We start from the raw sequence: 288,358 nt of genomic DNA on the forward strand, positions 1-288,358 counted from the left end.
CTTGACTAGGCGTAAATCTCCCCGGCAACGGTGCCAGAAATTCTTCCGGCTACTTCTTGAGCTTGCGTTGGTTTTTCCCTGGAAGAGGAAAGGGTGATGCAGCAAAGTAGAGATAAGTATTTCCCTTAGTTAGAGAACCAAGGTATCAATCTAGTAGGAATCACCAATACCTGCACACAAACAATCAAGCAACTTGCACCCAACGTGATCAAGGGGTTGTCAATCCCTTCACGGTCACTTGCAAAAGTGAGATCTGATAGAGATAGATAAAACTAAGCAAACGATAAAGTAAATATTTTTGGGTTTTTTGGTTTATAGATCGGAAAGTAAAGGATTGCGAAATAGTAGATCGAAACTTATATGATGGTAGTAGATCGGAAACTAATAGGATAGAAAATAGACCTGGGGGCCATAGGTTTCACTAGAGGCTTCTCTCAAGATAGCAAATAATACGGTGGGTGAACAAATTACTGTCGAGCAATTGATCGAAAAGCACAAAATTATGATGATATCTAAGGCAATGATTATGAAATATATGCATCACGTCCGTGTCAAGTAGACCAACTCCTGCCAGCATCTAATACTATTACTCCACACATCGACCGACTCCTGCCTGCATCTAGAGAATTAAGTTCATGAAGAACAGAGTAACGCATTAAGTAAGATGACATGATGTAGAGGAATAAACTCAAGCAATATGATGTAAACCCCATATTTTTATCCTCCATGGAAACAATACAATGCGTGCCTTGCTGTCCCTACTTTCACTAGGAAAGGACACTGGAAGATTGAACCCAAAGCTACACTTCTCCCATTGCAAGAAAAACCAATCTAATTGGCAAAACTAAACCGATAGTTCGAAGAGAATTACAAAGATATCATATCATGCATAAAAGAATTCAGAGAAGATTCAAATAATATTCATAGATAACCTGATCATAAATCCACAATTCATCGGATCTCGACAAACACACCAAAAAGAAGATTACATCAGATAGATCTCCAAGAACATCAAGGAGAACATGGTGTTGATAATCAAAGAGAGAGAAGAAGCCATCTAGCTACTAGCTATGGACCCGTAGGTCTGAGGTAATCTACTCACGCTTCATCGGAAGGGCAATAGAGTTGATGTAGAAGCCCTACTTGATCGAATCCCCCTCCGGCATGATGCCGAAAAAGGGCCCAAGATGGGATATCACGGGAGCAGAAGGTTGTGGCGGTGGAAAAGTGTTTTCGTGGATGCTTCTGGTGGTTCAGGAATATATGTGAATATATAGGAGGAAGATCTAGGCAGGGGGTCACCGAGGGGCCCACAAGGTAGGGGGCGCTCCCTAGCCCCGTGGGCGCGCCCTCGACCCTTGTGGCCGCCTATTGGCTCTTCTGACTTGCACTCCAAGTCTCCTGGGTGTCTTCTGGTCCAAGAAAAATCATGGCGAAGGTTTTATTCTGTTTGGACCCCGTTTGGTGTTCCTTTTCTGCGAAGCTCAAAAACAAGGAAAAAATAGAAACTAGCACCGGGCTCTAGGTTAATAAGTTAGTCCCAAAAATAATATAAAATAGCATATTAATGCATATAAAACATCCAAAATAGATAATATAATAGCATGGAACAATCAAAAGTTATAGATACGTTGGAGACGTATCAAGCATCACCAAGCTTAATTCCTGCTCGTCCTCGAGTAGGTAAATGATAAAAATAGAATTTTTGATGTCCAGTGCTATCTAACATATTTATCCATGTATTTCTTTCTTTATTGTGGCATGAATGTTCAGATCCATAAGATTCAAAACAAAAGTTTAATATTGACATAAAGACAATAATACTTCAAGCATACTAACAAGGCAATTATGTCTTCTCAAAATAACATGGCCAAAGAAAGCTTATCCCTACAAAATCATATAGTCTAGCTATGCTCCATCTTCATCACACAAAATATTCAAATCATGCACAACCCCGTTGACAAGCCAAGCAATTGTTTCATACTTTTGATGTTCTCAAACATTTTCAACTTTCACGCAATACATGAGCGTGAGCCATGGACATAGCACTATAGGTGGAATAGAATATGGTGGTTGTGGAGAAGACAAAAAGAAGGAGATAGTATCACATCAACTAGGCGTATCAACGGGCTATAGAGATGCCCATCAATAGATATCAATGTTAGTGAGTAGGGATTGTCATGCAACAGATGCACTAGAGCTACAGGTTTATGAAAGCTCAAAAATAAACTAAGTGGGTGTGCATCCAACTTGCTTGCTCACGAAGTCCTAGGGAAATTTGAGGAAGCCCATCATTGGAATATACAATCCAAGTTCTATAATGAAAGATTCCCACTAGTATATGAAAGTGACAACATAGGAGACTCTCTATCATGATCATGGCGCTACTTTGAAGCACAAGTGTGGTAAAAGGATAGTAACATTGCCCCTCTTTTCTCTCAATTTTGAATGGGCTTCTTTGGCCTCTTTTATTTTTTGTAAAGTTCGAAGACTCGTCCCGACTTGTGGGGGAATCATAGCTTCCATCATCCTTTCCTCACATGGGATAATGCTCTAATAATGAAGATCATCACACTTTTATTTACTTACAACTTAAGAATTACAACTCGATACTTAGAACAAAATATGACTCTATATGAATGCCTCCGGCGGTGTACCGGGATGTGCAATGAATCAAGAGTGACATGTATGAAAGAATTATGAAAGGTGGCTTTGCCACAAATACAATGTCAACTACATGATCATGCAAAGCAATATGACAATGATGGAATGTGTCATAATAACAGAACGGTGGAAAGTTGCACGGCAATATATCTCGGAATTGCTCACTAGCATGACTCTAATATCACCATCTTTATATCTCAAAACAATCATAAGGAATCAAACTTATCGGAGTATTCAATGCACTTTATATGAAAGTTTTTATTATATCCCTCTTGGATGTCTATCATATTAGGACTAAATTTATAACCAAAGCAAATTTCCATGCTGTTTATAGACTCTCAAAATAAGATAAGTGAAGCATGAGAGTTCAACAATTTTTATAAAATAAAGCCATCGCCGTGCTCTAAAAAGATATAAGTGAAGCACTAGAGCAAAATTGCCTAGCTCAAAAGATATAAGTGATTCATGCGTGTCCCTCTCAAAAGGTGTGTACAGAAAGGATGATTGTGGCAAACTAAAAAGCTAAGATACATATCATACAAGACGCTCCAAGCAAAACACATATGATGTGGTGAATAAAAATATGGCCTCAAGTAAAGTTACAAATATACAAAGAAGAAAGAGGGATGCCTTCCGGGACACCCCCAAGCTTAGGCTCTTGGTTGTCCTTTAATATTACCTTGGGGTGCCTTGGGCATCCCCAAGCTTAGGCTCTTGCCACTCCTTATTCCATAGTCCATCAAATTCTTACCCAAAACTTGAAAACTTGAAAACACAAAACTCAACAGAAAATCTCATAAGCTCTGTTAGTATAAGAAAATAAATCACCACTTTTGGTACTGCTGTGAACTCATTCTTTATTTATATTGGTGTAATATCTACTGTATTCCAACTTTTCCATGGTTCATACCCCCCCCCCGAAACTACCCATGGATTCATCAAAATAAGCAAACAACACATAGAGAACAGAATCTGCCAAAAACAGAACAATCTGTAGTAATCTGTAACTCTCGAATACTTCTGTAACTCCAAAAATTCCGAAAAATTAGGACAGCCTGGGAAATTTGTGTATCAATCTTATGCAAAAATAATCGGTATTTTATCACGCTTATGTTAAAAATGAGAATTGTTTTACTAAGCGCAAAAGTTTCTGTTTTTCAGCAAGATCAAATCAACTATCATCGTAAGCCATCCCAAAGGTCTTACTTGGCACATACACTAATTAAAACACAAAAACACATCTAACCAGAGGCTAGATGAATTATTTATTGAAAAACAGAACCAAAAAGCAAAGAACAAAAATAAAATTAGGTTGCCTCCCAACAAGCGCTATTGTTTAACGCCCTTAGCTAAGCGTAAAAACACAAATAGATCTAGGTATAATCATAGTAATGATAAGGAAAATCTCGAAAGCTCATCTCATACTCCCTTCGTTCAGCAACAAGTTTTCTTTGTGGTAAGCAAAAGTAATCAAAAGGGCTAAATTTAATGGGATAAGGATCCCTATGATCAAGTTCGGGAGGTATTGGTTCCTCCTTTGGCCCCTCATATTGTATGACCAACTCATCGTTGTAAGCGTTCTTTTGGCAAAAAGTCATGAGCTTATTGTCGGTGTCAAAACCGGCAGATCTCGGGTAGGGGGTCCTGAACTGTGCGTCTAGGATCGATGGTAACAGGAGGCGGGGGACACGATGTTTACCCAGGTTCGGGCCCTCCCTATGGAGATAATACCCTACTTCCTGCTTGATTGATCTTGATGATATGAGTATTACAAGAGTTGATCTGCCATGAGATCGTAGAGGCTAAACGCTAGAAGCTAGCCTATGATTATGATTGTGTATATCTCTATCGACTAGCCTGGCCTCGGTTTATATAATGCACCAGACGCCTAGGATAACAAGAGTCCTAGCCGAATACGCCGGTGGGGAGGAGTCCTTGTCTTGATCACCAAGTCTTGTGGAATCTTCCTTGTATGCGGCAGCTGTCCGAACTAGCCCATGAGTATACGGCCATGGTTGTCCTCGGCCCAATCCAACTGATCGGGAGACAACGTGATGAGTACCCCCTAGTCCAGGACACCGTTAGTAGCCCCCTCAACCGGTGTTCAAGTTGGGGACACTCCTCGATACTTCCGAACTGTTCTTCATCTTCGGTTGTTGGTCTTGAAAACTGGTTCAACAGATCTTCTCATCTTCGATCTTGAGGATCGCCGAAGTGCATCCGACGAGTTTACACGTCGGGTATCCGATGAGCCCCTTTAATTTCCCGGCCTTTATCAATGCCTTGTTATTTTTATGCCACACCTCGGGTTTGAAGTTGTTCCCGGGCGGCAATGTCCTCTTGTGTCCAAGCCCCAATGCCGGACTGTATTCGAGGTATCTTTTGTAGCCGGGTACCAACGCCGGGCTGTATCCCAGCTCCAACGTAAGATAATATCCAAGCTCCAACGCCAGACTGTATCCAAGCTCCAACGCCGGACTGTATCCGAGGTGTCATAGATCACCTTAGTTCTAAAAAGTTGAAGGAGTTTAGCCGAGCTCAATGCTGGAAATGCCCTCTATGGAGCCAGCCACTGGCGCCCGAGCTTTATGCCGGACTGCTTCCGAGGTGGTGCACCACCCGACAGCGGGCTGATTTTTTGTGAATATTTTTGATTGGTGCAATTTATTCTCTGCCGAGATATATAGCCAGTATATGTATATCCAGTAGCCCTCAAGGTTTGTGTCGGTCTAAAATCCGAGATGCACCTGAAGGAAAATATGAAACCGCTGATCCTAGTAGCTTCTGAGACTCAGGTCGTGAAATCGGCCTAAGGATCAACTCCTAGCTCGGCAGCATACATAGGAATAAAAACGCAGTGTAATATATTAGAGATAATAGTGATCGGCGAACGGGCCCCTGAGAGAGGGTCGTGAGAAGTCGCCGCAATATACTAGCTTGATGCCGGGTAGGTCCATATGGTACCTATTATTGTCCGAAGACGCATATGCGCATAGTTCGGTCAAGCCGAACACTGAGCACTTTGAATTCTCTGCATTGAATAAGCAATGCAGTAGCCCCCGAGACATTGGTCGGGTGGCAACACCAAATCAGGGGATCAATGTGCCCCTTTAATATTTATAAATAATGAGCACGAAGCCCAGTAGCCCCCGAGCCTTAATGTGGGCACGGGTGGCCGAATTAAGGATCGATATCCAGAGTAAAATCACAGATTATGTGTAATGATTCTATGCATCCAAGTACTTTACATCATTATTTTGACTCCATTGCGACCATTTTATCAGTTGAGAGTGGCCCATCGTCGGCTTCTACCCCTTGGTAGATACTACGCAAGGTGTTTCCGCAATAACAAAACAACCCTTAGCCGACGTCTCGGTGCCCGAAGGCGGTTGTGTTAGCGGAAACAAGGCAATCAGATATGTGGGCTTTATAACTTTGGTTAGTCATAGGAGCTTTATACTGGGGAAGCTAGCTATGAGCCCCCGGTTAGTGTTCGGCGATAGCCGAGGTCAAGCCGTAAACACTTCAGCCAATGTTATGAACGGCCCGTCATTTAACATAGTCATCGGATCGCTGACCAGTTTACACCTATTGTGACAGTCAGTTTTCGGCTTTCTCCACTTTGGTGCTTAACCATGCGAGCTGGAGGCACAATCGTAGTGGTTCTCCCTTTCGACACCTAGCCGAACAAAGCGGAACGTAGGAGGCAAGCACAGGAGTCGGGCAACCCAACTATTGACCGAAGACACAATTCAAAACCGATGCATATATGGCAATATCCGATAATGTTTTTGCCGAATCTCTAAAGGTGTCCGGTGTTGCACTACGAGACTAATGCTGGAAACACACAAATAGTTTAAAAGTGCCATAGGCTTGGAAAACCAAAAAACGTCAGTGAAAACCTGACGTCCGAACAAGATCAAGTGTTCGGTGCCAATATGAAAATTGGACTTAGAAAAAAAGGTGCTTCTGTCGTGCTTTATCATGACACATCTTATCTCAAGACCTCAAGCGGGCCAGCCTAGCTATGGCTTCAATTCTCGTTAGGCCAGCTTAGCAAACTAAACTCTAGCGGCTTTGAGAGAGAAATTAGGCTCCCCGGCTAGTGACCACACACTCGTGTCGAAAAAAGGAAATAATAAAAAAAAACTTTGCAACGACTAAGAAGAAGAACACTTATTATATAAACGGCTCATATAAATTTAAGAGCCCCCAAGTGACTTGGGTAAAAGAATTTTATGTATAATGATTGTATGTACCAAAGTACTTATATCATATCTGTTTTCACCCGAAGTTTGTACGCGTCTTAACCGACCGTCGGCTTCTCCCTCTTCGGTCAAGGGCCGAAAAGTGTTATGTACTCCACCTGTCGACAATATCGACGGTGTTTCCGATAACCAGGCAATCAGGCCATAAGGCTATAACAGACAAAGCGCACTCAGGGAACTTATGCTATATTACTGACGAAGCGTAAGAAGCATCTTCGAAGAAAATAGTACCCCCACCGATACCTTTCTTCGGTGCTCATTGTTACTATGAGACTTGTGCCATAGTTTTTTTGTACTCATGAGTTCCGTTGTGTGCCGACCATAATTGAAAACAATAAGAGCGCTAGCTTTCGGCTTCACCCAGTCTGAGGTCCGGCTCGGATGACCCGATCGTGACAATCGCAGAGGTGCTCCCTTTACTCCCCAGCCGAACAATCGGGAACGTAGGGGTAAACACAGGAGCGAGGCAACCCAGCTTGCAAATCGCTTAAGTCAATATGGTGCATATTGTGGCGTAATACACGAACAAGGAATGAAGCCGTACAAGTATAATCATATGCAAGAGGAAAAGCTTCATAAAGGAAGCCCCCAAGTACGGGGTATTTGAATTTGTGTGTCACAAACAAAGTTTTGACAAGGAGAATTTTTACAAGCAACTTTTTTCCAAAAAAGTATAATGCTTGGTCGAACCGAAAACAAGTTAAAAATTCAAAACTTTGAGAATGAAGACAACTTAGCTGGTTAATGTGTTCGGTATTGATGACACGGTCCGAGCTCGATGCGGGACAAGGTTCTATCCCCCAAGCCGGTCCCGAGGTGGCGGAGCAAAGAGCTCTGCACTCCGAAGTGGTGACATAGCACGGTCAATGCAGGCCGGCAGAGTGATGTCGAAGTCCCCGGCATGGGGTAATGAAGTGTTGATGAATCCCCCCGTCCAGCCGAGGTGACGTGGTATGTCAGTACGCCGAGTTGACGATACTGCCCAACCCGGATCATTTTCCTGTGCACAAAAAATAGTGCAAACCAAAGATAATAGTAATAATAATAAAAATTCGTTGCATAATAAATAATTTATGCAAAGTGAGTAATAAAAGAAATATGGCCTGACGCCGAAGTCAATGTCGATACAGGGCGTCGGCGTGATGCGGTAAAGGCGTGGCAAAGCCTGAATTCACAGGTCGGTCCGAGTTCCGGATGCGGCGTTCGCCGGACTATGTACGGAAACTGATCGAACCACCATGCGACCGTCGTTAATGCGGCCACCATTTGATAGACCTGCGTAAATATGATGGACAAACCAGAGTAATAATTTCTTGGGAAAAATGAACCCAAACAAGCAAACAATACTAGGATTAATAGCACCTGGTTTATTTGTTGTAGCAATTTGAAGAAAGGTGATTCCCAAAATTGGGACTCGATCCGCACACCCATTGCCTGATGGGTGATAAAGCGACGGCATGGCGATGCTGGCAAAGGTTGGCTCGCCGAGGCAAAGCCCTCGGTCCAGCTAATGTGATGGAGCTGGTCGGCTAGTGACGCCGAAGTCTCCGGAGTAGGTTGATGAAGAGATGGCGAAGCCCCCGGTCCAGCCGAGATGTCGAAGCCTCAATGTCAGCCGATGAGTTGAAGTAGGTCGGCGTGATGGACACCGGCTTGAAGGAGCAATAGTGCGGCCCTGCCGATGCAGGTCGTGACGTGGTCAATGCCGGCTTGATGAAGTGACCGTGCGGCGATGCCGGCGTGCCCGCTCCGTGTAACCCATGGGGCGGCGATGTTGGTGATGATTTATCCTTCGCGATGCCGAACTCTTGCTCGGCTTGCCGAGATGATGATCCGAAGAAGTTGAGCTCGGCTCAGTAAAGTGACAATGTGTCTAGCACCGGTCGGCAGCCGTAGAGCAACGTTGTCGGGCTGGTTTGACACCAGCGCGATGGTGAAGATCATATTGGAAAAGACTTCAAAATTAGCAGGATGTGTTTGGGAACAAAACACAATACCTGATACAAAACTTCCTTTAAAAGGGATGTCCGAAATCCCGTTCATAAAAAAGATGAATTCGGGTCGGATTCGTTCTCGCACAAAAAACAGATCCGAAAAGTGATGCACTAATCGGAAGGTTCCCGTAGTTTGGACAGTCGGATCGAGCTGAAATTTTGAGGGCTGGTAGATATAGGAATTTCCCAGCCGATCACGTTTGGATCTTCCAAAGGACGTCCAAGCTAGAAGCTGGACACCACGCCCTAAACTCGTCCAGATTTGATAGGGCTCCGGTATATCGTAGATTGCCAGCGATTCCTCCATCGGAACTCGACGAAATTTTCCAGGGTTGTTGTAGACTCAATTCCGCACAATTCCACCGAAGCAATCGTTAAAATGACACTTGAGGAGGCGGTGGCGGCGGATACAAGTTCGCTGTCCAGAAAAACAGCACGGTCGCCCGAGGGCAATGTTGACGTTGAGCCCCCGGGCTCCCTGGATGATTCCTCCATGATCTTGATAGAGATCGGAGTTCATGTTGATGAAGGACCTCCTCCGAACATGACGATCGGAGGTAGGGCGCAGTCCTCGGTCCAGCCAAGGTGACCAGTCGAGCCGGTGACGAAGAAGCCGACGTCGCAGTTGATTTGCAGTCGAGCCATTGATCCTTTTGCCGATCACACAGCGGAACTCTCAATGAAAGCACCAATGTCGGTGTCAAAACCGGCGGATCTCGGGTAGGGGGTCCCGAACTGTGCGTCTAGGATCGATGGTAACAGGAGGCGGGGGACACGATGTTCACCCAGGTTCGGGCCCTCTCTATGGAGGTAATACCCTACTTCCTGCTTGATTGATCTTGATGATATGAGTATTACAAGAGTTGATCTACCACGAGATCGTAGAGGCTAAACGCTAGAAGCTAGCCTATGATTATGATTGTGTATATCTCTATCGACTAGCCTGGCCTCGGTTTATATAATGCACCAGAGGCCTAGGATAACAAGAGTCCTAGCCGAATACGCCGGTGGGGAGGAGTCCTTGTCTTGATCACCAAGTCTTGTGGAATCTTCCTTGTATGCGGCAGCTGTCCGAACTGGCCCATGAGTATACGGCCATGGGGGTCCTTAGCCCAATCCAACTGATCGGGAGACGACGTGATGAGTACCCCCTAGTCCAGGACACCGTCACTTATGTCCAAGAGAGAAACCCAATCTGTTGTTTTGTATAGCGAAATTATCATTAAGTTCAGAAATCTTATCAACTAAAATACGGTAGGGACACTCTTTCTTAAATTTTCATTATAAACAACATGATCTAGAGATCGTAAACGCGTTATTTCCTCTTGGTTAAAGAGACTTCCCTCTATGGGATGACGACCACCATCTACTTTATAATGCGCAAAAATTTCACTAGCTTCTTTCATAATAATTCTAAACTCATGGGCTAGAAATATAGTGGCGGCGCGCTTAACAGAAGAATGCTCAATATTAGAAAACTCTAGAAAATTCCTTTGTATGGACAGATGCATATGAATAAATTATCTTTCAAGTTCAACCACAAGAAAAGATATAGTATCCGCAAGACTACTAGTTTTATGGAAAATAGATCCACCTAACATGGGTAGCACACCGGCACAAGTAAAGAAATCTTGAATAACCCCTTTTCCAATAATATTGTCGCTACCTATGTAAAGTTTTTTAGTGTGCAAGATAGTAGATTCTTCATGAGGATTAGTATTAGAAAAAGCATCAAAGTTTCCCCCATCGTTACAACTATCCTTTTCAGCGATAACCTCCCCAGATTCAGACATGGTAGCAACAAACCAATCTAACAAACAAGCAAACAAAAAGCGAACGAAAGAGTCGAACAAAAGAGGGGCGAAGAAAAAGGTGAATCTTCTCAAAACTCATTTTAGAAGTGGGGGAGAGGAAAACGAGCGGCAAATGGTGAAAATGTAATGCAAGAGATGAGAGTTTTATGATGGGTACTTGGTATGTCTTGACTTGGCGTAGATCTCCCCGGCAACGGCACTAGAAATTCTTCCTGCTACTTCTTGAGCTTGCATTGGTTTTTCCCTTGAAGAGGAAAGGGTGATGTAGCAAATTATAGATAAGTATTTCCCTCAGTTAGAGAACCAAGGTATCAATCTAGTAGGAATCACCAATACTTGCACAAACAATCAAACAATTTCCACCCAACGTGATAAAGGGGTTGTCAATCCATTCACGATCACTTGCAAAAGTGAGATCTGATAGAGATAGATAAAACTAAACAAATGATAAAGTAAATATTTTTGGGTTTTTTGGCTTATAGATCGGAAAGTAAAAGATTGCAAAATAGTAGATCTGAAACTTATATGATGGAAAATAGACCTGGGGGGCATAGGATTCACTAGAGGCTTCTCTCAAGATAGCAAATAATACGGTGGGTGAACAAATTACTGTCGAGTAATTGATAGAAAAGCGCGAAGTTATGACTATATCTAAGGCAATGATTATGAAATATATGCATCATGTCCGTGTCAAGCAGACCGACTCCTGCCTGCATATACTACTATTACTCCACACATCGACTGACTCCTACCTGCATCTAGAGTATTAAGTTCATGAAGAATGGAGTAACGCATTAAGTAAGATGACATGATGTAGAGGAATAAACTCAAGCGATATGATGTAAACCCCATATTTTTATCCTCAATGGCAACAACACAATACGTGCCTTGCTGCCCCTACTGTCACTGGGAAAGGACACCGCAAGATTGAACCAAAGCTAAGCACTTCTCCCATTGCAAGAAAAACCAATCTAGTTTGCCAAACTAAACCGATAGTTCGAACAGAATTACGAAGATATCAAATCATGCACAGAAGAATTCAGAGAAGATTCAAATAATATTCATAGATAAGTTAATCATAAATCCACAATTCATCGGATCTCAACAAACACACCGCAAAAGAAGATTACATCAGATAGATCTCCAAGAACATCGAAGAGAACATGGTATTGATAATCAAAGAGAGAGAAGAAGCCATCTAGCTACTAGCTATGGACCGTAGGTCTGAGGTAAACCGCTCACACTTCATCAGAAGGGCAATAGAGTTGATGTGGAAGCCCTTCGTGATCGAATCCCCCTCTAGCGGGATGCCAGAAAAGGCCCCAAGATGGGATATCACGGGAACAGAAGGTTGCGGCGGTGGAAAAGTTCTTTCGTGGATGCTTCTGGTGGTTGGTAAATATACATGAATATATAGGAGGAAGATCTAGGTCAGGGGGTTACCGAGGGGCACACAAGGTAGGGGGCGCACCCTACCCCCCTGGGCGCACCCTCCACCCTTGTGGCCATCTCGTTGCTCTTCTGACTTGCACTCCAAGTCTCCTAGGTGTCTTCTGGTCCAAGAAAAATCATCACGAAGGTTTTATTCCGTTTGGACGCCGTTTGGTATTCCTTTTCTGCCAAGCTCAAAAACAAGGAAAAACAGAAATTGGCACTGGGCTCTAGGTTAATAAGTTACTCCCAAAAACAATATAAAATAGCATATTAATGCATATAAAACATCCAAAACAGATAATATAATAGCATGGAACAATAAAAAATTATAGATACGTTGGAGACGTATCAAACACCATTTACTCCTTCTTTATAAAGGTGTGGGTCATCCCAAAAGTAATATCTTAAATCATAGAAAACCTTTTTCTTTTGCTGGTATGTGAAACTAGGTGGTATAAATTTAGCAACAATGTAATTAGCATAATCAGCATACCATGGAGCACTACTAGAAGCATTTATGATAGCTAATTGTTCATCAGGAAAGCTATCATCAATAGGTAGTGGGTCACCAAGAACATTTTCTAAGCTAGACAAGTTGTCTGCTACGGGGTTCTCAACTCCCTTTCTATCAATAATATGCAAATCAAATTCTTGTAACAAGAGAACCCATCTAATAAGTCTAGGTTTAGCATCATTCTTTTCCATAAGATATTTAATAGCAGCATGATTGGTGCGAACAATTACTTTGGAATCAACAATATAAGATCTGAACTTATCACAATATAATTTCTTTGAGCACTGTCTAGAGTTTTACTATCATAGAATAACATTTAATTTCTTATCAACACTTTGTCCTAGAACAGCACTAACAGCATAATCACTAGCAACACACATAATTTCAAAGGGTAGGTTCCAATTAGGTGGTTGAACAATAGGTGCAGAAATTAAGGCTTTCTTAAGTATTTCAAATGCTTCTACACAATCATCGTCAAAAACAAATGGAACATCTTCTTGCAAGAGGTTAGTGAGCGGCCTAGAAATTTTAGAGAAATCTTTAATAAATCTCCTATAGAAACCGGCATGACCAAGGAAACTTCTTATAGCTTTGATATCTTTAGGACATGACATTTTTTCAATAGCATCAACTTTAGCTTTATTAACTTTGATACCTCTTTCAGAGATTTTATGCCCCAAGACAATACCTTCATTAACCATAAAGTGGCACTTCTCCCAATTCAAGAGAAGATTAGTTTCTTCACATCTCTGCAAAACTCGATCGAGGTTGCTTAAGCAATCATCAAAAGAAGTTCCGTAAATGTAGAAATCATCCATGAAAACCTCAACAATCTTTTCACAAAAGTCGGAGAATATAGCAGCCATACATCTTTGAAAGGTAGCAGGTGCATTGCATAAACCAAAAGGCATACGTCTATAAGGAAAAATACTGAAGGGACAGGTAAAAGTAGTCTTTTCTTGATCCTCTTGTGACAAATGTATTTGAGAAAAAACCAGAATAACCATCTAGAAAGCAAAAGTGTGTATGTTTGGATAATCTTTCTAGCATTTGATCAATAAAAGATAGAAGGTAATGATCTTTCCTAGTAGATTTGTTCAATTTGCGAAAATCAATTACCATTCTGTAACCTGTGACTATTCTTTGCGGGATCAATACATTCTTATCATTACGAACAACAGTAATACCTCCCTTCTTAGGGACACAATGAACATGACTTACCCATATACTATCAGCAATATTATCAATTATACCTGCTTCTAGAAGCTTTAATATTTCATTCCTTACCACTTCTTTCATCTTAGGATTTAACCGTCATTGATGATCAACAACTATTTTAGCATCGGGCTCCATATTAATTTTGTGCTGACATAGAGTGGGACTAATACCCTTAAGATCATCAAGAGTATATCCAATAGCGGCACGGTGCTTCTTCAGAGGTTTCAATAATTTATTTTCCTCATGCTCTGAAGGGTTAGCACTAATAATAACAGGATATATCTTCTTTTCATCAAGATAAGCATATCTCGAAGTATCAGATAAAGTCTTACCTAGTGGGATTATCATAAAATAAAGTCATGACTTCTCCAAGCCCACTTTATCAAAAATTTCATAAGATTGATCATACTCCAAGGTAGTGGGATCATTATTACCTAGAGTTGACACTCTTCCAAAGCCACTTTCAATATTAATGCAAACTTATTCATCATGAGGCTTAAATAAATTTTGAAGATCATAAGAAGAATCACCCCAATCATGATCATTACAATAAGTAGTGGACATAGCCAAATTAGCATCCCCAAGCTTAGGGCTTTGCATATTATTAGCACAATTGATATTAATAGAATTTATAATAAGATCATTGCAATCATGCTTTTCATTCAAGGAGCTATCGTGAATCACTTCATAAATTCCTTCTTTTAGCACTTTATCACAATTTTCAGATTCATGAATTTCAAGCAAAACTTCATAAAGATAATCTAGTGCACTCAAGTCACTAGTAATTGCTTCATCATAATTGGTTCTTTTGAAAAGATTAGCAAGTGGATTAGGATCCATAAACTTTTTGCTTTCTGATTTTCAATAAATACGCAATTATACCAAGCAAACGAGCAAACAAACCAAGTAAGACATAAAGGCAAACAAAAAGGGCAAATAAAAAGGCAAATATTTTTTTATTTTTCTAAAAACGTTTTAGAAGTGGGGGAGAGGAAAACGAGAGGCAAATGGAAAATAATTTAAGTGCAAGAGATGAGAGTTTACGATGGGTACTTGGTAGGCTTGATGTAGAACCTCCCCGGCAACGGCGCCAGAAATTCTTCCTGCTACTTCTTGAGCTTGCGTTGATTTTTCTCTTGAAGAGGGAAGGCATCAAAGTAGAGGTAAGTATTTCCCTCAATTAAGAACCAAGGTATCAATCTAGTAGGAGGCACAAGCAAGTCTCCAATCTATATATGCACCTGCACAAACTAACAAACACTTACACTCAACGCGAAAAAGGGGTTGTCAATCCCACGGTCACGAACAAGAGTGAGATCTAATAGAGATAGGTATAAAAGATAAATAAAAAGGCAAACTAAAGTAAATCCAAATAAATTGGAGCAAAGTATTTTTTTGGGTTTTTTGGTTTATAGATCAGAAAATATATGATGGAAAATAGACCCGGGGGCCATAGGTTTTACTAGAGGATTCTCTCTTGAAAGAAAACATATGGTGGGTAAAGAAATTATTGTTGAGCAATTGATAGAAAAGCGCAAAGATATGACGATATCCAAGGCAATGATCATGAATATAGGCATCACATTCGTGTCAAGTAGACCAACTCCTGCCTGCATCTACTACTATTACTCCACACATCGATCGCTATCCGGCATGCATCTAGAGTATTAAGTTCATAAGAACGGAGTAACGCCTTAAGTAAGATGACATGATGTAGAGGGATAAACTCAAGCAATATGATGAAAACACCATCTTTTTACCCTTGATGGAAACAATACAGTACGTGCCTCGCTACCCCTACTATGTCATTGGGTGAGGACACCGCAAGATTGAACCCAAAACTAAGCACCTCTCCCATTGCAAGCAAAACCTATCTAGTTGGCCAAACCAAATCGATAATTTGAAGAGAAATACAAAGCTATTTTATCATGCATAAAAGAGTTTAGAAAAGACTCAAATAATATTCATAGATAATCTGATCATAAATCCACAGTTCATCGGATCTCGACAAATGATGACCCACAAGTATAGGGGATCTATCGTAGTCCATTCCATAAGTAAGAGTGTCGAACCCAACGAGGAGCAAAGGAAATGACAAGCGGTCCTTAGCAAGGTATTCTCTGCAAGCACTGAAATTATCGATAATAGATAGTTGTGTGATAAGATAATTCGTAACGGGTAACAAGTAACAAATGTAACTAAGGTGCAGCATGGTGCCCAATCCTTTTTGTAGCAAAGGACAAGCCTGGACGAACTCTTATATAAAGCAAAGCGCTCCCGAGGACACATGGAAATTATTATGAAGTTAGTTTTCATCATGCTCATATGATTCGCGTTTTTTACTTTGATAATTTGATATGTGGGTGGACCGGTGCTTGGATGCTGTCCTTACTTGGACAAGCCTCCCACTTATGATTAACCCCTCTCGCAAGCATATCCACGACTACGAAAGAAGAATTAAGATAAATCTAACCATAGCATGAAACATGTGGATCCAATTCAGCCCCTTACGAAGCAACACATAAACTAGGGTTTAAGCTTATGTCACTCTAGCAACCCATCATCTACTTATTACTTCCCAATGCCTTCCCCTAGGCCCAAATCATGGTGAAGTGTCATGTAGTCGACGTCCACATAACACCACTAGAGGAAATACAACATACATCTCATCAAAATATCGAGGAATACCAAATTCACATGACTACTTATAACAAGACTTCTCCCATGTCCACAGGAACAAACGTAACTACTCACAAAGCATATTCATGTTCATAATCAGAGGGGTATTGAATATCATTAAGGATCTGAACATATGATCTTCCACCAAATAAACCAACTAGCATCAACTTCAAGGAGTAATCAACACTACTAGCAACCCACAGGTACCAATCTGAGGTTTTGAGACAAAGATCAGATACAAGAGATGAACTAGGGTTTGGGAGGAGATGGTGATGGTGAAGATGTTGATGGAGACTGACTCCCACTCGATGAGAGGATCGTTGGTGATGACGATGGCTTGGATTTCCCCCTCTGGGAGGGAAGTTTCCCCGGCAGAACAACTCCACCGGAGCCCTAGATTGCTTCTGCCTAGGTTCCGCCTCGAGACAGCGGCGCTTCGTCCCGAAAGCTTCCTTCTGATTTTTTAGGTCAAAAGAAATCATATAGCAGAAGATGGGCACCGGAGGCCTGCCAGGGGGCCACAAGCCCTAGGGGTATGCCTAGGGGGGTAGGCTGCGCCCCAAGGCTTGTGGCCTCCTGGTGGGTCCCCTCTGGTATTTTCTCCACCCACTATTTTTATATATTCCAAAATAATTCTCCGTAATTTTTCAGGACTTTTGGAGTTGTGCGGAATAGGTCTCTCAGATTTGCACCCTTTCCGGTCCAGAATTCCAGCCGCCGGCATTCTCCCTCTTCATGTAAACCTTGTAAAATAAGAGAGAAAAGGCATAAGTATTGTACCATAATGTGTAATAACATCCCATAATGCAATAAATATCAATATAAAAGCATGATGCAAAATGGACATATCAAGAAACACACCGCAAAAGAATATTACATCGGATAGAACTCCAAGAACATCGAGGAGAAGATGGTATTGAAGATCATAGAGAGAGTAGAAGCCATCTAGCTACAAGCTATGGACCCTTAGGTCTGTGGTAAACTACTCATGCTTCGGAAGGAAGGGCGGCAAGGTTGATGTAGATGCCCTCCGTGATCGAATCCCCATGCGTCAGGGTGCCGAAAAAGGCCCCAAGATGGGATCTCATGGGAACAGAGGCTTGCAATGGCGGATAAGTATTTTGGTGGATGCCTCTGATGGTTTTGGAATATTTGGGAATTTATAGTGCAAGAATTAGGGTTAGAGGACACCCGAGGGGCCCACAAGCCCTCAGGGCGCCCCCTAGGGCGCGCCTAGGAGGCTTTTGGCCTCCTTGGGACTCCTTTGGCCCCCTCCCCAAGTCTTCTGGACGTCTTCTGTTCGAAGAAAAATCATCGTGAAAGTTTTATTCCGTTTGGACTCCGTCTGATATTCCTTTTCTATAAAACCCAAAAACAAGGAAAAAACAGAAATTGGCACTAGGTTCTAGGTTAATAGGTTAGTCCCAAAAATAATATAAAATAGCATATTAATGCATATAAAACATCCAAAACAGATAATTTAATAGCATGGAACAATAAAAAATTATAAATATGTTGGAGACGTATCAACCAGCATGGTGTGTGGGGAGGAACATAAGCAAATGGATTACTCCCGAGGGCTCCCGTGCCAAGGTTCACCTCGCTCACGTCGAGCATCGCACTAGTGTGCTTTGGGCAAGAGGTCATATCCCACCATTTCCCCAATCCTACATCGTCATGGGCGTCCATAAATATTCAGGAGACACAAAACCTGAGCATTTGCTGAATGACTACTTCACAGCAGTCGAGATTGCCAACGGAGACATCAGCAACGCCCTCCAGCACATACCTCTGTTCCTAACTGGGCACGCACGATCATGGCTCAGTGGGCTCCCTCCAAAATCCATCCATAATTGGGCAGACTTCGAGCATGTTTTTCTCATTAACTTTGAGGGAACCTACCACCGACCAGGAAGCGGCGCCGACCTCCACAACATCATCCAAGAAGACAAGGAGTCCGTCCATGAAAACGTCTCACGCTCTCAAGAAGCACGCTATCGAGCATTTCAGATGAAATAGCCATAAAATCATTTGTTAGTGGCGCACAAGACCCTCTTTTCCAGCATAAGCTTAGGAAAAAGAGAGGAGAAGGCAAGTTAACATCCCTGGCTGCCCTCATGATGGTCGCCACCAGCGAAGAAACAACTTGGGCCGGTCGACGAACGCTCCTTGGAGCCAAAACTAATGAGCCAGCAGGGGCCGAGGCCCTAGAGAGCAGAAGCTCAAAGAACAAAGAGGACCGCAGGTGGAAGAAAGAAAAAGATCCCGAGCTCGTCGCAGCGGCCAACAAAAAACGGACAAGGCCGGTGGAAAGAGACAGTGCTGGAATGACAAACCAAAGCACAATCCCCATACATACGATGAAATAATGAATGGGCCCCTGTGTGTACCCACTAGTACACCGAGGTGCTACACAAACGGTTTTTAATCCCTTTCCGAGACGATGTTTCAAACTATCGCCAAGTGACAGACTGCGATAGGGGGATCCTTCCCACATGAACAGAAACCATCGGGGATAGGCCCTCCTGGCACACACGACCGGCAAAATAAGGTCGTGTGCGATGGGCGAGCGGTCAAACACGGTTATACGTACGGTTGTGCTAAAAAAATACAATTATATAGGCCAAATCGTTTTTGATCATAAGTACATCCCACACAGTCAGTCCTGGCTAAACGTTTCCGTTCGTATGTACATTCCACACAGTCAATCCAAGGAATACATTTTCTTTAGTATGTACATCCCACACAGTTAATCCACATCCCACAAAGTCACTCCAAGGAAAATGTTTCCATTCGCAGGTACATCACACACAATTTTCCCCATTAAATCGTTTGTGATAGCGTTGCCATTGCACACGATATTAACAATTTTATCGCACATTATTGAATGCATCTCACACGATGCATAAAAGAAATTGTTTGGCAAAGGTTGTCCATCACACACACATTTTATGTGGTAAACGTTTGCGCAAGGTGGCCTAATGCAAACAGTTTTCAAGAGGATGTCGTGTGTGATTGTTCATTGATCCAACACGGTTTATTCCTAGAAACTGTGTACGTTGCCTGAGGTCATCGCTTTTTCTAAATAACCATTTGCAATAGAAGCTAATTGCCCTATTATTAATAATCCATTTATTAATCTAATTGACATTTCATATTAAGCACACAATATATTTCAATTTCATATTAAGGAAGCAGGATTTCATAATTGAAATACATCAGAGTACAACATCATATAGCTTCAGCACTCAGCTACCCCATTACACAACTGCACCAGCACCAAGTTTCACATGCAACATATATAACCTTTCGAAATTAGCATCATAGATGGTACATAGATAGATGGATCTCATCTAGAAAACTGCTGAAGCGGAAGGCGAATATTGAGCCTTCATTGATATTGAAGGTCTTTGCAACTTTAGTCCAGTTCCCGTCCATCCTTCGTCCTCTTCAGGACACTTCAATATTGAACCATGGGTGTTGTATGAATATCTTCATCACCTCCTGACCATACAGGTGCTTTGAGAGGTAATCATCAGTGAACTACTTTGGAAAGGCCTGAAAAAAGGATATGCATAAATATCTTCTCTAGATTTGAAATGGCGCAAAGGAATTAAAAAGACAAGGTATAATAGTTACTACCATCCTGTAGTGAACTAAGGTCTTCTTTATCGTAACAATCTTCCTGAGTTTCTTGACTTGACTAATATTCATGGAAAACTCATTTACACATATGCAAAAAGGGTCAAACAGTGGGTCAAAACCTCTGACAGCACGACCTACATGTGCAAGACCAAATTGTTAAAAACTAATATTTAAAAACAAGAAGTGGAAAGGTGTGTTATTAACTGCAACATGCCTAATATTTAAAAACAAGCAAACACAGTCATTCAAACTTATATTATGCAGGTCTAAGTACTCTAGTTATTGGCCCTGTTTGGATCCATGGGTTAGAGTTAGTTTGAGCTAGTTTGGGCTCAAATAGCCCTAAAGTATCCAAACATGAGGGCTAGTTTGAGCTAGTTGCATCTAACCCACCCAAAACAACTATCCCACCCAAGAGGTGCTGATTGGGGCCAGTTCTCCTAGTGCATTTATTGTCAATGTAACACTGTCATCCAAACACCTCTTTGGCTAGAGTTAGTTTAGGGTTAGTCATTGTTGAGTAACATTGTTATTTAGGAAACGTAGGATAGCGTAGGATTTATTCTGCCTTGACTTGTACTCCAAGATGACCATGTACTCCTATATATATGCCCACGAGGCTCAGGCAATACAATCAGTTATTCCACCAATCTCTCTCTCCCTTTTAACTGTCATGAACTAGAAACTAACTCTAACCTCTAGCTAAGTTAGAATATCTAAACAGTGCCATTGTTAAATCAAATGGAAATGCGTGTTAATTACTTCCTTGGTCCTTTTTACTCTGCATATAATAATTGTCTGAAGTCAAACTTCATAAAGTTTGACCTTATTTATATGAAAAAATATCAACATCTACCATGCTAAACTTATACAATATGAAAATTTAAGTCATGACACATGTATTGATATTGATTTCATATTGTGAATGTTGGTATTTTGTTCTATAAAGTTGGTCAAACATTACGAGGCTTGACTTCAGACAAATCTTATATGCGAACTAAAAAGATTCAGAGGGAGTACAACATGCTTAACAGCAACCAAATATAGTCATTTATAGAGCTATTGTTAAAATTGGTATTGATGAAATTGAACTGCAAAGTTCATATTAGCACATATAGAACATCACACTGTTAATAGCTGAAATAAACAAGGCATACTACGAACAACCAAAGATGGCAATTGGAACTGGACATATGCTAACTACAAACAACCAAACAACCAAAAACCATAGAAATAAACAAGGCGTAATGCAAACAACCAAATATAGCAATAAATATTGGACATGTTCTCACTACTAAAGGGGTTCGAGAAAACAAATCATGGGTTTCCTCACTTGTCACATATTGGCTCCTCCTCGTGGTCGCCGTCGATGAGGTCTGACTTGCCAGCTGAGGATCCCAAGCCAGCATCACAGAACGTGTCCTTCAAAAATGACAAAAGGGGCTCCATGGCCATGAAGGATGGCAAATTGTTCATAACGAGCCGCAGGAGATCAGCGGCAGGGCCATCGATGAGATCGACAACTGTCGAACCCGAAGGGTTGGGGGTGGGCAACTTAACCTGTGAATAGCCCGCGTCAAGCCGTCGGTGCGATGTCATAGCCGGCATCCGCGACATGCCAGAATACTCTATCCCGCTGATTGAAAGGCTCAATCCAGGTCCAGTCATCGTCGTCAGCTTCGTCGGCGGCCACCTCACCGACGTCGGGCGAAGAGGCTGCGGTAAAGCTGTTTTGGGTCATTCGCTCCTCGAGCTCCCCGGGAAGCGTAACTGAGCTTAGGCTGCGACGCTCTGGAGTGGGGGAGGGGGTGGGGATGGGGATCTCTGGGAAAGGGGGCATTTCATAGCGTCATCTAAGAAGCTCAGGGCGACGAGGGTACGTATATTAGTGGGTAAAATGCACGGGCAGACCGGTAGAGGTTGACGATGGAGGCGGCGCGGCCGTGGCTGCGGCGACCTAGCTAAGTTTGGAGCGAGGGAGGGGTGGTGTGTATGTGTGTGAGCGGGGGATTTGGGGTGAGCGAAGGATTTGGGGTGTGTGTGTGGAGGGAGTCCAAGGTGGTGTTTGAGGAAGTGTCGCGGGTACCAAAAATTTGGATCAAGGGATCGAAGCAGAGCGGGGCGGGATTAACGAACATCACACACGGTTAAAACATAATAGTCGTGTGGTATCAAACAGAAAACCACTCCAGCCGAGCAGATATTTTTAGATTGCGAGGGATGCAGGCGGGAGTAAAATGCCAGGGCTCCAGTTCAAAAAAATCTGGGGCTACTGAAAATTTGGATCGACTGATTGAAGCAGAGCGGGAGTAACAGACATCGCACACGGTCAAATACGAATCGTGTGCTATCAAACAGAAAAACCTCTACGCGGGTAGATATTTTCGAGATTACGAGGCGGTACATATTTGTGAGAGCGGGAGGCAAGCCTCATGGAGCCCAAACTACTGTGCTGATGTGAGTGACTGCAGGGGCACGGGCGTGGCACACGGGTAGTGTGACCGAACCATGTCTGTTGCGTACCCAATCGCAGGCTGTTTCTGCATCCAACTCGTGTGTTGTTTATAAATTTGGCAAAAAGAATAACGCGGGAAAGGGTCAGAACACGAACACACTTGCATGTGTACCAAATATATGTATGAAAAGGGTGGTTTGATGTTTGAATACCCAATGCACAACTTTGATATGGCAACTGTCACACAAAGCACACTGTATTGCTAGTCGGCCACCCCCTATGAACTGCATTTCGTGTTGGCGGTAAGGGAATCCTAGCTACGAATGCATGCCCCAGATAGTTAGGTTTGAAATCTCATCCTACTGTAACACAAAACCTATAGGAGTCCATCATATATATGGTCAAACTTCCGCTTTCGCTTCCGGACAAAGGTGGACCATGTCCCGACCCACAAATGTGTGCTTGTGGCGGGCGATGGGTGAGACCACATACGAACCACCTGCGGGTGGCCCTATACTATATGTATGAAAAGGGTGTGGTGCGACTCGTGATATTTAACTATACCGTTCACAACTTTGATGTGGCACGTGTGCCTCACAAAATAACCGAACTTCCCCGACCCCACGGAGGTTGCGGGTAGTGCGAAGTACACCCCCCACACACACAAGTGTTGGGAGGAGGGCATCTCACGGACCAAACAGAATCCAACTTGATCGTACAACCTCTCTCGCTCGTTGTTGGTCAAAGTGATGGACGTCCACACGACCCCACAAAATGGGCTAGCTTGTCGCCGATAAACTCGAGAGGGAGTACTGTCAAAAGACAAAACCCACTCTGTGCATGTGGCCCAATTATGTATGGAAGTGGTGCGTGTGGTGTTTGAATACGCTGCGCAAATTTGATGTGGCACCATGCTTTGGAACCATAAAATCCCCACACTGATCAAGGGTTCACGATATGTAGCATGCATGCGCTCAAACTTAATTAGGCCTAGAATGATCGACCTACTACTATATGGTAACATGAACCAAAGAAGAAGAATCCATCCTGGTAACCTTTCTCGCCGTCGGTCGAAATGATGGATGTCCACGCGGGCCCACAAATATATATAGGCTTGTCGCCCATATATAACCAAGCAAGTGAGAGTGTGCAAAGATAACCATTGCATGCATGTGCCCCAAACATATTTATGGAGGTGCATGATGCATGCATATGTGTTGAATTAATACCTAATGCACAACATTGATGTTGTGCATGCGTTTAGAATTGCACATGTCCCCACACAGAGCAAGAGGTTCATGACGTGTTGTGTGCTCACCCCCCCTCAATCCAGCGGGTTCATGTGTACACATGCGCTATTATATATGTAAACTCACCTATATCGTTAGACAAGCAAAACATTAATCCCCTCGTAAGTCAAAATAATTAACCTCTCTCGTTGTCGGTGAAAGTGATGGACCAAGCGGGCCGACAGATGGAAGCATCGCCGATAACCACGTGAGTTGGTGCCACAGGACAACCACCATCGCTTGCATGTGTGCCAAAACATATATATGGAGAGGTGTGTGGTTGTGATGTTTTGAATACCTAATGCACAACCTTTGATGTGGCATTTGCCTCAAAAACAGCAAAGTCCCCACACAGAGTGAGGTTCATGTGTGACACCTAGTATATGTTGGTCCCATATCCCTTTCGACACGTACTATATATATATACCCCTACCCTAACACAGCCCTAAAAGAATTAATCCTACTTGTTCGTCAAATTTGCGTCTCTCTCTCTCTCTCTCTCTCTCTCTCTCTCTCTCTCTCGTTGGGTCAAAGTGATGGAGGACGACCTCTCTCGGGCCCACATATGGAAGCGCTGCACGCGAGTGAGTTCCTATAGGGCAACCACCGCCTGCATGGTATTGTGTGATGTTTGAATACCAATGTAGAACTTTGATGTGGCACCTGCCTCGGGAACCGAAAAGTCCCCACATGGAGCGAGGTTATGACACACACACACACACACATATCCCGCACCACCACCTCCACCCTGTAGCATGTCAAACTTTTTCTGCAATGAACATGTGACCAAAGGAGTGTCGTGTTAAAGTTTGAAAAAAACAGAGATCATTCGACCCGTTTTATACATTGATTGATTTCCTAGGGATTTAATGTGCAAAAAATCAAATTTGAGCTACATGTGCACCAAAATGGATTGCAAAATCATATGTGTATTCCTGGGTGCATGTTTTCCAATGCAAGATATTTCAAAACATTGAGAATATTGATTTTCAAAATTCAGTAAATCCGAAACTTAGTTGAAATTCATGAAACTTATCGTGGTGTCATATATGGACACCAGTAGGCCATGATATTGTATTTTTCGTCAAATTAGAGACACGTTTTGATATAATCTTCTTACAAACGAGAGATTGTTAGTAACTGGCAACCATTATCTCATACGGATTATTTATTCGGACCATGTGCTTTAGACTGTGACATGCTTCTGTTAAGCAGTAAAGCGGCAGAATGAATCATCAAAAAACAAAAAAAATGTGCTCCCACGCGCCCCGTGTGCCGTACGAGTAGGCGTGAGTTGACGGGACGCATGCGAGCAGTCCGCTGCGTAGGCAAACCGGGAGGCGTGCGTGCAGGTGTGTGAATTGACGGGAGGCATTTTCGCTGCACAATGTCACCAGGAGGCATGCGAGTAGCTATGTGAAATGATGGTAGGAATGGCAGAAGTCCGTCGCCCAGGCTCACCGGGAGGCGAGACAGCCTTTGACCGCCGCCCGCCTCGCTCCCACTGGTCAGTATTAATTGTGCGCCGATCCGCCGGCCATAATAGGCGGCCGCACCCCCGGTCCAAAGTAGTCACCAACGTCTGGACTCTGGAGTGTATGAGGAGCGCACCATCGGAGGGAGTGGTGACGCCGTGGCTGGTGAATCACCCGCGCAACGCGTGAAGCTGGGCATAGAGGTTGCCGTCGCCGCCGACGAAGTCTCGCGCGGGCACCAGCATGACCTTGACTTCATCGGCGCCATCGTGCGCCCTCCCCAGCCGGAGCCGGAGGTCAACAACAACTCTGGCAGGGACTGCGGCTCCGATGGAAAGCCGGTTAGTCATCTATATACCCATTTGTGCGGCAAACATATCATGTGTTTTCTCTGGTCACCCCCCTCTCTCTATTTTTTTGGAATACAAATCCTATGGTTATGTTTTCTCAGTCCATGAAATTAGAGTAATTAAGATCCGTTAGATGCACGTAGTGTATTGATTGTTTGAATGTTATCCGTATAGGGTTAGTGATTAATTGTTTGTTGTGTACAAATGATTTTTGCTAACAATCCGACCGGGGTTAGCGTGCGTGCTAATAATTCGTAGCCAGATCTTGTGAATTGGTTTTGAATGTCCTACATATATGTTTGTGCCTTTTTTTTCTTCCATATCTTGAGAATTGATTTTGAATGTCCTACATGTATGTTTCTGGCATTTTTTCTTTCAGATTGGTACGTACACAGATGATGCTCCGGCCAGCACCGCCGCCGGATGTAGATCTTGGACCCGGCTGCGCATCCAGAAGCGGCCACGCCCCCTGGACCTAAGGAACCAGTAGATTCTCCGGCAGGCCGCATCAGCGATGTCCCAGGCGGCATCCTTGGGGAGATCATCTCCCTTCTCCCCACCAAGGATGGTTTCCGCACACAAGTCCTCGCATCTCAGTGGCACACTCTACGGCGCACCGTGCCTCTTAATCTCGACTATTGTCAGCTATCTATCGATGATGATTCCGAACTCCCCGAAGCCATCATCTCCTCCCACCAGGGCTCCGTTCAACGCATATGCATCCCGACATGCTACCTGCTGGACATACCCTGCACGGTGGCCGCCTGGCTGACATCCCGTCAATTCGACAAACTCCAGCAGCTTGAGTTCTACCATTACTACAGCGATAGGTTACCACCAAGAGCTGCATATGTGCCCTCACCACCGATGCCCATCTCATGGTTTTCCTCCTCTCTCCACACCGCCACCTTAACCCAATGCCATCTAGTAGACAGTCTGCTACAAATGCTTGGACTCCCACTTATGAAAAAACTTGCACTTGTGTTGGTTCATCTATCGGAGGCATCACTGCACAACATCATTCACTCCAGTTGCCCTGCCCTGGAGTGTTTGGTGTTTGTTTTTGGAAATGGAATCCATATCCCTTGTCTCAAAATAAAGTTGCCTCAGCTTGTAAGCATTGGAATTCACTTGGAAGGACAGGAGCTCATCATCGAAGATGCCTGTCGTGGTTTTGTCACGGCAGATGCCCTTGCAAAAGGACTTAGGTGTGGAGTCATCACAACGTAGGTTAGCTTGAAGTGGTTTAACGGGACAACGGACACAAGGTCTACCTAGGTTTGGCCCCTCACAACAAGATAAAGGCCTACGTCCTGCTTTTAGTTGTATTGCTTGAAAATAGATTACAAGGGAGCGGAATCGCTTGCCATAGCTCTCGATCAACTGTTTCTTGAGTTAACCCACCATCGGGTCTCGCCTTTATATACACAGGTCGAGGCTCCAGGGCTTACAAGAGTCCGGACAGGATCACACAATGTGACCAGCTCGGTTTCTAAGTCGCCTTGCCGTACCAGGCAAGTCACTATCAGGCGACTTACACTTCTGGGTCTTGGGCCTCCACCTAGCCCGCCTCTTAAGCCGCCACCTATCTTCATACTTCATCTTGCTGGACCTTCTTGGGCCTTCTTCATATTAAGTCGCCAACGGTGTAACCCGGTGAAAGTGCAACTATCCATGGGTGGTTTTGGTAATTCTTAACAACATATGGCTCATTGAGCTAATGCTATTTCAAGATAAATATTATAGGAAATCTCAATGATTGGCATGGCATGGATTAGAAAGTGGACCCCTCAAAATGCTAAGGACAAAAGGATTGGCTCAAGCTCATAGCACAAGACTCTACATTTTTCATTTTAGTGATCCAAGATCACATCGAGTCCATAGGAAAAGCCAATACTATTAAGAGGGGGTGAGGTGTTGCTTAATGAGTTTCTTGCTCAAAATGCTTAGTGATATGCTCCAAAGCCCTCAACTACTTTCTCATATCCACTCATTTCCAAAACCAAAAGTCAACCTCGGCCACACCGATTTGATCTATCCGGCGCCACCGAGTTCACTTGACATAGCCACTGCCAGAAACCCTACTCTTTTCGGTCTCACCGATAGGGATCTCGGTCTCACCGAGATGGGATTGTAATATCTCTGTTTCCCTTCGTAACGTTTCGGTCAAACCGAGATGAGCGATCGGTCCCACCGAGATTGCAATGCAAACTCTCTGTTTCCCCTTCGTAATGTTTCGGTCCAACCGAGATGAGTGAGTCGGTCCCACCGAGTTTGCCTGACCAACTCTCTGGTTAGTCTATTACCAAAATCGGTCTCACCGAGTTTGTGTAATCGGTCTCACCGGGATTACGTTATGCCCTAACCATAATGACATCGGTCCCACCGAGTTGACATGTCGGTCCCACCGAAAATCCTAACGGTCACATTATGAACCAAATCGGTCTGACCGAGTTTTATAGTTCGGTCCCACCGAGTTTGGTGATTTGTGTGTAACGGTTCGATTTTGTGTGGAGGCTATATATACCCCTCCACCCACTCTTCATTCGTGGAGAGAGCCATCAGAACATGCCTACACTTCCAACATACATTTTCTGAGGGAGAACCACCTACACTTGTGTTGAGGTCAAGATATTCCATTCCAACCACATAAATCTTGATCACTAGCCTTCCCCAAGTTTCTTTCCACTCAAATCATCTTTCTACCAAATCCAATCCTATGAGAGAGAGTTGAGTGTTGGGGAGACTATCATTTGAAGCACAAGAGCGAGGAGTTCATCATCAACACACCATTTGTTACCTCTTGGAGAGTGGTGTCTCCTAGATTGGTTAGGTGTCACTTGGGAGCCTCTGTCAAGTTTGTGGAGTTGAACCAAGGAGTTTGTAAGGGCAAGGAGATCGCCTACTTCGTGAAGATCTACCCGAGTGAGGCAAGTCCTTCATGGGCGACGACCTTTGTGGGATAGACAAGGTTGTTTCTTCGTGGACCCTTCGTGGGTGGAGCCCTCCGTGGACTCGCGCAACCGTTACCCTTCGTGGGTTGAAGTCTCCATCAACGTGGATGTACGATAGCACCACCTATCGGAACCACGGATAAAAAATCTCCGTGTCTACATTGTGTTTGCTCCCTCAAACTCCTCCCTTTACCTTCATATGCAATTGTTTTACATTCCGCTGCTATACTCTTAGAATTGCATGTGTAGGTTGATTACTTGAGTTGTGCTAAGTTGCTAAAATCTGCCAAGACTGAAGATTGGCAAAGGCTAGATTTTCATTTGGTCAAGTAGTCTAATCACCCCCCCTCTAGACATACTTTCGATCCTACACCCGGCCCTTCCTGGGTGGGTCACACCTCGGGGTTATATCCCCAACACACTACAAAAAATACACTTCCGTGATGATACATGTTTGTCACAGTAGGTCACATTTTTTGTCATGCATGTAACATGTACATCCATGATGATTTTATGACAGAATCAAGACAGTCATACCTGTGCTGTCGTAGAAGTGTTCCATGACAATACAAAAATTATCATCACGGAAGTGTCCACTTCCATGACAATAAATAGCGCGTCATGGAATTGCTTTCATCAAGGGTAACCGACACGTGGCATCCACCATAACGGGTCGCCGTTAAGCTATCGGGTTCCAATTTGGATCCGATAACCCGTTAACAGCCCGGACCAATGGGGATTTTCCACGTGTAAAATCATCATTGGCTGCAGGAAACACGTGTCGGCTCACCGTTGGGACAGATGTCATCCACTCATTGGACCGAAGGCGCCTATGATACGTCGACACGTGGCATGGCCCAATAGAGGCCCATTCCTCTAAAAAGGTCAGCCCGTTTGACTTGGTCAAAAGGTAGCGGGCAGGCCCACGGAAAGCCTGTTAACGGACTGTTCGCATATAGCCCATTTTCAGCCGGCTAACTCAGGGCCCGTTACGGCCAATCCGAATTAGGCCCAGTAGCGTCATCTGGGCCGTCCGGTATGATTCTAGCCCATTGTAACCTCCAGCCCATGTATGGCCCATGATGTCTTTCGGCCCATATAAGGCCCTTTGTAACTCTTGGCTCATTAACGGCCCGTGGTGAAACTGACCCGTAATGAATAGTCTATTGCTTTATACCCATTAACGGCCCATTATTCCATTGGGCCGTTTCCAGCCCATGTTATCTTTCGGCCTTCTCAGGGCCCATTTATTCTTGGGCTCATTTCCAGCATTCGATTACTTACGGCCCGTTACTGGCCTTTTCTACTTGTGGGCCGAATTCAGCCCGTGGTTACAGTCAGCCCGTTTGTGGCCCGTTAATCCATTGGGCCATTTTCATAGCGTCATCAAATACGGCCGATTAACGACGGCCGTTATGGTCGGCCCATGAACGGATGATTCCAACTCTAGCCTGTTTACGGCCCATAAAGCGGTCCGTTATTGGCCCATGTTTGGCCAATCGATCATACGGCCCGTAGAAGGCCCATTGATGCTATGCCCCGTAGAAGGCCCATTGTTTCTACGGCCCGTAGGAGGCCCAGGGTCACTATAGGAAATATGTAGCCCATTGTTACTGTGACCTAGTTTTAAAAATTAGGTTATTGCGGCCACTAGCAAACTGCGGAAAAAGAACTGCACTGACTACAAGCAAACAAATAAACAAGACAACAAGGAAATAAATAAGCAAGCAACTTATGCTAGGCTATCACAGCTATTACACATATTACATCCACTGGGCATCAAAGTTCGCCACCAGTGCAAATATAGGGAACAAAGCAGCATATCACATACACTGGTTGTCAAAGTTGGCGACCAGTGCAAATAAACGCCGCAGCAAAACAAGTCCAGAACTGAAACCACTTCAGAAGAGCTCAAGAAACAATATCCTGGGTGCCCATAATGCTGGCAAGATGCTTAGCAAGCTTATTAACTTTCTCTTGTTTGGCGCTTAAATCCTCTAGCACTTGCTATTGCACCAGAAAGTATGCATCTGAATTCTGCAGGGACTTCCTCAGTCCTTCAGCTTCCTATCGCAGAACATCTGATTGATGTCTTTCAACTTGAAGTTGGGACTCAAGAAGCCAGACTGATTCATGCAGCGAGTTTAAAGAGCTGGTGCCAGCATTAGTGGCCAGTAACTCGAACACTACATCAAGACAGGACTTTGGGGTTGTCTCGGTGTCTTCAATATAGTTTTTTGTCAGCTTTCTTGGAGACCAACAGGGATGTCTCACTATCTTGAACCTTATTTGCATTACTTAATGGGGTACTCTTCTCCAATATTTTATCCGCATTCTAAAAGAGAAACAAACAGACACATCACAGGTTAACCATGTTGTATATGGAACTCATTTTGGTAAACTAGTTCAGTAATAAGGTGGACAGGATAACAACATGAAACAAACATATATCTATGTAGTATGGTCACTGTATGGTCTATATCATTCTAGTTTATGTTGCTAAATCAAGATAGAGACAGTTCAAATCATATCTATTTAAGACAAAGCAGCATAGACAGAATATAAGTGTGGGAAACTACACAGCAATAACAACACTTGTAATGTGCATGGCATGAGAACATAACTATTTATTCAATTGAAACTGAAATCAACATAGAGCAAGTTACAACACCAAACACATTAAAGAAACAGGTTTAAAACATACCTGTTGCGCCATTGGAGTTTCAATTGCATCCTTCAAATTTGAAATTAGTTGGTATGAGTAAATATAGTGATGCAAGAGCAAAGGAGTATGAATCGTAGCTACGGAACCTGACCTGAGAACTATTCTTCTTCTGCTTTAAGCGTTGACTTGGGGTTCTTACTGGTGGTCTTTTTGCTTTGGGCACTGCAGTTGCCTTACTAACTGCTCATGTTTGGGTGCTCTGTGGTGGAGATGGTGTTGTGTCAACTGGAACTGGGTTACTATCTGCTGGGATTGGGGTTAGAAGGGGTGTAGCTTGTTCTCTGTCAAACTGGGTAGGGGTACAATCTGCGTGAGTCTGGGTTATGTGTCATGGGGCTGGTACTTGGGCAAGTACAACCGTGGTTCTATCTACATCGATAGGTAGCACGATCTTTTCTGAAGACTGTGTTTTTACTCCCATAGATACTGCCATCACACCCTCCAATTCAAATGGCTAATAAACAAGAAAAGTAATTGAATGTACAGACATTGTAAGATAGACAGGTGCAATGGATAGTAGGGAAGAAAACAGGGCATGAAATAATTCACATTTATGTTGTCTAACCAAATAGAATAGCATGACATAATTTCACATATATGATGGCTAATTAAACAGGATAGCATGACACAATTTCACATGTATGACGGCTAACTAAACAGGATAGAATGACATACTTCAAAATATGATGACTATGTAAACAGGATGACATGATATAACTATACGATGTGTCTATTAAAGTGGTTGGCATGCCATAGTTCGCAAACATGCCATCGATGGTAACATGATGGCATGATATAATTCACGGATGGAATGACATAATTCAAAATATGATGACTATGTAAACAGGATGAGATGATATAACTATATTATGTCTTTAGAAAATGGGTAGGCATGCCATAATTCAGATACATGTTGTCTATGTAAACATCATGGCATGATATAATTCAAATATATGATTTATATACTAAGCAAGTGAGCAGAGGGCAATCACATATATGATGGGTCAACTAAGGAGATGGCATTCAATATTGTGTATATGATGTAAAAACTAAGCAGTGCAAGACAACATATGCACGATATGAGTAATATAACCCTACCAAGTTTGAGCATACACCTCAGGGGGATAATAGGACTGGTCATCTGCCTCTGAATCCTCCTCTAAGGAGCTATGTGTAACCAGCAAGATATCTACTTCAGCAGGTAGCATTGTCTGCTCTTAAGACCTTGTTTCCACTCCAGATTTCTCCATCACCAATTCAAATGGCTTATGCACAGGAAGAGCAGTTGAATATACAAACATTGTCGACAAATGCAATGAGTAATACGAAAAAAGGACGACATGATATAATTCACATATATGACGCTTGGCTAAACAACATGGCATTGCATAATTCACATACATAATGCCTTGCAACAAGATAGCATTGCATAATTCACATATATAATGTCTTGCAACAAGATGGCATTGCAAAATTCACATACATGGTAATTAGAGACTAAATAGGTGGCATTCACACAAAGCATGTCTAAACTAAGCAATTGACATGACAATGCAAGACACCATATGCATGATATGAGCAATATAAACCTGCCAAGTCAGAGCATGCACCTCAAGGGGTGGGGAATAGGACTGGTCATCTGTCTCTGAATCCTCCTCTGAGGAGCTATCCGTAACCAGCAAGACATACGCTTTGTCAGATAGCATTGTCTACTCTGAAGACCTTGTTTCCACTCCAGATTTTTCCATGACCGTGTCGAATGGCTAATGCACAGGAAGAGTAATTGAATGTACTAAAATTGTTGACAAATTTAATACATAATAAAAAATGATGGCATGATATAATTCACATATAAGATGACTGGCTAACCAGGGTGGCATTGCAAAATTCACATATATGATGCCTGGCTATACAAGATGGCATTGCATGATTCACATATACGATAAAGAAACTAAACAGATGGCACTCACACAAAGCGTGTCTAAACTAAGCAGATGACATATTTGATGTATAAAGTAAGCAATGCAAGGCACCATATGCATGATATTACCAACATCAGCATGCCAAGTTAGAGCAAAGACCTCAGGGGGTAAATAGGAGTGGTCTTCTCCTTCTGAATCCCCCTCAGAACAGTTATCTTCCTCTTGATTACAATCCGAAGTTGGTGGAGGGGGGCTTCCTTTGCACCCATCATGGAGCGACGTCTGCATGAAATTTTATTGCCATGCAAGGCTTGTCTCTTTTGCTTTACATGTTCAATTCCATTGTGTACAATAAGTGACATGCATAGGAATAAAACATAGTGAGATTATGTAAGGAGTGCATGCACAAATCCCGAGTGATGGTAGCAAACTGTGGATAGACCCAAAACCAATGATAGCAGGCAGATAATAGCTTTAGTTAAAAATACAGATAATGGCTCCTTTAATGTTTGTTTCCACCCAACATGAAACTCATAGTAGACACCTGAGATTAACTAGATAGTAGATAGATAGTATTGATTGCTGCCCCAATATGAACCCCACAACCATTTAAAAACTCAAGTTAATTTGAGCATTAGTTTGGACCTGACTCGAAGTCTAATAGGTGAACAGGACGATAAAGTAGCATGTCATCATATTAAGCGATTCATAATGTAAGCAGACATGAAAGAGTGGGACCTCTCTTGTGACCCGTGTAGTCCTCAAGGTCATCTGCTCAATTGATGATGGTAATGAAGTTGTCGTGGCTGCCGGCGGCGGGGAAGAAGATCTGAGGTGGCGAAAGATAGTCTGGAGGGCGGATCCCTACTGTGGTGTACCCTTCCGTCGTTGGAGCAGCTGTGCTGGGGTGGAACACAGCGCAGCAGGAGCAGGACAAACCACACAAGGTTTTCTTTGACACATATCTGTAACAGAAGTAATTGTGTAAGGGCTTGTTTGAATTTGAGGATTCTAACAATGCAGGGATAGGAAATACACCGGAATAGGATAGGAATGCACGTGCAAAACGGAGAATTTAAAAACACAGGATTTCTGGCAATCTGGGTGTTTGGTTCACAAGAATTGGAAGATCACAGGATGCAAAGAAGCATGGTGAGAATAAGTCTAACCACAAGAAAATGTACGTTTATAATGCTATTATGCTACTATCTCTTAGTCTTGTGCTTCGTGAATAGGAATTTGAAAAGGAGGACAAGTGGATATTAAAATTCCTACGGGTTTTCTTTCAAGGAGACACTAAAGGAACAAATCCTATAGTTTTCCTTTGCTCCATTCCTTTTAACCAAATGCATGAATAGTAGTACCATACGAAACTTTCCAATTCCTATGTTTTTCCTTCACTTTTCCTTTCAAGAACTGGCGATTCTAGTAGGCAGGCTTGAGCAGGGAAAAATCCTACACTCAAAAAATGTTTTTGTGCTACTTCTACTACTTTGGACCTAGGCCACTGCCCTACTAGCTCAACTCCCAGGCCCATCTACAAATGCACAGCTCAAACGCGCAGACATAAATAATGATGGCGTTCAAGAGAGTCCATCACGGATAGCTGATGACCCACAAGTATAGGGGATCAATTGTAGCTCTTTTCGATAAGTAAGAGTGTCGAACCCAACGAGGAGCAGAAGGAAATGACAAGTGGTTTTCAGAAAGGTAATGTCTGCAAGTGCTGAAATTGTAAGTAACAGAGTAGTTTGATAGCAAGATATTTTGTAACGAGCAAGTAATGATAATAGTAAAAAAAGTGCAGCAAGGTATCCCAATCCTTTTGAGGCAAAGGACAGGCCAAAACGGTCTCTTATAATAGGCAAAGTGTTCTTGAGGGTACACGGGAATTTCATCTAGTCACTTTCATCATGTTGATTCGATTCGTGTTCGCTACTTTGATAATTTGATATGTGGGTGGACCGGTGCTTAGGTGTTGTTCTTACTTGAACAAACCTCCTACTTATGATTAACCCTCCTGCAAGCATCTGCAACTACGAGAAAAGTATTAAGAATAAATTCTAACCATAGCATTAAACTTTTGGATCCAATCGGTCCCTTACGAAATAGTGCATAAATTGGGGTTTAAGCTTCTGTCACTCTCGCAACCCATCATCTAATTGCTACTCCACAATGCGTTCCCTTAGGCCCAAATATGGTGAAGTGTCATGTAGTCAACATTCACATGACACCACTAAGGGAATCACAACATACATACTATCAAAATATCGAACACATATCGAGTTCACATGATTACTTGCAACATGATTTCTCCCGTGACCTCAAGAACAAAAGTAACTACCCACAAGTGATAAACATGCTCAAGATCAGAGGGGTGTTGAATAGCATAATGGATCTGAACATATAATCTTCCACCAAATAAACCATATAGTAATCAACTACAAGATGTAATCAACACTACTAATCACCCACAAGCACCAATCTATAGTTCCGGTAACAAGATTGAACACAAGAGATGAACTAGGGTTTGAGATGAGATGGTGTTGTTGAAGATGTTGATGGGGATTGCCCTCCCCAAGATGGGAGAGTTGTTGGTGATGATGATGACGATGATTTCCCCCTCCGGGAGGGAAGTTCCCCCAGCGGAATCGCTCCGTCGGAGGGCAAAAGTGCTCTTGCCCAAGTTCCGCCTCGAGACGGCGACGCTTCGTTCCGAAAGTCCTCTCCTTAATTTTTCTTGGTCAAAATGACTTATATACTAGAATCTGGGCACCGGAGGTGGGCCTGGGTGAGCACAACCCACCAGGGCACGCCTGGGCTCCCTAGCGCGCCCAGGTGGGTTGTGCCCACCTGGTGGGCCCCCTCTGGTACTTATTTGCTCCAATATTCATCATATATTCCATAGAAATTCTCCGTGAAGTTTCCGCTTGTTTGGATTTGTGCAGAATAGGTAGCCTGACGTAGCTTTTCCAGGTCCAGATTTCCAGCTACCGGAATTCTCCCTCTTTGTGTGTACCTTGCAAATTATGAGAGAAAAGGCATTAGAAAATTACTCCAAAAAGCATTATTATGTATAAAAACATCATAAATAACAGTAGGAAAACATGATGCAAAATGGACGTATCAACTCCCCCAAGCTTAGACCTTGCTTCTCCTCAAGCGAAAACCGAAATCGAAAAACATGTCCACATGCTTAGAGAGAGAGAGAGAGGTGTCGATAAAAACAAAATACGGACATAGAAGCATCCTGTTCATTATTATAACAGCAACAAACTTAAACGTAAGACTCTTATCATATAACTTTTATCATAGACTTTTCATGAATAAGTGACAATTCATCACATGATCGTATTATAAAGCAAAAACTCTATTAGAAACCAACAAACTATGTTCTCAGTCAACTTTGCAACTACAATTCATCATCTTTTCAGGAAGGGTCACGTATCGGAGCCTTTAGGCAAGTCCACATACTCAACCATCATATAGTCTTTTATGATTGCTAACACTCACCACATACACATGAGCAAAACGTTTCAACCGAACACATAGAAAGATAGGGACTTATAGTTTCGCCTCCCAACGTATTCACCTCAAGGGTGATGTCAACAATAATAACTCATGCCACCCATATTCAACTGGACATATGTGCCCAGATCTTTCCTCACCACATGATGCTTGCCAAAGGAGAAAAATAAAAAGGAATAGAGAGAAAACTTTGACTCTTTGCATAAAAGTAAAAGATTGGCCCTTCGCAGAGGGAAGCAGAGGTTGCCATGCGCATATTTGTTTGTATGCTCAACCCCTTAGTGCAAAAGAACGTCACATTGTATTGCCCCTTGTGATGGCAACCTTTATTATGCAGTCTATCGCTTTTATTCTTCACCACCACAAGTTCGTACAACGCTCAATTTTCTCTTACACTAAATGATCTCACATTTTTAGAAGCAATTTTTATTGCCTTTTTGCACCGATGACAACTTACTTGAGGGATCTTGCTCAATCCCTAGGTAGGTATGGTGGACTCTTGAAAATAAGATTTGGGTTTAAGGGTTTTTGGATGCACAAGTAGTATCTCTATTTAGTGTGGATTTTTTGGCTAGCAAAGATAGGGGGCAAGCACCACATGTTGAAGGATCTATGACAATATAACTTCTATGTGAATATGAACAAACAAAAATCATTAAGTTGTCTTCCTTGTCCAACGTCAACAATTTTGGCATATAATATTTTGATGGGGGGCTCACAATCACAAAAGATTTCTAGGATAGTATATTTATATGTGAATCTTCACTTCCCTTATTAATTCTTTCATCAGTTGCATCATTGACTATGCTATGTTTGTCAATCTCTAATAAAATTTTCTACTTATAATTTTCCATATGGGGTGTTATCACCTAACATAAGATTAGCATATGATCTTCTTGATTTATTTCTTTTCCTTTTATTTATTTCCTTTCTTTTTATTCCATCATGAAAGTAAAGAAAGCAAAAACTCAAGCTAAACTTTATTTTATATCTCGCACACGATTACAAAGTTAGATCACTAAGCAAACTCTCGAAAAGAAAGGATCGAACTAAACTTTTATTCATCTAAAGCAAAAGATTGAACTAAAATAAGTAAAGGCAAAAGATAGTGGGGATGATACGATATCAGGGCACCTCCCCCAAGCTTGGCGAAAGCCAAGGGGAGTGCCCATACCCGATACTCAATTTATTTTGGTGATGAAGAAGAAGGTGGTGGTAATGAAGCGATCATGTCCTTAAGGATCAAGAGATTCTCCGGACAAAGATGATGTGCTCTTGATGCAGAATATTTTCACAGCTGAGATACTTATTGTGCACGCGAACCATTTCAATGATACGAAAGGCTTCAATATCAGTAGGAGTAAGATGAGCATAATAGGGTTTAAGGATATCTTCTTCTTCCTCCTCGGCTGGCAGCGCTTGCTCGACCACCGGAGGTTGATCAACGGTGACCTCCTCGTTCTTGTCTCCTTTGACGGCTTCTACGGGCTCTTCTCTCTTCAGCTCGATCTTCATCAACCAAGCATCCTCTTCTACGTTGTTGGAGGAGGAAGAAGACATGATGCCTGGCTTAACAGATCTGACCAAAAATAGCAAGAAAAGAGGACTTAAGTTTTCTCCGCGATACGGTGGTCAATAGGTTCGTGGGGTATATAAAGATTTTTTATCTTGGGAAACTAGCAAACGGAAGAAAAAACAGAGTCCGGAAGGTACCCGAGGTGGGCACAACCCACCTGTGCGCGTGTGGTAAGCCAGGGCGCTTGCCAGGCGCGCCCTGGTGTCTTGTGCCCACCAGGGTACATTTCCTGGAAGTTTCTTATTTTTCTAATTTTCTAAATATTCCAAAACTGACAAAAAATATTTTTGCGGATTTTTCGAAGTCCGTTTACTTACCGTATCACATACCTCCTTATGTTCACGATTCTGGAGTGTTCCGGAAGGACTCTTTTATTTGTTCTTCCGGTGTCAAAGCTTGGATAATATTACTTTCAAAATTAATGGGTGTACCTAAGATATAATGTTTTATTCGTTGCCCATTAACAACCTTCGGGTTAGTAGCTTCGACATTATTTATTTTGATAGCTCTAGATCGATAAACCTCCTCAATTAGATAGGGTCCTTGCCATTTTTAGAGGAGTTTTCCTGCAAAGAATCTGAAACGAGAGTTTTACAAAAGAACATATTCTCCAACTTTAAACTCACGCTTTTGAATTCTTTTATCATGCCATCTTTTAACTTTTTCTTTAAATAACTTGGCATTTTCATAAGCTTGGGTTCTCCATTCATCTGAAGAGCTAATATCAAATAACCTCTTTTCACCGGCAAGTTTGGAATCATAGTTGAGTTCTTTGATTGCCCAATATGCTTTATGTTCTAACTCAAGAGGCAAATGACAAGCTTTTCCATATACCATTTTATAAGGAGACATACCCATAGGATTTTTATATGCTGTTCTATAAGCCGAAAGTGCATCATCTAATTTCTTAGACCAATTCTTCTGGGACCTATTGACAGTCTTTTGCAAAATTAATTTTATTTCTGTATTACTAAGCTCAACCTTACCACAAGACTAAGGATGATAGGGTGATGCAATTCTATGGTTAACATCATACTTGACACGCATTTTACGGAAAGCACCATGAATAAAGTGTGAACCACCATCAGTCATTAAATATCTAGGGACTCCAAACCTTGGGAAAATAACTTCCTTAAGCATTTTAATAGAGGTGTTGTGATCAGCACTACTAGTTGGAATAGCTTCTACCCATTTAGTAACATAATCAATAGCAACCAAAATATGTGTATACCCATTAGAGGAAGGAAAAGGTCCCATGTAATCAAATCCCCAAACATCAAATGGTTCAACAGCAAGTGAATAATTCATAGGCTTTTATTGACGCTTACCAATATTACCTATTCTTTGGCATTCATTACAAGATAAGACGAACTTATGGGCATCCTTGAAGAGAGTAGGCCAATAAAATTCAGATTACAATACCTTGTGAGCAGTTCTATCTCCGGCATGATGTCCTCCATGTGCTTCGAAGTGACATTTCCGTAGGATTTGTCCCTGTTCATGCTCAGGTACACAACGTCTAATAATACCATCTACTCCTTTATAAAGATGTGGGTCATCCCAAAAGTAATGTCTTAAATCGTAGAAGAATTTTTTTCTTTTGTTGGTATGTAAAGCTAGGTGGTAAATATTTAGCAACAATGTAATTAGCATAGACAGCGTACCAAAGAGTATTATGAGCAGCATTTATTGCAGCTAACTGCTCATCAGGAAAACTATCATCAATAGGTAGTGGGTCATCAAGCACATTTTCAAGCCTAGACAAGTTATCAGCTACGGGGTTCTCAGCTCCTTTCCTATCAGTAATATGTAAATCAAATTCTTGTAGCAAGAGAACCCATCGAATAAGTCTAGGTTTAGCATCTTTCTTTTCCATAAGATATTTTATAGCAGCATGGTCGGTGTGAACAATTACTTTTGAATCAACAATATAAGATCTAAATTTATCACAAGCAAACACCACTGCTAGAAATTCTTTTTCAGTAGTTGCATAATTTCGTTGAGCACTGTCTAGAGTTTTACTAGCATAATGAATAACATTCAGTTTCTTATCAACTCTTTGTCCTAGAACAGCACCAACAGCATAATCACTAGCATCACACATGATTTCAAAAGGCAAGGTCCAATTAGGTGGTTGAACAATAGGTGTAGAAATTAAGGCTTTCTTGAGTGTTTCGAAGGCTTCTAAACAATCATCATAAAAAACAAAAGGTACATCCTTTTGCAAAAGGTTTGTAAGAAGCCTAGAATTTTGGAAAAGTCTTTGATAAATCTCCTATAGAAACCAGCATGACCTAGGAAACTACGAATACCTTTGATATCTTTAGGACATGGCATTTTCTCAATTGCATCAACCTTAGCTTTGTCCACTTCAATACCTCTTTCAGAAATTTTATGACCCAAGACAATACCTTCATTAACCATAAAGTGGCACTTCTCCCAATTCAAGACAGGATTTGTTTGTTCACATCTCTGCAAAACTCGATCAGGATTGCTTAAACAATCATCAAAAGACTTCCCATAAACAGAGAAGTCATCCATGAAAACCTCAACAATCTTTTCACAAAAGTCAGAGAATATAGTAGTCATACATCTTTGAGAGGTAGCAGGTGCATTGCATAAACCGAAAAGCATACATCTATAAGTATAAGTTCCAAAGGGACAAGTAAAAGTTGTCTTTTCTTGATCAGGTTGAGAAACAGGTATTTGTGAAAAACTAGAATATCCATCAAGAAAGCAAAAATGTGTGTGCTTAGATAATCTTTCAAGCACTTGATCAATAAAAGGCAAAGGGTAATGATCTGTTCTAGTTGCTTTATTTAATTTTCTGAAATCAATTACCATTCTATATCCTGTAACAATTCTTTATGGAATAAGTTCATTCTTATCATTAGGAACAACAGTAATACCTCCTTTCTTAGGGACACAATGAACAGGACTTACCCATCTACTGTCAGCTATATGATAGATTATACCTGCTTCCAGTAGTTTTAATATTTCCGTTCTTACCAATTCTTTCATCTTTGGATTTAACTGACATTGGTGATCAACAATGGGTTTAGCATCAGGTTCCATATTAATTTTGTGCTGACATAAAGTGGGACTAATGCCCTTTAAATCATCAAGAGTATATACAATAGCAGCTCGGTGCTTCCTTAGAACTTTTAATAATCTTTCTTCTTCATGTTATGAAAGGTTAGCACTAATAATGACAGGCTATATCTTCTTTTCACCAAGATAAGCATATTTCAAAGTATCTCGCAGTTGTTTTAATTCAAACACAGGATCACCTTTAGGTGGAGGAGGACCTCCTAGAGTTTCAATAGGCAAATTGTGTTTAAGTATAGGACGATGTTCAAAGAAAATCTTATCTATTTCATTTCTTTCATGCATATGTAAATCATTTTCATGGTCTAGCAAATATTGTTCTAGTGGATCAGTAGGAGGCACAGCAATAGAAGCAAGACCAATTATTTCATCCTTACTAGGCAATTCTTTTTCAGGATGCTTTCTACTCAACTTGGGAAAATTAAACTCATGAGACTCATCACCAAAACTAACACCAACAGTTTGTTTCTCACAATCTTTCTTAGCATTAACGGTGTTCAAGAAAGGTCTATCAAAGATAATGGGACAAAAGTCATCTTGTGGGGAACCAAGAACAAGAAATTTAGTAGGGTATTTTATTTTCCCACACAAGACTTCAACATCTCTAACAATCCCAACTGGTGTGATGGTGTCTCTATTAACAAGTTTAATAGAGGCATCTATTTCTTCTATTTCAACGGGTGCTATGTCATTCATAATTTCTGGATATAAAGTAAAGGGAATAGCACTCACGCTAGCGCCTATGTCACATAAATCATGATAACAGTGATCTCCTATTTTAACCGAGACAACAGGCATGCCCACAACGGGTCTATGTTTTTCCTCTTTATTAGGTTTGGAAATTCTTTAGCTTCATTATAGAAGTAAATAACATGCACATATATATTTTATTCTAGGAGATCTTTAACCATAGCAATACTAGGTTCTACTTTGATTTGTTCATCAGGTTTAGGTGTTCCAATATAATTTTTGTTAACCGCAGTTGAAACTTTAGCATGTTCCTTTATCCTAACAGGGAAAGGTGGTTTCTCCATATAAGCAGTAGGAACAACTGGATCAACATTATAAAGTATAGATTCTTCCATAGCTAGTACCGGTTCTTTAATTTCTTTTTTAATAGGTGGGTGATATTTGGACCACTTCTCTTTAGGGAGATCGACATGAGTAGCAAATGATTCACAAAAGGAGGCTACTATCTCAGACTCAAGTCCATATTTAGTGCTGAACTTTTGAAAAGCATCAGCATCCATAAAAGATTTAACACAATCATATTTAAGCTCAATCCCTGACTTTTTACCTTCGTCGAGTTACCAATCTTCAGAGTTGCATTTAATTCTTTCTAAAAGATCCCACCAGAATTCAATAGTCTTCTTCATAAAAGAACCAACATAAGAAGTATCGAGCATGGATCGATCATTATGAGAAAGCCGAGCTATAAAAATCTGGATAATAATTTCTCTTGAGAGCTCATGATTGGGGCATGAATATAACATTGACTTAAGCCTCCCCCAAGCTAGAGCGATACTTTCTCCTCCTCCACAAGGCCAAAAATTATATATGTAATTCCGATCACGATGAACTAGATGCATGGGATAAATTTTTTGGTGGAACTCCAATTTCAATCGATTCCAATTCCAAGGTCCAATATCATTGCATAGCCTATACAATGACAATCCTTTTCCCTTCAAAGATAAAGGGAAAACCTTCTTCTTAACATCATCTCCGGGTAAACCTGCAAGCTTAAACAATCCACAAATTTGTTCTACATATATCATGTGCATATCAGGATGTTCGGTTCCATCTCCTGCATAAGGATTAGCTAGCAGTTGTTCTATCATACCCGAAGGAATTTCATATTCAATATTTTCAGTAGGTGCAGTAGGTTGAGGGGTAGCTAATTGTGGTTCCGGTCGAGGTGAAGATACTGCGAACAAACCCCTCAAAGGACTGTTTTCCATAGTAACAAGTGACATTAAATTTCAGCACACTATATAAATGTTTCCTTACAAATTCCACTTACCAAAGGCGCTTCACTCCCTGGCAATGGTGCCAGAAAATAGCCTTGATGACCCACAAGTATAGAGGATCAATTGTAGCTCTTTTCGATAAGTAAGAGTGTCGAACCCAACGAGGAGCAGAAGGAAATGACAAGTGGTTTTCAGCAAGATAATGTCTGCAAGTGCTGAAATTGTAAGTAACAGAGTAGTTTGATAGCAAGATATTTTGTAACGAGCAAGTAATAATAATAGTAACAAAAGTGCAGCAAGGTAGCCCAATCCTTTTGAGGAAAATGAAAGGCCAAAACGGTCTCTTATAATAGGCAAAGCGTTCTTGAGGGTACACTGGAATTTCATCTAGTCACTTTCATCATGTTGATTCGATTCGTGTTCGCTACTTTGATAATTTGATATGTGGGTGGACCGGTGCTTAGGTGCTGTTCTTACTTGAACAAACCTCCTACTTATGATTAACCCTCCCGCAAGCATCCGCAACTACGAGAAAAGTATTAAGAATAAATTCTAACCATAGCATTAAACTTTTGGATTCAATCGGTCCCTTACGGAATAGTGCATAAACTGGGGTTTAAGCTTCTGTCACTCTCGCAAACCATCATATAATTGCTACTCCACAATGCATTCCCTTAGGCCCAAATATGGTGAAGTGTCATGTAGTCGACGTTCACACGACACCGCTAAGGGAATCACAACAAACATACGTACTATCAAAATATCGAACACATATCAAGTTCACATGATTACTTGCAACATGATTCCTCCCGTGACCACAAGAACAAAAGTAACTACACACAATGATAAACATGCTCAAGATCAGAGGGGTATTAAATATCATAATGGATCTGAACATATAATCTTCCACCAAATAAACCATATAGTAATCAACTACAAGATGTAATCAACACTACTAGTCACCCACAAGCACCAATCCATAGTTCTGGTAACAAGATTGAACACGAGAGATGAACTAGGGTTTAAGATGAGATGGTGCTATTGAAGATGTTGATGGAGATTTCCCTCCCCAAGATGGGAGAGTTGTTGGTGATGACGATGATTTCCCCCTCCGAGAGGGAAGTTCCCCCGCTGGAATCGCTCCGCCAGAGGGCAAAAGTGCTCCTGCCCAAGTTCCGCCTTGAGACGGCAGCGCTCCGTCCCGAAAGTCCTCTCCTTATTTCTTTTCTAGGTCAAAATGACTTATATACCAGAAGATGGGCACCAGAGGTGGGCCTGGGTGAGCACAACCCACCAGGGCGTGCCTGGGCTCCCTGGTGCGCCCAGTGGGTTGTGCCCACCTGGTGGGCCCCCTCTGGTACTTATTTGCTCCAATATTCATCATATATTCCAAAAATTCTCTGTGAAGTTTCAGCTTGTTTGGAGTTGTGCAGAATAGGTAGCCTGGCGTAGCTTTTCCTGATCCATATTTCCAGCTGCCAGAATTCTCCCTCTTTGTGTGTGCCTTGCAAATTATGAGAGAAAAGGCATTAGAATTACTCCAAAAAGCATTATTATGTCTAAAAACATCATAAATAATAGCAGGAAAACATGATGCAAAATCGGCGTATCAATAGCTAAGTTGCCTGGTACCTCACTGCTTGTCATATAGTAGGAGAAACTAATCGTATTTCATGTTACTACGTGTGCTCAGTGGGCAATATATATAACATGTAGAGTAAAAAAGAGATGCAACAAGTGTACAACCTCTTTGGCGAAGCCATGTCGATTTCAGCGTGATTGGGTTGGTCGGTGAGGATGCTCTGGCTGATTTGGCTGTCAGGGGAGGGGAAGAATATCTTAGGCGTCTGGAGATGGAGCCCGGGGTTCTGCTCTGCTGTGATGGAGGGTTTCGTCGTTGGAGCAGCTCCGGTGAGTTGTACGATGGCGAGGATGAAGCAGGACAAGAGAGAAAATGTTAACCTAAGGGGAATTCTAATGGCATCTCCAATAGATGGCGTAAAATACATAACCAAAAAGTGCTAGATGTAAAATACATCAGCCGCTCATCTCTGAAATTAACTGTTAAAAGTGAATTTTACTGTCAAAACTGAATTTAACCATCGAAACGGAATTTTGCTGTCCAAACTGAATTTTACTATCGAAACGGAACACACTAGTAGTAGAAAAGCAGTAGCAGCAGCAGCAGCGCCCGGAGCAGCAGCGCGTGTGAGAGCCGGGCCAACTGGTCGTGTAGCAGCATCTCGGGTAGCAGTTGCAGGCGCTAGAGGGAGAGCAGGATCTGCTGCTCGTGCAGCAGCAGCGCGCGCAAGAGTAGAGGAGCAGCACAAGTAAGAGCAAGAGCGAGAGCAGCAGCGCAAGCAAGAGCGAGAGCAACAGCGCGAGCGCGAGCAAGAGCAAGAGTAGTCTAGGCAGGGGACCGAGAGCAAGAGCATAGCAGCAGCGCGAACGAGAGCTAAAGCAGCAACAGGTCCTACTGATGTGGACGTCGCCGCCGAGGGAGCGACGATGTGGAGGAAGTGGCCGGCGATGCCGCCGTTGATGGAGCCGCGCCATGTCGGCTCGGGACCGAGTGCCGGCAGGACCGTGAGATCGAATCAAGAAGAAAATGCGGCGATTAGTGTAGAACCTCTTTGGTGGCGCTGATTAGGCCTCAGCTTCATCCGAGGAATCGGTGATGATGCTGCTCTTCCGGTGGTGCAGGTGAAGGCGGCGGTGTGGGAATGGAGTTGGCACGAAAGACGAGGGGAATATTGGGGCAGCTCCTTGGAGGTGGCGGACGGGGTGGCTGAACCGGCGGGACGACGAGATCGATGACGGATCCTCATCCGGTGCGGTGGACGAGGGACGTCGAGATGTTGCTGTGGACGACATCGTCGGGGAAGAGGCTCCGGCTGGGTGGCGCGGAGGAAGGTGTGGGGCTTCGCGGGTTTTCGCGGCATCGATTTAATATGAGAAAGAGACCCGGGGGCCGTAGGTTTCACTAGTGGCTTCTCTCAAGAAAATTAGCAAATGGTGGGTAAACAAATTACTGTTGGGAAATTGATAGAACTTCAAATAATCATGACGATATCCAGGCAATGATCATTATATAGGCATCACGTCCAAGATTAGTAGACCGACTCCTGCCTGCATCTACTACTATTACTGCACACATCGGCCGCTATCCAGCATGCATCTAGTGTATTAAGTTCATGGAGAAACGGAGTAATGCAATAAGAACGATGACATGACGTATACAAGATCTATCTATGTAGAGATAGACCCCATCGTTTGATCCTTAGTAGCAACGATACATACGTGTCGGTTCCCCTTCTGTCACTGGGATCAAGCACCGTAAGATCGAACCCACTACAAAGCACCTCTTCCCATTGCAAGATAAATAGATCAAGTTGGCCAAACTAAACCCAAATATCGGAGAAGAAATATGAGGCTATAAGCAATCATGCATATAAGAGATCAAAGAAACTCAAATAACTTTCATGGTATGAAAAGATAGATCTGATCATAAACTCAAAAGTTCATCTGATCCCAACAAACACAGCGCAAAAAGAGTTACATCATATGGATCTCCAAGAGACCATTGTATTGAGAATCAAATGAGAGAGAGGAAGCCATCTAGATACTAACTACGGAACCGAAGGTCCACAAAGAACTACTCACGCATCATCGGAGAGGCACCAATGGAAGTGGTGAACCCCTCCGTGATGGTGTCTAGATTGGATCAGGTGGTTCTGTACTCTGCGACGGCTGGAATTGATTTTTATCGACTCCCCTAGGGTTTCTGCAATATTGGGGTATTTATGAGCAAAGAGGTGGTCCGGGGGGCACCCGAGGTGGGCACAACCCACCAGGGCACGCCTGGGCCTCCTGGCGCGCCCTGGTGGGTTGTGCTCCCCTCGGAGCACCCCCCAGGCGCAGCCTTGGACCATTGGGTGTCTTCTGGTCCAAAAAAATCTCCGTGAAGCTTCATTGCATTTGGACTCCGTTTGGTATTGATTTCCTGTGATGTAAAAAACATGCCAAAAAAGCAACTGGCACTTGGCACTATGTCAATAGGTTAGTACCAAAAAATGATATAAAATGATTATAAAACATCCAAGATTGATAATATAACAGCATGGAACAATAAAAATTATAGATACGTTGGAGACGTATCAATGACCCGCCGCCACAGGCCGATACCACAACGTTTGATCCAATTAATATTGAGGTTGTGTCGGTGTACAAAAGAAGGGGCACACCTTTGTACCCCATTACCTATGCACGGGCAGTCAGAGCCGCGCCCACGGTCACACCAAGCAGAACAGGGGTGGTGAACCAAGGTAAAACCGAAGCCCAAGACAGCCAGAGCAACGCCAAGACCAAGGACGCAAAGAAGCAGAGGGGCGGAGCAGTTTGCCCCGGCAAGACCCTTGCCGGGGACGGCCTCAGCAGCCCCGGCAAGACCATTGCCGGGGCAGCACGCCCAAACACCAACAGAGCGGGCCACCCTTGAGCCCACATCCCCAACACTATCAACCACGTTGGGCCAGGGCTCGGGAGGCACCTCTGTGGTGGCATGCAGATCTTTGTGAAGGCAAGGAACACTCAAGATCAGATGACGATTAGGAGACGATGATCCTCGGCAAGATGCTTGCCGAGGAAGGCCACCAGACCCCCGGCAAGGTCCTTGCCTGGGACGAGAGCGCGCCACGGCAAGACCCTTGCCGGGCCACCCGGCAAGGCCCTCACCAAGGATGCCAGCAGGGCCACTGCCAGGCCCGCACCAACCAAGTTTCCACCGCCGTTCGCATGCAGCTGCCAGCCCAACCAGCTGGGCAGGCACCTGTGTGGCAACATGCAGCTCCCAGGCCAACTCATCAAGCGCCTACATGGCGGCATGCAGATCTTCGTAGAGGCTCCACCACCGCGCCACCTCAGCTGCCTCCCTGCCTACATGGCGTCGGACGCATCACTGGCCGGGGCAAGTGTCGAAGCGAGGAGGAGCGGCGACGGACGGGACGGGCCTCGCCCCCGTCCCCGATAAAGCTAGGGGACACCTCAGCGGCGCATTAAATGCATCTTGTCCTATAATACGAGTGATAAGCTCGCAATACTGTACGCCTTTCCACCTCCTGTATGCCACTGTGGCAGCCCCTTTTGACTATAAAAGGAGGCCCACGACATACTGGAGAAGGATTCGGCTCTTGGTGACCAAACACCCCACCATAGCTAGTTCGAGAGCTCAAGAACTCTCTGAAATACACCCACCAAAGCAGGACTAGGGTTTTACGCATCGTCGCGGCCCGAACCAGGGTAAACGATCCTTGTGCTGATTACTAATCGTGCTCTTCTCGCAACCCTGCGCCCCTGCAACCGTAGTAGGGATTCTTGTGATCCCATAGGTGTCACTACACACCGACATCTTTGGCGCGCCAGGTAGGGGATCGCAATTGGGAGAATCTGGTCTAGTAGTTAGCCTAGCACTTCTTCGTCGCCATGGCTCCCAAGAAGAAGATGGCCACGGTGATCGGCTTGTTGGGAGCCGAACGACCCGTGCCAGTGCGGGCGAGCAGTGGGCCGGTCCCGGACAGGAGCCGGGCCGCGTTCCGCGAGCACCAGCATCGCTCTGGCAGTCAGAGCCTGGCGAGCGGAGTCGTTCGCACGCCAGACGACCGGTCGCACGTCGCCAGATCCAAAGACGGAGCTGGGCCCCCCGCAGGCGGCGCGGGCCCCTGCAGGAGTGTCGTTGTGCCACCCACGGGCGGCGCAGCGACCTCCAAGACGCCCACGCCGGCGACCACTGTGCGCTCTTCCCATGGTGTGCGTGACGAGCAGCGTCACCATGCCGGTGACCCTGGGCACCGCCGTGGCAAGAGCCCCGTGCATCGTCCGCGGGATGAAGGAGTTCAGCATGCCCGCCGAAGTGCTGGTCAAAATGGCACGCAGCCGCTAGGTCGTAACGGAGCTCCTTCTAACATGGTTAGAAGTCGAAGCGCGCCGCGATCCACGCAGCTGTCGCCGCCGCCCACGCCAGCAGAAGCTTTGGCGTGCGTGCAGCTGCTCCTCGACTTCCCTCCTGCTGCAGTGAAGCTCGACAAGTTGAGGGCCACCATCCGGAGCCTCATCGCCGTCGCCAACAAAGATGATCTGTGACCGGTAGGGCCCTCGGGTCGGTGCTCCACCGAGCCACCACATGCTGGCGCTGGGAGGACCGGGGGAGCTGCGGCCATGGTGCACTCTCCTCCTCCTCGCCAGCCGCCGCGGGCGTCGGCCCGTCGTGACGATGCTTGTGATAACATTTCCATAGCGTCGTCCGACCCGCGGACCCTCCGTGACCAGCGCCAAGTTCTTCGGGAACGAGCTCACAAAGATGCTCGGACCACCATCGAGCGCCGGCGCGAAACACGCCACCAGTCGCACAAGCAGGCGGGACCCGCTATGGACCACCCAGCACCGGGGGGCTCCGGCGGCCTACCTTACGAGGTGGCCTGCCCAGCCTTTACCCACAAGCTGCGGCAGTTCCAGTGGCCGTCCCACCGCACGTTCAAGCTCGACGTCGGCGAGAAGTACACCGGCAAGACCCATCCGTCCGAGTTCCTCAGCATCTACACCATCGCGATGCAGGCTGCCGGAGCTCGTGACGACAAGGTGCTTGCCAATTATTTCCCGCTGGCACTGAAGCCCAATGTTATGTCTTGGTTGATGCACTTGCCGGCGGATTCCATTTCTTCTTGGTCGGATCTGTGTCATGAGTTCGTTGGCGCCTTCACAGGAGGCCACCAAGCTCATGGCCAGGCCAGTGATCTGCATATCATTCCCCAGATGGAAGGGGAAACCCTGCGCAAGTACATCCAGAGATTCAGCCGGGTGGAGTACAACATCCCCGACGTTCATCCCGCCGTTGTGATTAGCGCGTTCCATCAGAACGTGCGCAACCGCAAGATGCGCGAAGAGCTGGCGATGACCAAGGTTAAGGATGTGGCCAAGCTCTACGTTCTGGCCGATAGATGCGCCCGGGCTGAAGAGGGAAGGAAGTACCCCGGCGAAGACGCCGGTGCGGAAACCGACTCTACCGACGAAGACGCCGCCACCCCGACGAAGAAGGGCCGGCGTCGCAACAGGAAACGCAAAGGCAAGGCCGTGCTTGCCGTTGAAGGATCTGACGACACCGGCGCTGCCAAGAAGGTCAAGGCAGACGCCCCCGGCAAGGAGATTGCCGGGTGCGCCACCTGCCGGGCCTTGGCGGCCACCGACAAACCAGGAAGCTCCGGCAAGCAATACTGCAAGATCCACCGCACCAAGGGCCACGACCTCCAGAACTGCCGACAAGTCGAGCTGCATGCTGAGAAGCAAAAAGCTGAGTACGAGAGACGGGACAAGGAGAAGGACCAGGATGGTGCCGAGGGATCCGGCAAGAAGCATGGCGGCCAAGGAGGCCGCCGCGGCAAGGACAACCAGCAAGAGAGGCCCGCCCGGGGCCGTGACAAGAAACAAGAAGACAATGATTACGACGAGGACGATGAGTCCGGTGAGCAAGAGTTCCAGAAGGCTACGGAGGCCATGTGCGTCGATGGTGGCGCCTCGCTGCATACTTCTCACCGCCAGCTCAAGCAGTGGGCGCATGAGATTACAGCAGCAGAGCCGTCGTTCGACGCTCAGAAGCCGCTGAAGTGGTCCAGCACGCCCCTTATCTTTGACGCGGAGGACCACCCTGACCGCACAACCGTGGTCGGGTGTTTGCCATTGTTGGTCTCACCAACGATACGCAACCTCAAGGTGAACAAGATGTTGGTTGACGGCAGGGCCGGCCTGAACTTGATCTCGCCCTACAACATGCTAAAGATGCCCAGGCCGTTGACCATCATCTCCGTCCCCTCCGACAAGAAGGGCGCGCTGATCTGCGCCGACCAACTCTACCGGGAAGCAGTTGCAGCAGCTGCTGTCAAGGCACCTGCTCCTGCTGCTGAAGGCCCGGGAGGGAAGAAGAAGCCCAGCAAGACCTTTCGCACCCACTCCGGCAAGCACGCCTCTTCGGAGTGCTGCGCTACCGTCGAGGACGTGCCAGAGAGCTGTACCGGCAAGAGCAAGAAATCCAGAGCCGAGCCACCACAGACCAAGAAGGTGTCCACCAGGGAGGATGGCACGGGATGGGCCTTCACCATAGGCTCCACCCTCGACATCAAATAGGAAGGCGCGCTCGTCACCTTCCTGCGGGCAAATGTCGACGTGTTTGCGTGGCAAGCATCCGACATCCCTGGTGTTCCCAGGGAGGTGATTGAGCACCACCTAGCTGCCTGCCCTCATGCGCGGTCCGTCAAGCAGAAGGTTAGAAAGCAGGCTCTGGAGAGGCAGGAGTTCATCACACAGGAGATCGGGAAGTTGGAAGCGATAGGTTTGGTGAGAGGAGTGCTCCACCCGACGTGGTTGGCCAATCCGGTAGTGGTGCGCAAGGCGAATGGGAAGTGGAGGCTGTGTATTGATTACACAGATATCAATAAGGCTTCTCCTAAGGACCCCTTCCCTTTGCCGCGCATCGACCAGATTGTTGACTCCACGGCCGGGTGTGATCTGTTGTCATTCCTCGACGCCTACTCGGGCTACCACCAAATCTTCATGACAAGAGAGCATGAAGAGAAGACAACATTCATCACCCCATGTGGTACGTATTGCTTTTTACGGATGCCTTTCGGGTTGAAGAGTGCTGGCTCGACGTTTGCAAGAGCAGTCCAAATTGGTTTTGAACCTCAGCTCCATAGAATATGGAGGCATACATGGTTGACATAGTTTTCAAAACCAAGGATGGGCCAACTCTTGTGCAAGATCTGGAAGAGACATTTGCCAACCTGTGCAAGATCAACCTTAAGCTGAACCCTAAGAAGTGTGTCTTCGGTGTTCCGTCCGGCAAGCTTCTCAGATTCTTTGTGTCACAGCGCGGGATTGAGGCAAACCCAGACAAAATCAAAGCTATTGAGCAGATTGAGGCGCCCAAGCGGATCAAAGATGTGCGTTGGCTCACTCACTGAGTCGCCGCCATGAGCCGATTCATCTCCAAGTCCGCCGAGCGTGCCCTTCACTTCTTCAAAATCTTGAAGAAGGCAGGCCCAATGGAGTGGACCCCGGAAACCGAGGCGGCGTTGCAGGATCTGAAGAAATACCTTTCCTCCACGCCAATACTGGTTGCGCCTAAACCACAAGAGCTGTTGCTGCTGTATCTAGCGGCGACGAATCAAGTGGTCAGCGCCGCACTGGTGGCGCAGAGGGAGGTCGATGAAGAGGCAGTGGCGGCAGCAGAACCAACGGATGGCAAGCCAAAGATCCCTCCGGTAGGGCCTAGTGCCGGCAGGATCTGGCGCCACCAAGGCAGTGCTTGCACAGTCAGGTGAGGTGGTGCAGAAGAAGAAGATGATGTAGCACCCGGTTTACTTTGTCAGCTCCCTCTTGCAGGGGGCTAGGTCGAGGTACTCCGGTGTGCAAAAATTGCTCTTCGGCCTCCTTATGGTCTCGAGGAAGCTGCATCATTACTTCCAAGCACACGAGATCACTGTCGTCACCCGCCTCCCACTTCAACGGATACTGCATAACCCAGATGCAACCGGAAGGATTGTGGAATGGGCCTTGGAGTTGTCAAGTTTTGGTTTGATGTTTGAAGGTACCTCGACAATGCAAAGTAGAGTCTTGGCGAAGTTCATTGCAGAATGGACCTCAACCCCTGACAAAGAAATCGAGGAGACCGCTCTCCCCGGCAAGGAAGCTGACCGCGACTGGATCATGTACTTTGATGGGGCTTTCTCGCTGCAAGGCGCCGGTGCCGGCGTGCTGCTCGTCACGCCCACCGGAGAGCACCTCAAGTACATGCTCCAGATGCACTTTCCTAGGGAGATGTCCACCAACAACACTGCGGAGTACGAGGGGCTGCTTGCCGGTCTCAGGATCGCGGCAGACCTCGGGGTTAAGAAGCTCATCGTCAGGGGTGACTCGCAGCTTGTTGTCAGATAGGTCAACAAGGATTACCAGAGCCCATTGATGGAGGCTTACGTAGATGAGGTGAGGAAGCTGGAGGAGCACTTTGACGGTATCCAAGCGGAGCACGTCCCCCGAATAGAGAATGACATCGCCGATTACCTGTCGAAGCGTGCTGCATTCAAGCTACCTGTGGAACCAGGTACCTTTTTGCTCCAGGTAACTCAACCATCCATCGAACCATCAACGGGGCAGAACAAGTGGAGGAAGTCAGGTCCCGGCAAGTACTTTCCTACCGAGCCCCTGGGGCTGCCGGCAAGGGTGCTGCCGCGGACGCTGAGCCTGCCAAAGGGCAACTGGCTCCGGCAGGGCGTCAAGCCTTGGGCATGGAGACAGCAGCGCCCATGGCTGAGGAAATGCCTTTGGTCCTTGCTATTGAGCCCCAGGCTCCGGCATGGGCACAACATACTGTCCGATTCCTCCAAATAGGGGAACTTCTTGAGGAGCAGGAAGAAGCGGAAAAAGTAGCCCACCGGTCTGTCCTGTACCAGTTCGTCGACAACGTCCTGTACAGGAGAAGGCCGAACGGCGTGAAATTGAAGTGCATCCCCCGGGAGGAAGGACTAGAGCTGTTGGCAAAGATACATGGAGGCATATGTGGCTCCCACGTAGGGTCGAGGGCCCTTGCCGGAAAGGCGTTCCGGCAAGGTTTCTTCTGGCCCATCGCCCTCCAAGATGCAACGACACTAGTAACCAAGTGTGAAGCGTGTCAGTTCCATTCAAAGAAGCTTCATCAACCAGCCAAAGCCCTTCAAACAATCCCTCTCTCCTGGCCATTCTCAGTCTGGGGGCTCGATATACTGGGCCATTTCCCCCGCGCTGTCGGGGGCTTTGAGTATTTGTACGTTGCAATCGACAAGTTCACAAAGTGGCCGGAAGTGGAGGAAGTGAGAAAAGTGACTGCTCAGTCAGCTGTCAAGTTCTTCAAGGGACTGGTCTGCCATTTTGGTGTGCCAAATAGAGTCATCACCGACAACGGCACGCAGTTCACAAGCCACACCTTCATGCAATACACTCAAGACCTCGGCAGCAAGGTCTGTTTTGCTTCCGTGGCACACCCATGGAGCAACGGCCAAGCGGAGAGGGCAAATGCTGAAGTGTTGCGAGGCCTAAGAACAAAGACTTTTGATAAGCTGCGCAAGAGCGGAAGGCGCTGGATTGATGAATTGCCGACGGTTCTTTGGTCGATCAGGACGACGCCAAATCAAGCCACCAGCCAGACACTTTTTGCCCTGGTATACGGGGCAGAAGTAGTTCTCCCCACGGAACTCATATACGGGTCACCTCGAGTGCTCGCTTATGATGAGCTTGAGTAAGAGCAGTTGCGCCAAGATGACGCGACGCTCCTTGAGGAAGATCGTCTTCGGGCGGCTGTGAGAGCAGCATGCTACCAGCAAGCCTTGCGACGCTACCATAGCCGCAAGGTTCATGCCCGAAGCTTTGAGGAAGGCGACCTTGTTCTTCGGCGCGTTCAGTCGGCCAAGAATTCCAACAAGTTGACGCCAAAGTGGGAAGGCCCTTATCGGGTAATACGAGTCACCAGCCCGGCGCAGTCCACCTGGAGACTGAAGATGTTGTCCCAGTGAGCAACTCCTGGAACATCGAGCATCTTCGCAAGTTTTACCCGTAAGGCGCGGCTTGCCGGGCCTCTTGGCAAGCCACCTTTTGTACAAGCTTTGCCGGCAAGGCATGTAACCCTTTGTACAAAGCCAGGCGCAGAACCTGAGCATAAATAAATGAAGCGTGGCGCCCTAAGTTATAGCATACATGCTAGGTCGAGTCTCTTCCTTGGTTAGGGTTGATAGTGCTTAGCGGCGGCTAACCCCTAGCCTAGAGGTCGAGTGCGCGTCTCTCTGTTCTTTTCTGTCCTCTTTTAGTTCGCAGGGCACATGAGCACTTCTGCTGAGCTACTTGGAAGAAAAGGCACGGACCGGCATCCTAACCCCGGCAAACCAAAGTTGTCGGGGGCTGCGAGTACAAGGATCCAACCGTGGCGAGATGAGGTTGCCGGGGGCTGCAGATCCAGATAAGTCTTTTATCCTCCGTCATGCATTTTGTTATGAAACTGGGATATGTGAAACCTCGTTTTATTTCTAGGCCACCGTGCTCCCCTTTTCTATACCCAAGAATTATCACCTGGGCCCGGATTTGGTTGTAGTCGCGGCGGCAAGGAAATAGAACGAGGAGCCTAAGCCCGCTTCATCCCTGCCTCCGCCAAGGGCGCGAGAATGGTCAAGCGAAGAGGGGGAACGGCAAGGCCTATTGCCGGGCGGGAAACGTTTATCTTAAATAGTAACATGGATTCACTCCTTGTTGTGGGTTCCATCCACGAACGAAAACCCCCAGCAAACACCCCTTTTTCATTAAGGTATAGTTCATACAAAATGAAAAACATGAGCAAGGGGGATTACAAGATTTAAATTTAACAAGGCCCGAAGGCTTACAGATTAAAAAAAAAGAGGTGAGATGCCCGTAATCCCTTTCTTGTCCCTCTCCTCAGGAGGCAGGTCAAGGAGGCGAAAGAGCAAAAGGGGCACCTAGGCGAGCTACGAGCAGCAGAAAGCACCAAGAGAACACCCCGGTGGCCGCCCACGGATGGGCCGGTGATGACGGTGCCGGGACAGGAGCTGGAAGACGAGACGGCAGGACCGGCAATACGCGATGAAGGGGACGGTGCCCGCGTACTCCGAGTTGACGGCCTTGCCGCCCGCCCTCTTCCTCTTCTGCAGCCTCCCGACGCCAGCCGCCCAAGGAGACGGCCCCGAGAAGTTCAAGGAGCTGGCGCCTCCCCCGGCAAAACTCTGCCGGAGGAGCGGCCAGGTGCAGATGCTGCTGCGGCCGCACCCGCCCAGGCGCGGGGCGTCCGCGCCTAGTCGGACTCGTCCCCGTCATCTGCCCCACTGTCCTCCTCATCACTTTCGCTTGAGGAAGATCTTCCGTCGTCGGAATCTCCGTCGGAGGAGCTCTCCACGCAAAACTTCAGGCGAGTCCCAAAGTTTCCGAAGACCTTGACGGAGAGCAGGCCATCCTCCATTAATTTGAAGTAGAGGACGAGCCCCGACGTCAGGCTGTGGATGCGAGCAAACGTCTTCCATCCACGACGGAGGTACATGATGACCCGAGGAGCCGGGAAGTCGACGTCGACCCGCGTGCACCCATTCCCACAGCTCCTCATGTGAAATCTAAGGGACTGGGGCGGGTCACGCTCCATCTCCCGAGCAAACGGGGCGGGAAGACGAAGACGGCGACACGGAGGCCGGCGCAGCCTGATGAAGAACTCGCGGGGCTGGTCTCCAACATGGCCTTCCATCGGAAAAGGCATCATTGGCGGGGGCGAAGCCGACGCGCCGCCCCGTCCTCCTCTTCCCCGAGCACCACGACCTCTACCCCGGCCTCGCCCACGGCCTCGCCCCCTGCCCCTTCCCCTCGCGGCCGGCTCCACCACCGCGGGCTCAGGAGGAGGAGGGACACGCTGTCGAGCGACGACCCTCGCCGCCACCATCGAGGGACCGGGATTCCCTTTCTCCATAGCGAGTGAAAGGAAGAAGCAGAAGCAGGAGGAGATAGATGACAGAAGAGTGCGGGGTTCCATCCCCCTCCCCCCTCCTTATAAAGGGGCGGGGTCGGGGCTCGGCCGCCCCGCCCGGCCAATCTAGCCACCAGAGGCGCAGGCAATCGAGACCGAGCCGCTGCCCCAATCAGCGACGGCCCGGTTTCCCGCCTCCACCGCTTCCCACCCCAAGCGCATGGAGGACGCGTGGCGAACGTGCAGAATCAAGGAGACGGGTGGAGCGACCTCTCCCTAGCCCGTGATCGTGGGGTGTGGACGCCTTGAAGACCGCGACCCGGCCCCGCGCAGTAAATGAGCCGCGCCTCCACGCCTCCCTCTCTTTATTGGGAAGGCGCGAGCCGCCTCTTTACCACGATGTGACGCATGCATGCGGAAACTGCGCCACGCATGCCGCCCACGTCACGCGCACCCCTCCACGCCGCGCCACGCTGCGCGCGGGTTGTGGGAAGCGCAGCGCGCGAAATGTTTTACCACGGTAAAAACCGCCCCGCCTGCCCGCGCACCGTTTTGGGCCTGGCCCAACAACGTGTCGCGCTTATGTGTGGCCCAGGCCCGGGTGCTCCTGTCGGTGTACAAAAGAAGGGGCGCACCTTTGTACCCCTTTACCTGTGCACGGGCAGTCGGAGCCGCGCCCACGGCCACACCAAGCAGAACATGGGAGGTGAACCAAGGTAAACCAAAGCCCAAGACAGCCAGAGCAACGCCAAGACCAAGGACGCAAAGAAGCAGAGGGGCGGAGCAGTTTCCCCCGGCAAGACCCTTGCTGGGGACGGCCTCAGCAGCCCCGGCAAGACCCTTGCCGAGGCAGCACGCGCAAACACCAACAGAGCGAGCCACCCTTGAGCCCACGTCCCCAACACCATCAACCACGTTGGGCCAGGGCTCGGGAGGCACCTCTGTGGTGGCATGCAGATCTTTGTGAAGGCAAGGAACACTCAAGATCAGATGAGGATTAGGAGACGACGATCCTCGGCAAGATCCTTGCCGAGGAAGGCCACCAGACCCCCGGCAAGGTCCTTGCCGGGGACGACAGCGCGCCACGGCAAGACCCTTGCCGGGCCACCCAGCAAGGCCCTCACCGAGGACGCCAGCAGGGCCAATGCCAAGCCCGCACCAACCAAGTTTCCACTGCCGTTCGCATGCAGCTGCCAGCCCAACCAGCTAGGCAGGCACCTGCGTGGCAACATGCAGCTCCCAGGCCAACTCATCAAGCGCCCGTGTGGCGGCATGCAGATCTTCGCAGAGGCTCCACCACCGCGCCACCTCAGCTGCCTGCCTACCTACATGGCGCCGCATGCATCACTGGCCGGGGCGCGTGTCGGAGCGAGGAGGAGCGGCGACGGATGGGACGGGCCTCGCCCCCGTCCCCGATAAAGCTAGGGGACACCTCAGCGGTGCATTAAATGTGTCTTGTCCTGTAATACGAGCGATAAACTCGCAATACTGTACGCCTTTCCACCTCCTGTATGCCATTGTTGCAGCCTTTTTCGACTATAAAAGGAGGCCCACGGCATACCGGAGAAGGATTCGGCTCTTGGGGACCAGACACCCCAGCATAGCTAGTTCGAGAGATCAAGAACTCTCTGAAATACACCCACCAAAGCAGGACTAGGTTTTTACGCATCCTCGCAGCCCGAACCTGGGTAAACGATCCTTGTGCTGATTACTAATCCTGCTCTTCTCGCAACCCTGCGCCCCGGCAACCATAGTAGGGATTCTTGTGATCCCATAGGTGTCGTTCCACACCGACAGGTTGACCCGGCCATCGCACATGACCCGCCAAGTCCTAAACCACCCAGCCCTGCCAAGCTTACTGAAGAAATTCCTTCTCACAAGGCCACCGAAGATGTCCTCATCACTAGCACAGGATATACCGAGCCAGGGAATCCTACTGTCTTGGCCAAACATAGTGCCAAAGAAGAGCCGCCAGCCGTAGACAAGGGCAAATCGAAGCTGGATCTGCAGGACTATGCAGATTTTAGCGCAGGTGAGTTGCACGCGGGCTACCTAAGCCGCATGCACACAAGCCGCGAAATGGAAGCTGGCCTAGTTAATCTAATGAGGCAGAAGTACGAGGTACAAACAAAACCCCTTTCCACTTGTTCATATGCATATAGTTATGTCGCCCCCAAGGGTCGGCCTATCCTTCCAAGGTGAGCCGGGTCTTCAAATCATTAACCCTGACTAAAACCTTATTCATCAAAACTGTAGCCCTCAAAGTCCGGCTTAATCTGATAAGATAAACCGGGTCTTCAATGACCTTTAAATAGAATCAAACTTGTAGCCGCCAAGGGCCGGCTTAATCTGGCAAAATAAGTCGGGTCTTCAATGACCTTTCAAATAGAATCAAACTTGTAGCCCCCGATAAGCCGGGTCATAATAGGAACTTAAAATGACCTAATTAGCCTCCAAGTGCCATGAACATTGCTTGCAATGTGCTTGGGACTTACCAATTTTTTCCTGTTTCTTTAATACCAATCTGTATTTATGACCACAAATCCTTACCGCGGGAAACTATGAATCTTCAAGACTCACAGTTAAACGAGTTAAGGAAGAATATCAAGCATCAAGAAACTGAGACACTCAAAGCTGAATCCAAGCTCAAACTTTCTTTGGAAGAGACGAAAAAGCTCAAGTCTAGCCTTGCTACAGAAAGAGCCTCCTAGCATAACGAGAAAACCACATTGTTGCAAAGAGCAGAGGCCATGGAAGCTTCACTTAAGAGCATAACTGAAGAGCTGACTGGCTTGAAACAACACATCTCCCGAATGACAGCCGCCATATTTGGTAAGCAGAATCTAACATCAAGTATCATAGCTTGTTTGGCGACTTATGCACTCTTTAACCCACCTGGCGACTCATGCGCACTTGTTGAACAGGTCCCAGAAGCTCTAGTCTTGGCCAGAACATGTTAATGAAGCTGAAACTTGTTTATGCTTTGGTGGAACAACTATACACTGGCACGCAACGGACGCTTGTAGCCATCTCCAACAGAAAACAGCCTCCCACTCTTATCAAAACCGTGCTGGATCAGCTATCCACGGTGCCAGGGTAGATCGAAGAGTTGAAATTATCAGCCGCCCGCACAGGAGCCATTTCAACATTCGGCATGGCAATCGGAGCTAGACCCGGTTGAAATGGTAGATGGCTGCCCTGAACAGAAAGAAGACGGGTCACCCTTTGATGAAGCTGATTTTGCCAAATGCATGAGAGAGATATGCCATTTAGCGTGTAAAATGGCAAAGGAGGAAGACTTAACGAAATACCAGCCGGCTTATGACAATGACAACATCCGAGTTAAAGCGCCGACTCACAATGCCATAGATCTAACTCCACCGAAGCGTAAGCATACTTTTGCTCCTGACATTGACCTTGCTCCAATAATAAATGATGAAGCCATATTCAAGGCCTTAACCGGCATCGACTGGTCATCACCAGACCTTCAGATGGCCGAAGAAGAAGAGCTGGTGCGGGATGACCCGGAGTCGTCAACTCGCCAAGAAGAAAACTGATTCATAGCAATGACGATTCAGGCGGCTTTCAAGCCGGGCTTGTAAGAGTGCAGCTCCAAAAATACTTTTTTTCAACCCTATGGGCTCATGAAAGCCTTGTAATAGGCTAGTTTAAAACAATGATCCGCCATGTCATGTCTCCGTGCATGTTGATCTTAACTTTTGAAACACCGGTTTTAATCTTTATAATAGGCTTGATCTGATCATTCATACGAGCCATAGCAGAACCCTTATTTGTGTGTAAAGCTTTGCATGTCCTGCCAAAAAGGTTAAACATATGTCCTGGCGACTTAAGGTCAAAACCCATGGCGGGTGATAACCCAAACATATATAGCCTAATGTGATCATTGACACTATAATCAAGGCCATTCAAGTCAAAATATACTAATGCCTTAAAGTCAAAAATTAGGGCGGGTTATCAAACCTCGAATATTCATATAACAATTGAAAACATACATGTAGATTTGGATCACTCTAACGGCTTAAACATCAATATCCAGTCCGGATGACAGCCCAAAGACTTGCAATCGCACGACCTCAATTGTTCAAACCAAAGCATACTGGCGACTTAAAGTCCATAGCCAGGGTGGGTTACCAAACCAAACATACTCAAACATGAGTCATACATTGGGAGCTTTATGACCCGGATTGTCAAAATTCACTTAACAAAAAAATCTTTACGAGAAAACAAATCCAAAGGAATCAAGAGAAAAAATTCAAAAAAATCTCAATTAATTGTCTGGCCAGCTTACCAAAGCACGACCAAACAAGTTGGCTCACAGGGCCATGTGCTTTCAAGGCCGCACATCATTGAGTTAATCCTAGCTCACTGTAAGCCGGCTCTCACGTGACACAAGCCGCTGTTTTAACTTTAACGAGTTCAGGGTCTGAAAAAGATTGACTGTTAAGAGTTCGGCGGGTCACCTAGTGGAGTAGCAAGTTGCAAATAGGCAGATAACTCATAATTTGGTGTCCACGCCTGGTCAAGAGGGTATGAAAGCTAATCCCGGTGGTTGGAAGCCCCCAAGTGACCTTATGACCAAATAATAAAGACTCAGATACATAGAAACGAAACGACAGAGGCCCTGAATTTTTTGAGGGGTGCCGGCTTTATTATATTGATCATAAAATATATATACACTGACAAATGTATGTACAAAGACGAGAGTCGGTGGCTCAGGTGCAATAAGGCCGAAGATGAGCAATATTCCAGGGCCGACAGGTCTCCTCTTCCGACTTGCATGAATCCTTATGTCTCGTATATCAACGAGGTAATAAGACCCGTTATTCAGGTTTTTGCTAGCCACAAAGGGCCCTTCCCAAGGAGGTGATAACTTATGCATATCAGTCTGATCTTGAATCAGCCGGAGTACCAAGTCACCTTCTTGAAACGCTCGAGTTTTAGCGACGCAAGTCTTGTTTATATATCGCTAAACAAGCCGCCGCAAGGTCACGGTCCTCATCCAAAGCATTGAGTGCATTTTGACATGCTATCTAATTATCAGCTTCAACATCAGCCGCCACGCGGGGCGAGTCATGATAGATATCACTTGGAAGAACTGCCTCTGCACCATAGACCATGAGGAAAGGCGTATAGCCTGTTGACCTGTTAGGGGTGGTATTGATACTCCAGAGTACTGAAGGTAACTCCTCAACCCAACAACCCAACGTTCGCTTCAAAGGAACCATAAGCTGGGGCTTGATTCCTCTCAAAATTTCTTGGTTAGCCCTCTCAGCTTGACCATTAGACTGCGGATGAGCCACAGAAGAAACATCAAGACGAATATGCTCTCGTTGACAGAACTCCTTCATAGCACCCTTAGACAAATTAGTGCCATTATCAGTGATGATACTATGAGGGTAACTGAAAGTGCAACTAATCCCTGGGTGGTTTTGGTAATTCTTAACAACATATATCTCATTGAACTAATATTCTGTCAAGATAATCATTTCAGAAAGTTTAATGATTGGCATGGCATGGATTAGAGATGTGGACCCCTCAGAATGCTAAGGACACATATTGGCACAAGCTCAACACTCTACATTTTCATTTTAGTGATCCAAGATCACATTGAATCCATAGGAAAAACCAATACTACTGAAAGGGGATGAGGTGTTGCTTAATGGCTTGCTTGCCCAAAAAGCTTAGTGATATGCTTGAAAAGCCCTCAACCACTTTCTCATTTCTACATATGTCCTAAACCTAAAGTCAAACTCGGCCCCACCGATTTGATATATCTGGCACCACCGAGTTCACTTGACATAGCCATAGCCAGAAACCCTAATCAGTTCGGTCTCACCGATAGGGATCCCGGTCTCATCGAGATGGTATTGCAAACTCTCTGTTTCCCTTCGTAACTTTTCGGTCTGTCACATCCCTAGTTATGGTTTTCTCTGGGCTAGCTAGTCATGTGTGTATCACGTTTAAATTTCAATGAATTTGAAATGGGGACATGTGAAAGCCTCAGAAATCATTTCTGAAAATGACCAAGATAAAAATTGCTTCAAATAGGTCCAAGAAAATGTTCATGATTCTCTCTAAAAATATTGGCCAGAGGTAAAATTCAAACAAATATTTTTAGGAGCTCATAAATATTTATTTTGGGCATTTGAAGCTAATGCAATAACTATTTGCATTGGATTTGTATTTGCTATATATTGAATATGTGTCCAATAATTCTGAGAAATTGTGAGGGGCTTTGGAATAATCCTATTAGTCCCTGCAAAATTATCAGAAGAAAGAAAAATGGTTTAGTGCTTAAAACTAAATCAAAACAAATAACAGAAAAGGAAAACAGAAATAAAAAAGAGTCTTACCTGGGCCACTTACCTGGCGGCCCAGCTGTTTTGGCCTAGCAGGCCGGCCAAGCCGACTGGCCAGCGCTAGTCGTCCCCTTCCCGGCGCGCGTGGCCACGCGCCCCGGCCACCTCCTGCTTGCCGCTTCGCCCCTAGAGATGCCACGCACCCCCCGGACCCCTTGTTCACTCTCCCCCTCGCCTCCCTCTCCCGTTCCTCCCCATGGCCGAGCCGGTCATGAGCGCGCCGCCGCCGTTTCTGAAGCCAACACTGACCCCGCCCCCCCTTTTCCCTCTCTGGAAGCTCCGCCATGACCTACTCTTTTCATCTCCACCAAGACAAACGACACCGGAGCGCCCCGCAGCGCCGCCATCGCTGTTGTCTTCGTCCTCCGCACCGACAGCCGTCGTCGTTGATTCGCAGCAACCCGACCGCCCCCGAACGCGCTGTGAGCACCCGCATCGTCGCCCCCTTCTCTCCTGGTCGCGCCCGCCCTCTACGCCGTAGCCCCGCCATGGCCGAGAGCTTCTCGCCGCCACGCCCGTCACTGCTATCGCTAGCAAGACCAGACGCCCAAACCAAGCTCACAGACTTCTTCCACGTGTTGTGTAGATGCCGCTGCGCTACTCAGCTCCCTCGCCCGTGAGCTCTAGCCCTCCCAGCGGCAACCACCGAGCTCCGGCCGCCGCTTTTCCCATCGCCGCCGTCGATTCCGGTGGCCTCGCAACCTGCTGCTGCCTCCGCTAGATGCGCACGGGCAAGGGCAACCCCCTGGTGCCCTAAGTTGTCGCTGCTGTGGCCTCTAGGGTGGACGCCATCGCGTCTGTGTGCTCGCCGGCATTGAACTCCGGCAACGCTGACGTGGCACCGTCGTTAGGCACTAATTACCTAGCTTAATTAGCCCTATGACCCTCTTACACATGGGCCCCATGCCCTTAACTAACTGCAGTTTAATTCCTATTTAGTTTAGTTAACCACTGTGGCCCCACGCACCAGAGTTGACCGTGCTGACGTGGCCGCTGACCGGACCGACATGTCTGTGACCCTAGCCTGCACTATGAGACTGACCAGTGGGACCCGCGGGTCAGATTTGACCTGGACAGGCCCTATTGACCCGCTGACGTCACAATGACGTAGTGCTGATGCAATAAAGCATTTTCAGGATTTAGCTTATTTTAAATAACCAGGAAATTCCAAAAAATGTTATAAACTTCAGAAAATCATAGAAAATAATCTATAACTCGGAATGAAATAAATTATATATGAAAAATTATCAAAAAAATCCAATCTATCCATCTAGACCATTTTCATGCATGTTAGAACAACTTATGGCTGCTGTTTAGGACAAATCATATAAAGGGCATTTAAACCTTCACATATGGAGTTTGAATTTGAAACTAGGGTTCAAACCAACTTCATTTAACTTGTTGCTAGTTGCATTAGCTCAATCAACAGCATATTTCCATGTCACATTCATGCGTCTTATTGTTGAATTGCATTGACTATGTTCTTTCTTGTTTGCCGGTTTTTGTCCCCTCTCAGTAGACGTGGTTTCGACGACGAGTTCGATGACACCGATGAAGAGCTATACTATCTTCAGAAGTGCCAGGCAAGCAAAACCCCCTTGTTCATTCCGATACAATCCCACTCTCTCGCTCCTGCTCTCTTTTACTGCATTAGGACAACAACGATTCAACTGTTACATGCTGCGGTAGTTGAACCCCTTTCCTCTGCATGACCTGTCATTGCCACAGTAAATAGATGAAACCCACTAGCATGAGTAGGAGTTGTTTGAGCCCTGATGTGCCTACTCATTCATACTTGTTTGTCATGGCTGCTACTACTTAGAGTTGAGTCAGGACTGATTCATCAGGGAAGAATTGTAATGTGGTGAACATGTCTTACTGTTAAGAGCTAAGTGTGTGAACACGATTTGGTAAAGGTAGCGGTGAGAGGCCATGTAGGAGTACATGGTGGGTTGTCTCATTGCAGCCGTCCTCAGGAACTGAGTTTCGTGTTTGTGATCCATGAACAGCTACTACCACACATTGGGCTCCGGGCACTCCAAGCTCTCTCGACTTATTAATCAACCTGATCTCTGTCCAGGAGTTGCAACTAGTTTCTGGTGTTTGTAGGTAGTGCTAGTAGTCTACCAAGTGGCACCCGGTACAGGTGGGCTTGGGACAGACTAGGTGCAGTGGCACGATGTACCAAGTGGCACCCGGATGGTGGGCTTGGGAACCCTACTCACTTCATTTGGGGCCGTGAGCGACACCCCGGCCGGATCTCGTTGCGGATGGAACCCGAATAGGTGATAAACATGGACTAGAGACTTGCGTGGTTAGTCAGGTCGTGGCTGACTCCCTCGCCAGACTTCCGCTTGAAGGTTGCCGAGATACACGACGTGTACATGGTGGTAAGTGGCGAGAGCGTGTGTGAAGAAAGTACACCCATGCAGGGTTAACATCATCTTTTCGAATAGCTGCGTCCGCGGTAAAGGACTTCTGGGTTGCCTGTACAGTTCATAGACAAGTGAAAGTGGATACTCTAAAATGCGCAAGATAAGCGTGAGTGCTATGGATGGCCTCCTCGTGGGGAGACGGGAGCGGATCCATAGTGGTGTATTGATATGGTGAATATGTGGACTCGTGTGCGCCACCTCAAAAGAGTTACTTGCAGTCGTAGTAAAGGATAGCCACCGAGTCAAAGTTGGCTTGCTGCAGTCAAACTCCACCACCCCCTTTGTTGATACTGATGCATATGTAGATAGTTCTGATGTAAGTCTTGCTGGGTACATTTGTACTCACGTTTGCTTAATTTATGTTTTTGTAGAGAGATTTCAGTCTCACTAATAGTTCCACGTGGACTCCGACGCTTAGCTTGTTACCTCAGCTACGATCTTGTACCCTTTGGAGGGTCTTGTAGATAGTCAGGCTTCTCAGCCTTTTTCATTTGTAGCTGTCTATACTCAGACATGTTTATGCTTCCGCGTGTTGCTTCTATGCTCTATATGTTGGGTCATGAGACCCATGTTTGTAATGCTTGGCTCCTCAGAGCCTAATGAATAAATACTTTGAGTTGTAGAGTTTTGTTATGATGCCATGTTGTATTTGCACATATCGAGCATATTGTGTGTATGATTTGAAATGCTTGGTATGTGTGGGATCCGACAACCTAGTTGTTTATCCTTGGTAGCCTCTCTTACCGGGAAATGTCTCCTAGTGCTTCCACTGAGCCATGGTAGCTTGCTACTGCTCCAGAACACTTAGGCTGGACGGCATGTGTCCTTCTTCGTTCCTATGTCTGTCCCTTCGGGGAAATGTCACGCGGTGTCTACCGAAGTCCTGTTAGCCCAGCTGCTACAGCCCGGATTCACTCGCTGATGACCGACACGTTCGTTGCTGGGTCATGTATGCCTGTCCCTGTAAGTTAGTGCCACTTTGGGTTTACGACTAGTCATGTCGGCCCGTGTTCTTTGTCATATGGATGCTAGCGACACTATCATATACGTGAGCCAAAAGGCGCAAACGGTCCCGGGTCAGGTAAGGTGGCACCCGTGGGAATACCGTGCGTGAGGCCGCAAAGTGATATGATGTGTTACATGCTAGATCGGTGTGACTTAGGATCGGGGTCCTGACAGCTTTGGTATCAGAGCCTGACTGCGTGTAGGATTACCAAGACAAACTGGTCGAAGTCGAGTCTAGAAACGCTTTAGTTATATAAGGGAATTGATTGTGGAAGGGAACGTAAGGCTCTTTTTACTCCTTTACCTTATGCCTTATGATCTGAGTCATCATCTTCTCTTCTACAGGGATTAAGAACTAAGCTTTCTCTTCTTTCTATCAGGATCATGTGTTACTAATCCATAGACTTATAGGATTGATGGATTCAAGCCTCAGTTCAGTTTCTAGTACTTCCGTATGTTGACAGTTGATATCGGAACCCTTCTATTGTGATGTTGAGTGGTTATGCCACCATTTTGCAGGATGTCTCAAATCGTTTTGAGCATTTGCAGCCGTTATGCTGTCCGAGTTATCCCAGGTTTCTAAATAGTCTGATGCACTTGCAAATTCTTTCTCCCTGTTCCGACGTCCCTTTTGTCTAGATTAACCACACCAATCAATGTGTTGAGGTACTCCATTGCCTCGACGTATATGTTGAAGCCATTGTTATGACATTAGGGTATCTTAGAGAACCACCCAGTAATCTAGCTCTGATTTGTATTCCTAGTGTGATGATTCTGGCCATCATTCTCGAAAGCATCCTGTGATGCCACTTAGTTAGTAGGCATTCTATTCCTGGGTTCTTGAACCCGAGATTCACTCTACTTACTTCGTGTAGATAGTGTTTGCTCGTTCCTTTAGGATATTAGTAAACTTTGTGATAGTCCTCGAGGTCCGTGGTATTTTTTCTTCCAAATACGATGAACTGCTTATGGCAAAAGTTCTTTGAACCAAAAGATCACAACCAGAGTGCTCTTGATGAGTTCTCCATTCTACATTGTGAATCTGCCAGTTCTACCTTTCTGCATGGGTTATACGGAAGAAATGTTGAGCTTTGCTCGACATACTAATCTATGCATCCACAACTCAGAAAGATATATGTCCCTTTGAGTTGCCCCTCTTTAGTTGTTATCTGACCTTCGTCTGTCAATTGTTGGTCAGGAGTAGTTGTGCATTTGTGTTCATCGATGCCTTTCACTCTTGTGGTCCGTCAAGCCATTCTATTCCGGAATAACTAGGAGAAACAAACTCCAGCACCTCATCCATTTCTTGGCTGGTCAAAGTAGTTGTATTCCGTAGATCAAAATGCCAATCCAGCTTTTGTTCTGTTTTACCTGGAGTATTACCCTCTTTATGTCAAGAATGTCATGGGAATTGCACCACCTCCTATGAACTCTTGATACAGTGATACCTCTCGCCATCATCGTTCATTCCTCGGTCTTCGTGTTATTACAACCGGAATATCGACAAGTGAATTGTGATGTGTGAAATGAATACCCCTAGCAACTTCGTTGCTTGGTAGTTAATGGACAATAATTTCATTCTTAGCATGTTAGTTATTGAATCATCATCCTAATATTGATCGTGCTACCTAGTCCTTATTTCTGGTGCACTCTTCGATCAGTGAGCTAGGATTGTGTCAATCCTCGCTCTTTTGATCATATCGTCTTGCCCTGAGAAGCAAGATTGTTCTCGAGCTTAATAACATATCGGTGGTTCGTGATTTTCCGAATATCTTCTCGGAAGTATTACCAGGTTGTTCCCTGACCGCTATGTTGAGTTCGTGATCATGTTGGTTTTCTCTAAACCAGCCATTCTCCAAGAACTGTGTTGGCTACCTCTGAGCTAGTTGGTCAAGCTAAAGAACAACTTGGAGAGTTGGAAGATAAAAGCTTCGCCTAACTTAGTTCATTTCAAGGGGATATCTCTATGTGTGTGTGTGTGTGTGTTGAAGAAAGATGATATCTTCATCGATTGGTCCTCGTGATCAGTTGTTGGATCTATTGTCTTGTCCAAACTTTGATTTGAGTGTGGGCTATTCCCAAATCAAAACAGAACCAACGAAGTTCGTAATGTTGTCTTACCCGTGGTTGTTTCCTCGAGCATACACCATTATATCTTTTGGGTCCGACCAATGCTATCACCTAGTTCACATAATTGTGGAATTCCATTTATATGGAAACCTGGATGAATTGTTGTTAGGCCCATTGACCACATTTTCATCTTGTCCATGATTCATGTTGAACATCTAAGTTAGTGTTGGAAACTTTTGAAAGCATTTTCCTTGTGCTAGCTCATGAAGTTTATGTTGGGATGAAAGAAGTGACTTCCGCTAATTCATGTGCATTTGATGCAAGTTGCCGCCGTGAATTCGAGAAAGTCCATGTTGCTTCCTCTGGAATCATCCCAAGTTAGTCATGCATGTGCGAAGTAAACATTGGTTTGTGAGATTATCTACCTCCATCCACATGTATTTCCTAGCACACCAAGCCACAAATTGATTTGTTCAAGAAAAGGGAGTCTCATGTGCTAATCCTAGGTCATGCACATGGCTTCGTTATCTTCAATGATGGTTCCCAACCTGAACTCGTTAGTGTTTTATTATAAGACTACTACGTGGTCATGCTTGTCTGGGACAGCGTGTTCACATGTATGTAGCAGAACCAGCTCATGTTTTGGAGCTTGCTATCGTAGTTTATTTCCCAAGAATCTCGCAACGTCATCTTGTCAGTTTTGTTGCAAAATTTCTTTTCTAGACATGTCGTCTGAAATATCCTGTTACCAACCAGATCTGAATCTCAGGTAGATATGATGGTTGAAACTTTTCCAAGAACTATCATATAGGTTCCAGTGAAGTGGACGCACCTAGCTGGAAGCACTATTATTGTAGTATCTTGATTAAGCCGTTTGGTCACTCCCCATGAGGATCTCGCATGACTTATTCTAGAAGTTGATCCTTATGGATTCTTGAGCTCCCAAAGTCTGACCTTTACTTGATGACCATGTTGATGCTTTAAGCATGATCGTGGTACCTAGAACATCAAGGAGACCATTAGAAGCGGAGTGCTAAATGTCTCTTGGTCGATCCTCTAGATTTTGTTTCCTTGGCGTCGTCAAGGTAAAATCTGAGAAAGTGTTGTCTTCCTTTGTATCTGCATCCTCCATCGCTATTCATCGTGGTAGTAGGAACTGTTGACAGGATCTTTGGCATAGATGCTGGTAAAACCCTGATGAATATGGGAATGCTCAAGTTCTTGAGAGCACGCTCAGACACTAGGTTCTATCTTCGGCATCAATCGGATTGTGCCTTCCATTTGCCAATTGATCTATAACCATAGTTCCATTCCAAAACTGAGTATGCCATTTCTTAGAATTTCTTCAAACGATCGTTTGTGAATTGCCATTAGCCTGGTATGAAGAGCTTCAATGATCCTTTCTGATAGAATTTCGTTCTGTCGACATCATGTTGGATGAAGATCTCGAAAGCAAAGACGTCAAGATCAATATGAAGCAACTGGATCATGAAGACCGTGTTAGATTTATGTCCCCTCTGTCTTCTTACCCTATGTCTTGAATCTTGGGATGAGATTCTTGTTTAGTGGGGGTGAGTTGTCACATCCCTAGTTCTAGTTTGCTCTGGCCTAGCTAGTCATGTGTGTATCATGTTTAAATTTCAATGAATTTGAAATGGGGACATGTGAAAGCCTCAGAAATCATTTCTGAAAATGACCAAGATAAAAATTGCTTCAAATAGGTCCAAGAAAATGTTCATGATTCTCTCTGAAAATATTGGCCAGAGGTAAAATTCAAACCAATATTTTTAGGAGCTCATAAATAATTATTTTGGGCATTTGAAGCTAATGCAATAACTATTTGCATTGGATTTGTATTTGCTATATATTGAATATGTGTCCAATAATTCTGAGAAATTGTGAGGGGCTTTGGAATAATCATTTTAGTCCCTGCAAAATTATTAGAAGAAAGCAAAATAGTTTAGTGCTTAAAACTAAATCAAAACAAATAACAGAAAAGGAAAACAAAAAACAAAAATGAAAAAGAGTCTTACCTGGGCCACTTACCTGGAGGCCCAGCAGGCCGGCCAAGCCGACTGGCCAGCGCCAGTCGTCCCCTTCCTCATGCTAGGAGGACAGGGGCACGCGCTTAGCGTGCGCGGCCACGCGGCCCGGCCACCTCCTGCTTGCAGCTTCTCCCTGGACGCCCCCGGAGACGCCACGCACCCCCCCGGTCCCCCCAGTCCCCTCGTTCACTCTCCCCCTCGCCTCCCTCTCTCGTTCCTCCCCATGGCTGAGCCGCTGATGAGTGCACCGCCCCCGTTTCCGAAGCCAACACTGACCCCGCGCCCCCTTTTCCTTCTCTGGAAGCTCCGCCATGACCTGCTCTTCATCTCCATCGAGACAAACGACGCCGGAGCGCTCTGCAGCGCCGCCATCGCTGTTGTCTTCGTCCTCTGCACCGACAGCCGTCATCGTCGATTCGCAGCAACCCGACCGCCCCCGACCTCGCCGACGACGCCATCAGACGCGCTGTGAGCACCCGCATTGTCTCCCCCTTCTCCCCTGGTCGCGCCCGCCCTCTACGCCGTAGCCCCGCCATGGCCGAGTGCTTCTCGTTGCCGCGCTCGTCACTGCTGTCGCTAGCAAGCCCCGACGCCCAAGCCGAGCTCGTAGACTTCTACCACGTGCTGTGTAGATGCCGCTGCGCTACTCAGCTCCCTTGCCCGCGAGCTCTAGCCCTCCCAGCCGCAACCACCGAGCTCCGGCCGCCGCTTTTGCCATCGCCGCCGTCAATTCCGGTGGCCTCACAACCTTCTTCTGCCTCCGCTAGATGCGCACGGGCAAGGGCAACCCCCTGGTGCCCTCAGTTGCAGCTGCCGTGGCCTCTAGGGTGGACGCCGCCGCGTCTATGTGCTCGCCGGCGTTGAACTTCGGCGACGCTGACGTGGCACCATCATTAGGCACTATTTACCCATCTTAATTACCCCCCTGACCCACTTACACATGGGCCCCACGCCCTTAACTAACCGCAGTTTAATTCTTGTTTAGTTTAGTTAACCACTATGGCCCCACGCACCAGAGTTGACCGTGCTGACGTGGCCGCTGACTGGACCCACATGTCTGTGACCGTAGCCTGCACTATGAGACTGACCAGTGGGACCTGCCGGTCAGGTTTGGCCTGGAAGGGCCCTATTGACCCGCTGACGTCGCAGTGACGTAATACTGATGCAATGAAGCATTTTCTGGATTTAGCTTATTTAAATAACCAGGAAACTCCAGAAAATGTTATAAATTTCAGAAAATCATAGAAAATAATCTATAACTCAGAATGAAATAAATTATACATGAAAAATTATCAGAAAAATCCAATCTATCCATCTAGCCATTTTCATGCATGTTAGAACAACTTATGGCTGCTGTTTAGGACAAATCATATAAAGGGCATTTAAACCTTCACATATGGAGTTTAAATTTGAAACTAGGGTTCAAACCAACTTCATTTAACTTGTTGCTAGTTGCATTAGCTCAATCAACAACATATTTCCATGTCACATTCATGCATCATATTGTTGCATTGCATTGATTGTGTTCTTTCTTGTTTGCCGGTCTTTGTCCCCTCTCAGTAGACGTGGTTTCGACGACAAGTTCGATGACACCGATGAAGAGCTATACTATCTTCAGAAGTGCCAGGCAAGCAAAACCCCCTTGTTCATTCCCATACAATCCCACTCTCTCGCTCCTGCTCTCTTTTACTGCATTAGGACAACAACGATTCAACGGTTACATGCTACGATAGTTGAGCCCCTTTCCTCTGCATGACCTGTCATTGCCACAGTAAATAGATGAAACCCACTAGCATGAGTAGGAGTTGTTTGAGCCCTGATGTGCCTACTCATTCATACTTGTTTGTCATGCCTGCTACTGCTTAGAGTTGAGTCAGGACTGATTCATCGAGGATGAATTGGAATGTGGTGAACATGTCTTACTTTTGAGAGCTAAGTGTGTGAACACGATTTGGTAAAGGTAGTTGTGAGAGGCCATGTAGGAGTACATGGTGGGATGTCTCATCGCAGCCGTCCTCAGGAACTAAGTTCTGCGTTTGTGATCCATGAACAACTACTACCACACATTGGGCTCCAGGCACTCCAAGCTCTCTCGACTTATTAATCAACCTGATCTCTGTCCAGGAGTTGCAACTAGTTTCTGGTGTTTGTAGGTAGTGCTAGTAGTCTACCAAGTGGCACCCGGTACAGGTGGGCTTGGGAAAAACTAGGTGCAGTGGCATGGTGAACCAAGTGGCACCTGGATGGTGGGCTTGGGAACCCTGCTCACATCGTTTCGGGCCGTGAGCGACACCCCGGTGCTACCTCTTGAGCACTGCGTTCGTTTTCCCTTGAAGAGGAAAGGGTGATGTAGTAAAGTAGCGTAAGTATTTCCCTCAGTTTTTGAGAACCAAGGTATCAATCTAGTAGGAGGCCACGCTCAAGTCCCTCGCACCTACACAAACAAATAAAAACCTCGCAACCAACGCAATAAAGGGGTTGTCAATCCCTTCACGGTCACTTACGAAAGTGAGATGTGATAGATATGATAAGATAATAATTTATGTATTTTTATAATAAAGATGCAAAGTAAAATAAAAAGCAACAAAAATGGCTAAATGTTTGAAGATTAATATGGTGGAAAATAGACCCGGCCGGGGGCCATAGGTTTCACTAGTGGCTTCTCTCAAGAGCATAAGTATTACGGTGGGTGAACAAATTACTGTTGAGCAATTGATAGAATTGAGCATAGTTATGAGAATATCTAGGTATGATCATGTATATAGGCATCATGTCCGAGACAAGTAGTCCGACTCCTACCTGCATCTACTACTATTACTCCACACATCGACCGCTATCCAGCATGCATCTAGAGTATTAAGTTCAAAAGAACAGAGTAATGCTTTAAGTAAGATGACATGATGTAGAGGGATAAACTCATGCAATATGATATAAACCCCATCTTGTTATCCTCGATGGCCACAATACAATACGTGTCTTGCTGCCTCTGCTGTCACTGGGAAAGGACACCGCAAGATTGAACCCAAAGTTAAGCACTTCTCCTATTGCAAGAAAGATCAATCTAGCTAGTAGGCCAAACCAAACTGATAATTCGAAGAGACTTGCAAAGATAATCAATCATACATAAAAGAATTCAGAGAAGATTCGAATATTGTTCATAGATAAACTTGATCATAAACCCACAATTCATCGGTCTCAACAAACACACCGCAAAAGAAGATTACATCAAATAGATCTCCACGAGAATTGTGGAGAACTTTGTATTGAGATCCAAAGAGAGAGAAGAAGCCATCTAGTTGTTTAAGACTCTCAAAATAATATAAGTGAAGCATGAGAGAATAATAGTTTCTATAAAACAAAACCACCGCCGTGCTCTAAAAGATATAAGTGAAGCACTAGAGCAAAAACTATGTAGCTCAAAAGATATAAGCGAAGCGCATAGAGTATTCTAATAAATTCCGAATCATTTGTGTCTCTCTCAAAAGGTGTGTACAGCAAGGATGATTGTGGTAAACTAAAAATCGAAGACTCAAATCATACAAGACGCTCCAAGCAAAAGACATATCATGTGGTGAATAAAAATATAGCTGTGGCACCTCGTCTCAGAGAAAACCGGAACGCCCCGTATTCCAGCCCAGAGATCGAGGAGAAGTCTTCTGGAATACGGCATGCAACATGATGACACTATATGCACTATTTATTCTGCTCGGATTACTACGTAACCATCACATGCATCACTTACCAACCTCGGACATCACAACATTATCTCAGGATCAAATCAAGCTTGTTATAAACAATACCGTAGTAATCATTAAATGAACACAAGGAGCTTGATCTTCACCCATGATTCTCGCACAACATCACGAATATCACACAACTTGGTATCCTCGATACCACGGTGATCTTTTCGGTGATCACAACCATGACCAACACTTGGTCTCAAACTGTGATCTTTCCGGCGATCACAACCAACTTAACTCCTCATCGAACCGGAGTTGTTATTAAACACATTATTATTATTAATGTTGACTCACAGTGGAACCGACTACGAACTGGGCCCTTATCCACGGGCGCGGCTATCGATAGGTTTACTATACACTCTGCAGAGGTTAGTACACTATACCCACACCACGGAACCCATGGCCTCACACTCCCATTCGGGTGGACCAACGGCGTTCCGACAAAACCGATCTACTGCCATGATACTCTCCCGGCCACTCTGACTCACTCCCCACTGGGCTTGTCCTTGGTGGCCCCGTGTCTACCAAAGACACAACGACCACCGTCGTGGTCAATCCCAAACAGGGACAAAAGTGCTTATCATCCAACTACGGGCAAACAAGGTTATGTCTGCCTACCTGATCAGGGTAAGCACGCCCATAACCTTCCCTAGTTGGAGGCACCGGCGAGAGGCACGACAATAGACCCAGTTAGGACCTTCCCATACCGGCAAGTGTGGTTGCACTGGTCAGCTCGATATGGTGGCACCATGACTCAGCCAACAGTTGTTCAAGTTCAATTTAATCCGGTTAAACTTGAATGCAAATATGCTGAGCCATGATAAAATAACATGATGCAATTACAATGCATAAACATGATATCAACATAAGCACGAGGTGCAACATAACTATCCACCATATCCACAATGAATCATATCCAACTGAGAATAGTATAATGACGAGGACGAATATCACAATTACAACACTACTCATAGAAACCTAGATGACCACTAGCATCAACAATAAATATCATGCAAGACATATCAACAATGCTACCATGCAATCATTTAACCAACTAGATGCAAAGGGACATGCATAACGACGACGCTCGGAACAGAAGTTAGTCATGCACCGAAGGCCATCACCAACATCAACATGTACTACTAGCAAGGATAAGCATATGAAAGGAATACTAGCAACTAGTACAAGATAACCAGGTGCAAGACAACAGAACACGAGAGTGAACATGAAACTCTAAGCAGCACCGGAACAATGATAACCATGTTTTAAACAAGCAAACATTTATTAAATATTCAAGTTGAAAACCATGGCTACTGCATGACTATCATGCAAGTGGGTATTATGGCTTGCCTGGGGATGAAGAAGGCACGGGAGAAGTGCGGTGAAGCCGCGGAAAGATTTGCCGGAAACAGTTCTCTCTCGGAGGGGCTGTTTACGGGCAAGGGCAAAAAGGTCATTTTCACAGTGTCAAACCATAGTGAAAATGAAACCAACAGAATGGGTTCGACGAAACGAAGACGTGGTCTTTGGAATCACCTCATTTGGAGTTACGGTTGAAAAGATATGAAGGGTTGAAGTTCAGGGACTTTTCTGCAAAAATATCATCGCAAACAAGTCCCTGAGTGGATAAGACAGAGGTGCAAAGTTAGAAATACGCTTTCTGATTAAGAAAACACATTCTGGGCTAAAACAGAGAGGAAATACGCTTCCTCTAAAAGAAAACGTACTCAGGGGAAAGTACGCTTGCTTTACGCGAAAACGTACTGGAGTGTTTTACGCCTCCACTTAAACATGTGGCAGAGGCGGGGCAGGGGCTTGAGCAGGTGACGTGCGGGTCCCACGGGTGGGGCCCGTCACTCATCCAGGTCAGCATGGCGGGGCCGGGCTCTGGGTCGATGACGCGTGGGGCCCGCCGCATCTTCTCTCTCCTCCCACGCCTCCTTCTTCCCCCCGTGTCTGCTCCTCCTCTCCTCGACAGAAAGCAAGGCAGGGGCACTGCCGTCGCGAGGCACGGCGGCTCCGGCCATCTCCGGCCAAGGGAAGGCCACCGGCGAGCGCGGCGCAGCCCACCGCATCCATCCAAAGAGGAAACGAGCGCCGGGGAGAAGCGGGAGCGAGGGGTTGCAGCGGTCGAGGGAAGAGGCGGCGGCTCACCTTGGGAGCCGCGGCCACATGCACTCCGGCGATGAACGAATGGGTTGGGGAGGCTCTACGGGGCACGGAGGAGCCGATGGTGGTGGTGGAATGGAGGGAACAGGCTTGGTTCGCCGGAATCGAAGCGGAGAGAGACGGCGGCCATGGCGGCGATGGTGGACACAGAGAGCTCATCGACCTCGTTTGAGAGGCTGGGCGGGACCGGACGAGAGTTGTGAGGCTGGTGGTGAGCTCGGAGGCGCTCGGGGTGGGCTTATATAGCCGCGGGGCGAGGTGCCGCGCTGTCGTCGCCGAGGATGTGTGGCCGGCGCCGCGGACGCGTGTGTGCGCGCATGGGCTTGTCGGGAAGGCGACGGGGAGACACAGGGAGGAGCCCACAGGGCATAGGCGGCCAACGGAGCACGGGGAGGAGAGCTAAACAGCCACTATGCTCTCGTGGGCGTGCGGCGGCTTGCGTCGGTGAGTAAGCGGACGAAGTTGGAGAGGGGTCCAGGGGAACGGCGACGACGAGAGGAAGACGTTGGACACGGTCACGCGCGCGGAGTCGACGAGAGGAGGAGGGGCCCGAGCAAGAATCCATCCTGGGCGCAGCCAACGGCAGCAGAGCGCGTGCACAGGCTTGCCATTGTCGTGGTCACCATGTGAACCGGGGCATTCAATGCTCTAAAGCACCCAAAACGTTGTCTAGCTGATAGTTCATCCAGGGAAGGTTGCAACTGCGGTGGTAGTTCGGTGAAAGGAGCTCCGGTTGAACGGTAATTAAGCTCTGAAGTTTACTTCAGTAAACTTGGATAAACACTTCTGATCAATAGGACGGAGTTTGGAAGCAATGGAGTTGTCTTGGAGGTTTAACTAAGGAAGAACTACAATCCTGGAGGTTTAAAGAAGAAATGGACCAATAAATAATAGGGTTGCTCTGCAACCGCATTTTTGGTCCAGAAACTTGATTTGGATGATGCACTCACATGGAGTTATGGAATGTGATGCAACTTGGCAAATCCTCATGATATGGACATATAAAGATGCTGTAAAAAGCTCATACCAAATGGACCATCCAAATGGTACTTTCTTTACAAACATCATTTCTGTCCAGAATCTTGGAAAAATTCTAGAGAAATAATGGCTTGATGAAACATGCCCAAAATGGGTGGAGGTAAGTTATATGGATAATAGAAGGCCTAGAAAAACTGACACCATAATGGAGCAAGATAAAATATACTTGCTTCACAAACTGAAATTTTGGACAGAATCAAAGAATTGAAGATGAGCTCACATGGAGGCATGACATGAGCTCTACTTTGGTGGAGGGCTATTATATGATGATATGAGTGATCATGCAAAATGGCAACTCATTTGGATATGCCTAGCTTGCACCTCCTTCACAAAGCTTCTTTCTGGATAGAAACTTTGGAAAATCATAATTAAATAATTACCAGGCAAATGAGGATGCATTTTGGCATGTGGCAATGATATGGACAGGAAAAGGTTTCCAAGGAGTTTTAGGTTAATTGGGAAAAGGAAAATAGCACTTGCTTCACAATTTGCCATTTAGGGCAGAATAGGAAATGAATTATTTGAGCATGATGATAAACATCACAAATGAAATATTTTGCCATATTTGAGAAAGATATGACCCAAAACATTTATGAGAATTATTTGGGAATTTTAGGAGTAATGGAAATAAAGGTTGCTTCACAACCTAGGGCAATTTGAGTTATTCCTTTAATAGAAAAGGAATATCCCCTAGAAAAAGAATATTGGGATTTGGGCTAGGATGAAAATGAAAGGGTCTAGGGACAGATTTGGGTATGAAAAGCCATTCTGGAAGGAAAGAAGAGTTCATCTTCTTCACTTTCCAGACCACAAAGCCACGGAAAAAGAAAAATCAAGCAAAAACCTCAGAATAACAAAAGAAAAAGAAAAGGCCAAAAATCAGGCTGTCACAATCCTTACCCCCTTAAAGAAATCTCGTCCTCGAGATTTGGTTGCTCAGGGAACAAGTATGAAGATACTGACTTAAGGAAACCGTTTCCAACTCGGGTATCCTTTTTCTTATTTTTGTTCCCACTAAATTTTTATCTGACTGGCCCTGGGGTGGTTGGCTTTAATATATCCATATTCTGACAGATGTTACCTTGCTTGTTCATGCTTATACAGACTCCAATTTCTTTTTAGATCTGCTGACTTAGCTGACTGTGATTGATTCTCACGACAGAAATATATGTCGGTCTCACAAATCCAAGGGTGATTTTCGCTGGGTGTGTCATCCGGCACTTACAATCTTTCATGAAGTGGTGATCAGATTTTTCTAGTGGACACCCACGCTCTAACTCCTTGCATTGGGTTTCTCCACTAAATGGAGGTCCTTCGGGTTCCAAACAGTGAGTTGGGTCATAACCGTTTTCCCGACAGCTTCTAGCTTATCGCGGAAGTTTCTGAATCATCTTAACTGGTTCCACTGTCTTGAGTGTCGGATCCGTACCAAATATTTGATTGTCGCCTGCATCACTGGTCTTACTCCTTCATTATTGTTTTCTTGGTCTGGATCCTTGGCTGAAAGAGCTGGGTCATATTGCTTCTTCGTATCACCATAGGTACTGTCGGTGCAGTTTTTCGGCAATCGTAGCTTATCCTCATTTTTTTCTGACAGGGTACCCCATGGCAGGTTCGACACCCCTCAAGTTCTGACCGCAGGAAAATGATCATCTGAACCTTTGCAAGAAATCGGCAAATAAATTAGTAGCCACCAGAACGGTCTTCACAACTCAGATCTGGGACATTACTGAAATAACTTAACCATGGCTCAGGACGGCCGAAAAGCAGCTTAGAACATGAGATCGGGTTGATAAGAAGAAGGTGGCAGCTCCCTAAAATAGCCAAAAAGCAGCTATAGGGCTACTGTCACAAAAAAGAAACTCAACAGCTGTACGAGACGACCGAAAAGTAGCCCAGAACTCGTGACAGTCGTTGAAGAGAGAAATAAAAATCGGCATCCACCCCGAATAGCTAAAAATAGCTTAGATCACAGGCGTGGTGCCATCATTGGAGAAAAAAGGGACAAGGGCTCATCAGGATCCTTTTCCAGGTTCACAGGTACTTGTATTGAGCTCATTGATGTCGTCAATCCTCATAATCCTTTGTCACACTGCGGTGTATACTGGCTTTCTTCTCTTAACCATCCTCACGTGGTTGTCAGATCCTCATCTGAGTGACTTGTAAGATCTTGGTGGTATGCTCACCGCATATATATGAGAATCTGATTCCTGAGACAGACGTGTATTCTGACTGATTCTTGCTTCTGACCAAAATGTTGCGGATCTGATCCTTGGGATTCACTGCCATATGCTATCAATTCACAGCGTACTACCTTGTACCAATGTCTTATTGAGGAAGATTGGCCGGCTTGTGCTCGAAACTTTCATCGGACAGCTTGCTGAAGAAGACTGGTATCATGCTTCAGAAGCTTACCACCTTAAAGACTTTGTTGGGGAAAGACTCAGTACCTTATGCTGGAAGCTTTTCTGGTTGCCTACTAAAGAAGGCAGAGTACCTTGTACGGGAAATCATCCATGTATCGTACTGAGGAAGATAGATAAACCTGGCCTTGGAAGCTTCTCGGGTATCTTGCGAGGGAAGATTGGGTTGCTTACACCAAAAACTTCTTATTGTGATATGCGGACCGATTTCCACATATATAACCATCTTAATATTTTTGTTATTGATTTCTTGTATGAAACGGGGTTTTGCAGGACTATCCTCCTTTCTGAGTACATGCCATATTTTTGCTTGCTTCCAGGTACATCGAGTATCCTCAGCGAAAATTAAACTTGTATCTGAGCCATACCTTTGATAATATTTTGTCAACCTTGCACACAATTTATCTTCTTGCTGATTTGATCATTTCTACTATGAAGAGTGCACGTTAATGCAAACTTTATACTGACATTCCCTCCAGGATTTCTTTTGTATCCAGATGAGCTATTTCCAATTTCACTGCAGTCTGCTAACAATTCCATTCTATTTAGCTGAGTTTCCAAATATATGCATTTCTTGCTGACTCTTCGGGTCCGGTGTCGGCTGACGAGCAACTTTAATAGGGGAAAATTTGTAACACCGGAGGCCCAAAGAAAGAAACAAAAGAAGTGACTAAAACAAAAGCACACAAGCATACTACTAATTTAATTAATCAAGCAATCATCACATATTACTGCTACTCACACCATAATATGCATGCACACCTAAGCACTCAAATCGCACGGAAACTCCGGTATTACGGTCTAATATGCTGTAGCGGTGTGCAGGAAAATTATATCCATATGTGGAAGGAGTTAGCGTAACCGAAGCCACACCAAGCACTGGCTGAACAGTGGCTGGATCTGGATGGATACACAGGTGAGGACGGACTTGATGATCAAGTAGCAAGACACAAAAGTCACGACCACATCATCATCAAGCGTACGAAAGAGATTCGTACACGTCCAAAGAATAGAATGACTGGGTAGGGTAGCGGTGGAAAAACAAGGCTCGCTGGCATTGCCCTTTTCTGATAACCAAGATCAGTAAGGGTTGCCAGAGGGACGAGATGGATGGCATGATTCGGGATAGAAACAAGTCTATCACCGAAATAATATGGGTGGGTGGTGGAAAAATATACGCGATACCTGAGCATAACTCCTGCAAATGGTGCCTGGAACTCTGGGTACCAGGGCATCACTCTGCTGGGACAGAGATGACGCCGAACACCAAAGAGTAGACATGCTAGGAAGGAGGGTGCAGGCGGTGGACCAAAAACGATGCCACCTACAATCACAAGATTAACCGTTAGTGACAAAATAATAACCTATATGCATGCTATGCGACAAACAAATGCAACAATCAAGTGCAACAAACCAACTGGGGTCTATACTACCGCTTTCTAACGCTCACGCGGGCTAAGGCATCCTATAGCCAGACCTGCTCTGATACCAAGCCTATGGCACCCCGGCTCAGAGAAAACCAGAACGCCGCGTATTCCAGCCCAGAGATCGAGGAGAAGTCTTCTGGAATACGGCACTGCTTAGCATAGAACAAACCAGCTTACTATTATTAAATGAATATAAATACAAGGTCTCCGATATTACAATGAATAACATTGGCACGGCGACTCTACGCCATCCTCAGTTGCTCTATGCAAGCAGTAGAACAACTCGAAGCAGCGGAAAAACTTCTAGCAGCGGAACAACGACAACGGTGATGAACTCCACTCCGCAGGGACTCTGGCTGGAACGTTTATCCTAGTTCACGAACACAGGAACAACACCAAACAGGCAAGCAATCCAGGCACGACCTGCAAGCTGGCATGACACGCCAAGTCAGTACCTTGAATGTACTTGCAAGCTCACAATTAACCAGAAGCATTCAAGACAAACAACAGCATGGCAATTATAGGTTAAGTAGGAATTATCATGAGATCATCAGGATAACATGGCATGAACAACATGAACATAATACTGCTAGAACAATATGAGCATGGCATGAACATATAAATCTGATGATACTAGCATGCAACATGATGACACTATATGCACTATTTATTCTGCTCGGATTACTACGTAACCATCACATGCATCACTTACCAACCTCGGACATCACACGATTATCTCAGGATCAAATCAATGTGACACCCAAATTTTTTTTGGTTTTATCAAAATCTTTTATTTGTTTTGAGGGAGGTTATTTAAACTTCTTCTTCTAAAGAACTCTCCCTCTCAATATTTTTCTTTTATGACAAGTATTTTATTTGGTTCCATCCAAACCTTGACCTTGGTCTTGGAGGTTTTTCCATCTCATGTTGGCTCATCACAAATGTTTTTCATTTGGAAAAGCTCTTGAAAAATCTTTTCTTTTAAAATAGCCCTATGGCATTTGGAGTGATCTTCTCCCCTTTCAAAATCTCCTCTTGCCATGACATGAGTGGAAATCCCCTCCCAAAAGCCTTTCCCCATCTTTGTGTCAAGATATACTTCAAATCCAGCAAGTTGAACCTCCCCACGAATTTTCTTCCATTTAATCTTATCAAAAATATTTTCTGCCTTCTATTCTAGCTCTTGGAGATTTACAATGGAACTACCTTTTCTCCTTTGAGTTTTGCCTCCAAACAAATTTCCCTCGCCAGTCCTTAGAGCCCACAACCAAGATCCATGATGATCCACTGGTCTCCAGTTCAAATATTTCAAATTATACTTGCTGCAAGTTTGGACCTTATTTGCCAAATTTGATGAAATTCATTTCTTTTCTCCTCCTAAAAATTTGAGAAAATTCAGGCAGCCTCTGGATGCATTGAGAGGTCACCTCACCAAGTCCCAGCTCCAGAATTTTTTTTCTTCATGCCAAATCATTTCGTCGAGCACCTGAAGGGCACTGTTCCTGTCAAATTCAGAAGTTCAGTTAACAGTTTCAGTAAACCACTGTCGTTTTCTTCAGAGCCCCTTCTCGATCTCGACAGTGCCCGCGGTGGCACCGTGCGCCCTGTGCTTCCTTCTTATCCCTGCGCCGCATGATCGCCTGGAGGCTTGCGGGCGTCGGCAACGAGCAGGAGGAGGTGCGCCACCCCGTGAGCGACGGCAGCAGCGGCCTTTGCGGCTGCCAGAGAGGCGCAGCGTTGGACGGCGCCGTCCAGCGCCGCCCAAGCCACCAGAGGCAACCGCGTGGCCATCCACTCGCCCGTGCACGCTGCGGTCCATCGTCGTGAACTGGTAGGCGCGGAGCGCGCTCCCTGCCGCCGCCGTGCCCGTACGACCGTTCCGTCAGGGACCGACGTATTACACCAAGCCCGACCGAGGTTTAGCGGAGGAATGGCACCAGTGATCCTCCACGGTGATTCCTAGCCACCTAAACCCCCTGCCCAGCCTCTGCCTCGCCGTAATTGCTCGCCGGAGCTACCCCGTTCACGGCCACCCCCCTTGGATCGCCTATTAAAGGAGGCCCCGAGCTCGAACTCGAACCCGCACCATCTCTGCACACCACCAGTACCACGCCAAGCCAGTGAGCATCCCCCGAGGGAGTCTTCTTCCCCAACTCCGGCCGCCTCGACCCGCTTCGGGATCCAGCTCGATTCACCCCCGTGCGTGCACCCCTACCTCTCAACTCTTGCCAATAGTCTCCTAGTGCATCCACTCTTCTGACCCGCGCATCAATTTGGAGTTTGCAGCAACCACCGGAGTACTCCACCATCGCCCGAACCACCGTCCGCCGGAGAAAGTGTCGCCGTCGACGTGGTGCTCTCTGACGGCCAAGTCCACCACCCACCGACGCGGAAGAACACCCTGAACCTCTTGGTACCCTCCGATCTCTCTGCCTCGCCGTGGTTCAACGCCGGCGACCACCGCAGCCTTCGGGCGCCGGCGAGCTCCGTTGGGAGTTTTAAACCTGACGGGTGGGACCCCCCCCCCGTCAGCCTCTCTTCTTTCCCCCCCCGAACTGTTTTCTGATAGCGCCTTCGGGCAAAATGCATTTTCTCTTTGGGCTGGCGCATTTCATTCCGAAACGTTTTCTGTTTTCTCAAACAAGTCCCTGGATCTTTTCTGTTTCATCACAGATGAGTCCTTGGACTAAAACCCTTATATCTTTTTAATAAAAGATGATTTTTGATTGATTCTTTTTCTGTCAGTCTTATATTTTTGTCTAGTTTTTTATAGTATTTATTTGGAAAAATTTTGGAACAATTTTTTTATGCACGCAACGATGTTCACGTTAGTATACGGTTTCGTTATACCGTAGGTTCCGGAGGAGGTGACGGAGCCGCGAACTTTGCCGAGCTAGACTCCGACTTCTCCGAACCAGGCAAGCATGTTTGAACCTTTGATATGATAGGTGTTTTGCATGTCTGCTTGAATGGTTTGTGCATGGCATATGAGCATCGGTGAGTATTACGTTGCATGCAAGGCAACTAACCGTGTGTTCGAAGTTACTGTGATCTTTGATGAGAGATGACCTGATCATGTGGTGACATGAAAGGTAGTAAGATGGTATTGTTGTAGCATGCCAGTCTTATGTCATCCGGCAAACTCCGACGTTAACGTGGACTGAGCCACGTTACCGTTCTTCCCCTTTCGTGCTGCCACATGTTTTCTGCAAAGAGTATGGTTTAGTAAGTTGCTAACCTCTTTCCTTGTACACACCAAATAGAGGGGCCGGGATGAGGGTTCCATGGCCCTGGATTAAAGCCAGTCATCCGGTCAGGGGGCATGGGTGTTTCCGGTTGGGACCGAGAGGGGGGCACCCCTTAGAGCGCGCGGTATAAATTTGATCCCATGCTACGCGAGGTTGTAGCCTCCCCGTCTCAAAGTTTTTCTTGAACGTTGCCGAGGGTGATTCCTGGCATCGGAATGTTGAATGGGTGTGTACTGGTTAGATGTGTTTCTCCTAAAACACCGTAAACGGAACTAGTCCCTTGTGACTACTGAAATCCGTTGGCTGTGGTTAAGAGTACAAACTCTGCAGAGTCAAATCCTTCCGAGTCATCGTGTCCATGGTCAAGGACCATGGCCAGTATATCCATATCCATGTCAGTCCCTATGTCAGTCTCGTGGTAAATCCCCGGTGAACAAGCTTGAGTGGTAAACCCGGTTGAATTATTATTCCTGTGGATGGACTAACCTTTTATTTATCTCGTACCTGAATATTCCCTTGAAATGATTTAAATTCATGAGCTACTGAAATATCAAGTTATGAAATATAAGCCCTTTATGTGATGTCGCTCAGACGTCCGACTGTGGCACTCTTGTCATTTACTTTTGATATAAGCCCTTTATGTGATGTCGCTCAGACGTCCGACTGTGGCACTCTTGTCATTTACTTTTGATATAAGCCCTTTATGTGATGTCGCTCAGACGTCCGACTGTGGCACGCTCGTTATTTACTTTTGATATAAGCCCTTTCATGATGTCGCTCAGACGTCCGACTGTGGCACGCACTGTCATTTATTTTCATTATAAGCCCTTTATGTGGTGTCGCCTTGACGCCCGACTGCGGCATTGTTATTTCATTTGTATCCTTTCGAGGAGTCATTCAGACACTCGATTGGCCTTCAGTATTACTTTGGGATTTCGGGAGGACTACCGCCCGACTTCCCTTTTATTTCCCATGCATTGCTATCTCATTGTCTGAGTGCGCTCTATTAATCTGTTCATATGCATCATGTTTACATTTGTTATATCTTATGTCCGAACTGTCTTGCGAGTACTTTCATAGTACTCACCTGGCTTGTTGATTTGGCCAGATGTTGACGAAGGCGATCTCATGGATGAAGAGTTTGATAGTGAGTCCGACGCCTAGAGGAGTCCCAGTCAGTCCCGTGCGATCCTGGATATTGGTCACTTGTATTATATACGCTTCCGCCACCCACAATAAGAATCCTCGAGCCTCACTCCGACGCTCGAAGAGCTGTTAGATTCAGGAGTCATGTCACCCACTTCACTGTGACATATCCACCACCGCTTTTATTGTGAGTCAGTAGTTATGCCACCCTATCCGCCTTTATGTATTATCGGCGTGCTTGTAATAAATTGTTGAGCAGTCTCCGCTCAACCTTGTATTATATTTAGTACTCCTGGTTTTTCTTCTGTGATCAAGAAATTGTCTACCAGTGAGGAAGGATTCTTCTCTACTGGTCCGTAAAAGGGATCGGTTTCTCAATAAATATTTTTATTGGAAAACCGGTCGTGACAAGCTTGGTATCAGAGCCAGGCTGACTGTAGGAAGCCACTAGGTGCGATCGCTAATCGGTTATTAGCGTCTTTAGTGCTTTTTCAGCATTTTGCAAATGTAGCTATTTTCTGTTGGTCATCATAAATTTATGATTTGACTACTCAGAATTTTTGCCTACTTTTGTAGATGGCTGGCAGCAACTGCGAGACTCGGGTGTTCACTAATGTGCCCGAGGGGTTTGTCAAACTCCTCGTCTCCATCACCAAGCTCGCGATCGGGCCAGCGACTCGTCCGGAGTTCACGCTTTACCAGCACAAGCTCAGCGACGACGTGTCTATGCACCAGGCCGTGGTGCAATTCAAGGGAGGACGTTCTGCGTCTCGCCACTTCCGTTTTGTGGGAAGGGCCATGCCTACGGAGAGGCATGCCATGCAGATGGCTGCCCGTGAGGCGATAGCTCGCCTTCGGGACATTCTTCCTTCGATGAAGACTCGTCGCTACCGCTACCTCCCATGCCATGTGCCATATACTTGTCACTATGCATTCGCCTGCCATAGGGGAGAGCGAGATGAAGCTATCGAGATGCTTGTTGAGTATCTCAAAGCTCTGGAGGCAGCTTTCGACAACCTCGTGGACGATCTTGTGGCTGCCCGTATGGACTTAGTTCGGGGCTGTTCTGCCAACAGGAGGGAGCTTCTCCACATGGCACCGCCACTGACGTTCGTCTCGTCCTCAGCATCCTATTCACCTGCCATTTTGCCCACCGCTCGCCGTCTGCCTACCACTGAGGACTTCGACCAGGTCATTGCTCCTACTCCAGTCAGACCTGCACCGCCTACCGCACCCACACTACCGCCTGTCGCACCCGCGCCATCTCCTCGGCGCAGTGCTACGTGCATGGAGCCTATTAGGGAGGAGGTGGAGGTTGAGTCTGCTGCACCGCTGGGTCTTACCCTCGGCAAGGGAAAGGACATCTTCACCATCTCCGACTGAGTGCGCCTAGTAGCCGCGCGATGTGTCTGCCTGTATGATATGTTTTATATGTACATAAGTTTGTGGTTGTTGTGTGCGCATCATGTAGGATCCCGGAGCAATGTGCTAGCCTAATAACATGTTAGGAGTGTGTACGCACATCCTGAGTGATGTATCGTATGTTTGCGTATCACGTGTAAGATTTGTACTGAACAGTCCGTCTCCGTGCGCAATCAAATATTTTCTTGAAAAATCTTGAGGTCTTTTAAAAAAATTTCCTTTACAAGATTTTTCCTTGTTCCACACAGTTCATCTCATGAGTTTTGCAAAATATACCCCAGAGTGGAAAATGTCTCGTCCGTGGACTCGTTCCATGCCAAATCCACCCGAAGAAGTTTATGGAACATAGACAAGCAACAACTTCACACAGGGGCAGTCTAGTCAACAGGACAGCGAGGCAACCTTATCTCAAGTATGCCGCCTTTTCGAACAAAGCCAGCAACAGCACCAAGAGATGATGAATCACGTCATCAATATGGGCAACCACCGTGAGCCATACCAACCACACTCCAAGTTGTCTGAACTACAGAAGACACGCCCTCCAACGTTTGCTCACATTGATAGGCCACTTGAAGCCGATGATTGGCTTCGAGACATCGAAAGAAAGTTGATTATTGCCCAATATCCTGATCATGAGAAGGTGCTTTATGCACCTCACTACCTCACTGGAGCAGCTGCAGCATGGTGGGAGAACTTCCTACACATGCATCCCAGTGAACATAACATCACCTGGGAAGAGTTTAAGGAAGGCTTTCGTGGGGCACACATCCCCAGGAGCATCATAAAAATCAAGAAAAGAGAATTTGATGACCTCAAGCAGAGAGGCATGTCAGTGACAGAATACAACAGTCAGTTTACCCAGCTATCTCGTTATGCCTACGATGAGCATATGACTGAGAACAAAAGGATGGAAAAAATTTGGACGGCCTGGCGCCAGCACTAAAATGCCAACTGGTCGTACACACTTTCCCAGATTTCAAAACTCTGGTTGACAAGGCCATTACGTTGGAGAATGAGCGCCGCAGTCTGGAGGATATTCGTAAGCGAAAAGGGACAAGACGACTCTTGCTCGCAACAACCGAAGCAAGACTGATGTTCAGAGGAATGAAGCGAGAAAATCCACGACTACTGCTCTAAGGCCAACTAGACAGTTTCATTCAAGGGACAAGGACTTTACATACCGTCCAGGGGTCACTTGCCATGCTTGTGGAGAGGAAGGGCACTATGCCAAGCAGTGCCCAAGACCAAGGAACTCGGCCCCCAAGCCGAACAATGGTGGGAACAATCCAGCCCCCAAGCGCAACAATTTCAATCCCAACAACAATCACAGGAAGGGTCACCTGAACCATGTGACCAAGGAAGAAGCACAGAATGCCCCAGACATCGTACTCGGTACGTTCCCTGTCAACACAGTACCTGCCACGGTTTTGTTTGATTCTGGAGCTTCTCACTCGTTCATTTCGAAGAGTTTTGTTTTGCAACATGGTTTTCCGATTCTTCCTTTGGAAAAATCTATGATTATCAAGTCCCCCGGGAATAAGCAGATCACTCAGAGTTACTGCCAAGGAGTGATTATTGAATTCGAAGGACTAAAGTTTCAGGCTAATCTCATCGTGTTGGAAAATAAAGGACTGGATGTTATCCTAGGGATGGACTGGTTGACCACCAACAAGGGATTTATTGACTGTTTCAATCGGACTGTGATTCTCACTCATCATCACGGCAAGACAATAAAGGTTACAGCTCAAGAGAGACCACGGTCACGGCAACCAAAGTTGAACAAAGTGGACATTTCAGAATTGAGAAAAGTTCCAGTGGTGTGCGAGTTTCCCGACGTATTTCCTGAAGAACTACCAGGCATGCCACCAGACCGAGAGATAGAGTTCAGCATTGAACTAGCACCTGGCACCACCCCCATCTATAAGAAACCTTATAGAATGGCACCCTCAGAGTTGGTAGAATTGAAGAAGCAAATAAAGGAATTACTGGACAAAGGATTTATTCGAGCCAGCTCCTCACCTTGGGGTTCGCCAGTATTATTCGCCAAGAAAAAGGATGGGACACTGAGATTGTGTATAGACTATCGAGCTCTCAATATGGTCACCATCAAAAACAAATATCCGATGCCACGGATAAATGATTTGTTTGACCAGCTCGCACAAGCCAAGGTGTTCTCAAAAATTGATTTAAGATCGGGATATCACCAATTAAAAGTACGGACAGAAGATATCCCTAAGACAGCATTCACCTCCAGATACGGATTATATGAGTTCACAGTAATGCCGTTTGGACTGACGAACGCCCCCGCATATTTCGTCCACCTCATGAACAAAGTGTTTATGAAATTTATGGACAAATTTGTTGTGGTGTTCATTGATGATATTCTGGTATACTCAAGGACACCAGAAGAACATGCTGAACATCTCAGAATTGTATTGGGAGAATTAAGGAAACATCAATTGTACGCCAAATTTAGCAAGTGTGAATTTTGGCTAAGACAAGTTGGTTTTCTAGGCCATATATTGACCCAAGAAGGCGTGGCCGTAGACCCAGAAAAAGTCAAAGCCATACTTGACTGGAAACCACCAGCCAACGTAACTGATGTACGGAGTTTCCTAGGAATGGCTGGATATTACCGAAGATTTATTGAAGGATTCTCCACTGTGGCAAAACCAATGACACAGTTGCTCAAGAAAGACAAGAAATTTGTATGGACTGAAGCGTGCGAGAAAAGCTTCCAAGAGCTCAAGAAGAAACTAACAACAGCACCGGTTTTGATTGTGCCAGACATACACAAGAGTTTTGAAGTGTATTGTGACGCATCCCGGAAGGGCCTCGGGTGCGTATTGATGCAGGACGGCAAAGTTGTCGCGTATGCTTCCAGGCAACTACGGAAGCATGAGGAAAATTATCCTACTCATGACTTGGAGCTAGCAGCGGTCATCCATGCACTCAAAGAGTGGAGACACTTTCTGTTGGGAAATCGTTGTGAAATATATACGGACCATAATAGCCTTAAATATATTTTCACACAACCAGAGCTAAATTTACGACAACGACGCTGGTTGGAATTGGTCAAGGACTATGATGTCGGCATTCACTACCATCCAGGGAAAGCAAATGTAGTGGCAGATGCTCTTAGTCGGAACCCCAGCCCGGGCAACGACAATCCACAGAACTTGAGACCTGAGTTTCAGTAGGAGTTCGCTAGGCTCAACATGGTGTTAGTCTCTGAGGGCAACGTATCAAATCTAGAGATACATCCCACCCTAATGGATCAAGTTAAGAAGGCTCAGCAGGGACATCCCAGCATCGAAGGTATAAAGAGGAAAATGAGCCTTGGCAAGGCTTCAGAGTTCGTCACCGACAATGAGGGAGTATTATGGTACGGGGACAGACTTTGCGTACCAAACGTTGAGGAACTCAAACAGCAAATCCTAACCGAAAGCCACACCGCTCCATATTCGATCCACCCTGGAGGAACCAAAATGTACAAAGACATTCAGGAAAGATTTTGGTGGCACGGTATGAAAAGAGATATAGCCGCATTCATCGCTTGTTGCGATTCATGTCAGCGCATAAAAGCCGAGCATCAAAAGCCAGCAGGGCTACTGCAGCCAAACAGGATACCTGAGTGGAAATGGGATGAAATTGGAATGGACTTCATCATCGGACTACCTCGATCGCAATGCGGAAATGATGCCATATGGGTCATCACAGATAGGCTAACCAAGTTTGTCTGCATGGAGTACCAAAGACTATAATATCCGACCGAGGCACTCAATTTGTCTCTAAATTCTGGGATCACTTACAACAAGCTCTGGGCACTCAACTAGCATTCAGTACAGCGTACCACCCTCAGACTGATGGACAAACGGAATGCGTGAACCAAATCCTAGAGGACATCCTGAGAGCCTGTGTGCTCACCTATGGATCCAGTTGGGAAGAAATTTGGCCATATGCCGAGTTCGCTTACAACAACAGTTACCAGGCCAGCTTACAAATGGCACCTTTTGAAGCATTGTACGGACGGAGGTGTCGTACCCCACTAAATTGGTCAGAAACAGGTGACAGTCATATCTTCGGCCCAGACATGCTCAAGGAAGCCGAGGAGAAAGTTAAACAGATCAGGGACAGACTCAAGACAGCTCAAAGCCCACAAAAGAGCTACTACGATCGAAAACATCGTGAGGTCAGCTTTGAACCCGGTGATTTTGTATACCTACGAGTGTCTCCTATGAGGGGCCTGCAACGGTTCAAAATTAAGGGGAAGCTAGCCCCAAGATTTATTGGACCCTTCTGTGTAATTGCACGAAGAGGCACAGTAGCCTACCAGCTAGACCTACCCAAAGAGCTGTCAGACGTCCACGACGTGTTCCACGTCTCACAATTGAGGAAATGTGTAAGTAACCCGGAAAAGCATGTATCTCATGAGGGCATTGATGTGCAACCAGACCTCACCTACAGAGAGCGGCCAGTAAAGATATTGGAAGATTCTGAAAGGAGGACCCGTCAGAAAACAACTAAATTTTTCAAGGTCCAGTGGAGCAATCACACCGAGGATGAAGCAACATGGGAAAGAGAAGATTTCCTTCAGGCAGAGTACCCACATCTATTTGAGGATCAGCTGAAATCTCGGGGACGAGATTTTTCCTAAGGGGATAGGTGTTGTGACACCCAAATTTTTTTTGGTTTTATCAAAATCTTTTATTTGTTTTGAGGGAGGTTATTTAAACTTCTTCTTCTAAAGAACTCTCCCTCTCAATATTTTTCTTTTATGACAAGTATTTTATTTGGTTCCATCCAAAACTTGACCTTGGTCTTGGAGGTTTTTCCATCTCATGTTGGCTCATCACAAATGTTTTTCATTTGGAAAAGCTCTTGAAAAATCTTTTCTTTTAAAAGAGCCCTATGGCATTTGGAGTGATCTTCTCCCCTTTCAAAATCTCCTCTTGCCATGACATGAGTGCAAATCCCCTCCCAAAAGCCTTTCCCCATCTTTATGTCAAGATATACTTCAAATCCAGCAAGTTGAACCTCCCCATGAATTTTCTTCCATTTAATTCTTATCAAAAATATTTTCTGCCTTCTATTCTAGCTCTTGGAGATTTACAAAGGAACTACCTTTTCTCCTTTGAGTTTTGCCTCCAAACAAATTTCCCTGGCCAGTCCTTAGAGCCCACAACCAAGATCCATGATGATCCACTGGTCTCCAGTTCAAATATTTCAAATTATACTTGCTGCAAGTTTGGACCTTATTTGCCAAATTTGATGAAATTCATTTGTTTTCTCCTCCTAAAAATTTGAGAAAATTCAGGCAGCCTCTGGATGCATTGAGAGGTCACCTCACCAAGTCCCAGCTCCAGAATTTTTTTTCTTCATGCCAAATCATTTCGTCGAGCTCCTGAAGGGCACTGTTCCTGTCAAATTCAGAAGTTCAGTTAACAGTTTCAGTAAACCACTGTCGTTTTCTTCAGAGCCCCTTCTTGATCTCGCCAGTGGCCGCGGTGGCGCCGTGCGCCCTGTGCTTCCTTCTTATCCCTGCGTCGCACGATCGCCTGGAGGCTTGCGGGCGTCGGCGACGAGCAGGAGGAGGTGCGCCACCCCGTGAGCGACGGCAGCAGCGGCCTTTGCGGCTGCCAGAGAGGCGCAGCGTTGGACGGCGCCGTCCAGCGCCGCCCAAGCCACCAGAGGGCACCGCGTGGCCATCCACTCGCCCGTGCATGCTGCGGTCCGTCATCGTGAACTGGTAGGCGCGGAGGGCGCTCCCTGCCGCCGCCGTGCCCGTACGGCCGTTCCGTCGCGGACCGACGTATTACACCAAGCCCGACCGAGGTTTAGCGGAGGAATGGCACCAATGATCCTCCACGGTGATGCCTAGCCACCTAAACCCCCTGCCCAGCCTCTGCCTCACCGTAATTGCTCGCCGGAGCTACCCCGTTCACGGCCACCCCTTGGATCGCCTATAAAAGGAGGCCCCGAGCTCGAGCTCGAACCCGCACCACCTCTGCACACCACCAGTACCACGGCAAGCCACTGAGCAGCCCCCGAGGGAGTCTTCTTCCCCAACTCCGGCCGCCTCGACCCGCTTCAGGACCCAGCTCGATTCACCCCCGTGCGTGCACCCCTACCTCTCAACTCTTGCCAGTAGTATCCTAGTGCATCCACTCTTCTGACCCGCGCATCAATTTGGAGTTTGCAGCACCCACCGGAGTACTCCACCATCGCCCGAACCACCGTCCGCCAGAGAAAGTGTCGCCGTCGTCGTGGTGCTCTCCGACGGCCAAGTCCACCACCCACTGACGCGGAAGAACACCCTGAACGTCTTGGTACCCTCCGATCTCTCTGCCTCGCCGTGGTTCAACGCCGGCGACCACCGTAGCCTTCGGGCGCCGGCGAGCTCCGTTGGGAGTTTGAACCTGACGGGTAGACCCCCCCGTCAGCCACTCTTCTTCCCCCCCCCCTCGAACCGTTTTCTGATAGCGCCTTCGGCAAAAATGCGTTTTCTCTTTGGGCTGGCGCATTTCTTTCCGAACCGTTTTCTGTTTTCTCAAACAAGTCCCTGGATCTTTTCTGTTTCATCACAGATTAGTCCTTGGACTAAAACCCTTATATCCTTTTAATAAAAGATGCTTTTTGATTGATTCTTTTTCTGTCATTCTTGTATTTTTGTCTAGTTTTTTATAGTATTTATTTCGAAAAAATTTGGAACAATATTTATGCACGCAACGATTTTCACGTTAGTACACGGTTTCGTTATACCGTAGGTTCCGGAGGAGGTGACGGAGCCGCAAACTTCGCCGAGCTAGACTCCGACTTCTCCGAACCAGGCAAGCATGTTTGAACCTTTGATATGATAGGTGTTTTGCATGTTTGCTTGAATGGTTTTTGCATGGCATATGAGCATCGGTGAGTACCATGTTGCATGCAAGGCAACTAAACGTGTGTCTGAAAGCTACTGTGATCTTTGATGAGATATGACCTGATCATGTGGTGACATGAAAGGTAGTAAGATGGTATTGTTGTAGCATGCCAGTCTTACGTCATCCATTAAACTCCGACGTTAGCGTGGACTGAGTCACGTTACCGTCCTTTCCCTTTCGTGCTGCCACATGTCTTCTGCAAAGAGTACGGTTTAGTAAGTTGCTAAACTCTTTCCTTGTACACACCAAATAGAGGGGCCGGGATGAGGGTTCCATGGCCCTGGATTAAAGCGAGTCATCCGGTCAGGCGGCATGGGTGTTTCCGGTTGGGACCGAGAGGGGGGCACCCCTTAGAGCGCGCGGTAAAATTTGATCCCATGCTACGCGAGGTTGTAGCCTCCCCGTCTCAAGGTTTTTCGTGAACGTTGCCGAGGGTGATTCCTGGCATCGAGATGTTGAATGGGTGTGTACTGGTTAAATGTGTTTCTCCTAAAACACCGTAAACGGAACTACTCCCTTGTGGCTACTGAAATCCGTTGGCTGTGGTTGAGAGTACAAATTCTGTAGAGTCAAATCCTTCCGAGTCATTGTGTCTATGGTCAAGGACCATGGCCAGTATATCCATATCCATGTCAGTCCCTATGTCAGTCTCTGTGGTAAATCCCCAGTGAACAAGCTTGAGTGGTAAACCCGGTCGAACGTTATTCCTGTGGATGGACTAAACCTTTTATTTATCTCGTACCTGAATATTAGCTTGAAATGATTTAAATTCATGAGCTACTGAATTATCAAGTTATTCAATATAAGCCCTTTATGAGATGTCGCTCAGACGTCCGACTGTGGCACGCTTGTCATTTACTTTTGATATAAGCCCTTTATGAGATGTCGCTCAGACGTCCGACTGTGGCACTCTTGTCATTTACTTTTGATATAAGCCCTTTATGTGATGTTGCTCAGACGTCCGACTGTGGCACGCTCGTTATTTACTTTTGATATAAGCCCTTTTCGTGATGTCGCTCAGACGTCTGACTGTGGCACGCACTGTCATTTATATTCTATTATAAGTCCTTTATGTGGTGTCGCCTTGACGCCCGACTGCGGCATTGTTATTTCATTTGTACCCTTCCGAGGAGTCATTCAGACACTCGATTGGCCTTCAGCATTATTTTGGGATTTCGGGAGGACTACCGCCCGACTTCCTTTTTATTTCCCATGCATTGCTATCTCATGGTTTGAGTGCGCTCTATTAATCTGTTCATATGCATCATGTTTACATTTGTTATATCTTATGTCCGAACTGTCTTGCAAGTACTTTCATAGTACTCATCTGGCTTGTTGATTTGGCCAAATGTTGACGAAGGCGACCTCATGGATGAAGAGTTTGATAGTGAGTCCGACGCCTAGAGGAGTCCCAGTCAGTCCCGTGTGATCCTGGATATTGGTCGCTTGTATTATATACGCTTCCGCCACCCGCAATAAGTATCCTCGAGCCTCACTCCGACGCTCGAAGTGCTGTTAGTATTCAGGAGTCATGTCACCCACTTCATTGTGACATACCCACCACCGCTTTTATTGTGAGTCAGTAGTTATGTCACCCTATCCGCCTTTATGTATTATTGGCGTGCTTGTAATAAATTGTTGAGCTGTCTCCGCTCAACCTTGTATTATATTTAGTACTCCTGGTTTTTCTTCTGTGATCAAGTAATTGTCTACTAGTGAGGAGGATTCTTCTCTACTGGTCCGTAAAAGGGATCGGTTCCTCAATAAATATTTTGATTGGAAAACCGGTCGTGACAATCAAGCTTGGTATAAACAATACTATAGTAATCATTAAATGACCACAAGGAGCTTGATCTTTACCCATGATTCTCGCACAACATCACGAATATCCAACAACTCGGTATCCTCGATACCACGGTGATCTTTCCGGCGATCACAACCATGACCAACACTTGGTCTCAAACAGTGATCTTTCCGGCGATCACAACCAACTTAACTCCTCATCGAACCGGGGTTGTTATTAAACAAATTATTATTAATACTGTTGACTCACAGTGGAACCGACTACGAACTGGGCCCTTATCCGCGGGCGCGGCTATCGATAGGTTTAATATACACTCTACAGAGGTTAGTACACTGTACCCACACCACGGAACCCATGGCCTCGCACTCCCATTCGGGTGGACCAACGGCGTTCCGACAAAACCGATCTACTGCCATGACACTCTCCCGACCACTCCGACTCACTCCCCACTGGGCTAGTCCTGGGTGGCCCCGTGTCTACCAAAGACACAACAACCACCGTCGTGGTCCATCCCAAACAAGGACAAAAGCGCTTATCATCCAACTACGGGCACACAAGGTTATGTCTGTCTACCTGATCAGGGTAAGCACGCCCATAACCTTCCCTAATTGGAGGCACCGGCGAGAGGCACGACAATAGACCCAGTTAGGACCTTCCCATACCGGCAAGTGTGGTTGCACTGGTCAGCTCGATATGGTGGCACCATGACTCAGCCAACAGTTGTTCAAGTTCAATTTAATCCGGTTAAACTTGAATGCAAATATGCTGAGCCATGATAAAATAACATGATGCAATTACAATGCATAAACATGATATCAACATAAGCACGGGGTGCAACATAACTATCCACCATATCCACACTGAATCATATCCAACTGAGCATAGTATAGTGACGAGCATGAATATCACAAGTACAACACTACTCATGGAAACCTAGATGACCACTAGCATCAACAATAAATATCATGCAAGACATATCAACAATGCTAGCATGCAATCATTTAACCAACTGGATGCAAAGGGACATGCATAACGGCGGCGCTCGGAATAGACGTTAGTCATGCACCGAAGGCCATCACCAACATCAACCTGTACTACTAGCAAGCATAAGCATATGAAAGGAATACTAGCAACTAGTACAAGATAACCAGGTGCAAGACAACATAACACGAGAGTGAACGTGAAACTCTAAGCGGCACCGGAACAATGATAACCATGTTTTATACAAGCAAACATTTATTAAATATTCAAGTTGAAAACCATGGCTACTGCATGACTATCATGCAAGTGGGTATTGTGGCTTGCCTGGGGATGAAGAAGGCACCGGGAGAAGTGTGGTGAAGCCGCGGAAAGATTTGCCGGAAACAGTTCTCTCTCGGAGGGGCTGTTTACGGGCAAGGGCAAAAAGGGCATTTTCACAGTGTCAAATCATAGTGAAAATGAAACCAACAGAACTGGTTCGACGAAACGAAGACGTGGGCTTTGGAATCACCTCATTTGGAGTTACGGTTGAAAAGATATGAAGGGTTGAAGTTCAGGGACTTTTCTGCAAAAATATCATCGCAAACAAGTCCCTGAGTGGATAAGACAGAGGCGCAAAGTTAGAAATACGCTTTCTGATTAAGAAAATGCATTCTGGGCTAAAATAGAGAGGAAATATGCTTCCTCTAAAAGAAAACGTACTCAGGGGAAAGTACGCTTGCTTTACGCGAAAACGTACTGGAGTGTTTTACGCCTCCACTTAAACACGTGGCAGAGGCGGGGCAGGGGCTTGAGCAGCTGACGTGCGGGTCCCATGGGTGGGGCCCGTCACTTATCCAGGTCAGCGTGGCGAGGCCGGGCTCTGGGTCGATGACGCGTGGGGCCCGCCGCATCTTCTCTCCCCTCCCACGCCTCCTTCTTCTTCCCCCCAAGTCTGCTCCTCCTCTCCTCGACAGAACGCAGGGCAGGGGCACTGCCGTCGCCAGGCACAGCGGCTCCGGCCATCTCCGACCAAGGGAAGGCCACCGGCGAGCGCGGCACGGCCCACCGCACCATCTAGAGAGGAAACAAGTGCCGGGGAGAAGCGGGATGGCGGCGAGGGGTTGCAGCGGCCGAGGGCAGAGGCGGCGGCCCACCTTGGGAGCCGTGGCACATGCACTCCGGCGACGAATGAATGGGTTGGGGAGGCTCTATGGGGCACGGAGGAGCCGATGGTGGTGGTGGAACGGAGGGAACGGGCTTGGTTCGCCGGAATCGAAGCGGATAGAGACGGCGGCCATGGCAGCGATGGTGGACACAGAGAGCTCCTCGAGCTCGTTTGAGAGGTTGGGCGGGACCGGAGGAGAGTTGTGAGGCTGGTGGTGAGCTCGGAGGCGCTCGGGGTGGGCTTATTTAGCCTCGGGGCGAGGTGCCGCACTGTCGTCACCGCGGACGCGTGGCCAGCGCCGCGGACGCGTCTGCGCGCGCATGGGCTCATCGGGAAGGCGGCGGGGAGACGCAGGGAGGAGCCCACGGGGCAGAGGCGGCCAACGGAATACGAGGAGGATGACGACGGCGATGAACAGAGCCAAACCGCCACTGTGCTCTCGTGCGCGCGCGACGGCTTGCGTCGGTGAGGAGGCGGACGGAGGGGGAGAGGGGTCCAGGGGAACGGTGACGACGAGAAGAAGACGTTGGACACGGTCACGCGCACGGAGGCGACGATAGGAGGAGGAGCCCGAGGAAGAATCCATCCCGGGCACGGCCAACGGCAGCAGAGCGCGCGCACAGGCTTGCCATTGTCGTGGTCACCATGTGAACCGGGGCATTCAATGCTCTACAGCACCCAAAACGTTGTCTAGCTGATAGTTCATCCAGGCAAGGTTGCAACTGCGGTGGTAGTTCGGTGAAAGGAGCTCCGGTTGAACGGTAATTAACCTCTGAAGTTTAGTTCAGTAAACTTGGATGAACACTGCTGATCAACAAGACGGAGTTTGGAAGCAATGGAGTTTTCTTGGAGGTTTAACTAAGGAAGAACTACAATCCTGGAGGTTTAGAGAAGAACTGGACCAATAAATAATAGGGTTGCTTTGCAACTACATTTTTGGTCCAGAAACTTGATTTGGATGATGCACTCACATGGAGTTATGGAATGTGATGCAACTTGGCAAATCCTCATGATATGGACATATAAAGATTTTGTAAAAAGCTCATACCAAATGGACCATACAAAATGGTACTTTATTTACAAACATCATTTCTATCCAGAATCTTGGAAAAATTCTAGAGAAATAATGGCTTGATGAAACATGCCCAAAATGGGTGGAGTTAAGTTATATTGATAATAGAAGGCCTAGAAAAATTGACAGCCAGAATGGAGCAAGATAAAATATACTTGCTTCACAAACTGAAATTTTGGACAGAATCAAAGAATTGAAGATGAGCTCACATGGAGGCATGACATGAGATCTACTTTGGCGGAGGGCTATTATATGATGATATGAGGTATCATGCAAAATGGCAACTCATTTGGATATTCCTAGCTTGCACCTCCTTCACAAAGCTTCTTTCTGGATAGAAACTTTGGAAAATCATAATTAAATAATTACTAGGCAAATTAGGTTGCATTTTGGCATGTGGCAATCATATCGACAGGAAAAGGTTTGCAAGGAGTTTTAGGTCAATTGGGAAAAGAAAAATAGCACTTGCTTCACAATGTGCCATTTAGGGCAGAATAGGAAATGAATTATTTGAGCATGATGATAAACATGACAAATGAAATATTTTGCCATATTTGAGAAAGATATGACCCAAAAAATTTATGAGAATTATTTGGGAATTTTAGGAGTGATGGAAATAAAGGTTTCTTCACAACCTAGAGCAATTTGAGTTATTCCTTTAATAGAAAAGGAATATCCCCAAGAAAAAGAATATTGGGATTTGGGCTGGGATGGAATTGAAAGGGTCTAGGGAAGGATTTGGGTACGACAAGCCACTCTGGAAGCAAAGAAGAGTTCATCTTCTTCACTTTCCAGACCACAGAGTCACGGAAAAAGAAAACTCAAGCAAAAACCTCAGAACAACAAAAGAAAAAGAAAGGGCCAAAAATCAGGCTGTCACAATAGCTCCATGTAAAGTTACCGATGGAAGTAGACGAAAGAGGGGATGCCTTCCGGGGCATCCCCAAGCTTTGGCTTTTTGGTGTCCTTAGATTATATTGGGGTGACATGGGCATCCCCAAGCTTAGGCTCTTGCCACTCCTTGTTCCATAATCCATCAAATCTTTTACCCAAAACATGAAAACTTCACAACACAAAACTTAACAGAAAATCTCGTGAGCTCCGTTAGCGAAAGAAAACAAAACACCACTTCAAGGTACTGTAATGAACTCATTATTTATTTATATTGGTGTTAAACCTACTGTATTCCAACTTCTCTATGGTTTATAAACTATTTTATTAGCCATAGATTCATCAAAATAAGCAAACAACACACGAAAAACAGAATCTATCAAAAACAGAACAGTCTGTAGTAATCTGTAACTAACGCAAACTTCTGTAACTCAAAAAATTCAGCCAAAAATAGGAAGACCTAGACAATTTGTTTATTGATCAGCAGCAATTGGAATCAATATTTTATCACGTTATGGTGATTTTTAACAATTGTTTTCGTGAACAGAAAGTTTCTGGAATTTTCAGCAAGATCAAATAACTATCATCCAAGAAGATCCTACAGGTTTAACTTGGCACAAACACTAATTAAAGCATAAAAACAAGTCTAACCAGACGCTAGATCGAATATTTCTTCCTAAGCAGAAGCAAAAAGCTAAAAACTAAAAAATAAAATTGGGTTGCCTCCCAACAAGCGCTATTGTTTAACGCCCCTAGCTAGGCATAAAAGCAAGGATATATCTAGGTAATATCGTCTTGGGTCTTTAGTTTTTTAGCGGAGTTATGCTCGAATCCGGGAGGTTCTTTAAGTTTCCCTTCATATTCGGAAATTTTGAGATCCAAAGAGTCCAACCGCTTATTGCAAAGGGTCATCAACGTATTCATGCGGTGGAGATTCCCGCTAACACTCTTAAGAGGTTCAAGAGATTTTTGTAAAATCTTTGTTACTTCGCAAATTTTCTCAAAAACTTGCGTTTCTTCTTGGGTATGATGAGGCCCCTTTTGTTGAGGTAGTGTTCCCACTATACCTTCTATAATTTTATGCGCAATACTGGGATCAATTTCAATAAAATTTCCTTTGGCAACGCAATCCAAGAGTTGTCTATGAGACATATTCAATCCAACATAAAAGTTGCAAAGCAAAATTCTAAAATTCACCTCTAGGGTGAAATTACGATAAAATTCCATCATTCTATACCAAGCATCTTTTAAGTTTTCTCCTTGTCTTTGTTTGAAGTGAAGAACCTCAAACTCGGGAGATAAAGGGGTAGATAAAGGACTAGCCATAACGACGAAACAAGCAGAAAAGAGCCGAACGGAAAAGAAAGGGCGAATAAAACGGCAAGGGTGAAGTGGGGGAGAGGAAAACGAGAGGCAAATGGCAAATAATGTAATGCGGGAGATAAGAGTTTGTGATGGGTACTTGGTATGTTGACTTTTCCTTAGACTCCCCGGCAACGGCGCCAGAAATCCTTTTTGCTACCTCTTGAGCACTGCGTTGGTTTTCCCTTGAAGAGGAAAGGGTGATGCAGTAAAGTACCGTAAGTATTTCCCTCAGTTTTTGAGAACCAAGGAATCAATCCAGTATGAGGCCACGCTCAAGTCCCATGCACCTACACAAACAAATAAAAACCTCACAACCAATGCAATAAAGGGGTTGTCAATCCCTTCACGGTCACTTACGAAAGTGAGATCTGATAGATATGATGAGATAATATTTTTCGTATTTTTATAATAAAGATGCAAAGTAAAATAAAAAGCAATAAAAATGGCTAAGTGTTGGAAGATTAATATGATGGAAAATACACTCGGGGGCCATAGGTTTCACTAGTGGCTTCTCTCAAGAGCATAAGTATTACGGTGGGTGAACAAATTACTGTTGAGCAATTGATAGAATTGAGCGTAGTTATGAGAATATCTAGGTACAATCATGTATATAGGCATCACGTCCGAGACAAGTAGACCGACTCCTGCCTGCATCTACTACTATTACTCCACACATCGACCACTATCCAGCATGCATCTAGAGTATTAAGTTCAAAAGAACAGAGTAATGCTTTAAGTAAGATGACATGATGTGGAGGGATAAACTCATGCAATATGATATAAACCCCATCTTGTTATCCTCGATGGCAACAATACAATACGTGCCTTGCTGCCCCTGCTGTCACTGGGAAAGGACACCGCAAGATTGAACCCAAAGCTAAGAACTTCTCCCATTGCAAGAAAGATCAATCTAGTAAGCCAAACCAAACTGATAATTCGAAGAGACTTGCAAAGATAACCAATCATACATAAAAGAATTCAGAGAATATTCAAATATTGTTCATATGTAAACTTGATCATAAACCCACAATTCATCGGTCTCAACAAACGCACCGCAAAAGAAGATTACATCAAATAGTTCTCCACGAGAATCATGGAGAACTTTGTATTGAGATCCAAAGAGAGAGAAGAAGCCATCTAGCTAATAACTATGGACCCGAAGGTCTGAGGTAAACTACTCACACATCATCGGAGAGGCTATGGTGTTGATGTAGAAGCCCTCGTGATCAATGCCCCCTCCGGCAGGACGCCGGAAAAGGTCCCAAGATGGGATCTCACGGGTACAGAAGGTTGCGGCGGTGGAATTAGGTTTTCATGGATGCTTCTGTTGGTTTGGGTGTACGTGGGTATATATAGGAGGAAGAAGTACGTCAGTGGAGCAACGTGGGCCCCACGAGGGTGGAGGGCGCGCCCAGGGGGGTAGGCGTGCCCCCTGCCTTGTGCTCTCCTGGTTGAGTTCTTGACGTAGGGTCCAAGTCCTCTGGATCACGTTTGTTCCGAAAATAACGTTCCCGAAGGTTTCATTCCGTTTGGACTCCGTTTGATATTCTTTTTCTGCGAATCTCTGAAATAGGCAAAAAAACTGCATTTGGGCTGGGCCTCCGGTTAATAGGTTAGTCCCAAAAATAATATAAAAGTGTATAACAAAGCCCATTAATCATCCAAAACAGAATATAATATAGCATGAAGCAATCAAAAAATATAGAACGTTGGAGATGTATCAAGCATCCCCAAGCTTAATTCCTGCTCGTCCTCGAGTAGGTAAATGATAAAAACAGAATTTTTGATGCGGAATGCTACTTGGTATAATTTTTTAATGTAACCCTCTTAATTGTGGTATGAATATTCAGATCCGAAAGATTCAAGATAAAAGTTTTATATCGACATAGAAGTAATAATACTACAAGCATACTAACTAAGCAATTATGTCTTCTCAAAATAACATGGCCAAAGAAAGTTCATCCCTACAAAATCATATAGTTTAGTCATGCTCCATTTTCATCACACAAGAATGCTCTCATCATGCACAACCCCGATGACAAGCCAAGCAATTGTTTCATACTTTAGTAATCTCAAACTTTTTCAAACTTCACGCAATACATGAGTGTGAGCCATGGATATAGCACTATGGGTGGAATAGAATATAATGATGGGGGTTATGTGGAGAAGACAAAAAAGGAGAAAGTCTCACATCAATGCGGCTAATCAACGGGCTATGGAGATGCCCATCGATTGATGTTAATGCAAGGAGTAGGGATTGCCATGCAATGGATGCACTAGAGCTATAAATGCATGAAAGCTCAACAAAAAGAAACTAAGTGGGTGTGCATCCAACTTGCTTGCTCATGAAGACCTAGGGCATTTGAGTAAGCCCATTGTTGGAATATACAAGCCAAGTTCTATAATGAAAAATTCCCACTAGTATATGAAAGTGACAAAACAAGAGACTCTCTATCATGAAGATCATGGTGCTACTTTGAAGCACAAGTGTGGAAAAAAGGATAGTAGTATTGTCCCTTTTTATTTTCTCTTTTTTTTGGGCCTTCCTTTTTTATTTGGCCTTTCTCTTTTTTTATTGGGATAGTGCTCTATGAATGATGATCATCACACTTCTATTTATTTACAACTCGATACTAGAATAAAGTATGACTCTATATGAATGTCTCAGGCGGTATACCGGGATAGGCAATGAATGAAAAGTGACATGTATGAAAAATTATGAATGGTGGCCTTGCCACAAATATGATGTCAACTACATGATCATGCAAATCAATATGACAATGATGTACGTGTCATGATAAACAGAACGGTGGAAAGTTGCATGGCAATATATCTCGGAATGGCTATGGAAATGCCATAATAGGTAGGTATGGTGGCTGTTTTGAGGAAGATATAAGGAGGTTTATGTGTGATAGAGCGTATCATATCACGGGGGTTGGATGCACCGGCGAAGTTTTCACCAACTCTCAATGTGAGAAAGGGCAATGCACGGTACCGAAGTGGCTAGCAATGATGGAAGGGTAAGAGTGCGTATAATCCATGGACTCAACATTAGTCATAAAGAAGTCACATAGTTATTGCAAATATACAAGTTATCAAAAACCAAGGACTACGCGCATGCTCCTAGGGGGATAGATTGGTAGGAAAAGACCATTGCTCGTCCCTGACCACCACTCATAAGGAAGACAATCAAAGAACACCTCATGTTTCAAATTTGTTACATAAAGTTTACCATACGTGCATGCTACGGGACTTGCAAACTTCAACACAAGTATTTCTCAATTTCACAACTACTCAACTAGCACAACTTTAATATCACTACCTCCATATCTCAAAACAATCATCAAGCATCAAACTTCTCTTAGTATTCAACACACTCATAAGAAAGTTTTTTACTTGTCTAGAATACCTAACATATTAGGATTAATTTCCCAATTTAAGCAAATTACCATGCTGTTTAAGACTCTCAAAATAATATAAGTGAAGCATGAGAGAATAATAGTTTCTATAAAACAAAACCACCGCCGTGCTCTAAAAGATATAAGTGAAGCACTAGAGCAAAAACTATATAGCTCAAAAGATATAAGCGAAGCGCATAGAGTATTCTAATAAATTCCGAATCATGTGTGTCTCTATCAAAAGGTGTGTTCAGCAAGGATGATTGTGGTAAACTAAAAAGAAAAGACTCAAATCATACAAGACGCTCCAAGCAAAACACATATCATGTGGTGAATAAAAATATAGCTCCAAGTAAAGTTACCGATGGAAGTAGACGAAAGAGGGGATGCCTTTTGGGCCATCCCCAAACTTTGGCTTTTTAGTGTCCTTAGATTATCTTGGGGTGCCATGGGAATAACTATCATCCAAGAAGATCCTATAGGTTTAACTTGGCACAAACACTAATTAAAGCATAAAAACAAGTCTAACCAGAGGTTAGATCAAATATTTATTCCTAAACAGAAGCAAAAAGCAAAAAACTAAAAAATAAAATTGGGTTGCTTCCCAACAAGCGCTATCGTTTAGCGCCCCTAGCTAGGCATAAAAGCAAGGATAGATCTAGGTAATATCATCTTGGGTCTTTAATTTTTTAGTGGAGTTATGGTCGAATCCAGGAGGTTCTTTACGTTTCCCTTCATATTTAGAAATTTTGAGATCTAAAGAGTCCAACTGCTTATTGCAAAGGGTAATCAACATATTCATGCGGTGGAGATTCCCGCTAACACCCTTAAGAGGTTCAAGAGATTTTTGTAAAATCTTTGTTACTTCGCAAATTTTCTCAAAAACTTGCGTTTCTTCTTGGGTATGATGAGGCCCCTTTTGTTGAGGTAGTGTTCCCACTATACCTTCTATAATTTCATGTGCAATACTGGGATCAATTTCAATAAAATTGCCTTTGGCAACGCAATCCAAGAGTTGTCTATGAGACATATTCAATCCAACATAAAAGTTGCAAAGAAAAATTCTAAAATTCACCTCTGGGGTGCAATTACGATAAAATTCCATCATTCTAAACCAAGCATCTTTTAAGTTTTCTGCATGCCTTTGTTTGAAGTGAAGAACCTCAAACTCGGGAGACAAAGGGGTAGACAAAGGACTAGCCATAAGGACGAAACAAGCGGAAAAGAGGCGAACGGAAAAGAGAGGGCGAATAAAACGGCAAGGGTGAAGTGGGGGAGAGGAAAACGAGAGGCAAATGGCAAATAATGTAATGCGGGAGATAAGAGTTTGTGATGGGTACTTGGTATGTTGACTTTTGTGTAGACTCCCCGGCAACGGCGCCAGAAATCCTTCTTGCTACCGCTTGAGCACTGCGTTGGTTTTCCCTTGAAGAGGAAAGGGTGATGCAGTAAAGTAGCGTAAGTATTTCCTTAGTTTTGAGAACCAAGGTATCAATCCAGTAGGAGGCCACGCTCAAGTCCCTCGCACCTACACAAACAAATAAAAACCTCGCAACCAACGCAATAAAGGGGTTGTCAATCCCTTCACGGTCACTTACGAAAGTGAGATCTGATAGATATGATAAGATAATATTTTTGGTATTTTTTATAATAAAGATGCTAAGTAAAATAAAAATCAATAAAATGGCTAAGTGTTGGAAGATTAATATGATGGAAAATAGATCCGGGGGCCATAGGTTTCACTATTGGCTTCTCTCAAGAGCATAAGTATTACGGTGGGTGAACAAATTACTGTTGAGCAATTGATAGAATTGAGCATAGTTATGAGAATATCTAGGTATGATCATGTATATAGGCATCACGTCCGAGACAAGTAGACCGACTCCTGCCTCCATCTACTACTATTACTCCACACATCGACTGCTATCCCGCATGCATCTAGAGTATTAAGTTCAAAAGAACAGAGTAATGCTTTAAGTAAGATGACATGATGTAGAGGGATAAACTCATGCAATATGATATAAACCCCATCTTGTTATCCTCGATGGCAACAATACAATACGTGCCTTGCTGCCCCTGCTTTCACTGGGAAAGGACACCGCAAGATCGAACCCAAAGCTAAGGACTTCTCCCATTGCAAGAAAGATCAATCTAGTAGGCCAAACCAAACTAATAATCCGAAGAGACTTGCAAAGATAACCAATCATACATAAAAGAATTCAGAAAAGATTCAAATATTCTTCATAGATAAACTTGATCATGAACCCACAATTCATCGGTCTTAACAAACACACCGCAAAAGAAGATTACATCAAATAGATCTCCACGAGAATCATGGAGAACTTTGTATTGAGATCCAAAGAGAGAGAAGAAGCCATCTAGCTAATAACTATGGACCCGAAGGTCTGAGGTAAACTACTCACACATCATCGGAGAGGCTATGGTGTTGATGTCGAAGCCCTCCGTGATCAATGCCCCCTCCAGCAGGATGCCGGAAAAGGCCCCAAGATGGGATCTCACAGGTACAGAAGGTTGCGGTGGTGGAATTAGGTTTTCGTGGATGCTTCTGTTGGGTTGGGGGTACGTGGGTATATATAGGAGGAACAAGTACGTCGGTGGTGCAACATGGGCCCCACGAGGGTGGAGGGCACGCCCAGGGGGGTAGGCGCGCCCCCTGCCTCGTGCTCTCCTGGTTGATTTCTTGATGTAGGGTCCAAGTCCTCTTGATCACGTTTCTTCGGAAAATCACGTTCCCGAAGGTCTCATTCCGTTTGGACTCCGTTTGATATTCTTTATCTGGGAATCTCTGAAATAGGGAAAAACAGCAATTTGGGCTGGGCCTCCGGTTAATAGGTTAGTCCCAAAGATAATATAAAAGTGTATCACAAAGCCCGTTAATCATCCAAAACATAATATAATATAGCATGAAGCAATCAAAAATTATAGATACGTTGGAGACGTATCACCCAGCGGGATCTCCTTGCGGATGGAACCCGAATAGGCGATAAACCTGGACTAGAGACTTGCGTGGTTAGTCAGGTCGTGGCCGACTCCCTCGCTAGGCTTCCGCTTGAAGGTTGCCGAGATACACGACGTGTACATGGTGGTAAATGGCGAGAGCGTGTGTCAGTAAGTACACCCCTGCAGGGTTAACATCATCTATTCGAATAGCCGCGTCCGCGGTAAAGTACTTCTGGGTTGCCTGTATAGTTCATAGACAAGTGAACGTGGATACTCTAAAATGCGCAAGATAAGCGTGAGTGCTACGGACGGCCTTCTCATGGGGAGACGGGAGCGGATCCAGAGTGGTGTATTGATATGGTGAATATGTGGACTTGTGTGCGTCACCTCAAAAGAGTTACTTGCAGTCGTAGTACAGGATAGCCACCGAGTCAAAGCTGGCTTGCTGCAGTCGAACTCCACCACCCCCTTTGTTGATACTGATGCATATGTAGATAGTTCTAATGTAAGTCCTGCTGGGTACATTTGTACTCACGTTTGCTTAATTTATGTTTTTGCATAGAGACTTCAGTCTCACTAATAGTTCCACGTGGACTCCGACGCTTAGCTTGTTACCTCAGCTACGATCTTGTACCCTTTGGAGGGTCTTGTAGATAGTCAGGCTTCTCAGCCTTTTTCATTTGTAGCTACTTGACTCAGGCATGTTTATGCTTCCGCTTGTTACTTGTATGCTCTGTATGTTGGGTCATGAGACCCATGTTTGTAATACTTGGCTCCTCGGAGCCTAATGACTAAATAGTTTGAGTTGTAGAGTTTTGTTGTGATGCCATGTTGTATTTGCACATATCGAGCATATTGTGTGTATAATTTGAAATGCTTGGTATGTGTGGGATCCGACAACCTCTCCTAGTGCTTCCACTAAGCCATGGTAGCTTGCTATTGCTCCGGAACACTTAGGCTGGCCGGCATGTGTCCTTCTTCGTTCCTGTGTCTGTCCCTTCGGGGAAATGTCATGCGGTGTCTACCGGAGTCCTGTTAGCCTAGCTGCTACAGCCCGGATTCACTCGTTGATGACCGACACATTCGTTGTTGGGTCATGTATGCTTGTCCCTGTAAGTTAGTGCCACTTTGGGTTTACGACTAGTCATGTCAGCCCGGGTTCTTTTTCATATGGATGCTAACGACACTATCATATACGTGAGCCAAAAGGCGAAACGGTCCTGGGCCAGGTAAGGTGGCACCCGTGGGAATACCGTGCGTGAGGCTGCAAAGTGATATGATGTGTTACATGCTAGATCGGTGTGCCTTAGGATCGGGGTCCTGACACGATCTAACCGAGATGAGCGACCGGTCCCACCGAGTTTGCAACGCAAACTACTTGTTTCCTTTTCATAACGTTTCGGTCTCACCAAAATGAGCGATCGGTCCCACCGAGTTTGCCTGACCAACTCTCTATTTGCCTATTACTGAAATCGGTTTCACCGAGTTCATGTGACCGATCTCACCGAGATCAAGTTATGCCCTAACCCTAACACAATCAGTCCCACCGAGTTGATCATGTGGGTCCCACCGAAATCCTAACGTTCACATTTTGAACTGAATCTGTCTGACCGAGTTTCACTATTCGGTCCCACCGAGTTTGGTAAATTGTGTGTAACGGTTAGATTTTGTGTGAAGGCTATATATACCCCTCCACCCTTCCTCCATTTAGGGAGAGAGCAACCAGAACATGCCTACACTTCCAACATTCATTTTCTGAGAGAGAACCACCTACTCATGTGTTGAGACCAAGAGATTCCAATCCAACCACAAGAATCTTGATCTCTAGCCTTCCCCAAGTTGCTTTTCACTCAAATCATCTTTCCACCATATACAAACCTTTGAGAGAGAGGTGAGTGTTGGGGAGACTATCATTTGAAGCACAAGAGCAAGGAGTTCATCAGCAACACACCATCTATTACCTTTTGGATAGTGGTGTCTCCTAGATTGGTTAGGTGCCACTTGGGAGCCTCCGTCAAGATTATTGAGTTGAACCAAGGAGTTTGTAAGGGCAAGGAGATCGCCTACTTCGTGAAGATCTACCCAAGTGAGGCAAGTCCTTCGTCAGCGATGGCCATGGTGGGATAGACAAGGTTGCTTCTTCGTGGACCCTTCATGGGTGGAGCCCTCCATGGACTCGCGCAACTGTTACCCTTCGTGGGTTGAAGTCTCCATCAATGTGGATGTACAATAGCACCACCTATCGGAACCATGCCAAAAATCTCCATGTCTACAATGTGTTTGCTCCCTCCAAACTCCTCCCCTTTACCTTCATATGCAATGATTTACATTCCGCTGCTATACTCTTAGAATTGCATGTGTAGGTTGATTGCTTGACTTGTGCTAAGTTGCTAAAATCTGCAAAGACTTAAAATTGGGAAAAGGCTATATTTATATTTGGTCAAGTAGTCTAATCACCCCCCCTCTATACATAATTTCGATACTACAAGTGGCATTAGAGCTTTGGTCTCCATTTGCCTTGATTTCGATAGCTTTGGTGATCATAGCCTTGGTTTCACAACCTAGGAGAGTATGGTGTCTAGCGAGGGAAACTACCACCGTACAGGTCCTTACTTTGATGGTGCTAATTTTGCTAGTTGGAAGCATAAGATGAAAATGCATATTCTTGGACATAACCCCGCCGTTTGGGCTATTGTGTGTATTGGCTTGCAAGGTTAATTCTTTGATGGGAGAGAACCAAATCATGAAGCTACCGCGGAAGAATTGAAGATGTTACAATACAATGCTCAAGCTTGCAATATCCTCTTCAACGGATTGTGCCCTGAAGAATTCAACAAAATCAGCCGTCTTGAGAATGCAAAGGAAATTTGGGATACTTTGATTGATATGCACGAAGGTACCGACTCCATCAAGGAATCCAAATTCGATGTGCTTCAAAGTCAACTTGACAAGTTCAAAGTGAAGGATGGTGAAGGTGTCGCTGAAATGTACTCTAGGCTTGCTCTCATCACAAATGAGATTCTCGGCTTAGGAAGTGAAGAGATGACCGATAGATTCATCATCAAGAAGATCCTAACAGCCTTGGATGGAAAATATGATACGGTGTGCACATTGATCCAAATGATGCCCAACTACAAAGATCTCAAGCCAACGGAAGTCATTGGTAGAATTGTTGCTCATGAGATGTCACTCAAGGATAAAGAAGAGCTTCACAACAAGTCTAGTGGTGCTTACAAAGCCTCATGTGATGCTCCTACATCATCAAGTGAGAAACAAGCTTTCAATGAAGAATTGAGCTTAATGGTGAAGAACTTCAACAAGTTCTACAAGAGTAGAAGCAAAGAAAGAAGTTCCAGGTCAAGGTCCTACAATGACAAAAGATCTTCTAGTCGTGAGCATAATTGCTACAATTGTGGAAGACCCGGACACTACTCCAATGAGTGTATGGCTCCCTACAAAAGAAGAGAAGACTCACCCAAAAGGAGAAGAAAAAGAGAAGAATCACCTCCAAGAGAAAGAAGGAGTAGAGATGATCGTTATGACCGAAGAACCTCTCGCAGAAGCAAGGATTCGGAAAGGAAGGACAAGTCATCAAGGAGCTACACAAAACGAAGACATCAAGCTCATGTTGGTGAATTGGTATCCGGCTCCGACTCCGACAATCACTCGGAGAGAAGTTATCACTCTGACTCTGAATATACTCAAGATGAAGGTGTTGTCGGTCTAGCTCTTGTGTCAACCAACTCCTATGATATAGTTTTCTCACCAATGAAGGAATTGGAAGATTCTTCATGGCTAAAGGCCCAAAGGTATCACACCCAGAGTATGTTGATTTCAATAGTGATGAAGATGATTTGCTAGGTGATGATGATTTACTTTTTGACAACTCTAGTGATGAAAACTATGATGAACTTGCTATTAATCATGCTAATCAAGATAAAACAAATGACGATGATAAGAAGGAGAATGAGCGTCTAACTAAAGAACTAAACACTCTTAAGTTAGCTCATGAAACTACCTTAGAAGATCATTGAGAGAAACTCATGAGAAGCTACACTTTGAAAAGCTCAACCTAGAGCAAGATCATGGGTTCTTAGAAGCAATCAATGATGATCTTCGTAAGAAAAGTTCTTCTTATATTGCCAAGCGTTTACTCTTGTCTACTTACATGCCACTAGTATAATCTAGCAACAAGAGTAAGAAAGATTCTTCCTCTAGTAGTAACAATAATCATGCTGAATCCAATGTTGTTACTTCTAGTAGTTCTCTTGATCCCACTAATGATTATCTTAGCCAAGTAACACTTGAGCAAGAAAACAACTTATTGAAGGGAATTATAGAGAAAGGTGTTTACAAGAGCCTTGCTGGAAGTAAGCAAATTGAGGTAATTGTACGCAAGCAAGGAAGGCACCGGAAGAATCAAGGTGTTGGTTTTGAACGAAAGTTTAATGCCAATGGAGTTGAGTGGGAAGAAGATCAATACCCCCAAGACGAAGTTTGTTCCTCAACAAGAGAAGTATGATCCCACTTCTTTCAAGGGCACACAAGCTCAAGATGATCTTCCACCACAAGACCACTGAGGGAGTCCTGGATTAGGGGGTCCCCGGGCGTCCGGGCTATGTGACATGGGCCGGACCGGTGGGCCGTGAAGATACAATATAGAAGGCCTTCCCCCGTGTCCGGATGGGACTCTCCTTTGCGTGGATGGCATGCTTGGCGTTCGGATGTATAGTTTCCTTTCTCTGTAAACCGACTCTGTACAACCCTAGGCCCCTCCGGTGTCTATATAAACCAGAGGGTTTAGTCCGTAGAGGCTAAGACAAATCATACAGGCTAGACATCTAGGGTTTAGCCATTACGATCTCGAGGTAGATCAACTCTTGTAACCCTTATACTCATCAAAGTCAATCAAGTAGGAAGTAGGGTATTACCTCCATTAAGAGGGCCCTAACCTGGGTAAACATCATGTCCCTGCCTCCTGTTACCTTCGATCCCCAGACGCACAGTTCGGGACCCCCTACCCGACATCGGCCGGTTTTGACACCGACATTGGTGCTTTCATTGAGAGTTCCACTGTGCCGTCGACAGAAGGTTCGATTGCTCGATCGATCATCTACAATAATGCCGTTTCGGGGAAGACTTTCCTGCCCGGCCAAATTTCCGTATTCGGCGGCTTTGCACTGCGCGCCAACTCGATTGGCCACCTTGAGCAGATCGACAGCTACGCCCCTGGTCATCAGATCAATTTTGGAAATCTAAACTATGTCGCTGATATCCGAGGAGACTTGATCTTTGAAGGGTTCGTGGCCCCAACCACCACACTGGCCCTAGATCCAGAGCAGACTACCAGGTCCGAAGATGGGAGTCTAGAGCCCGCCAGACTCTCTGCAATTATGGAGCTCACTACCGAAGATCCGGAGGGGACTGCATCATCGGCAAACCCGGAGTCGAACCGAGCTCCCCTCATCACTGAAGTCCGCGCCAAGCGAGCATGGCCAGGAGGGTCTCACGCCGGCCAGCCCCGCGGACTCTGGCTTCCCTGTCCAAACCTCGCTCTTAAACGAGGCTCTGGACTTAATGCGATCCCTCGCCATTACAGAGGAATCGCTTTCGAATTACGCCCAGCCCGGACTAGGGGCTGAGAGCAGGGAATTTCATGTCCCACCCACCACCCACTTCATAGCCACTGTCGAAGATTTAACCGACATGCTGGACTACGGCTCCAAAGACATCGACGGCATGGACGACGATGCCGGAGACGAACAAGGCCAAGACCCGCCGTTTACCGGACGTTGGACGGCCACCTCGACATATGATGTGTATATGGTGGACACACCCAAAGAGGATGACGACAACGGCAGGAAGGATCCGGTTGAGGACAAGCCTGCTAAGGCACCTCTAAAGCGTCGACGTCAGCGGCGCCACTCAAAATCACGTCACGGAAAAGACAGCAATACCGGTGTCGGTGTCAAAACCGGCGGATCTCGGGTAGGGGGTCCCGAACTGTGCGTCTAAGGTCGATGGTTCTAGGAGACAAGGGACACGATCTTTACCCAGGTTCGGGCCCTCTATATGGAGGTAATACCCTACTTCCTGCTTGATTGATCTTGATGAATATGAGTATTACAAGAGTTGATCTACCACGAGATTGTAATGGCTAAACCCTAGAAGCCTAGCCTATATGACTATGGTAATGAGTATGTCCTTTCCGGACTACACCCTCCGGTTTATATAGACACCGGGGTGATCTAGGGTCACATAGAGTCGGTTACATAAGAAGGAATCTTCATAGTTGGTCGCCAAGCTTGCCTTCCATGCCAAGGAGAGTCCAATCCGGACACGGGTACAGTCTTCGGCCTTCATGTCTTCACAGCCCACCAGTCCGGCCCATTGATAATAGGCCGGACGCCCAAGGACCCCTTAGTCCAGGACTCCCTCAGTAGCCCTTGAACCTGGCTTCAATGACGAGGAGTCTGGCGCGCAGATTATCTTAGGCATTGCAAGGCGGGTTCCCCTTTCCGAACTCCAAGTTAGTCTTCAGATGTAATGATTGTATCCGGAACTGTCACACACACACCATACACAACCACAGAGGGATTATAATTTCACACGCCACTAACAAATTTTTGTAGCATGACATCACATCCAACCGGTCATAATTCCGTACCGTTTTTGTGTCCGCCGATCCACGTCCCGAGACGCGGTTGCCATTGGCACGTCTTGTCAAAGCAGAGATCGTGTCCCCTTATCGTGGGATTTTCATCAATGCGGGCATGGGTAACCCAACCTTGCCGTTTATACAGGCCTTGGGAATAGGAGAGCTTTTAGGGCGAGTGGGGAGGCGCTTGATATTCGCGGCCTTTATAAGGGGATAAGGATTTCTTTCTTCACCCACACCCTTTCTCTTCTTCAGCCCTTCCGTCTTTGAGCTCCGCCGCCCAAGCTTTAGCTTTCCCTTGTTCGAGAAAGTACTCCAAACATGTCCGGATCCGGAGCTGGAGGCAAGTGGATGGCCTCCTCCGTTAAGAAGAAGGACATCAAGGAGCTCCGGGAGGCCGGATACCTGGCCAAGGAGATCGCTCACCGACTCCCAGTCAAAGGACATATCGTCCCTACTCCAGAGCCCCATGAGAGGGTTGTGTTCTCACACATTTTGTCCGCGGGCTGGGATTGCCTCTCCACCCGTTCGTCCGCGGACTGATGTTTTACTACGGGCTAGACTTCCATGACCTAGCCCCTAACTTCATTCTCAACATCACGGCATTCATTGTCATGTGCGAGGTCTTTCTCCGCATCCCACCTCATTTCGGCCTATGGCTGAAGACCTTCAATGTGAAGCCGAAGGTGGTAAGCGGTCAACAAGCAGAGTGCGGAGGCACCATGGTGGGCAAGATGCCCAATGTTACCTGGCCCGAAGGCTCCTTCGCGGAGACGGTGAAGGGGTGGAAATCGGGGTGGTTCTACATCACCGAGCCACGCGAGACTGACTGGGCGGCGGCCCCCGAATTCCGATCCAGAATCCCGATGCGGCTCACCTCTTGGTAAGAGAGGGGCCTAACCTGGGGTCCTTCGCACGAGCTGACTGGGCTCCAGACATGCGCCCAGAACATGATAGACAGGAAAATCAGGCGTGTCAATGTGATCCAGGTCATGCTCATTCTTCGGGTCCTTCCGTGCCAACGCCGGACTTGCTGTCTGTGGGAGTACGATCCGGCCAAGCACCAGACGCTACTAGAGCTCTTCGGCACGACACATGAGGACATCTGGAAAGTGCTCTTCAAGGCCGGCGAGACGCCACCGCCCACGACCGAGGATCGCGGGCTCAACTTAAAATGCCAGGCTAATTTTGTAAGTTCTTTCATGTTTTCAAGGTATAGCATTTACTAGCATATTTTGAGGAAAAAAGCCTAAGCCTTCCTATCCATATTTTCAGGCCTGGATCAAGGTAGCAGGGGGGATTAACTGTCCGGCTCCGCTGCCCGAAGACCCAGAATTCCCATTACTGACGACAATGCTGTTTCCAGTACCTTATGAGGTGCCGGAGAAGACAGCCAAGAAAGCGGCCAAAGGGGCCCGGAGGGGCCCTCGCCGAAAAGGCGCTTTGGACGTGATATCCGAAGACGAGACTCACTCTTCGTCCGCCGATGATGATGATGAGGAGGAGGAAGAAGAAGATGACTCCCCACCTGCGGTGGGGAGGAAGAAGAGAGCGGCCTCCACGAACCTGGAGGCGAAGGCGCCCAAGAGGGGGAAAGGCTCCCTCGCGGATAACCCCGCGTGGGACATCGATAGCAATCCGGAGCGACCTCCCCGGACCATGCCTCAGGCCGCATCGTAAGTATCAAATTTTTATGCATGCCCAAACATCTGGCCTTTCCGCCTTGTAATATTGATATGTTTGAATCATGTTATTGCAGTCCGGCCCGGGACAGTTCTCCGCGATCTTCATCAGAAGGTTCGCTGGACCCAAAGGAGAGGGCCAGCATGTCACCGCCGCCTTCTTACTCTCCCTCGGCCAAGGGTGATGATGAGGAGGTGTCCCGAAGGACCTCCTCAGACCGGGGGGAAATTCCGGAGATCATCAGGGTGGCGCCCCAGGATGACTCCCGCGCCGTCGGACATATTGGGGAAAAAGCCCCTATAGAGACGGATGATGCGGGTCGAGTTCTATTCGACCCTCAGCCGGACACTATTCCGGAGACCTATACGGCTCTGGAGTCCGGTGAACGGCCTTCCCCAAAAATAGGGGGTGTGCCGCCGGTGACCTCTGTCCAACCAGAGGTGCCGGATCATCTACTGGAAGTGCTGCAAGGTGCCTCCATTGTGGATGAGCACCGTGCCCATATGGGTATGGTGATCGAAAAGGTTCAGTCCGCTAAAAACGGACTGACCGAAGCTTGCGCTAGCCTTCTAACAGGCTTTGAGGTGAGTAATGTAATTGTAAGAAGAATATCACAGCGTAGACAGTAGCCCCTGATGCTTTGTTTGGTGTCCGGAAAGAAAAAGCCGAATAGAGGATCAAAAATGATTTTCGCAGGAGTCTGACATAAGGTGTCTATGTGACTAAGCAGGCCTCGTTGCGGGCTGCTACCGCTCAAACCGCGGAGGTCTCCGGACTGAAGCAGAAACTGGAGCGGGCCGAGGAAGAGCTCGGCCTCGTGAAGAAGCAGCTAGAGAATGACCAAGGTATATATGCAGTATCCTACGTGTATATTTAAGAGGAATAAATGGTTCAAGCTGACTAAAGTGTCATGAACTTTACTAGGGGCCACGACCGAGGTGGCGGCCCTCAAAAAGGCGTTAGCCGAGGCCAAGGAAAAAGCGGCCAAGGAACGTGCCGCACGCGAGAAGCACGAGGAAAGGGTCAGCAAGATTCAGCAAGAGCTCCAGGACGCCGTCAAGAAGTACGAGTCCTTGGAGCGTGATTGTAAGACACAAGAGTCCGAACTTGCGAAGGCCCGCCAGAGCGCGCAAGATGCCCGAGCCGAAGCCTAGAGCGCCCTCCATGAAATCCAAGCGGCCAAGAAGATTGCGGCGGGTAAGGCTTTCACTACGCAAGGCAAGTATGCAAAGGAAACGGTCCTTGTACTTACCCGAACTTACATTTTCCAGGGGTGTTTAACGATGTGCCGCGCGGCGTATCAGATGCTGCCGAGTTCTATCGGGCCGAAGAAGGGATGTCCACGGAGAAGTTGTTCTGGTCCCAATATCTTGGACCAGAACATCTGGTGCCCTTTAGCGACCAGTTGAAACAGCTGGTCGAGCTGCACAAGTTCGCCGAGTTAGCCATGAAGGACCTGCTAGTCCGGCTGTGGCCAGCCGATCCCGTGCCCGACAGCTACTTTGGACTTGTGAATCGGGTTGTGAGTGCCTGCCCACGGCTTGAAGTCGTGAAGCGGTCGGTCTGCATTGAGGGTGCACGGATGGCATTCGCGCGCGTCAAGACGCACTGGGCGACGATGGATGCAAGAAGTTGATGACCGAGGGGCCACCAGAGGGCAAGGAGCATCGTCGACCCGAGCTATATTTCAACGGTGTCCTGGAGGGGCCCCGCCTTGTGGCGGAGCGATGTGCGAAGGACGTGATATTCCCATGAAAACATTCAGGTTGTCCTGTAATATGAAACAAGATCGGTATGTAATATGATGCTTGTGATTAAATTTTACCTCGTGTGCGGCCGTTTATGAAAATCTGAGGGCTGACCAGTCGTCGGCTTTTGCCCCCACGTAGATAGTATGGGGGTGTTTGGGATAAATCTAAACACTCTTTACTCCACATTCTGGTCCTTAAAGGAGGTGTTTAGCGCAACGAACAAGGCAATCAGACTATACGGCCTTTTTACCCTCACTTAGCCATAGGAGTTTGACCATGAAAATTTCGGCAAAGCCCCTGGTGTTCGGAAGGCCGAACTAGGGGCGTTATACACGCCTAATCGGAGAAAACCGATTCCTCGCATACAGCGGAAAAATCTCTAGGGATTTGAGACCTCTCGAAAAGCTGACCAGCTCTCGCCACATAATGACAGTCAGTTTTCGGCTTTCTCTACTGAGGTGCTCGTCCGGAAGAACCGGAACACAATCGCGGTAGTTCTCCCTTTACTACCCTAGCCGATATAGCGGAACATAAGGTAGCAAACACAGGAGCCGGGCAACCCAACTATTGACCAAAGACATGATTTGAAGCCGATGCATATAATGCTATAAGTCGGGGTGCCGAACTGTACTGTAAAAGTGTTTGGACTTTTGTTGTCGTAATGCGGGGCGTGATGAAGCCCCTGGCGCAGTAATACGTACCAGAATGTACGCGTGCAACAAGTAAAAAATACAAAGGAAAAAAGGGGAAGATTAAGTAATAAGCTGACGCTGCCCTTTATTTTTGTAATGTGATTAATACGTCGAGGCGTATTTGTACATGTAATACGATAAGCAAAAAAGGCTATTTAACATGCCAAGACCAAGTACAAGCTGCATGCGGGTATGTAAAACAGGTATAGCAATCGTTAACGGAGGCCACCTGGGGGTTCCCTTGTGCGCCAAAGCTCCTTGCCTCCTTGGTGTGTCTGACAAACGGGTTGTTAGAAGGAACCTTGAAAAGAGAGAAGGGACCTGAAATGGAAAAGAAAAAGGTACGTGAATCCTGGGGTCGGTCGAGCCGCAGTGTGGATCGCGAGCTAGCTATGCCTCCGTCCATATCCATGGGTTTTTGGGCGCGTAGTTATGTACGCGTGGTACGAGTGCCACTCCCTTATCGGGGCTGGGACGGAGGCCAAATTGCTAATCAAGCTCTTGACGAGCCGAGCTGTCCTGTTGCAGTGTAGTCCGGACCCTCTTAACGATGTCCAGGGGCTCGGCAGCCGGATTATAGTACTTCTTGAGAAGGTCGTTCTGTACCTCTACTGCTAGGGCGGCTGTATGCTCCTCAGAACGGAGGGAGCGTTCTGTGTTTCCATTGACTGTTATGACAATGCATGGACCGGGCATCTTGAGCTTGAGATAAGCATAGTGTGGCACCGCGTTGAATCTAGCAAACACGGTTCGTCCGAGCAGTGCTTGGTAGCCGCTGCGGAAGGGGATGATATCGAAGATTAGCTCTTCGCTTTGGAAGTTGTCCGAGGAACCGAAGACCACCTCCAGCGTGATTGAGCCCGTACAACGGGCCTCTACGCCTGGTATGACTCCTTTAAAGGTAGTCTTTCTGGGCTTGATTCGTGAGGGATTAATGCCCATTTTGCGCACTGTATCCTGATAGAGTAGGTTGAGGCTGCTACCACCGTCCATTAGGACTCGTGTTAGGTCAAATCCGTCGATGATTGGGTCAAGGACCAGTGCGGCCGAACCGCCATGACGAATACTAGTTGGATGATCTCGACGATCAAAGGTGATCGGAAATGACGACCACTGATTGAATTTTGGGGCGAGTGGCTCTGCCGCGTAGACGTCCCTGAGTGCGCGCTTGCGCTCCCTTTTGGGTATGTGTGTAGCATATATCATGTTCACCGTTTTGACTTGAGGGGGAAATTTCTTCTTCCCCCCGGTGTTCGGCTGCCGGGGCTCTTCGTCGTCGGCCTTGCTTTGCGATCCCATTTCCTTGCTCTTGGTTTTTGACTTGCTGGCTTGCTTGAAAACACGGCAATCTCTATTGGTATGATTGGCTTGTTTGTTTGGGGTGCCGTGTATCTGGCACGGACGATCGAGTATGCGGTCCAAGCTGGATGGTCCCTCGATGTTCCTTTTATAAGGTTTCTTTCGCTGGCCGGACTTGGAGCCACTGAATCCGGCGTGAACTGCAGTGTCATCCGTGTTATCGCCATTACTTCGGTGTTTGTGCCGGGTCTTGCCGGTGCTGTTTTTGGCCTCGGAGGGGCCTGCCTCGTTGGCTGTGTTTTTACTATGAGCCAGCCAACTATCTTCACCCGCGCAAAAGCGGGTCATGAGTGCCGTGAGGGCTGCCATAGATTTCGGCTTTTCTTGGCCGAGGTGGCGGGCGAGCCATTCGTCACGGATGCTATGTTTAAAGGACGCTAGGGCCTCGGCATCCGGACAGTCAACTATTTGGTTCTTTTTGGTTAGGAACCTAGTCCAGAATTGTCGGAGTAAATAGCCACGGGTAGCCTAACCGACTCCCCCTGGCTCTTCGAAAAATTATCAGGCCATTCAAGCCCTCAAGCATACAAAGCATGGGGCCGCCTTCCCTCGGCCTCCTATCCCCAGGGCCGACTCCCAGAAGCCGGCCATGAAGATAGCCGACTCCTGGGAGCCGGCCCCAAGAGGACCGACTCCCAGAAGCCGGCCATGAAGATAGCCGACTCCCAGAAGCCGGCCATGAAGAAAGCCGGCTCCCAGAAGCCGGCCAAGACTGCACCCACTAAGACTGTACCCACATAACGGCGATAGGATGGGGCATGGCCACAGTACATCCCACTACCCCCGAATCCCGGAATAGGCATGGCCACAGGGCGCCGTACGGGCCAGCCATCCCCTGTCCGGCGCGGCACTATAGCCGTGTTGGCCTCGATGTCACCCACGACAGTCGCCAGTACGGCCCGTAGGCGGCGGGCCCCTTTTGCCAGAGAGACACCCGAAGGCGGCCTGGCCTCCTCTAATTGGCCTGGGATGTGGCCGGCTCCCAATAGCCGGCTACCTCCCTCCCTCGAAACATGTGCCTCATTGAGGAGACAAGACGAGGTAAGGCTACAGTGAGAGCCCGCAAGGCGGTGACAGTGTAGCCACGCCCACCTCAACAAAGCTTTCGTCATCAGAGGCGAGGCAACAGTAACCAGCCGCCGACAAAGCCCCTAAGAGGTGGGGCCAGCCTGTCGGCCAAGAGGGCGGCAGCCAGTGGGACCCACCAGTCAGCGGGCCCCAATGACCGGCGGAGAAGCCGGCGAGCATAGACGCTGACGGCTGGAACCCACGCCCAGTCGGATTACCATTCTACCCCTGGGGGTAGACCTATATAAACCCCCCAGGACACCCATGCAAAGGGGGGATCCCATAGAATTCCGCACACCACCTAGAGAGAAAAGGAGAGCTAGCCTCGCCCTTCTTCTTCCTCTAGCCAAACAGCTCAAGGAGCGCTTGTAGCTACTTGTATTGATATAGTGATCATGCGGAGATCCCGCAGAGCAGGACTAGGGGTGTTATCTCCACGGAGAGCCCCGAACCTGGGTAAGATCCGCCGGCGTGCATGTCTTCGCCTCATCCCGTTTCCAGGCACCGGCGATGTTTTACTGGCTCCCACAATGATAAGCCACCCGTTGGCATATGTCGCACCTACCACCCGACAAGAATTTTCTGGCTGATTCTCCAGGTTGTTGAACTATATGACTTAAGTCATCGGCGTCTGGTGGCCGGACATAAGTTCCTTGGAAGTTGTCAAGAAAATCTTCTTCCAAGTCCTCCCAGCTGCCGATGGAATTTTCAGGCAGGCTATTTAACCAGTGTCTAGCTGGACCTTTTAGTTTTAGTGGGAGGTATTTGATGGCGTGGAGATCGTCTCCTCTGGCCATATGGATGTGGAGAATAAAATCCTCAATCCATACTGCGGGATCGGTTGTTCCGTCGTATGATTCAATATTGACGGGCTTGAACCCCTTGGGGAATTCATGATCCAGTACTTCATCTGCGAAGCAGGGAAGGTGTGTGGTGCCTCTATATCGGGCCACATCGCGGCGCACCTCTGATGAAGTCCGCCCTTGGTTATCGGCCCGGGCGTGACTAGGTTTGTCACGTCCAAATAGGTAGCCGTCGTCACAAGTTGAAAGGCGTCCTCGCGATCCGTAGGTTGATCTGGTGTGTCCTGCTCTACTGTCGTCCTGCCGAAGGTCGTATGTATAGTCCCGAGCTGTTTTGTCTCTCTTTTTACGAGGCGGTGGGGCGGGCTGCTGTTCTGCCTGAGTTGCAGTTTTATCCCGACCGCGGGGTGGTCGGTCCGCCGCACTATCCCGACCACATGGTGGTCGTTCCGCATTGCGCGAGGGAGGTATGGGCTCCGGCGCCTCCTCATCGAACTGAGGTAGCAGTTTGCGTTTCGGGTAACTCTTGGCTGGACGCTTGAGGCCGTATTCTTCGGCTGCCAGGACATCAGTCCATCTGTCAATGAGTAGGTCTTGATCAGCTTGAACCTGCTGCTGTTTTTTCTTCAGGCTTCTTTCCGTAGCTATTAGCTGGCGCTTGAAGCGCTCCTGCTCGAGGGGTGCCTCGGGCATGATGAAATCCTCATTGCCGAGGCTCTCCTCATCCTCGGAGGGTGGACGGTAACTATCATCATCGGGGTTGTTGGGCATGGCCTGTTTATCAGGGTTAACTTGCCCGTTGTCTTGTTCCTCCTGTTCGGATGTTGCTCCCGCAGGGTCTTCATTGTTTTCGGCATCGTCCGGAGTACTATTTTCTCCGGTGCCAGTGTTGCTATCTTTTGATCGACGTGACTTAGAATGGTGTTAGGGCGCCGGCGCTTGGACTGTGTCTCAGAAGGTTTATTCGCAACTGGATCTTCTTTGTCATCGTCGCTGGCCTTTTTAGGAGTGTCAACCATGTATACATCGTATGAAGAGGTGGCCGTTCAACGTCCAGTGAATGGTGGGTCTTGGCCTTGCTCCTTGTCGGCATCGTCGTCCATACTGTCTATGTCTTCGGAGCCATAATCAAGCATGTTGGTTAAGTCCTCGACAGTGGCTATGAAGTGGGTGAGGGAGTCCTGGATTAGGGGGTCCTCGGACAGCCGGACTATATCCTTTGGCCGGACTGTTGGACTATGAAGATACAAGATTGAAGACTTCATCCCGTGTCCGAATGGGACTCTCCTTGGCGTGGAAGGCAAGCTTGGCAATACGGATATGTAGATCTCCTCCCTTGTAACCGACTTTGTGTAACCCTAGCCCCCTCCGGTGTCTATATAAACCGGAGGGTTTAGTCCGTAGGACAATAACAATCATACCATAGGCTAGCTTCTAGGGTTTAGCCTCTACGATCTCGTGGTAGATCAACTCTTGTAATACTCATATCATCAAGATCAATCAAGCAGGAAGTAGGGTATTACCTCCATCAAGAGGGCCCGAACCTGGGTAAACATCGTGTCCCCCGCCTCCTGTTACCATCCGCCTTAGACGCACAGTGCGGGACCCCCTAGCCGAGATCCGCCGGTTTTGACACCGACATTGGTGCTTTCATTGAGAGTTCCACTGTGCCGTCACCATAAGGCTTGATGGCTGCTTCGATCATCGGCAACAATGCGATCCAGGGTGAGGTTTTCCTCCCCGGACAGATCTTCGTATTCGGCAGCTTCGCACTGCGGGCCAACTCGCTTGGCCATCTGGAGCTGATCGAGAGCTACGCCCCTGGCCATCAGATCAGGTTCGGAAACTTGAACTATACTACCGACATCCGCGGAGACTTGATCTTCGACGGATTCGAACCCATGTCGGGTACGCCGCACAATCACGACGAGCATGACGTAACTCTGCCGTCGGACAGCGTTTGGGAGACCACACCTACAACTACTCCGACCCTCAATCCGGAACAAATTGGGCCATCCGAGGACGGGTGGATAGACCCCGCCATGGAGGCTGCACTCTCAGTGGTGATAGAGCCGAATACTGACTGCACCCCTTATGAGAGCCGTGTTGCCGAACCATTGGATTCGTCCCCGGCCACGGGCGCCGAGCCGCCTGCGTTCGTGCCTATCGAATCCGATTGGGCACCGATCATGGAGTTTACCTCCGCGGATATCTTTCAGCACTCGCCTTTTGGCGACATACTAAACTCGTTGAAGTCTCTCTCCCTGTTGGGAGACCCTTGGCCGAACTATGTCCAGCTAGAATGGGATGCGGGCGAAGAAGAAATTCGCGGCCCACCCACCACCCACTCAGTAACCACTGTCGATGATTTAACCGACATGCTTGACTTCGGCTCCGAAGACATCGATGGTATGGACGACGATGCAGGAGACGAACAAGAACCACCGCCCACAGGGCGCTGGATGGCCACCTCATCGTATGACATATACATGGTGGACACCCCCAAAGAAGGGGATGGCGACAAGGCAATGGAGGATAATCCCTCCAAGAAGCAACCCAAGCACCAACGTCAGCGGCGCCGCTCTAAGTCTTGCCATAGCAGAAGCAGCGATACTGGCACAAGAGACAATAACGCTCCGGATAGTGCCGAAGACGACGATATCCCGTCCAGCCAGGCCTCGAGCGGGAGGATGAACAAGCTAGCCCTCCGGAACAGGCAGCAAACGGAGAATCTGAGGATGACAATTACATGCCTCTCTCCGAAGACGAAGTGAGCCTCGGCGACGAAGAATTTGTCGTGCCTGAGGATCCCGTCGAGCAAGAACGCATCAAGTGCTGGCTTATAGCCACGGCAAACAGCCTGAAGAAAAAGCAACAACAGCTTCGAGCTGATCAAGATCTGCAAGCGGATAGATGGACCGAAGTCCTGGTAGCCGAGGAATACGAACTCGAGCGCCCAACCAAGAGTTATCCAAAGCGCAGGTTGCTACCTCAACTCAAGGAGGAAGCATTGAAACCTACATCACCAGCGTATGATGCGGCTGATCGGCCACCTCGTGGCCGAGACAGAGAGGAATTTCAGCCCGAAGTCCAGCCCGCGCCCTGCCGCCAATCAAACAAAAATACGAAGGCCCGGAGAAACACACAGGACCTACGAGATGTATTGGAAAACAAGGCAAAACATGCCAGATCGATCTACAGATCACAGGGGCGCGCACCAACACGTGACGATGATCGTCACGCCGGATACACTAAAAGCAAATCCGGCCGAGCCGAACACGGCAGACAAAACTCATATGAACTACGTCGTGATATAGCCCGGCACAGAGGTGCTACAGACCCCCTATGCTTCACTGATGAAGTAATGGACCACGAATTCCCAGAAGGGTTTAAACCCGTAAACATTGAATCATATGATGGTACTACAGACCCTGCGATATGGATAGAAGACTTCATCCTCCACATTCACATGGCCTGTGGGGATGACCTACATGCCATCAAGTATCTCCCACTAAAACTCAAAGGGCCGGCTTGGCATTGGCTCAATAGCTTGGTGGCAAACTCCATCAGAAGTTGGGAGAGCCTGGCAGAGGCATTCCTGGACAATTTCCAGGGCACTTATGTGCGATCGCCGGACGCTGACGATTTAAGTCACATAACTCAGCAACCAGGGGAATCGGCCAGGAAATTCTGGTCCCGGTTCCTAACCAAGAAGAACCAAATAGTCGACTGTCCGGATGCAGAGGCCTTAGCGGCATTTAAGCATAACATCCGCGACGAATGGCTCGCCCGGCACCTCGGCCAAGAGAAGCCAAAATCCATGCCAGCCCTCACAACACTTATGACCCCCTTTTGCGCGGGCGAAGATAGCTGGTTGGCTCGTAGTACCAATACAGCAAGCAAACCTGGCATAGCAGAAGCCAGGGATAGCAACGGCAAACCACGACGCAACAAACACAAGCGCCGCAAATATGGTGAAAACGCCGAAAATACGGCAGTTAATGCTAGGTTCAGGGGCTCAAAGCCCGGTCAGCGGAAAGGGCCACCCAAAAATAAAAATCCGGGTCCATCCAGTCTGGACCGCATACTCGATCGCCAATGCCAAATTCACGGCACCCCAGAAACGCCAGCCACCCATACCAACAGAGAATGCTGGTTCTTCAAACAAGCCGGCAGGGCAGGCACCAAAGACAAAGGGGGGTCTCAAAGAAACGATAGCGACGAAGAGCCCAGATCAATAAACGTAGGAGGGCAAAAGAAATTTCCCCCGCATATTCAATCGGTGAATGTGGTAAATACCACCTAAATTACTAACTCGGACCGGATATGGACCCTTAGGGATGGCGACTCAACGGAACTAGCCGTCCCACAATATAAACTAGGGCCGGTCACCTTCAACCGCACGGATCGTCCGGTTAATGCCAATCTGGGCAATCCAGCTGCACTAGTCCTCGACCCAATAATAGATGGGTTCCACCTCACTCGAGTCCTTATGGATGGAGGTAGCAGTCTAAATCTGCTTTACCAGGACACAGTGCGCAGGATGGGCATCGATCATTCGGCGATCAAACCCACTAAAGCCACTTTCAGAGGCATTATACCAGGTGTGGAGGTTAGCTGTACAGGCTCCATTGCCCTTGAGGTAGTCTTCGGATCACGTGAAAATTACCGTATCGAAGAGTTAATCTTCGAAATCGTCCCTTTCCGCAGTGATTATCAAGCACTGCTCGGACGAACCGCGTTCGCTCGATTCAACGCGGTGCCACATTATGCCTACCGTAAGCTCAAGATGCCCGGTCCACGCGGCGTCATCACGGTTAATGGCAAGGCCGAACCATCCCTCGACACCCACAAATACACCACTGCCTTAGTAGCAGAAACAACGAGCAGCACCTTCCAGCCGAACCTCGAGTCGACGTCCAGGCTCCCGGACACTGTCAAGGTACTCCGAACTACTTCGCGGAAGGATAGCCCGGCTCATCCAGAGCTCAACTAAACACTCTGGTGAAGGCCAGGACAGGCCGAACTCAGCGGCTCAACCGCCCTCCGGCACGTAAATATTTCTTACATTTCCTTTGCAGGCTCACCTTTGCGCCGACCAGGACGGGCTACACGGAGGCAGCTTGAACGCGTAAGGGAATCCTTAGACATTCCCCGCAGCGACCATCCAACTATATTACGGATCCGCACTCAGCCTCTTCCCCCTGGTCTCAGCAGGTTCCGCAATCACATTCCTTTTTTTATCACATTACTTGTACCCATACGCATAGACGTACTATTCAAATACAGCATGTGGATTTATAAGACGTTTACCTGCTGTTATTTCTTATTGAAATCATTTTGTCAAGTGGCATCCGTACACAGTGATATGCCTTAAAATATGCCAGGGCTGCGTTTTACCCATAACACGGCGATAAAGCCCGAACACCTTCATGGAAGTTCGGCACCCCGAACCTATAGCATTATATGCATCAGCTCCGAATCATGTCTTGGGTCAATAGTTGGGTTTGCCCGGCTCCCAAGTTTTGGTGCCTTACATTCCGCTATATCGGCTAAGGTATGACTGGGAGAGCTACTGCGATTGTGTCCCGGTTCTTCCGGACGAGCACCTAAGTAGAGAAAGCTGAAAACTGACTGTCATGATACGGCGAGAGCTGGTCAGCTATTCGAGAGGTCACAAAATCTTTAAGGATTTCTCCCGCATAATTCCATAACCAATGCAGCGTGCGATGGATCGGTTTTTTCTTCGATCAGGTGCTTATAGAGCCCCTAGTACGGTCTTCCGAACACCAGGGGCTGCGCCTATCATACTAAAGCTCCTATGGCTAAGTGAGAGTGATAAAGCCCTATAGTCCGATTGCCTGGTTCGTTGTGCTGGGCACCTCCTTCGAAGGACCCCAAACTGGGATAAAGATTGCTCAGGTTTATCCCGAACACCCCCGTACTTCTTACGTGGGGGCAGAAGCCGATGACTGGCCAACTCTCAGGTTTAACATATAAAATGGCCACGTAGGAGGGTAAAATTTTATATAACAGGCGACAAATAAATGACCTTGTTCAAACATTACAAAGGACAACATGATTGGCATTCATGGAAATATAATGTCCTTGGTGCATAGCTCCGCTGCAAGGTAGGACCCTTTCAGGACACTCTCATAATATAATTCGGGCTTGTGGTGCTCCTTCCCCTCTGGCGGTCCTTCGGTCATCAGCTTTTCGGCATCCATCTTCCCCCAGTGCACCTTTGCGCGGGTGAAGGCCATTTGTGCACCTTCTATACAGACCGACAGGGGATTCATCTTCGTCCTCCCCCTCGTCCTCTTCGGAGGCGGAATGGGCATCAGAGCCATCGGATATTGTGTCCGAAGTGTCGCGGCGACGAAGGCCGCCCCGGGTCTTTTTGGCCTCCTTCTCGGCCGTCTTCTTCGGCACTTTGTAAGGTGCCGGGACCAGCATCTTTGTCAGAAATGGGACGGCCGGTTCTTCGGGCAGCGGGGCCGGACAATGGATCCGCTCCACCTTCTTCGTCCAGCCCTGGGAGAGTTGTATAAAACATGTTAAGCGCTTCCTTTGGGTTACGCGGATAAAAAGTTTGATAACTTACCGAACTTGCCGGGCGGGACAGTTGGTACCCACGGTCCTCGGCGGAGTCCGGCCTTGATTTACTAGACTTGAAAAGCACCTTCCAAATGTCCTTGTGCGAGGAGTCGAAAAGCTCTTGCAAGGTTTGGTGCCTGGCCGGATCGAATTCCCATAGATTGCAAGTCCGGTGTTGACAAGGCAGGATCCGGCGAACTAACATCACCTGGACTACGTTGACAAGTTCAATGTTCTTGTCTCCCATATCTTTAACGCGCGTCTGGAGCATCGACAGTTCATCGGATGAGGACCAGTTCAGGCCTTTCTGAACCCAGGATGTAAGCCGCAGGGGGGCACCAGATCGAAACTCGGAGAGGCGGCCCATTCCTTGCCGCGCGGCTCAGTGATATAAAACACTGCTGTTGCCACTCCTTGACAGAATCATTAAAGGTTCCCGTTGGCCATAGGACGTTGGGCATCTTGCTCACCATAGCGCCCCTGCACTCGGCGTGCTCGCCGCCCACCAGCTTGGGCTTCACATTAAAAATCTTCAGCCATAAACTGAAGTGCGTCGAAATGCGGAGAAAAGCCTCGCACACGACAATGAATGTCGAGATGTTGAGGAAGGAATTAGGGGACAGATCGTGAAGATCGATCCCATAATAATACATGATGCCACGAACGAACGGGTGGAGGGGAAACCCTAGTCCACGGACGAAGTGAGGGAGGAATACAACCCTCTCGTGGGGTTCCGGAGTAGGGACGATCTGTCCCGCCGTCGGGAGACGGTGGCTGATTTTTTCTGCCAGGTACCCGGCCTCCCGAAGCTTTTTGATATCCTTCTCTCAGACGGGAGAGGCCATCCATTTGCCTCCTGCTCCGGATCCGGACATCTTCGGAAGGCCTTTTGTGGGCAAAAAAGATGAACGCTTGGGCGATGGAGCTTGGGCGGAGGGGAATGAATTGGGAAGTAGAGAGCGTGGGTGCGAAAGGGAATCCTTATCCCCTTATAAAGAGAACAGGGATCCCGCGCCTCCTCACTTGCCTGGTAAAACCTCTTATTCCCCGAGCGCCGTAATTAATGGCGCGGTTGGGTTACCCACACCCGTATTGATGAGAATCCCATGATAAGGGGACATGATCTCTGCTTCGACAAGACGTGCCAAGGAAACCGCCTCACGATATGTGCGGTGGCTGGTTGTGAGAAACGGTTCGAATAAACGACCGGGCCGTGGTGTGATGCTGCGAAATGCGTCAGCAGATTAGATTTGTGGAAATATTATTCTCTCTACGGTGGTATGTGGAATTTGTTTTGCAGAGCCGGTCACTATCCTTGTGTTCAAAATCTTCTATGGAGTATTCGAAGGAGGAACCCGCCTTGCAATGCCGAATATAATCTGCGCGCCGGACTCATCGTCATTGAAGCCTGGTTCAGGGGCTACTGAGGGAGTCCTGGATTAGGTGGTCCTCGGACAGCCGGACTATATCCTTTGGACGGACTGTTGGACTATGAAGATACAAGATTGAAGACTTCGTCCCGTGTCCGGATGGGACTCTCCTTGGCGTGGAAGGCAAGCTTGGCAATACGGATATGTAGATCTCCTCCCTTGTAACCGACTCTGTGTAACCCTAGCCCCCTCCGGTGCCTATATAAACCGGAGGGTTTAGTCCGTAGGACAACAACAATCATACCATAGGCTAGCTTCTATGGTTTAGCCTCTACGATCTCGTGGTAGATCAACTCTTGTAATACTCATATCATCAAGATCAATCAAGCAGGAAGTAGGGTATTACCTCCATCGAGAGGGCCCGAACCTGGGTAAACATCATATCCCCCGCCTCCTGTTACCATCTACCTTAGACGCACAGTTCGGGACCCCCTACCCGAGATCCGCCGGTTTTGACACCGACAGTGGGTGGCGGGTCGGAAGCGAAATTCTCCATCATCAGCCACTATTTCGAACCGGACATAGTTCGGCTGTGAGTCCCCCGCCAAGGACAGGTTTTTTTAACGAATTTAGAACATCGCCCAAGGGCGAGTGTTGGAAGATGTGTGCGGCCCTGAACTCGAAGATCGATGACCGATCCAGCTTGGTGTCCGCAGGCGTACGCGGTTCGGAACATATAGCCGGAAACGAGTCCGGAATTCCGTTGACACAGATATTCCCCGGTGTTGAGTCTGTGTGCGGTTCCAACGCCGCGGACTCCGTGACCTCGGATGGCGCAATCTGCTCTGGATCTAAGGCCGTAGCAGTTACAGGAACCATCTCCTGAATATGGTCCCACGATAGATTTAAGTCATGTTCATCGAAGCGAGGGGGAGCGATCGCCGTGGTCTCAAGTCCGTTGAAGATCAAATCTCCGCGGATATCCGCGACGTAGTTCAAGCTCCCGAATCTGACCTGGTGGCCAGGGCGTAGCTATCGATTTGCTCCAGATGGCCAAGTGAGTTGGCCCGCAGTACAAAGCCGTGGAATACGAAAATCTGTCCGGGGAGGAAGGTTTCTCCTTGGACAGCGTCACTATCGACGATTGAAGGGGCCATCGAACCTTTCGTTGATGGCACAGTGGAACTCTCAATGAAATCACCAATGTCGGTGTCAAAACCGACGGATCTCGGGTAGGGGGCCCCGAACTGTGCGTCTAAGGTCGATGGTTACAGGAGACAAGGGACACGATGTTTACCCAGGTTCGGGCCCTCTCTATGGAGGTAATACCCTACTTCCTGCTTGATTGATCTTGATGAATATGAGTATTACAAGAGTTGATCTACCACGAGATCGTAATGGCTAAACCCTAGAAGCCTAGCCTGTATCACTATGGTAATGAGTATGTCCTTTCCGGACTACACCCTCCGGTTTATATAGACACCGGGGGGGTCTAGGGTTACATAGAGTCGGTTACATAAGAAGGAACCTTCATAGTTGGTCGCCAAGCTTGCCTTCCACGCCAAGGAGAGTCCAATCTGGACACGGGTACAGTCTTCGGCCTTCATGTGTTCACAGCCCACCAGTCTGGCCCATTGATAATAGGCCGGACGCCAGAGGACCCCTTAGTCCAGGACTCCCTCAACCGGCACTAGAGACAATGACACTCCGGAACGCCAAAGACCCCGAAGCCCCCGTCGAACCAACATCTGAACAGGATGATTGGGAGGAGGGGCAAGTTAACCCCGACGATCCGGTCGGGAACGAGGACTCGGAGGATAGTAACTATCTATCGATCTTCGAGGATGATGCGAGCCTCGGTGACGAAGACTTCATCATACCAGAGGAACCCATCGAGCAGGAGTGCTTTAAGCGCCGGCTAATCGCCACTACGAGAAGCCTAAAAAAGAAGCAGCAACAGCTTCAAGCCGAACTGGATATGCTCAACGACAGATGGACTAAAGTCCTGGCCTGAAGAATACGGCTTCGAACGCCCAACAAAGAGCTACCCGAAGCGCAAGCTACTACCACAATTCGACGACGAGGCTCTTGATCCAACACCGCCAAAGTATAAATGCTGCTGATGAACCTAACCGACCACCACGTAGGAGGGACAGAGCAGCCACTTACGCCGAACACCAGCCCGCACCTCCCCGCCGTAGAGGCAAGGAGGTAGCAGCTACGGGCTACACCTACGACCTATGTAAGGACCTGGACAATATAGCCAATCAGACCAGATCAATCTATGGATCAAGGGGGCGTGCTCCAACGCGAGAAGACGGTCATGAGGCCTGGCATGACAAGCACAACCTCACCCGGGCCGAAAACCGCATACGGACTTCATCTGAACTGCATCGTGATATCGCCCGATACAGAGGTGCTGCACACCCCTTATGTTTCACTGATGAGGTGATGGAGCACCAGTTCCCAAAAGGGTTTAAACCCGTGAACATTGAATCATACGATGGAACGACATATCCCGCAGTATGGATTGAAGATTTTCTTCTCCATATCCACATGGCTTGCGGTGATGATCTCCATGTCATCAAGTACCTCCCGCTAAAATTAAAGGGACCAGCTCAGCACTAGCTGAACAGCCTCCCAGAAAACTCCATTGGTAGCTGGGAAGATTTGGAAGATGCCTCTAGAGACAACTTCCAAGGTACCTACGTTCAGCCCTTAGATGCCGATGACCTCAGTCACATAGTCCAGCAACCCGAAGAGTCTGCCCGAAAACTATGGACCAGGTTCTTAATTAAAAAGAACCAAATTGTCGATTGTCCGGACACCGAAGCCCTTGTAGCCTTTAAACACAGCGTCCGCGACGAGTAGCTCGCCCAACACCTCGGCCAAGAAAAACTGAAGTCTATGGCAGCTCTCACCGCACTCATGACCCGCTTTTGCTTGGGAGAAAATAGCTGGTTAGCTCGTAGAAGCAATAGCACCAGTGACCTCGGTACCTCTGAAGCAAGAGATGGCAACGGCAAGCCATGACGCAACAAACACAAGCGTCAAAGCAACAATGAAGATACCGAAGACACGGCGGTCAATGCCGGATTCAATGGCTCTAAACCCGGTCAGCGGAAGAAGCCAGTCAAAGGAAACAAAGATGGTCCATCCAGTTTGGACCAAATACTAGATCGGCCTTGCCAGATCCACGGCACACCGGACAAGCCTGCCAACCATACCAACAGAAATTATTTGGTCTTTAAACAGGCTGGTAAAATAAACACCAAACACAATGGGGAAAGGCCACCCAGCGAGGACGAAGATGAAGAGCCTCGCCCAACGAACACAGAGGGGCAAAAGAAATTTTCCCCAGAGGTGAAAATAGTGAACATGATCTATGTCACTCATATCCCCAAGCAGGAGTGCAAGTGCGCACTAAGGGACGTTTATGCCATAGAGCCATTCGCCCCAAAATTTAACCCATGGTCAGCTTGTCCAATCACTTTCGATCGCAGAGACCATCCGACCAGTATCCGTCATGGAGGTTAGGCAGCATTGGTCCTCGATCCAATTATCGATGGATTCCATCTCACGCGAGTCCTTATGGATGGCGACATCAGCCTTAACCTGCTTTATCAGGACACTGTCTCTAAAATGGGCATCGATCCGTCAAGAATCAAGCCCACTAAAAGCACATTTAAAGGAGTTATACCCGGTGTAGAAGCCTACTGCACGGGCTCAATAACATTGGAAGTGGTCTTTGGTTCGCCGGACAACTTCTGAAGCGAAGACTTGATCTTCGACGTCGTCCCTTCCCGTAGTGGTTATCACGCACTGCTTGGGAGAACCGCCTTCGCCAACTTCAATGCGGTCCCGCATTATGCTTACTTAAAGCTCAAAATGCCTGGACCACTCAGTGTTATTACAGTTAATGGAAACATGGAGCGCTCCCTCTGTACTGAGGAGCATACCGCGGCCCTCGCAGCCGAAGTATAGGGTGGCCTTATTGAGCCAAAAAATAAATCGGCAGTCAAGCCCCCGGACACTGTCAAATGAGTCCGGTCTACCCTGCAGAATGAAAGTCGGGCTCGTCCAGAGCTAGATTAGCAATTCGGCCTCCGTCAAAGCCCCAACCTGATAGCGGCATATGTATCGTGCGTACATAACTACGCACTAAAGATACCATGGGCAAGGATGGAGGCATACTAAAAATAAAGTCCACGGTACGGCTCGACCCTATCCGGACCTTCATATTTTTTTCACCTTTTTCTTCTTGTTTTTATTTTTCAGGTTCTTTACAACCCACATCACTTTCTGATGGTAACAAGGGCCCCTTTCTAGGCCCCTTATGTATACCCGATTGTTGATCCTCTCAAAGGATCATACACCAAGGTGGAAAGCGGCGCAGACATGCAGCAGAGTGTCCAAAGGATCTTCAAGATCATTTTTCCTTTTTAGGACCTGTATACATCTTTCCCTTGTTCTCGGCATGTAAAATAGCCTTGATGCTTATGGCATCTTTTGTAAAAATACATTTTGACGTACCAATCAGACTATATTGGAAACAATTTTGCCCAACCTTGTTCGGTATTGGCATATTTCTTAATATGTTTTCGCCCTTTTACGTCAGATTGGCATATACACCTCGGTACGACTTAAATCACCAGGGGCTCTATTCAGCCATATATATTTTTGAAAACAGAAAGTCCGAACACTCTCAGAGTGGACTTCGGCATCCCGAATACTGCATTATATGCATCGGCTCCAAATCATGTCTTTGGTCAATAGTTGGGTTGCCCGGCTCCTGTGTTTACTAACTTACGTTCCGCTTGTTCGGCTAAGGTAGTAAAGGGAGAACTACTGCGATTGTGTTTCTGGGTCGCCCGGTCAAGCACCTCAGTAGAGAAAGCCGAAAACTGACTATCATGATGCGGCGAGAGCTGGTCAGCAATTTGGTGACTTACTAAATCTCGAGCAATTTCTTCCGTATTACACGAAGGACTGGCTCTTTCCAGTCACACGCTTAAGGCATCAAAGTTTGATAGCCGCATACGCACCAGGGGCTATCTTATAGTCCCATTGTCAAACTCCTATGGCTAAGCGAGAGAGATAAAGCCGCATTGTCCAATTGCCTGGTTCGCCGCACTGACACCTCCTTTACGGACCAAGACGTTGGGTCAACTGTGGTCATGTGCTACCCCGAACACCCCGTAGTATCTATGTGGGGGCTGTAGCCGACGACTGGCAAACTCTCAGTGATAAAAACGGCTGCACAAGAGGAAAAATACTTTAAGAGAAATGCATAAAATATATTACACATCCTTGGTTTATAATACATGGTCTGGGTAGCTCAGATACATTTACTCGAACATAATATCCTTCGAGCATTGACCCTCTATCAAATGGGCACCCTCAAGGACGTCCTCGAAATAATGCTCCAGCTTGCGATGGTCCTTGCCTCTGGGCGGACCCTCAACTGCCACGACGGTGGCCTTCATCTTCGCCCAGTGCATCTTGACATGGGCAAAGGCCATCCGCGCACCTTCTATGCACGCCGAGCGCTTGACAGCATCCACTTGGGGCAAGGCGTCACCGAGCCGCTTGACCAGGCCGAAGTAGCTGCTAGGAATGGGTCTGGCTAGCCATAACTGGACTATGATGTCCTTCATGGCCAAACCAGACGTCCTATGAAGCTCGGCCAGCTGCATCATCTGGTTGTTTAGCAGCGCTGGCCTCTCTGGCGCTAGGTACTGCGACCAGAAGAGCTTCTCCGTCGTGTTCCCTTATTGGGCCTGGAAATACTGGGCGGTGTCAGCAGCGCTCCTCGGGAGCACTCCATAGCCGATTTAGCAAAACATATCTCCGACTGCCAAATATACTCTGTAAAAGAAAAGGTTTACCAGCCGCTATTTTTCGGCTTGCTTGATCTCCTCGCGAGCCGCCCGGGACTCGGACCGCGCCTCCTTGTCCTCTTGGAGGGCCTTGGCGAGTTCAGCTGCCTGGGCCTTATTTTGCTCCTCCAGGGCCCCGCACTTGTTGGCGGCATCTTGGAGCACCTGCTCCACTTCAGTCACCCGCGCCTCACACTTACGACGGGTAACCTGCTCGGCCTCTAGATCTGCAGCCACTTTGTCAGCGGCCGCTTTGCTCGCCCTCGCCTCCTCTTTGGCTTCGGCAAGGGTACTCTTGAGGGTCTCGACCTGGGTCGCAGTGCCTAAAATCATACACATAGCAGCACATGAGTTAAAATTTGAGTTTGCATTACAATTCAGGCTTGTAAGAGGTCTTTAGAAAAAGCATACCTTGGGCCTCATCGAACCGCTTGTTAATACAGTCGATCTCATCATCAGCCAGCTTTTGTTTTCGCTGGAGTTCGGAAACTTCCGCGTCCTTGGCTGAAGCTGCTAGCAGTTAAGCCTGTTTATCAAAATAGACAAGTATGTTATCTCTAGAATATTTGATCCTCTATCTGGCCCCTTTTTCGAAAAGTCGAACGGAGTCTCAGGGGCTACTATCTATACACAAGCATATTTTTACACATGCAAAAGCGGCTAAGAATATTAAATCGCATACCTCAAAGCCCGTTAGCAGGCTGGTGAAAGGTTCGTTCAGCCCACTTTTTGCATACTGAACCTTCTCAACCACAGTACCCATCAGGGTACAGTGCTCCTCCACGACGGAAGCACGTCGAAGTGGTTCTCTCAAAGTATCCGGCGCCTCCGGATTGATGGAGGTCATCGGTGGAGTCGGAGCTCCCCCCTCCTTTAAAGGGGGCTGCTCGCTCGATTCTAGAGCCAGGTGGGTCTCCGGAGTCGTATTCGGCGTCGTCAGTTTCCATGGGGGTTGTGCCCCCCATGTTCCCCATGTTTTCGGCAGCCGAGCCATTTTCCTCTAGCGCCGTTTCCGCGGCCTTCCGCACCTCTCCCTGGCCCGGAGAGGTCCTTTGGGACAACACCTCAGTGTCGTCCGCGGCATGTGGCGGAGAGGCTCGTGGAGGCGTTTCGCTCTCCTTCATCTCCGACGCCAAAGAGTTCCCCGAAGATGATGATTGTTGGGGGAGATCACGGGCCGGACTGAAATACATAAATGATATGTTATCCTACAATTTGTAAAAGGCCGAATATATGTATGGTATCTTTGAATACTTACGATTCGGCCAGGAGCTTCGGCCTGGGGTGCTATTCGGGGATGGCTTCGGCGTGCGATTCCGAATCGTCCGAAAGGGAGATCTTCCCCTTCTTGGACGCCTCCGCCTCTAGGTCCACGGAAGCCCCCCTTTTCTTCTTTCCCCCCTTAAGGGGAGAATTTCTCTCCCCTTCTTCCTCTTCATCTTCATCCCCTCGTGGGAGGAGGGAGCTTCGGTATCTCCGGACACAGCGTCCGAAGTACCCTTTCGGCGAAGGCCACTTCTGGTCTCCTTGCCCTTCTTCTTGGCCGTCTTCTCCGGCGCCTGGTACGCTCCGCCTTCTTGTCCGAAGTACCCTTTCGGCGAAGGCCACTTCTCGTCCGAAGTAGAGGAATGGCTGGGTCTTTGGGCAGCGGAGCCGGACATCGGATCCGCTCCGCCTTCTTTGTCCAGCCCTGAAGGAAGAATGGAAGGCTCAGCGTACCACTTGGATTTATAAATTGAAGTTATGCTCGGAAATCATAAAACTTACTGGAGTGGCCGGATGAGCATAGTCGAGGCCGATGTCTTCGATCATCTCCGGCCACGACTTCTGGGCCTTGTAAAGCAGCTTCCAGATTTCTTCGTGCATCGTGCCGAAGAATCACTGCAGGGTCCGAGGGCCCGCCGGATTGAACTCCCACATGTGGAGAGACCGGCGCTGGCAAGGGAGAATCCGGCAAAACAGCATCATCTGGATCACATCAGCAAGGCTGGTGTTCTTCTCCACCATATTTTTCATGCGCTTCTGCAGCATCATCACTTCATCGGATGATGACCAATCCAGACCCTGGTTAATCCAGGATGCGAGCCGCATCGGGGGTCTGGATCTGAACTCAGGAGCGGCCGCCCAGTTGGCGCCGCGGGGTTCGGTGATGTAGAACCACTCCTGCTGCCATTTCTTGACATTCTCCACGAAGGCCCCTTTTGGCCAGGTGACGTTCGGAAGCTTGCTCACCATGGCGCCTCCACAGTCTGCGTGGTTCCCGTCGACCACCTTCGGCTTCATGTTGAAGACCTTAAGCCATAGGCCGAAGTGGGGGGGATGTGGAGGAGCGCCTCGCACACGATGATGAACACCGAAATGTGGATAAAGGAATTTGGGGCTAGATCATGGAAATCTAGCCCATAATATATCATGAGGCCGCGGACGAAAGGGTGGAGAGGAAACCCTAGTCCGCGGGGAAAGTGGGGGATGAACACTACCCTCTCGTTAGGCTCCGAAGTGGGGATGATCTGCTTTTTGGCAGGAAGCTGGTGGGCGATGTCCGCGGCCAAGTACCCCGCTTCCCAGAGTTCCTTGATGTTCCTCTCCTTGATGGAGGAAGCCATCCACTTGCCCTACGAGCCGGATCCGGACATGGCTGGAGTGTTTGGTGGCGATGAAAAGATTAAAACTAGGGCGCTGGAACTCAAGGATGGAAGGGCCAAGGAAGAAGAAGGCGTGAGGTAAAAATATGGATCCTTATCCTGTTATAAAGGCGGTGAATATCAAGCGCCCCCTCATAGGCCTTAAAACTCGCCTATTCCCAAGGGGTCGTGCGATCGACACGATTGGATTGATGAGAATCCCGCAATAAAGGGACACGATCTCTGCTTTGACAAGACGTGTCAATGAAGACCGCGCCTCGAAATGCGAAGCGGGAGGCTAAAAATGGTTCAAAATAATAATAAAGCCAGGCATAAAGTCTAAGAAAAAGCTGTCAATGGACATGACTTATTTCGTTTAAGTATTTTTCCCTTGTGGTTCAGGGTTGTAACTGTTATACAGAGCCGGATATAGTTCTCTTGTTCAACTGCTTTCGAGTATTCGGAGGAGGAACCCGCCTTGCAATGCCGGAGACAATCTGTGCGTCGGACACGTCGTCATTGAAGCCTGGTTTAGGGGCTACTGAGGGAGTCCTGGATTAGGGGGTCCCCGGGCGTCCGGGTTATGTGACATGGGCCGGACCGGTGGGCCGTGAAGATACAATATAGAAGGCCTTCCCCCGTGTCCGGATGGGACTCTCCTTTGCGTGGATGGCAAGCTTGGCGTTTGGATGTATAGTTTCCTTTCTCTGTAAACCGACTCTGTGCAACCCTAGGCCCCTCCGGTGTCTATATAAACCGGAGGGTTTAGTCCGTAGAGGCTAAGACAAACCATACAGGCTAGAAATCTAGGGTTTATCCATTATGATCTCGAGGTAGATCAACTCTTGTAACCCCGATACTCATCAAAGTCAATCAAGCAGGAAGTAGGGTATTACCTCCATTAAGAGGGCCCAAACCTAGGTAAACACCGTGTCCCCTGCCTCCTGTTACCTTCGATCCTTGGACGCACAGTTCGGGGCCCCCTACCCGAGATCGGCCGGTTTTGACACCGACAACCACAAGCTAAAAGGCAAGGACAAGCTTCAAGGGGAGATTGATGCATTTGAAGAAGCTCCTAAGGCCTTGGTCAAGTGGGTTCCCAAGACCACATCAAGTTCTACTTCATCAAATACGACTACAACTCCAAGGATTCCCATCAAGTTGATGTGGATCCCGAAGAAGAAGAACTAGAGAGTTCTTGAGGGTGACTCCGCCAACATACTTCACTCATATTCATTTTGGCGAGGACAAGAGCAAACAACTTCCACTTCTTGCACTAGTTCAAGGAGTCACAAACCCTCTTGTTGGTAAGACAAGGGACAAGGTAACATAATGCTTTCATGGACATCATCTTGTGTGTACTTCACTCTATGTCTATAGATATCCTTATTTGTTCTTTGTGGGACTAACCCATGTAGGTATTGAATGTGTAACTCACTCCAATGGATAGCTCCAAATGATCTACATCAACATTGAGCATCCACATCTTCAACATCTACATGAAGTCATCATTGACAAAACCCAAGGTTAGTTCATCCCTCTTAGGGGGGATATCACATCTAGGGGGAGCTTCGCTCTAAAAGAATTGAGCTAAAGCAACTCTAATGGTGTGAACACTACAATGCTTTATGTAAAAGTGGTAACCCCACTTGTGCTTAAACGATGAGTATGACCTACGATCAAATGTTCTCATTTGACTCCTAAGTCAATATACTCATATATAGATGACCAAGTCATCGCCAATTACTTGATAGATGCTAGATTATTTGTGCATGCTTTGCCACATATTTCATTTACCATCTTATTGTGTGAGCATGTTGGGTGCATATTTTTCTCATTCAAGGACGTCCATTTGTTGCTTTGATTGTTTGGTCTTTTCTTTTGCCAAATGGATGGACAAGAATGCCTAAGAACTCCCTCTATCTATGCTTTTCTCGTCTCAAACTCTATTCATGCTACATCACAATGTTTGATCAAGTCAGATTCGAACCCTCTGGGTGAGGAGCACTCGGAACCACCGATTCGTCATAGACTTAAACTTCCAAAACATCTCTGTGTATTTTGGTCTGACCGATTCATCCCTCTCGGTCATACCAAGTTCATTGAGTTGATCTAGGTTTCAATCTCGGTGCAACCGATTTGAACAGTTCGGTCACACCGAGTTGTAGTAACCTCTTGTGATTCCGCGTCTCAGTGCCACCGGGTCGTTCCACTCGGTCACACCGACAGAGTCTGGATATATATACTCACGGGTCAAATTTTGGAAATTCCTCCGAAACGTTTCGCCCGCGCATATCCAGCTCTGCCGACTTAGGTCTCCGGATCATCTCCTCATCGCCAGCGACCTCCCGCCGCTGGTCTCCATCGCTGTCAACGGAAATCCTCACCGCCGTTGCCGCCGTAGCAAGTTCACCGCCGAGTTAGGGTATGAACTCGACCCCTATGTGCAATATTAACCTTTGATTCCTGCACTTAGGTCAATGCCATGATTCTTACCACCTAAGAGATTACTCTATCCAGCAAAAACTTCCTTTAGATTAGTTTTGATTCGAAAATTTAGGGTTAGGTTTCCGCCGAACTCATCTCGGACCGACCGAGTTGTAGAAATCGGTCTCACCGATTTGGCTTAGGCCATTGCACTTGTGATTTTCGGTCTGACCGAAACTTGCAAATCGGTGTGACCAAGTTCGACTCTCAGTGAAACCCTAGCAATCTCGGAGTCACCGAACTGTGTCTCGGTCTGACCAATTCCACTAGTTTAGACTCTAATGTTGCTTTGGTGTCACCGAGTTTAACAAATCGGTAGATCCGAAATGCTTTCTGTAGAAAACTAAAACTAAGTTTTTGACTCAATTGTTTTGCAAAATCGCTACACTTTGTGATGCTCATCTACTCTATCTCAACTACATCTATTCATAGGGTCAACTTTCAATTTGCAATGTCAGACCGAGTAACAGTCAGAACTAGTCTGAGGAATAGGTCAACCTGAGTGAGGGCACTAGTCCCTCTGGCAGCTATGATGAGGGTAGCAGAAGCACCCCAAGCAACTTGCCCAAGGAAGCAACCAGGACAAGGAGAAAGAGAAACTCAGATTCTGAGGATGAAGATTATGTTGCTGTTGAGGAGGATGTCAGCTCCAAGAAGAAAGTTGTCAAGAAAGAATTTGGCACTGTAGCTTCAACCAAACCTGGTTTGCACAAGAAAGCTCCTGCCAGGAGAGTGCCCATGTCTAAGGCCAGATCCTCAACTCTTGAAGCCTCCAAATCAACTAAAGAAGAGGCTGCTGGTGAGGGAAAGAAAAGGAAAGAAAGGGTCAAAAAGACTATGGCTAGAGTTATTGGAAAGCCATCAATGATGATCCAATCAGATGAGCAAGAGGTAGAAGACGATGCTGCACCAGCATCCAAAGCACAAAAGCTGATGGGGGTGCCATCAAGTCTGGGGCTGCACCATCAAAGCCCAAGACTGCCCCCAATGCTACTGCTCAAGCTTCAAAGTCTGCACCAAAGAGATCCACCAGGAATATACCAGCTGCTGAGAAGAACAACGCCCCAGTGCCTGAAATAGAAGAAGAAGAATATGATGAAGCCCAAGTGCTCAGAAAACTTAAGCCAAAGATTCTTGATCATGATGACAATCATCCAGTGGCAGAAAACATGAAGGAGAGAAAGGATGCAGGTCTCAGATTGTGGAGACAATCAGACCCTTATGCTGTAAGGAGAAGAACTGTTGTGGACTATAGATTTCACACCAAGGAACAGCAGGACTTTTATGAGACTATTCTATTGGATAAGAAGCCCATCGTGTGTGACATGAAGTGGGTGGACTGGAAATACATTGATAACAATGAATACCACTTCCCTGGAGTACATGAGAGCTTCGGACTCAATGGTGTTGACACTTTTTTGGGTCAAAATTGACCAAGTGGAATGATGAGCTTATCATGCAGTTATATTCAATAACTCACTTCTACCCAGATGGAAGAATTGTATGGATGACTGAAGCTACAAGGTACCAGTCTACTGTTGCTGAGTGGGCCAAGCTTATCAATACTCCTCAAGAGCATAAGGATGACATTGATGTCTATCCCAAGCGCAAGAAAGATCACAACTCCATGGCCAACATGTACAAGGAGATACCTGACAAGGCCTTGGAAACACACAAGCTAGGCTCAATGTATTATCTGTCGTCTGGACTGGCCACCATGAACACCATATTGAGGCACACCATGTTGCCCAAATCATGAGATCACATGATGATTAGAAGCCACTCCATCAACTTGCTTCAACTATTTGGTGTGCCACAGAAATTCAAGGTAATGAGTTTGATAGTTGAAACCATCAAGAGAACAACAGTAGACCAAAAGAGATCATGTGGGTATGCTCCACACATTCAAATGCTCATCAACTCCAAGATGGGCAAAGGCATGTATCTGTTGGATAAAGAGCACCTTCCCTTGAGACCTCATCGTGAGGACAACACAGTTGTTATGGATGCTTCATATCCTACATCAGTAGAGGATCAAGAGAAGAGAGAAAAGGAAAAAGCAGAGAAGGCAGCCAAGATGCCAAGTGTTGAAGAGGCATCCCAAGTTTTTCTCAAGTCTAAACAAGATCAACTTAGCTATCTCATTCAGCCTACTTTGAGGATTGAGAAAGGCTTGGCCAACCTGACTCAAAATCAAGAGAGTCTTGAGAGAATTTTGAGACAAAACTTCATGACTTGGATGTCAAGGTGCAGAAATTCAGACTTCTGTGGAGAAGATCCAAGAAGAGCTTGAGGATAGGAGTGACAAGACGACTACTGATGCTTCTCAATGGGTGCCCAAAAGGCAAAGGTCTGCAGCAGTGCTAGTGACAGACACTAGAGCTACAACTTCAGCTCCTGCAGCCACAGCTTCAGTTGCCCCTCCAGTTGCAACTCCACAAGCGCCTACAACCTCTTCAGATGCATTTGTTGCAGGACTCCTCTCCACGCCAGCTTTGCACTATGCATTTTCAAGCTTTTTGGTAACTTGTTGCCAAAGGGGGAGAATGTGTATAGATCATAGGCTTCGAGAGAGAGAGAGAGAGAGAGAGAGAGAGAGAGAGAGTGCTTTGCTTCATTTTGCTATCTCTTGCTACTTATTTGCTTGCTTGTTTGGTTGATACTCTATTTATATGTGTGTGAGTTACATGTATGGTCATGTGTTTGATCATATCATACTTTAATGTTTGTGCTTGAATGATGATATTCTATATCTCTCATGTATGATCATTCAAACTTTGTCTTGGTGATGAGTGCATGTTTCATATTCTATCATTTTGAGCGCTCCACCGAGATGTATGTGACATGGAATAGTAACCCATGATCCTAATCGATTGTGCATTTGCATTCAAAAGCAAATTTTAAATAATGCACAAATTTAGGGGGAGCTCTTGCTTATCACATACTTCTCAAAGCGAAGATGTATTTCATTCTTATTATCATTTGTCGAAGCTTTGATTTATATGTTGTCATCAATTACCAAAAAGGCGGAGATTGAAAGTGCAACTAAACCCTAGGCAGTTTTGGTAATTATTAACAACATATAGCTCATTGAACTAATATTCTTTCAAGATAATCATTTCAGAAAGTTCAATGATTGGCATGGCATGGACTAGAGATGTGGACCCCTCAAAATGCTAAGGACACATATTGGCACAAGCTCAAGACTCTACATTTTCATTTTAGTGATCCAAGATCACATTGAGTCCATAGGAAAAGGCAATACTATTAAAAGGAGATGAGATATTGCTTAATGGCTTGCTTGCTCAAAATGCTTAGTGATATGCTCCAAAAGCCCTCAACCACATTCTCATTTCCACATATGTCCTAAACCTAAAGTTAAACACGGCCGCACCAATTTGATCTATCCGGCGCCACCGAGTTCACTTGACATAGATATAGCCAGAAACCCTAATCAGTTCGGTATCACCGATAGGGATCTCGGTCTCAACGAGATGGGATTGGAAACTCTCAGTTTCCCTTCATAACATTTCGGTCTAAGCGAGATGAGCGATCGGTCCACTGAGTTTGCAATGAAACTCTATGTTTCCATTTCATAACATTTCGGTCTCACCGAAATGAGCGATCGGTCCCACCGAGTTTGCCTGACCAACTCTCTGTTTGCCTATAACTGAAATCGGTCTCACCGAGTTTATGTGATCGGTCTCACCGAGATCAAGTTATGCCCTAACCCTAACAAAATCATTCCCACCGAGTTGATCATGTCAGTCCCACCGAAAATCCTAACGTTCACATTTTGAACTGAATCGGTTTGACCGAGTTTCACTATTCGGTCCCACCGAGTTTGGTAAATTGCGTGTAATGGTTAGATTTTGTGTGGAGGCTATATATACCCCTCCACCCTTCCTCCATTTAGGGAGAGAGCAATCAAAACGTGCCTACACTTCCAGCATTCATTTTCTGAGAGAGAACCACCTACTCATGTGTTGATACCAAGACATTCCAATCCAACCACAAGAATCTTTATCTCTAGCCTTCCCCAAGTTGCTTTCCACTCAAATCATCTTTCCACCATAACCAAACCTATGAGAGAGAGTTGAGTGTTGGGGAGACTATCATTTGAAGCACGAGAGCAAGGAGTTCATCATCAACACACCATCTATTACCTTTTGGAGAGTGGTGTCTCCTAGATTGGTTAGGTGTCACTTGGGAGCCTCCGTCAAGATTGTGGAGTTGAACCAAGGAGTTTGTAAGGGAAATGAGATCGCCTACTTCGTGAAGATCTACCCAAGTGAGGCAAGTCCTTCATGGGCGATGGCCATGGTGGGATAGACAAGGTTGCTTCTTCGTGGACCCTTCGTGGGTGGAGCCATCCGTGGACTCGCGCAACCGTTACCCTTCGTGGGTGGAGCCATCCGTGGACTTGCGCAACCGTTACCCTTCATGGGTTGAAGTCTCCATCAACGTGGATGTATGGTAGCACCACCTATCGGAACCACGACAAAAATCTCAGTGTCTACATTGCGTTTGCTCCCACCAAACTCCTTCCCTTTACCTTCATATGCAACGATTTACATTCCGCTGCTATACTCTTAGAATTGCATGTTTAGGTTGGTTGCTTGACTTGTGCTAAGTTGCTAAAATCTGCCAAGACTTAAAATTGGGAAAAGGCTAGATTTTTATTTGGTCAAGTTGTCTAATCACCCCCTCTAGACATACTTTCGATCCTACAGTAACCAAAACGGAAGATCAGTTTCTTAACAAACTGTACTGCAGTCGCCACATCACACTTGCCGACCGGCTCTGCTACAACCCACTTGGTAAATTTGTCAACCGCCACCAAGAGGTGGGTTTTCTTATCCTTAGACTCTTGAAAGGTCCAACCATATCAATCCCCCATACTTCAAATGGCCAAGTAATTGGAATCATCCTCAACTCTTGAGCTGGCACATGAGCCCGTCGAGAAAATTTCTGACATCCATCACACTTACTAACTATATCCTCTGCATCAGCATGAGCCGTCAACCAATAAAACCCATGACGAAAAGATATAGTCTCTAAAGACTTAGAACCAGCATGATGACCACAATATCCTTTATGGATCTCTCTTAAAATATCACGGCTCTCTTTAGGAGCAACACAACGTTGGAATACGCCCGTCACACTGCATCGGTGTAACTTGCCATTAACAATAGTCATAGATTTAGATCTCGTGGTGATTTGCCTTGCCAAAGTTTCATCCTCAGGTAACTCGCCCCGGGTCATATAAGCCAAGTAGGGAAGTGTCCAATCAGGCATAGGATGGAGATCTGCCACCAAGTGCGCCTCCACGTCAGGAATAGCAAGGTCCTCTTCTGATGGTAACTTGACTAAAGAATTATGCAATACATCAAGAAATACATTAGGATGTACCGATTACGTTGAGACCCAAGTCGGCTCAAGGCATCAGCCGCCTCATTTTTCCTTTGATCAAGGTGCTCCACTTGATAAGCCTTGAAATGACCAGCAATATTATCAACCGCCCGGCGATAAGCCACCATGAGCGGGTCTCTGGAATCCCATGTACCTGAAACTTGCTGAGCCACAAGGTCTGAGTCACCAAAACACCTGACCCAGCTCAAATTCATCTCTTTGGACATTCAAAGGCTGTGCAGTAAAGCCTCATATTCGGTTGCATTGTTAGTACAAGGGAACATTAACCTCAAAACATAAGAAAACTTGTCACCTTGTGGGGAAGTCAATATAACCCCAGCTCCCGAGCCTTCTAGCTGACTGGACCCATCAAAGTGAATCGTCCAATATGTGTTATCAGGCCTCTCCTTAGGCATCTGCAACTCCGTCCAGTCATTGATGAAATCCACCAGAGCCTGAGATTTGATAGCTATCCTTGGCACATATTTCAGACCATGAGGTCCGAGTTCTATTGCCCACTTAACAACCTGGCATGTGGCCTCCCTGTTTTGAATAATGTCTCCTAAGGGAGTAGAGCTGACCACAGTACTAGGATGACCAAGAAAATAATGCTTCAGCTTGTGACTCGCCATGAACACTCCATATACCAATTTCTGCCAATGTGGATATCGTTGCTTGGACTCAATCAACACCTCACTGACATAATAAGTCGGCCTCTGGACTGGGTACTCCTTACCTGTCTCCTTGCGCTCTACCACAATTGCCACACTGACAGCCTTACTATTAGCCGCCACATATAGGAGCAAGGGTTCATTCTCAATGGGAGCCGCAAGGACGGGCGGCTCAGCTAACTACTTTTTAAGCGCCTCAAATGCCTTATCAGCAGCGTCACTCCAGACAAAATGATCTGTTTTCTTCATCATCTGGTATAAGGGAATGGCCTTCTCTCCCAGACGGCTTATGAACCAGCTTAGAGCCGCGATACAACCGGCTAGGCGCTGGACGTCATTGACACATGCCGTCTTAGCTAATGAAGTAATAACTTTAATCTTCTCCGGGTTAGCTTCTATACCTCTCTCTGAGACCGGAAAACCCAAGAGCTTGCTTGCAGGTACACCAAAAACACACTTGGCCAGGTTAAGCATCATCTTATAGACCCGGAGATTGTCAAAAGTCTCCCTTAGATCATCCAAGAATGTCTCATTTTTCCTGGATTTAACCACAATATCATCCACATAAGAATGCACATTACGCCCAATTTGACTATGAAAGCAATTCTGAACACAGGGTTGATAAGTCACCTGGGCATTCTTAAGCCCAAAAGGCATAGAAACATAGTAGAAGGCTCCAAAAGGGGTGATAAAAGACGTCTTCTCTTGGTCTTTAACTGCCATCTTGATCTGATGATAACCAGAATAAGCATCCAGGAAACATAAACTCTCACACGCCGTGGCATCAATAATCTGGTCAATACGGGGGAGAGCAAACGGATCAGCTGGACAAGCTTTGTTAAGATCTGTGTAGTCAACACACATACGCCAAGTGCCATTCTTCTTGAGCACTAGCACTGGGTTAGCAGACCACTCTGGATGAAAGACCTCCACGATAAACCGGGCTGCCAAGAGCCGGGCCACCTCTTCTCCAATGGCCTTACGTCGTTCTTCATTGAAACGATGAAGAAACTGCTTGACCGGCTTAAATTTAGAATCCACATTAAGAGTGTGCTCAATGAATTCTCTCGGTACACCCGGCATGTCAGAAGGTTTCCATGCAAAGATGTCCCGATTCTCATGGATGAACTCGATGAGCTCGCTTTCCTATTTAATTAGGATCCATATTAGCCCCCACTGTGAATTGCTGAGATGAGTCACCACAGACAAAGTCAACCTACTTAGTATCATCAACCGACTTAAACTTCAACAAAGGTCTTGCTCGGTGGCGGGCTTCTTCAAAGGGGTCATATCCGCCGAGTCAACATTATTCTTATAAAATTTAAGCTCCTCTGTGGCACAACCCGATTCAGCATAAGCAACATCTGCTTCCTCACCTTCCAATGTGATTCTTCGATCAACATGGACCGTAATAGTGCCCTTACGCCCTGGCATTTTAAGCTGTAAATAAACATAACAAGGCCGCGCCATAAACTTGGCGTAAGTCGGCCGTCCGAACAAGGCATGATAAGGGCTCTTGATCTTAACCACTTCAAACCATAAAGTCTCTACTCTATAATCATAGTCATCGCCAAAAGCCACTTCCAAAGCAATCTTCCCAACTGGGTATGCCGACTTACCAGGTACCACATCATGAAAAACTGTAGAAGACGGCGTAAGCTCCTTATCAGTTAAATTCATCCGGCGAAAGGTATCATAATACAAGAAATTGATACTGCTACCACGGTCCATGAGCACTTTCGTGAATTTATAACCCCCAACCTAAGGGGCTACCACCAACGTTAGTTGACCCGGATTATCAATCCGGGCCGGGTGATCCTCTCGACTCTATGTGATTGGTTGCTCTGACCACCGCAAGTATTGAGGTACCGCCGGCTCAATCGCACTGACTGCACATTTATAAACCTTCTGATCTCATTTGTAGAGACTTGTGGTAAAAACATGATATTGGCCACAGTTAAGCTGCTTTGGATTACTCTGGTATCCTGACTGATGTTGTTGGTTACCCTGACCAGACTGTTGGTTATAACCACCCTGGTCACCCTATCCTTGATACCCAGAATTTGAGCCACCACCACCAAAGTCGGGCCCCTGTGAGCCGGATCCTAACCCACCAGGCGGGCCATTATTGTTGCCATGATTCTGATTGAAGTTGGAATTCCTGTACTCTCTCATGATGGAACCGTCCTTCCAAGCATGAGCCGCCGATTTATTGGGCAGACTGTGTTTCAGGCAAGGTTTGTTCATCGTCGCCTCAATATTAAATTTTATTCCTCCAAAGGGGCCTGCTTACCATTGCCATTATGGCGCTGGCTTTTATATCCAGTGTTAGCTACAAGATCAAACCCGCCATTGGGGTGTCTGCGATTACCACCGTTACCCTGGTTGTGACCATTATGCCCTGTCACGTTCTGCTGCTGACCCTTACATTACCACTCTTATGTCCCTTGTTGGATTTTTCATCATCAGATCCAGGATCCTTGGTGGTATCAGAGTCGGCATACTTGATGAGAGCTGCCATGAGCTCTCCCATGTCATTACAGTGACGCTTAAGCCGCCCAAGCTTTTGCTTAAGGGGGTAAAGTGACAATTCTTCTCCAACACCAGGACAGATGAACCTGCTGCAATGCTATCGGATGAATGGATAATAGTTGAAACCCGGCGGACCCAACGGTGGGCCGACTCATCCTCCCACTGCACACAGTTATCCAATTCAATAATTGTCAGAGGTTGCTTACACGTTCCCTTAAAGTTCTGAATGAAGCGCGTCTTTAACCGAGCCCATGAATTGATGGAATTGGTGGGTAATCCTTTCAACCAGGTTCGACCCGGTCCATCCAACACCATGTTGAAGTACTTGGCACATACAACATCGTTAACATCTAGCATATCCATAGCTAGCTCATAGCTCTCAATCCAAGCCTTAGGTGGAAGATCAGCTGTGTAGTTAGGCACCTTACGAGGGCCCTTAAAATCCTTGGGCAAACGTTCATTGCGTAGAGCCGGTACTAGACATGGCACACCAACTGTCCTGGAAGTCGTCCCAGCTTCAACAGATGCCGAAGGGTTTACTGGAAATTGCTGATGAGCCCCCAATTGAGCCGCCAATTCTTCCTCGCGAGGGCTCTAGCCTAATCCACAAGGGCATGAGCATTGTTCAGCATATTTTCATCTCGGGGCGGGTTAGCTCCATGGGTGGGTCATCATTACGAGGCGGGTTATGTCACATCCTAGCTACTACATGCATTAGAGTGTTGCATCATGTTTACTTTTCCAGAAACTTGAAATGGGGATGACAAAACCCCCAGCACCCCCCCCTGAAAACAACTAGGGATTACTAAAATCATTTTCAATGAACCTGAAATGCCCCTCTAAAAAGTCCACCCTTTTTGTCTTGGATTAGAACCTATGACAAAATGGGTTCACAATTTTCTAGGTCATCTTAAGATCATTGAATTAAATCATATGTAACTTGAAATGCTAGTAAATATTTAAAATGTCCAAATAATCCCAAACTGAAATGTTCCATGTTGGATATGTTCCATACAGTGAGCATCTGTAGTTTGGTGATTTTTGGAGATGCCTATGTATTTTTAGAAATGCCACAAACTTGCAGAAATAAAAGAAAACATAAAATAAAAAGAAAACAACTTACCTAGCCGCAACCCACCAGCCGGCCCACCTGGCGGCCCAGCACTGTGCTGGCCCGTGCCAGCTAGTTGCTTCCTCTCGCCAGAGCAGGCAGAGAGGTGACGTCGGCATGCACGAGCTCGCCACCACGCCACCTGCTTGCCGCTTCACCTCTGGACGCGCTGGTCGACCTCCGCGTCGCCTCCTCGACCGCCTGGACACCCCCACATGCCCCCTTCCTCTCTCCCTCGCCCTCTCCCGCCATGGCCGACGCACCTGCCGCCGCACTGCCGACATAGCCGCGCTCTCCATCATCCTCGCGCCGCCCCGTCTTGTCCACGAGCTCCGCCGCCGACCGCTACGCCGAGCTAGCCGAGCCCCGAGCGCTCGCACGCTCCGCACCGCCTCCTTCAACCTCGTCTCCACCGAACACCGCCGGAGATCCCCTTCGCCGTCCCCGCCGCACCAGCTCATCCCCGACCTCGCCGACTGCTTCAACGTGATCGCCGTGAGCTCAGCCACCTCCCCATCCTTCCCGTTCTCTCTCTCGAGCATCATAGCGACCGCATGAAGCTTCACCGCATGCGCCGCCACCGAGCTTGTCGCTGACGACGCTCCGGCCACCCAACGGCCACACCACCTCGTCCACTACACCCACCGCTTCGCCATGAGCCCGTAGCACCACCGCACGCCCCTTGCCGTGCCCCCTAGCGGCGGGTTCGACCTTGTCTGAACTCCAGCAGCCGCACCGCTCGTCGCCGGCGTCGTTTCCGGCGACCCCGAGCCCAACCACCACCACCACTCGACGCGGCTCACACCCCGCATCACGTAGACGTGCTCCGCCGTCGTTTTGGTCGCCGAAGCACGAAACCCGCATCGCCCCGCCGCGTCTGGCCTCGCCGGCGGCTAAACGCCGGCAAGTTGACCCCGCTGACCATTGACCGGGTGGGCCCAGCTTGACCCCCTGGGTCAATGACAAGTGGGGCCCGCCCTGCTAATTAACCCAGGTTTAGCGCTAACTAAATTTAGTTAGTTTAACTAACTACTGACACATGGGACCCACTGGTCAGTTTGACCTGGACTGGCTCCGTTGACCGCTGACGTCACCCTGACGCACTGCTGACGCAATAAGTATTTTCTGGATTTACTTTTATACAGGAAATTCCAGAAAATACTACAAACTTCAAAAAATCATAGAAACTAATCTGTAACTCCAAATGCAAAGATTTATATATGAATTTTCATCAGAAAAATTCAATCTTTCCATCTGTACTGGTTTCATGCATGTCAGAACACTTTAACCTTGCTGTTTAGATGGAACAAGCTAATGGACTAATATCACCTCTTATTTTGGGTTAACATTTGAATCCTTGATTCAAATGAACTCAAACCAATCTGTCCTAAGTTGTATTAGCCAAAACACACTCATTTTGCCATGTCATTGCATGCATCATATTGTTGCATATTGCCATGTGGTGATTGTGTTTCGATGTATTCTTTGTGATTGGTTTTGCCTCCGAGGATATTCACGAGTATCCAACTGAAGGGCAGTATTCCACTACCACTCTGTTAGGCAAGCAACCACATTGATCATTTCGATACAAACACAGCTTCTCGCTTCTGCTCTCGTTTACTGCATTAAGACAACGCGTTTCAAACTGCTGTGTGTTGCGGTAGTTGAACCCACTTCCTCTGCATGACCTGTCATTGCCACAGTAACTAGATGAAACCCACTAGCATGTGTAGGAGTTGATTGAGCCATGTTTGTGTTTCCTACCATGCTATGCTTGCTATGCTTAGAGTCGTGTCAGGTCTGGCTCATCGGGGTGATGAACTAGAGTGAATGGTTGTGTCGGTAATGAGAGTGAAGTGTTGAACATGATTTGGTAAAGGTATCGATGAGAGGCCATGTAGGAGTACATGGTGGGTTGTTTCATTGAGGCCGTCCTTAAGAACTGAGATCTGTATGTGTGATTTAAGATCAGCTACTACCACGCGTTGGGCCCGAAACCAATGGACCCTCTCGACTTATTAACCACTCTTGTCCTCTGTCCAGGAGTTGCAAGTAGTTTCTGGTGTTTGTAGTATGCTGGAGGCCGTGCGCAGCGCTGACCTTAGGGGTGGGCTGTGATGCGGTAGGCTCGTGGCACGGTGTACCGAGTCGCCCGTTTGGTGTCTCGGGAACCCTGCACACATTGTTTGGGGCCGTTGAGGACACCCGGCCGGATTTCCTTGCGGATGGAACCCGAATAGGCGATAAACCTGGACTAGGGACTTGTGTGTTTAGTCAGGTCGTGACCGACACCCTCGCTGGGCTTCCGCTTGAAGGTTGCCGAGTACATGTCGTGTAAGCGGCGATAAGTGGTGAAAGCGTGTGTGACGAAGTACACCCCTGCAGGGTATAAAACTATTCGAATAGCCGCGTCCGCGGTAAAGGACTACTTGGTCGCTTATGCAGTTCATAGACAAGTTAATGGTTACTACTAAAAGACTCAAGATAAGTGTGAGTACCGCGGATGGCCCTCTCGTAGGATGACGAGGGAGGATCCACGGTGGAGTATTGTGATGGTGATTAGTGGACTCGTGTGCGAAAACTATTTTACAAGTGGTGTCTCGTAGGATAGCTTAGCCAAGAGTCAAAGCTGGCTTGCTGCAATAACTCCACTACCTTCTTGAGAATGTGCATGTATAGTAGGATCTGTTGTAAGACTTGCTGAGTACCTTTGTACTCATGTTGCTTTAATTACTGTTTTCAGACGACAACACCGCCCCCTCCGATGGGTTCTATGTAGATCTCGACGTTGACGAGTGACTTGCCACCCAGGTGGTGACCTGAGCTTGTGAAGGGCCTATGTAGATAGATAGGCTTCGTCAAGCCTTCTTTCTTTCTAGTGTCTGTACTCAGACTAGTTTGCTTCCGCATGTGCTTGTATGTTTGTATGACTTGAGTGTCGGGTCGTGTGACCCCTATCTGTATGAACATGTTATGTATGGCTCTGCGGAGCCTTTAAATAAAGTACTTTGAGTTGTAGAGTTTTGTTGTGATGCCATGTTGTATTTACACATATCGAGCATATTGTGTGTATGATTGAAATGCTTGGTATGTGTGGGATCCGACAATCTAGTTGTTTATCCTTGGCAGCCTCTCTTATGGGGAAATGTAGTCTAGTGCTTCCATGAGCCATAGTAGTCCGCTACAGCCCGGTTCACCGCAGTCCTGCTAGCCCAGCACTACTGCTCCGGAACACTTGACTGGCCGGCATGTGTTTCACTTCGTTCCTGTGTCTGTCCCCTTCGGGGAAATGTCACACGGTGTCATCCGGAGTCCTGCCCCGCCTGCTACAGCCCGAGTTCCCGGAGTCCTGTTAGCCCAGTGCTACAGCCCGGATTCACACGCTGCTGACCGACATGCTCGATGTTGATTCATGTATGCCTGTCCCCGTAAGTTAGTGCCGCTTTGGGTTCACGACTAGCCATGTCGGCCCGGGTTCTCTGCCATATGGATGCTAGCGACACTATCATATATGTGAGCCAAAAGGCCGCAAACGGTCCCGGGCCATGGTAAGGCGACACCCGTGGGAATACCGTGTGTGAGGCCGCAAAGTGATATGAGGTGTTACAGGCTAGATCGGTGTGACTTAGAATCGGGGTCCTGACAGCGTTGGCATCAGAGCCGGACTGCCTATAGGTTCGTCAAGCCAAACTGGTCGATGTCGAGTCTAGAAATGCTTTAGTTATATGTAGGGGAATTGATTGTGGGAGGGAACGTAAGGCTCTTTTTACTCCTTTACCTTATGCCCTCTGATCTGAGTCATTCTCTTCTCATTCTACGTGGGTTAAGGACTAGGCTCTCTTCTCTCTATCAGGTTCACGTGTTACTAATCCGTAGTAACTTATAGGATTGTTGGTTACAAGCCTCAGTTCAGTTTCTACTACTTTTAGTATGTTGTCAGTTGAACCAGAACCTTGATATGATGTTGTTGAGTGGTTTTGCAAACTGTTGTGAATGTCTCAAATCTTTTTCTGAGCATTTACAGCCGTTATGCTGTCCGATTTCTCCTAGAAAATTCTAATGCCTTTGCATTATTTCGTGCTTTCAGATGGCCACCCGTTCCCAGAATCAAGTGGTTCGTCTGACTCGGTGCCTCGATGTACCTGGTCACACGGCCATGCTGGTCCGAGTGATGATCGAGACAGGCTATCGATGGTATCCTGAGTATACCGTCGAGGAGCAGTTTCGAGACTTTAATCAGAGCCAATACCTTTGTACAGTCAGGATATACCCTTCCTATCCTGGAGCTACTGAACCCCTCCATTGCTCTTATGGACTTGGGGTTACCATCGAGATGTCCGTGCAGGACGCAGCTTACTCGATGATGACTATCATACGAGCCAGAACTGCCTTGCTTCGGAACACTGATTTCCGCTATATGCCAGCATCACTCCCTGGGGCACAAGGGTACTATCAGGCTATTTACTGTGACTCTACCCATGAGGATTCACTACTCCGCACCACCACCGAGATGCTTGAGGACAAGGACCGTGAGAATCGTGCCTTGCGAATGGAGCTCTTCAACGCTCGTTCTGATCACTGGGCCACTCTGACACGGTTTGCACCTGCCGTGCAGGCTGGGTATATGGACATGAGGGACTTGTACCCCGTGCGGTCTGGTCTGCCAGATTGTATGGACTGGCGTGATGTAGGAGGCATCACCCCTCCTCGTGGACCCCGTCTGCCACCGTTTGTTGGACCAAGGCCACATCCGAGTCCTTATGGACCGCAAGCTCCACAGGACCGACTGTTTCCAGATGATCATGTTCAGCTCCCAGGACATGGTGGTAATCTCTATGAAGATTACTACGGAGACGTCTGAGTTGGTAGTAGCTTCACTAGTATTGTAACAGTTGTATTCTCCACAGTCCTGCGTGACTCGTGGGATACGACTTGGTGTGTATCACGTTCCGGAGGTGTAGAAAAATAATGTATAGGAGCTTGGAATGCCTCCGATGAGATGTAACGTCTTTCACCGTAGTTGTACTTTAGCCTGGGCTTGTACTAAACTATGTACGGTGTGTATGACCGATGGTATATATATGGCAGTTTCTATATTACCATGTCATGCAAATGAACATCTCTGCATTCCGTGTCATCCTTACATTCCGCACTTCCTTGCCAAGATTTTGCCATCCTTGTCTAAACCGTTGTCTTGTTTTCCTAGGATGGTCAACACCCGCAACAACCCTGCTGCCCTGGAGCAGGGTGAAGCCAGTGCAGCTAGGGATGAGAATCTGCCTCAACCGCCTTCTCTGGCCGAAGTTATGCTGGAGGCGGAAAGAAACAAGCGTGAGACCAACCGCTTGCTAGAACGAATTGAGCAGAATACTGCACGTCATCAGAGGAACGACTTGGTGTCAATCAATGACTTTGTCAAGTTGTACCCACCGAAGTTTAATCATTCCATCAAGCCCCTCGATGCGGATGATTGGCTTCGTAGCATCACCCATAAGCTACATTCTACCAACGTAGCCGAAGCTGATAAGGTTACCTACGCTGCCTATCACCTCGAAGGCCCTGCTAACCTTTGGTGGGAAAACTTTGAGGCTATGCGCCCGGCTGGCCAAATCACTACTTGGGCTGAATTCAGTGAGGCTTTCCGTGAGCATCACATTCCGGAGGGTCTCATGGATCGTAAGAGGGAAGAGTTCTGCAATATCACCCAAGGTAGACTGACCGTGGATGCATACAACCATGAGTTTGGAAACCTGGCACGTTATGCTCCTGAAGAGGTATCCACCGACGCCAAGAAGCAGGCAAGGTTCCGCAAGGGACTTAGCCCCGAGCTTCGCCCTGATCTCCGTCTGCACGAGTGCACCTCCTTCCAGAAGCTGGTCAATAAGGCCATCAGTGCTGAGACAGGCCAGACTGACTATGACGCTTCACGCAAGCACTCCCGTGACTTTGGTTCCTCATCCGGCTCTGGATCTCAGAAACGCCGGGTCTGGATTCCAAACACAGCTCTGCCACCCAGGTTCACTCCGAGGCCATCCTTTGAGGCGCCTCGCCCCAACCAGCAGTTTGCACCGCCCAAGGCCTATGGTGGCCCCGCTGCTAATGCTGCTCCACGCCCCAATGTTGTGACATGCTTCAAGTGTGGTGAGACGGGTCACTACCTGCGCGAGTGCCCCCAGAACAACCCCAATCAGCCTGGAAAGTCCGTTGGTTGTGGCAAGCCAGCGGGAAAGACTTACTACGCCAAGCCCGCCACCACTGCACGTGGTCATGTCAACTATGTCTCAGCTGAGGAGACTCATGATGATCCCAACGTCGTCCTTGGTACGCTCCTTGTTAATTGCCATCCGGCAACTGTTCTTTTCGATACTGGAGCATCTCATTCATTTATTTCTGAGAGCTATGCTCGATTGCACAACACCACATTTAGTGACATGCCCACCTCCATGGTAATTCAAACCCCTGGTTCTAGATGGCAAACCTCTAGAATAAGCCATGGAAATGAAATTCTTGTCGATAGATTGGTCTTCCTTGCATCACTGATAGCTCTCAAGTCCTCGGACATAAACATCATCTTGGGTATGGACTGGATGTCAGCCCATTATGCTAAGATTGATTGCTCTACTAGAACTGTTCAACTCACCCATCCATCGGGCAAGACAGTCAATGTTTTGACCCGAGTGTCTAAGCGTCAGCTCTACTCCCTAAATGCCAACCCTCTTCCAGACCTTGAAGATATTCCGGTAGTCCGTGACTTCCGGATGTCTTTCCAGAAGAACTGCCAGGTATTCCACCTGACAGGGATGTCGAGTTCGTGATAGACCTTGTTCCAGGAACCGTCCCAATCTCTAGAAGACCCTATAAGATGGCACCCCTAGAACTAGCCGAGCTTAAGAAACAACTCGATGAGTCCTTGAAAAAGGGTTTCATCCGTCCTAGTTCTTCTCCATGGGCTTGCCCCGTCCTCTTCGTCAAGAAGAAGGATGGAACGGATCGGATGGTTGTAGATTACCGACCTGTCAACTTGGTCACTATCAAGAACAAGTATCCGCTCCCCAGGATCAACGATCTGTATGATCAGCTCGCTGGATCCTCAGTCTTTTCCAAAATGGATTTGAGGTTGGGCTACCATCAAATCAAAATCAAGAACGGGGACATTCCTAAAACGGCCTTTGTTACTCGTTATGGCCAATACGAGTACACCGTCATGTCCTTCGGTTTAACCAATGCTCCAGCCACCTTCTCTCGGTTAATGAACTCGATCTTCATGGAGTATTTGGATAAATTCGTCGTGGTATACCTCGATGATATACTCATCTACTCCAAGAATGAGGAAGAACATGCCGAGCATCTAAGGCTAGTATTGATGAAACTTCGAGAGCATCGCCTTTATGCCAAATTCTCCAAGTGTGAATTTTGGTTGCCAGAAGTGACCTATCTAGGCCATGTAATCTCTGGTAAGGGTATTGCTGTCAATCCCGAGCGAGTTCAAGCCGTCCTTGATTGGACTCCACCTGAAACGGTCAAGCAAGTTCGGAGTTTCCTTGGCTTAGCGAGCTACTGTCGCCGCTTCGTCGAGAATTTCTCCAAGGTTGCTAAACCTCTAACTGAACTCCTCAAGAAAGATAAAAAGTTCGAGTGGACCCCACAGTGCGAGTTCAGCTTTCAGGAACTGAAAAGACGCCTGACATCTGCTCCCGTACTCGTGCCACCAGATTTTTCTAAGGACTTTGTTATCTATTGCGACGCCTCGCGACAAGGACTAGGTTGCATACTCATGCAAGATCGTCATGTGATTGCCTACGCTTCTCGACAGTTGCGTCCACATGAGGATAACTATCCCACACATGATCTAGAGCTTGCAGCTGTAGTCCATGCACTCAAAACATGGCGACATTACCTTCTCGGTAATCGTTGTGAGATTTACACCGATCACCAAAGTCTGAAATACATCTTCACCCAACCGGATTTGAATCTCAGGCAAAGACGTTGGGTCGAGTTGATCACAGATTACGACTTAGGAATAACTTACACCCCGGGCAAAGCCAATGTCATGGCTGATGCGCTAAGTCGTAAATCTTATTGTAACAACCTGATGTTACAACAAAGTCAACCACTTCTCCACGAGGAATTTCGTAAGCTTAACCTTCACATTGTTCCTCGAGGATTCCTATCCACCCTGGTGGCGAAACCTACCCTTACGGATCAGATCATCAAAGCACAGAAGGTAGATCCGGGAATCTCCCGTATTAAGAGAAACATCAAGAAAGGAGTCGCGGATTGTTTCTCCGTTGATGATCAAGGTGTTGTGTTCTTTGGGGACCGTCTAGTGGTTCCCAAGGTACGCAACCTGAGGCGGTTGATCCTTAAGGAAGCCCATGAATCCCCTCTCACCATTCATCCCGGTAGTACTAAAATGTATCAAGACCTACGCCAGAGGTTTTGGTGGACTAGGATGAAGAGAGAAATTGCTCAATACATTGCTAATTGCGACGTCTGTCGTCGTGTTAAAGCAGAGCATCAACGGCCTGCTGGCACCCTTCAACCTTTGGCTATTCCTGAATGGAAATGGGATAAAACCGGTTTGGATTTCATTACCGGGTTTCCCAGGACCAAGAGAGGGAATAATGCTATCTTCGTCGTTGTCGATCGTCTTTCCAAAGTAGCCCACTTCCTACCTGTTCGTGAGAGTATAACCGCTAGCCAGCTAGCTGACTTGTACATCTCCCGAATAGTGTCTCTTCATGGTGTTCCATTGGAGATTAACTCAGACCGTGGAAGTCTCTTCACCTCTCGATTTTGGGAAAGTTTCCAAAATGCTATGGGAACTCGTCTCTCCTTTAGCACCGCCTTCCACCCCCAATCAAGTGGTCAAGTAGAACGAGTCAATCAAATTCTGGAGGATATGCTCCGAGCTTCTGTCATCTCTTTCGGTATGGATTGGGAGAAATGCCTTCCATTCGCCGAGTTCGCTTATAACAATAGTTATCAAGCTAGCTTGGGCAAAGCTCCTTTCGAAGTTCTCTATGGAAGAAAATGTCGAACGCCTCTTAACTGGTTAGAAACTGGGGAAAGACAACTCTTTGGCCCGGATATGATTCAGGAAGCAGAAGAGCAGGTTCGCATTATTCGTGAGAAATTTAAAATAGCACAATCTCGTCAAAAGAGCCAATATGACCGCAAACATAAGCTCATGACTTATGAAGTTGGCGAGAAGGCTTACCTTCGGGTTAGTCCTTTGAAGGGAACCCATCGTTTCGGAATCAAAGGCAAATTGGCTCCTCGTTACATTGGACCCTTTTGCATTCTTGCCAAACAAGGAGAAGTTGCCTACCAATTGGAACTACCTCCGCATCTTTCCAGAGTTCATGATGTCTTCCACGTTTCTCAACTCAGGCGTTGCTTCGCGGATCCTATCCGTGGAGTGGACCACGAAACGCTTGATCTCCAAGATAATCTCACATATCGGGAATATCCTGTTCGCATCCTTGATCAAGCCGAGCATACCACTCGACGCCAGAATATCAAGTTTCTCAAGGTTCAATGGTCACACCATTCCGAGAAAGAAGCTACTTGGGAAAGGGAGGATCGTCTTCGACTTGAGTACCCCACCTTCTTCCCGGAGGATCCTAAATCTCGGGACGAGATTCTTTTGAGTGGGGGTGAGTTGTCACATCCTAGCTAGTACATGCATTAGAGTGTTGCATCATGTTTACTTTTCCAGAAACTTGAAATGGGGATGACAGAACCCCCAGCACCCCCCTGAAAACAGCTAGGGATTACTAAAATCATTTTCAATGAACCTGAAATGCCCTTCTAAAAGTCCACCCTTTTTTGTCTTGGGTTAGAACCTCTGACAAAATGGGTTCACAATTTTCTAGGTCATCTTAAGATCATTGAATTAAATCATATGTAACTTGCATTTGGGCATTTAAATGCTAGTAAATATTTTAAATGTCCAAATAATCCCAAACTGAAATATTCCATGTTGGATATGTTCCATACAGTGAGCATGTGCAGTTTGGTGATTTTTGGAGATGCCTAGGTATTTTTAGAAATGCCACAAACTTGCAAAAATAAAAAAACATAAAATAAAAAGAAAACAACTTACCTGGCCGCAACACACCAGCCGGCCCACCTGGCGGCCCAGCACTGTGCTCGTCCGTGCCAGCCCGCTGCTTCCTCTCGCCAGAGCAGGCAGAGAGGTGACGCCGGCGTGCACGAGCTCGCCACCGCGCCACCTACTTGCTGCTTCGCCTCTGGACGCGCTGGTCGACCTCCACGTCGCCCCCTCGACCGCCTGGACACCACCACACGCCCCCTCCCTCTCTCCCTCGCCCTCTCCCGCCATGGCCGACGCACCTGCCACCGCACCGCTGACGTAGCCGCGCTCTCCGTCGTCCTCGCGCCGCCCCGTCTTGTCCACGAGCTCTGCTGCCATCCGCTATGCCGAGCTAGCCGAGCCACGAGCGCTCGCACGCTCTGCACCGCCTCCTTCGACCTCGTGTCCACCGAACACTGCTGGAGATCCCCTTCGCCGTCCACGCCGCACCAGCTCATCCCCGACCTCGCCGACTGCTTCAACGTGATCGCTGTGAGCTCAACAACCTCCCCATCCTTCCCTCTCTCTCTCTCGAGCATCATAGCAACCGCACGAAGCTTCACCGCACGCGCCGCCGCCGAGCTCGTCGCCGACGATGCTCCGGCCACCCAACGGCCACACCACCTCGTCCACTACACTCACCGCTTCGCCAGGAGCCCGTAGCACCACCGCACGCCCCTTGCCGTGCGCCGTAGCGACGGGTTCGACCTCGCCCGAACTCCGACAGCCGCACAGCTCGTCGCCGGCGTCGTTTCCGGTGACCCCAAGCCCAACCACCACCACCACTCGACGCGGCTCACAGCCCGCATCACGTAGACGTGCTCCGCCGTCGTTTTTGTCGGCGGAGCACGAAACCCGCATCGCCCCGCCGCGTCTGGCGTTGCCGGCGGCTAAACGCCGGCGAGTTGACCCAGCTGACCGTTGACCGGGTGGGCCTAGTTTGACCCCCTGGGTCTATGACAAGTGGGGCCCACCCTGCTAATTAACCCCGGTTTAGCACTAAATAAATTTAGTTAGTTTAACAAACTACTGACAGACGGGACCCACTGGTCAGTTTGACCTGGACCGGCTCCGTTGACCGCTGACGTCACCCTGACGCACTGCTGACGCAATAAGTATTTTCTGGATTTATTTTTATACAGGAAATTCCAGAAAATACTACAAACATCAAAAAATCATAGAAATTAATCTGTAACTCCAAATGCAAAGATTTATATATGAATTTTGATCAGAAAAATTCATTCTTTCCATCTGTACTTGTTTCAAGCATGTCAGAACAATTTAACCTTGCTGTCTAGATGAAAGAAGCTAATGCACTAATATCACCTCTTATTTTGGGTTAGCATTTGAATCCTTGATTCAAATGAACTCAAACCAATCTGTCCTATGTTGCATTAGCCAAAACACACTCATTTTGCCATGTCATTGCATGCATCATATTGTTGCATATTGCCATGTGGTGATTGTGCTTCGATGTGTTCTTTGTGGTAGGTTCTGCCTCTGAGGATATTCACGAGTATCCAACTGAAGGGCAGTATTCCACTACCACTCTGTCAGGCAAGCAACCCCATTGATCATTTCGATACAAACCCAGCTTCACGCTTCTGCTCTCGTTTACCGCATTAAGACAACGCGTTTCAAACTGCTGTGTGTTGCGGTAGTTGAACCCACTTCCTCTGCATGACCTGTCATTGCCACAGTAACTAGGTGAAACCCACTAGCAGGTGTAGGAGTTGATTGAGCCATGTTTGTGTTTCCTACCATGCTATGCTTAGAGTTGTGTCAGGTCTGGCTCATCGGGGTGACGAACTAGAGTGAATGGTTGTGTCGGTAATGAGAGTGAAGTGTTGAATATGATTTGGTAAAGGTATCGATGAGAGGCCATGTAGGAGTACATGGTGGGTTGTTTCATTGAGGCCGTCCTTAAGAACTGAGATCTGTATGTGTGATTTAAGATCAGCTACTACCACGCGTTGGGCCCGAAACCAATGGACCCTCTCGACTTATTAACCACTCTTGTCCTCTGTCCAGGAGTTGCAAGTAGTTTCTGGTGTTTGTAGTATGCTGGAGGCCGTGCGCAGCGCTGACCTTAGGGGTGGGCTGTGATGCGGTAGGCTCGTGGCCCGGTGTACCGAGTCACCCGTTTGGTGTCTCGGGAACCCTGCACACATTGTTTGAGGCTGTTGAGGACACCTCGGCCGGATTTCCTTGCGGATGGAACACAAATAGGCGATAAACCTGGACTAGGGACTCGTATGTTTAGTCAGGTCGTGGCCGACACCCTCGCTGGGCTTCCGCTTGAAGGTTGCAGAGTACATGTCGTGTAAACGACGATAAGTGGTGAAAGCGTGTGTGTAGAAGTACACCCCTGCAGGGTATAAAACTATTCGAATAGCCCCGTCCGCGGTAAAGGACTACTTGGTCGCTTATGCAGTTCATACACAAGTTAATGGCTACTACTAAAAGACTCAAGATAAGTGTAAGTCCCGCGGATGGCCCTCTCGTAGGATGACGAGGGAGGATCCACGGTGGAGTATTGAGATGGTGATTAGTGGACTCGTGTGTGAAAACTATTTTACAAGTGGTGTCTCGTAGGATAGCTTAGCCAAGATTCAAAGCTGGCTTGCTGCAATAACTACACTACCTTCTTGAGAATGTGCATGTATAGTAGGATCTGTTGTAAGACTTGCTGAGTACCTTTGTACTCATGTTGCTTTAATTACTGTTTTCAGACGACAACACCGCCCCCTCCGATGGGTTCTATGTAGATCTCGGCGTTGACGAGTGACTTGCCACCCAGGTGGTGATCTAAGCTTGTGAAGGGCCTATGTAGATAGACAGGCTTTGTCAAGCCTTATTTCTTTCTTTCTTGTGTCTGTACTCAGACTAGTTTGCTTCCGCATGTGCTTGAATATTTGTCTGACTTGAGTGTCAGGTCATGTGACCCCTATCTATATGAACGTGTTATGTATGGCTCTCCGGAGCCTTTAAATAAAGTACTTTGAGTTGTAGAGTTTTGTTGTGATGCCATGTTGTATTTACACATATCGAGCATATTTTGTGTATGATTGAAATGCTTGGTATGTGTGGGATCCGACAATCTAGTTGTTTATCCTTGGCAGCCTCTCTTATGGGGAAATGTAGTCTAGTGCTTCCATGAGCAATAGTAGTCCGCTACAGCCCGGTTCACCGGTGTCCTGCTAGCCCAGCACTATTGCTCCGGAATACTTGACTGGCCGGCATGTGTTTCACTTCGTTCCTTTGTCTGTCCCCTTCGGGGAAATGTCACACGGTGACATCCGGAGTCCTGCCCCGCCTGCTACACCCCGGGTTCCCGGAGTCCTCTTAGCCCAGTGCTACAGCCCGGATTCACACGCTGCTGACCGACATGCTCGATGTTGAATCATGTATGCCTGTCCCCGTAAGTTAGTGCCGCTTTGGGTTCACGACTAGCCATGTCGGCCCGGGTTCTCTGTCATATGGATGCTAGCGACACTATCGTATACGTGAGCCAAAAGGCACAAACGGTCCCGGGCCATAGTAAGGCGACACCCGTGGGAATACCGTGCGTGAGGCCGCAAAGTGATATGAGGTGTTACAGGCTAGATCGGTGTGACTTAGAATCGGGGTCCTGACAGGTTACGACGCCGCTCACTGCTGGAAACCGCCAGCGACTCAATGCACCGGTTATAGCTTCGACTTGGGCGTGGAGTTGAGTGAATACGCTCACGACTATATGAATAGGCCACCTGCTGCGCCACAACCGTCTAGAGAAGCTCCACACCATTCCGGGTCTCTATCCCGGCTGGAGACTCTCCCTCAATCGGGATAGCCGCCAGCCATGCAGCCGCAGCTATCATGTTATCCACTTGGCCATAGGGTGTTGGAACCCGTTGAGGTGGGGTCACATCCCTACAAGGCCAGGTGTGTTACTCGCTCCTGCCCCAGGTGTGTTAAAAAGATTATGTCCCTCAAACTGCGAAGGTAGGCGGCTCTGGTGCCTCCTTCAAAGAACAGCATTGGACGCATTTTGATCCATACTCTGACGAAAATCTTCTACCCTTATCCGCTGTGACTCGGCCTCCATCGAAGCTCGCTCCGTCGCCATCCTGGGATTCTCTGCATTAAGATTCTCTTGGGCCTCGGCCACCTCATCTCACACCTTTGCAACCTCTACATCATGTTGTGCTTGATTTGTTGGAGTCACCTCCGTGGCTAACAGAGTCGTCAAGGTGCCCAAGATCTCAGATAAAACTTGAGTCAGTGGCCGAACTGAACCGCTCGCCCCAGCTGTCGCAGCAGCAGTTGAGCCGGAGGTCATAGCCATGGCCATTGATGAATTTACCATTGGTTGCGTACCATCCATAAGAATAGCAGCCCTGCTTGGCGGCTCATAAGGGTCCATAATACAGTCACCATCGGAATAGCCCCTAAGCCCGCCATCCTGAAGCTGATAGATTGATTCAGTTTCTCTGGTCGAGGACTCATCACCTGAATAGATGGTCGTCTCTCCACCAGATGCAGAACCTTCCTCAAGATCTACCCCATGAATGAAGCCAACAAAGACGCGCTTCCGGCCGGGTTGACCCATGGCGGGTCGCACGCGTTGAGCCGTCTCAATGATGTCGGTGCAGGCGACCAGCTCAGGCTCTGACTCGCCGTTCTTGCCGATGAAGACGTGAATTCCGCCAAAGGGGACCTGGTACCCGTACTTGATTGAGTCGGTCTTGGGGCCCCAGCCAGCGTCATCGATGTAGATCTTACCACGGCGACTCTTAGTCATCCGGCCCACAGTGTATCCTTCGATCCCTGAGATGTTTCCCTTCAAGAACTCGAAACCACCGTGCTTTGGCCCCACGGTGGGCGCCAACTGTCGTGGTTTTGTCACGGCAGATGCCCTTGCAAAAGGACTTAGGTGTCGAGCCATCGCAACGTAGGTTAGCTTGAAGGGGTTGAATGGGACAAAGGACACAAGGTTTACCCAAGTTCGGCCCCTCACAACAAGGTAAAAGCCTACGTCCTGCTTTTAGTTGTATTGCTTGAATATCGATTACAAGGGAGCGGAATCGCTAGACCTAGCTCTCGATCAACTGTTTCTTGAGTTAACCACCCGTCGGGTGTCGCCTTTATATACATAGGCCGAGTCTCCGGGACTTACAAGATTCCAGACCGGATCACACAACGTGACTAGCTCGGTTTCTAAGTCGCCTTGCCTTACCAGGCAAGTCACTATCGGGCGACTTACACTTCTGGGTCTTGGGCCTCCACCTGGCCCACCTCTTAAGCCGCCACTTATCTTCATACTTCATCTTACCGGACCTTCTTAGGCCTTCTCATATTAAGTGGCCAACGGTGTAACTCGGCCACTCCTGGGCGGGTCACACCTCGGGGTTATATCCCCAACAATGCCCCTTCACTTCAAAGGTTGCTCCTTGATTGTTGTTATAAACCTTCGCAAATAACTGTGGTATCTGCACCTAAACTGGAGACCTTGGGTGCAATTCATGATTCGTTTAAATGGTTCGAGATGGTGTTTGCCTCCACACCTATTGAGGTACTGTATATTATTCATGTACACTTTTGTAATTTCCATTTTTCATTTGTGCGCATAAGTTAAGTATCATCTTGGAGTACAGTTTTAGTGCTAATATTATGTTATATGCTCAATGAAGAGCCTGTCCATCCTATCAGTGGTGATGGATTCTGTCAAGACCTTATATACCAGTATGTGGTATTTTGATCTCAACATAATTATTGCCTTGCTGCAATGCTTTCCATGTCTGGAGAATTTGTATATAAAGGTGACGATTTCACACACATTGAAAGCCCATATATAATGTACTATAATTAATTGTTCAGCTATCGCTCTTTCAACATAATATTTTTTAGACATTAACTGTTTTCAGTCTTCATCTCTATTTAGGCACTAACACATGGATAAAAAGGTATAACCAATCGATGGTTCAAGAAGCACCGGGATTTTCTCATATCTCATGACATTCGTTTGAAGATAGTAACGCTGGAAGGATATGCATCCAGCAGTGCAAACACTAGCTTTGTCACATTCTTCATGTTGAATGCAAGGGCACTATTGTCCATCAGGATTACGTTTTTCAGCAAGAAATTTCTCACGGAACTGTATGTGGAACAACATAAAAAGAAGTTTCAGGTGGACCTATGGGCTTCTGATCTTGCTCGGCTTATATTTACAACAAATTTTTGTCATCATGGACCAACAGATCTTTTGTACTGGAATATTGATTTTATGGATCGGACCGATCCATTTGATTGTGACTACCAAAAACTTTGGTTGAGTTAGATGTTATTTCCCTGTTTAATCCAGGTTATGTGTAAACTGAAGGAAATATGCGCTAGAGGCAATAATAAAGTTGTTATTTTATATTTCCTTATTCATTATGAAGGTTTATTATTCATGCTAGAATTGTATTGATAGGAAACCTAAATACATGTGTGAATACATAAACAATTACCATGTCTCTAGTAAGCCTCTACTAGACTAGCTCATTGATCAAAGATGGTTAAGGTTTCCTAACCATAGACATGTGTTGTCATTTGATAACGGGATCACAACATTAGGAGAATGATGTGATGGACAAGACCCATCTGTTAGCTTAGCATAATGATTGTTCAGTTTATTGCTATTGCTTTCTTCATGTCAAATACATATTTGTTCGACTATGAGATTATGCAATTCCTGGATACCCGAGGAATACCTTGTGTGCTATCAAGCATCACAACTTAACTAGGTGATCATAAAGATGCTCTACAAGTATCTCCGAAGGTGTTTGTTGAGTTGGCATAGATCGAGATTAGGATTTGTCACTCCGAGTATCGGAGAGGTATCTCTGGGCCCTCTCGGTAATACACATCATAAGCTTGCAAGCAAATGATTAAGGAGTTAGTCACAAGGTGATGTATTACAGAATGAGTAAAGAGTCTTGCCGGTAACGATATTGAATTAGGTATGAAGATACCGACGATCGAATCTCGAGTAAGTATCATACCGATGGACAAAGGGAATTACGAATGTTGTCATAACGGTTCGACCAATAAAGATATTTGTGGAATATGTAGGGGCAAATATGGGAATCCGGGTTCTGCTATTGGTTATTGACCGGAGGGGTGTCTCGGTCATGTCTACATAGTACTCGAACCCGTAGGGTCCGCACGCTTAACGTTCGTTGACGATATAGTGTTATATGAGGTATATGTTTTGGTGACCGAATGTTGTTCGGAGTCCCGGATGAGATCACGGACATGACGAGGAGTCTCTAAATGATCTAGAGGTAAATATTGATATATAGGACGATGGTATTTGGACACCAGAAGTGTTTCGGGACATACGGGGAAGGAATCGGGTCACCGGAAGGGGTTCCGGGCACCCCGTGGCAAGTTATGGGCCTTATGGGCCAAAGGAGGGGACAGACCAGCCCACAAGGGGGCTGGTGCGCCCCCTCCCTTGTTTGTCAAGCCCTAAGGAAGGAAAAGCGGGAGTGCTAGCCCCTCCTGCCTTTCCCTCTCATGGGAGAAAGGAAAGGGGGGCGCCACCCTCCCCTGCCTTTCCCTGCACTCCAAATAAGGAAAGGGGGCGCAGGGACCTCAAGTAGGATTCCTCCTACTTGGGCACCTTCTTTGGCTGCTCCTCCCTCCCTCCCACCTATATATATGTGGGAGGGGGCGCCTAGCACACACCAGACAATTGCCTAGCCGTGTGCGGCGCCCCCTCCATCGTTTACACCCCCGGTCATATTTTCGTACTGCTTAGGCGAAGCCCTGCAGAGATCACTTCACAATCACCATCACCATGCCATCGTGCTGATGGAACTCATATACTACCTCGACGTCTTGCTGGATCAAGAAGGCGAGGACATCACCGAGATGAACGTGTGCAAAACGCGGAGGTGCCGTGCGTTCAGTACTAGATCGGTTGGAGCACGAAGAAAGTTTGACTACATAAACCACGTTGTGAAACACTTCCGCTTATGGTCTACGAGGGTACGTAGACATACTCTCCCCTCGTTTCCATGCATCTCCATGGATAGATCATTATGTGTGCATAGAATTTTTTCCATGCAACGATTCCCAACAGTGGCATCATGAGCCAGGCCTACGCGTAGATGATATGCACGAGTAGAACACAAACAGTTGTGGGCAGTGATAGTCATAATGCTTACCACCAATGTCTTGTTTTGATTCGGTGGTATTGTAGGATGAAGCGGCCCGGACCAACCTTACATGTCCACGCACATGATACTGGTTCCACCGACAGACATGCAACTAGTTTTGCATAAAGGTGGCTCGCAGGTGTCTGTTTCTCCTACGTTAGTTGAATTGAATTTGATTGCGGCTGGTCCTTGAAGAAGGTTAAAATAGCAAACTTGACAAAATACTGTTGCGGTTTTATGCGTAGGTAAGAACGGTTCTTGCTAGAAGTATGTAGCAGCCATGTAAGACTTACAACAACAAAGTAGAGGACGTCTAACTTGTTTTTGCAGGGCATGTTGTCATGTGATATGGTCAAGACATGATGTGATAAACGTTATTGTATGAGATGATCCTGTTTTGTAAATTACCGGCAACCGGCAGGAGCCTTATGGTTGTCTGTTTATTGTATGAAGTGCAAACGCCATGTAATTGCTTTACTTTTATCACTATGCGTTAGCGATAGTTGTAAAAGCAATAGTTGGCAAGACGACCACGACGCAACGATGGAGATCAAGGTGTCGAGCCAGTGACGATGGAGATCATGACGCTGCTTAGGAAATGGATATCAAAAGCACAAGATGATGATGGCCATATCCTGTCACATATTTTGATTGCATGTGATTATTATCTTTTATGCATCTTATTTTTCTTAGTACGGCGGTAGTATTATAAGATGATCCCTTCACTAATTTTAAGGTAAAAGTGTTCACCCTGAGTATGCAGCGTTGGTACAGTTCGTCGTGTTGAGACACCACGTGATGATCGGGTGTGATAGACTCTATGTTCACATACAACGGGTGTAAGATAGTTTTGCACATGCAGAATACTTGGGTTAAACTTGACGAGCCTAGCATGTACAGACATGGCCTCGGAACACTGGAGACCGAAAGGTCGAACGTGAATCATATAGTAGATATGATCAACATAGAGATGTTCACCATTGATGACTACCCCATCTCACGTGATGATCGGACATGGGTTAGTTGATTTGGATCACATATCACTTAGATGACTTGAGGGATGTCTATTTAAGTGGGAGTTCTTAAGTAATTTGATTAATTGAACTTAATTTATCATGAACTTAGTCTTATAGTTTTGCAAATCTATGCTGAAGATCAATAGCTCGCGATATAGCTCCCATTTTTCGATATGTTCCTAGAGAAAAATTAGTTGAAAGATGATAGTAGCAATGATGCGGACTGGGTCTGTGATCTGAGGATTATCCTCATTGCTGCACAAAAGAATTATGTCCTTGATGCACCGCTAGGTGATAGACCTATTGCAGGAACAGATGCAGGCATTATGAACATTTGGCGAGCTCGATATGATGATTACTTAATAGTTTAGTGCGCCATGCTTTACAGCTTAGAACCGGGACTTCAAAAACGTTTTGAACGCCATGGGGCATATGAGATGTTCCAAGAGCTGAAATTGGTATTTCAGACTCATGCCCGTGCCGAGAGGTATGAGACCTCTAACAATTACTTCGCCTACAAGATGGAGGAGAATAGCTCAACCACTGAGCATGTGCTCAGAATGTCTGGGTACTACAATCTCTTGAATCAAGTGGGAGTTAATCTTCCAGATAAGATAGTGATTGAAAAAGTTCTCTATTCACTCTCACCAAGCTACTAGAACTTCATGATGAACTATAATGTACAAGGGATGACGAAAATGATTCCCGAGCTCTCGCGATGCTGAAATCGACGATGGTAGAAATCAAGAAAGAGCATCAAGTGTTGATGGTTAACAAGACCACTAGTTTCAAGAAAAAGGGCAAGGGAAAGAGAGGGAACTTCAAGAAGAATGGCAAGCAAGTTGCCGCTCCCATGAAGAAGCCCAAAGCTGGACCCAAACCTGAAACTGAGTGCCTCTACTACAAAGGAAATGGTCACTGCAAACGGAACTACCCCAAATACGTCGTGGATAAGAAGGATGCCAAAGTGAATAAAGGTATATTTGATATACATGTTATTGATGTGTACCTTACTAGTATTATTAGTAGCCCCTGGGTATTTGATACCGGTTCAGTTGCTAAGATTAGTTACTCGAAACAGGAGTTGCAGAACAAACAGAGACTAGTTAAGGGCGAGGTGACTATGTGTGTTGGAAATCATTCCAAGGTTGATACGATCACCATCGCACACTCCCTCTACCTTCGGGATTAGTGTTGAACCTAAATAAATGTTATTTGGTGTTTGCATTGAGCATTAATGTGATTTGATCATGTTTATTGCAATACAGTTATTCATTTAAGTCAAAGAATAATTGTTGTTCTTGTCGGTGTACAAAAGGAGGGGCGCACTTTTGTACCCCTTTACCTGTGGACGGGCAGTAGGAGCCGCGCCCACAGTCGCACCAAGCAGAACAGGGGAGGTAAACCGACGTAAAACCGAAGCCCAAGGCAACCAGAGCAACGCCAAGGCCAAAGACCACAAAGAGCAGAGGGAAGAAGCAGGTTCTCCCCCGGCAAGACCCTTGCCGGGGGCAGCCCCGGCAAGACCCTTGCCGGGGCAGCTCGCCCCACCCCCACAGAGCGAGCCACCCTTGAGCCCACGGTCTCCAACATCATCAACCACATTGGGCGAGGGCTCGGGAGGCACCTTCATGGTGGCATCCAGATCTTTGTGAAGACAAGGAACAGTCAAGATCATATGAGGATTAGAAGACGACGATCCTCGGTAGGATCCTTGCGGAGGAAGGGCACCAGACCCCTGGCAAGGTCCTTGCACCGGGGACGACAGCGCGCCACGGCAAGACCCTTGCTAGGCCACCCGGCAAGGCCCTCACCGAGGATGCCAGCAGGGCCACTACCAAGCCCGCACTAAGCACGTCTCCACCACTGTTCACATGCAACTGCCAGCCCAAGCAGCTGGGCGGGCACCTGTGTGGCAACATGCAGCTCCCAGACCAACTCATCAAGCGCCTGCGTGGCGGCATGCAGATCTTCGTGGAGGCTCCACCACCGCGCCACCTCAGCTGCCTGCCTGCCTACGTGGCGCCGCATGCGTCGCTAGCCAGGGCGCGTGTCGAAGCAAGGCGGAGCGGCGACGGACGGGACGGGCCTCGCCCCCGTCCCCGATAAAGCAAGGGGACACCTAAGCTACGCATTGAATGCGTCTTGTCCTGTAATACAAGCGATAAGCTCGGAATACTGTGCACCTTTCCACCTCCCGTATGCCACTGTGGCAGCCCCTTTCGACTATAAAAGGAGGCCCATGGCATACTAGAGAAGGATTCGGCTCTTTCGAACCACGCACTCACCACAACTAGTTCAAGAGCTCAAGAACTCTCTGAAATACACCCACCAAAGCAGGACTAGGGTTTTACGCATCCTCGCGGCCCGAACCTGGGTAAACGATCCTCGTGCTGGTTACTAATCCTGCTCTTCTCGCAACCCCGCGCCCTGGCAACCGTAGTAGGGATTCTTGTGATCCCATAGGTGTCGTTCCACACCAACATCTTTGGCGCGCCAGGTAGGGGGCGCAGTTGTGAGAATCTGGTCTAGTGGCTAGCCTAGCAGTTCTTCGTCGCCATAGCTCCCAAGAAGTAGACGGCCAGGAGAAAGGGGCGCTGCCTGCGAATGTGAAGGACGCTAGTGCGGCAACAGAGAAGCTAAGCCATTCAGAGCTTTGAGTTATTTCCTTTTATATATAAGGTTATCGTCCTCGGAGATCTTGCCTATGTATGAGAAACTTGCACGCAAAGGGGCCCTCCTGCAATTGGCAATGCCCTTGTTCTGTTTCGAGTCCGCTCACTAGCTCAAAGCAGCCGCGTCGAGAGTGGCGGGGTAGCCTTCCGCACTTGGCAACGCTCCCGATTCTGACTTGAGTCAAACTCGATAGTTCGGGCGGCCGCGCTAAGGGCGGTAAGGTGGTTCGCCCGGCGGCAAGCACACCCGGTAGGCCACTGGGGACCCGTCCCCAAGATGTCGCCCTGGGTTTACGCGCCGGCAAACCTACCCACTTAACGTAGGGTGGACATACAAAGAAAAATCAAACAGGAAAATAACATGCATGATACTAAAAGTGCTGCAGAGTTATATTACATCGAATTGTTGCTACGATTCTAACTAGAGATAGCGATTGTCTTGATTGTGAACCTACAACAGCGATAAGAAACGGGGTGCCTAATCCCGGCGCTGGCCCTCTACCCTCTGAATTCCGCCGACGCGGCTTATGATGGGCTTGATGCGCTCCATGAGCGGCGCGAGGTCAGTATCCTCCAGCAAGCTCTCCAGCGCGGCGTTGAAGTCGAGGTCGGGGTACCAGTATGCCACCATGGTGAGAACCTTGGTCATGGCGCCCTGGCAAAGCCTCCGGGCCTCGTCGGCCCGCGAGGCCGCCCGGTTGGCGTGAAGCCGCTCCAAAGCGCTGACGACCTTCTCAAAGAACAGGGTCAGGCTTCAGTTGGCGCTCACGCTCCGTTCCGGGGCATACCTCACGTCCGGCATCCCCATGGTGGCCAGCTGCGCGGCGGCCTGGTTGGCAACGGTGGCAAGGCGATCGAGCTAGTGGTTCTCACCCTCCACGTGATCCATGAAGTTGAGGGCCTCGTTCTTCTGCGACTACTTCTTCGCCTCCAGCTCCTTGGCCAGGTCCCCTCCCGGGTTTTGGCCTCCAAGAGCATCCCCTCGAGGCCCTCCAGCTTCAGCGTGAGGTCCTTGATGGACTTGTTGGCCTCGGAGAGCTCCCCGGCCCTGCGGACGGCCGCGCCCTGCGCCTCTGTCAGGGCGCCGTTGAGCGTGTCCTTCTCCTGGGATAGCTTCAAGGCCTTCTCCTTCAGCTCGTCCCGCTCCGCCTCCAGCTCCTTCACCTTGTCGGCGTGAACCTGGGCCTGGGCATCGAGTGCCTCTTTGTGCCCCTGCTCCAGCTCACTGGTCCGCTGCAAGACAAGCTCCTCCACATCTTCATCCTTGCCGCGAAGCGTGGCGGCAAGCTTCTCCTCGTGCGTGGCGAGGTCCTCCTCCTGGGAGTTCAGTGCGGCCTCATGCTGGGTCCGTGCGGCCTCGGCGGCAGTGGCCAAGTTCTTCGCCGTCTCTTGGGCTTTCTTGACATCGGCAAGCTTCATGGTGAGCTCCACGTCGCGCTTGGCCAGCTCGCCCTGGGCGGCCTTCGGCTCCTTGTGAGCCTCGCGGAACCAGTCCCGCGTCTCGGCAACGCGCTTCTGGAGGTCCGCCTCCGCCTTCTCCACCACCGCCGTCCTGGACTTAGCCTTGTCCAGGCGGGCGCGGTGGAGCGCCTGGAGCTTCCGGAAGCTGGCGCCCATGGCGTGGAGGAACCGCTCTTCCTGCGAGCCGTTGCCACCAACACTCGGCTCGTCGACGACCTCAAGCCCGGTGGCAACAAGCACTTCGTCGTTGAACACTTCTCCCTCGATGGGTGTCCTGGTGCTCGACGCGCCAGGCAGGTGGACGAACAAGTCGTGACTCACCCTCAGGTACTTGCCGTAGCCGAAAGCAGCATAGGAGGAAGGCTGGTCATCAGCCACCTCCTCCTCCTCCTCGGCAGCGGCCCTGCTGGCCTCCCCGGCTGGCCCCTTGCCGGTCTCCTCAGCGGTGGCCTTGCCGGCCTCCCCGGCAGGCCCCTTGGCGGCATCCTCAGCAGCGCCCTCGGCGGCCTCCTCAGCGGCGATCTTCTCGGTGTCCGCCTCAGCAGCCATGGCGACGTCCTCGATGACGGCGTCCACGTCCTCAGGGTTCACCGAGGAGGGATCTGGACACCGATGAAGGGAGTGAGGCAAGGCCAAGACCACGGGTCAGCAAGAAAGAAAAAGGAACAGGGAGGAAAGGCGAGCGACTTACCAGCACCAGTGCCAGGCCGGGAAAAAGAAGTCCCCTCCCCGCCAACATTTGGCATCGAGGCAAAGCCGCCGGCGCCCAAGTTCTCCTCCTCCTCCTCCATGTGCGTGGGCTCGGTGCTTGGCGCCCTTACCGGGACGCCCCTCGGGGCGGCGTGTTGGGAGTAGCCCCCTGCGGCTCCTCCTGCTGCCGCTCTCCTCTTGCATGCCCGGCAAGGTCAGCACCAAAGTATCGTACCCCTTGACACATGTCGACGAGGGGAGGGTAGTGAGCTTACGCTGGGGGCTGGGCCGGGGGCTGCTGTCCGGGCTGCTCAGCACCACCAGTGGCGCCCTTGAAGTACTAGCCGGGGGTTGTCCGCCCACCGAGGTCTTGGCACTCTTCACCCTTTGGACCAGCGTCTCCGCGTCCCTGCTAGGATGAAAACAAGTCAAGACAAGTGACACAGATTAAGGAGGCAGAGATGACGGGAAGGAGCCAAATATTTACTCGTCGTCCACCTCCTCCTCTGCTGTTTTCCTCTTCCTCCTTGGGCTGAGGGATCCGTAGTCGAAAGTGACCCCCGCGTCGGCGTCTGTCGGAGGAGGGGAAGAGGGCGGAGTGTGTGGGCGCGTGGACGGAGAAGAAGCAGATGCCTTCTTCCTCGTTGCCGCAGCCTTCACCACCTTCTTCGCCTCCGCAGCCCTCGTTTGACGCGCGGATTCCTCCGGGGACTTTGGCCGCCGCGTGGCCCTGGCGGGCCGCACCGGCTCGCTGGAAGTGGCTCGCCGCAGGACTCGCCCTCTCCCCGTGGCCGGAGGGTCAACAACCCCGACCTCCTCCTCCGACGTCTCGTCGGCCGCTTCCTCAACCAAAGGAGCCTCGGTGCCGGCGCTGCTGGCTTCCCCGGCGGCCGCCGCCCACCGGGCGAGATCCTCCTCCTCCGCGGCCGTCGCGGCCTTGTCCTCCACACCGCCAGCACTGCCGGCCTCCTCGGCAAGCTGTGCCTCCCTCGCGCTTGGTGGCGATGTAGTCCAGTTCCACCTGGGTGGTGTCCTGGACGAGCACCCGCTCGGCGTCGGCGTTGATGTACCCCTCGTGCAGAGTGTCGAAGAACTGCTGCACCTCGACGTCCTCCGGCTCCTTCCAGCTCGGGTCGGGGCCGTGCGCGTTGCAGTCCGGCATCATGGCGATGATCTCGGTCCGGCGCGACTTATTGCACAGCGGGACCACTCTCGCCGGCAGCTTGAACAACGGCCCCTTGAAGACCTTGCCGGCCTTAGCGGCGGCCCTCGCGACCTTGCCGGTCCGCTTGACCTCGCCGTCATGGCCCACATCGAGCTGGAAGAGCCGCTGGCAGAAATGGGCATGCCCCATCACTGTGAAGTTGTGGTTGAGGCCGGGGCGAAGCCGCATGATGTCAGCGGGGTTCGTAAAGAGCCAGGCTGGCCTCCCCTTGTTGTGCAGTGGAGCGATCCGGTGGCCGATGAAATCCGCCCCGATCATCTCAAGGGTGAGCCGGGCCTCGGTAAGCCGGAGGATCCTGGTAGTGGCGACCGTGAGCTTCTCGTCGTCGGCGTCGATGGCGCTCCAATCGCTTCTGCGGACTGGCGGCGCCCGGCGAACTTCGCAGAATGCCGGCGGGTCCTTCTCTTCGATCCAGCACCACCGGCCTAGCCATTCTTCCCACCTCCCTTCATGGCACCCTCCGGATACGCCCCCTTGGACCTTGGGATCCAGGTGATGCAACCGGAGATGGTGCCCCCTGGTTGGATCCGAGGGGAGAAGTAATGGCGAAAGAGCGCTGTGTTGGGGTGCACCCCGGCGAAGCCTTCGCAGAGGTGCGCGAAAAGGGCCATACACGCCACCACATTCGGGGTAAAATCCAAGAGGCGGAAGCCAAAGGTGTGCATGATGTCGCTGAAGAAATCGGAGAAGGGAGGACAAAGCCCGCAGGAAAAATAGTCGACAAAGAAGGGGTACCGATTTGGGGCAACCTCGGCGCAGTTGGCGGGTATGACGCGCGTGGCTGGATGCCCCGACTTCTCTCCCCCCTTCTTCACCCCCCACAGGGGCCTGAAGGCTTCCCGGAGCTCGAACACGTCAACCGTCGAGGCGAAGAAGGCGGACTGCGTCCGCTGCACTGCCAGCGCACTCTCTGGCGGCTCCGCCGCTCCGGCATTCTTAGCCACACCCTTGCCCTTGACGGATTTCGGCGCCATGGTGGCTGGGAGAAAAGGGCAAAGCAGAGGGCGGTGAGAACGCAACGGCGGCAAGCGAGAGAGAAGCTTGGGGAACAAGAGGAAGACAAGCGGAGGATTCCGAGATTGGGATTGCGCGAAGGGTAAAAGGAAAAGTGCGCCCACGGTTTCCCCTTTTTATGGGGAATGTGCGGGTCGCGCTGCCCATTTACTACGATGTGACGCATGCGTGCGGGAACTGCCTCCCTCATGCCGCCCACGTCACGCGCACCCCTCCACGCCACGCCGCGCTGTGCGCGTGTCGTGGGAAGCACAATGCGCGAAAAGTTTTACCGCGGTAAAAACTGCCCTGCGTGCCCACGCACCGTTTTGGGCCTGGCCCAACAACGTGTCGCGCTTATGTGTGGCCCAGGCCCGGGGGCTCCTGTCGGTGTACAAAAGGAGGGGCGCACTTTTGTACCCCTTTATCTGTGCACGGGCAGTCGAAGCCGCGCCCACGGTCGCACCAAGCAGAACAGGGGAGGTAAACCGAGGTAAAACCGAAGCCCAAGGCAACCAGAGCAACGCCAAGGACAATGACCAGAAAGAGCAGAGGGACGAAGCAGGTTCTCCCCCGGCAAGACCCTTGCCGGGGCAGCTCTCCCCACCCCCACAGAGCGAGCCACCCTTGAGCCCACGGTCTCCAACATCATCAACCACGTTGGGCCAGGGCTCGGGAGGCACCTCCATGGTGGCATGCAGATCTTTGTGAAGACAAGGAACACTCAAGATCAGATGAGGCTTCGAAGACAACGATCCTCAGCAGGATCCTTGCCGAGGAAGGCCACCAGATCCCCGGCAAGGTGCTTGCCGGGGACGACAGCGCGCCACGGCAAGACCCTTGTCGGGCCACCCGGCAAGGCCCTCACCGAGGACGCCAGCAGGGCCACTACCAGGCCCGCACCAACCAAGTCTCCAACACCGTTCACATGCAGCTGCCAGCCCAACCTGCTGGGCGGGCACCTGCGTGGCAACATGCAGCTCCCAGACCTACTCATCAAGCGCGTGCATGGCGGCATGCAAATCTTCGTGGAGGCTCCACCACCGCGCCACCTCAGTTGCCTGCCTGCCTACGTGGCGCCGCATGCATCGCTAGCCAGGGCGCGTGTCGAAGCAAGGAGGAGCGGCGACGGACTTGACGGGCCTCGCCCCCGTCCCCGATAAAGCAAGGGGACACATAAGCTACGCATTGAATGTGCCTTGTCGTGTAATACGAGCGATAAGCTCGCAATACTGTGCGCCTTTCCACCTCCTGTATGCCACTGTGGCAGCCCCTTTCGACTATAAAAGGAGGCCCATGGCATACTGGAGAAGGATTCGGCTCTTTCGAACCACGCACTCACCACAGCTAGTTCGAGAGCTCAATAACTCTCTAAAATACACCCACCAAAGCAAGGCTAGGGTTTTACGCATCCTCGCGGCCCGAACCTAGGTAAATGATCGTGCTGGTTACTAATCCTGCTCTTCTCACAATCCCGCGCCCCGGCAACCGTAGTAGGGATTCTTGTGATCCCATAGGTGTCGTTCCACACCGACAGTTCTATTTACATGAATAAAACCTTGTATGGTCATACACCCAATGTGAATGGTTTACTGAATCTCGATTGTAGTCATGTTACTAGACCATGACGAACCTACGAACTATGAAGAAGCTATGATGAGCCCAGATTCCGATCAATGGCTTGAGGCCATGAAATCTGAGATAGGATCCTTGTATGAGAACAGAGTGTGGACTTTGGTGGACTTGCCCGATGATCGGCAAGCCATTGAGAATAAATGGATCTTCAAGAAGAAGACTGACGCTGATGGTAATGTCACCATCTGCAAAGCTCGACTTGCCGTGAAAGGTTTTCGACAAGTTCAAGGGGTTGACTACGATGAGACCTTCTCACCCGTATCGATGCTTAAGTCAGTCCGAATCATGTTAGCAATTTTTGCATTTTATGATTATGAAATTTGGCAAATGGACGTCAAAATTGCGTTCCTTAATGGATTTCTTAAAGAAGAGTTGTATATGATGCAACCAGAAGGTTTTGTCGATCCTAAAGGTGATAACAAAGTGTGCAAGCTCCAGCGGTCCATTTATGGACAAGTGCAAGCATCTCGGAGTCGGAATATATGCTTTGATGAGGTGATCAAAGCATATGGTTTTATACAGACTTTCGGTGAAGCTTGTATTTACAAGAAAGTGAGTGGGATCTTTGTAGCATTTCTAATATTATATGTAGATGACATATTATTGACTGGAAATGATATAGAATTTTTGGATAGCATAAAAGGATATTTGAATAAGAGTTTTTCAATGAAAGACCTCGGTGAAGCTGCTTATATATTGGGCATCAAGATCCATAGAGATAGATCAAGATGGTTAATAGGACTTTCACAAAGCACATACCTTGACAAAGTTTTGAAGAAGTTCAAAATGGATCAGTCAAAGAAATGATTCTTGCTTGTGCTACAAGGTGTGAAGTTGAGTAAGACTCAAAACCCGACCACGGCAGAATATAGAGAGAGAATGAAAGTCATTCCCTATGCCTCAGTCATAGGTTCTATAAAGTATGCGATGCTGTGTAGCAGACCTGTCGTGTGCCTTGCCATGAGTTTGGCAAGGGAGTACAATAGTGATCCAGGAGTAGATCACTGGACGGCGGTAAAAATTATCCTTAGGTACCTAAAGTGGATTAAGGAAATGTTTCTCGGTTATGGAGGTGATGAAGAGTTCTTCATAAAGAGTTACGTCGATGCAAGCTTTGACACCAATCCGGATGATACTGAGTCTTGATCTGGATACATATTGAAAGTGGGAGCAATTAGCTAGAGTAGCTCCATAGAGAGCATTGTAGACATAGAAATTTGCCAAATACGTATGGATCTAAATGTGACAGACCCGTTGACTAAACTTCTCTCACAAGCAAAACATGATCACACCTTAGTACTCTTTGGGTGTTAATCACATGGCGATGTGAACTAGATTATTGACTCTAGTAAACTCTTTGGGTATTGATCACATGGCGATGTGAACTATGGGTGTTATTCACAAGGTGATGTGAACTAGATTATTGACTCTAGTGTAAGTGGGAGACTGAAGGAAATATGCCCTAGAGGCAATAATAAAGTTGTTATTTTATATTTCCTTATTCATGATGAAGGTTTATTATTCATGCCAAAATTGTATTGATAGCAAACCTAAATACATGTGTGAATACATAAACAAATACCATGTCCCTAGTAAGCCTCTACTAGACTAGCTTGTTGATAAAAGATGGTTAAGGTTTCCTACCCACAGACATGTGTTGTCATTTGATAACGGGGTCACATCATTAGGAGAATGATGTGATGGACAAGACCCATCCGTTAGCTTAGCATAATGATCATTCAGTTTATTGCTATTGCTTTCTTCATGTCAAATACATATTCCTTCAACTATGAGATTATGCAACTCCCGGATACCGGAGGAATACCTTGTGTGCTATCAAACATCACAACGTAACTGGGTGATCATAAAGATTCTCTACAGGTATCTCCGAAGGTGTTTGTTGAGTTGGCATAGATCGAGATTAGGATTTGTCACTCTGAGTATTGGAGAGGTATCTCTGGGCCCTCTCGGTAATACACATCATAAGCTTGCAAGCAAATGACTAAGGAGTTAGTCACAAGGTGATGTATTACAGAACGAGTAAAGAAACTTGCCAGTAACGAGATTGAACTAGCTATGAACATACCGATGATCTAATCTCGGGCAAGTACGTATGTTGTAACGGTTCGACCAATAAAGATCTTTGTAGAATATGTCGGAGCCAATATGGGAATCCAGGTTCCGCTATTGGTTATTGACCAGAGAGGTCTCTCGGTCATGTCTACATAGTTCGCAAATCCGTAGGGTCCGCACGCTTAATGTTTGTTGACAATATAGTGTTATATGAGTTATATGTTTTGGTGACCGAATGTTGTTCGGAGTCCCGGATGAGATCACGAACATGACGAGGAGTCTCAAAATGGTCGAGAGGTAAAGATTGATATATAGGACGATGGTATTTTGTAGCGATCCGACCTCAGACGGTCAAATCTCTGTGTTCAGTGTCATCCCTGGATCGGTAATGCTGACACACCCACACAGTCCTCGAAGGATTTATAACAGAGTAGCAATCACACACTTATTACATCGAATGTCTCAAAAGAGAACTTATTACAATAAATATGGCTTAAGGCCATCAAAATAAGATAACAGCGGAAGGCTTGGAAGATAAAGCGAGTCCATCAACTCCAACGACATAGCTGAGTGCATGACAAATGACCTATGGCACCTTACTCGTCGTCTGAAAAGTCTGTAACATGATATATTGCAGCCCGATACGGGTCAGCACATGGAATATGCTGGCAATATAACACAGTAGAGCAATGAATAGATAAATGCTATCACTACATGCATATATGGCTGGTGGAGGCTCTATGGTTATATTGTTTTTTCGAAAAGCCATTTTTTTCCTACAACAAAGGAATAGATTTTATTTAACTATCATGGTGGTTGAAGCAACATTGAGAAGGTTCCTCCAACTCAATCCCATTAGAGTAATCATTATCAACCCAACAAGTTTATTTAGAGTGATGAGATCCAATCAATAATTCAAGTACCAGATACTCAAGATGTCCATAACCGGGGACACAGCTAATCATGATTAGTTTGTACACTCTGCAGAGGTTTGCGCACTTTTCCCCACAATACTCGATCTCCTCCGTTTGATTTCTCGCACTAATGGTGTTTGAGAAACGGATGACCGAGACACAATCTTTCAGAAGCATTAACTCTTTACTCTGGGTGGACAGTTACACCTACTTTCCCCTACATCTGCTAGCCCACCACTGAAAGAGGTCACGCAACATACTTGACTTTGCCAGAGCCCATAATGGCTTGTGGCTGCACATGGAAGTTTCTAGCATGAATAATCTTATGATCCCTTTGAGCCTGGGTCGCAGACGGTAGGATGATCACACGGGTACTCCGGGATATCCTAGGACAACACTGGATTCTCCAGGTGCCCACAAGAAATCCACCCAGATGTGTATTAAAGTTGCCACCTTAAGTTGAACCAATAATTAACAACTCACATCTGTCATGGATACACTCAAACCCAATCCATGTCTACGAGAATAGCATGGCAGTATAAGCATAACGTAGAAGTAACTCCCAAGGGTTTGATAATAAAACAGGTAATAGGTTCTACATCATCATCTACTTCCCAAATACCCACATGTTAAGAGATCCTACTCATGCAATGTGTGAGGGTTGTTCTAATGCATAAAACTGGGTAATAAAAAGGGTATGATCAAAGTGTTACTTGCCTTGCTGACGATCCGCAAAACCTCGTGACTCATAGTAGCACGCTTCACACTCCGGGAATTCTATCGCAAACAAACAATAGCATAGATAAGCACTCAAGCAAAGATGCATGGGTAAAACTCAAATAAGAAGATCTAACCAGAAAGTTCAACTGAAGAACTCCGGTTTCCAAAAAGAATCAAATCAAACGGAGCAACGAAACTCAAACCACGAAAGAAACAAGATCCGTTTACTAATCTGTACTCAAGTCAAATTTTACAGTACCAAAATCTTATTCAAGTTGGTTAAACAGAAAGAGGACTTCGAGATGAAGATCTAGGCGCTTATTTCACCTGATTTGGATAAACGAGCGAAAATATAATCTAAAACGAAAATTAGGGCAGAAATCGCGATCGGAAATAATCGCGGAAAAACCCTGGAAAAAGAAAAACTGACGAACAGGCTAACGAACGAACGTTCGCTGTCTGCGGCAAATGTATGAACATAATTCATTAAAACGAACATACGGACGAACGTCCGCTATTTATCTAAACCGCAGAAAATCGAACAAAAACCGATCTAAATAAAAAAACTGATCTTAGGGTTTTCTGAAAGAAACCGACCGATCAAATGGTCAACGGCGGCGGCTCGACAAGATCCGGCGGCGGCTCGACAAGATCCGGCGACGGCAGCGGCGGCTCCGGCAACGGCGGGCGGCGGTGGCAGCGGCGGGAGGCGGCGCGACGGCGTGAGGGCAGCGACGGCGGCGCGGCGGCTGACGCGGCGGCGACGGCTTAGGGTTAAGGTTTGGGGTGCGGCGGCGGGCTTCGGTGGGCTGGGGCCTCGGGCGGCGCGGCTTATAAAGCCTGCCCCGGCTAGAGTCCGGGTCGGTTACGGCCCGTTAGATCGGTGCAACTTTTTTTAAACCTGACGTGGAAAAACAAATAAAAGATATACAAAACGGAGTCCAAAAATCCTAAAATAAATTTTCCCGGTCCTCTAATAATATTGCGGACAAAGTGAACATTTATTTGGGCCTCTAATGCAATTTTTAAAAACGCATATTTTCCTAATTCAAATAAAATAGCAATAAAAGCCCAAAAATATTATTTGTTTGATTTTAATATTTTCCTCCAATATTCCCTTTATTTTGGAGAATTCATATTATCTCCTTTCTTATATTTTAATATGAAATATTTTCAGAGAGAAAAATAATTACAACCAAAGTGATCCTTGTTTCGATATTTGATAAACTTCAAATATGAAAAACTTGAAATCCCCAACTCTCTCTGTGGGTCCTAGAGTTGCTTAGAATTTCGAGGATCGCAAAGCAACAATGCAGTAAAATTATGATATGCATGAATGACCTATGTATAACATTCCAAATTGAAAATTTGGGATGTTACATATTTGGACACCGGAAGTGTTTCGGGACGTACCGGGAAGGAATCGGGTCACCGGAAGGGGTTCCGGGCACCCCCCCCCCCACCGCCGGCAAGTTATGGGCCTTATGGGCCAAAGGAGGGGACAAACATCCCGCAAGGGGGCTGGTGCGCCCCTCCCTTGTTTGGCCAGCCCTAGGGAAGGAAAAGGGGGAGGGCTAGCGCCTCCTTCCTTTCCCTCTCATGGGAGAAAGGAAAGGGGGGCGCCACCCTCCCCTGCCTTTCCCTGAAGGAAATATGCCCTAGAGGCAATAATAAAGTTGTTATTTTATATTTCCTTATATCATGATAGAATTTTTATTATTCATGATAGAATTTTATTAATCGGAAACTTGATACATGTGTGGCTACATAGACAAAACACTGTGTCCCTAGTAAGCCTCTACTAGACTAGCTCGTTAATCAAAGATGGTTAAGTTTCCTAACCATATCCATGTGTTGTAATTTGATGAAGGGGATCACATCATTAGGAGAATAATGTGATGGACAAGACCCATCCGTTAGCATAGCATATTGATTGTTCAGTTTTCTTGTTATTGCTTTCTTCATGTCAAATACATATTCCTTCGACTATGAGATATATGCAACTCCCGGATACCAGAGGAATGACTTGTGTGCTATGAAATGTCACAACATAACTGGGTGATTATAAAGATGCTCTACAGGTATCTCCGAAGGTGTTTGTTGGGTTAGCATAGATCGAGATTAGGATTTTTCACTCCGAGTATCGGAGAGGTATCTCTGGGCCCTCTCGGTAATGCACATCATAATAAGCCTTGCAAGCAATGGACTAATGAGTTAGTTGCGGGATGATGCATTACGGAACGAGTAAAGGGACTTGTTGGTAACGAGATTGAACTAGGTATGGAGATACCGATGATCGAATCTCGGGCAAGTAACATACCGATGACAAAGGGAATAACGTGTGTTGTCATTACGGTACGACCGATAAAGATCTTCATAGAATATGTGGGAACCAATATGACCATCCAGGTTCCGCTGTTGGTTATTGACCGAAGAGGTGTCTCGGTCACGTCTACATAGTTCTCGAACCCGTAGGGTCCGCATGCTTAACGTTCGATGACGATTTTGTATTATATGAGTTATGTGATTTGGTGACCAAATGTTGTTCGGAGTGCCGGATGATATCACGGACATGACGAGGAGTCTCGAAATGGTCGAGGTAAAGATTCATATATAGGACGATAGTATTTGGACACCGGAAGTTTTCCGGGGGTACCGAGTACATATGGGGTCACCGGAAGGGGATCCAAGCAACCCCTGGGAAGCTATATGGGCCTAATGGGCCAAGAGAGGGACGGACCATCCCCAAAAGGGGCTGGTGCGCCCCTATAGGCCGAATAGGAGGAGAAGGAAAGGAATGGAATGGAGAAGGAAAGGGGAGCATTCGGCCTCCCCATTTCCTTCCCCTCCCCCTCTCTTTCTTTCCCCCTCCGATGGATATGGAAGGGGGAGGCCGACTTGGAGGAGGTGTCGAAGTCGGATTACTCCTACTTGGGGCGCCCCTTGCAGCCTCTCTTCCTCTCCCACCTATATATATGTGGGGGGACACCGCTAGAACACACAACATTGATTCCTAGCAGTGTGCGGCGCCCCCTCCATAGTTTACGCCTCCGGTCATATTGTCGTAGTGCTTAGGCGAAGCCCTGCGCGGATCACTTCACCATCACCGTCATCACGCCATCGTGCTGACGAAACTCTCCCTCAACACTTTGCTGGATCAAGAGTTCGAGGGACGTCATCCAGCTAAACGTGTGCAGAACTCAGAGGTGTTGTACGTTCGGTGCTTGATCGGCCGGAACAAGAAGATGATCGACTACATCAACCGTGTTGTCAAACGCTTCCGCTTTCAGTCTATGAGGGTACATGGATGCACTCTCCCCCTCTCATTGCTATGCATCTCCTAGATAGATCTTGTGTGAGCGTAGGAAATTTTTTGAAATTGCATGCTGCATTCCCCAACTGTGGTATCAGAGCTAGGTCTATGCGTAGATGATATGCATGAACAGGACACAAAGAGTTGTGGGCGGTGATCATCATACTGCTTACCACCAATGTCTTATTTTGATTAGGCGGCATTGTTGGATGAAGCGGCCTGAACCAACCTTACATGACCACGTTCATGAGACCGGCTCCACCGACAGACATGCAACTAGTTTTGCATAAAGGTGGCTGGCGGGTGTCTGTTTCTCCAACTTTAGTTGAATTGGCCGGTCCTTGTTGAAGGTTAAAGTAGCAAACTTGATAAATCACTGTTGTGGTTTTGATGCGTAGGTAAGAAAGGTTCTTACTAGAAGCCCGTAGCAGACACGTAAAACTTGCAACAACAAAGTAGAGGATGTCTAACTTGTTTTTGCAGGGCATATTGTGATGTGATATGGTCAAGACATGATGTGATATACGTTATTGCATGAGATGATCATGTTTTGTAAAAGTTATCGGCAACTGGCAGGAGCCTTATGGTTGTCGCTTTATTGTATGAAATGCAAACGCCATGTAATTGTTTTACTTAATCACTATGCGTTGGCGATAGTTGTAGAAGCAATAGTTGGCGAGACGACCACGACGCTACGATGGAGATCAAGGTGTAAAAGCTGGTGACGATGGAAATCATGACGGTGCTCTGGAGACGGAGATCAAAGGCACAAGATGATGATGGCCATATCATGTCATATATTTTGATTGCATGTGATATTTATCTTTTATGCATCTTATTTTGCTTAGTACGGCGGCATTATAAGATGATCCCTTACTAAAATTTCAAGATATAAGTGTTCTCCCTGAGTATGCACCGTTGCGACAGTTCATCCTGCTGACACAGCACGTGATGATCGGGTGTGATAAGCTCTACGTTCACATACAACGGGTGCAAGACAGTTTTGCACACGCGGAACACTCGGGTTAAACTTGACGAGCCTAGCATGTACAGACATGGCCTCGAAACACTGGAGACCGAAAGGTCAAATGTGAATCATATAGTAGATATGATCAACATAGAGATGTTCACCATTGAAGACTACTCCATCTCACGTGATGATCGGACATGGTTTAGTTGATTTGGATCACGTGATCATTTAGATGACTCGAGGGACGTCTATCTAAGTGGGATTTCTTAAGTAATATGATTAATTGAACTTAATTTATCATGAACTTAGTCCTGATAGTATTTGCATATCTATGTTGTAGATCAATAGCTCGCGTATAGCTCCCTTGTTTTATTTTTGATATGTTCCTAGAGAAAACTAAGTCGAAAGATGATAGTAGCAATGATGTGGACTGGGTTCGTGATCTGAGGATTATCCTCATTGCTGCATAGAAGAATTATGTCCTTGATGCACCGCTAGGTGACAGACCTATTGCAGGAGGAGATGCAGATGTTGTGAACGTTTGACAAGCTCGGTATGATGACTACTTCATAATTTAGTGCACCATGCTTTACGGTTTAGAACCGGGACATCAAAAATGTTTTAAACACCGTCTCAGATGTTCCAAGAGCTAAAAATGATATTTCAGACGCATGCCCATGTTAAGAGGTATGAGACCTCTAACAAGTACTTTGCCTACAAGATGGAGGAGAATAGCTCAGCTAGTGAGCATGTTCTCAGAATGTCTGGGTACTAAAATCACTTGAATCAAGTGGGAGTTAATCTTCCAGATAAGATAGTGATTGACAGAGTTCTCTAGTCACTATCACCAAGTTACTAGAACTTCGTGATGAACTAGAATGTGCAAGGGATGATGAAGACGATTCTCAAGCTCTTTGGGATGCTGAAATCGACGAAGGTAGAAATCAAGAAATAGCAGCAAGTGTTGATGGTTAACAAGACCACTAGTTTCAAGAAAAACGGCAAGGGGTAGAAAGGGAACTTCAAGAAGAATGGCAAGCAAGTTGCCACTCCCGTGAAGAAGCCCAAAACTAGACCCAAACCTGAAACTGAGTGCTTCTACTGCAAAGGAAATGGTCACTGGAAGTGGAACTGCCCCAAAAAACTTGGTGGATAAGAAGGATGGCAAAGTGAACAAAGGTATATTTGATATACATGTTATTGATGTGTACTTTACTAGTGTTCACAGTAGCCCCTGGGTATTTGATACCGGTTCAGTTGCTAAGATTGGTAACTCGAAACAGGAGTTGCAAAATGAACAGATACTAGTTAAGGGCGAGGTGACGATGTATGTTGGAAGTGATTCCAAGGTTGATAAGATCACCATCGCACACTCCCTTTATCTTCGGGATTAGTGTTGAACCTAAAATAAATGTTATTTTGTGTTTGCGTTGAGCATGAATATGATTGGATCATGTTTATTGCAATACGGTTATTCATTTAAGTCAAAGAATAATTGTTATTCTATTTACATGAATAAAACCTTCTATGGTCATACACTCAATATAAATGGTTTACTGAATCTTGATCGTAGTGATACACATATTCATAATATTGATGCCAAAAGATGCAAAGTTGATAATGATAACGCAACATATTTGTGGCACTACCGTTTAGGTCATATTGGTGTAAAGCGCATGAACAAACTCCATGCGGATGGACTTTTGGAATCACTTGATTATGAATCTTTTGATACTTGCAAACCATGAAGGAAATATGCCCTAGAGGCAATAATAAAGTTGTTATTTATATTTCCTTATATCATGATAAATGTTTATTATTCATGCTAGAATTGTATTAACCGGAAACTTAGTACATGTGTGAATACATAGATAAACAGAGTGTCACTAGTATGCCTCTACTTGACTAGCTCGTTAATCAAAGATGGTTAAGTTTCCTAACCATAGACATGAGTTGTCATTTGATTAATGGGATCACATCATTAGAGAATGATGTGATTGACAAGACCCATCCGTTAGCTTAGCACGATGATCGTTTAGTTTGTTGCTATTGCTTTCTTCATGACTTATACATGTTCCTATGACTATGAGATTATGCAACTCCCGAATACCGGAGGAACACTTAGTGTGCTCTCAAACGTCACAACGTAACTAGGTGATTATAAAGATGCTCTGCAGGTGTCTCCGATGTTCTTTGTTGAGTTGGCATAGATCAAGATTAGGATTTGTCACTCCGATTGTCGAAGAGGTATCTCTGGGCCCTCTCGGTAATACACATCACTATAAGCCTTGCAAGCAATGTGACTAATGAGTTAGTTGCGGGATGATGCATTACGGAATGAGTAAAGAGACTTCCCGGTAACGAGATTGAAGTAGGAATTGAGATACCGACGATCGAATCTCGGGCAAGTGACATACCGATGACAAAGGGAACAACGTATGTTGTTATGCGGTTTGACCGATAAAGATCTTCGTAGAATATGTGGGAGCCAATATGAGCATCCAGGTTCCGCTATTGGTTATTGACCGGAGATGAGTCTTGGTCATGTCTACATAGTTCTCGAACCCGTAGGGTCCGCACGCCTAACATTTGATGACGATCGGTATTATGAGTTTATGTGTTTTGATGTACCGAAGGTTGTTCGGAGTCCTGGATGTCATCACACACATGATGAGGAGTCTTGAAATGGTCGATACATGAAGATTAATATATTGGAAGGCTATGTTTGGACACCGGAAAGGTTTCGGATGAGTTCAGGCATTTTTCGAACTACCGAGGGGTTACCGGAACCCCCCGGGGAGTTAATGGTCCTTAATGGTGCATGGTGCACTACAAAACCGTGATGATACGTGTTTGTCATAGTAGGTCGCGTTTTTTGTCATGCATGTACATCCATGATGATTTTATGACAGAATAATAATAGTCATACCTGTGCTGTCGTAGAAGTGTTCCATGACATTACCAAAATTATCATCACGGAAGTGTCCACTTCCATGACGATAAATCGCGCATCACAGAAGAGCTTTCATCAAGGGTGACCGACACGTGGCATCCACCGTAACGGAACGCCGTTAAGCTATCGGGTCCGGTTTTGCATCCGATAAACCATTAACAGCCCCGACCAATGGGGATTTTCCACGTCTAAAATCATCATTGGCTGGAGGTGAGGGAGTCCTGGATTAGGGGGTCCTCGGGAAGCCGGACTATATCTTTTGGCCGGACTGTTGGACTATGAAGATACAAGATTGAAGACTTCGTCCCGTGTCCGGATGGGACTCTCCTTGGCGTGGAAGGCAAGCTTGGCAATACGGATATGTAGATCTCCTCCCTTGTAACCGACTCTGCGTAACCCTAGCCCCCTCCGGTGTCTATATAAACTAGAGGGTTTAGTCCGTAGGACAACAACAATCATACCATAGGATAGCTTCTAGGGTTTAGTCTCTACGATCTCGTGGTAGATCAACTCTTGTAATACTCATATCATCAAGATCAATCAAGTAGGAAGTAGGGTATTACCTCCATCGAGAGGGCCCGAACCTGGGTAAGCATCGTGTCCCCCGCCTCCTGTTACCATCCGCCTTAGACGCACAGTTCGGGACCCCCTACTCGAGATCCGCCGGTTTTGACACCGACATTGGTGCTTTCACTGAGAGTTCCACTGTGTCGTCACCGTAAGGCTTGATGGCTCCTTCGATCATCGGCAACAATGCGATCCAGTGTGAGGTTTTCCTCCTCAGACAGATCTTCGTATTCGGCGGCTTCGCATTGCGGGCCAACTCGCTTGGCCATCTGGAGCAGATCGAGAGCTACGCCCCTGGCCATCAGGTCAGGTTTGGAAACTTGAACTATACTACCGACATCCGCGGGGACTTGATCTTCGACGGATTCAAACCCATGTCGGGTACGCCGCACGATCACGACGAGCATGATGTAACTCTGCCGTCGGACAGTGCTCGGGAGACCACACCTGCAACTACTCCGGCCCTCAATCCGGAACAAATTGCACCATCCAAGGACGGGTGGATAGACCCCGCCATGGAGGCCGCACTCTCAGTGGCGATAGAGCCGAATACTGACTTCACCCCTTACGAGAGCCGTGTTGCCGAACCATTGGATTTCTCCCTGGCCATGGGCTCCGAGCCACCTGCGTCCGTGCCTATCGAATCTGATTGGGCACCGATCATGGATATTTTTCAGCACTCGCCTTTTGGCGACATACTAAACTCGTTGAAGTCTCTCTCCCTGTTGGGAGACCCTTGGCCGAACTATGTCCGGCTAGAATGGGATGCGGACGACGAAGCAATTCACGGCCCACCCACCACCCACTCAGTAGCCACTGTCGACGATTTAACCGACATGCTCGACTTCGGCTCCGAAGACATCGACGGTATGGATGACCATGCAGGAGACAAACAAGAACCACCGCCCACAGGGCGCTGGACGGCCACCTCATCGTATGACATATACATGGTAGACACCCCCAAAGAAGGGGATGGCGACAAGACAATGGAGGATAATCCCTCCAAGAAGCAACCCAAGCACCGACGTCAGCGGCGCCGCTCTAAGTCTCGCCATAGCAAAAGCAGCGATACCGGCACAAGAGACAATAACGCTCCGGATAGTGCCGAAGACGACGATAATCCCCTCCAGCCAGACCTCGAGCGGGAGGATGAACAAGCTAGCCCTCCGGAACAGGCAGCAAATGGAGAATCAGAGGATGACAATTACATGCCTCTCTCCGAAGACGAAGTGAGCCTCGGCGACGAAGAATTTGTCGTGCCTGAGGATCCCGTCGAGCAGGAACGCTTCAAGCACCGGCTTATAGCCACAGCAAACAGCCTAAAGAAAAAGCAACAACAGCTTCAAGCTGATCAAGATCTGCTAGCGGATAGATGGACCGAAGTCCTGGCAGCCAAGGAATACGAACTCGAGCGCCCAACCAAGAGTTATCCAAAGCGCAGGTTGCTACCTCAACTTGAGGAGGAAGCATTGAAACCTACATCACCAGCGTATGATGCGGCTGATCAGCCACCTCGTGGCCGAGACCGAGAGGCATTTCAGCCCGAAGTCCAGCCCGCGCCCCGCCGCCAATCAAACAAAAATACCAAGGCCCGGGGTAACACGCAGGACCTGCGAGATGTATTGGAAATCACGCAGGACCTACGAGATCACTGGGGCACGCACCAACACGTGACGATGATCGTCACGCTGGATACACTAAAAGCAAATCCGGCCGAGCCGAACACGGCAGACAAGACTCGTATGAACTGCGTCGTGATATAGCCCGGCACAGAGGCGCTGCACACCCCATATGCTTCACTGATGAAGTAATGGACCACGAATTCCCAGAAGGGTTTAAACCCGTAAACATTGAATCATATGATGGTACTACAGACTCCGCGGTATGGATAGAAGACTTCTTCCTCCACATTCACATGGCCCGCGGGGATAACCTACATGCCATCAAGTATCTCCCGCTAAAACTCAAAGGGCCGGCTTGGCATTGGCTCAATAGCTTGCCGGAAAACTCCATCGGAAGTTGGGAGAGCCTGGCAGAGGCATTCCTGGACAATTTCCAGGGCACTTATGTGCGACTGTCGGACGCTGACGATTTAAGTCACATAACTCAGCAGCCAGGGGAATCGGCTAGGAAATTCTGGACCCGGTTCCTAACCAAGAAGAACCAAATAGTCGACTGTCCGGATGCAGAGGCCTTAGAGGCATTTAAGCATAACATCCACGAGGAATGGCTAGCCCGGCACCTCGGCCAAGAGAAGCCAAAATCCGTGGCAGCCCTCACGACACTTATGACCCGCTTTTGCGCGGGCGAAGATAGCTGGTTGGCTCGTAGTACCAATACAGCAAGCAAACCTGGCATAGCAGAAGCCAGGGATAGCAACGGCAAACCACGACGCAACAAACACAAGCGCCGCAAATATGGTGAAAACGCCGAAAATACGGCATTTAATGCCGGGTTCAGGGGCTCAAAGCCCGATCAGCGCAAAGGGCCACTCAAAAATAAAAATCTGAGTCCATCCAGTCTGGACCGCATACTCGATCGCCAATGCCAAATTCACGGCACCCCAGAAACGCCAGCCACCCATACCAACAGAGAATGCTGGGTCCTCAAACAAGTCGGCAGGGCAGGCGCCAAAGACGAAGGGGCTCTCAAAGCGACGATAGTGATGAAGATCCCAGATCACCAAACATAGGAGGGCAAAAGAAATTTCCCCCGCATATTCAATCGGTGAATGTGGTAAATACCACCCAAATTACCAACTCGGACCGGATATGCACCCTTAGGGATGGCGACTCAACGGAACTAGCCGTCCCACAATATAAACTAGGGCCGGTCACCTTCAACCGCACGGATCATCCGGTTAACACCAATCAGGGCAATCCAGCCGCACTAGTCCTCGACCCAATAATAGACGGGTTCCACCTCACTCGAGTCCTTATGGACGGACGTAGCAGTCTAAATCTGCTTTACCAGGACACAGTGCGCAGGATGGGCATCGATCATTCGGCGATCAAACCCACTAAAGCCACTTTCAGAGGCATTATACCAGGTGTGGAGGTTAGCTGTACAGGCTCCATTGCCCTTGAGGTAGTCTTCGGATCACCAGAAAATTACCGTATCGAAGAGTTAATCTTTGAAAGCGTCCCTTTCCGCAGTGATTATCAAGCACTGCTCGGACGAACCGCGTTCGCTCGATTCAACGCGGTGCCACATTATGCCTACCGTAAGCTCAAGATGCCCGGTCCACGCGGCGTCATCACGGTTAATGGCAAGGCCGAACCTTCCCTTGGCACCCACAAATACACCACTGCCTTAGTAGCAGAAACAACGAGCAGCACCTTGTAGCCGAACCTCGAGTCGATGGCCAGGCTCCCGGACACTGTCAAGGGACTCCGAACTACTTCGCGGAAGGATAGCCCGGCTCGTCCAGAGCTCAACTAAACACTCGGGCGAAGGCCAGGACAGGCCGAACTCAGCGGCTCAACCGCCCTCCGGCACAAAAATATTTCTTACATTTCCTTCACAGGCTCACCTTTGCGCCGACCAGGACGGGCTACACGGAGGCAGCTTGAACGCGTAAGGGAATCCTTAGACACTCCCCGCAGCGACCATCCGGCTATATTACGGATCCGCACTCAGCCTCTTCCCCCTGGTCTCAGCAGGTTCCGCAATCATATTCCTTTTTTATCACATTACTTGTACCCATACGCATAGACGTACTATTCAAATACAACATGTGGATTTATATGACGTTTACCTGCTGTTATTTCTTATTGAAATCATTGTGTCAAGTGGCATCCGTACACAGCGCTATGCCTTAAAATATGCCAGGGGCTTCGTTTTACCCATAACACGGTGATAAAGTCCGGACACCTTCATGGAAGTTCGGCACCCCGAACCTATAGCATTATATGCATCAGCTCCGAATCATGTCTTGGGTCAATAGTTGGGTTGGCCCGACTCCCATGTTTTGGTGCCTTACGTTCCACTATATCGGCTAAGGTAGCACTGGGAGAACTACTGCGATTGTGTCCCGGTTCTTCCGGACGAGCAACTCAGTAGAGAAAACCGAAAACTGACTGTCATGATACGGCGAGAGCTGGTCAGCTGTTCGAGAGGTCACAAAATCTTTAAGGATTTCTCCCGCATAATGCCATAACCAATGCAGCGTGCGATGGATCGCTTTTTTCTCCGATCAGGTGCTTATAGAGCCCCTAGTACGGTCTTTCGAACACCAGGGGCTGCGCCTACCATACTAAAGCTCCTATGGCTAAGTGAGAGTGATAAAGCCCAATAGTCCGATTGCCTGGTTCGTTGTGCTGAGCACCTCCTTCGAAGGACCCAAAACTGGGATAAAGAGTGCTCAGGTTTATCCCGAACACCCCCGTACTTCTTACGTGGGGGTAGAAGCCGACGACTGGCCAACTCTCAGGTTTAACATATAAAACAGCCGCACAAGAGGGTAAACTTTTATATAACAGGCGACAAATAAATGACCTTGTTCAAACATTACAAACGACAACATGATTGGCATTCATGGAAATATAATGTCCTTGGTGCATAGCTCCGCTGCAAGGTAGGACCCTTTCAGGACACTCTCATAATATAATTCGGGCTTGCGGTGCTCCTTCCCCTCTGGCGGTCCTTCGGTCATCAGCTTTTCGGCATCCATCTTCCCCCAGTGCACCTTTGCGCGGGCGAAGGCCATTCGCGCACCTTCTATGACGTCAAGTCGAGGGCAAGCGTTTACAAGCCGCTTCACGAGCCCGAAGTAGCTGCTTGGAATCGGCTCGGCAGGCCATAGTCGGATAACCAGATCTTTCATGGCTAGTTCCGCCGCCTTATGCAGTTCGATCAACTGTTTCAGTTGATCGGCAAAAGGCACCAGATAATTCGGCACCAGATACTGCGACCAGAAGAGCTTATCTGCGGTGTTCCTTTCTTTGGCTCAGTAGAATTGGGCGGCATCTGATCTACTGCGAGGTAGCTCGGCAAATACCCCTGAGAAATCCGGATTCAAAATCAGAAACATAGTTTTCCCCTCAAATACTTGCTTTACATGGAAAAAGCCTTACCCGCCGCGATCTTTCTCGCCTCTTGGATCCCCTGCAGGGCGCTTTGGGTTTCTCCCCGGGCATCGCTCGTGGCCTGATGCGCCTTGGTGAGTTCAGATTCTTTCTCCGTTAAACTCTGCTCCAAGGTCTCGCATTTTCTCACGGCCTCTTGCAGCTCCTGCTCAGCTTCAATAACCCTGGCCTCGTGCTTCTCACGAAGCGCCTGCTCTGTGGCTGCCTTTTTCCCAGCCTCGGCCATGGCCTTCTTAAGGGCCTCGACTTTGGTCACAATCCCTAGCGCAAATCATGAAGCTTATTTCATATTGAAAATTTATTCGCAATCAACGCGAGCAAGATTTGTGCATACCTTGTTTATCTCTCAACTGCATTCTCAATTGCCCAAGTTCTTCTATGGCCTGCTCCAGACTTTGATTCAGTCCAGAGATCTCCGCAGTATGAGAGGCAGCAGCCGCTACAGACGCCTGCTTATAACAGAAGAGAAATCGATGTCATTCACTGAGTCTTCCTGCGATCATAAATTCGATCCTCTGTCCGGTTCTTTCTTTCACCGAACAGTGTATCAGGGGCTACTATCTATACTACGACACTCTTCGAAAACTCATAAAACATACCTCAAAGCCTCTTATAAGGCTGATACAGGCTTCGTTCAGTCCACTCTCAGCTGACTGAATCTTCTCAATCACCGCACCCATAAGGGCACGGTGTTCATCAACAATGGAGGCGCTCTTCAGCGCCACCAACAAAGCATTCGACACCTCTGGTTGGACAGAGGTTGCCGATAGAACAGACACACCCCCTCCAGCCAAGGGAGGCTGCCTGCTTGATTCTGGAGCCGTACAGATCTCCGGCATCATATCCGGCTGGGGGCCAAACTCTAGAGGGCCCCCGCCGTCAGCTCCCATGGGAATCTTTTCCCCCGTGTGTCCGGCCCCTGGGGTTTGACCTCCAGGCGCCACCTTCACGGTCTTTTCCTCTCCTCCTTGGCCAGGTTCCTTCTAGGACGAAGCCGTGGTGTTATGCACCTGTTTGTAGGAAGGGGCCTTTGGGGGCGTCCCGCTCTCCATAGCATCTGAGCTCAGCGAATCCTCTGAGGAGGATTGTTTGGTACGGGACCTCGCCGGACTACAAAAAATGTGGCTTAAGTTAAAATACTATGCCATGATGAGTCTGGGCGCCTAAAACGTACTCGGATTTTATATACTTACGAGTTCACCAGGGGCTGGGACCCTGGGATCCCACGCCGGGCCGCTATCGGCGGCGCCAGTGGACTCCTCCGGAAGAGGAGCCTTACCCCTTTTGGGCAGCTCGGACTCCAGGTGTACGGAGGCTGTCCTCTTCTTTCTTCCCCCCGCAGGGGATTCATCTTCCTCCTCCCCCTCATCCTCTTCGGAGGCGGAATGGGCATTAGAGCCTTCGGATATTGTGTCCGAAGTGCCGCGGCGACGAAGGCCGCCCCGGGTCTTTTTGGCCTCCTTCTCGGCCGTCTTCTTCGGCACCTTATAAGGTGCCGGGACCAACATCTTCGTCAAAAATGGGACGGCCGGTTCCTCGGGCAGCGGGCCCGGACAATGGATCTGCTCAGCCTTCTTCGTCCAGCCCTAGGAGAGTTGTATAAAACGAGATAAAAAGTTTGATAACTTATCGAACTTGCCGGGCGGGACAGTTGGTACCCACGGTCCTCGGCGTAGTCCGGCCATGATTTACTGGACTTGAAAAGCACCTTCCAAATGTCCTTGTGCGAGGAGCCGAAAAGCTCTCGCAAGGTTTGGTGCCTGGCCGAATCGAATTCCCATAGATTGCAAGTCCGGTGTTGACAAGGCAGGATCCGGCGAACTAACATCACCTGGACTACGTTGACAAGTTCAATGTTCTTGTCTCCCATATCTTTAACGCGCGTCTGGAGCATCGACAGTTCTTCGGACGAGGACCAGTTCAGGCCTTTCTTAACCCAGGATGTAAGCCGCACGGGGGCAATGGATCGAAACTCGGGAGAGGCGGCCCATTCCTTGCGGCGCGGCTCAGTGACTCAGTGATATAAAAACACTGCTGTTGCCACTCCTTGACAGAATCATTAAAGGTTCCCGTTGGCCATATGGTGTTGGGCATCTTCCTCACCATAGCGCCCCCGCACTCGGCGTGCTCGCTGCCCACCACCTTGGGCTTCACATTAAAAATCTTCAGCCATAAACAGAAGTGTGGCAAAATGCGGAGAAAAGCCTCGCACACGACAATGAATGTCGAGATGTTGAGGAAGGAATTAGGGGACAGATCGTGAAGATCGATCCCATAATAATACATGATGCCATGAATGAACAGGTGGAGGGGAAACCCTAGCCCGCGGATGAAGTGAGGGAGGAATATAACCCTCTCGTTGGGTTCCGGAGTAGGGCCGATCTGTCCCGCTGTCGGGAGACGGTGGCTGATTTTCTTGGCCAGGCACCCGGCCTCCCGAAGCTTTTTAATATCCTTCTCTCGGGCGGTAGAGGCCATCCATTTGCCTCCTGCTCCGGATCCGGACATTTTCGGAAGGCCTTTTGTGGGCAGAAAAGATGAACGCTTGGGCGATGGAGCTTGGGCGGAGGGGAATGAATTGGGAAGTAGAGAGCGTGGGTGCGAAAGGGAGGCCTTATCCCCTTATAAAGACAGCAGGGATTCCGCGCCTCCTCACTTGCCTGGTAAAACCGCTTATTCCCCGAGCATTGTAATTAATGGCACGGTTGGGTTACCCACACCCGTATTGATGAGAATCCCGTGATAAGGGGACACGATCTCTGCTTCGACAAGACGTGCCAAGGAAACCGCCTCGCGATATGTGCGGTGGCTGGTTGTGAGAAACGGTTCGAATAAACGACCAGGCCATGGTGTGATGCTGCAAAATGCGTCAGCGGATTAGATTTGTGGAAATATTATTCTCTCTATGGTGGTATGTGGAATTTATTTTGCAGAGCCTGTCACTATCCTTGTGTTCAAAATATGCTATGGAGTATTCGGAGGTGGAACCTGCCTTGCAATGCCGAAGATAATCTGCACGCCGGACTCATCGTCATTGAAGCCTGGTTCAGGGGCTACTGAGGGAGTCCTGGATTAGGGGGTCCTCGGACAGCCAGAGTATATCCTTTGGCCGGACTGTTGGACTATGAAGATACAAGATTGAAGACTTTGTCCCGTGTCTTGATGGGACTCTCCTTGGCGTGGAAGGCAAGCTTGGCAATACGGATATGTAGATCTCCTGCCTTGTAACCGACTCTGTGTAACCCTAGCCCCCTCCGGTGTCTATATAAACCGGAGGGTTTAGTCCGTAGGACAACAACAATCATACCATAGGCTAGCTTCTAGGGTTTAGCCTCTACGATCTCGTGGTAGATCAACTCTTGTAATACTCATATCATCAAGATCAATCAAGCAGGAAGTAGGGTATTACCTCCATCGAGAGGGCCCGAACCTGGGTAAACATTGTGTCCCCCGCCTCCTGTTACCATCCGCCTTAGACGCACAGTTCGGGACCCCTACCCGAGATCCGCCGGTTTTGGCACGGCCCAACAGAGGCCCATTCCTGTGAAAAGGCCGGCCCGTTTGACTTGGTCAAAAGGTGGCGGGCCGGCCCACGGCAAGCCTGTTAACGGCCTGTTCGCATATAGCCCATTTACAGCCCGCTAACCCAGGGCCCCTTTACGGCCTATCCGAATTAGGCCCAGTAGCATCATCTGGGCCGTCCAATATAATTCCAGCCCGTTTTAACTTCTGGCCCATGTATGGCCCATGACGTCTTTCGGCCCATATGAGGCCCTTAGTAACTCTCGGCCCATTAATGGCCCGTGGTAAAACTGGCCCGTAATGAACAGTGTATCACTTTATACCCATTAACGGCACGTGGTGAAACTGGCCCGTAATGCAGTGTATCACTTTATACCCATTAACGGCCCATTATTCCGTTGGGGCGTTTCCAGCCCATGTTATCTTTCGGCCTTCTCAGGGCCCATTTATTCTTCGGCTCATTTCCCGCATTCGTTTACTTACGGCCCGTTGCTGTCATTTTCTACTTGTGGGCCAAATTCAGCCCGTGGTTACAGTCGGCCCATTTGTGGCCCGTTAATACGTTGGGCCGTTTTCATAGCGTCATCAAATATGGCCGATTAACGATGGCCCATTATGGTTGGCCCATGAACGGACGATTTCAACTCTAGCCCATTTACGGCCATAATGTGGTCTGTTATTGGCCCATGTTTGGCCAACCGATCAAATGGCCCGTAGAAGGCCCATTGATGATACGGCCTGTAGAACGCCCATTGTGTCTACGGCCCGTATAAGGCCCATTGTTTCTATGCCCCGTAGAAGGCCCATTGTTTCTACGGCCCTTAGAAGGCCCATTGTTTCTACGGCCCATAGGAGGCCCATGTTAACTACAGCCGGTGGGCATCAAAGTTCGCCACCAGTCCAAATATAGGGAACACCCTACACTATACAAAAATGGCTTGCTGTTTTCTTCAGCCGGTGGCTGCACGTTAAGAACAAATTTTGTATCGCACCAAAACAAATTACAACTATAAAACAAAAGGAAGGTTGGCATAAAAGTTAACAGTCAAGCAGATAAATGCACCACCAGAAGTTCAGAAGCTCAGTTCATTTTTCCTGACTGTTACGTTTTCATGTTGTATTGTTCGATGGAGCACCATAACCTTCGCCTTCAGTTCTCCTAGCTCCTGAACAACATAGCAAATGTCTGATAGTCTGGTTTCAAAACCATGCATATCTTGACAACATCGAACAATGTCTCTCCTTGTTTCACAAAGGGTCTCTGTTAGGGAATGGACTTGTGTCTCGAGCACAGATACAACATTGTTTTGAGCTTGCATATCTTGATCATGAGGCAGTTTGAACGAGATTGCCTTAACAACCAACCCAGTATTATGCAGGAACGTGCTTTTGGCACTGTTAGTGGACAGGTACTGACCCACTGCAGCAAGAGCTGACATTGCGGTTATAGTTGCCTCGCCACCTTCAGAAGGTGGCGGTTCCACCATTTTTTTCCATAGCTCGCTGAAAAGTTGAGGTTTTACATTAGTAGTACCAGAACAGAAGATATTGAGGAGGCAGCAAAACCAAACAAAATAGCTTTGGTATATATACAGAACTTATTCTGGTGAACCCATGTGAAATATTAGTTGTATTTTATTGCAAAGTACAAAATAAAACCAGGTTCCAAACATATGACCATGTACCATCGCTAATGTATTGTTTATTTCTTCACATTGTATTGAGGGCTAAGGATAAAGAGACAAAGTTTATAATATGGTAAGCATAGTATGACATCATTCATATCACAAAACAACTGAGAACAGACAAACAGGCAATTGTAACATTGTGTGGGAAAGTCCAGTACGGAACTAGATTACAGGTCAAGATCAAAGGAACATCACTCCTCTCTTTTAAACCTTGTAAGGTGCAATGATACGCTAAGACAATTGTGTATAAAATTGAAAAGAGTAATAGAAATTGGCTGCAAACCATGTAGTTCAAGGCACAAGTCAGAGTAAGTAGTAGTCAAAAGGCATGAGGATTAAGGACTTACAACAGCGGCTTCGACTGGTGTAGTCATGCCCTTCTTCTTGCTGGTGTGACAGTCCTTGAAGATTTCCACAGCATTTGGTTCAAGTACTTTTTGGTCCTTACGAGCTTTCCTCTGCATTTGGAACAAGTCAATATAGATCTGATAATATGGTACAGCGAAAAGAGTGAAATAGCAGCTAATTATAAGAGCCTCGCAGTGTGCAGTATAGCTACGAGATCCTGTCGTCTGTTGGAATTTCACTTTCGTACGGTTGGCCTTGTTCTTTGAACAGTTCACCAACAAGAAGATAGATTTGTGTGGCACATGCGTAAATAGGACTTCAACATGTGACCTGATCACATATATATAATGTACCTGATACTTTGGATCGGACCAGTGTTTAACAAGGCCTCTCCAGTCTTCATCAGATATATTTTCCACTAGAGATGTTTGGGCAAGTTCGCTGTTAGCCTTGCCTTCAAAGTGAGTTTTCCTCAAGTTATACTGATACTGTCGCAGAGCAGACTTGAAAACATGGGTGCAAGCTTGTCTGGTTGCATCATCTTGGATATCCAACTTGAACCTCATCTGTTGAAAATTATGAGAGTCTCATTATCAGCAACCTAGAAAGTATTGGACAGAGCAAGACAATATTACTAGTTTCCATACATAACCATACTTACAGATAAATGGTCGAGGAAGGTGTTGAACTGGGTTTCGTCTTTGTCATTCCTGTACTAAATCCATTCTGGGAGGATACGTACATGACACCTAACAGCAACCGCTGCCTGTGATACTAACATGGCTGACTCTGTAGCATCACGTGGCCTTTTTAAACCTGCCTCAAAACAAATCTCCATTCTTCCTCCTCTAGATTTAGTTAACCTATTGAGCATTATCCCTGATGTTTGTTTCCTCTTGCGCCTAGGTGCTAGTCCAACAACAAACATAGGAAGTGTTAGTGTACATCAAACTGTGAGACTACATATAAAGAAGCATGCAATTGTAACTTGACTCCAACAACTACCTTCTTGCTGTTGAAGCTCACAAAGTTCATCTGATCTTGCCAACTCATCTTGTGTCAAGAGTGCTTCGGAAGTAGTCAGGTGGCAAGGGAGCTTGGGAACGTGCTGCTAGCTGAGTTGACCAATGAGTAAATCGTGCAGCTGGTGGTACTGTGGAAGGTGTTGAAACAACTAGGGTTGTCTCTGCTTGTTTGGTGGCAGCTATTTGTTTCTGTTTGGCTTGCTCTGCAGCTCGTGTAGCACGGGATACCCTGTCGGTACAATTTTCCGCTGGACTTTGACCTTCTATTGCACCATCAGTACCAGCAGAATCTGCAGGATTCTTTCACTTCCCTTTCCCTGTCATTCTGTCTTGCTTCCTCTTTCTCTGTGCCATGTTAAGTCAAGCCGACAAGAAAAACGAATAACAATTTAGTTCTTCAGAACAAATTGATGCGTGATACAGACGAACTGAACTTTGATGTTAGACAACCACATGATAGGAGGATGTAATATGTATGAAAAACAGGATGGCATGAGATAACCAGAACTATGATATGTAAACTAAGCAAAAGACATTTCACTAAATTAGAAGCAATGCAATGGAAGGTAGACACCATATGAAAGATGCTACAAATATCGCTCTGCCAAGTTAACAGTGTCTCATCATAAATGTCGTTTAAACAAATGTGAAGCCGTACAAGAAATAAATCATACGCAAGATGCAAACAACATCACACTATCAAGTTAAATGTCTCTCGTCATTAGTGCCATTCCGTATTCACAGCATTGCATATTCACAGCTTATGATGTGTAAACTAAGGAGAAGGCATTTCAACAAATTAGAAGCAATGAAAGCTAGACACCATATGAAAGATGCAACAAATATCTGTGACACCCCGAAATTTTGACCTTGTTTTGTTAATTAAAATTTTGCCAGGAAATTAAATATTTCCATTTGTCTAGATTTACCTTTTGATATTGTGGGTTTTTACCTCAAGTGGAAATTTTCCAAAAGGATTATTGGACTTGTATACTCTCTCTATAAAACAATTCTTTATCAGTGGATTTAATTGCATAATTGCTTTTTCTTGAGCTTTATTCTTTTAAAATGATCTTTCATAAATTTGGAGCCTGTTTTGCACTACAACCATTTGACAAATGCATTTAGAATTTCCACCAAAATTTGGGGATGTCATGTGATGTTTCCACATCACTTTTATGTAAAAATATCTTTTGGTTATTGGAGATTTTGAGCTCTACATCAACTTTTCAAATCTGGTCCAGTAGGCATTTTTGCACTACAACCTATTTAAATTTTCTTTTAAAAATTCTTCCAAGTGTTTGGAGATGTCATTAGATGCACATGATCCAACTTTATGCAAAAACCCATTGGTGTTCTTTGAAATATTTGAGTGAATCAACCTCATCTTCTCTCTGCCCCAGTTTGGTGATTTGTACTGCAACCCTATTTTATTTTGCTCTAGTAACCCTGAGCCTTTTCCTACTCATAAACCACCCTGCAAAACCCTTAAGTCCAGGAGAGTGGACCCATTGGAGGATTTTAAGTGCATGCAATGATACCTTTTTCTTTCTGTCCAAAACTGAAATTTTGCAAAACTTGCACTAGCAAGTTTCTGGTTTTGGCCAAATGATCTTGCCATCATCAACTACATCTAGAGAGACCCTGATCTGGAGATTTTGGCCACTCCAAGAGTTGGCTAAATGCACTTAGCATTCTGTCAAACACTTGGTGTGCACAGTCAGTTTTGACATGAGTTTTAGTTTGCACTGTGTACTTGATCCACTGACCCAGCAACCTTGTCCACTAAGCTCCTAGCTATCCCTAACCCTGTCCTGTTAATTGCGAGCCTCTCTCTAGCACGCTAGGCTGCCCTGGCATTACGTCGAGCATGTCCCGTGCATGCTCTGGGCGCGCCCAGAGCGCACGTTTTGCACGCGCGCGCACCGAGCCGCCGCGTCGCACTGCCGCCCTCGCCGCGTCCCGCCCCTGGCCCTTGCTCGCCTGCAGAGCCACGCACTACCCTCGCCCACTCGCCAGAACCCTCCAAGCCACCCTTGGCGCCCTACAGCGCCGCCGTCAGGGCTCCCTTGGCGGCACGCCGGCGTCGGCAGCGGGCTCTGCCATGGACGGCACCGCCCAAACCACCCGCGCGCGACAGCTGCCCCCGTGAGCAGCCCGAGCTCATCCACATGCTCGTCGGCACGCGCTCGTCGCCGCCACGATGCCCTGCAGCTACAGAACGGCGACTCGCCGTCGTTCTTATCCACCACCGCGGAACCAGCCCGTCGCGCTATAAAAGGAGGCCCCCGAGCCCCTCCGAGCACTCAGACGACCCCAGGCCACCCCCATAGCTTCCCCTTAGCCAGCAATCGGCGGATGGTAGCCGTCTTCCTCGACTCCGGTCAGTTCGGCCGCCGCCGCCCTCCGGTCCCGCTAGTCGCCAACAGAGCCTCCCCAGCTCAGCTAGCACCACCACCTGACTCCCCTTGACCGTGCGGAGCCGCCCCACCTCTCTAGCCCGATCGGGAACCACCATAGCCCCGGCCCCCAAAACTGCCCGAAGCCTCCGCCGCCACAAAGCTCGCCGCCGACGATCCCCTCCGTCCCCGGAGCCCTTTCGACTACCGGAAGGATCGTTCTGGAGCGGCGGATCCTTCCCCACCCTCGGATGGCTCCTAGGAGCCGCCGTTCGCCGACGGCGATCGCCGGAGTCCCCCCTCCGCTCGAGCAAAGGCAGAGGAGGGAGAGGCGACTGGTCAAACCTGACCAGTGGGCTCCCTGGACCCACTATCAGTGACCCAGCCCCCGCCGACGTGTGTTTTAAGTGGAAGCGTATATCCTTGAGTACGTATCCCCTACCCCGAAAGCGTATTCTGTATCGAAACGTTTTCTTTTTCTGGTTTTATTAAAAACAGAACTCTGACCAAACTTTGACTGGCTATATCTTTTAAAATAAAACTCCAAATAAGTTGATTCTTTTTCCTACCTCTCTCAAATTTCATCTAGTTTATTTTAAGATTTTTTTAAAATATTTGGGACAACTTTTTGTACTGTTTTTGAAATGTATGTTATTTGAATATCTTTCAAATTAGGAAATGGAGAGAGAAGAAAACTTTCAAAGAGTGCACCCCCTTGCATACTCTTGAAGGCAAGCATTCTGAACTCTGGCATAATATTTTTGTGTGGTGTTTTGATACGGTTACAACACCACTTGACTTGGAGCATACGATATTTTTATGTAACGATAAAGTCACACGCATGAGTGCATATTGGAGATGCTTTACTGTTACAAATGGTTATGCTGGTGATAGTGATCATCCTCGCGAGCTTTTCATGCATACCGGCAGGAAGCCGGGAAAGTCGTGGTCTTGGGTAGACACGAGCTTGTCCCTAGTTCCTCGTCGAGACGAGTGTGTCCGGTATGGGATGAAGAGGTTTGATGAGCGGTGATTCTGTCTGTTAATCGAAACATATTGGTTATGCTAATCATTCCGAGAATACTTGGACCTCCTGAGTCGGCCGTAGGTCGAGTCTTGTTCAGTAACTTCCCCTACTTGTTTTGTACTACCACTTGTCCCTGCCGTAGGTAGGGTACGGTTCAGTAAGTTGTCAACCCCTTACCAAAGCACACACCGTACAGAGAGGCCATGGTGGAAGATACCGGAGGCCTCCGGTAGGCATGCCACCTGGTCCGGGGGCATGGGTGTTTTCGGTTGGGACCGAGAGGGGGGCACCCCTTAGAGCGCGCGATATAAATTTGATCCCATGCTACGTCGAGGTTGTAGCCTCCCCACTTAGAGTTTTGCTTGACAGGTGTCGTGGGTGATTCCAGACACCGGTAAGTTAAGCTGGTGTGTGCAGGTCAGGCGCGTTTTCAATTAAAAGGCCGTAGGCGGAATTAGTCCTGATGGACTAAATAAATCCGTTACTCGTGGGTAAAGAGTACACCCTCTGCAGAGGTTAAATCTTTTCGGATAGCCATGTTCATAGGTAAGGACCACAGTCTGAGATGGGTATAGTGACGGTCTTCGGATGGAGAAACGGCTAAACTAGAACATAGTGACGGTCTTCGGATGGAGAAACGGCTATACAAACTTTGATTATGACCTATGACATATGAGGATTATGTTTATTATTATTATGGACTAACCATTACATATTTTTTGAATTATTAAGTATCCCTGGGACGGTTCTACCTCCTGGATACTCACTGCGATTATTATTTATAAGCCCTTTATGTGGCGTCGCTCAGACGCCCGACTGCGGCATGTTTGTCATTTATTTATTATTCATAAGCCCTTTATGTGGTGTCGCGCAGACGCCCGACTGTGGCATGCTTGTTATTTTCTTTTATTTATAATCCCTTTATGTGGCGTCGCTCAGACGCCCGACTGCGGCATGTCTGTCATTTATTTATTATTCATAAGCCCTTTATGTGGTGTCGCGCAGACGCCCGACTGTGGCATGCTTGTTATTTTCTTTTATTCACAGGCCCTTTATGTGGCGTCGCTCAGACGCCCGACTGCGGCATGTTTGTCATTTATTTATTATTCATAAGCCCTTTATGTGGTGTCGCGCAGACGCCCGACTGTGGCATGCTTGTTATTTTCTTTTATTCATAAGCCCTTTCTGTGGTGTCGCTCAGACGCCCGACTGTGGCATACTTGTTATTTTCTTTCTTTCATAAGCCCTTTATGTGGTGTCGCTCAGACGCCCGACTGAGGCATGATTTATCTTATTATCCTTTCGAGGCGTCGCTTCAGACACTCGATCGGTGCATTTTATAATCCTACTCCCGTAATTGCATATTCATAGTTTACCCGCATGCGTGCATCATGGATTTAGTATATTTCATGACAGACGTTTTGATCATAGAATATTTCGGAGCATGATTATCCCTTATTATATTATACACGTGCTCTTAATGTTTGCGAGTACATTCGAACATACTCACTGGCTTGTCTCTGGCTATTGTCTTGGCCAGATTCCTTGCTTGGAGAGAGCATTGCGGTGACAGCCCCGGAACCTACGCAATGATGATAGCAGCCTCGCGAAGATAGGAGTTATCCTGGTCAGTTGTTCTTGTGGGGAATGGAGTCCCACAGACGCAGATGAACCACAAACCACTTCCGACATCAACCACTAGAAGCCAAGTGTTGTACTCATGGGCCACAATGGTCTTGAACTACATATTTTGTACTTTGCTTGGAATTCTTGTATCAAGTTGGTGCCTCATCAGCTAACAGTAATCCTGGGGCTGGTGAGCACAAACGCCATTTTCTGGGAAATTAATATCCCGAAAATCCGGTCCTGACAATATCACTCTACCAAGTTAAAACTGTCTCGTCATAAGTGCCATTTCAACAAATTAGTAGTACAAGCTAGAAAAGAATGCGAGATGTAACCTATATCACACTCCAAAGTCAAACGTGTCTTATGACAAGTGATTGTTGCAGAGGTTAGACAACAATAGTAATTTGATGTAAGAACATGGTGTGATAGACAGATAGTGTATGTTCTAGAAATAGGAACACGTGTCTTATTCAAGTATAATGTGTAAAGTAAGCAGATGGAATTCAATAAAATTAGAAGCAATACAAGCTAGACATCACACATAATATGCAACCACATATAACAGTGCCAAGTTAGAGGGAGCACCAGTGATGGTGCACTAGGGGAGACGTGCTCATCATAAACACAACTACATTGAGTGTCTATGCATGTGTTGTCTTGGAAATCATCTTGGGGGATGGAGGAGTAGAAATTGTAAAGGCCCTCCGTTTGGAAGGAGCACCTTTATCCGCTACCTTGCTAACTTCCTTCCGCTTTATTGATTTTGAATTGTCAAGTAAAACCGACAAGAAAAAGCAATAAAATTCTCTCTTCACAATTCATTCATGCATGATACTGGCAATCATTACTTTGATGTAAGGCAAACACATGATACCAGGATGGAATATGTACGAAAAACAGGACGGCATGGCATGTTCACAACTGTTTGTGTAAATTAAGCAGAAACCATTCCAACAAATAAGAAGCAATGCAAGCTAGACACCACATGAAAGATGCTACCAATATGACTCAGCCAAGTTAAAAGCGACCCATCATAAATGGAATTTCAAGAAATTAGAAGCAGCGCATGCTATAAATCATATGAAAGATGCAACTAATATCGCACTGCATATACTAAAGGTGTCTCGTCATATTGATTGATGCGGGATACAAAAAAAACAATAGTTTTATGTAAGGACATGCTTAATAGACAGATGTACTATGTACTAAATGCAGGAAGGCATGTCACATTAACAGGTATAATGTATAAGCTAAGCAGAATAGCACATGCAGTTTAACCAGATTGGAAGAATTACAATCTAGACACCATATGCAACATGCAACCACATATCGCGCTGCCAAGTTAGAGCAAGCACCTGCGATGCTAGTGTAGGGGAAATGCGGTAATCAACTACAGAGCTACGTTCACTATCTTCATCTAGCCTTGCTGTTTCTTGAGAATCATGTCGGGAGGCTGACGCTGCATTCTTTAAATGAGGAGTAGTCATCTTGCCTGACTGCCTCATCATAAGTGATTGATGAGGGATACACAAGAAAATTAGTTTGATGTAAGAACATGGTTAATACACAGATGTACTAGTATGTACCAAAAATAGAAAGGCATGTCATATTCAAAGGTATAATGTGTAAGCTAAGCAGATGCAATTTAACCAAATTGGAAGCAATACAAACTAGACATCCGTTGGAGTGGTGAGCATGATCATCTAGGACCTGAGAGCCTGGTGGGAGGCAGGCTGCTTCGCCACCATCGCGGCTTTTTAATTGGCTTCCAGGTGATGCCTGTCTTTGCTAGGCTTGTCACTGGCTCGGCCAGTGCCCTGACTAGCTATTTATCTTCTGGTGCTCACGGATGGTGGTTCATGTAAAAAATATCTTTCCTTATCTTAATAAAGACCGACTTCGGCCTTTCGAATACAAGCTAGACACCATATGGAACTTGCAACCACATATGACACCGCGAAGTTAAAGCAAGCACCTGGGATGGTGGTTCATTGCGAGCGAGGTCATCAACTCCAGAGCTAAGTTTACCGTCTCCATCTGCTGATACTACACCCTTTAAAGCCTTGAAACGTGTCTGGCCTAGCCACGTACCACGCTGCAACGACTTCTCTCTACTCTTTTCTGCTTCTGTGAAGGCAGGGCCTGAAATACCCTTTCATAAAAACACAATAGTGAGAGTATGGGTGAAGTGTGTGCAGAACTAGTGCACTGTCAAAGTAGCAGATAGCAGGTGGCTGAAAAATAAATGACAGGAGACACATGATAGCTCTACAACATTGCATGGCAAACAAAATTAGATTCTACTCCGTATGATTTTGTAATAGATGAGCAGAGGAAATGCAGGTACTCCTCCAGCACACCACCACATGTGGTCATATCAAGATAACAGTCGACTGAAAATAAATAGGTCAGTCGATTTTTTTAATGAACCGTCCGATCTATAAGGAACGGGCAGATGGCCTTCGTCTACCTCCCGCCAGTCACTGTTGATGATCTTTCTCGAACCGCCAGCGACCACCGGCCCAGACCCCTGCCTCCGCCGCCCCGCCCTCCCCTCGACCTCACACCACCGCCGTGCTTGGCAGCGCCCCCAGGCCATCCCTTTAATCCCGGCCGACCTCCAGATCGGGCGCCAGTAGCTCTAGGCCCCATACGCCCCTAAGATAAACACCGAGGCGCTGCTTCCCCGATGTAATAGGCGGACTAGCGCCTGTTACGCCGGGGAATGCTTTCGTTAATTGGGAATCAACTGACCAGGAATTGAAATTCAGGGGGGCAACGGACCTCGAGCTAAGGTGAAATAGTATATGAGCAGAAACCTTGTGCATCGCGAGTTACTAGGAACATCTAGTATCAAGAAGAAGCGGTCAATTAGTGTCTTCTATGGGATGAATACTGTGCAAGCAGACACGTAAGATTTCATGAATAAGGGAAGAGGAGTACCCTTATCGGTTGCCAGTGTGGTCTCCTCCATATGTCGCGACGATCTTCTTTTTTCTCCCGGGGGAACCGATGTTTTGGAGAACCGTGGATCCTTGGACAAACCCATGGCCAAATTGTTGACTCTGTTGCGGTGGCCATATATCAGTGGAGGGGAAGCAGATCCGAGGCGGCGAAGGACGGCGTAGCAGGAACATCTCTGGTGCGGTGGAGGGTGGCGAAGTTGGAGCGGCAGCGGTGAGGCGCAGGACGGCGTGGTTGAACTGGCTCGGGTACGGACGGCTCGGCCTCTGCTTCAACTAATAGCCGTGGAGGGCGTTGCGGTTGAGGTTGCGGTGGACGATGACATCGGGGTATCGGCTCCGGCGTGATGGAGGAGGGCGGCGGTTGATGGGAGGGATGGGGTGGCAGACGGAGGACGCCGGGGTTTCGCGGCTAGTGGAGAGGTAGTTTTTGCACCCACGAAGTACGAATGGGGAATCGGACGGGTGGGCGGGGGGAAGCATGTTTCGGTCTGGGACGCGCTTGTTTTTGGCTTTTTTTGAACAGAAGATGGGACGCGCTTGTTTGAAATTTGGGGGAAGTACAAACTTTGCCCCCCTCTTAAATTTCAGACCTACTGCGGGCCGGGCGTAGGATGGTAATCCTAGGTGTCCCAAATAGTGGGCGGGAGCGATTTCGGCCACGCGCATGTGTGCTTAGGCAGCCATTGTGTATGAATGTTTTTCGGAGGCGGTTGTGTGGTGTCTAGATGAAGCTACAAACCTACCCCGGTTTAGACCTTTGGACGTCGGGCCGGTAGGTTTCATGGGTCGGAGTTATTAGAAAAGTAATTTCCTTGTACTAGCAAACATTGCTCTCACGCGGTTCAGGCGAGTAGAGGCTCTTTTGGCGCTTCATTCGAAATTTTGAAACACAAGCATTCACGTTTAGAGTACTATTGAACTTTGAGGATTGACCTAAATAGACAACGTTAAATTTGACCTTGTATGTTTGAAAACCTCATTAAATTATCCGCTTCTTTTTGAAATTTTGACACTTGAAAATCCTATAACTATGATTATTTTGGAATGGAGGAGCTAAATTTGAATCTATTTTCTACACGACTACATATGCTATTATGTACAAAATCAGAGCAAAGGTTGGTGCCCCCATAATTTAGGTATGATTTACAAATGCCATGATATCAAATTCAAATAATTGAATGGACTTCATGTTGAATTCCATTTTTTTAAACCACCTTAAGTTGAATTCAAATGTATGCTAGTTCATAGGCAGCTATTTATAATGTTCATTATGTAACTTTCGTATGTATAATGTGCTTTACACACAGAACATGAACTATACTCACGTTTATATTCGATTGCTAAAGCGATGCATTGTCTGGAGTTCAAAATACTAACTATGTGGATCAATTGTGTCGAATAATAACATAGACATGCTCAAATTCGATAAAATCTAGATGTCTGATGGATCAATGACCGTTTCTTACGCGAACTGCAAATATCATGATCCCATCCTAATATTTGGATACAATTTATATCTTTAATCAATGTGTACGTCAGTCTTTTACGTGTAGTTTCACTCTCCATCGATGGTCTCTCACACATGCTCACACACTCTCTCCCGAGGTGTCTTTCTCGCACACATGCTCTTGATATAACCCTCCCTCCCTCTCGTAACCATTTATGACTGTTTTCACTAACCTTTATCACAAGCACTCTTCCTCTCGCAAGCATACACACGCACAATCCCCATCGACCCTTTCTATATACATAGACCTGCCTACGTGTCTCATGTACGCACATTATATTTACGCCTGTCTCTCACGCATTGTCTCACACCTCTCTTCCTAATCGACGAGTATGATTCTAGCAGAGCATTCTCTAGGATGCCCCTTAAAGTTAGATTGGATGAATAGTAATATTAGAGATAAAGGGGTTACCTTAGTCTGAGAACCTAGGGTTACAAGTCCTAGCCGGCTTTGTCAATGGACACAGAGTCCTTCACAATTATGCTATCTTTGTCTTGTACGACTAGTCATCCATGGGTCTTCCTAAATGCGTCACGGGCCGACCAATGTGGCGCAGGACGGAACCGAACGAAGGGCCTCACCTCGACCCGCCGGACCTCACGCGGTGACACACCCTCTGCCCCCACGTCTCGTTATCTTCTCACACCCACACATACCAACACAGACACCACACACAAAAAATATATTCTTCTGGTGCCTCTATCCACTCTCCCCTTGCATATACACACTCAAGGGAATCTCTCGCCGTGACGTCATATTCGTCTCTCTCTCTCTCTAGACCACTCTCATTTCTCGTGCTATCTCTCCCACGCCCCCCCGTCGGCCCCTCTATCCATTCCTCTCTCGAATACGTAATACACGCACATACCTCTCTAGGCCCTGCCAAATGCATCAACTACACATTAACACATGTTACATCATGTACCCCATTGATCTAAAAAGCCCTCTCTTCACGTTTATTTCGCATACAACATTCCTTTTGAATAAAGTGTGGCCAAAAAATTATTTTAGAATTTCTACATATATACAACATTACAAAGTTATATGGAGGAGTATGAACGCTAATTTGCATTGCATGGTGCCCACAATGATATTTATTCCGCACTGTGAATTTGTATATTTTTATACTATATATAAAGTTAGTCATAATAAAGAGAAACGAAGAGCATCTCTCTCTCCATCGCATACCCCCCTCTACGCCCCTTTCACGTACGCACACAAACTATCTCCAGGTCCTCTAAAAGTAAGCCCCCAGCACATTCACGCATGTTTCATCTTTCTCTCGCGATATATAGAGTGACGATCATTGTATTTGAAGCGAAAGAACGATACGTACTTTGGACTTCAGAATCCACTCATTACGATCACCATTTACGTTTTGTGGTTATTATACAGTCACGGGCTCACCGTACAACTCTGTATTTGCTCAAGACACGACTAGTTGACCAGTTAAACACTCCACGTGGCACCTCTAGTGTTGCATCACATTATCTCACTACCATCGGGCCCACCTGTCGGCTTGTATCTACTCTACATCTACACTCTTATAAAATATAAAATACACTCCCATAAAAAACAGATTTGGTGATGATGGTGTGCCTGCCATCCTGCAATATAGGCCGTCCGATTTATATTTGATGGATAGGAAAGAAACTATGACAATTTTGCAAAAAGGTACCCACACACCTCTCCACATTTGCAAATAAGGCCTTCCCTCGTTCATCCTTTTCTCTCACAAGATAAACTAGTCATACAAATGCATCTTGATGTTACGTGCAATGCACGGGCATCTTGCTAGTAAGAATGAAAAAAACAACAACAAAATATTGGACGGTGGCTCGAAGTCATGACCGCGGGCACAGCGGACAAGGTGGCCTTGTATTGGTATGGCGAACCGTCTGTTTTAACACACAGGAGCTGGTGTGGTGATTATACACACACGCACGCATGCACACGAACTGCATGCACGCAACACTCACACGAACACATGCACCCATGCACGCACGCAACACTCACACATACACACGCAGCCACGCACGCACGCAACACTCACACGCACACACGCACACATGCATGCACACACCGGTACACCACACGACCAACACACACTCTCTCACGCTCAAGTGCTCAACCTACACGTGCATGCGCACACATCAGGCCCTGACAAACACATACACAACCAGGTGATTCCCGCGCACGGGTTGGAGTCTTGTCGCGCCTGCGTAAATTTGTGTTTATCTGACCTTTTCCCTATGCGAACTGACAGGTGGGACCCACAAGGAACATGGTCAATTTAACTAGTCAACATGGTTCCACGCAGACTATTTGGCCGGTCAACAGAGTGCAATCCGATGCTGAACCATGAGCAAGTGACCGTATAATCACCGCAAAACGTATAAAGTGACCGTAATCAGCTTATTCTGAAGTTCGGTGAACGTATTACGCTTTTCTCTCTGTAGGCCCTCCAAAACTACATCTCTACACGTTCTCGCATGTTACATCTAACAACTATGCAATACAACACTACTACTACCCTCTAACACAATAAATCATATGTGTTTTTAGTTTTACTAGATATCATATTGTTACTTAATTATTCAGTTTGCATACATTAAAATTGCCTTTGAAATGTATGGCCAGTATCATATACCGCACGGGAAAAATCCCGCCCTTTCCTGCTTAATCGGGTTTGTATAGATGGATCGTGCGAAATAGCAAAACTATAGTACTATACAGTACAAGTGACAGTTCACTGGGCCGTCGTGTCGTGTACTCCTCCGTCATAAGAGTGAAGCGCTCGCTTTCATAATCTTCCAGTCCCTTTCGCCGACATGTGGGACATCAAGCTACCGGGTCCACGTGCCATACCGGAATACAGTGCACAGCAGCCGGGGTGAAGCACCCAGTTATGGCGCGGCGTAGTAATGAGCAATGAGGCATCAAATCACAAAGCTGCACCTTTCCCGCAGTTAAGTTGGAGGGACGAAGTAATAATGCTAAAAAAAGAAGTTGGAGGGACGAAGCAACCATCATTTCACTCGTTGCTGAATCCTCTTCTCCCTCATCTTCTTCAAGTTAACCACGTGTTGCTTCTGCCGTTGTTCTGCCTCATGTGGGACGCGGATCGGTTTGGTAAAGCACTGACACGTGGGACCGCATGTTAGCAAACCGCCAGGACAACGTCCTCTAAAAATAAGAAACCTCCCCCGCCATCCGCGTGGCAAAATCACCTCCTTTTTACTAATGTTGATTCTATAATCTTTTAGATCAATATAATTGAGATTTTTATAGATAGCACACAGGAGCAAAACCAAGTGGTATGGTTAAGGGCATCCACAATGTGTAGCCAAATGTGAAAATAGCTTTTGGCATCGTGGGAACCATTATGGATGGTGTTGCTAAAGCCAAAAGGATGGAACCGAAGCTCCCTGATTGATTGATTGAAGGAATAGAAAAATGCAACGTCTCTCCTCTTTCTCCCGTGCTTGGAAGCATGTACAGTATAGAGCACAGAGTCTACTCCCCTGTCCCTTCTATGACAAATCACAAAGCAGTGAGGCATCAAATCATAAAGCACGGACGAAGCAACCTTTCTTCAGGTGAAGACATCTGAGCGGATGACCAACAAATCATTCGATGCGACGTTGGATACTTTCCTCAAAGCTTTCCCTGATGCGTCTGAGCTACCACACACCTACAGTAAAATGAAGAACTTCATTCGTGCAGTTGGAATTGGATATGATATGATCCATGTTTGTAAGAATAATTGTGTTCTGTTCCAGAAGGATTATGCCAACTTAAGTGAATGCCCGAAATGCAAATCATCAAGATGGAAAGATGGCAATGCTGTGAAGAGGATTCCTCGTAATGTTCTGAGACATTTTCCAATTACAACAAGATTGCAGAGGTTGTTTCATGATGCTGAAACAAGAGAGGATGTACTGTGGCATTCTAGGAACCAGGAGTACAGAGATCAGAATGTAATGAGCCATCCATCACATGGTAGTGAGTGGAAAAGCTTCAATCAGAAGAACAAACAGTTTGCTGCTGACCCGAGAAACATTAGACTTGGCTTAGCTTCAGATGGATTTAACCCATTTGGCCACCAGAGCGCCACATATAGCATGTGGCCAGTGCTGGTTATCCCTTACAACACGCCTCCAAATGTCTGCACCAAAGAATCAAACTACACAATGGCCTTGCTCATCCCAGGTCCAAAAAGTCCTGGAAAGGATTTTGATTTGTTCATGGAGCCTCTTGTGGAGGAACTTCAATAGCTATGGAAGGGTGTTCTCACTCGAGACCTATATAGCAACCCACCAGCTGATTTCTTTCTGCGTGCTGTTATAATTTGGTGCATCCATGATTATCCGGCTTTGGGCACTGTGTCAGGGCGAACGACACATGGTTACAATGCATGTGTTCGCTGTGACAGGAATCCGCTGTCATACGCAATACTTAGCAAGATATGTTACATTGGACACCGCCATTTCCTTGCCAAGGACAAGCCGCGTCCTAGAAAATATCGAAGACATGTGTTCAATGCAAAGCATGAAAACCATGATGCGCCAAAGAGGCTCACCGCCGATGAGTTGCAAGTGGAATTTGAGAAGGTCAGGCATATTACACCAGGAAACCATCCTGGTAATGGTAGCGAGAAAAGGAAACGTGGCAGGGCAGAAGAGAGATTATTGTTTACTCGCAGGTCCACTTTGTGGGACTTGGAGTATTGGAAAGATTTGGATTTGCGGCATAATCTTGATGTGATGCACATCGAGAAAAATATATGTGACAGCATTATTGGCACACTTCCTAATATTGAAGGCAAGACGAAAGATACCTTAAAATCTAGGATTGATTTGACACACCTGGGTATCAGACAGGATTTGCAGGTGCAAGATGAAGGTAAACCACGGGATATGGCACCAGCTGTGTACGTCTTGGACAAGGTAAAAAGAAAAGAATTCTGCGAGGTCCTGTCACGTTTGAGATTCCCACATGGATTTGCTTCCAACCCTGAAAGGAGAGTCAGTGCAGATGGAAACAAGGTAAAAGGGTTGGAAACTCATGACTGCCACGTCCTACTTCAAAGGGTTTTACCTGTTATCTTTAGAGGATTGGGCCGCCCTGACTTATACAGAGCAGTTGAAGAGTTGGGACAATTCTTCAGGGAACTCTGCAGTCGAAATATCAGGATAGATGCTTTGGAGAGTCCTAGAGACAAGATACCAACTATCCTCACTAGTAGAAAACAGGGCTTTGGTTCGGCCAGAAAAGAGCATTAATCCCGGTTGCATCACGAACCGGGACTAATGTGAGCATTAGTCCCGGTTCGAGCGGCTAGGGCACCGTACATGCATTAGTCCCGGTTCAAATGGGACCTTTAGTCCCGGTTGGTGCCACGAACCGGGACTAAAGGGTGCGATGCCCATTAGTACCGGTTCGTGGCACCAACCGGTACTAAAGGTTAGACCTTTAGTCCCGGTTCGAGCCACCAACCGGTACTGATGGGGTTTGAGGCATTAGTACCGATTCATGGCACGAACCGGTACTAAAGGTCACATTTTCAAACTTTACCCCCCTGTGGATCGCCTTTTCAGTTTTGTAAAAAGCAAAAGAAAATGATAAAAACTTCAAAAATTAAAATCCTTCCAGACGTAGTTATCTTACTACATGTACTAGTTAGGAAAATTTAAAAACATAAATTTGGACATGTTTTGCAAAAAGTGTAGGGAAAATGTAAAACGGCTATAACTTTTACATACGATGTCAGAAATAAACGTATAATATATCAAAATGTTCAGCACGAAAATCCGCATCCGATTTTGATAGCCTACAACCTATTTGCAAATTTTTAGAATCCTCAAATTCTAAAAGGAAAAAAAGTTATGCTCAAATTTCTGTTTTTTTTTAATTTTTGTTAAATTTGGTCAAACTATGGTCAAACTACTTATTCAAGAAGTATTAGTGTTACTAAATAATTATTCAAGAATATTAGTGTTACTAAATAATTATTTCAGTTTTTTTGAATTTTGGTCAAATCTGGTCAAACTGTGGTCAAACAATGGTCAAACTAATTATTCAAGAAATATTAGTGTTACTAAATAATTATTTTAGTTTTTTTTGAATTTTGGTCAAATCTGGTCAAACTGTGGTCATACTGTGGTCAAACTACATATTCAAGAAATATTAGTGTTACTAAATAATTATTGTTTTTTAGAACAATAGTTTCAAACTCAAACAATGAAATGTGTGACTTCATGCTCAAGCTAAATTCCTGAGGGTTAATAGGATTGACATCTTACTATTGTCACGAAAACAAAAAGTGCAGACTTGGAAACGAGGGAGAATAGAACCCGGAAGTTAAGCGTGCTCAGGCTGGAGTAGTGAGAGGATGGGTGACCGTCCGGGAAGTTTGATGATTTGGAATGATGAGGGGTGATTAGAGATTAGAGGTTAAATTGAGCAGTGATGAGGGGTGATTAGAGATTAGAGGTTAAAATAATTCAGAAATTTGAAAATCAAAAAAAATTCAAAAAAACTTTCAAAAAAATCATAAAATTTCCTTTATTACCGGTTGGTGTTACCAACCGGGACTAAAGGTGGACCTCCTGGCAGCGGCCACGTGGAGGGCCTTTAGTCCCGGTTCGTGTAAGAACCGGGACTAAAGGGGGAGGCTTTAGTAACGACCCTTTAGTCCTGGTTCTAGAACCGGGACTAAAGGCCCTTATGAACCGGGACTAAAGGCCCTTTTTCTACTAGTGCCTATGCGACCTTGAGAAGATATATCCTCCAGCCTTCTTTGATGTGATGGTGCATTTGGTTATTCAGCTACCTGATGAGGCACTACTTAGAGGTCCAATACAGTATGGCTAGATGTACCCTATTGAAAGGCGGCTAGGCACTTTCAAGGGCTATGTTAGGAACAGAGCTAAACCCGAGGGTTCCATTGCAGAGGCCTACATTGCTACAGAAGCGTTGACATTCTGCTCAAAATACATTGAAACAACTGATCAGCTTAGCAAAGAGGTGGATGAAGACAATCCCGGGCTCAATGTTTTCGATTATTCTATTCGAGTTACAGGGAAGAGTCGACAAGAGGACAAACCTAAAGATTTGGACAAAATGGTTTGGTATGTGTTGAATAACTGTCCTTAGATACTACCTTATATCAAGTAAGTGCTAAGTACGGCAGCTTATACATCGTAATCTACTAAAATTGCAACATATTCTTACATATTTAGATGTTTGACATGATCACTATGTTGTGCAGCATCTACAAAAAGGAGTTCTGCCGCAAAATCCAAGAAACATCGACAAACTGGTTATGGCAGGATTTGCGAAATGGTTCAAGAGCCATGTAAGCTTTTGAATTACACTGTCAGTTTTTTTAATATATTGAGTACATAAGATGATCAGCTTGTCTATTTTCTAACCATAGGTTAAGAAGATGCGGGAGGATGAACAGGCAGTTGATGATGCCCTTTACTCACTAGCAATGGGTCCTGATACTCGGGTAAGACATTATGAATCTTGCGTTATTGGAGATGTGCGCTACAACACCCTTGCACGAGATGAAGGCAGGAAGACACAAAACAGTGCCATCATGAGCACGGATACGTATGACAAAGAGACAACTGAAATGTATGCTAACATAACAGACATTGTTCAGGTGCAGTATATCTCTAGTTTCGAGGATCATCGGTGTGTGGTTCTGTTGTGTTGTCGTTGGTATAACCTGTTTTCCAGGATCGCAAAACCTAGAGCTGATGATTATTTCAAATCCATCAATGTCAAGGCGGTGTACCAAACCAACGAGCCTTTTATTTTGGCAAATCAAGCAACACAGATATTTTTCTTGGAAGACACATTTGCACGTAGCGATGACTGGAGAGTATTGCAAAGGTTTGAGCAGAGGAATTCGTTTAATGAAGTTGCACAACAAGATGATGCTTACACTGCTCCTGATCTACAAGATAACACAGATGTTCCTAATATCTTTGAGAACCATCACATCAATGACGTCGGCGAAAAGATTGCCTGTCGTGCTGTGGACATACAAGAGTTGATCAAGAAGAAGCCAACGTTCGAGGACGTTGAGGACGAAGAAGAAGATGACACCTTGGGGAATTATGATTCAGACTGATACACATGGCAAAGATGTTGACACTGCTGCTGCAGATGATGATTACATTGCTTTTGTCGTATTTGCCTGTCAGAAGACGTTTTTTATCTACTATGTGAAATTGTGTTTGCTATGACAACTTGTCAGCGTTCTGGGAACGGGGGTCCCCAGAGTTGCCTGCCTGCAGCCCACGACGTGGCTCGGCCAGCAGGCCGTACGGCCCATATTCATCAACAAGGCATCCAAGACCCTCGCGAGGGTCCAAGCCTCGCGAGGCAGACAATGCAAGACCTCCTCAGGAGTGGCCTAGTCAGGCAGGCTCATGAGGAGCGGAGATATCAAGGCGGAGCAAACCTCGCGAGGCTCTCGTGACGTGAGCCATGACGATTGGCGCCAGGCGGGCGCCAGCGCGCGCAGCGTCCTTGTTTCCTCTTTGGTGCTAAGGAAGCAGGCGCAGGCGACGAGTACCGAGGCATCAGGCAAAGGTTGCTATATCGGTGCAACGAGACCAAGACCAGGAGGACGGCAAGACGGAGGTCATCTTGGAGCCCAAGACGGCGTCACCACCAGAACCTTTCGCAGGCGAAGACCACTTTTGCCAGGATAGCTTGTACTAGCTGTCCCCCTTCAAATTTGCCCGCCGTTGTTGGCTCCCTTCCCGCTCAATATTTGGGAAGAGGACCAGGGCCTATATAAGTAGAGCTAGCCACCACAGTAGGGGCATCGAGTAGTTCACCCCGCTCTCACCCGCTAAGTCACCAAGCACAAGAACACCTCAACCTCAGGAGGCTGTTCTTCCCCCTGTACTGTTCATCATCAGCCCAAGAGGCAATCCACCACCACCACACTGGAGTAGGGTATTACACCACAACGGTGGCTCGAACCAGTATAAATCTCGTGTCTTTCTGTGTCGCGAGTTCGTCGAGTTCGCCCACGAGATCTTAGCGAGCTAGGGCGTAGATCAGTAGGAGGGAAAGACTTCACGCGCACCCCAGTGTTCGAACCTTAAGGGTTTGCCGGAACCCCACATCCGACATTTGGCGCGCCAGGTAGGGGTGCGCCGGAGCTCCTCTCCACCAACCTGCGCCCCGCGCCGCCGCACTTCGCTCCCATGGCGAGTCCCCCGCCATCCATCTCTGCGGCCGACATCGGCAGCGGGGCGTCTGGGTACCGAGCCCTGGCCCCCGCCCTACGGCGAGTGCGGTGGCCAACCAAGTTCAAGCCAGAGATGCCGCTGCGTTACGATGGCGCGGCAGACCCGATGCCGTTCCTGCTGGCGTACGAGGAGGCGGTCCTCGAAGCCGGAGGCAACGACCAGATCATGGCCAACTGGTTCCCCATGGCCCTTGCCGGCGAGCCGCGCGCCTGGCTGCTCAACCTCCCGGGATCCACGGTGGCCTCCTGGGGGGAACTCCGTGACCTCTTCACCGCTTGCTACGCGGTGCCAGCGCACCACGTGGTCGCGGCCCTGCTGGGCGGCTCTCAAGCACCGCCTTCAGATCGCCACGTCAAACCGTTCCTCCGCCAGATCGGGGCCGCCTCCAAGCGCTCGGGGGTCCGCCAGGTTGGGCTGCGCCAGAGGCCGACCTCACCTTCGGCTCAGAAGACCACCCCGACTCCACCGCCGGCTCCGGCATGCTCCCAATGCTCTGCACGCCCACCATCTGCAACGTGGCTGTCACCAAGACCCTCATCTACGGTGGTGCTGGCCTCAACTTGCTCTCCGTAGAAGCCTTCAGCCTTCTTCACGTGCCGCTCGAGCGGCTCAACCTCACCAAGCCCTTTTCGGGAGTGGGTGGAGGAGCTGCCCACTCCCTGGGGCAGGTCCGACTCCCTGTCACCTTCGGCACACGTGACAACTACCGCACCGAGCTAGTGGACTTCGACATCGCCCGCATCGGTCTCCCGTACAACGCCATCCTCGGGTACCCAGCTCTCGCTCAGTTCATGGAGGCGACTCACTTGGCCTACAACCTCATGAAGATACCAGGGAGCAAGGGCGTCCTCACCATCAAGGGGGACACTAAGGAGGCCGTGATGGCACCCAGGCTCGCCTTCAAGACCGCGGCGGCAGCACAACACGCCGATGCCGGTACCCCCGAGGCCAAGGAGGCCGCGCCTACCAAGAAGAAGCAGCTGTTCACCCAAGACAAGGCGGAAACCAAGTAGGTGCCGCTCAATGAGGATGGGTCTTCAGGAGCCACCTTCACCATAGGAGCCGGCCTTGACCCGGGACAAGAAGAAGCCTTGGTGAGGTTCTTGTGCGCGAACAAGGAGATATTCGCGTGGGAGCCCAATCAGCTGGTAGGGGTCCTGAGAGAGGTGATCCAGCATCATCTAAGGGTATGCCCCAACATACGCCCCGTGAAGCAGCGAGCCGGACGACAGTCCACTGAGAAGCAGGCCTTCATCATCCAAGAGACACGCAAGCTGGAGGCGGCAGGCCCCATCTGAGAAGTTCGATATCCCGAATGGCTGGCAAACCCCGTCGTAGTGCCAAAGAAAGGCGGGAAGGAGCGGATGTGCGTCGACTTCACCAACCTTAACAAAGCCTGCCCCCAAGATCCATTCCCGCTCCCGCGCATCGACCAGATTGTCAACTCCACCACCGAGTGCGACTTGCTGTGCTTCCTGGATGCGTTCTCAGGGTATCATCATATCAAGATGGCGGTGGAAGATGTGGAGAAGACAGCTTTCCTGACACCATGTGGGGTGTACTGCTACACCTGCATGCCCTTCGGGCTGCGCAACGCGGGCGCGACCTTCCAGCGGTTCATGCACATCGCCCTGGGGTGACAGCTCGGGAGAAACACAGAGGCATACGTCAACGACATAGTGGTAAAGTCTCGCGAGGCGAGGACATTGATTCAAGACTTGGAGGAAACCTTCAAGAGCCTGCGCCAGGTGAACTTGAGGCTTAACCCGGTGAAGTGCGTGTTCGGCGTCCCCTCCGGCAAGCTGATGGGATTCCTCGTGTCCCACAGAGGGATCGAGGCGAACCCGGAGAAGATCAAGGCCATCGAGGACATGAGCCGGCCACAGACCCTCAAAGAGATGCAAAAGCTAGTAGGGTGGGTGACCGCATTAGGGCGTTTCATCTCCAAACTGGGAGAGCGCGCCTTACCCTTCTTCAAGCTCATGAAGAAGAAGGGCCCGTTCGAGTGGACCCCGGAGGCCGATCAGGCCTTCCAAGACCTCAAGAAATACCTTTCCAGCCCCCCGGTGATGTTGGCACCACGTCCTCTCGAGCCTCTAGTACTCTACCTTGCCGCCGCCACGTACTCCGCCAGCGCGGCGCTGGTAGCGATTAAGGAGGAGCGCCAAGCCAAGGGCGCGTCGCGCCAAGCCGGAGCTGAAGTGCCGCAGGGTCAGGAAGGCGCAACAAAGGCATCAGCGGGGAAAGACCAAGCTCGGCAGGACAACATCGCAGAGGCTCCTGAGGACAGTCAGGTCTTAGGAACACCTTCACCTCAGGATATGTCCCGATCTCCGCAGGACACGAGCCTCGACAGTGTGCCAGCCCTCATTGAACACCCGGTGTACTTCGTCAGCACCGTACTGCGGGACGCGAGGGCACGCTACCCCATGCCCCAGAAACTCCTGCTCGCACTCTTGGTGGCATCACGTAAGCTGCGACACTACTTCCAGGGCCACCCCATCAAGGTTGTCTCAGCCTACCCATTGGAGAGGGTGCTCAGGAGCCCTAACTCAGCCGGAAGGGTCGCTGAGTGGAACATCGAGTTGCAAGCCTTCCAGTTGGAGTTCAGCACTACCAGGGTCATCAAGGGGGCTGCGCTCGCTGACTTTGTGGCGGAATGGACAGATGCCCCGACGCTTGAGGAAGGAGAAGACCGGTCCACCTCCCCAGGGAGCCCTGCCCGAGGAGGGCACCGGGCGCGCCTTCCTATGCGATAGAGGGAGGCGCCCCTGGGACGGACGCTGATCCTGATGAGGCCCCTGCCGCGACGCCATCCTCCTGAGGTCCTGTGCGGCGCAACTGCATTTTCATGGGGATGGTCTCCGAAGGGCCCTCACTTCTGCCGTCGGGGTCGTTGATTGCTGCAGCTTGGAAGGCGCGCTCGAGGGAGCACAGCGCGTCCCTCTCCTCACATGGGCCCGTGATGATTCCTCCGCTTCCTGGCATCTTGAGGACGTTGTACCCGTGATGGGTGACTGCCATGAACTTGGCCAGGGCTGGATGCCCAAGGATGGCGTTGTACGGCAGGCGGATGTGTGCAACGTCTAAGTCGATGAGCTCGGTGTGGTAATTCTTGCGCTCTCCGAAGGTGACATGCAGGCGGACCTGCCTTATCGGTGTGGTGGAACCGTCGGTCACTCCTGAGAAAGGCTTGGTAGGCTGGAGCTGCTCATATGGCACTTGGAGGTTGTCGAACGTGTCGACGAACAGGACGTTGAGCCCTGCACCGTCGTCGATGAGGGTCCTGGTAACCTGCACATTGCTCATGACTGGGGAACACAACATCGGGAGGGCGCCGGCGGTGGCCGCGCACTTGAGCTGATCTGCCGAGTTGAAAGTGATGGCGCATTTGGACCACTTGAGCGGGCGCGTGGCCTCGAGATTGGGGAGCACCGCGTTCACCTCGCGAGTGAACTGTTTAAAGATGCACTGAGAGGCTGGGGCCTGGGCGCCGCCCAAGATGCATGCGATTGCACGCGGTTCCTGGAAGCCCCCAGCCCCCTCGTCCTGGTGGTGGTGGTCGTTCCTTCTTGGTGGCGGCAGCGGGGGAAGACCGGCGTTGCCTTGGGGTCGATCCTCACGAGGCTGGTCCCTCCAGGTGCCCTCGCGAGGATGGTCCTGCCAGCGGTCCTCACGAGGCCGGTCGCGCCATTCCTGGTGCGGGCAATGGTCGTCCCAGCGTCCGCCTCCATGTGCTCCTCCATGGCCATAGCCCTGCTCACTGCGCTCGGGGCGTCGACCGAAGTGTCCTTCTCGTATGGCTCTGAGCTCTTGACAGTCGCTGGTCTTGTGGGTGTTCAGGTTGTGGAAGGCGCAGAACGGTCGGCTGTTCTTGGATGACTCGGGCTGATCTCTTCCCCGCTTGGTGTCGGGCTCCGCTACGAGCACAACTGCCTCCTTGCGCTTGACGTCCTTGGCCTTAGCCTTCTTCTCCTCTGCACCCACAGCTGGCAGTTCGAGGAGGGAGAGGTGCCCCTCCTCAGCTCTTGCGCACTTGGTCACCAGGTTGAACAACTCCTGAGATGTGCAGAGCTCCTCATGGATAGCGAGCTCTTGCTTCATCTTGACGTCACGGACACCGTCCGAGAATGCGGAGATGATGGCCTCATCTTTGACCTTGGGGATCTTGAGGCGAGTGTTGTTGAAGCGCTGGATGTACTTCTGCAGGGTCTCTCCTGGTTGTTGCTTGATGCGGCGCAGGTCACCCGCGGCCGGCGGGCGGTCGCGAGTGCCCTAGAAGTTGGCGTCGAAGCGGTCGCGCATCTCGTCCCAGGAGGAGATCGAGCCGTGCTGCAGGTTCAGGAGCCAGGAGCGGGCTCCATCCTTGAGAGCCATGGGAAACCAGTTTGCCATGACTTTTTCATCGCCGTTGGCTGCTTTGATGCTCAGCTCGTAGAGCTGCAGGAACTCTGCGGGATCGGTGGTAACGTCATAAAAAGGAGGCAGATCCGGCTTGAACTTGCCTGGCCAGGCGATGCTACGAAGCTCGGGGGTGAAGGCACAGCAGCCAGCCGTGGTTCCTGGGGCCCGTTCGGAGGTGGAGCTTGGTCTTGGCGAGGTCCACGTGGCGCCTCTGCGGGCAGCGTGCGGTCTTGATGAGGCGGCGCGGGGAGCGCAGGTGCAGCTTCTCGCGGCCGCGGGATTTCTTGGCAGCTTCTCTCTTCGTGCGCGGGCACCGGGCGCAATGGATCACACTGCGGAACCGCGCGCCTTGGTGCCAAGGCACCGTCTTGAGGCAGTGGTGGTGGAGGCGCGCCATGGGTCTCGTTGCCCACGGCTTTTGGGGCCCGCGGTGCTCCGTACTTGACCCTTGGCTTCGCCGCGAAGCCAAGCCCGAGCACACCTTGGGCCTGGGGGCTACTGTCGGCGTTCTGGGAACGGGGGTCCCCAGACTTGCCTGCCTGCGGCCCATGTTGTGGCTAAGCCAGCAGGCCGTACGGCCCATATTCATCAACAAGGCATCCAAGACCCTCGCGAGGGTCCAAGCCTCACGAGGCGGACAACGCAAGACCTCCTCAGGAGTGGCCTAGTCAGGCAGGCTCACGAGGAGTGGAGATATCAAGGCGGAGCAAACCTCACGAGGCTCTCGTGACGTGAGCCATGACGATCGGCACCAGCCGGGCGCCAGCGCGCGCAGCGTCCTTGTTTCCTCTTTGGTGTTAAGGAAGCAGGCGCAGGCGAGGAGTACTGAGGCATTAGGCAAAGGTTGCTATATCGGTGCAAGGAGACCAAGACCAGGAGGTCGGCAAGACGGAGGTCATCGTGGAGCCCAAGACGGCGTCACCGCCAGAGCTTTCCGCAGGTGGAGACCGCTTTTATCAGGATAGCTTGTACTAGCTGCCCCCCTTCAAATTTGCCCGCCGTTGCTGGCTCCCTTCCCGCTCAATATTTGGGAAGAGGACTAGGGCCTATATAAGTAGAGCTAGCCACCACAGTAGGGGCATCGAGCAGCTCACCCCGCTCTCTGGAACCTTAAGGGCTGGAGCAGTGCTCATCTCGCCCACTCAGGACAAGCTCTACTACGCCATGCAACTCTGCTTTCAGCACGGCGAGAAGGTCTGCAACAATATCGCAGAATACGAAGGCCTCATAGCTGGCCTGAAGGCTGCGGCAGCTCTAGGGGTGAAGCGCCTTACCGTCAGAGGCGACTCGCAACTCCTCGTCAACTTCTCCAACAAGGTGTACAAGCCGAAGGACTAGCATATGTGGGCATAGATCGGGAGGTGCGCAAGATGGAAAAACAGTTCTCGGGCCTTGAGCTGCAGCACGTGCCCCGGGGCACCAACAAGGAAGCCGATGACATCGCCAGGAGAGCATCCAAGCGACAACCGCAAGAGCCTGGTGTCTTTGAGGAGCGGCTCTTCAAGCCATCAGCTACGCCACCTCTTTCAAGCACGACTCGGCCTTGGGAGGAGCTCCCACAGCCTCCGGCCACGGGAGCCCCGGCCTGTGGCCCGACCTCTGGAGCTCGGCTGCTCTTGGCACTCGAGCCCCAGTAGGAATGCTGGACCAAGGAATTCAAGGAGTACCCGACGCACGGGACGCTGCCGGAGAAGGAAGAGGACGCGGAGCGCGTGGCCCGGCAAGCCATGACATGCTGTATCCAAGACGGTGGGTTATACAGGAAACGGCCAAACGATGTCACGCTGCGCTGCATCTCCAGTGATCAAGGAAGGGAGTTGCTGATTGACATACACGGCGGGGACTGTGGGCACCACTCGTCGTCTCAGACCCTCGTCGGCAAGGTGTTCTGCAGTGGATTCTACTGGCCTATAGCACTCAACGACGCAGCCGAGCTGGTGAAGTCCTGCGAAGCTTGCACATTCCACGCCAAGCAAATCCATCGGCCTCCTCAGGGCCTCCAAACCATCCCGCTCACATGGCCGTTCGCGGTCTAGGGGCTGGACATCTTAGGCCCATTCCCTCGGGCGCCAGGGGGCTACCACTATCTCTACATTGCCATCGACAAGTTCACCAAGTGGGCGGAAGTGGAAGCCGTCCGTACCATCCCAGCCGGCTCTGCTGTCAAGTTCATCAAGGGCCTCGTGAGCTGCTTCAGGGTCCCCAACCGCATCATCACAGATAACGGCTCGCAGTTTACTAGTAACCTTTTCAAAACCTACTGTGCAAACCTTGGAACGCAGATCTGCTACGCCTCGGTAGCGCACCCCAGGAGCAATGGCCAGGCTGAACGCGACAATGCGGAGGTCCTGAGGGGCCTCAAGACCAGGACCTTCAAGAAGAAGCTGGAGGCCTGCGGCAGGGGCTGGCACGATGAGCTCCAGTCCGTTCTGTGGTCCATCCGCACCACCGCCACCAAGCCGATGGGCGAGACTCCATTCTTCCTCGTCTACAGAGCTGAAGCAGTCCTTCCTCACAAGGTCAAGCATCGCTCCGCACGGGTCCTGGCGTTCCACGAAACGCAGCAGGACACCACGCAGGGGATGGATCTCGTGCTGGGGGAGGAACGCCGTCGCGAAGCTGCATTGAGGGCGGCAAGGTACCAACAAGCGCTGCGGCGATACCACTGCCGCAACGTCCGCTCCAGGACGCTCGAGGTAGGCGACCACGTCCTGAGGCGGGTCCTCTCCAGGGAAGGGCTGCATAAGCTTTCACCAATGTGGGAAGGCCCGTTCAAGGTCGTCCACATCTCCAGGCCTGGCGTCGTTCGCCTGGAGACACAAGACGGGGTACCTATCCAAAACGCCTGGAACATCCAGCACCTCCGGAAGTTCTACCCATGAAGCAAGGCCCAGAGCCTGTGAAGCAAGGCCCAGAGCCTGTGAAGAAAGGCCCAAAGCCTGTGAAGACGGCCCGGTGCCTGTGAAGAATCGCCGCCCGTGACACTCTCATGTAATAATGAGTTGGGGTTGTACACGCCCTGGAGTCTCAGGAGCGCCGGCCTCAGGCCCTGGGGCTCCCGCCCACGCCTAGTGGCAGCACTTAGCTCCGCGCTGGTGAGAAGACTTGAAGACTAGATTAGGTGCCGGACGCGGCTTTTCATTTGCTTTCCGTAGTTGGCTCGCTTTTCCTTAATCAAAGTTTGTTTTTGGTGTTCCTTGCTGATTTGAGTCCCTCGCCTCTTACCGCATTTTCCGGCTCTGGTTTGCTCGTGTTCTCTCTCTGGCATATCTCGCGAGGGGGCTAGGCAGGTGCCCTCGCGAGCATTTTTCTCCTCTCTGCCTTCTCGCAAGCCACCCTCGTTCGAGCCTGAAAGCTGGCGCATCTCTCCTAATCCGTGCCCCTCGGGTACCGCGATGCAAAGCTCCAGGTCGAGGCTTGGGTTTACGGCAAATCCTCTAGCGCACCTCCTAACGAATTTTTGCAGTCTCTGAGCAAACACAGACCATCGGGTTAAGATGGACACGAGGAAACAAACGCCTCATAAGGAAGAGGGCCTCCTGAATGCACCAGGTTAGGTTATCTTTGCACAAAATAACAACACAACACGGGAATAACACGCACAGGGCAATAACCAAGGAACCACAGTTCGATACACGCCCCTCTGGGCCCATACTAGTTTCATTTTTGATGCAAAAAAAAGAGCAAAACAAAGCGGCGTTGCAGCGATCCACGAAGGCAGGCCCCTTGCGACGCCCCGAGCCTAGCCAGACCCTTCCTCGCGCTTCAGGGAGGCGCGGCGACGAGATGACCCGCTACCGCCTTCGAGGCGGGTGCGGTGGCTGGTCGTAGCCACCACTGCTGGAGCTGTCGCCGGAGGAAGAACCGCCGTAGCTGGAAGAGACATGGTCGCCGCCGAGGGCAGGCTCGCCCTCATCCTCGTCGCGATCATCACCAAGGCCGAGCACCTCCTCTCCGTTGTTCGTCTCGGGGCAGCACCCAGCATGGCGACCATCTTCCCCAAAGACCCTCACATAGAGGGTTGATCCACCGTCGTACTTGAAGTGGAGGGTGCACCGCCTGCCCAGACCGCGCGCGCGGGCGAACGTCTCCCAGCCGCGGGCCAGGGCTATGTTGCGCGCGGTGGAAGTCTCAACCGTGAACCAAGTGGCCTTGCTGCAGCAACCATCCACCTGCAACCAGAGCCCGCCTGGACCAGGGGCCGGCAGTTCGTCGACGAAGAAGCGCGGAAGCTGGAGCCAATTGCCGGCCGGGTTCTCCGACCAGACAACGAACTCCGGCGACACCTCTGCTGAATGGAAGCGCGGACGGGGAGGCCGCGCCACCATAGCACAGCTCCCCTCGTCAACTGGACCCCCATGGTTGGGACGACCCCCTCCGCGTGCCGCGGCACCGCCTCGACAGTGGGCCACAACGGGGGTCACGGGGTGCTTGCGCGGACGGCCGCGTCCGCGCTTGCGCACCGGGGAACCGGGTCCCTCGCGAGGGGCCTTTCCCTTCTCGGCGGCAGAGAACTTCCTTCGTGGCGTCATTGGTGGCACTGCAAGCAATGGAGCGAGGAGGAAGAAGCAAGCAAGCGAGGAAGAAATGGGCGACCGGGGCTCCGCCCCCTCCCCATTTATAATGGAAGAAGGCCAACCGGCGTCCCCCACGATCGCAGGGAATGATGGCATTCCTTGGATGTCGCAGGGACATGTCAAGTCGTGCAGTTGCCGAGGCAGCGTGGGGAAGGGCAGACGCCCACGTCCAATCAACCACCACGCGTCAACCGAGGCCGCAGGCTTTTGGGCCCACGGTGCTCCGTACTTGACCCTTGGCTTCGCCGCGAAACCAAGCCCGAAGGCACCTTGGGCCCGGGGGCTACTGTCGGCGTTCTGGGAACGGGGGTCCCCAGACTTGCCTGCCTGCGGCCCACGGCGTGGCTAAGCCAGCAGGCCGTACGGCCCATATTCATCAACAAGGCATCCAAGACCCTCGCGAGGGTCCAAGCCTCACGAGGCGGACAACGCAAGACCTCCTCGGGAGTGGCCTAGTCAGGCAGGCTCACGAGGAGCTGAGATATCAAGGCGGAGCAAACCTCACGAGGCCTCGTGACGTGGGCCATGACGATCGGTGCCAGGCAGGCGCCAGGCGGGCGCCAGCGCGCCCAGCGTCCTTGTTTCCTCTTTGGTGCTAAGGAAGCAGGCGCAGGCGAGGAGTACCGAGGCATCAGGCAACGGTTTCTATATCGGTGCAACGAGACCAAGACCAAGAGGACGGCAAGACGGAGGTCATCATGGAGCCCAAGACGGCGTCACCACCAGAACCTTTCGCAGGCAAAGACCACTTTTGCCAGGATAGCTTGTACTAGCTGTCCCCCTTCAAATTTGCCCGCCGTTGTTGGCTCCCTTCCCGCTCAATATTTGGGAATAGGACCAGGGCCTATATAAGTAGAGCTAGCCACCACAGTAGGGGCATCGAGCAGTTCACCTCGCTCTCACCCGCTAAGTCACCAAGCACAAGAACACCTCAACCTCAGGAGGTTGTTCTTCCCCTTGTACTGTTCATCATCAGCCCAATAGGCAATCCACCACCACCACACTGGAGTAGGGTATTACACCACAACGGTGGCCTGAACCCGTATAAATCTTGTGTCTTTCTACGTCGCGAGTTCGTCGAGTTCGTCCGCGAAATCTTAGCGAGCTAGGGCGTAGATCGGTAGGAGGGAAAGACTTCGCGCGCACCCCAGTGTTCGAACCTTAAGGGTTTGCCGGAACCCCACATCCGACACAACTGAAACCTGATGAACATGTTGTTTAGTATTTTCCTGTGAGAACATCACTTGTTATGTATGCTGATATGTGTTTGGTGATTGTATGACGAATAAAACATGATGACATTGTTGTTTAGTTGTACTCATATTTGGTTGTGAAACTTGAATTTGATGACATACTTTGCTGTTGGACTGCAATTTGCTCGACGTCTTTGAATGAGAACAAAGCTGTCCCGACAAGGCCTCTGCTATTTTATTTGTTTATTACCAAAAGGGCCTCTGCTATTTATTTATTTATGAGCAAAAGGGGATACCCCCTGATTTCCATTAATAGAAATCATTAGATGTTCACAACACTACGCCCAGCCTGCTACACAGGTTTCATTCATTACTAGTTTCAGCAAAGTGCTCATGTCATAGCTACTGAATACATCACGAGTGCTACATACACTGCAAATAAAGAGAATCATCCTACAGAGCACATGGATTTTACCCATTATCTTCACAAGCTCTTTCATCTCCTCATTGCTGCCAAGGCCATTCAGCAGCTGTTGCTTGGCCATGATCAGAGGAACTGCATCTTTAACCTTCTACTCTGCATCTTCCTCTTCTGTTGTTCCTTCAGTTACTTGTCCAACACCCCAACCTACTGGTATTGGGATTCCTCGTCTAACCAAATAATCAGCGTAGTTGCACTCCCCCACATCAGCAACTTCCCAGAAATACAAATCACACGAATCTTCCCTTTTCTGCATGAATCCAATTGGAAGATCATCAACCAAACTATTAAAAAAATCAGCAACTGAAAGCAGCAGAACAACACTTAAACATATTATTACCGCATGATTCGGGCATTTGTAGAAGACTCGGCCAGGGTTGAGGATTGTGGTTGAGACGCAACGGATGACTCTGCGTGATTTGCAGCAGTGGCACCACACCAATTGCAGCGGGTTGCGATGAGCAACCGGCTGTGGTGCGCGTGCCGACGGGGGTGTGATGAGACCCAAGGCGATGGTACGGGTGGCAACTTGGCGCATATTTAGTTGTTGCGTGCTGAAGAGCAGGTGGACGAGCAGCCAGCGGACATGGTTGCTGCGGCCAGAGCTTCTGATGCTAGGCAGAGTAAGTAGAGAAGAGGAGAAGTGAACGTTGGATATGTCAGTTTCATTACTTGCAGAGTAGCATAGCACCATATATAGTCATAGTCCAGGTTTGGATTCGAACCAGCTACAGGAGCACGTCTCTCTTTTTTCTAAAACTCAGCAACGTCTCTTTACTGGTACACTAGCTTGTTCTGTACGCCTTCTCAAGTCTTTGATTCCTCCACCTGACATCTGGGACCCATCGGAAGGGCCTCTGTATTTCGCGAAAAAACGTGTCCCCCGCTTTCAGGTGGGACCCACCAGCTATCTTCGCACGCAAGGAAGTTCCTCCTTATTATGCACAAAAAATGAATACTCCCCCTGCCAGCTGGAACCCAGCATAGTGGGAGGCTGACTTGTGGGCCTACCAAGTTGACGGGGACGGAGGGCTTTGTCAACTTAGTCAATATGAACAATTCTAGCTCCAGTTACCGTACGATGTTCATCCAACGGCCGTAGTGCTTCTTCAACCTCTGGTCTTCTTGCTCCAGCCGCCCAAAGCAGCGCCGGTCGTGCCGCCTGCTCCTGCCTCCCGTGGCCAGCTGTGCTACGCGGAGGCCTCACCGCCCCCATACTACTCCCACCGCTGGCCAGGCCATCCCTCCACTCACCCACACCCCCTGTTATTTTGCTGCGATGGCAACCTCACACCACAGCCAAACCAGTGAACCCTCGTACTCCCCTTCGCGTGGGCATCCACTGCCGCGTCTTCCCTGGCTCCGTGTCGTCCCCTTCCTAGGCCTCGCAGTCATCCACCGCCTTGGTGCTCTCGGCGCGGCGTGGTCAATGTGGTCAACGACCGACTTCCATCGGAAGAGTACTGTACGTGGAGAGGCTAACAGCTGGGTCCACAGCCACAGCCCATTTTTTTGTGATTTGCCAAGTAAGTTGCTTTGTCAGGCCTGTTGGGCTGCAAACCTTTCAAGACGAGAAGAGCTTCATTCAGCTGGCCGAGAAAATGGCCTATCAGTAATGAGAAATGGGTTGTACATTTTTAAAACACATCAAACCAGCAATTAGTTTCAAATTTCTTTTTTTCATTTTGAGATTTTAAATTGCATTGATTTTTATGCATGGACAATTTATTGGATTTTATATTGATATACATTTATTTTTAAAATCAGTTTGAATGTGACTCGAAATTTCGGGATTAAATATAGTTCTGACCGCACCGAAATATGCAAAATTTCGTATAATTCTTTAACTGTGGCCACAATATGGGCTATAATGCTAACAAAAAGAATATGGGCTCCAAAAAAACCTGAGGAATTAGCAAATGGGCTGTAAATTATTAGAAATAATGGCAGATGGGCTGTATGCTGTTTTCCACAGATTTGAGGCTTTCCTAAAAAAGGTGGACGCAAAAGCAGTGACTGTTGGATGTCCATCCAACGGCCGTCGTGCTTCTTCAATCTCTGCTCTTCCTGCTCCAGCCGCTCAAACAAGCGCCAGCGAGACTGCCTGCTCCCTCCTCCCCGCGGCCGGCTGTGCTGCCGCGCAGGCCTCACCGCCCCACCGTATTCCCATTGCTGGCCTAGCCATCCCTCTACTCACCCACACCTGCTGTTATTCTCCAGCGACGGCAGACGAACCAGTAAACCCTCGTACAGTCATACTCCCCTCCGCATGGGAAACAACTGCCGAGTCTTCCCTGGCTCTGTGTCGTTCCCTTCCTAGGACTCACCGTCATCCACCGCCCTGGTGCTCTTGGCGCGGCTTGGTCAACGTGGTCAACGACCGACATGCATCTGAGGTGGACAGTACGTGGAGAGGCTGACAGCTGGGTCCACGGCCGCACGCAAGGAATGCCTCCTTATTACGCGCAAAATAATGATTCCTCCACCTGACATCTGGGACCCACCGAAAGGGCCTCTGTATTTCGTGAAAAGAACATTACTGCCGCTGACAGCTCGGACCCACCAGCTATATTTTCGCACGCAAGGAAGTGCCTCCTTATTACACACACAAAAATGAATACTCCCCCTGCAAGCTGGGACCCATTATAGTGGGAGGCTGACTTGTGGGCCTACTAAGTTGACAGGGATGGAGGGCTTTGTCAACTTAGTCAATATGCATGATTCTAGCTCCAGTGACCGTACGATGTCCATCCAATGGTCGTAGTGCTTCTTCAACCTCTGGTCTTCTTGCTCCAGCCGCCCAACCCAGCGCTGGTCGTGCCTCGTGCTCCTGCCTCCCGTGGCCGGCTGCGATGCCGCGGAGGCCTCACCGCCCCTACTACTCCCACCGCTGGCCAGGCCATCCCTCTACTCACCCACACCCCATGTTATTCTGCGGCGACGGCGGCCTCACATCGCAGCGAACCGGTGAACCCTCATACTCCTCTACGCGTGGGCATCCACTGCCGCGTCTTCCTCGGCTCCGCGTCATCCCCTTCCTAGGCCTCGCCGTCGTCCACTGCCCTGTTGCTCTCGGCGCGGCGTGGTCAACGTGGTCAAGGAACGGCTTCCAACGGACGTGGACTGTACGTGGAGAGGCTGACAGCTGGGTCCACGGCCGCAGCAAGGAAGTGCATCCTTATTACGCGCAAAATAATTATTCCTCCACCTGATAGCGGGGACCCACCGGACGGGCCACCGTATTTCGCGAAAAAAATGTTTCCCCCTGACTGCTGGGACCCACCAGCTACATCTTCGCATGCAAGGAAGTGTGTGCGGGCAAAAAAAATGATTCGCCCCCTGACTGCTGGGACCCACCAGCTACATCTTCGCACACAAGGAAGTGCCTGACAGTGGGGACCTACCTGGTCGAAGTGTACGTAGAGTTGTCATTCTGGTCGCGAACGTGTACGTACATACTGGTCGATGTAGAGGCGCACACGTAGCATGTACACGTACATAGAGCGGCCAGTGTGCAAGAATGGAAATACGGCCACGTACGTACATACGGGCGGGGTCTCGAACGCCTACTCGCGCATACGGCCAGGGCTCGTGTACATGGCTGGGTTGGAACGGAGAAACTGCATCGTCTCATGTTCATGGGGAGGCAACGGAATGCGTCTTGTTCATCGGGAGGCAACGGAACGCGTGGGAGACAACCGGCTTGGACGGAACAACCGATGGAAGCGAGGCCTGGCGTACCGCAGAATGGAGGAAACGGCCTTGTGTTCGACCGGCCACGTTCGAAACGGGATCATGTTCATCGGGATGGGTCTGGCGTACCGCAAAACGAAGGAAATGGACCTCCTACGGTCGAAACGGGGTCCTGTTGATTGGGAGGGGTCTGGTGTACCGCAAAACGGAGGAAACGGACTTGTGTTGGAGCGCTACGGTCGAAACAGGGGTCCTGTTCATCGGGAGGGGTGTGGGGTACCGCAAAACAAGACTCCCGGGATACTGTTCATCTCCACTATGGACCCCCTCTAGCCTCCACGGGCTACTATTCATCCACCGTCGACCTCCTCCAGCCTCCACCTGCGACTGTTCATCCACGGGCTCCTGTTCATCCAGCCTCCACTGCGCGCTACTCCACCGGCTACTGTTCAACTAGCCCTCTCCACGGGCTCCTGTACAACCACCCCTCCACGGGCTACTGTTCATCCAGCCCTCCATTGTCTACTGTTCATCCAGCCGTCCACGGGGGTGGTCCTGTTCATCTAGCCCTCCATGGGGTCCTGTTCATCCAGCCCCAACCGGCTCGATCAATCGGGGTCCTGTTCATTTAGAGGCAACACCACGGGGTCCTGTTCATCCACCCCCGCTGGGAACTATTCATCCAAACCCCCCCAGCAATGCTCACTGTTGATCTAGAGGCAGCATCGATCGGCTTCAGTTAGCAGCAGTAGCGAAGGAATCGCTCGATCGGGTTCAGTTAACAGCCATCACTACAAAAAAAAGACACATCCGTGACATTTTGGGCCGAACAAAATTTTTTCTGTCATACTTATGACACTTCTATGACAATAATTATGACAAAACACGGTATCATCATAGATGTGGTGGGGTCCTACTTCTATGACAAAAATTATAACAGAAAATGGGCTTTTCGTCCTGGGCGGGCCGGAGACGCAGCTGCATGACATTCTTCGGGCCGTCCATGACGGAAAAAACCGTGGTAGAAGCGAGGGGGTGAGGAAAATATCGGGGTGTTCCCGGTTATGGTGGGTGGTCGGCGCCGAGCGATGCGTGTTTCTCTCGTACACGCACGCGCATGGGTGCGAGGCGTTGGGCCCTAACTGAACCCCAGCGAGGCGTTGGGCTCTATCTGAACCCGAGCGATTGCACTACAGGCTACGCGTTACTGAACCCGAGCGATCAATCGATGGTTATTAACTAAACCCGATCGAGCGATTCCTTCGCTACTGCTGCTAACTGAAGCTGATCGATGCTGCCTCTGGATGAACAGTGAGCGTTGCTGGGGGGGTTGGATGAACAGTTCCCAGTGGGGGTGGATGAACAGGACCCCGTGGAGTTGCCTCTGGATGAACAGGACCCGATCGTTCGAGCCGGTTGGGGCTGGATGAACAGGGCCCCGTGGAGGGCAGGATGAGTAGGACCACCCCATGGAGGGCAGGATGAACAGTAGACGGTGGAGGGCTGGATGAACAGTAGCCCGTGGAGGGGTGGTTGAATAGGAGCCCGTGGAGAGGGCTGGTTGAACAGTAGCTGGTGGAGTAGCGCGCGGTGGAGGCTAGATGAACAGGAGCCCGTGGATGAACAGTCGCGGGTGGAGGCTGGAGGAGGTCGACGGTGGATGAACAGTAGCCCATGGAGGCTGGAGGGGGTCGATGGTGGAGATGAACAATATCTCGTGGAGTCCCGTTTTGCGGTACGCCACACCCCTCCCGATGACCAGGACCCCCGTTTCGACCGTAGCGCTCCAACACAAGTCTGTTTCCTCTGTTTTGTTGTACGCCACACCCCTCCTGATCAACAGGACCCTCGTTTCGACCATAGGAGGTCTGTTTCCTCCGTTTTGCGGTACGCCAGACCCCTCTCGATGAACAAGATCCCGTTTCGAACGTGGCCAGTCGAACACAAGGCCATTTCCTCCGTTCTGCGGTACGACAGGCCTTGTTTCCATCGGCTAATCCGTCCAAGCCGGTTGGCTCCCAGGCGTTCCGTTGCCTCCCGATGAACACGATGCATTCCGTTGCCTCCCCATGAACACGACGACGACGCTGTTTCTCTGTTCCGACCCTGCCATGTACACGAGCCCTGGCCGTATGTACGCGCGAGTAGGCGTTCGAGACCCCGCCCGTATGTACGTACGTGGCCGTATTTACTTTCTTGCACCCCGGCCGTTGTACGTACGTGTACATGCTACGTGCGCGCCTCTACTACGACATGTGCGTGCCTCTACATCAACCAGTATGTACGTACACGTTCGCGACCAGAATGACAACGCTACGTACGCTTCGACCAGGTGGGTCCCGACTGTCAGGCACTTCCTTGCGTGCGAAGATGTAGCTGGTGGGTCCCAGCAGTCAGGGGGCGAATCGTTTTTTTTTTGCCCGGACGCACTTCCTTGCGTGCGAAGATGTAGCTGGTGGGTCCTAGCAGTCAAGGGGAAACATTTTTTCCATGAAATACGGTGGCCCGTCTGGTGGGTCCCCGCTGTCAGGTGGAGGAATAATTATTTTGTGCGTAATAAGGAGGCACTTCCTTGCTGCGGCCGTGGACCCAGCTGTCATCCTCTCCACGTACAGTCCACGTCTGATGGAAGCCGTGCATTGTCCATGTTGACCACGCCGCGCCGAGAGCACCAGGGCAGTGGATGATGGCGAGGCCTAGGAAGGGGACGACGCGGAGCCGGGGAAGACGCGGCAGTGGAAGCCCGCGCGGAGAGGAGTACGAGGGTTCACTGGTTCGGTTGCGGTGTGAGGCTGCCGTCGCCACAGGGCCTGGCCAGTGATGGGAGTAGTAGGGGGGGTGAGGCCTCCGTGGCAGCACAGCCGGCCACGGGAGGCAGGAGCATGCGGCACGACCAGCGCTGCTTTGGGCGGCTGGAGCAACTAGACCAGAGGTTGAAGAAGCACTACGGCCGTTGGATTGACATCGTACGGTCACTGGATCTAGAATCGTTCATATTGACTAAGTTGACAAAGCACTCCGTCCCCGTCAACTTAGTAGGCCCACAAGTCAGCCTCCCACCAAGGTGGGTCCGAACTAGCAGGGGGAGTATTCATTTTTTGTGCGTAATAAGGAGGCACTTCTGGTGGGTCCGAGCTGACAGCTGGGGGAAGTTTTTTTCGCGAAATACGGTGGCCCGTCCGGTGGGTCCCAGCAGTCAGAGGGGAAACGTTTTTTCGCCAAATACGGTGGCCCGTCCAGTGGGTCCCAGTTGTCAGGTGGAGGAATAATTATTTTCCGTGTAATAAGGAGGCACTTCCTTGCGGCTGCCGTGGACCCAGCTGTCAGCCTCTCCACGACAGTACTCTTCCGATGGAAGTCATTCCTTGACCACGTTGACCACGCCGCGCCGAGAGCACCAGGGTGGTGGACGACGGCGAGGCCTAGGAAGGGGACGACGCGGAGCCGGGGAAGATGCGGGAGTGGATGCCCACGCGGAGAGGAGTACGAGGGTTCACTGGTTCGGTTGCGGTGTGAGGCTGCCGTCGCCACAGGGCCTGGCCAGTGATGGGAATAGTAGGGGGCAGTGAGGCCTCCGTGGCAGCACAGCCGGCCACGGGAGGCAGGAGCATGCGGCACGACCAGCGCTGCTTTGGGCGGCTGGAGCAACTAGACCAGAGGTTGAAGAAGCACTACGGCCGTTGGACTGACATCGTACGGTCACTGGATCTAGAATCGTTCATATTGACTAAGTTGACAAAGCACTCCGTCCCCGTCAACTTAGTAGGCCCACAAGTCAGCCTCCCACCAAGGTGGGTCCCAACTAGCAGGGGGAGTATTCATTTTTTTGTGCGTAATAAGGAGGCACTTCTGGTGGGTCCGAGCTAACAGCTGGGGGAACTTTTTTTCGCGAAATACGGTGGCCCGTTCGGTGGGTCCCAGCAGTCAGGGGGGAAACGTTTTTTCGCCAAATACGGTGGCCCGTCCGGTGGGTCCCTATTGTCAGGTGGAGGAATAATTATTTTCCGTGTAATAAGGAGGCACTTTGTTGCGGCTGCCGTGGACCCAGCTGTCAGCCTCTCCACGACAGTACTCTTCCGATGGAAGTCGTTCCTTGACCACGTTGACCATGCCGCGCCGAGAGCACCAGGGTGGTGGACGACGGCGAGGCCTAGGAAGGGCACGACGCGGAGCCGGGGAAGATGCGGGAGTGGATGCCCACGCGGAGAGGAGTACGAGGGTTCACTGGTTCGGCTGCGGTGTGAGGCTGCCGTCGCCGCAGAATAATAGGCGGTGTGGGCGAGTAGAGGGATTGTCCTGGCCAGTGGTGGGAGTAGTAGGGGGCGGTGAGGACTGCACGGGAGGCGGGAGCAGGCGGTCCCGCAGGCGCTGGATTTGGCGGCTGGAGCAAGAAGATCAGAGATTGAAGAAACACGACGGCTGTTGGATTGACATCCAACGGTTACGTCTGCTAGAATCGTTTGTTGACGTATATAATAACTAAAAAATTCTTGCATACGCATCAACTTAAGAGGCCCATAAGTCAGACCATTCGCTCTTTTTTAATAATTTATATATAGCTCATTACGACTTCTTATGCAATTTATTGCAGTACGTTTTTTTTGGTTGGCCAGGGCCAATTTCGCATATTTATGTGGGTTCCAACCTATTTTTAATAAAGGAATGTCGAGCCAGATTTCAAGTACTTTGAAGATATATTTAAAATAGGTTAATGCCCAGTGAAATAGGAATCTGAAAATGTGAAAAAAATTCAAAAATTATAAAGTAATTGCCAATTTGTCATCTGTTTTTATATTTACAACCCATTTCATATTACTTTCAAGATTTGCCGGCGTCTTGAAAGAGTTGCAGCCCATCAGGGCGTAGAAAAATAAGTAGGCCTCGATTGGGTATTCTTCAGAAAAAATAAACTGGGCTCATTTTCACAAAGAAAAAATAGTTGGGCTGGTCACATGGTGAACATAAAATATAACCCTAGGCTAGACGGGCCACAACCCAGTTCAAACCCTGCTCCGTCTCAACAATAACAAAAAAAATACTGCTCGAGCTGCTACGTCCCAGGTGTCAGCCGATCTTGTGCTGTTCTCTTGTCTATTGACTATATACGCTCACAATGTCGTGTGTCCCAGATGTCAGGAAAACACCAGGAGGAAGCATTTTATATTTCCATACGCTGACATGGTCGGCCCTAATGTCATCCTCTCCACGTACTTTTGCCGATTCCTGTTGTTTGTTGACCATGTTGACAACGCGAGAGGGAGGCACCGCGGCGAGCGCACCAAAGCGCGCGGAGGACGACGGCGAGGCCTCGGACGTCGGCGTTAATGATTTAGGAGACGGTGGGGCGGCGATGCATGCGCTGAGGCGCAGCCAGCCGTGGGAGGCAGAACTAGGTGGCCCCGCCGGCACTGGTTTGGTTTTGGCGGCTGGAGGAAGACAGGACTGAGGAAACACGACAGACTGTAAAAGCAGCAGGAGTACTTAACAACCTTAACTGAAACCAGCACGGGCACTTAACAACCATAGCTGAAAGCAGTATGAGTACTTATACAGGTTCAACCGTACAAAGCACGCCTCGAACATGCTACTTTGCCTACAGTTAACCAAGGGTCAGGCCGCCAAGCCCCAGGACAAGGCCTAGGCCCAGGCGCCACCCCACGCATCCACAACCTTCTGAAAGCGGCTTCATCTTGCAATGTGGTCAATAAACAGGATATTCGCTTTAGATCCATGGAAAAGCAGGAACATAATCTTCTGTCCTATTCTCCAAGATGGACGGGCCTTCATTATTTGAGACCACCCATGAATAAGTATCTTTTCACCTCCAAGGGGAATGGAGTAGGTCGACATAAACATCATGTTGTGACCAAGCGCAAGTCTGACTCGACCATGGTCAGGCATCTGTATAGGAACAATAGAACTAGGCAGTTTCTGTTTCAAGAAGATCACAGCTGTAAAATTGTGTATAAGCAATAGTTTATGAACAACATATATAACAGAAAATAGCTCGTACCATAAGTTTCTCGACACAGTTGGACCTGTTCAATGAGTGCAGCAGTGGCACACATATCCCACGTGGCCTTCCACCATTGAAACGCCCCACAAGGACCTCAAGACGATCAATAAAGTGTAGGAACTTGTGGATGTCGTCCCAGTCAACTTCAGTACCATCAGTAACAGCCGAGTTGTTACAAAATAACAAACGAGCAGCCTGCTTAACTCTGAAAAAACCTACACGTGCCACCAATTATAAGAAAATATTAGTTAGAAGTAGCATCTTCGTGAGAGATTCGTTACTACTTCTAAAGTTAAATTGTGATTAGTTAGACAGAATGGGTGGATTAAGAAGTAATCGAGGCAACAAGCAAGAACCAGATACAAAACTAACATGGATGAACAATTGGAACGACGTCGGGGTGGAAGATCGCAGTGAAGATGAGACCAGGTTCTGCTATTTCCATCAACATTCATGCGCCAACTTTCAGTCCGTAACACTTGAGAAAGTTTACCCAAGTTCGGCCATAAAAAAAGCAGCGATCTTCTTGGTTCATGAACCCAACTCAAAACTTATATCCATGGCTTGTCTTCACTGTTACCATTAAACTGGTGTATTCAGTTATGGCAAGGCCGAGCATCTTGAGTACATGTGTTCTGGCAGAGCAAGGAATGCACTGCAGGAAAAATAATATGAGAACACAATGTATTCCCTATATCCGAATCTAGAAATACTTTCCTCCTTCCCGTTAGTGTTGACCATGGTACTAGTACCTTTTATCCAAATATAGCAATCCAAATTTCCAAATTAGTCGACATCATGTTCAAAAAACGCCACCCTCCCGGATAGAAAAGAGGATTCTAGGAACATACTGTGCACGTTTTAAAATCCTGTGTTAGGATGAGAAGGAACAAGTGTGGCGTCTCGCCGAGGGCGCGGAAACCTGTAGGGTCCTCGCACTTTGGCCACTGCAAATGAAACACACTAGATTCAGTAGGAAGAAAAATGCATCAACGGCGGCGGCTGCCATCCTAGGAGTACCCGCGACCAAGGGACTTGGATTTATCGGGGATGGATGAACAATTCGTACCAGGTTCTCCATGAGCAAACCCTATGCAATCGCCGAGCGGGGGTTTTCTCCGAAGAAGCAGACAAGGGAGAAGGGATTCAGGCCGAGTGAAATATTGTCGCTTCGTCCATCCAGCTTACTGCTAAAGCTGGAAAGGTGGGGGTTTTTTGTGATTTGACGGCTCATTGGGCATTAATGCGGTGCTACGACCGGGGTGTGTCTACTGTGCAGTTGTGCACTCTAATTTGGTGCATATGGCATGTGGACCCCGTTGCCACATGCCCCACATATCAGCGCAAGGAAGTAGAAAGACAGGAGTAACTAGTTATTACACATAAATATATTTTTGACAAAGAGATATTCCCTCTGTAAAGAAATATAAAGATCTTTTATATCACAACTTTATACATAAGAAAAATCAAGGGGAATATATATAACATATATAATTATAAAAAACAGTTTTTTTTAACACGGTATTGATGAGTTGGTGATAATGGTGTGCATGTCATCCTGCAATATAGGCCGTCTGATTTATATCTGACGGATAGGAAGGAAACTATGGCAATTTTGCAAAAAGGTACCCACACACCTCTCCGCATTTGCAAATAAGGCCTTCCCTCGTTCATCCTTTTCTCTCACAAGATAAAATACTCATACAAATGCATCTTGTTGTCACATGCAACGCACGGGCATTATGGGGGTTCAGCTGAGAAATACTCAGACAGGCTCACAGTTCTGGACTTTGGGCCATAGGCCGGTGGGCCTGCATGTTTGGGGGCCCATGTGTTCTACCTCATGCTTTTCATATTGCAAGCGGTCGGTACGGCGCTGGTTTTAGATGCTGTCGCAAGGAGAATACACAAAATTGAATAAAGCACAACAGCTGTTGGAATGAAATCAAACGACAGTTCCTAACCAGCAATTAGAGTTGCAATTCTATCAATGATATTGTCGTACTACTTATACACACAAGACACTTGTTTCACCATGCCAGAGTATTACATCAAAATCTCTCAGCGGATAGATCAGTTCGGCAGTATTGAAGAATTTCAAAGTTGATTTGGACCAGCTCTCCTTGCCGAGAAAGTTCGATTTTGTCATCATCCCCTACCGCAAGATATGATTTAGATTTGAACCTTGACCATCCTTTAGCATCAATCATCATGCGACCATCCTTTGTACTTATGGTATATTGAGCAGGTTCATTCACACCAAGGCTGTGCATGGTAAGAGAAACTTGGTTGATGTCGCCCGGATTGTTGAACGACTCCCTCGTTGCTCTAGGAATTCTCTGTTTGCAAACAAGAAGACATACCCAAACAGTTAGATCAACACAGTGAATCATGCGAAACAACATGGAAATAAAAAAGAACGAAACACTTGGGCGGCCAATGCTTACCAAGAAGGTGGACATGTCGGTTTTTGTAAGGACTTTGGTATATGAAGTGCGAACTGCAGCCTAGTCTGTTGCTGGTGCAACTGCTCGTTCGGTTGCCGCTGCACGGGCCAGAGCAGATGCAAGTGCAAGTGTTGGTGCAGGTGCCGAAGCCGCCGCTGATGTCGGAGATGGTGCTCCTTGTAGAGCTGGTGCCGGTGTCGGAGCAGGTGCCGGTATCGATGCCTGATCCTCCGGTAGATCAGCCTGATCCGTTCACGCGGTCGGTGCCCAATCCTCAGCTGGATCAGACTGAGCTGCTGCCGCTGTCAGTGCTAGAGCAACTGCCGGTGCTCGATCCGTTGCTGAAGGTGGTACCGATGTGTGAGACAGCGGCGATCGTGTCTGGTCTGCTATGATCAGCTTTCTAAATTGACTAGGCTTCGTGATCGTGATCCAGTTTTTTTCTTCATTTCTTTTAAACGCGAGAAGGACTAATTGTGGCGTTTTTGTTAAACCAAACTGCAGTTCATCATACGGATTCAGCTTGTACTCAGACAACAGACTGGTCCAATTTTTTCCAGTAATATAAGTGATGCACAGTGCCTTCATTACTGACACGACATAAGAAGTGAAACCTGCAAAAATAGCCATCGTAGTGCAAACCAAACGGTTTATTCTATGATGAATGTCACATGGCAAAACCTGGATCGTAAAATTGTAGGAAAAGAAAGAAAACATGACATTAAATCAATAAGATTTAGACAGTAAATCAATAAGATTTACTTGATGTGACACGAGTGAATCCTTACCAGGAAATCCTTAACAGAAGATTGATCGTCCAACTATGGGTGGCATACAGGGGCCCCGCCTACTCCCACAAGCAGTACAGTCCAAAGGTCGTGACAAATCGTATGGACCGAACATCCATAGGACTGGAAATCCTGGTGGGTGCGATAAACCCTGCAATGCATACAGATATTGGAGTGTAACCATAATTGATAAACCGTCCTCACAAAAAAGATGATCTGGAGACTTCAAAATATACAGACTGAATTGAGTGGACAGACATTAACATAGACCGTTCTCAGGACTGACCACACACCAAAAGCGGCAGTACTAATAAACAATACTGGGTTCAGAAACACAAATCAAGTACTGAACAATAGTACTTACTACAGACAAGCAAAGTTGCACTAATTAAACTCTGCAGACTATTTCATGCCACCGACCTACGGGATGAACCCCTCATAACTGACTAGGCCATGGACTTCGTGAGAGATGTCTACATGCACCATCACCATCTTGTCAACCTTGGAGAACCTAACAGAGTGGTCTTTCCACTCATAAACATGATCATGGAGATAGGCCGCATCAGATTTGTTGGGAAGCTTTACAAGAACCACATCCTTCGTAATCGAAGGCACAGCCAGGAAATTGTTGTGGTCAAGTACAGCCTCGAGAAGACGCCTGACAACAATGTGTCGGCGTTCTGGGAACGGGGTCCCCAGACTTACCTACCTACGGCCCACGGCGTGGCTATGCTAGCGGGCCTGTACGGTCCATCTTCATCAACAAGGCATTCAAGACCCTCGCGAGGGGCCAAGCCTCGCGAGGCGGACGACGCAAGACCTCCTCAGGAGCGGCCTCCCCAGGCTGCCTCACGAGGAGCGGAGATATCAAGGCAGGGCAAACATCACGAGGCTCTCGTGTCGTGAGCCATGACGATCGACACAAGGCGGGCGCCAGGCGGGCGCCAGCGCGCGTAGCGTCCTTGTTTCCTCTTTGGTGCTAAGGAGGCAAGCGCAGGCCCAGAGTACCGAGGCATCAGGCAAAGGTTTCCATATCAGTGCAACGAGACCAAAACCAGCAGGCCAGTAGGACGGAGGTCACCATGGAGCCCAAGACGGCGTCATCGCCAGGGCCTTTTGCAGGCGAAGACTACTTTTGTCAGGATAGCTTGTACTAGTTGTCCCCTTTCAAATTGGCCGCCGTTGTTGGCTCCCTTCCAGCTCAAATATTTGGGAAGAGGACCATGGCCTATATAGGTAGAACTAGCCACCAACGTAGAAGCATCTCATCTTGGACTGGATCCACTCCATCCTCACATCCACAAGTCCGCAGAGCACAAGAACACCTCAACCTCAGGAGGCTGTTCTTCCCCTTTGTACTGTTCATCATCATCCCAAGAGGCAATCCACCACCACACACTGGAGTAGGGTATTACACCACGACGGTGGCCCGAACCAGTATAAATCTTGTGTCTTTCTGTGTTGATATTCGTCGAGTTTGTCCGCGAGATCTTAGTGAGCTAGGGCATAGATCGGTAGGAGGGAAAGAACTTCGCGCACACCCCAGAGTTCGAACCTTAAGGGTCTTGCCAGAACCCCAGGTCCGACATTTGGCACGCCAGCTAAGGGTGCGCCGTAGCTTCCCTTCCGTCGATCGTCGCTCCGTCGTCTCCATGGCGGACGCTCGCCGCGCTAGAGCTGAGCGCCGGGCTGCCCTCACCGCGCGCGTTGCTCAGACGGCTCCTGCCGGCGGTCCACACCGTCGTTCCCCGTCGCCTGCCGCCACCGGCCCGGCGGGGAACGAGCAGCAAGCGTCCTCGCCGCACCCTTCGGTGCGGCAGGACGGCCGCACCGCCACTCCATCGCTGACCCCGGTCGGTTCCTCGTCCCACACACGTCGCGCTCCCATGGACGCGCAGGCCGCGCTCCTCATGGCAAACGAGCTCCTGCGCTACCGCCCGGTCGACGACCTCTACGAGGACTGGCTCGACCACGTCGCCAAGCTCGTCGGCGCCGCAGGGGGCTCCCGGCGCCATCCCTCTCTCTGCCACGCCCTCCGCCAGCCACGGGCGACGAGGCTCATGGAGCGCCTCCACCACCTCTGCTCCAAGACGGTGCATTGGCACCAAGGCACGTGGCCCCACGGCACGATCCACCACGCCCGGTGCCCGCGCGCGAAGAGAGAAGCTGGAAAGAGATTCCTCGACGGCGAGAAGCTGCACCTGCGCTCCCCGCGCCACCTCGCCAAGACCGCCCGCAGCCTGCGATGGCGGCACGCGGGCCTCGTCAAGACCAAGCTCCACCTCCGAGACGGGCCCGGGCAACCATGGCCGGCTGCCGCGCCTTCACCCCCGAGCTGAGTAGCGTCGCCTGGACGGGCAAGTTCAAGCCGGATCTGCCTCCTCGCTACGACGGCACCCTCGACCCCGTGGAGTTCTTGCAGCTCTACGAGCTGAGCATCGAAGCGGCCAACGGCGACGAGAAAGTCATGGCGAACTGGTTTCCTATGGCTCTCAAGGATGGTGCCCGCTCCTGGCTCCTGAACCTGCCTCAGGGCTCGATCTCCTCCTGGGACGAGATGCGCGACTGCTTCGTCCCCAACTTCCAGGGCACTCGCGGCCGCCCGCCGGCCACGGGTGACCTGCCCCGCATCAAGCAACAACTAGGGGAGACCCTCCAGAAGTACATCCAGCGCGTCAACAACACTCGCCTCAAGATCCCCAAGGTCACGGACGAGGCCATCATCTCCGCATTCTCTGACGGCATCCGCGACATCAAGATGAAGGAGGAGCTCGCTATCCACGAGGAGCTATGCACATCTCAGGAGTTGTTCAACCTGGCAACCAAGTGCGCAAGAGTTGAGGAGGGGCGCCTTTCCCTCCTTGAGCTGCCAGCTGTGGGTGCAGAGGAGAAGAAGGCCAAGGCCAAGGACGTGAAGCGCAAGGAAGCAGCTGTGCTCGTAGCGGAGCCGGACACCAAGTGAGGCAGGGACCATCCCGAGTCATCCAAGAACAGTCGGCCGTTCTGCGCCTTCCACAACCTGAACACCCACAACACCAGCGACTGTCAAGAGCTCAGAGCCATTCACGAAGGACGCTTCGGTCGATGCCCCGATCGTAGCGACCGGGGCTACGGCCGAGGAGGAGGACGTGGAGGCGGACACTGGGACGACCGTGGCCCGCGCCAGGAATGGCGCAACAGGCCTCGTGAGGACCGCTGGCAGGAACATCCTCGCGAGGGCGCCTGGAGGGACCAGCCTCATGAGGATCGCCCTTAGGGCAATGCTGGTCTTCCCCCACTGCCACCACCACCAAGAAGGAATGACGACAACCATCAAGACGAGGGGGCTGGAGGCTTCCAGGAGCCGCGTGCAATCGCATGCATCTTGGGCGGAGCTCAGGCCCCAGCCTCACAGTGCATCTTCAAACAGTTTGCTCGTGAAGTGAATGTAGTCCTCCCCAAGCTCGAGGCCACGCACCCGCTCAGGTGGTCCCAGTGTGCCATCACCTTCAACTCGGCAGATCAGCTCAAGTGCGCAGCCACTGCTGGCGCCCTCCCGATGCTTTGCTCACTAGTCATCAACAACGTGCAAGTCACCAAGACCCTCATCGACGGCGGCGTAGGGCTCAACGTCCTGTCCGTCGACACATTCGACAACCTTCAAGTGCCCTATGAGCAGCTTCAGCCTACGAAGCCTTTCTCAGGAGTGACCGATGGCTCCACCACACCGATAGGGCAGGTCCGCCTCCCTGTCACCTTTGGAGAATGCAAAAACTACCGCACCGAGCTCATCGACTTCGACATAGTGCACATTCGTCTGCCATACAACGCCATCCACAGGTATCCAGCCCTGACCAAGTTCATGGCCGTCACCCACCATGGCTACAACGTCCTCAAGATGCCGGGAAGCGGCGGAATCATCACGGTCCCATGCGAAGAAAGAGATGCGGTATGCTCCCTCGAGCGTGCCTTCCAAGCTGCAGCAATCGACGACCCCGATAGCAAGAGCAAGGATCCTCCCGAGGCCATCCCCAAGAAGAAGAAGCAGGTACGCCGTGCCGGACCTCAGGAGGATGGCTTCGCGGCTAGAACCTCGTCAGGATCAGCGCCCGCTCCAGGGGCGCCTCCCTCCATCGCATAGGAAGCCGTGCCTGGCGCCCTCCTTGGCTAGGGCTCGGGGGCTCTCTTCTGGAGGGCCTTAGACCTTGCCAACCTCACGAGGGAGGCGCTCGGGCACCACTTCGAGGCGTGTTTCGCGGCACGTTTCCCTCAGGAGAACACAGGGCAAGGAGCGCCCACCGCTCAGGAGTTCATTACCAAGACCACTCAGGAACTGCAAGACGCAAGGGCCATGCGCGGCGACCACCGCTCACGAGGCGCAGCTCCCCAACCAGGCGAGGATGCCGGGCTGCGCGTCTGCATCGATGTACCAGGGCTCAACGGGGCCGCATCTCAGGAGCTTTTCTGGCCTTCGCACGAGGGCCGCTGCGAGGGTCCACCGACAGCTACGTGCGCATGCCTTTCGGCCTGCCGAGCGTGTCGTCAGCCTATCAGCGTAACCTGCGGCGTGTTCTGGCGGCTCAGGAAGCCAGGAACCACGCCGTCCTGGCAAAGATGGAGACAGTCCTCAGGGAACCACCTGAGCCCACAGAGCCCCCCGAGGCTCAGGGTCCCGGTGGCTCGTGAGGATCTACCCCTTCGCTGCACGCCTTCAGCCGCACCAACTCTCCTTCGTCGATAGAACCAGGTGAAATTTTCCATGTTCGTTTAGCTGGGAGCGCCCCTGTGGGCCGCACCAACTCGGGCTGCATTATTCCCAAGCCGCGTGGGTCCGTCCCTGTGGCATGTACCCCTTTTGCTTATGTCTTTAGTTTACCCTGTTGGGGCGCCCCTCGGGCTGCATCGTCCCCAAGCCGCTCGGGCCTGACCCAGTGGCGTGTATCTCTCTGCATTTACCCAAGCTGATTTGCCCTCCATGCTTAATCTGCCTATGATTATCACCGGCTTGATTGCCACCCGCAGCGGGTACGTCCCTTCATCATGCAATTCGCTTGCGCGTTAAAAGGGGGGTTCCTGAGCATCGCGACTCAGGAGCTCTTACTGGCTCTCTAGCCCTCACCCCTGGCCTTGACCACGGCATCGCGACCTGGCATACCAGCAGCGGCTGAGCTCACTCGAGGGCCGGGACCTCAGGACGTACAGCGCTTGCATCTAACCATCTCACAGGAACACACAGCTGTCAAAGACCCAAGACCAGGCGCAACCCGCCTTAAGGTAGGGCCTCGTGAGTCCCGCGCTGGCTCACGAGTGCCCAGATACACCTCGCAGCCCTGCCGTGCAAGCCACGTGTCAGGGTGGGGCTGTACTACCTGCCCCGGGGGCTCCTCCCGGAGGGGGCCCCCGTCCCATGCACAAGTGGAAGCACCGTGCTCCGCGCTGGCCGTCGACACTGCCGAGGAGCGGCTATGCCTGTGCACCAGCGGAAGCACTATGCTCCGCGCTGGTGATAAACAACTGAGGGCGGCTTCATGGTCGTACCAACCTCAGGGAGCCCCAGAGCTCAGTGTCCGGCCTCACTGCAACGCCTCCCCTCGGGAGAGCCGCGCGAGGGGGCTGGACACGGTGGCTGCGCTTGGGTCATGCCCAAGCGTACGCCACCCAACCAGGTCTCCCGGGCCTGGGGGCTGCGCTCGGGTCACGCCGAAGCGCACGCCGCTCAAACAGGTCTCCCGGACCTGGTCGTCGCACGCCCCTCCCGAGGCCTCGGCGAGGGCAGGTATGGAAATTGTTTGCACGTCAAGGGGGACTCCTGAGCATCGCGACTCAGGAGCCTAACTGGTCACGTAGCTCCTCACTCCTTGGTCCGTCCTGGTCCCCGGTCGGCCCAATGGCGGTTGAGGTATGCGCGGGGCCGGGCTCTGCCGACGTAGAACATTAATCTATCCTCGCGCAATCTCCCTATAAGCTGTTTGCGCGTCAATGGGGACTCCTGAGCATCGCGACTCAGGAGCCTAACTGGTCACGTAGCCCCTCACTCCTTGGTCCGTCCTGGTCTCCGGTCGGCCCAATGGCAATTGAGGTATGCGCGGGGCCGGGCTCTGCCGACGCAGAACACAAAGCAAATAGGAAGGAAATCGCAAAATCTCGAAGCAAATATTACAAAACATATTGTCCTCACAATATCAAATGAAAAGTTTAACGCCTCCATGAGGCCCGGTGCATATTATAGGAACAGGAGAACAGCCGCAGGTCACCCCTGGACACCACCGTCACCTGTAGAAGATGTTCCTCCCCGGGTAACGTCGCCTTCACCTGCACCACCAGCTACAGGATCGGCAGCATCGCCAGACAAGGGTGCGGAGACAAAGCCGCGGAACTTCTTCAGCAAGGCCTCCACTTGACCTTGCACAGCTGCAGCGGTGGCTGCGCAGTGATCATTAGCCACAGGCTCCAGCAGCTCGTCAAGACAACCGCTGGTGTCGCGAAGGTGCAGATGACTGAAGACACGAGTCAATGCAGCTGAAGATAGGACGCGAGCCTCTGCCTCTGCCATGGGACCGATACCGTCCACGACTTCTTTGAGCGCCTTCACCAAGAGGGGAAGCAGCGGGGCAGGGCCGTCCTCATTAGTGGTCAGCCGCCTCTCCAAGCCGTGCTCGTAGAGCGTCTTCAGTGCCACGTGAGACCTCTTCTCGAGATCGGCAAAGGCCACGTGGGCTTCGGCCAGGACCCGCGCCTTGGCGTCAAGATCGGCCTCCCTCGCCTTCACCTTCTGCTCCAGCTCTTCCAGCCGGCTGCGCTCAGCGGCCTGCGTCTTCCCCTGCTCCTCCAGCTCAGCATCATGGTTCTTGACGGCGTCCTCGCGTGCCTTCATCTCCTCCTCCTTCACCAGGCGGGCGCGTGCTTCTTCGGCATGCTTGTCGCGCAGGCTCTTCAGCTCGTCCTCCAGCTCTTGGCAGCGGTCGCGGGCAGCCTTGGCGTCCTTCAGTGCCGCCTCACGATCGGCTGCAGCATCGGCAGCATTCTGCTTCTCCTTCTCGGAAGACGCCGCGGCCTGGCTCAGCGTCGCGCGAACCGCCGAGTAGGAGTGAAGCCAGCCAGAAGCCAGCTCCAAGCGCCCGGCCACCAGGCGCGGGTCGGCACTCAGGAGATCTGCCTGCAGCTGGGCCATCTTCAAAAGGGCGCGCTCCAGGACGGCAGCAGAGGCAGAAGAACCTGGGAGTGGAGGTGCAGCAGTTGAAGGAGACGACGCCGTCACCAGGGCCTGGGAGACTGCGGGTTCCGGAGCAGCTGGGACCTCTTCAACCGGGCCAGACGCCGGCACTTCCGGAGCCAGCGGGGCCATGGGGGCTGACTCCTCCCGGCGATGCTCCTCTTGGCCTCGCGAAGACGACCGGGCTGGGGAGGTGCTGGCGCTGGCATCCCCTTTCTCAGCAGAAGGGGGCGCGGCCGCCGTACCCTCTTTCCTCTTCTTCGCCGCAGACAGCAGCCTGGACAACCAAAGACGAAAGTCAGGAAGCAGCGACATGAGCAAAAGCAAGACGGAGATCGAGCACTTACTGATCCACCGCGATGTACTCCACCTTCCGCTTGGGGAGCTTGAAGCCTGAAAGCCTCGGAGCCTGGGGAGTAGGCGCGCGGGCTCCGGGGGCATAAGATGGCGCGACAGAGGGATCGGGGGCAGCTCCGGGTGGTGTCAAGACAGAGGGAGCATCCTGAGGAACCAGCGATGACCTACCCTTTGTGGGGATGAGGGGTTGCTCCCTCTCCTCCTGGCGAGCGTCGGTCTCGGCGTCGTCCGGCAGGGCGCGGAGGATCTCGGCCTTGCTCAGAGGAGGAGACTCCCCCACCTCTTCAAGAGTCTTCTCCGAGTCCATCTCCTCTTCCTCCTCCCCAGGGGACTCGTCGGAAGATAGCTCCACCGGCTTCGGCGCCGCCGGGGCTCCCGAGAGCGTAGGCGGCACTAGCCCGCGTGCGTCGAAGGTCGGCCTGGAAAGAACAAGTGGCTCCCGGTCCTTGCGGAGGAACAAAGGAGTGAAGGCGCTCGGCGGGTACTCCTGGTTATCCCCAACTAGGAGGCGCAGGACAGCAGCCAGTTCGTCGGCAGGCAGGGCCCCCGGCCTCAGGCGCATCTTGTCTTCTCCATCTCCAAGCTTCCATAAGGGGCGCGCACGCGCCTGAAGCGGGGCGACGCGCAACACTAAGAACTCCCTCAGGAGTGTGGCCCCTGTGACCTTCGCCGCCTTCATGTTGCCCGGCTTCAGGTCGGTCTGCATGTGCGCCAACACAGACGACGCCCGCTCATCAGCGAGCTTCGCGCACGGCCACCCCTTGTTGAACTGGGGCGCCTCCGTTGGCAACACCAAATGCGGTTGGGCGCGCTTGGCGTCCATCATGACCCATTTGGCTCGGATGTTGTTGGCCCTCTTCCCGGTGCTCGAGATCGAGTTGGCCTTGTCAGATGCGACGAAATTGGCGCACCCGGAGATGTGTCCATCGCTGACGCGAAGGAAGAAGAAGTGGCGCAGAAGCGCCACGGATGGCATCACGCCCAGTGACGCTTCACAGTAGTAGGCGAATATGGACAGGAGGAGGATAGAGTTGGGATGGAGGTGCGACGCCAGCAGCCCGTAGTGGTCGAGGACCTCATAAATGAAATCGGAGAAGGGTGGAACCAACCTGTCGTGGAATTGTCACGTCAGATGTCCTCGTGCTAGGACTTAGTCGTGGAGCCATCGCAGCTAGGAAGCTTAAAGGGGTTAAGCGGGACAAGGAACACGAGGGTTATACTGGTTCGGCCCCTTACGGTGAAGGTAAAAGCCTACGTCCAGTTTGAGATTGCATTGCTTAGGGTTTCGACCACCAGGAGCTAAACCGCCCTGCCTGGTTATCGACTGATCTTTCTTGTCCCCAAACCGCCGCCGGGTCGTCCCTTTATATAGAGAGGTTGACGCCCAGCGGCTCTCAGAGTCCCGGCCGGCTCATAACAGTGTCCGGCTCGGACTCTTAACTATTCTTGCCTTATACTACAAGTCTTGCCATACGGCGGTTTATCACTACGGGCCTTAAGCCATCTCCGGGTCTTAAGCCCATTATTGACCCGCCGTCTTCAAGCTTGGTACTGGGCTTCGCGTGATGACCATTATGACGTAACCCGGCCCCTCCTGGGCGGGTGACTCTAATGGTTATATCCTCAACATTAGGCCCCAGATTGATTTGAACCGGTTCATGTCAATCTTCAATTCCTTTGAGAGAAAAAATCTTCCGGCTTATGGTCGTGCGAAGGTTATAACCCGCCGTGACGTCATCTTCTGGATTCCTGGTAACCCGCCATGACGTCATCTTCCATTAAGTCCATTTTTTATTCTGTTATACTCCAACGGATGTTATCTTTAATGGCCATCCCGAAAATCGAGGCGCTTCTGCGGTGAGATAATCACGCCGTGGTCTCCTCGTTTCTCGCGCCCACTTACTAGCCGCACCTTATAAATAAGCCCGGCCCATGAGCCTTCCTTCACCTGTCGCCTCCATCGTCTTCCTCCTCTCGCTACTGTACTGCCGCTCGAGCTCCGCCGCCGCCGCTCTCCTGGCCTTCGTCAACCTCGGCCGCTGCATCACCCTGACCTGTCCAGAGAAACGGCGGCGACCTCCGCAACTCCTCAGCACCGGTAAGTCCCTGCACCTCTCCACCGTAGATCCGCATTTAGGGTTCCGCTGTTCTTCTCGAGTTCCTTGTAGTTCTTCCACTACAGTCATGTTTGATCCAAAAGTAGTACGGAGCTCCTGCGATAGTTGTTGCGCATCCATTTTTATGCTAGTAGATCCCCTTTGTCTGCAATAAGATCTCGTTCTGAATCCATGAACTTCTTAGTATCAGCTTTCTAGGTCTAGAAATTTTCTTTTTAGCCGACCGTTTGATCCAAATAATTACTGGCAATCTGTGAAACTTGTTTGCGCCACACTTAGTCAAAAATTGCATCTGTTTAGCTATGGCGGCTCATATCTCTGGCTTAAAAGAGGCCACTCGCTATAAAATTTCCGGCTCATTTATGATCAAACTGTAGACAACTTGAATTACTCACGACACCCACAGCGGCTTAGATAACCCGACGCAATTAGCCATATGTCATTAGGCCCCTTCATAAGCCGCCATTTTGAGTGTTGAACTATAAATTTCTTCCGGCTTATAATTGAACCGGACATTTCCCTTTTGTCATAGGCTTCATCTTTCACAATGCCACCCAAGGCTCCCAAGGCACCCATCACGTGCAACTGGATGAGATCCAATGTTACTGATGACACTTTAGCTGATTTCGTGAAGACGGGTTACCTGCCCAAGAAGGAGGTCATGTCTTATCGTGCCCCTGACCCGTCAGAGGAAAGACCTCAACCTAGAGATGGCGAGGTGGTGATATTTGCTGATCACATGAGCCGGGGCTTCGCACCGCCCGGCTCAAAATTCTTTAGAGATGTTCTGAACTTCTTCGATCTGCGGCCGCAAGACATAGGACCCAATTCCGTGTCAAATATTTGCAACTTCCAAGTATTCTGCGAAGTATATCTTGGAGAAGAGCCCAGCCTACTGCTCTTTAGGGAGCTGTTTTATCTGAACCGCCAGAACGAGTGCGCCAACGGGCCGAGCTTGGAACTTGGTGGAATCTCCATTCAACGACGGAGAGATTGCCTCTTTCCTTATGCTGAGCCGCCAAGCCATCCAAAGGACTGGAACCAGACATGGTTCTACTGCCAGGATACTTCTCCGGCTGACGAGAGCCCTCTGCCCGGCTTTCGTGCCCTGCGTCTGGAGCCAAATCACCCCCTGCCAGACAAACTATCTCAAGCTGAGCGTCAACCTCTGATCCCCACCATCAATAAGATCAAGGCTCTCCTGGGAAATGGCCTCAACGGCATTGATCTGGTCCGGGTCTGGATCTCTTGGCGGGTGATCCCCTTGAGCCGCCGCCCCGGCTTAATGTGTGATTACACGGGCCGGAAGGATGACCCTCTGCGGCACAGCCCCAACGATCTTCCTGAGGACGTCGTGGACGACATGACCAAGTCTCTCCTGAATGAGAGCTTAGCCGACTGTGGGAGGACCGGCTTAAACCCCTTCTGCCAAGCTAACCCGGCTCCGGCGGTAAGCCACTGACCTGAACACCTTGGTTTTCCTTTTAATAGTTTTCATCTGAACTTTAAGAAATCTTTGTTGTATTTTTCAGGCTAATGACAAGTTCTGGAAGGTCAAATATGACCATGAGGCGGCTAAAAAAGCCAGGAAGGCTAAGAAAGCCGCCAGGAGAGCCGCTCCCCGCAAGAAGGGAAGCAGGCCTACTGCCTCAGAGCTGCTTCAGCTAAGTGATAGCTCCGAGTCAGAGGTAACCCTTGATTCTTTAGGCTCTTCTTTTGTTTCTTATTTATTCCTATCCGCCTTATCGATACTGATTATCAGCAGGAGGACACCGGAGCGAGTAACCCGGTGACTGAAGAGGTAACTACACTTTCCTCCGACTCGGAGCCCTTGCCAAGGCTGAAAGTCCGAAGAGTAACCCGGAAAGTAAGATTTTCACATCCTTTAGCTTATCAAGATCCTCAATTTCTTTTGAAGCGACAGATTCATGAGAGCCGGCGGCACACCCGGACCAACAAGGATGCAGACCTCTCCTCCGGCTTACCTGAAGCATCAAGGAAGCGCCGGACCGAGGTTATCTCCAACTTATATCCTTTTCATCCTTTGGCGGGCGTTACTCGTCAACCGCTCAATTCTTCTGATTCAAATTATCAGGAAACTTCACCTTCGTCCGGGGATTCTATGCAATCTAACCTGCCGGCTTTCAAGACCGCACCCGGGTAATGATGATCATCTTATGTTGTGCTTATCTTTACTCATGCTTTTGTACTAACCTTTTGTCCTTTCAGTGCTCAAGCAAAGCTCAGCAAGAGGGCGAAGAAGAATAAACCGGTCGAAGAGCCGGTCCTGACTGAACCGGAGGCTTCTGCTCAAGAGCCGCCATCTGCCTCAGCTCCTGAAGCCACCGCTCCAACTGACGAGCCAGTCATAGAGGCTTCACTAACCCGGAGATCCCCAGCCCAGCTCAGCCGGCCGATGACCCGGACGTTGTAATCACCCGGACAGAATTTGTCGAGCCGGGGAGACCCACTGCGCTGGCCAAATGCTCTGCCAAGGAAGAACTGCTGGAGCGCCGCAGGGCCAGGCTGGAGATCACTGACTATGCGAATTTGAGCATTGGAGACATTGTTTCAAGTTACATTGGTCAAGTGCACAACAGCCGGGACCTGGAGATTGACATGGTGAAGCAGATACAGCAAAATCTGAGGTACAACTCTCTTGCTTACTCCATAGTCATCCTTACCATGCTAGCCCCCAAGTCTATTACTTATGATAGAATATGTTGTAGACTTAACTTCCGGCTTACCTTCATTAACCAGCAATTAGAAATAGAATCTTTCAGCATACATTAGCCCCCAAGTGCCAAGTGTCTTTGCTTGCAAAGTGCTTGGGACTTTAATGTTTCATAATAATTACTCAAACTGTAACCCGGAATTTGTACAGGCTGCCTGCAAAAATTTGAAGCTGAAATCTCTGAGCTGAAGAACCGCCTGAAGACTCAGGAAACTGAGACCCGGAAGGCCAATGCCAAATTTGAGTTCAGTGTTGCTACACAAGAAAAGCTGAAGAAGAAATTTGAGACAGAGAGGAAGACTTGGGCTGAGAGAGAACCGCCTTGCTGAGCCGGGCCGAAAAAGCGGAGGCTGCTCTGACTGAGAGAACCGCCGAACTCTCCGGCTTAAAGCGCCATGTGTCACAGATGGTCTCCGCAATCTTCGGTAAGTCATTCTGCAAGCTTTTACCAAGTTTCATTCTTTATGTCTCATAAGTCCCACTACTGTCTCGGCTTACCTGACTTTGTTTAAACAGGTCCCAGAAGCTCCAACCTTAACCAGAATGTTCTGACCAAGCTGAAGGCCGTGTACACCTTGGTGGAGCAACTCTATACCGGGTCACAGCGTGCGTTAGCCGTTGTGGCCCTGTCCAACGAGGTTCCGACTCACCTGGCGGATGTACTCAGGCGGCTTGCCGTTCTTCCTCAGCGCTTCCAAGAGCTAAGACGGGCCTCTGCAAGAGCCGGAGCTATAGCTGCTTTGAGCCGGGCCAAGGCTTTTCTTCCGGAGCTAGACCCGGCCGACATCGCTCTTGGATACCCCAGCCTGAAGGAAGACGGCACCCCCTTCGACCAAAAAGACTTTGCTGCCTGTGTGAAGAGCGTGCGCCCGGTGGCCACCCTGATTGGGAATGACACCGACCTTACCAAGTATCAGCCGGGCTACGACGCGGAAAATCAGAGGATCCCCACTCCACGTTATGAAGCCATCAGCTTGATCCCTCCGACTCGTAAGCACACCTTCGCCCCAGAAGTTGACCCGGCCGGGTTAATTGATGACGAGGCTCAATTTGAAGCTTTGATCGGCATTGACTGGAAATCATCAACCTTCCAGGTCATGGAATCAGCCGGAGGAGCGGAGAGGGATGAGCCGGAAGCTTCCACTCAACAAGCACCTTGACTTTTAGGCGGCTCATGGTTACACCTTAAAACAATGCCTCACCTTTTGGACTCGGGGAGTCTTGTAATAGAGTAGGACAAACACTTAATTTTGTCGTGCCATCGTGCACGTGTTGAATGCTTAACTCCATTGAAGCTGCTTCTTCTTATTCCTCCGGGTTATAATTGATCAGTTATTTTCCTTAAGCTCGAATAGCTGTCTTTAACCATCCTGCATAGAAAACAAGTCACAAGTCTCTAGGCGGCTTACCGCACTGAGAATCATAGACCTTATATATATAACCCGGAATATGAACAAAAGTCACCAAAGACTGGCCCTCAATTATATCTTTGATGTAACCATAATAGCATACTTACAAGCCTTCAAGTATACTTCCGGTTTATGTAACCCGAATAATGAGTTGAAGATCTCAACTCCGGTTTACCAGCATCAAGAATACTTACTATGTGTTATCAACGTTGTGAATCAAAATTAAGTCGGCAAAGTAAAAGCCGCCCTTGCACACTGTTGATGTGACCAAAAGAACTTGTTGTAAGTCAGAAGATCAAAACTTAGGGGCTTCCGGTTCGAATACGACCAGAGAACCGTCCCAAAGGGGTTAAGCTAAGATTCGAATGCGATCATATAGCCCCCAGTGGCTTTGGCGATGCCGATCAAGAGGGTACCGACAGCTATGTTCTCTTTGGTTCGAATACGACCCATGTTTGAACAGGAAGCCCCCAAATGACCTTAAGAGTTGTTTAACGACGCTGATTCGAATACGATCCACGTCGGTTCCCAAAGGGGGTTGAGCTATGATTCAAATATGATCAAAGAAAACTCCCCAATGAGCTCGGCAATTTGCCAATCAAGTGGGTATCGACAGCTATGTTCTCTTTGGTTCGAATACGACCTATGTTTGAACAGGAAGCCCCCAGGTGATCATATTGTTTACGGCTAGATTCGAATACGATCATAAGCCGGATCCACCTCCAAGTGACCATGTGATGTTGTAATGGAAATAACACGTTTACCTTTGGAGGAGAAAAGGACAGAGGTCCTGCTTTATTATTTATCATAATATATACATGGCTATAGAAATATGTACATTATGAGAGCCGGTGGCTCAAGTGTAATAAGGCCGAAGCTGAGCTATGTTCCACGGCCGACGGGTCTCTTCCTCCGACTTGCGTGAATCTTTGTGCTCCCGAACGTCGATAAGGTAGTATGACCCGTTGTGCAAGTTCTTGCTGACCACAAAGGGCCCTTCCCAAGGCGGGGATAACTTGTGTGCATCTGTTTGATCTTGGATGAGCCGGAGCACCAGATCACCTTCCTGGAAGACCCGGGACTTAACCCGGCGGCTGTGATAACGGCGCAGGTCTTGTTGGTAAATCGCCGAGCGAGCTGCTGCCACATCACGCTGTTCGTCCAACAAGTCAAGAGCATCTTGGCGCGCCCGCTCATTATCCGCCTCAACATAAGCCGCCACTCGAGGCGAGTCATGACGGATGTCACTGGGGAGGACTGCTTCCGCTCCATAAACCATGAAGAAAGGCGTGTAACCCGTAGACCTGTTAGGAGTAGTATTGATGCTCCATAACACGGAGGGTAACTCCTCCACCCAACAACCCGGCGTCCGTTGCAAAGGGACCAAAAGCCGGGGCTTGATGCCCTTCAAGATCTCCTGATTAGCTCTCTCAGCTTGACCATTGGATTGAGGGTGAGCCACTGATGAAACATCAAGTCGAATATGCTCTCGTTGACAAAACTCCTCCATGGCGCCCTTAGACAGATTGGTACCATTGTCAGTTATAATGCTGTGTGGAAAGCCAAAGCGAAATATCACCCTTTTCATGAACTGAACCGCCGTGGCTGCGTCACACTTGCTAACTGGCTCTGCCTCAACCCACTTTGTGAACTTGTCAACTGCCACCAAGAGGTGGGTCTTCTTATCCTTGGACCTTTTAAAAGGCCCAACCATATCAAGCCCCCAGACCGCAAATGGCCAAGTAATTGGAATCATCCTCAGCTCCTGAGCCGGCACATGAGCCCGTCGCGAGAACCTCTGACAACCGTCACATTTACTGACCAAGTCCTCCGCATCAGCATGAGCCGTCAGCCAATAAAAACCATGACGAAAAGCCTTGGCCACAAGAGATTTTGAGCCGGCATGATGGCCACAATCCCCTCGTGAATCTCACGCAAAATATCTTGGCCTTCCTCAGGGGAAACACAACGCTGGAAAGTTCCAGTGACACTGCGGCGATGTAGCTCACCATTGATAATTATCATTGACTTAGACCGCCGGGTTATTTGTCTGGCCAAAGTTTCATCCTCAGGCAACTCTCCCCGGGTCATGTAAGCCAAGTATGGTACTGTCCAGTCTGGGTTGATGTGGAGAGCCGCCACCAACTGTGCCTCCGGGTCAGGGACAGCCAAGTCTTCCTCTGTAGGTAACTTAACAGAAGGGTTATGCAAGATGTCCAAGAAAGTATTAGGCGGCACCGGCTTTCGCTGAGAGCCCAGCCGGCTTAATGCATCAGCCGCCTCGTTCTTCCTGCGATCGATGTGCTCTACTTGGTAACCCTGAAAGTGTCCAGCAATGGCATCAACTTCACGGCGATAAGCCGCCATGAGAGGGTCCTTGGAATCCCACTTGCCTGATACTTGTTGAGCCACTAAATCTGAGTCGCCGAAGCACCTTACCCGGCTCAAGCTCATCTCCTTAGCCATCCGAAGACCATGGAGCAAGGCCTCGTACTCAGCCGCATTGTTAGTACAAGGAAACATCAACCGTAGCACATAATGAAACTTGTCACCCTTAGGGGAAGTCAATACAACTCCAGCCCCCGAGCCCTCCAATTGCCTAGACCCATCGAAGTGAATAGTCCAATATGTATTATCCGGCTTTTCTTCAGGCACCTGTAGCTCTGTCCAATCGTTGATGAAATCCACCAAAGCTTGAGATTTAACAGCAGTGCGTGGTACGTATTTCAGACCATGAGGCCCAAGCTCTATAGCCCACTTAGCCACTCTTCCTGTGGCTTCTCTGTTTTGGATGATATCTCCAAGGGGAGCAGAACTAACCACAGTGATGGGGTGACCCTGGAAATAATGCTTAAGCTTCCGGCTTGCCATGAACACACCATAAACAAGCTTCTGCCAATGTGGATACCGCTGTTTGGACTCGATGAGCACTTCACTGACGTAGTAAACCGGCCGCTGAACCGGATACTCCTTACCCTCTTCCTTGCGCTCCACCACCACAGCCACACTGACGGCTCGTGTGTTAGCAGCTACATACAGTAATAAGGGCTCCTTGTCAACCGGAGCAGCAAGGACTGGGGGCTCAGCCAGCTGTCTCTTCAAATCCTCAAAAGCAGCATTAGCAGCATCATTCCAGATAAAGTCATCAGTTTTCTTCATCAACTGGTACAGTGGCATGGCCTTTTCACCCAAACGGCTTATAAACCGGCTCAAAGCAGCGATGCGGCCTGCCAGACGCTGGACGTCGTTTATACACGCCGGCTTAGCCAGAGAGGTGATTGCCTTGATTTTTTCCGGGTTAGCTTCAATGCCTCTGTTAGAAACCAGGAAACCCAAGAGCTTGCCTGCGGGAACACCAAAAACACACTTGGCCGGGTTAAGCATCATCTTGTAAACCCGGAGATTATCAAAGGTTTGTCTAAGGTCATCGACCAGGGTCTCCTTCTCTCTGGACTTAACCACGATATCATCCACATAGGCATGAACATTGCGCCCAATCTGGTTATGAAGACAATTCTGCACACAACGCTGATAAGTCGCCTGTGCACTCTTGAGTCCAAAAGGCATAGACACATAACAGAAGGCTCCAAAGGGAGTGATGAACGCCGTCTTCTCCTGGTCCTTAACTGCCATTTTAATCTGATGGTATCCAGAATAAGCATCCAAGAAACTTAAGCGCTCACAACCCGCCGTAGCATCAATGATTTGATCAATACGGGGGAGAGCAAAAGGATCAGCCGGACACGCCTTGTTTAAGTCCGTGTAGTCCACACACATCCGCCAGGTGCCATTCTTCTTGAGCACGAGCACCGGGTTAGCTAACCATTCTGGATGAAAGACTTCGACAATAAACCCGGCCGCCAAGAGCCGGGCCACCTCCTCACCAATGGCTTTCCGCCTCTCCTCATTAAACCGCCGAAGGAATTGCCTGACCGGCTTAAATTTCGGATCAATATTGAGAGTGTGCTCAGCGAGTTCTCTAGGTACACCTGGCATGTCAGAAGGTTTCCATGCAAAAATGTCCCTATTCTCACGGATGAACTCGATGAGCGCGCTTTCCTATTTTGGATCCAGATTGGCACTGATGCTAAACTGCTGAGATGAGTCACCTGGAACGAAATCAACAAGTTTAGTCTCATCAGCTGACTTAAATTTCATTGCCGGCTCATGCTCCGTGGTCGGCTTTTTCAGAGATGTCATATCTGTTGGGTCAACATTGTCCTTGTAAAACTTCAACTCCTCTGTTGCACAAACAGATTCTGCATAAGCCGCGTCACCTTCCTCACACTCCAAGGCTATCTTTCGGCTGCCATGAACCGTAATGGTCCCATTGTGACCCGGCATCTTGAGCTGTAAATATACGTAACACGGCCGTGCCATGAACTTGGCGTAAGCCGGCCGCCCAAATATGGCATGATACGGACTTCTTATCTTGACCACCTCAAAGGTCAATTTTTCCGCCCTGTAGTTGTACTCATCTCCAAAGGCCACTTCCAGCTCGATCTTACCAACTGGATAAGCCGACTTACCAGGCACCACACCATGGAAAACAGTATTGGACTGGCTGAGGTTCTTATCAATCAACCCCATACGACGGAAGGTCTCATAATAGAGGATGTTGATGCTGCTGCCTCCATCCATGAGCACCTTAGTGAACTTATATCCTCCCACCTGAGGAGCCACCACCAGGGCCAGGTGACCCGGATTATCAACCCGGGGAGGGTGATCCTCCCTACTCCACACAATAGGCTGCTCAGACCATCTTAAATAGCGTGGAACCGCCGGCTCAACAGCATTCACAGCCCTCTTATGAAGCTTCTGATCTCGCTTACACAGACTGGTGGTAAACACATGATACTGTCCACCATTGAGCTGCTTTGGATTGGTCTGGTATCCCCCCTGCTGCTGTTGATGACCCTGGCCGGACTGCTGATTAAAGCCCCCTTGAACATTCTGAGGATTGGAATTTGAGCCGCCGCCCGGGCCATGAAAGCCGCCAGCGCCTGAGCCGCCGCCCGAGCCATTGTTGCCATTAAAGGCATTGGAATTCTTAAAGGCCTTCATGATTGCGCAATCTTTCCATAGATGAGTAGCTGGCTTCTCCCTAGAGCCATGCCTTGGACAAGGCTCATTCAACAACTGCTCAAGCGTTGGGCCTGAACCGCCGGCTCGGGGAGGTGGCCTCCCCTTACGTCGCTGGTTGTTACCCTGTGAGCTGGCATTGGCCACAAACTCTATGCTGCCATCAGCCTTACGCTTGCTACCTCCTTGGTTCGCCGGGTTATGCTGAGGACCCTTGCCATTGCCGTTCTTCTTTCCCTTCCCTGTCCTTTCATCATCTGACGCGGGGTCCTTGGTACTATCAGAGTCGGCGTACTTGACGAGAGCCGCCATCAGCGTACCCATATCATTGCAATCGCGCTTGAGCCGCCCGAGTTTCATCTTCAGGGGCAGGAAACGACAATTCTGCTCCAACATTAAGACTGCAGAGCCGGCATCCATCTTATCAGATGAATGTATTATCTCTTTGACCCGGCGAACCCAATGTGTTGTAGACTCACCCTCCTGCTGTTTACAGTTAGTCAAATCCACAATTGACATAGACTGCCTACAGGTATCTTTGAAGTTTTGGATGAACCGGGCTTTCAGCTCAGCCCAAGACCCGATAGAATTCGGTGGCAGCCCTTTCAACCAAGTGCGGGCAGTCCCATCTAACATCATGGTGAAGTACTTGGCCATTGCCGCTTCGCTGACCTCCAGCAATTCCATGGCCATCTCGTAACTCTCGATCCAGGCTCCGGGTTGTAAATCAGCCGTGTAATTAGGCACCTTCCTAGGCCCTTTGAAATCCTTGGGCAGACGTTCATTGCGGAGAGCCGGCACTAGACAAGGGACACCTCCAGTCCTCGTAGGGATACCCACGTCGATGGAAGCCGTCGGATAAGCCGGGGGTGGCTGGTAAGCCGTCAACTGAGGCACCTGCTCCGCCTCTTGCCGTGCTCTGTCTTGGTCTGCTGCGTGAAAGGCTCCGTTGCGAGCCGGGCCGTGGCCAGGAGGCAAGTCATGGCGTCGGACATTACTTGAGCCGGTCGCTGAGACCATGTGTCTGCTATAACTCGGGCTCCGGCCTGGACGAGGGGTTGAATGAATCCTGTCCCGGCTATAAGAATACGCCTCTTGCTGCGCCAGAGCCGTCTGAAGGAGTTCTCTGACCCGGCGGGTTTCAACCGCTGTTGGAGAGTCACCATCAATTGGGAGAGCCGCCAGCCGTGCCGCCGCGGCGACCATGTTTTCCAACGGGTTGGCATAATGACCCGGTGGTATTGGTACGTACCGAGGCGAGGCAGGGTTCACCCGGGGAGGTCCCATCACTTGGGGCTGAATTGGCGTCCCAGCCCCGGGCACTATGATCTCTGGCGGGTTACTAGACCCTGCGCCAGGCGTGTTGAAGAGGTTTCGAGGATCGCAAACCGGAGGGAGTCGAGATTGGGCCTTTTGATGCCTCCTTCTCATGACCTTATTGGACGCGTTTTGATTCATCGTGAGCCGGAAGGACTGTGCCTGAATCAGCTGAGTCTGGGCGTCGAGAGCCGCCCTCTCTGCAGCCATCCTGATCCCCTCCGCCGCCAGATCCTCCTTGGCCTTTGCTAGATCCAACTTTAACTGTGCCACCTCCGCGTCATGCTGAACTTGATCCGCCGGAGCAACCGTAGCGGTCAACAGGACCGTCATCTTGTCTGTGAGATCCATCAGCACCTGAGCCGGCGAAGGCACCGGGCTTCCTGACCCGGAGGCGGGGTTTTGAACAGGTTGCGCGCCGGCCATGAAGATTCCAACCCGGCTCGGCGGCTCAAAGGGGTCCGGAATGCTGTCGCCATCGGAACAACCCCTGAGCCTGCCATCTTGAAGTTGATACAACGAGTTTGACTCATCCGTAGACGACTCGCCGTCAGAGCCGGCGGCCGTCTCATCACCAGATCCAGATCCTTCAGAGAGTCCTCCATGGACACATCCCACGAAAGCATGCTTCAAGGCAGGTAGAGCCCGGGCGGGTCGTGCACGCTGAGCCGTCTCGATGAGATCGGCGCAGAGATCCGGCTCAGGGCCCGGCTCACCAATCTTGCCAATGAAGACATGAATTCCGCCGAAGGGGACCCGGTACCCGTACTCAATTGAGCCGGCGTCGGGGCCCCAGTTTGCATCGTCGATGTAGAGCTTGCCGCGACGACTCTTGGTCATCCGGCCCACAGCGTATCCCTTGAGCCCTTCGAAGCTGCCCTTCAAGAACTCAAATCCACCGTGCGCTGGCCCCACGGTGGGCGCCAACTGTCGTGGAATTGTCACGGCAGATGTCCTCGTGCAAGGACTTAGTCGTGGAGCCATCGCAGCTAGGAAGCTTAAAGGGGTTAAACGGGACAAGGAACACGAGGGTTATACTGGTTCGGCCCCTTACGGTGAAGGTAAAAGCCTACGTCCAGTTGAGGTGGTATTGATTAGGGTTTCGATGACCAGGAGCTAAACCGCCCTGCCTGGTTATCGATTTGATCTTTCTTGTCCCTAAACCGCCGCCGGGTCGTCCCTTTATATAGAGAGGTTGACGCCCAGCGGCTCTCAGAGTCCCGGCCGGCTCATAACAGTGTCCGGCTCGGACTCTTAACTATTCTTGCCTTATACTACAAGTCTTGCCATACGGCGGTTTATCACTACGGGCCTTAAGCCATCTCCGGGTCTTAAGCCCATTATTGACCCACCGTCTTCAAGCTTGGTACTGGGCTTCGCGTGATGACCACTATGACGTAACCCGGCCCCTCCTGGGCGGGTGACTCTAATGGTTATATCCTCAACACAACCCGACGGCGATGCTGCTCGAGAAAAAGGGGAAGAAGGTGATTTCCTCATGCTCCGGCACGTTGGAGGCAAGCCAGAGCTCCGTCTTTCCCCCTTCATTGCTCTCCCCCGCCGTCAGCAGGCGCACGGAGGCGAAGCTCTTTTCTGTAACAGTGGGTGCTTCCAGAGCTAGCTCGTACCAGGCCGGCGCCGAGGAGGGCATGGTCTTCGCGGCTCCATGGGTCGCAGATGCGGAGCAAGATTGGGGCAGATCTGGAGATTTCGGCGGCGAGGAGTGAGAAAGGGGATCTGGAGCAAGCCGAGGAAGAAGCAATGAAGGCGAGCACTGTCTGCGCCAGTCTTTTGTCAGGTCAGGCAGTTGCCGAGGCAGCGTGGGGAACTGGAGACGCCCACGTCCAATCAACCGCCATGCGTCAACCGAGGCTGCATGCTTTTGGGGCCCGCGGCGCTCCGCGCTTGGCCTTTGGCGTCGCCGCGAAGCGAAGCCCGAGCGCACCTTGGGCCCGGGGGTATTGTCGGTGTTCTGGGAACGGGGATCCCCAGACTTGCCTGCCTGCGGCCCATGACGTGGCTATGCTAGCGGGCCTGTACGGCCCATCTTCATCAACAAGGCATTCAAGACCCTCGCGAGGGGCCAAGCCTCGCGAGGCAGACGATGCAAGACCTCCTAGGGAGCGGCCTTCCCAGGCTGCCTCAAAAGGAGCGAAGATATCAAGGCGGGGCAAACCTCACGGCGCTCTCGTGACGTGAGCCATGACGATCGACACCAGGCGGGCGCCAGGCGGGCACCAGCACGCACAGCGTCCTTGTTTCCTCTTTGGTGATAAGGAGGCAAGCGCAGGCGCGGAGTACCGAGGCATCAGGCAAAGGTTTCCATATCGTTGCAACGAGACCAAGACCAGCAGGCTAACAGGATGGAGGTCACCATGGAGCCCAAGACGGCGTCATCGCCAGGGCCTTTTGCAGGTGAAGACCGCTTTTGTCAGGATAGCTTGTACTAGCTGTCCCCTTTCAAATTGGTCACCGTTGTTGGCTCCCTTCCTGCTCAAATATTTGGGAAGAGGACCAGGGCCTATATAGGTAGAACTAGCCACCACCGTAGAAGCATCTCATCTTGGACTGGATCCACTCCATCCTCACATCCACAAGTCTGAAGAGCACAAGAACACCTCAACCTCAGGAGGCTGTTCTTCCCCTTTGTACTGTTGATCATCAACCCAAGAGGCAATCCACCACCACACACTAGACTAGGGTATTACACCACGACGGTGGCCCGAACCAGTATAAATCTTGTGTCTTTCTGTGTTGCTTCATCGAGTTCGTCCGCGAGATCTTAGTGAGCTAGGGCATAGATCGGTAGGAGGGAAAGAACTTCGCACGCACCCCAGAGTTTGAACCTTAAGGGTCTTGCCGGAACCCCAGATCCGACAATGCTACAGGAAAACACTACTTCAGGACATGTGGCGACAAGGACACAGCAGCGGGATAGTTTAGCAGTAGAACTCATCGTCAGGTCTTCCAGTTCACACGGCATGACTTTGAGAACTTCATCTCCACCGCTGTCGGATGTGGGGTTCCGGCAAACCCTTAAGGTTCGAACTCTGGGGTGCGCGCGAAGTCTTTCCCCCCTACCGATCTACGCCCTAGCTCGCTAAGATCTCGCGGACGAACTCGACGAACTCGCAACACAGAAAGACACGAGGTTTATACTGGTTCGGGCCACCGTTGTGGTGCAATACCCTACTCCAGTGTGGTGGTGGTGGATTGCCTCTTGGGTTGATGATGAACAGTACAAGGGAAGAATAGCCTCCTGAGGTTGAGGTGTTATTGTGCGTACGAGCTTGTGCACGTCTCCGGATCCGATGGCTACTACTATGGTGGCTAGACCTATTTATAGAGGCCCTGGTCCTCTTCCCAAATATCGAGCGGGAAGGGAGCCAACAACGGCGGGCAAATTTGAAGGGGGACAGCTAGTACAAGCTATCCTGACAAAAGCAGTCTTCGCCTGTGAAAAGCTCTGGTGGTGACACCATCTTGGGCTCCACGATGACCTCCGTCTCGCCGTCCTCCTGGTCATGGTCTCGTTGCACCAATATAGCAACCTTTGCCTGATGCCTCGGTACTCTTCGCCTGTGATGGCCTCCTTAGCACCAAAGAGGAAATAAGGACGCTGCGCGCGCTGGCTCCCGCCTGGTGCCATTCGTCATGGCTCACGTCACGAGAGCCTCGTGTGGTTTGCCCCGCCTTGATATCTCCGCTCCTCGTGAGGCTGCCGGGCTAGGCTACTCCAGAGGAGGTCTTGCATCGTCCGCCTCGTGAGGCTTGGACCCTCGCGAGGGTCATGGATGCCTTGTTGATGAAGATGGGCCGTACGACCTGCTGGCTTAGCCACGCTGTGGGCCGCAGGCAGGCACGTCTGGGGACCCCCGTTCCTAGAACACCGACAGTAGCCCCGGGCCCAAGGTGCGCTCGGGCTTGGCTTCGCGGCAAAGGCAAGGGTCAAGTTCGGAGCACCGCGAGCCCCAAAAGCCTGCGGCCTTGGTTGACGCGTGGTGGTTGATTGGACATGGGCGTCTCCGCTTCCCCACGCTGCCTCGGCAACTGCACGACTTGACAAGTCCCTACGACATGCAAGGAAAACCATCATTACCTGTGATCGTGGGAGACGCCGGTTGGCCCTTTCTTGCTATAAATGGGGAAGGGGGCGGAGCCCCCGTCACCCATCTCTTCCTCGCTTGCTTGCTCCTTCCTCCTTGCTCCACTGCTGACAAGAATGGCACCTATCAGAAGGTTTTCTCCCGAAGAGAAAGGAAAGGCTCCCCGTGATGATCCGGGGCCACTTCCGCCGAAGAAGAGGTCGATCCATCACCGTGATGAAGCGACGATGCAGGTGGTGTCGAGGCCCTGGTGCGAGCGGCCTCCTCTAGGGTACCCGCTACCCTTGTATGCCCGAGCCGAGGGCTCGGGAGGACGGAGTGACGAGCAGCGCTGCCCACGCCGTGCCCGGGGTCGCCGCGCCACAGCGACGCGTGCCGTCACCCCTGGGATCCATGCCGCGGAGTCCTCGCACGAGTTGGTGCTATGGGCGCCGATGCCTCCAAGCTCCTGGATCCGCTTCCCGCGGTTCTTCTCCGACGTGATGCCGCCGAGGGGGCCTCTCGAGCTCTGGTTGCAGCACGCCGACTGCAGCGCTCCGGCGACCAGAGCGGAGATCGAAGCGGTTCCCGCCAGCAAGATATTCATGACCCGCGGCTGGGGGGGAGATCGCACGGGTCTGCCGTGCGAGGGGCGCCCTCCCGATCCACTTCGAGTACGACGGTGCTTCCACGCTCTTCTTCAAGGTCTTCGACGCCGAGGGCCGCCTCCTGGAGTGCTGCCCCGGAGAGGGGCGCCAAACCGACGCGCGCTCCGCTCGCGGCTACTCCAGCAGCAGTAGCCCTTGGGAGTCCAGCAGCTCTCCTGAGCTTTACGAGACTCCGGAGAGGAGCGACGATAGCTACGTGCCCCTGAGCTCTCGCCGCGCTCGGAGCAGAGCCACGGCGTCCGGCCGTCGCCGCCGCTGATCTGGATGGGGTTGGATCCGGCCCTCCGTGGCCCACTGTTAATGATGGCGTCCGCCACAGAAGGGCGTAGATAGGATTCCCCTTAGTATCGGCTTTTGTTTCCTGCGAAGAACCATGAATCACCCCGTGGGGGCATGTAAGGATCTGTAATGTCTTTTGTACCTATTTTCCTTGTTATGAAAACTTAGCGAACGCGTGTCCCGTTAAGGCTCGGTCCCCCTTTCTTTCCTCGCGATAGCTTGTTGCTCTGCGCTGACAGGTCGCGGTCCCCAGGCGGCTACAGCCGTTGCTGGTATGCCAGGTCGCGTGCCGTGGTCAAGGCCAGGAGGTGTGCGGCCCGAGGTCTAGTAAGAGCCCCTGAGGCGCGATGCTCAGGAGGTCCCCCTTAGTGCTCAAGCAGCCATGGTAAGGCAAGAAAGGGAGTCGACGTGGTCGCAACGGGGTTGCGGCAAGGCATGAGCGACCATTAGGCCCAAACATTTAGCCGATCTGAGTGCGGGACTTATCTTGTTGATTTCGTGGTGACTCCTGACGTTGCGCCAGAGCTGCGCGCCTACTTGTGCGGCATAGCTAGACCGGCCCATACGAGTTTCCCTTCCCTCATGCTCTCCTTAGTGCTCTACATCCTCAGGTCCCAGCCCTCGAGCGAGCTCAGCCACCGCTCGTATGCCAGGTCGCGATGCCGTGGTCAAGGCCAGGGGGTGAGGGCTGGAGAGCCAGTAAGAGCTCCTAAGTCACGATGCTCAGGAGCCCCCTTTGAACGTGCAAGCGAATTGCACGAGAGAAAAGGAGACTCACGGTGCCACCCGCTATCCTTCTCACGGGATCCCTGTGAACTGGCACAAGAAGAAACACGGTTTGCCGTTACAGCTGTCAACCTGCCGCTGGTTGCTTCGGATGAGTTGAAGGCACTGAGAGCCTGGTGAGGTGACGTGTGTGGGGCGTGCCGCGAGCCAGAGCTCGACCGCTCAGGTTTGTCGACGTGATAGGGACGGACCCATGCACCAGTGACGTGCCTGTGTGGAGGCCTCGGGGGAGGCGATGATCGGGCAGGTGGCAGCAGTTGGCAGGTTAAGCGTGGAGAGCAGATCCGCTTAGGTAAATGCAGGTAGATACATGCCACCGGGTCCGGCCCGAGCGGCTTGGGGATGATGCAGCCCGAGAGGCACCCCCAACAAGGTAAACTAAAGACGTAAGCAAAAGGGATGCATGCCACAGGGACGGACCCATGTGGCCTAGGAATAATGCAGCCCGAGGGGCGCTCCCAGCTAAACGAGCTTGGAAGATGTCACCTGGTTCTGTAGACGAAGTAGAGTCGGTGCAGCTGAAGACGTGCGTTGAAGAAATGACTCCTCATGAGCCACCGGGACCCTGAGCCTCGGGAGGCTCTGGGGGCGCTGGAGGTTCCCTAAAGACCGTCTCCATCTCCTCCAGGATGGCGTGGTACCTGGCCTCCTGAGTCGCCAGGTCACGCCGCAGGTCGCGTTGATAGGCTGACGCCACGCTCGGCAAGCCGAAGGGCATGCGGACGTAGTTGTATGGTGGGCCCTCCCAGTGGCGCACACGCGATGGCCAGAAGCGCTCCTGGGATGCGGCCCTGTTGAGCCCAGGGACGTCGATGCAGACACGCAGCCCAGCATCCTCGCCAGGATGCGGAGCTGCGCCTCGTGAGCGGCTGTCGCCGCGCATGGCCCTTGCGTCTTGCAGTTCCTGAGTGGTCTTGGTGATGAACTCGTGAGTGGTGGGCACTCCATGCCCTATGCTCTCCTAAGGGTCACGTGCCGCGAAGCATGCCTCCAAGTGGTGCCCAAGCGCCTCCCTGGTGAGGTTGGCAAGGTCTAAGGCCCTCCAGAAGAGAGCCCCCGAGCCCTGCCTGAGGAGGGCGCCGGGCGCGCCTTCCTATGCGATGGAGGGAGGCGCCCCTAGAGCAAGCGCTGATCCTGACGGGGCTCCTGCCACGATGCCATCCTACTGAGGTCCTGCATGGCGCGGCTGCTTCTTCTTGGGGATGGCCTCCGGAGGGCCTTCATTTTTGCTGTCAGGGTCGTCGATTGCTGCGGCTTGAAAGGCGCGCTCGAGGGATCACACCGCATCCCTCTCTTCACACAGGACCGTGATGATTCCTCCGCTTCCTGGCATCTTGAGAACGTTGTAGCCGTGATGAGTGACTGCCATGAACTTGGCCAGGACTGGATACCCGAGGATGGCATTGTACGGCAGGCGGATGTGCGCAACGTCGAAGTCGATGAGCTCGGTGCGGTAGTTCTTGCGCTCCCCGAAGGTGACAGGCAGGCGGACCTGCCCTATCGGTGTGGTGGAACCGTCGGTCACTCCTGAGAAAGGCTTGGTGGGCTAGAGCTGTTCATATGGCACTTGGAGGTTGTCGAACGTGTCGACGGACAGGACGTTGAGCCCTGCGCCGCCGTCGATGAGGGTCTTGGTGACCTGCACATTGCTGATGACTAGGGAGCACAGCATAGGGAGGGTGCCAGTGGTGGCTGCGCACTTGAGCAGATCCGCCGAGTTGAAAGTGATGGCGCATTGGGACCACTTGAGCGAGCGCGTCGCCTCGAGCTTGGGGAGCACCGCGTTCACCTCGCGAGCGAACTGTTTGAAGATGCGCTGAGAGGCTGGATCCTGGGCGCCGCCCAAGATGCAGGCGATCGCACGCGGCTCCTGGAAGCCCCAGCCCCCTCGTCCTGGTGGTGGTCGTCGTTCCTTCTTGGTGGCGGCAGCGGGGGAAGACCGGTGTTGCCTTGGGGGCGATGCTCACGAGGCGGGTCCCTCCAGACGCCCTCGCGAGGTTGGTCCTGCCAGCGTTCCTCACGAGGCCGGTCGCGCCACTCCTGGCACGGGCCACGGTCGTCCCAGAGTCCGCCTCCACGTCCTCCTCCGTGGCCGTAGCCCCGGTCGCTGCGCTCGGAGCGTCGACCGAAGCGTCCTTCCCGTATGGCTCTGAGCTCTTGACAGTCGCTGGTGTTGTGGGTGTTCAGGTTGTGGAAGGCGCAGAACGGTCGGCCGTTCTTGGATGACTCGGGCTGATCTCTGCCCCGCTTGGTGTCGGGCTCCACTGCGAGCACAGCTGCCTCCTTGCGCTTCACGTCCTTGGCCTAGGCCTTCTTCTCCACCGCGCCCACGGCTGGTAGCTCAAGGAGAGAGAGGCGCCCCTCCTTAGCTCTTGCGCACTTGGTCGCCAGGTTGAACAGCTCCTGAGATGTGCAGAGATCCTTGTGGATGGCAAGCTCTTCCTTCATCTTGACGTCACGGACGCTGTCGGAAAACGTGGAGATGATGGCCTCATCCATGACCTTGGGGATCTTGACGCGGGTGTTGTTGAAGCGCTGGATGTACTTCTGGAGGGTCTCTCCTGGTTGTTGCTTGATGCGGCGTAGATCACCCGCGGCCGGCGGGCGATCGCGAGTGCCCTGGAAGTTGGCGACAAAGTGGTCGCGCATCTCGTCCCAGGAGGAGATCGAGCCATGCTGCAGGTTTAGGAGCCAGGAGCGAGCTCCATCCTTGAGAGCCATGGGAAACCAGTTCGCCATGACTTTTTCATCGCCATTGGCCGCTTCGATGCTCAGCTCATAGAGCTGCAGGAACTCCGCGGGGTCGGCGGTGCCGTCATAGCGAGGAGGCAGATCCGGCTTGAACTTGCCTGGCCAGGCGACCCTACGCAACTCGGGGGTGAAGGCGCGGCAGCCGGCCGTGGTTGCCGGGGCCCACTTCGGAGGTGGAGCTTGGTCTTGACGAGGTCCGCGCTGCGCCGCTGCAGGCGGCGCGCGGTCTTGACGAGGTGGCGCGGGGAGCGCAGGTGCAGCTTCTTGCGGCCGCGGGATTTCTTGGCAGCTTCTCTCTTCGCGCGCGGGTGCCAAGGCGCCGTCTTGGGGCTGAGGTGGTGGAGGCACGCCATGAACCCCGTCGCCCATGGCTGGTCGAAGGGGAGGCAGAGATAGGGACGACGCCGAAGAGCCCCCAGCGGCGCGGACGAGCTCGGCGACGCGGTCGAGCCACTCCTCATAGAGGTCATCGATGGGGCGGTAGCGCAGGAGCTCGTTCGCCACGAGGAGCGTGGCCTGTGCCTCCATGGGAGCGCGGTGCGCGTGAGACGAAGAACCGGCAGGGGTTAGTGATGGAGTAGCGGTGCAGCCGTCCTGCCGCACCGAAGTATGCAGCGAGGACGCCTGCTGCTCGTTCCCCGCCGGGCCGATGGCAGCGTTGGCGGCGGGAGACGGAGAACGACGAGGTGTACCACCAACGGGAGCCGTCTGACCGACGCGGGCGGTGAGGGCAGCCCGACGCTCAGCTCGAGCACGGCGAGCGTCCGCCATGGAGACGACGGAGCGACGGAGCGACGAACTGATGGGAGGGAAGCTACGGCGCACCCCTACCTGGCGCGCCACATGTCGGATGTGGGGTTCCGGCAAACCCTTAAGGTTTGAACTCTGGGGTGCGCGCGAAGTCTTTCCCCCCTACCGATCTACGCCCTAGCTCGCTAAGATCTCGCGGACGAACTCGACGAACTCGCAACACAGAAAGACACGAGGTTTATACTGGTTCGGCCACCATTGTGGTGTAATACCCTACACCAGTGTGGTGGTGGTGGATTGCCTCTTGGGCTGATGATGAACAGTACAAGGGAAGAACAGTCTCCTGAGGTTGAGCTGTTCTTGTGCGTACGAGCTTGTGCGCGTCTCCGGATCCGATGGCTACTACTGTGGTGGCTAAACCTATTTATAGAGGCCCTGGTCCTCTTCCCAAATATCGAGCGGGAAGGGAGCCAACAACAGCGGGCCAATTTGAAGGGGGACAGCTAGTACAAGCTATCCTGACAAAAGCGGTCTTCGCCTTCGAAAAGCTCTGGTGGTGACGCCGTCTTGGGCTCCACGATGACCTCCGTCTCGCCGTCCTCCTGGTCTTCGTCTCGTTTTCACCAATATAGCAACCTTTGCCTGATGCCTCGGTACTCTTCGCCTGCGATGGCCTCCTTAGCACCAAAGAGGAAATAAGGACGTTGCACGCGCTGGCGCCCGCCTGGTGCCGTTCGTCATGGCTCACGTCACGAGATCCTCGTGAGGTTTGCCCCGCCTTGATATCTCCGCTCCTCGTGAGCTTGCCGGGCTAGGCTACTCCAGAGGAGGTCTTGCGTCGTCCGCCTCGCGAGGCTTGGACCCTCGCGAGGGTCTTGGATGCCTTGTTGATGAAGATGGGCCGTACGGCCTGCTGGCTTAGCCACGCTGTGGGCCGCAGGCAGGCAAGTCTGGGGACCCCCATTCCCAGAATGCCGACAACCGCGGACCTGGTTCTAATTCAAACAGAAACCATATTTTATTACTACCTCCGTTCAGAAATATAAGATGATTTTTGATATTGTGCTCCATATATGACTACATATACGCACAGAAATGAGTGAACAAAGACACTAGAACATGTCTTCAAAGGCATGAGAGCAGAGGGATTACTTGCAATATCCATAACACAAGTTACTGAGGCAAATATACCCTCTTCAAAGGTAGCATTGATGTTCATAAAGTACTCCTCTGTCCCAAAATTCTTGTCTTAGATTTGTCTAGATACGGATGTATCAAGTCACATTTTAGTATTAGATACATCCGTATCTAGACAAATCTAAGACAAGAACTTTGGGACAGAGGGAGTAGTTGAAAGTAATCTATAAGAAATCAGTGTGAACCTCTCACATGTTTTGGTCAAACGAGGAATTTAGAACCGTCATTTGGCACACAAAAATCACATGCAAGATCACCCAGAAAGTTGTACTACTAGTACTAGTACTGCGTGTTAGATGAAAAAACACGATCAAGATTGAGAAAAAGAACGTCAAGAAGAGATATTACCTGGACTTGCTTAATGAGGGATCCCGGAGAGGGGGGCTTGGACAGGGCGATGGCTTTGAGCTTATCTGCGGTAGTCTCAGCGGGGTGCTTGCGCTTCTTCGTACCATGAGCCTCGACGGTTTTGGCTAGAGCCATAGACATCACTTCGGCCGGTGCTCCAGCGTCCATCAAGAAACTGTCAAATAGAAATAAAAGAAAAGAAACCATAATCACAAACCCAAAAGCAGAAAAGAGAGGGAGTTATAGGATCAGTCTCGGGGTTGCAAGACAGGGCTCACCTTTCCTTCTTTGGGAGAGAAGAACAATGGCCGAAGCAGGTCGGGATTTTCTTGAAGAAACGAGGAACAAGATGAGGGAGAAGCGAGGGTTGGGTAGAGAGGAAGCTGAGAGAGAAGATTGAAATGATGGTTGCTTCGTCCGTCCAACTTACTGCTGGAAAGGAGGGGGTTTTGTGATTTGACGGCTCATTGGGCATTACTGCGGCGCTTCGATCGGGGTAGTCTACCGTCACTCTACTACGAAGTAATTTAGTGCATGGCTGGTGGACCCCAATGCTGGCTGTCCCACACATCGGCGAAAGTGAGTAATTTAGTGCATGGCTGGAGGAGGATCCGCACGGTAGAGCGTGTCCACTGTTTTTCTGAAGAAAAAAATGATTATAGCAAGCGTTTCCACTCTTACGACGGAGGAGTGCGAACACGGCAGCCACTTGAACATACACAGTGCTCCTACTACTAGGCATGTGCAGTGGTTCATACGTCAGTACTACATAATCTTGTTGCTAGTGTAGTAATATATGACGACGAACAATGATGCTGTGCGCATGTCAACTATATGAACAGTAATGTAGTAACATAGTACGCTTTCTCAACTGTCCAGTCGAGAATGAACGGTGAGATCAATGTTAACAGAACTAGGTCTACAGCGCACCGAGAGTACGGTGCTACAGTACTCCACGAAACATGAACCATATGAAGCACGAATAGTGTTAGGCAGGGTGTATGAAGGGTGCACGGGATGGGAGCAAAAGTTCCCTTCTCGGCCCACTTTTGGGTGTTTGGCAGAGTGCATGAAGGGTGCATGAGTCCACACTAGTAGGTTAACACAAATACACGAAGAGGAAACAACTACTCCGTCTAGGTGTGTAAGTCATCTTACGTTATGCACTGCGACCAAGGCGGAGAGGAAAACGAGAAAACTTAATGTCTTTTTGCTAATTAATAGCATTGCATGCAATGAACTAACCACTGCATGTCATGTTTATTAGTCTCAAGTCATTGAAAGCATGCACGGCCCACGTCTCTTATTGGTTGATATGTCACAAAACAAGAAACGGTGAGGGAGTTAATGTACCGTGCCTAAGTGTTTTGGGATTATTTGGTTTTCGTAAGGTGACTTACACACTATATTGAGATGAGAATGCAACCAAACACACCCACACGCTTTGTGCTACAGTGACTGATCTGCACCGTCTGAGTTTGATCCAACGGTCATGTTGCACGGAGACATGGACATGCCCATTTAGAGGGCGCCTAAACACCACCGAAGTCCCTCTGCTTCTCGAGGCGCACGACGTTGGTGATGCAGGGGCGAAACGGCTGAAAGGCAATGCAATCTACGGGAAGGCGGAGGGAGCCAGCCGAGGAGCGGGGAATCTTTTGGTTTTCACCATGGTAAAACACCAGTCGACGACTTCTCACATCAGGGAGCAGTGGGTTTGACAGGCGGATTCATCGTGACTAATTGTTGTCGTGCCTGCTCCCGTCAATCAAAAAATTAAAAATCCTGCCGCGCCTGCTCCCGTCAATCAAAAAATAAAAAATCCTACCGCACTCAAACACCAGAGCAACGCCGTGGTGGATGTTAAAATTTACCTACCGGCAAGTAGATAAAAAAAGGGGTGAAAAAACAAATGTGGCGGCGGCCTCGCTAATCGGTCGAACTAGCCCAACTAGCTAGCCACAGTGCTTCACTGATGTACTCGGCGGGAAAAGTGGCCTTTCGTGATTTGACGACTCGTTTATTTACTTGCTTCGGTGAAAACGCGCGGTAGGGCGTCCCACGTCAGGAAGAATATATGTGTGCACCACCCGGGAGGACCCCGAAACCACGCGGTAGGGTGTGCCATGTCTCGGCACGGAGGAAAAATGTGCGTGTAAAAGTTTACTGTATCAGACGTAGTACCTATGGTTCGACCTCGGGACCCAGCCAGTCGGTCGAAAACACCCCACTAGCCACACAGCTTCATCATGCTAACATGGCACGGAGGATAGATGTGGTTAGCTCCGTCTCGACCAGCCACAACGTCTCTTATTCTAGGCGATTCTTCTATTTTCCAAGCTTTTTTTAGTTGTAATAACACCACGGCAAGCTAGCGCCGCTCTTCGTGTGTGCCCATGCAAAGTTAGACGATGGAGAGAAGAGAGAGATGGCAGACCTGGGACCCACCAGTAAGTGAGTCAACGGTCATGCACGTGTAGACGAGGCACTCCATCTACTCTACTCAATGTAATACTGTATAAAATCAAGTTATGGGACAAAGCCAACAACCGTTGTTATTTCAGGCTATCGACTTACGCTTTGTAGTCCAGGTTGCCAGTTCGAATCTCGTCTTTCAGATTTATTAGTTTTAGGTCCAAATTTGATTAATGACAAGTGGGACCCCCGTGTGTTGTTCCGATATTTCAGTGTAGGATGGTTTTTTTAACAAACACTTTGCGCGGTTAGACAAGTAACGGCACAAGTTACATGTATTTTGCAAGTTTACGAACAAAAATGACAGCGGCATAGAATATCACATCCACCCTGCAGCTTAGATGCTATGGTGATACGAGTTTTTACACCGTTGGAAGTGAGATCCAATGGCTTGGGAGTAGTCTGTGTAATTATGCGCAATTTCCAAACTCTCGAAAGGTTTTTTTGCAAATAAAACATTCAGGCCTCGTGTGTGCCGCTGCATCTTGGATCCAACGGCTCCCCGTTGCTCATATTATGTGCTCCCCATAGCTTAATTACCCGTTACGATGATATGAGCATCTAGGCCATATGATCAGTGATCAGATGGCACATGCGTAGTACTTGTACTTTCTGCGCAATTCCCAAACTCTCTCAGTCGTATATTGCAAAAACATTCAAACCTCCTACTGTGGGCCGTTAGATCTCCGTGAACACGTATCACCATAGAATCTATGATGCGGGAGCACCTCATATTCTCCCGTGCGAGAAACATAAGGTGCTCTCGCAGCTTGGATGCTACGGTGATACGAGCTTCGAGGTCGTTTGGTCTGAGATCCAATGGCATCTGAGCAGTCTTTGTGCTTGTAAGCAGTGGCCGAACTCTTTGGGGGCTTTTACGCAAAAAACCATTCAAACCACCGAGGAGGAGTTGGGTCACAAATCCAACGACTCCGAAGAGCTTGTATCACCAAAGCATCTAAGGTGTGGTAGCACATGATATTCTTACATGCAGGAGAATATGATGTCCTCCTTCATCTTAGATGCTACGGTGATACGAGCTTCGAGGTCGTTGGATATGGGATCCAAGGGCATCTGAGTACTTTTTGTACAAATTGTGTGCAATTCTCAAACTCATCAAGGTTTCCTGTAAAAATATTAAGACATCATGTGAGCTGCTATATCTCAGATCTACAAGCTCCAAGCAACTCGTATCGGCATATAGCATCTAAGGTATGGGGCGCATGATATTCTCTCGGGGAGGAGGGGTGGGGGTGCACAACCAATCGGTGGTTGGAAGGGTGGGGACAAATATAATCTAAACAACCCTAAACAGAGCTTCACAATTTTATCTAAGGTCGAGGGGGTGACCCCCGACAATCATAGCTCCGCCTAATTAAACACAACATTTGCATGTACTGTAGTACTAGACTTAATATTCATGTTTTAGTTTCATGTTCGTTTTAAATATTGAATTGAGGACCATGCATGTCTTACATTTTACTCTCTTTGTTCCTAAATATTAGTCTTTTTAGAGATTTCAAGTGGACTGGCACATACGGATGTATATAGACATATTTTAGAGTGTATATTGACTCATTTTGCTCCGTATGTAGTCGCTTATTGAAATCTCTAAAGACTAATATTTAGGAACAGAAGGAGTATTTTTGAATTCGTGTCATACATGCATGGTTTGGAAAAATAGATGCACTATACTTATTGGATTGTTGTTGTGTTCGTGTGTGGGTGTTTGTGTGTGTGTGTGTGTGTGTGTGTGGTCATATGCTTGATACATACAAAGTTTTCTCACCTCCATATTGTTCATCTTTTAAATTTGAATTTGCATTGAAAAACTTAGCAGGGAAACCATGAAATGTGAAATCCACGTTGAGATCACTATATCACACACTCACTCTAATTCAACAACTCGTCATAAATCAATTACCACATTGAGATTAGTATTTGCAAGGAAAATACAGGCATTGTAATACACATAGATTCGTTCGGCAACTTAAAAGGTTCCTTTCATATTCTCGAATGGTAGGACCCAATGGCGTACCAGCCAGACCTAGCTTGGCTCGTGTTGATCCTAAAAAAATAAAAAATAAAAAACCGGGCTCGTGTCCTTCTGGTGGAGTGCGTGGTACGCACATTAGGCAACCCCAACCAGTCGAGCCTCCGCATTTCGAGTCGAAATATCTGGCAGCCAGAATTCCAGCCCTAGGAAATTCCCCTCATGTCCCTGGTCCATAATGACTACCGATGAACAACGGAGGGATGCTTTAGTAACTAGATAAGGTTGTGTTCAAAAAAATTAACTAGACAACGTTACCTACCGTGCCGAGCACGGTTCAATTCCCTCGGTCGCCGCACGCCAAGGTCACCCGTCAACTGCATTGCCTAGTATACTACTACTACACCAGGATGAGCATAGAATTGAGCCCGTTTGTTCGTGCCTAGTTGAGTTAATATATCAGGCAATGCACTGGTACGGAGGGATTATCCTTTTGCTCTACATATATAACTTGTCTGAAGTCTAACTAAGCAAAATGTTTGACCAAATCCTTTCTTAAGAAATACAACAGGATAGATGTATGGCTTGAAAATTTATTGCATGATGCAGGTTATGATATTGTTTCGAATCCTGGATCTTAAATTTCAGAAAATCCAAAAGTGACCATAAATTCTTGAAACTGAGCATGGTCACGTGATATGGCACAAATATTACTTCGTAACTTTTTCTTCAATTTGAGACAAGCTGCTTATGACAAGTTGCACAAATGAAGAGCCAAGGTATTTTAGAACAAAGACATGTCATGTTAAGGCGACCGCTTTCACTATTGAAACCGTGGGCGTTTACGTGCCGCCACGAGTCCCGCTTCTCATCGGCAGGTGCCGTCCGAGCAAGCGTGTGAGTCGACGGGGGGCGTGCGAGCAGACCGCTGCGCCGGCTGACAGGGAGGCGTGCGAGCAGACCGCTGTGCAGGCTCACCGGGAGGCGAGCCCTTTGACCAGGCTCCGCCACCCACCTTCGTCCCAACTGCTCCCACTTTTAATGTTGCCGGCGCTGCAGTTTAAAATCAACCCCGCACTACCCGGTATCACTACAATCTTCTCTCTTCCTCTCCGATTCTCCTGTCGTCTACCTCCAACCAGCCTGACCTAAACGTACGCCATGCCGCATCACGATGGTCTGCCCTTAGTCTTCCAGTTTCCTGACGAAGACACCCAGCCGGAGTCTCAAGAACATAAGGCGCTTTGGGACGAGCTTGAACTGGCCTTGAGGGAAGACGCTGCGCTTGTCCCCGCTCCCGTTCCATCTCCCGTCGCCCTGACTGCGCCAGCGCCCATCCCCGTGGCATTGATGGGCTGGGAGCCGCACATTGTCGCCGAGCTTGATGCCACGGGGTTCCACGAGGTCCCCGCCGACTTTCACGCGCCCGTGCACCTGCCAGGGCATGCGCCTACGCGTGCACTGACGCACACGCCCGTGCCAGTGCCCGTGCACCTGCCAGCGCATGCGCCTGCACGTGCACTGACGTGTGTGCCGGTGCTGGTGCCCGTGCACACGAATGTCTCTGCCGCGCCGTTGACAGCGCTTGTCCCCGCGCGGGTGCCAGTGCCCCCCTCAGCAGCATGGATGGCCGCCGTCGACCGCTTCCTTGCACCAACGCCAGTCGCCTCCTCTCGCCAGTTGACTCGCTCCTGGAGACCGAAGTCTAGAACATTGTGGCCTTCCTTGAAGCTAGGGCCAACATCCAGGAGTACGCCAACAACGGCGCAAGAGGCCGCCGTCACCGTAGGTCAGTGGCCCGACGACACACAGAGCATGGCAGAGGAGCTGCTTCCCACCGCAAGATGCCCCCGCCGCCGCCACGTAATCTAAATTTCCCATGAAAAACGTTCGGATTGCCATTCTTAAAATCCGAACGTTTATCATTTCCGTTTATTTTAGATCGATCGTCGTATAATTTAAAGTTGGAGTCAGACTGAATGAAATCTATGGTTTGATCGATTGAATGTTCTACTAGAGCTGTATCAAATTAAATATAAAACGTCATGAAGCCACATGTATTCCTTGTCATCCAACGACCTAAACTGCTTCAATGTCGAGCGCTCAACACGTTTAGCGTGCAGTTAATTTCATGCCAAAAATAGTGCTAATCACATAATAACACGCAAATAATATCCAACTTAATATCCGCATGCACTTAATATACTTCCAAATTAACATGCATTGCACGTAGACACTGACTAGTGCTGCTAGCATGTGAAACTGGTGCCATAACTTATGAATGTGTCCAGATATGGTCAACGGCAACATCGCCCGAGAGTTCTTCGTGTTTGCCCGTGCGTCTAAACGCAGAAGGGGAGGAGAGAGAGAGCACACATGGAACCCACCAGTAAGTGAAGGCGAATAGTACTAAAAATAATATTACATGTTATCAATTAAATAGGTTGTGGTAATATAAAAAACATTATGTGAACAAAGGGAGGTACAACAAACATTGTTGTTCTACGTATGTTGCCTATTGACGTGCGGCTTGAAGGCCCTGGTCGCATGTTCGATCCTCGTCCTTTATTTTTTAATTTGTATATGGGTCCAAATTTGTTTCATGACATGTGGGCCCCTTGGTGTGTAGTTTGTAGAACTTTAATTTGTGGGTGCAAATTTGTTCCATTCCAAGTGGACTATCGGTGTGTAGTTTTGTAGCTTATTTATAATAATTAAAGAGAACAACAGAGTTTTTTGCAATAATACCATGGTGCTACGTTGAAGGCGAGAAAGGACGTGCGAGAGAGCGATGACCGGGCGAGGGAAATCAACTAGGGGAGTTGCGGGGGTTGCAACGGTGTTTCGAGTAGTTGTGGGCCGAATGCTACGAAAATATAATCTAAACCGACCAGAATAAATGCCTACACAAATTAATCCAAGGTTGGAGTGCCCCTCGCAATGTAAATAGCTCCGGCTTTGCGAGGGATGGAGAGGTAGCTTCAATGTGTGGAAGATACGGCGTGAGAAAGCGAGGTCAATCGAGAGACATATAGATAGAGAGACAAAGTGAGTGTGGTCCGACATTCATGGAACAAATATATATGCTCTGGAGAGATATTGTCCGATTGAGCTTTTGGCAAGGGTGAGGGCTGTAAGATAGAGCTTGAGAGATGATACAGTCACAGACGTGTAGATATATTTTGTGCGTGGGAGGAAGCAAGGTCGATCGATCACATAGGGTCATCGTGCGGTCGAAAGAGTGAGACGGGTTGGAGAGAGTGACCTAGATAGACAATGTGCGTGAGAGAGTATACAATGTGAATAAGTCGAATTGGGCTCAAACATGGTGATATATCGTTTTTGTCCGATAAAGAGCGAGGTCAATCGAGACATACAAAGAGAGAGAGAGAGGGAGAGAGAGAGAGAGCGAGCATGGCCCGCCACGAGGTCGAAAGAGTGGGGGCGGCTTTGATGGACTGACCTAGATAGACAATCTGTGTGAGAGAGTATAGAGTGTGTCGATCGAGGCCCGAACAGGGAGATATATCATTTGTGTGTGAAAGAAAACGAGGTTAAACGAGACTCAGATAAAGAGAGCGAGATTGAGCGAGTGTGGCCTGCCGTGCGGAAGAAAGAGTGAGACAGTCTCGAGGGAGTGACCTAGATAGACAATGTGCTTGCGTGCGCACGAGAGGTTGGGGGCTAGATAGGCAATGCATGTATTTAGCGCGAGAGGGTGAGAGGAAGAGGGAGAGAGAGAGAGAGCTCAGCATGGGGTGCAATGGCGGGTGTGTGAGGTAAATACATTTCGTATCAGAGTGGAAAAAGGGGGTTGTGTAGTTGAGAGAGTTAGAGATCGAAACATGGAGAGAAAGAATGGATGTGTGTTGGAAACCGATAGCTTCCTAAGGTGGTTAGGAGAGGAATATTGACCGATACAGGAAGTATGTAGCGTGTGTGCGGGGGGGGCTAAAAACAACATTTGAATGTAGATAGTACAAGACTTAATATCGATGTTTCAATTCGGTGTACATTGTAAGATTTGAACTGAGGACCATGCATATGGGTAATTATTTCGAATTCATGCCATACTAGGTTTCGAAAAGTTGACATTGACTCGATTTGTTGTGCTATTTTGTAGGTCATATTTTTGAATCCATCCAAAAGTTTTCTCACTACCATGGTGTTCATCATATACATATGAATTTGTATTAAAAAAGTAGCGTGGATACAGTGAAATGCGAAATCCACGTTAGAATTGGAGATCGCTATGTGACACACACTCTAATTCAAATAACTAATTATGTGACACACACTCTAATCCACGTTAGCGTGGATACCGTTTTGAATTTTTTTTCAAATAAATCCTCATTAATTAATTTATAGTATCTCGTTTCGAATGACTAATTATTGCAAGCTCGACGGGGCTACTTCACCGACGTCGTCTCCCAGCTCGACGGGGCTACTTCACCGAGCACATCATCGCGCCTCCGCCCCCCGAGGCCGTTGGGGCTTCACCAACGATCTCGTCCACCGCATCGTAGCGCTCCGCTGCCACTCAAGATCTGCATCCGTGCGTGGCCAGCCAACGCCAGCGCATCACCCTCAATGGCTCTGAAGTGACCACACTCTAGCTAGGCGAGCATGCCCAAACGCTGGCCTGAACTAGGTATCCACACATCACTCCCTTGTGCACTGTTCCGACGATGTTTGGATATCCTTTCACTGCTCTCTTAGCTTACACGCCTATCCAACTCTGACTTTAACTCTTATTTCTTCTGGAGATATCATCTGAAACAAGCAAATCCATTTTTTAGCGAAGCATGACGGCGCTATGGGATCTGGTATACATCTTGCACACCCGTATAACATTGTAAGTATCTGTCCTCCGGTACAACAGCAAGGTCGATTCCTCTTATTTGATCAGCCATTCGTCGTGTCAAAAATGCAGAGGGCGATGCAAGGAGCACAAGGCCTGCACATCCAAGCAAGTGGTAACATGGACTTGTACATGGAACATCCCAAGCGCAAGCAGAGCTGTAGTGAGCCTGTACAACGAGCTAGCGTAAGTCCCTGCATTTCATTTAATTCGTAGTGGCATTCTTGTATGATTTGTGTGCAGTGGCGGATCCATGAATTCAAGTTACCAGGGGCGAACATTTAACTGAAAAAATACGAAGGCACTTGCACTCCGGAAATCAACATAACTTGAGAAATGTGAAGCTACATGCACTTTGAAAACCAGCTAATGATCCAAAGTAGTTCAGATTATAAACACTAAATGATGCAAGCACCAAAAAACACAAAATGCAACATGGTGTACAAGGACTACAAACATGGTCTGTACCTGCTTGAATTATTCGTTCTCTGGCTGAAAATATCGAAGTGTAATTGCACCTATAACCAGTGCGCAAACTGCATATCAATATATCTATCCTGCACAAGTATGCCAATAGTTTCAAACAACAGAGTAGAAAAGTATTTATGCTACGTTGTCATGATACGGGGACTTTCTGGTAGATGGCCTTGACGTTTCCTCAAGCCATGAAAATGCACTATAATTTGCTTGTCATCAATGCCTGCAAATCTCTATGTCTCTCTCAACATAGCAGATCATCATTAGACACTAAATCCTTCAATGGGAGCTTGCAAAATGCTTGCATTAGATGCCTCATTAGACACTATATGTTCATCACCAGGAGCACGTAAAATGTTTGCATCAAATCCTTCATTCGTAGTCTGTTCATTAGACACTTCAGGCTCAAGAACAACATGAGCTTGGATGTTTGCACCAGAGACTTGATTAGATACATCAGATTCAGTCTATTCAGTATTGATTGGGGGAGTTATAAAATAAGTAGAAATTGGTTTCATTTTCTCATAGATTCCCTACATACAAGCAGTTTTACAACACCGTCAGGTTTAACTATTGGCCAGAAATTGAAGAGTTGAATTAGATATAATCAGGGATGTGATGTACCTGCTTGTTGCGCATGCTACTCTTGCAAGCTGCGACTGTCCGTTTGCGCAAGCTCGATGCCATGCCCGTGCCGCCGCTGCTGCCTCCCACACAGGCTACACCCAGGGTTGGATCTTCATCTTCTAGTCCTTTCGTTCGCTTGAAGCCCGGCGACCGCCCTCCAACGAGGGCGCGGGGAAGTGATGTGTCGGTCTGTCCAGCGGCGGCTAGGTTAGGAGTGAACCAGACTGGAGGCTGGAGCGGATGAATTGGGATTTTTCCTGTTGTCGATCGATATGGGAGGCGCTCGTTTGGGCCGCGAGCCTGCTATAGGGCCTGCCTTGCACTTATGTTATTGGCCTATCCAAATTGAAACATTTTTCTTCATTTTTTGCATTGCCTGCTCGTGCGTTGGGATGAACAAAACTAGCCTGGGCCAACCTGGACGACTCAAACTAGGTGCACACTTTCGAGCCACCCGAGGTGGCCGCCCATACCAGCCCCTATGGTCGCGTCGCCCCTTTTGCGTGTATGATAGGGGTAGTGAAAAATATTCTAGTGGCGCTTTTGATTTACCCACAGAATGGTTGAATTGCTTGTTTCTATGAACCGAGTTCGCCAATAATGTGAAGGATGCCAGTCTTTTCATCCTATTGTAGATTGCTTAGATCTCGATATGCCAAAAGTAATCGCATGAAATATACAGTAAAAGCCAGTGTGATGTGTGTGGCTACAACTAGTCTGACTACACGTCCTCATATAACATATCAAGGATGCACCATCTTACCAGATTAACCATTCGACTTACCAATGCAGCGTAGGAAGAAAGAAGTATTGGGACTGCGTATCCAAGCAATTGATGCCATGGACTCCTTCGTACAACCTTGTAAGTGAAAAAGAAGTTGCAGTGTGCCTGTACAAAGAACTAGCGTAAGTTCAGTTACCTGCTTCTCGGAATTTTAGTTAGCCACTTATTGCAAAATTGTTCAATTACGTTGCTTGGCTTAATTTAGTTTGCTACTGATTACATAATGCCGCAGCATGTTAATCCTATTATAGACTGCACCTATCTATGTGTTTGATACTTACTGTTAAGAATTACCTGTTTGCCTGAACTTAAATAGCTACTTGTTTGTTTAATTGCTTTGCTGCTGCAACAACGGGTTACAATGATGTTAATAACTACTTTTCAGCATCGAGTTGAAACTCTTTAATTCCTTGTTTGTTTAACTGGTTTGCTGTTATAACTCCTAGTTGAGATGTTTCGCTAACTTCAACTTTTCTGAATCCAATAAGGACTTTAATGGCAAAACAGGTTAGCCCAAGATCAAAGAGCGAGGTCCCCATGGACGTTGTATCATCCCACAGCAGTGGCACCGGCCCAATCGTGCATTATGAATTGCCAACTGCTGATGCTCTAGAGGCTAAACTAGTGGTAGAAAGAGATTTTGCTTCTGCACTTAGAGATGAAGTTGACATGTTGAGGAAGCAAACAGCAAAATCAGTAGCAGTACTCAACACAACCATTAAATATTTGGTGGATTTCAAAACGAAGCAAGTTGAGACTGACCACATTGTTAAGGTCCTGAAGGAAAAAAGGAAATTAAATTCCCACTTGGTAAATCATAGGTGAAATGTTCTTTCCATCGTTGAATAACCTTTATGTTGTTTTTTCATGTAATCAATCAAACCATTTGTTTTAGAGATCATGTAATAATTGTTTTTTGTTTTTTGTTTTTTGGTTTGTAATTTTATTTGAGCACAAGTCTGTATTAATTGATAAGACTCAGAGACATTTCATTTTGATTACTGTGCCAGACCTACAAATATGCCAATCGGGTTGAATGTGCATTCAGCAATAATAGTAGTATAGATGGACCATAAGTGGCACGCATTGGAAAGGGCCAAGATGTTGTAGTAGCTTGGCTAAAAAAAGGATGCTGTTGTAGCAAAGAAAAGTACAGCGGCCTGGCTTATGTATGTTAGTTGATATTATTGATCCGTATACTCTATAAGTGTTTATATGTCTGTTAGTTCTGTACATTCTAGGTTGATTCACTCGGTATTTGAATCTTGATCCATCGCTTGTGTACATATCTAAATGGGAGTACACATTATGCTGCGTGTGACATTTGAGTTGGACATGAAGTGTTCCAAATATTTGAATTCACCTTAAACTGGATTCTAGCTTCTGAATTTGAGTATCGGCATTTGTAAACCATATTCATATATGACAGTGGAATACATCTTTGTCGTCCTTTTGAAGATATATAAAAACACATAGAATGATTTATAAAGATTCGTATAGGAATACAAAATGGATTCGAATTTAGTTGCCAGGGTAAACGTGGATGCTTATTGTCCCAAAATTCGAAAGAAGCGGCAAAATGTCCACTCCCACGTCGGCTGCC

Source organism: Triticum aestivum, chromosome 7D, assembly GCF_018294505.1.
Source record: "Triticum aestivum cultivar Chinese Spring chromosome 7D, IWGSC CS RefSeq v2.1, whole genome shotgun sequence".
Classification (NCBI taxonomy): Eukaryota; Viridiplantae; Streptophyta; class Magnoliopsida; order Poales; family Poaceae; genus Triticum; species Triticum aestivum.